The sequence below is a fragment of the Cavia porcellus genome, unplaced genomic scaffold (genome assembly GCF_034190915.1).
Source record: "Cavia porcellus strain 051 isolate PalLab524CR breed Dunkin Hartley unplaced genomic scaffold, mCavPor4.1 scaffold_25, whole genome shotgun sequence".
Lineage (NCBI taxonomy): Eukaryota > Metazoa > Chordata > Mammalia > Rodentia > Caviidae > Cavia > Cavia porcellus.
Genome location: NW_026947508.1, coordinates 30,375,568 through 30,619,033, shown reverse-complemented (window position 1 = coordinate 30,619,033; position 243,466 = coordinate 30,375,568). Strand labels below are relative to the sequence as shown.

Here is a 243,466-nt window from a genome sequence, read left to right as displayed (position 1 = left end):
GACCAGGGCCTAGAACAGTGAACCACAAACACCAATTGGAACTTGGGTCAGCCATTCCTCAGGCACAATTCAACCGTCCTCCACATCCACTTGGCCTCAACCACCAACGTAGAATTTCTGTATCCCCTGCCCAATGCTCCAACCCCTGATTTTGGTTTCACTTCCCACCCCATGTGTGGAATCCAGGCCACCTTCACCATTTAGGTCTGGAACAACTAGAAACCTGTTTAGGCCCACTGTTATATCCCAATTGACTCTCTGCCTATAAAAAATGGTGCCCATGCTCATCTCGGCCCACTAGTTGTTCTGATGATTTTGGACGGAGGTCTATTCAGTGGTCCTGCAGACTGAGGCAGTCTTGGAGGGGACCCTGCCTTTTTGCTTAGGCAAAGCTAGTCCTGTTTCTCCTGGGAGAAACAGAGGGCATAGACACTTGTATCACCAGAAACTTTTCCCCCATCAGGAGGAGCACCCAAGAGCCTTCCCACCACCACAAGACATGTGTATTGTGGGATGGAGGACTCCACGGCTCTGCAGCATGACCTGGAGGGACAGCATAGACACTGAGATAGTCCCTTCAAGCCTTCCACAGTAACATCCCATGGGAGAATCGGGGTAACGGGTCAGATCTGGGTTCAGATTCAAACCCCAAAAATCACCTGTGTCCTAGTCAAAAAATTTTTTCTTTTAAACAACTCTTCCTGTTTCCTCTGTAAATGTAGATCTTTTCCCTTCTCAGGAGAAATCGTATGAGGTTTCTCTCCCTCTTCATGGAGCCAGAGGTTGAACGCACAATCGCTTGGCTGGGGAAAAAATTGTGTCCCTAAAACGAAGGGATATCTGAGGCCCCTTGCCAGGAAGCTGCCCAAGTCCAGACCTGTGAAAAGCCTTGGTTCCAGCCAACGGCATCAAGAATGTCCACAGAGGTATTTCCAGGTCCTCAAGTCGCGGTCCCTGGCCTGGCTGAGACCTTGGGATGACTGTGCCAGGCTGATAATACTGGTGACTTTCTGATTTGTGCCTCTCAGCCTTGCGGGGAATTGTGTGTGAATATAAAGGCTGCTGTAGTTTTTAAAAGCTGGCTTCTCCCTGCTTTTGTTTTTCCCTCCAGTCCAGCCTAGTGAGTCCTACAGTTGTCACCCATGGTCCACCTGCTCCCCACACTGGGAGGCCAGTGAGCCTCCTCATGGCTCTTACAGAGAAGGTGGAAACCTGGTGGCCAGCAGGGTAATGGCACAGCCGGGGAGAGCCGCTGGGAACCCTCTCCCAGCTTCTGTTTCCTGCCCCTCTGAAAACTTCCAAGCCATCCCACACTCTCTTTAACTCCTTTCTTTTTCTCCATTCCTGGATTTGTCCCAGCCTCAGTCCCTTGAAAAGGAAGCAAGTGAAACCTGAGGCTCCCTGGACGTCCTGGCCCGAAAGCTCCTGTGGGTTATGAGGTTAGAAAAGACTATGGGAAGATGGGGCCTGTCACTGGTCTCTGCCTGCAGCTGACACCAATGGATTGATTAATTTCCTAATTGTCTGGGTAATCCTGTACAAGAGGGTGGGTTTATTATTTAAGCAAATCAACTCAAAAACAGCAAAACAATGCAGCCTCTGAAGAATTAGGAGCAGCTGGGGGGTAGAACAAAAAGAAGGAGAATAAAAACTGTGAAAGGGTCTGGAAGAAAATGTTCCACTTTCGCAAGAATTTTGCTTAATGAGACACCAGCCTGAAACGGCTACCTGTGATCCAACCTGGGTGGCAGAAGACCGCAGGGCTTCTTCCCCAAGACACGGATGAGGGATGACAGTAGAAACCTCAGCACCTTTGGCTACATGGAGAAAAGCAGAGGCAGGCAAACAGTTGTCCTGGGAGTCTCAGTCTGGATAGAATAGAGTGTAAGAAATGCACAGTGAGCAGTGGGCTTGCCGGCAGTTTCTCCAGCCCATGTGTCTGCATCCACCTGCTCTCTCCTGAGTGTTTCTATCAAAAGAGGCATATGTCCCTAAGTGTCGACTTCCAAAGAGGCTGGAGCTTTGCCTAGCAAATTTGAAAATTCCTGATCCCATCTCCCCTCCCTTTTGTATTTGAATGGCATTGTTCATTATTTCCTGAATGATTTCAAGGCCGCGGGTTTTGGTAGTTACAGAGAACCTTGCTCTCCCTGTGGAAATCTCTGCATGTTAGTGTAAGAATTTGTGAGTATGCTGCTATGTGTGCAAATCTATAGCTGATCCCGGTGAAGTGGGATGGAAAAAAATACACTACACTGCAAATCCTCTGAGCTGGAAGGAACATTTTCAGGGTGGGGTTTGGCTGTTATCAGAAGAAAGGCAGTGACCATTGTGGTCACCTGTGGTCATCAAGGCGAACCCAGAAGGTATCATTCTCTGATTTTCCCGCACCTCCTGCCAAGGAAGTTCGCACCAGTTTCTTTGTTGCATGGCATGGGTCCTAGGCACTTGTCACTTGGCCCACAGACTTGACTAAGTGTCCACAGGAGTAGCTGATCCCAACCACAGCGGTTCAACAGGAGCTGTTTAGAACACTCAGCTTCCCCAGGAGAAGCTCTCAGTTGCATAGGAAAAGATCAACACCCCCTGCCAAGTGCCCCAACCATGTCTCTTTTTCTTGGGACTTTCCCCAGCAGGAGAAAGGAGACCCATCTACCCAGGAAGTGGAGCAAGAGAAGACTGGTCTGTGGCCCACCTGCTTCCTCTAAGCTTAGCTAAGTGAATCTACCCAGACCTCCAGCTTACAGAAGGAAGCCAGAAGCAGCTAGAGGAGCCATCAGTTCTGTCCCTTCCTACCTGCTGTATTTGAAAGCCCTAAAGTTAATGTTTGACCAGCCATTCAGGGTTCTCCCTTGCTGCCTCTGAGGACTCCATGTGGGAGGACTGCCCTCTATTGGTCCCTGAGCTGGGACTTGCCAAGAGTCAGGAGAACTATCTTGAAGTTAAGGATGTCCCTAAAATCAGCTACAAGTGTCTACTGTGTGGAGTGTGCCAGCTACAGTGGACGCAGTTTTAGGACACAAGGAAAGCAGCCTTGCTTCACACACACATACACACATACTTGGCCGTGGCCCTTCCTTCTTCGTCTACCACCCATCAATTTGCACAACCACTCTGAGAAACCCACCATCTCGCACTCCTTTTTCCTATTCACACCCACCCGTCACTCCTCAGCCAGTTAAAAACCCAACCCAGGCCCTCACCAGCTTGCTCACACACATGCTGACGCCTCCATGATACACCCACACCACTGGTTTGGCCATCCAAAACCATCTTTTTGGTCTTTGGCATGGCGCTCTTAGAAGTCACCAGGTACCTGGCAAATGGAATATTTGACTGTGCACACACAGCCACTCTGTGTAGCATTTGGCCAGGTCCTCTCCTCTTAGCATTTTTAAGCGCTCACCCCACAAACTGTTTTCCAAACACATCCCTGCCCATCATTGTCCCAGCTCCTCCCAGATCTCTTCCTGCTCCTTCCAGATAATTAAAGTTAGACTGTGTGTTTGTATGTATGTGTGATCTTATTTTTTAAACACACACCCCCACACGTACATATGCGTGCATATATACAAACACACACAGCAATTAGATCTATCCATTCCACCATCGTCCTTTTCATGCAGTAAAATCTCGGCTGTGCACATGCCCCACACTGCCACACAATGAGCCTCATGTTGCCTACTCCTAGGCCCCTGACATATCACACAAACACATGTGCACACACACATGCACACATACACACTCATGCACATATGCACACAAGTACACACAGTGGCACTTACATTTGTTATACCCACTCCTAGCTCCCTGGTGTTTCCCCAAGGACATAACCTCCTTCTACTTCCCAGAAGCATCTGATGGCTCCTCCAGGGCATCTAATGACTCTCTTCAGATGACCTATGGATCAGGAGAGCATTGCTCCAATCCCTGACTCACACCCACCCCCTGCACACACATCAGTGGACACATCTTCCCGCTGAGCCTGACCAGGGTGGGTCTGGGTATTATTAGGCTGCAGAGACAGCACGGAGGCATATGGTCTCGTACACAAGAAATAATGTTCATGTTAAATCAGACCTCATGCATAATGCATGGTGCCTGATCTCACATTATTTTGGGTGTTCGTCAAAATCAGTGTTCTTTCTTGTGAGGGCTCCTGAAAAGAAGGGAAAAAGGCATTTGCTAATTATACCCACAACCTGGACCCAGGGAGCCAAGAGTGCCCTGGGAGCCTCTCTGCCTCACTTCTCCCACCAGTGGGTCCCATCCCTCCATTCTACTCTGTATTCCAGCATGGAAGGAGGGGTTGCCTCGGGTGTGTAGCAGGCGGAAGGCCCCGTGTTATTTTTATTTCTTTTCTCTCAGCTCTCTGTCCCTGGAGGGTTCTGGGGAATAGCAGTGGCTCCATTGCTCTCACACCCGATTCATTTGCCGTTTTATGAACTCCCCGTTGATTCATCGCCTCCCTAAGTCAATGATTCACTCCTGATGGCTTTTCAGAAATCCTTCTTCAAAGGCTCCAGATTATTCAGCTTTGAAAAGGAGCAACAGCCGGAGCAGACCTGGACCTTGTGCTGCTACTGCTCCAGTGGACTGGAAGTAGAATATTGTCACCATCCTTGGGGACTCCCTGGGACTGGGTCACCTGGGGAGGAGAAAAGGTGTCCTCCCCAAACACTAGCTATGGCCATGACTCAAGCAACTCATGAACACAGCCAGCCTGTGGCAGGGCCCCCTCTAGCCTCTGTGGGTCGCCTGCCATCTCCCCTTGTCCTCAAAGACCTTCTGGGAGCTCTCCATGCCTCAGGGAAGACAGGAACAGAATGGAAAACCCCAGGGCCAATGGGACCAAACAGACCTGGGTCCCAATCCTAACCACCTCTTGTTAATTCTGTGCAGTGGTTTACATTTCTGTGCCTCAGTTTCCTTGTATGGTGACAATGGCCAATCTCTTATCATAAGCGTTACTAAGTGAGATAATATATGCATAGTGTTTAGCATAACTGAATACAAAATGAAGGTGATTTTATGGGGGGTGCAGAAACAAGTGAACAGGCAGGAATACTATGACATAAATCGCTTTGACCATGAACCCCACTATGTCCTAAGCACACTTACACAGTACTTTCCCATCACTCTGTGCTTGAGTTTCACTATCTCACATTATATGTCCCTTCTGTACAGGTAAGGAAACTGGTGCCTGGAGAATTTTAGTGACCTGGCCTAGGCAGCAAGATTAAATGCATTTGATCTTACTTCTGGATCTGAGTTCTTTTTATACCTCTTATACGGCAAACAGTGGTATATTGAACACTAATACTTTAGTATCTGCCAAAAGTGGAAGAAATTTTAGGACTCACGACTGGGCCAGAGAGAGAAGCTGAAAACCAAAGATGTTGGAGTTAAGTGGCTTGGATCTGCCCCTCTCTCCACCACTCACAATGAGGTAAATCTCATGTGGCTCAAGCAAGGTTAAGATCTTTAGGACAGTCAAGAGGTCTCCTGATTGGTCCATTCCAAACCACATGTACTGAGCTTCCTCATACAGTACCTAGGGATATGGTCCCTAGTATTTGCCCAGGTGATAATCTTAGGTGCACCACCTAATACTCACCAGCCTTTTGGCAAGCTATATAAGCTCTTCCTGCCTCGGTTTCCTCCTCTCTGAATCATGATAATAATAGCACCTGCTTCACCGAATTGCTGTGAGGACTAGATGAGATTTGATATATATAAACACTTAGAAGAAAGCCTGGCAAACTGTGAGTGCACATTAAATGTTAGCTATAAAAATAATTTTATACGTACAATATATATTATTGCTGAACTGAAGCAGTTGCAAAACAATGATTCCTAGTGCTCCCCTCCTCCAACAACCTAGAGTTCTTTTTCTCCATTCTCAAAACCATCCTGGAAAGGAAAGTTCAAGATCTCTACCCCTAGTCCACAGGTAAAGAAACTGAGACTCAAGGAGGTTAAGGGCCTTGCTCAAGATAACCCCTAAGGTTAGTTTGAAGTGTAACTTCTCAACCCATTCCCTGTATCTGCCTGTTTGTGACAACTTCACGTCCTTAACAATCTACACTAAACCTTTTCTTCACACGAAGACTCTGTGTTAGACTCTGGGGAGGCAGCACACAGACGGGCAGGGAAGGATTGATAGAGGGTGGCACCATTCAGCTGGATCATGATCAAGGCAAGTCACTCAGCCCCAGAGCCCTCAGATCCCACTTATTCTCCCTTCCTGAGCTTTCATGTCTTTCCTTCCCTGCTCAGTATCTATCCTCTTTCCCATGGCCCCAAGCCCACACCTTTGACTCTAGCACAAAAGATTCCACTCAGAGTCAAAGCCCCTAGACCAGTGGTGGTGAACCTATGACCCACATGCCACAGCAGGCTGTTTATTATCATTGAAAGCTCTAAAAGTTTTTGCTATCTCTGCCCTCAGCTCTATGAGTACCTACCATGTGACTAAATCTGACTGTAGATTCCTGAAAGTCTCCACTCCTGATTCTACTGTGACCCTGCTCAGAGGCTGAACACTAAACAATACCATAGGGTCACCCACCCTCAGATACCTGGTCCAGGCCTCGCTCCATAACTCACCCCAAATTGGGTCATTTGTCATCCTGCATCTCTAAATATGAAATAGGCATTCCCTCATTCATTTATCCATCCATCCTATACCCCACTCAGTTGTCTGTTTATCAGCCCACCTACCCATCCATGCAACCATCCTTTCATCCATCCGCCCACCCCTCTACTTGTCCATTTATCTGTCTACCCTTTAACCATCTATTTAACTATCCACGTATCCATTTACCATCGGCTCATCCAATCATACAATTTAATAAGCAGGGTCTATGTTATGCACAGAGATAGATAAGACCAGTCCCCCTGCCCTCAAAACGTACCTAAGATAGTCTCATTCCCTCCCTGCCTCTTGTTTATGTAGGGTAGGTATGTAAGGGCTCACGTGAAAAAATTTTTGGAAGAAAACAATGAGGCCTATTGTCTCTATACACGTTGTATGTCAGACTTCTGGGAACCTCCACACCCTACTCATTTCTTCAAGGCCCTAAGGAAGGTGTGGTCCAACTGGCTCTTCATGGCAGTAGGTTTCCCCTAAGTTCTCATATCTTACTCCAAGGATAAGCCAACTGCTGCCTTAATCTGATGGACTTCAAAGGAAGCAGGAGAGAGAAAGAAGCTTACAAGCATAACTACTAAAGATCACCACCAAGACCCCATTTTTCTATCAGAAATGGCAGCCATATCTCAGCCCTAAGGAAATATATGGTAGGCCTATCGCTACCTGAATATGTGACTTGGAGCAAATCCCTGCCATTCCCTTGACCATTGTCTCTTCCCAATTTTTAGGTTCTTACTGCCTTCCAGCCTGGGTGGGCCTGCTCTTCTGACAATGGGGCCTCTCTGACCAGCCCACACACAAGGAAGGGTAGGAGATGACGTGGTTGGTGTGGTTGGTGTCCAGGGCCCTGAGTCCTCTAGCTATTCAGCCACCCTTCCTCTGATACAAACAGCCCTCAGTCGCCTCCCCCTCCCACCTCCCAGAATCTGGGCACAGCTAAGGCCTGCTATGCCCTGGCCACCCCATGAATCACTCCTCTATGGTCCCCGGGGGAGTGGTCTAGGGAGCATCCTACGCCCCATGAAGGGTGAGGGCCAGAATCCCAGCCCTCAAGCAGGCAGTGTCCACAAAAACAATGGGAGCCTGTGGCTAATGGCCGGAATGCAGCCATTGTCCTGCCCTGGCCCCCAACCCCGAGGCCTCAGGTCCCTAGGCCAGGCAGGCTGGCGTGGGTCGGTGCGTCAGGCACTCGTGTGCCAGGGCCAGGAACACATGATCTTCAGCTTCCCCTCCCTGGATAGACAGGAGGGTAGGCGGATGGGCCAGTCCCCACCTCCACATCAGCATCAAAAACGATCCCATACACAGGATGAAGGCATCAATATGGGACCCAAGGAAGAAAAGTACACCATCTTTGGGGTACTTGGAGCAGTCTCTTGCAGAAAAGGGACCTGGTAGCTCTGAGACCCAAGCCATACATCACAGTGGGGAGGGGACCACATTAGAATAATGCAGGATTAGAGTAGGGTTGCTATAGCGACGTATTAGGGCAATACATCTAGGGAGCCCCAGCCCCTTGGTGATGTATGGCTCTGCTCAGCTGTGAGGAGTAGGGGGAGGGGACCTGCCCCGCCCTTCCAAGGGAGAGCAGCCACCAAACACTCCCTGCACTGGGGGAGAACATCTGCCTTGGATTCCAAAAATAGACATCTAGAATCCTGACAAGACTGAATGCAATGCCCTGCCAACCTCCACCATCCCATTTTAGTCCATATGCAACCCCAACCTCAAATCCCCAGCCATAACCTCAGCTGCAGGCCCCACACCCCATCCTAACCCTATGATGTCACATTAAACCTCCAGGTCCGTTCTTTATGCTTCCTGGCCAAGGACCATTCCATGTTCCCTCATTACCTGAGGGAGTCCTTAGGACTATATTTGGAGGAAAGGGGCCAGAGAAGAAAACAGAGGGGAAGGAAGTGGGATTGTCCAGAAACACTCCTCAGCCAAATCACTTGAAGCCGCACTTGAAAAAAGTCTAGAGCGTTAAGTATGAAGACACTTTACTCACCCAGAGAGCTCCCTATGCCAACACCTGGACTTCCCAGCTCCGTCTCATCCAAAGTCTGGGAATTTAGCTTTTCTCCACACACTCTCCGGCCACTAAAAAGATATACAAATGGCCCTAGTGAAAACATTGAATGAGGTTCCTATCAAAAGAGGGCTTGTCAAAAAACTTTACATAATATTTGTAATGGCGTATGACAACATCAGGTTCAAACTGCTGTCTCCAGTCATTTGTACTGGCTTGCCCATCTCCAAGGTCCTGGACTCCAGCATCCTGGGGACTTCAGCGGAAGATCCTCTTGTGATAACTTTCTGTGTTACTCCTCCCTTAACTTCTTGATGAAGGAAAAGGACAAATGACAAGTAACTCCTTCAAGAATGATGTCTATATGAGCCAGGTGTGGTGGCTCATGACTGTAATCCCAGCACTTGGGAGGCTGAGACAGGAGGATCATTGCGGAGTTCAAGACCAGCCTCGGCTACTAAGTGAGCTCAAGGCCAGCCTGAACTGTAGAAAGACCCTGTCTCAAAACGACCAAAAAAGGGGCTGGGGATTTAGCTCAGCGGCATAAGTACCTGTCTTACAAGGCACTTGTTGTGAGTTTGATTCCTGGTACCAATAAAAAGGAAAAAGACAAAAAAAAGACCAAAAAAAAAAAAAAATGATGTGTCTAGGGCTAGAGATATATAGCTCAATGGTACAGTACTTGCCTAGTGTGCAAAATACAGGAAAATGTGGGAAAAATTTAAAAATTTTAAAAAGAATCATAGGTGTCCTCATGAATATATTTCCCTTTCTTGACCTTACCTGTGTTCCCTTGTCTGTGTGCAATTCTTGTGTGTGTCTGTGTCTATATACACATGCCTTGCTTCCCTATTGAATAATTTTTTATTAATTGAATGATTACACAATCCCAATAAAAATTTTCTTATTTTTTTTGACAGTGACACTGCAAGATGGGTTGGTGGTGCATGCCCATAATCCCAGGAGTTAAAAGGCTGAGACAGGAGGATTGGAGCAAGTTCGAGGCCAGCCTGGGCTACATAGTGAGTTCAAGACCAGCCTGAACTCATGGCAAGATCCTGTGTCAAAAAACAAAAAGTAGGGGCCTGGGGATTTAGCTCAGCGGCCTAAGCACCTGCCTTGCAAGCAGGCAGTCATGAGTTCAATCCCCAGTACCGATAAAAAAGAAAAAGACAAAAAAAAAAAAAAAAAAAGAATTTAAAAAAACAAAAAGTAGAGCTGGGCGTGGTGGCTCACGCCTGTAATCCCAGCACTTGGGAAGCTGAGGCAAGAGGATCGTTGCAAGTTCAAGACCAGCCTGGGCTACAAAGTGAGCTCAAGGCCAGCCTGAACTGCATAGTGAGACCCTGTCTCAAAAAAAAAGGAAAGAAAAGAAAAGAAAGAGACACTGCAGCTCTATCACTTTGAGTTTTCCGGGGTTTTTTTGTTTTTGTTTTTTTGATAAGTCTCACCATGCAGTCCAGGCTGGCCTTGAACCCACTATGGAGTCCAGGTGATCCAAACTCATGGCAATCTTCCTGCCTCAGCCTCCCAAGTGCTGGGATTACAGGTACGCACCACCACATCCAGCATAGCTCTGTTGCTTTGAAAGTCGTAGCTCTGGTTCCAGTGTGAGTTGGAATATGCTGACCACTGAAGTCATCCCCACTCACCAAAGAAGGACACAGGCCAAAGGACAAGGCAGGATAAGGCAGGACATTGCCCTTTACATAAGCCTATACATGTGGAAACACACACATATGCACTTTGGTCTCATCCCTGGCATTGTTCCCACAAGGGAAGAAACTAGATCTTTATTTCAGATTGGGAAGAACACGTAAAGGAGAATTCTCTCCCAGTCTTTAATCCTCTGTGTGTCTCCCTTCTCATAGTCACAGAGACATGTACCGTCATACATAAATGCACACACGATATGCATGCTCTGACACATGGCAAAGCAAAGAGAAAGGGGGAAGAAGAGTGAAAGAAAAAGGTAGGTGGAAGACAAGAGTGTGTGTTCCCAGAGGGCAGATCCTGGGGTGGGGGTGGCAGGGTGCCCAACGCACTGAGTGGGCAGGAGACTTCATGGCTTCCTCTTTTCCTTAGCCAGCAACCAAAGGTCAGCTCGGGCTGCTCAGCCACGTGCAGTCCACCCACGACCCTGCTCAGGTCATGTGAGACGGGGACCAAAGCCTCGTCAACACTCCATTGTCTTCCAGAGCCCAGGCTGCACTGTGCCCTCCAGCCCAGGGGGCTTTGTTCACCCATCCGAAGGGGACTCTCTGGGGCTCCTTCAGTCCTCACCAGGAGGAAAAGCCAAGCAATGCTCAGGTGGGTCACTTCCCTTTTCAGAATTTTACAGCCCTTTCTGAGAAATGGGAGGAATGTCCTTCTCTTGGCACTAAAAATGCCAGGGTTGGAGAGGGAGGAGAAGGAGAGGAAGGGCCTTCTTTCTCCTGTTCTCTGAGGGGCACAAATGCCACCATGCCAACCCCTCCCTGCCCATTCCCCCGATGCTCCGGGGAGAAAGAGAGTAGAGAAGAAAAAGCTGAAGCGTAGCCCTGAAGGTCATCTTGCACGTCAGCACTGGGAGGGGCCCTGGAGTCCCTCACGCCCTGGCTCCCAGCCTGGACCACAACACAGGCTCCATTGACTCCCGTGCGCCCTCTTTCCCAAGATGCTCACAAAGTCGTGGGCTTATGGCTCCTGCCCACAAGCCCCTGAGCCCCACAGGACCCACCCAGGGGCTGACTGGACACACCCCCAAGGTCAGGAGGGCTGGATTCTGCACCTACACAAGAATCCCCTAGGTCTGGGCTGAAAGCTCCCGTGGCCAATCTTTAGCACCTGTCCTACCCAGTCCGGAATGGAGTCAAACAGGGACCCAGCTAAGATAGATCTTCTGCCACCGCCACCCTAATCCTATTTATACCTTGCAAAAATAAGGATGCCCACCACTGCCACTGAGACCTGGGGCAAAGGCACCCTGGCTCACCCAGCCTCTCACTACAGAGTCAGGTGGGGAACAATGGCTGTGCCTGGGGGAGGGAGATTGGAGGAAAGCCTGGCTGAGTCGCTCCAGCCCCTCTGGGGGCTCTAGGAAGGGGAGGGCTGCCCCAGCAGGATGACAGAGAGATGATTAAACCCACAGAGAAGATTGATAAGGGAGCTGAACAGCTGCACCTCTGCAAGGTGGGCTGGGGACAAATCTCATCTTGTCCTGGCGGTGCTCAAAGCATTAGGGGGCTGGGCCAGCCTGGCTGAGCTCATGACCTACACAAGCTCCAAAGTAGGAATAGGGGGTGGGAGGCTGCTCCCCACAAAGCCTCTAATGGCAGCTTCCAGATCCCAACCCCTGTTCCTGCCACCTGAGAGATGTCCACCCCCTTGACACCTAGGCAGTGCGGCCCTTCTCACTGGTGCCCCCTCACCCACGGCATCTCCACCTCAGCTCTCACTCTCGTTATTATTAAATGTGATTTACAGCGGAAGCGCTGAGTCAGACAAACCAAGATTCCCCAGACAGAGGCAATGGGAGAGGAGAGGAGAGTCCAGGGAGCTGGTCCTGTCTGGGCAGGGTCCTCAGGAGAGAGCCAGGTGGTTGGGGTATGAGACCCCGGCTTCCAGGACAAGAGAGTTCATCTGTGCTGTTTAGCTTGTCCTTCCCAAGCCCAAAGGCCTCAGTTGGCACTTAGAAGATTCAAACAGTTTTTCTGATCTCACCCATCCTGCTAGCTTCAGTCATGTCAGCCTTGGAGTCTTCGTTGGTAAGTTTAAGAGAACAGCTGAGGAATCTTGAAGGCCAGAAATAAAGAGGTTCAACTGGGACTTCCTCAGACCAGGAGGGCTCACGGTTTAGGTTTCAAAAACAGCCCCTGGCTCCCAGACATTGAGAGTGGCAGGAACAGTGCCCTGCTGGGTTCTGGCCCCGGACTCTGCACACAGACACAGGCCCTGTGATTTGGGGCAGGTCCAAAGGCCCCAAAACGCATGGAAAGCACACACGTCTGCTTCCACCTTGTGCAGAAGAGCGTGGTAGGCAGGTCCGTCTCCGCTCCCTGGGTCTCTGACTCCTTGGCAGGGAGGAACTGGGCATTGTTGCCAAAAATAAACGTTCCCTCTCCCGCTCCCTGGCTCCCGGCTCCCGCTCATTAGGATGCGTGGCGTTTGGCTGCGGTCCCACACCTTGCAGCTCATTATAAATATGCAGTCGCTGCTGGCGCTACCCCAATCATCTCTGCAATCAGAGCTTTTAATTAGGTTAATTAAATTGTATCAAATCTCGCAGGGACGCAGTTCACTGATGCTGATGAGGCAGCCAAAACAGACCCCAGCTCCTCCACTAATGAAGGCCGATGCCTGCCTGAGCAGTGAGGGAGCAGGAGAGCATAATAAACGGCACATCCTCTGAGAGGAGCTACTGCCCAGACCCTGTGCTCTGGGCACCCGGGAGGGGGTCTGCATCTAGCAGGTCAGGCTTCAGCTACAGAAGCGCCTCCCACCCCAGGGACCATCCCCCTTCACTGAAGAACTAAGCAGCACAGTACCAAGAGCCTGGGCAGGTGGGCAGTGTTGGGCCCAGAGCACCTGCCACCCGTCCTCAGCGAACTTGAGTGTACTCCCAAGATCCACTGGTTCCATCTGGGGCCTCCTGTTTACTTCTCCCCTAGAAAGGCCCAACAAGTCCAGGACTTCCTGTCCTACACACACACACACACACACACACACACACACACACACAGTTACTACTGTCACTACCTCTCCAGTTGTCTTATTAGCCAGAGAGGCCAGGCTGAGACTTGGAAAGCCCAGCCGGCCACTGCTGGCCTAGTCTCCATCTGCCATGAAGGCCATCTGCCCCTGGCGGGGGGGCGGTTTAGAATGCAACCAGCCAGGAATAGGAGGGAGTGCCACCTCCCTGCCTCCATATGCCAGATGGACCCTGTATTTCTCCACCTAAAGAGCCCTCTTGAGGGAAGACACTTGTCCTAGTCCTCCTGGGATCAAATTATATAGGGAAGGGAGATATCTCTTTTTTCTCTGGTCCCTCCCTCTCCTGAGCCGACTGTCCCACGCCACCACCACCGTGGCAGTCCACCACTAGGCACTTAAGACTGCACAGCTGGAAGACCCTGCAAAGGTCTTCCCCTCCCTTGAAGCAGGAAGGCAGATGCTGCCGCCTCAAAAGGGGCTGTCCCTAAAGCTGCTCAGCCTGGCTCCAGCCTCCTCCTCTTAACCCCTCAGTCTCTGGTCTTGGTGTCTCTGAGCAGATAAGGAGAGAAGATGGGGAAATTTCCAGCGCTCTGAGGGCAAGTCGTTTCTGCTGTAGAAGCTGGTTTTTTGGTTTAGAAAGGTTTTTTTTTTTCCACTCAGTAATGTGAAAACATGAAACACATGAAACCCGAAACCAACCCCCTACATTCCTCACCTCAGAGAAGCCTTTGGGGTAACTGGGAGAAAGCTGTAAATGAGTCAGGCTGATTCAGGGCTGTGGAGGGGGGTGCCCAGCTGCCTCAGGGCACCATGGTTTCATTAACACTTATGATCTGAGCGTGGCCATCAGGTGACAGAGGAAAGGGCTTCCTTCCCACCTTCGTCTTGGCCCCAAACACTGCAATCCCCTGCCTAGAAAGTAGCTGGGCCTGGGTTCTTTGGGACCCGCCTCCACTAGCACCCCAGAGAGACAGAGGGCTCCAGACTATACAACCACCCAGCACCTTGCTCCCTCACATGAGAGGAAATGGCAATTGCCATCAGCGGGCCATCAACTGAAGCAGACAAAGTGGATGAGGAGGCTAAGACACCAGGGACAGGACATCCCACAGGGAGCCTGGAAGCATGAGCAGGGCAATTCCTTATACGGAGTCTGAAAAACAGGAGAGATGTTTTTCCTCTGACCAGGGCAGTTAGGGAAAAGCAAGTAGAAGCATGAACTGGGCAGCCTCTTCTAGTCTCCTAAGTCCCAGCGACAGACTTTTTGTTTGTTGCCACGCTAAAGGTGCAACCCTGGCCTTACCCATGCTAGACAAGAGCTCTACTGAGAGGATGTCTTCAGCCATGGACCTAGGAACAGAAGCTCTGCTTCATCTTATTTTGCAGCTATTTACTCTACCTTTCCTGCTCCCATAGGGCCAGTGGAAGACCTGCCAGTAGGGAGGCCCCATGACCTGGCTGGCTAGAGACAACGTACCCTCTGACCCCAGGAGGCGGCTGTACAGGTCCAAGAAACCTGCCTGCTCAGCCCTGAGACAGGATTTCAGATCCACCCCCAATTCTTCCACTCACTCAAGGCTTCAGGCCAGGACTCCCACCCAAGGTTGGACCCGCCCTTCCCCAACGCCCTTTGCAGGAGGCTCCGGGAACTGGCTGGCCATACACTTGAGGAGGAAGAGGGCCCAGCACCACACAGCTACTTGTCTCACTGTTTCAAGTCCCAACAGGTCCCGGCTTCACCAGCCTCCACAGGCAGGCAGAGTGAGCAGTGTCTGTTGGCTGCCTTCCCTGCTGGAAGACAAGCAGCTCTAATTGTTCAGTGCTCCACAGCCTACAGTACCAGGAGACTGCAAGACACAGAGCAACCCTCAAAAATGCATGGAGCGAGACCCCTACCATGTCCTGGTGAAACCACCCTATGGGAACCCTGAAGTTCTGTGAGAACCCTAGGAAAGATCTCAGTGCTCCCTACACAGTCCTTACTAGAAACAGGAAGACTTTCTTCCCCATTCATCTTGGGGCCATGTGAATCTTAAGCTCAGGGGAAAAGACTCTCCTTTATTAATGAGGGCTCTCCCCCATGGCATCAAACTCATAAATACATCCACACTAAGCACCTCCAGAGAACATGCAGCTCTGAGACAGGCAAAGTATGTTAAGTGGGTGGACACCAGCCTGCTGAAACCTAAACCTAGCAGAGGGACAGCAGCTCCACCTGCTGGGCCCTTTCCTACCCTGTTGTTGGGAATCAGTTTCTTCTACATACAGGAATCAAGGATTCTTCCTGGTAAATAAAGTAAGAGCTTGACGTTCTCCTGCTTTGTCAAAAGAATCCTAAAATGAGGTCACCAAGACTGAGATGAACTGATTGTCTTTTGGGCAGACCTGGAGAATCTACAGGGTCCACATAGCTACTGTCTTGGAGATGTTTCATACAGGAGACCTGAACCAAACAAGAGTCCTGATTCACAGAGTAGCCTCCACTCTACAGGCTGCCCAGTCCTCAGCGCAGCCAGACTGGTATAACAGCCCAAACTGTCCTCTGAATCTTGAGGTGTGGGTTCGAAAGAAACAATGCCTTTTCCTTTCCCAGTGTGCCAGGAATCTGGGGTAAGACAGCGTATTAAAGATTAAAATCCCTGGATTGATCTCAGGACCCATAAGGCTGGAACTGGTTGAGGCTGTCACAAGAGGGAAGCCAGTCTCTTCCACTGGAATCTTTAGGCCCCAGAGACAGCCCCATGTCACAGAAATTCAGGTCATCTAGCCTCATCTTCTTACCTGATCAACATGATAGGCTTTCCTTTTTCTGCTTCCCTTGGCCTGTGCACATGCCTTTAAGCATTTTCATTTGTGTCTAAGATATGTGAGTGTGCCCACACCTCTTTACGAGACAAGACCAGAGTTACACGTGCCTTGAACATCTGTGAATGTGAGTCTTATGTGGGTGTACTTTATCAGAAGGCCTCTATGTACATTCTCTAGCCTCTCCCCTCTTCCTACCAAGCAGGACCAAGAGAGAGAGCAGCAGGATCTAGCTGCTGAACCCAAGAACAGATCACTGCTTAGTCCGTTCATTCCTCAGTGTATAATGATATGTGATCTTTCATGCACTACCTTAAAATTCTTCCAGCCTCCTCTCACTCCCAAGCTCTAATATCACTCTGACAGGTCCCTTGCCTGGCTTGGTACTCAAATTGCCCAGGACTATTGACATTAGCTGAGGCCAGCACCTCCCCAGAAGGAAGTTCAGGCTGGGAGCACTTCCTTTTGGAAAGCAAAAGCTATCGTCTGTTCTTCTGGACCGTCTCATTTTTCAGGACACCCAGATGTGAGTCTGCTGGCTGCACTAAGAGGAAAAAGACTTTCTTTCGCCTTAGGTTATATATAGGAACCTCACAGTCATGGGTACTTATTAACAATCTTTCTTGTAATTCTTCAAATCCATGTAGAACTGTTCCCACTGAGGTGATGAGATTGAGCAAGCCTCCTAGAGCCTTGCTCCCTATTCTCCCACATTTACTCCAAGCATGCTCAGTCCTGTCCCAACTGGCCTTGGCGGATATCCCTATATGGGTGGGAAGGAAAGGGTGGGACCCGGGAAGAGAAGGAAGCTGGTTCACAGGGCCTGGGTTTGCATTCTCAGGGTGAAGACACCTATGGCCTTGGAATCATGAGTAGCCAAGGGCAGAAGCCAGTTCTCATACATTCTGATTTGAGCGTCATCCATGAAAAATTGGTAGCCTCTGAGAATTCTTAGTGAAGATGTAAGAAAACAATTCACCCTTGAAACCACCTGAATAACCAATAAAACAATAAATGAGGAGCTGGGCATGGTGGCACACTCCTGTAACCCCAACAACTGGGAGGCTGAGACAGGAGGATCACCACATGACTTCTTGTGACTTCAGGCCAACCTGGGCAAAAAGTGAGTACAAGGCCAGCCTGCACTGCATAGTGAGACCCTGTCTTGAAAGAACAAAAGAAAGAAGAAAGAACAAGTCAATTTATCCACTGGATAGAACACTAAACAATCATAAAAATGAGTATTTTAACTTTTATTATATTACTTTTGAAAAATTCAGTGATATAACAGAAATGATTTAATTAAAAATTGGGGTATAAGATTGTTTATTAAAATTATAGCTATAAAACACAAAAAATATAAATAAAAATGAATATACTTTATAAAATGAAGAAAGTAAACCAGAATTCTTACTGTTGTTCCCAGTACCCAGTATTTGTTGTTCTTGAACAAGTACTGAAGTTAGAAATAAATTCATCTGTTTTCTTTTTTTTTTTTTTTTTAATTTTTTTTTTTTGTCTTTTTCTTTTTTTATCGGTACCGGGGATCGAACTCACGACTGCCTGCTTGCAAGGCAGGCGCTTATGCCACTGAGCTAAATCCCCAGCCCCAATTCATCTATTTTCTACTTTATTGTAATGAGATAACTTTCATAGTTAAAAAAAAAAAATGTAAGTACTGTATAAAAAGTAAGACTCATTTCACAAACCAAAATCAATGACGGGGGGAAAAGGCTTTCATGTTGCTCACAGAAAGGCATCAGATCAATAATAAATCATGGTTGTAAACAGGAAAGCCAGGCCATTTGAACTAAAGCAATTTGAAGTTACTACCAACAATTGAACTATTTTTGATGCAAAAGATAAGGTTTATCTGTAACATTTCAGCGTTTCCGACGACTCTCAAACTTATAAATGGCTGGGGCATTCACAGTTTCTTTCTTTACCTTCACCTTCTGAGTTTTATCCTATTAAAAAAAAAAAAAAAAGGATCATCAGTAAACAGGTTTTGTAAAATAGGAAGGTTAATGAACTACCAACAAGAAAGCCGCTAATACAGCCTTTCTCAAAGTACAGAAAAGCCAGAGCCCTAATGCCCCAGGAATCCACTGTCCGTAACTTTCCCTCTGGGCATCCAGATGCTATTAGCTATGTACAGTCCTTGGGAAAATTAAAAAGAAAGGTGTTCAAATAATTGTTTTATTTAAAATTATAATTTTAATTCTGTCACGGAACCCCAGTTGAGAAAGGTTGACCCAAATGATCTGCAAGGCTAAAAAATTTGACATTTAGAGGAATGATAATAATATGAAAGAGGCATCTTATATTCCTTAGCTCTGCTATTTAACTACACAATGTTGTCTATTTTTAAACACCAATGAGTGACATGCACTGTTTTGTTAACCTGTTTAAATGTTACGGGAGCTGCTCATAAGCTATAAAGTTCATGTGCTACCTGATCCTACCCTTTGCTGTTCCAAGGCACTGACTAATAACCCCCTTATTACCTTCTTAATCAAGGAACATTTCAACACTGTCAGAGCAATAGACACTGGCTCAAACCACTGCCCCTGAGGAGCAGACATTTTCAGTGGGTTGATTTACCGCAGCTGAAATCCAGTCTCAGTTAAGACCTTTACAAGAAAAAAAAAAAAAGAAAAGAAAAAGAAAGGCCTAAGGCTCTCTCTCCTCACCATAAGATCTTTGCGTGTTTGAATTTTCTGTGCAATAACGAACAATTTCTTCTCTCGTTCAATCCGCTGTGTCAGGCAGTTATACTGCTTTTGTCTTTCTTTAGCTATCCGCTACAGAAGAAACACATCTTTTCAGTAAAACAATTAACAAAGCAAACAAAAGAGCAAGAAACTGATTCTTAAACCACTTAAGCCCAAATGCATAAATGGTTTCATCAATTCCCTTCTTACCCCAGAATCAACATAATGTAATTACTATGAAGTTGTCAGTTTTAGTAACATCACATTCTAGAGCTGAAAAGAACCTCGGAAACAATCTTATCAAAACCTGTCACTTTACAAATGCAGAATGAGGGAGGCCTGGAAAAAAGTAACTGACCTAAGGGCACAAGGTTCACTTGGAGCACAGTCAGGACTGTCCCGAGTCTCTGGGATTCCAGGAATATTTCCACTACTACTCTGCACTGCTTCAACCTTTGCGCCAGTGCCTCAGTCACCTGAGCTGATGGCAAGGACACACCAGCGAAGAGAGCAGGCAGTGTGCTGGTGCCTGAGAACTACAACTCAAAGAACAGAAGGATTTCTTCAGAGGGCCTATAGCTCTCATCCCAGATGCTTGGGACCAGAAGTGTTGTAATTTAGTGTTTTGGGAGGTTTTAGGGTATCTGCATGTAAATAATGACATATCTTAGGGATGGGACACAAGTCAAAACATGAAATTCATTTATGTTTCAATACACCTTACACACAAAGTCTAAAGATCATTTAAACTGAATTTGTAGTGTGCCTACACATTGAGTGTGACCATCAAGTAAGGTCAGGTGAGATATTTTCCACTTTTGGCATCACTCAAAATGTTTCAAATTCTGGAGCATTCTGGATTTTGGAGTTTTGGATTAGAAATGCTCAACCTGTATATACCTATTTATACAAAATTCCAGTGGGGGAAGGGGTGTTCATAGACCTCATAAAGCCTATCATGGATTGTTCACTCCCTCTCACCCCCTTTATTTTAAAGCAAAAAATAATTTTGCTTTAAACAAAACTCATGAAACATTACTAGACAAAGATTTCAAGATCCAAATCTTAACCACTGAAGAGTTAAAATGGTAAACTATTCTACATAAGAGTATGGAATACTAATCTCCTTAGGGACTACCACAAAATCCTTGAGATGTGTCAGAGACACAGCTAATTGAAAATACAACTAATTGACAATCAGGGTTATCACAAGAACACCAGTCAGCCACTCCTCAGCTGGAAGTGTTAGCTGCATAAAGGGAAATATTATTGGGCCTCAGATTTCAACAACTCACCGATTCTAGCATAGTCTCACAGCAGTGGTTTCAGACAGCTTTTGTTTTCACTTTATTGCACAGACTGTCAAATTTATGGGATTACCCAATATAGTCAAACTAATTAGGAGTATTTATATTACTAAAGCAAGTTTAGCTGCCTCTGAGCTAGAGAAAACTGCTGTGAAATTAAACATTGGAAGCAAAACTGATGCGGTGTAAATGATTCAAATCAAAACAGAACAGCTGTCTACTCGAAACACACTGACAGCATTTTTTTAAAAATGAATCAGTCAGAAGTGAGAGTTCAACTCCAGAAGGCTTTGAGGAAAAGCATCTCTTCTCCACAACCCAGTTACAGTGATGGAAAGCACCATAAGGAAAAGTCAATATGAAATTCTCGTTATAAACACACACTATAAAAGCCTATTAAATATGGGTAAAAGTTTACTATTAAAGCCCTATATACCACATTCCTAAATCTTCAGTGTCCTCTCCTTGTTTGGTGTTTTTTTAAATGCTGGCATCTGTTTCAACTATTAAAACCACAAAGAACGGGATGGGGGTTTAGCTCAGGAGTGTAAGTGCCTGCTTGGCAAACTCGAGGTGGTGAGTTCAATCCCTGACACCCCCCCCCAAAAAAAAACCCCACAAAGAGCAGGGTCAAAGCTAGGATTCAAACCCAGAGCTACTGGCCAGAGCCTAAACACCTGACCAGGACAAGATACCATACACCCTCCAGCGCACTGTCTGGTAGCCTTTCTGTTGCTCACTATTCTCCATCCCAATCATCAGATCCTCTTTACATTCTTCTAAGGAAACGCAAGGATTTTTCCACAGAGAAGCACATAAAATATAGTTTTAAAAAAAAGTCCCAACTCTATCACAATGGAAAAAATTACCTTAAGTCGAGTCTGACGGGTAACTCCTTTCACTTTTTCCTTCTGCAAGGTCTCTATCTTGGGTCTGTTAAAGACTCTGCCAACGAGTTCCGGGGCTGTCTGCAGGTGAGTGGCAATATCAAACTGTTCAACTAAAATTCAAGATAATCCTTAAGTCACTGTCTGTCTCTAACACCAAACAACACAGAGTGACATAATAGACTTTCCCGGCTGGGGATTTGGCGCAGCGACATAAGCACCTGCCTTGCAAGTGTGCAGCCCTGAGTTCAATCCCCAGTACTGATTAATTAAAAAAAAAAAAAAAAGACTTTCCCGGAAACCATCAAACATATCATACCTTCTTTTTTGGTGTCAAAAAAGAACACATGCTTTCCCTGTTGCTTTCCCTGGAAATCCAGCAGATGGAGCTCTGATTTTAGTCTTTCAATTTTCTAGAACACAAAATACCTCACTTGAAATTGCTTTCTTCTGGAGTCTCAGAAATAAATTTGCAGAAGCTTAGACCATTTCACATCATTTCTGGCCAGCAGAGAATTTCATTCTTTGAAAGGAAAGAACCACTAAAATTTATCAAGCATCAACTATGTGTCCTGGTACTGGGTGAGGCATTCCACAAAACTCACTCAATCCTTACAACAATCCTGTGAGATGGAAATGACAGAAATGCCTCAAAGCGATTAACCTACCCATAGTCATAGGACAAGTACATGACAGAGCCGGAATTTAGCCTGTCATTCTTCAGCTTGAGCTCTTCACTCCACTATGCTGACTATACATCTAAATCATTACTACAATTAACCGTACTTTAAGACTGTAAATGCCAGAAGAAATCAACTTATAACTGAAGATTGATAGGTTTGATTCCTTTCTTAACCAATAAAAACAAAACAAAGAATGAGTTTTTACCTTAGCTTCTGCAATTCTTTTCATTTCTATATATTTGACATCCTGAGTTCTCATTAGCTTTAGCTGTTCTGGAGTTACTTCTTCTTTAGTGTCCTTAATAACATGAACTCCATCCTAAAATCCAAATTTAAAAAACACATTCCCCATTAAAATAAAGTCATTAATAAATTGTTAGTATAGCTTATGATTAGAATAAACACCAAGGGGCTGGGGATTTAGCTCAGCGGCATAAGCGCCTGCCTTGCAAGCAGGCAGTTGTGAGTTCGATCCCTGGTACCGATGAAAAGGAAAAAGACAAAAAAAAAAAAAAAAAAAACACCAAATGTTGCATGGTAACAGTAATCCAAGGTTGTTGGTACTGAATTCAATGTCGCAACACCAGCTATCTATTGAAAACACCTTTAGACATTAGACAACTCCATATATAGAAAGAGAAACGTATGCTGCTCAAGAAGAGGCAAATCTGCCCTGGACTCTGACCAAGAGTACTTGAACCAACTGGAAAAGACCTAATTGAAAGCCAAGAATCTTCCTCTCCACCTTCTTCCCCATCTTTAATTTCCACATTTGAGGCTTGATACATCAAATGATCCATCAGAAACCCACCTGGAGCTTAACCCGTGTCATTTTATAGTAGAATTCATCTGGATTTTTTTCAAGAGCTTTCTTTCGAAGAGCTTTGAGGAATTCTTGTTTTTTATGATAGTCACTAAAAAAGCAGATGAAACAAGATTCATTGAAACACATACACATACACACACACTGAGCAAACTTTACAAGTATCTAAAAGTTCACATAAAATAGCCAGGGATATAGCTCAGTGGTGCAGCGCCCGCCTGGCAAGCACAAGGTCCTGAATTGAATTCCCAGTACTCACAAAAAAAAAAAACAAAAAAAAAACCTGAAGGGGCTGGGGATTTAGCTTAGCGGCATAAATGCCTTCTTAGCAAGCATGAGGTTGTGAATTCAATCCCCTGTACCAAAAAACAAAAACATAATATGAAACCCAAAAACACCAAAGCAATGACTGCAGATGATTCACAATCCACTTTCACTGAAGTGGACTCATGTCTCCATAGTGTCTACCATCTATAGTCCACTCCTAATAGTCCACTCCTATCTCAATGATACCTGAAATTAACTGTCTCTATCCCACATGTGTCTCAGTGCCACTTACATTTTTTTGTTTTTGGTCTTTTTTGAGACAGGGTCTCTATACAGTTCAGTTCACTTTGTAGCCCAGGCTGGTCTCAAACTCGCAACGATCCTCCTGCCTCAGCCTCCCCAACTGCTGGGATTACAGGCGTGAGCCACCATGCCCAGCCACTTACATCATTTTATGGAGACATCCAAAACAAATAAAAATTTTAAAAAGCATGAAACTCCTCAGATGGGTTCAGGCACAAGTTTCAGAACCAAATAACCAGCATGAGTCATAAACTATACAGTACCACGTACCACAATGACTAGAATGGTGGACTTGGGAGCCATAACATGGGTTCAAGTCTACATTCCACCACTTCTAACCAAGTGATCCTGTACAAGTTAGCTAACCATTCTACATCCCCATTTCATTTGTAAAATGAGCATGGTCACACTAACCTACCCCCAGAAGACTGTTGGGATGAGTGTAAAAACTGGAAATCTAGAATACTGTATAGTTTGATAATAGCCCTCAAGTATTACTATTAGCCTTAAAAGTCTCCGGCTTCCTAGCCGGGCATGGTGGTGCAGGCCTGTAATCCCAGTACTCAGGAGGCTGAAGCAGAAGAATCGCTGCCTGCGCTACAAAGTGAGTTCAAGGAAAAAATAAAACCAAAGTGAGTTCAAAGCCAGCCTAAACTGCATATCAAGACCTTATCTCAAAGACAAATAAATAAATAATTTTTAAAAATCTCTGGGTCTACAGAGAACCATTTAATCTATCAACAACATCCACACCAAGAGTGTAACAAAGATATCAGCTGATATGTATCACTAGCAAATAATTAGGTATTTTGCAAATGAATTGCTAAAGAAAAAGGAATGGGCATAATTGTTTTATGAAATGTTTTAAGAGTTCATTATCACCCACACTCAGTCTCATGAATCCATCTTTCAAATCTTTCATTCCACATCTTGACATGGTGATGTAAGAGACTCAATGAATAGAGTTTTAGATTACATCTTCCGCTTCACAAAAAGGGAGCAAAGAGTCAGCTTTTGATTCAAACACCAAGGCAGAGGCAAATCAAAGCCACTATAAGAAAATTATCTAGAACAACATAATAAAAAAAAAACTTACAATGTGACTAGTTAAATAAATATTCTGTCTAAACAAAGGGAAAAATTTAGGGTCACAGAAAAATATCCAACAGGTTGCTAGAGCTTTGGTCATTTTATCAGTGGCAGAAAATGATTCCCCATTGACCACCTGGACACTTTAGCCACAGTCTGGGAATGCTGTAAGTTTTCTTGGCAGCACCTCTACCAGAAAGATGGGACTCACTCTGCACGAAGTTTGTAATCTTTCTTTTTCTCCAACAGGCCCAGATGTTTTCGAAAGCCAGGCTAGAAGACAAAAGAAAAAAAAACAGCACTTAAATTTCCTCAGCAAACACATGCTCAAAATAACATGATACTTGAGGGGAACAAGAGTCCCTGGAGCAGTCAGTAAATCCGTGTCCTTGGAGCCAACCCACTACCCTGTTCCTCCCCCCACCCCCTTACTGGGTTCTGCCCAAACAGGAGAGGGACCATGCAGGCGCCAGGCAGGTCACAAGCACTGCCATAGTATGTTCCTTGGCCTATTAAGGACAGGGAGAGGCAACAGTGACTCTGCACTAAGCAAGCAGTTGCCAGTTGTACTAAAATTACTACCAACTTAATCCGAGGGTTTACAAAATACTACAAAGGGAAAACAGTAACAAGAAGCCAACTGTGTAAGGGAGCTAAATTTAGAATAAGGAGACCTGGGATCAAATCTAAACTTTCTCTTCTAATCGGTGACCTTGGACAAGTCACTTCACTTCTCTGAGCTGTTTCCTAAATGTTAATTAATAAGGATACTTTGCAAAGTTATTGTAAGGATTCAATGGGCTTCCGTAAGTGGCAGGATCTGCACCGGCCTTGCCACACAGCAGGTGCCCAAGCTACTGTACCTTTGGTACAAGGTATGAGTGAAAAGCAAACATGACAGCAGTTTCACTGATACAAACATAGACAGTCGAGGATTCGAAGATTAAATCTTGCTGTCATCTTCCTGCAAGCTGCTCTAGTTGAATACTTAACATGTGTCAGAGTCTGTACTAGATGCTTTTGTGTACAGCAGCTTCATAGACCACACTTATAGGCCCTCGCTCAGTTGACAAGCAATATGCTATCCTCATTGCACAATTCTCCTGAGAATCACAAACAGTAACTATTGTTACACTGATTTTCCAGAAGGACAATGAAGGTTAGAGAATGATACACCAAAGGATACTGAGCCCATAAGTGACAAAGCTTACACTAGAACCCATTCTGCCTGGGGCCACAGTGTGTGCTCAGAACAATTTTTACCTCAGAGGAAATACATATACTTCTAATAAACTTACATAATAATTTTGGTGGAATTTTTAACAGTCACTTTTGTCACTTTTTGAATGATATAATAAATAGCATTTAAAAGGACACCTTAAACATCTGGTAATTTTCATTTATTTTCCCCCTTTCCTGGTTTTTTTTTTTTTTTTTTTTTTTTGGTACTGGGGATCGAACTCATGACCTTGCACTTGCCAGGCAGGCACTTAAGCCACTGAGCTAAATCCCCAGCCCTTCCTGGTAATTTTTATTTTAAAAATAATAGATGAAGAGAGGCTGACAGAGTGGTGCAAGAAAAAAGAACAATGACAGGCAGAAACTATGAAATCTGTTGCATCCCCTTGAATGTACATTCGCAATACAGAAGAAAATTTGATACTGCATCTGAAGTAGTTTACATAACATTTAACCTCTTCCCCTTCCACAGAAAATACCTGCAACATCTTCCCCACAATTTCACTGAAGGATCCAAAGGATGAGGTCCATAGTATCCAAACAGGGAAATGGAGAAAACATTTTCACTTTTCCTCCAGCATGGACTGCTCCTCTCTCTTCCCTCAAAACCCTATTTCTATTTAAGCACTGCTAGGGTCATCCTTGAACACCTTCTCCCTTCTCTGATAATCCAAATCGACTACTTGTAAACTGCAACTGTCTTTGGACACACCATTCAGTCTCCTTAAGCACCAGATCCCTTATTTTTTTTTTCCTTATTTGTAAACTAAAGATAAATTCACTTCATAAGGACATTGTGGAAATATGAGGCAATCCTTGTAAAGCATGTAGGGCTATGCCTAGCCTTTGTAGTGCTCTGTCTTTAAAGGCAAATTGCTCTCTAGGTGAACAGGTTTCACTATGATGCTCTCATCATCCCTATCCTTCCTATTCATATTTGGGATCTGGCACTTTGTAAGTGCCATTTCTTCTACAGTTGCGCCATTATTTTCACCTTTTGGTAGCTGCTGTATTCACAGACACCTGATGTGACTTTTGTCTTTGCTACTTGCCACAATAGCGTATGTCTCTGGGCAAAGACAAAACATATCTGAGCTTTCATTTCCTTATCGTAGGTGTCTTATATATACATACTCTCCCAAACAAGGTGACAAACTATATTACTGCTCCTAGTATACTACTGAGCAGACAGAAATTGCCCAGTAAGTGCATAATAAATGCTATACAGTCAGGAAGACTGAACTGTGATTGAAAAAAAAAATTTTTTTTTTTTTTGTCTTTTTGACACAGGGTCTCACTATGCAGTTCAGGCTGGCCTTGAGCTCACTTTGTAGCCTACGCTGGTCTCGAGCTTGCAACAATCCTCCTGCCTCATCCTCCCGAGTACTGGGATTACAGGCGTGAGCTCCCACTCCCGGCTTAACAGGCTTTACTTCTATGCCATCAGTCACAGCTGCATGCCCCAGCTGCGAAATGAAATTGGACCAGTTATCTCCAAAGGCCTTTCCAAATCTGACACGTGGCTACTGAGAATGGTCAAATCGATAAACTGTTTCTGCATTAAGCTTATATCTACTCAGCCTCTCCACACAGACACATCCTCCTCCAAAATCTTAGCTTTTTCTGCCGAGATGTCATGTTCGTAAATGGTCAAGCAACTCTCCGGACCTGTTTCCCCATCTGTACAACGAGGATGGAAAACACCAAGGTTGCAGGATGAGGCACAAACCAAAACACAGGTGGCAGGTTTCCGTGAACCATAAAGCCCACACATAATGACGGCTCATCAGTGACCAATCTCTTCCGTCATGGACCTTTCAGGCAGCAGGCAGAACTGAGCAGTGCAAGTGCACTCCAACTTCAACAGGCGCTTTGAGCTTTGCCCTCACTGACATGTTGCAGGGTAGGTCTGATTAACCCCAAGCATTGGGGAGCAGCTAGTGCTCTCTCTGACCAGAAAAGGCCAAATCCCTGACCATAGTCACTTGACACTCAGCCTCAGCCATACCGGTAACAGTAGCAGTCTGTGCGTTTTTCTGCACACTGTGTCTACGTACAGCATCTACGGGGCCTGGAGGAGGTTGGGGCGAGAGCACATGGGGCCACTGGCAAGCCTAGAAGGCCTGTGCGGTCTTACCTGGCTTCGCTCTCGGTGTTCTCGCTGCCGGGACTTGGCCGCCTTGCGAAAAGCCGCCGCCATACCTGCCCGCTGAGTCCTACAGAATCTCAGTGCAGAACGGTGGTTGGTCAAGGCCTTGCTATAGATTTACCAACGCTACCGGAAACAGACTCTGCCGCCGCCACTTGGAAACGCCCACTTCCGTCGCGCAGCCTATCAGAAGCCTATATTCCCGGAAGTACATACCCCAGACCAGGGTTTGCACTGGTGGGCTGCTTCTGGGAGGTGTGGTTTCCTAGGTCTAGTCCCGTGACATTTTTTTTTTTTTGCCTCATTTTTTAAACTCGAAAGTCCCGTGACATTTTGAGAGCCAGTTCTTACTCTCTGGAGAGGTTCCACGCGCCTCGTCTTTGCGCCTAGCCGTGCGTGGGCACCTGGGAACACATGGCTGGCACTGCCCACCAGTTGAACTGGACTTGGTGTGTGCGCATGTGTAGTCACCTATGGCTTGCCCTCATTTCCGGTTTGGTTTGGTTTTGCTTTGCTTTGGAAATTTTTTGTGGTATTTTTGAGACAGGGTCTTGGTATGTAGTCTAGGCTAGTCTTGAACTCGCTATGTAGCCCATGCTGGCCTCGAATTTTTCAGAAATCCTTCCTCAGCTTCCTGAGTGCTGGAATTACAGACCTGTGACACCACCCCTTGGGAGCTCTGAATCCATGTACTGTACTGACAGCACAAGAGATGTCAAAGCTACATCTGGCTCTGCCACTGACTTACTGGGTGTGTGACTCTGCAGACTTCGTGGCTTTAATAAGCGTCGTTTCCCTCACCATAAAATAAGGATAATAATAGCATGCATGTCTTGTCACATAGGGCAACATGTTGGAGAGTCATATCTGTAAGCCCCATAGGCAGGTATCACCTAGTGGCAATGTGAAGTTTGTTTCCTTGTTTTTGGTATTGGAGTTTGAACCCAGGCTTTCACACTGAGCTACCTCTCCTGCCTTATTTTACTTTTTTATTTCTGAGAAAAAAATCTTGCTAAATTGCCCAGGTTGTACTGAAACTTGGGGTCCTCCTACTCAGCCTCCCAGAGTGCTGGGATTACAGGTGTCAGCCTCCAGATGCCTGGTTTAATGGCAGTGGTTTTGAAGTTTTGAGTCCTGCTTGAAAAACTAGCTATGAGGGGCTGGGGATTTAGCTCAGCGGCATAAGCACCTGCCTTGCAAGCAGGCGGTCATGAGTTCAATCCCCGGTACCGATAAAAATGAAAAAGACAAAAAAGAAAAACTAGCTATGCACATGCTAACGATTGAATCGACTCTTTATCTTTCACCATATGCTAAAAATCAAAATGACTCAAAAGATCTAAACATTGAAACAATCTTCTGAAAGGTAAAATAGGTAAAACTCTTCAAGACATAGGGCATAGGCAAGAATTTTCTGAATAAAAACCCCAATTGCAGGGCTGGGGATTTAGCTCAACAGCATAAGCGCCTGCCTTGCAAGTACGCGGTTGTGAGTTCGATCCCCGGTACCGATTAAAAAAAAAAAAAAAACAATTGCACAAGAATTAGCACCAACAGTCAACAAAATATTATGTCAGCCAGGTGTAGTGGTGCATGCCTATAATCCTAGCACTCAGGAGGCTGAGGCAGGAGAACCTTCTGAGAGGCCAGCCTTGCTACAAAGTGAGTTTAAGACCAACCTGTAACTCAACAATTTGCAGATTAAAAAAAAAAAAAAAACTGAACTGCATAGAGAGACCCTGTCTCAAAAAGACAGGAAAAAAATATGGGCAACTGAGATGAATACGCACTTCTCAGTAGTACAAATAGCCAACAAATATATGAACAAAATGTTCAATATCTCTAAGCCATTAGACAAATACAAATTAAAGCAATGTGTGAGAGTCCATCCTACTCTGCAAAGAATGGCTATCTTGTAGAAATCAAATAGTAATAAAGGCTGGTGCAGCTGCAGGGGTAGAATCTTTTTACATTGTTGGTGGCAATGTAAACCAGTACAACCATTATAGAAATTAGAATGGAAATTCCTCAAACGCTAACACTAGAAATTCTGTTCAACCAGCTACTCCCCTTCTAAATGTCTTCCCAAAATAATTAAAGACATCATATTAGAGAGACTCATCTATATCCCTGTTTATACCAAGCACAACTATAATAGCTAAATCTTGGAAGTGAACTCTATGTCCATTGACAGATGAGTCAATAAAGAAAATGTGATATTTACACAGAGTAGTACTCTGCCATAAAGGAAAATAAATTTGACTCATTACGAGGAAAATGAGTGCACGTTAAGATCATAATGGCAAGTGAAATAAGACACACAAGCTTAAATATTCTATGTTCTCTCTCTCTCTCTCTCTCTCTCTCTCTCTCTCTCTCTCTCTCTTCTTTTTGAAACAAGGTCTCACTATGCTACTTAGGCTGCCTTGAACTCACATTATAGCCCAGCCTGGTGGTAATAACAAAAATTGCAGTGAAGCTCCATTATAATGTGAACTTATTAATACTGAACACAGTATTGAGTACCTTTAAAAAGTTCTGTTCTGTTCTGTTTTGAGACAGGTCCTCACTATGTATGTAGTTAAGGCTGGTCTTGAACTCACTTTGTAGCCAGGCTGATCTCGAACTTGCAGAGATCCTCCTGCCTCAGCCTCCTGAGTGTTGGAATTATAGGCCTGTGCCACCACATCCAGCCTCCCATATAAGAGAAGTCCAAAATATAAATAACTAAACTATCAATAATTTAAAAGATAATAGGAAACTAAGAGATAGATCTTTTGCAAATGGGAAAAGGATAAGAGAGGGAGGGAGGAGGTGAGGAGAGAAAAGGGAAAATAAATAGAATTAAGATGTGTTATGAAAAAAAAAATAAAAAATAAAAATTAAAAAAAAAGATGTGTTATGAACATGTACCAACTTCTCATGAAGAGTATATTATTATGTACTGCAAACATGTATCAATAAAAATTTTAAAAATTAAAGTTCTGAGTCTCACACACACAGGGATGGCTGGCAAACAAAATGTCACAGGCAATACATTGTAATGGTTAAGGCCATAAACCAAGAAGGAGTATTCTGATCCCAACTGCCAGAAACCGTAACAAGTTTGCTTTTCTGGGCCTTCACCTCCCATCTGTAAAAAGAAGTAATAATACTATGCCCACAGAATTGTTGTGAGCATTAAATTATGTGTTTAAAGTGCTCAGCTGGAGCCAGGAAGGGTGCTTCATACCGTAATCCCAGCACCCAGGAGGCTGAGGCAGGACATTCACTGTGAGTTCAAGGCTAGCCTGGACTACACGGTGAATTCAAGACCAGCCTTAACTACATAGCAAGACTCTGTCTCAGTAAATAAATAGTGCTCGATACTGTGTTAACTATTAGTTCATATTATCTTAGAACTTCACTGTTATTTTTGTTCCTTGATTTTTTTCTTTTTTCTTTTTTTAGTACCAGGAATTGAACTCTGGATCCTGCACTTGCTAGGCAGGCATTTGTGCCACTGAGCTATATCTCTGGTCCCTGTTATTTTTGCTATTAACACTCACACCTAAGTCTAGAGAAATAGACACAGAAAATCATCCCAGAGGCATTTGGTTTCTTCACCACTACGTGAAGCCAGCTTTCAGCAGTATCTGCAAGTGTATCCTCTTCTTGTGAGGGTGGTCACCCCTCCAGCTGAGGTGCTCTGGGGAAATTCTCTCTTCAGAAAGTTGCCAGAGGTGCCAGTCCAGCCAATTGTGAACATGAAAGAGCTGGCGTTAACTGAGATCTGCCACATGAAAAGTTGTTTTCTGACTGTGTCTTAGCCTTCCCCAGCTAGTACAACTTGCATTAACAAAATTCCATCTCCTTTGTCATTTTTTTTTTTTTGTCTTTTTCACTTTTATCAACTGTCTGCTTGCAAGGCAGGCGCTTATGCCACTGAGCTAAATCCCCAGCCCCATCTTCTTTCTCATTTACTACTGGAAGACAAACTTTTTTTTTTCCTTTTTGTTGGTACCGGAGATTGAACTCACGACTGCCTGCTCGCAAGGCAGGTGCTTATGCCACTGAGCTAAATCCCCAGCCCCCTGAGCTAAATCTCCAGCCCCGACAAACTTCTTTATGATCTGACCTGGGCCCATTTTTTCAGACTCATTTCAATCTACAAATCCTGTGAAATGGCTTAGTAGCACGCACCTGTAATCCCAACACTGGGGAGGTTGAGACAAGAGAATCACAAATTCAAGGCCAGCCCGACTTATATCAGGTTTACATATTAAGTACTCTGTCTCAAAATAAATAGATAAAATACCTATGGGGGCACAGGCTTGTAATTCCAGCACTCTAAGGCAGGAAGATGGCAAGTTTGAGCTCAGCCTGTGCAACTTAGTAGTTAAGCAAGACTTAGCTGCTCAAAATAAAAAATTAAAAAGGGGACTGAGAATGTAGCTCACTACAAAGACCTTGGGTTCAACCCCTGCCACCACAAAAGAAGTGTGTGTGGGGGAACCATCCAGTAGGCAGAGTGACTAGCTGACAGCCCCATGCACTTCCTCTAAAGAATCTTGAGTGACTAGTAGAATGGATAGGGAACTGGAACGTCAGCCCTGGATTAGAATTACATGTTGCTTGTAATTTGGAGCCACATTGTCGAAATCTCTGATCCTTATGTCCTTCTCTATGACATAACAAACTGGGTGTATTGGCACACACTTTAATCTCAGCACTCTGGAGGCTGAGGCAGGAGGATCACTGTGAATTCAAAGCCAGCCTAGTTTATATAAACAAATTCAAGGTCAGCCTGAACTACACAGCAAGACCCTGTCTCAAAACAAACAAACCAAAAAAACCTCTTAAAACTAAAAAAAAAAAAAGTAACAAGAACCAAGAACCACCTGATATGTGTGTGTGTGTGTGTTTTTAAATACTAAAACAGGCAATGTCCAATCTAAGCAATGGTACCTTGCACACAAATAGCATTTAACTGTGTTCATTTTCCCTTGATCCCCAACCATTCCCATGTCATTTCACCCTCCCCACCCACAACTCATGGCCAGGTTTGAGTTGAAAAGGAAAATTTCTGAGCAATTTGAAAAAGGGTGTCTGCTAAGCCTTGAGGCCTGGGAGGATTCTAGGGATCACAGTGGTAAGAGTGAGCCATACAGCCAGAGAAGGAAGGCTATTTTCTCAGTAGGAGGAAGGAGGACCTGTGGTTACAGGCAGCAGGGAGTGATTCAGCACCCAGAGCAAACCATGAAAGCCCTGACCATAGCACCCTGGGGACTCCTTTTGAAAACTCATGCAAAATGAACCCTGAGCTTGAGACAGGAAAGGCTGTTGAGATCTGTACCCAAGGCCTTTCATCCAGTACTTGGTCTTTGCTTCCAGCCCGGGCTCAAACACACCTGTTTCCCAGGGTGGGGGGAGAGGACAGATGGGGAACAGGGAGTCCATGTGTCTGATCCCTGAACTCCCTAGGGCTTGTCTTCCTGGGCCAATGGAAATAAAATGCAGGCCAATGTGAGCCCACTGGGGAGCTGGAAATGATAAGGGGAAAGGATACAGCCCCCTTACCCCCTCCCCCAGGCTGGTCTAACTTTCTGTGACCTCCAGACTCCCAATTTGACCTTGAAAGCAGGGTGGGGACATACTAAAGACCTATTGTGTGCTCTCATCCAGTACAAAGCTGTGAGACAGTCAGCTACTCCCAGTAGATGAGTCAAAGGCTTGCAAAAGTGAAGTGATGGCAGACAGTAAGCTTAGTTTTGGATAAGGGGCTTCGACATTTGACAGACTGACTTTGAATCCTGGTTCTGCCATTTTTAGCTGTGTCGTCTCTGACAAATTACTTAATCTCTCTGAGCCTCTGTGCCTCGTGTGTAAAATGAGGCTAACCATATGTTTAATAAAGTTATTGGATAATTAAGTATGTGTTGTATTTAGGGAATGGTGCAAAGTAAGAATTTGGGAGATACTGGTTCTCATTAAGGATATTATTCCGCAAATATTCAAACCATAAGTAAAACTGCCTTTTATCCAACACCTATTGCTCATTTGTAACCCCTTCCTTTCTGAAGCTGCTCACCTCTGCACACCTTTTCACTGCGAGGCAATGGTCCCCCTCTCTTGCTGTGCATTCCAGCCAAGAAAAGTACATACTCTCCCCTGCATCCCCTGGCTGGTGGTCCTATAAAACTGCAAGACAAACCCCAGAGAAAAGGCACACACACAAGCTGGCTGTTCTCTTCCTGAACTTCAAATAGCAAGTTCCTGTCGTCCAAAAGGGGAAGGAGGGGCTGGGGATTTAGCTCAGCGGCATAGGCGCCTGCCTTGCAAGCAGGCAGTCATGAGTTTGATCCCCAGTATTGATAAAAAAGGAAAAAAAAAAAAAGACAAAAAAAAGGGAAAGGGGAGTCGGGGTACAGTGTCATTCATTCATTTACTATTTATTACATGGAGCAGGTACTTGGAATGCAATGGTGAACAAACAGGAGATAATCCCTGCCCTTACAGTTTAAACATCAATAACAATAAACAACCAATTCTGAAAGGAAACCTGCCCTGGAGGCCGATGTGGAGACCCAGGTACAGGCACAAGATGCAAAGATCAGGGTGAAGCTGAGTGGTGGCCTTGGAAGGTGTTAGTCCCTGCAGTGGGAGCTTGGGGGAGCTTGGGGTGCGGGGCTCCTCTCTGTGGTCACCGGAATCTCCACTGAGATGCTGAGATTATTTCCACACTTTATTTGTTGTCCCTTGTTTTGCAAACAGCACAGCTGAGGCTTCCCTACCCCCAGCCCCATCGTGGCTACCCAGGCCAAGGCTATTTATTCCTAGTGACAAGTCTGTGGACAGAGGGGGTTGGCCCCAAAGCTCCAGAGGGGCCAGTCTTCCCTGCCAGGCACAGAAAGCCAGAGTTAGAAACTTCTGAAATTCCCCCCACCCCCATAGCACTAGAGCCACCCACACCTTCACATCCCTCCTGAGAAGCCCAAAGGGCATAGGGTCAGGGATTAGGGCTTCCCTAGGTCTCAAAGGTCAAAACTATTCTTGGCCTCCATGGAAACAGGCAGGACTCTTCAGTGCCAGGATGCAGTTGGGAGGTGGCAAGCCAGTTAAAAAGGGTTTCAACACTCAGAATTAGGAAGTAAAGCCTTTTGAAGGTCAAGGCCCTATGTGTGTGGGGAAAGCAGGATCCTCTCTTCACCCCAAATTCCCAGAAAACGCCTTGGTCCCCACTGACAGGATCAAGACAGCAGAGCCAACCACTCCCTCTGTGCTGCTGGACTAAGAAGGCCTCCTTTACTAACTCAGGTTTAGTGGAACCCCTGGGAGCAAACGAGGGTGTGGGGGAGGCAGATGAGGGAGAACACCAGGCCCGAGGGCAGTGGATCCTCAGATGCAACCCAGCCCGCTGGGTCCCGCACGCCGCGCAGCTGGGCTTTGCGTGCGCAGGGAGGGAGAGCAAGGACACCAAGCGCGGCAGGGAGGGGGCGGGACAGGGTCTAGCTGCAGCTAAGGTAAGAGAGCCAGGTTCTGCCGGGCCGGCCGGAGACTGCGCGGGGTTGGGGCGGGGTCTGGCCCCCGCCTCGGGGCTGGGGGGCTGGGGGCGGGGTCCGGGAGCGGGGCGGGCCGGCGCGCACTTCCTTGGAGGGCTGGGGCCGCGCGCCCACTCGCCCACGCGTCCGCTGCAGCCGGCTGCCTAGCCGTGGCGCGCTCGGCCCAGCTCGGCCCGGCCCGCAGGTAGGAGCCGCGGAGGACCCCACCAGCTCCGCGCGCGCCCGCTTCGAGGTGAGCGCCCCGCAGCCCCGGCTCCCGGCGCCAGGGCCCGCCGCGCACTTCGGCCGGGGGCAGCCGCGCTGCCGCCCCGAGCCTGCAGGGTCCTGGCGTCCTCGGCCGAACCGCGGAGAGCGATCGCCCGCGGACGGGACCGGCTGCGCTCCCCGCAGATCAGTGGGGCGGGGGCGGCGAGAGTTGGTCGGGTTAGGGAGACCAAGTTTGAAATTGGAAAGCCAAAGAGAGTTGGAGGGTTGGAAAAACTGAGGCTCCCAAAAAGCCCTGAAGCAGACAGAGACACGAGCGACAGGAGACCAGAGAGACCGTTGAAAGGAGGTCAGAGGCTGGACCTACAGACTTTCTGAGCAGGGACCAGAGGCATGGGGCGGACTAGGGTTTTGTGGAGTGTGTTAAGGAAAAGCATACGTGTAACCCCAGTGACCGAATTGCTAGGGCCTCACCGAGGGCCCTGAGGCTCAAGGCTCCTTAGCCTCGTGCTAAATCCCCCGGGCCTGCCTGCAGACATTCAGAGACAGGAGATAGAGATGCTGAGAGAAGAGGCTTGGATGCCGTGAAGGGGGATGGTGGGACCAACACATTAAGAGTTCAAGGCCTGAGTACGCAGAAATAGGAGATACCCCCAGAATTAAAGACAGCGGCAAAGTGTGCCAGACACGGGGAGGTTGAGCGGTGAGCGGGGAACAGACTGAGCGTTAATGTAGACCGAATGGCCTGGGTATCTTGACATCTCCAAGACAGACCCTGAGAGGGCCAGACCTGGGAGATTGGAAAGCAAGGTAAGGGGAAAACAGACTGAAAGCCAACCAATCGTCCAAGAGGGAGAGGACCCCAGACTTTGAGACTAAGATCAAGAAAGAGCCCCATGCACACAGTGCCATAACACAGCTTTGGCTTATTTTTAAACTCAAATCTTGGACGGCTGCTTTAGCCCTGGGGGACCCAGGGTGAATGAACTGTTCCTCTCCTGTCCCCAGAGCAGCTGCTGGATCTGCTCCCCACCCCCTTTCCCCTAAACTCCTTTGACTTCCAGGCCCCTTGGGGGAGGGAGGAGAAGAACAGAGTTCGGGGTTGGGTTGATGCCCAGTAGCAAGAATAGAGTGGGGGCACTTTGATTTCTCCTCTCAAGTCTCCTGTCAACTCCTGGGCGTTGGGGGAGGGGTCTGTTCTGATCCTGACTCACAGCTGTGAGGCCTGGCCAGGGTCCTCCTGGACAGTGAGGGTTGGGGGGAGGACAGGGTAAGCAGTTGGCATGGGTAGTTGGAAAGGCTTCTGGGTGTCTTCCAGTCACAGAGCTGGCAGCTAAGAAGGAGAGCCAGGCTCTGGTTTATCTCCCATTCCTCTGCCCTTAAAAGCTGACCATCCTCTCTTCTACCATCAAGGAAGCATTTCTAGGGAGAGGGCAGCAGGAAAAGGTCCCAGGCCCAGAGGCCAGAGACCTGACTGTGATACCTGAGGAACTTCAGGCATGCCCCTGCCTGCTCCTGGCTTCCTTATCCCTTGCTGTAAAGTGGGGACCACACTCTGCCCTGCCTGCCTTTATGAGATCTGATGATGTGGTGGTGGGCATGTACTTTTTGAGGGATACAGCAACATACAGGTGTGTGTACCTGTGTATGAGCAATCCCCAACTTACGCTCACTGGAATCAGACTGTTAGAACCATTGCTGTTCCCAAGAGTCTCCTCAGCAAGATCCATGGGCCTGGGATCTCCTGACCTCTCTTTGAGACCACAATATTGTTCAGGTCGCATCCCAGGCCAGCTCCCTCCCTCAGACCTGTCTAAAACCTACAGTCTGACTTCGATATGAGTGGGGGACTCACAGTAAAAATACAAATAGGTTCCATTTACTGAGTACTTATTGTCTTCAGGTGCTTTCTGGAATCGTCCGTTTAAGCCTTGAAAAAAGCTTAGGAGATAGAATTAGCTCAATTACATGGCCACACTAGCTCAGGACATTTAGGTCACTTGCCCAAAGTCATAGAATCCAAACCTGGTTTATATTTTATAGTTTGAACCTCTATACACAGCACACAATTCTGAGTTACAGGCAGCTCACTGACGTGTGTGTGCATGTGTGTGTATGTCGAGGTCAGATGTAGGGATGTGTATGCTGGTGGGGAAGGGGCTAATGGCAACCAGACAGACTCAGCAATCTCCCCTGAACCCTGTCCCACCCCCTTGACTAAAAGTTCGAGGCTGGCTCCCCGCTCAACCTTTCTGTTCCCCACCTTTGCCAGGGAAAGTGGGGGAGGGAGAGGGATGGGCACAAACAGGTGGGCCTTGATAGTGCCCTTCACTCCGACCTCACTAGAGCCTAGCTGAATTGGGGGATGCTGGGAAAGAAACACAAGCCACACCCATTTGAGGTGCCTGTTTCAGAGTGGTGAGTGGCTTCCAGGGGGTAGGCCCGTGACTAGCCTGGGCCTGGAGAGGTGGCTCCTGCACCTAGCCAGGCCAGGAAGGAAAGGACCCAGGGTTCTCCCAGATGGACAAGTGTCTCCTCTCCACCTGCATGGCCCTGTGCTGCTCAGTGGCTGACAGCCCAGGTGGTTCTCAGATGCTGGGCCAGAACAAACCAGGACCTAAGTGGCAGGAAGGGGTACCCTCTACCCTACAGCATAGCTCCTAGCTTAGGAGTCCCCACTCTTAAATGATTCCAGCTCTGTTGGCCTCATACTTTGCCTAGGATATGAACTGAGTGTTCTTCCATTGCATGGAAGAGAAGCTTTGACCTTACAAGCCCTAGAAGTCAGGCCTTCCAAGGTTGGCATGTCTGCTGGTGCCTGAAGTCTGAACTTAAGTCAGAGCTACACTGTTGGTGAGAATCTCCCACTGGGGGCGGTGAGTGGCTGAAAAGAGGAGGGCTTTTCCTTCAGCTTGAGCCAGGGCAGGCTCTGGAGACTGCCGTGGAGTCTGCTGGAGAGGGGAAGTAGATCAGTGGGTTCTTCTGTGTGTCCCTTTAACTGTAGTTGTGAGCACATCCCTTTCCTCTGGGTCCTGCTGATTTCTCTGCACTACCTCATGTCCCAGCCCAGAGAGAGGAGGCTTCATGGTGGAGGAGGCCAGGGCTGGGGAGCTCTGACTTGGGAACTGGAGACAATTGAGCAGCAGAAAGGGCTAGGAACCCCACTTCCCCCCAAGCCCTCCCCCCACTCCCCATGCTCCCGTTCCAGAGGCAGCTGTGTAGATGACCTCATCCCGCAAACATGCTTTGTTCCTGAGAAAATGGAAAGTGTCTGAGGTTTGATGGGGGGCTGGGTGTCTGCCCTAAGAGCTCACAGGGCTCCCCATGTCTTATTCCCCACCCAAGGGGGACCTGACTGGGGAAAAAAGATCCCCTGTGGCTTTTGCTTGCTACGGTGCCTTTCACTCCCCCCCAACCTCTAAAATATCAGAAGAGATGGTGCCAGGCTGCTTCTTCAGGGTCAGGGGATGAGGCTCATATTGCAGGGGCTCTGCAGACACTACAGGGGGTGGAGGATGCCTGGCAGGAGGTGGCAAGGGACACACTGCTCTCAGTCTGTCTCCAGTCCCCCTCTGTCTCCACAGGCATCACATTTTCCCTTTTTCTCCCTGTTGCTGGCAAAACCTGACATCTGGCCATACTGTGCTGCCACAGCTGTTGCAAATGCTACAGCCAAGCCTGTCCAGGATGGTGTGACCAGAGACAACACAAGGGTGAAGAGGAATGAGGGCAGAGGGTCCAGCTGGGGGAAGCTTGACTGTATCCAGCTTGCAGGATTTCCTGCCACTTAAACTTAGGCTGAGCTTCTCCAGGTTTTGTTGCTTGGCTGATTGTCCCGGGAGAGGAGGCCAACCTCTCACACCCAGCCTCCACCAGTCATCAGTCCATTATCCCTATAGCATTCCACTGTTTCTGGATCACGAGGAGGCCAGAACAGCCCATTCTGCCCTCTAATCTCCCAATTCAGCCCGGGATCCTTTATCTACTCCTAGGGTCCCTTCCTGGAAGTCTGAAGGTGAGAGTACTGGCTGTGGGAGGTAGAATGAGTGACTGTCATTCTCCTGCTCCTACCCTGGGGCATTAAGACACAGGGGCAGGAAGTGAGAGGCTGGGGCAGGAAGTGAGTCACCGACCCAGGAAAAGCCCCTTCCCCGCAGATCTGCTAGGCCCTAGATAAGAAAACAACTTCTGCTTCCTGATTTTTTTTCCTGACACCCCCCCCTTTTCCTACCGCTAGAGTCAGACACAGAAATAAATATGCAAGAGACCTGGTTGCCCTTCCCCATCCCCACCTGCTCTGATCTGGTATTTCCTGTGCCTATTCTCTTGTTCTTTTTTGAATTCAAAGTTCTCTTGGCAAAGGCTAGGCTGGGCCTTCTCCGGGTGACCCCTACTCCACCTCATATTCCTAAACAGGGCTCATTTTCATCGCTACCATGGGTGAGCCATTTGACTGTGCAAAATGCAGTGAGTCCCTGTACGGCCGCAAGTATATCCAGACAGACAGTGGCCCCTACTGTGTGCCGTGCTATGACAACACCTTCGCTAACACCTGTGCTGAGTGCCAGCAGCTTATTGGGCATGACTCAAGGGTAAGGACCAGTCCAAACAGGGTTGGGAGTGGGCGGAGGCTGGGGGGAGGGAGCAAAGGCCTAGATGCCAGTACCACTCTGTGCTCCCTGTAGGAGCTCTTCTATGAGGATCGCCACTTCCATGAGGGCTGCTTCCGCTGCTGCCGCTGCCAGCGCTCCCTAGCTGATGAACCCTTCACCTGCCAGGACAATGAGCTGCTCTGCAATGACTGCTACTGCAGTGCCTTCTCTTCACAGTGCTCTGCCTGTGGGGAAACCGTCATGCCTGGTATGTCCCTGGGGGTTCATCCTATGGAGACTGGCATGCCTGGTATCTGTGTAGGGTCTTTGCAGGTCCCTAATACACACATGTGAGCTTGATGTGTAGATACACGGCATGTTTCTAGCAATTTAGTGTGTGCGGGATCAGTTGTGCCTGTATGCTCTTGGGAGCTTAGTGATTGTACATAGGGATTGGCCAGATCTACAAATGAAAGCTTGGCAGGTGCAGAGACTGACAAGCTTGGTACATTTCTAAGAGCTTAGCCTGTACTGGACTTTATGGTATATACTTGGGAGCTTAGCATGTATGGGCTGGCATGCTTTATACATACTTGGGAGCTTAGCATGTGTAATGACCTGCATGTTAGGTACATGTAGGAGCTGAGGGTATACTGAAACTGTTGTGCTTGGCGTACTATGGCTTTGTATGTGAAGAGCTCAAAAAGAGACATTAAAGTTTGCAAGGACCTGCATGCCTAATAGACATGAAAACTTAGCACATGTGGACAGTGTCATGCCTAGAACATGAAAGAGCTTACCATGCACTGAACCGATCATGCCTAGGGCATTAGAACTTTATGTAGGCAGATTTGCTTGTCTGGTATACGTGGGACCATGTGTATATGTTAAACTATCATTTCTGACTTATAAAGCTTAGCATGTACTGAGACAACATACCTATTATGTGGAGACTTGACGTGTGTTAAGATAGACCTATCTGAGACAGAAGGAGACAACATGTGCCAACACCCTCTTGTCTGGTTTTGGGGTCCTAACACATGCTGAGCCATCTTACCATGTCATTGTTTGGGGAGAGGTTAGCATGTAGAGTATACATGGTGGGGGTCTTGCTGCATGTGCATGGACACCATCCTGCTTAGTCTATGGGAGCAGTAGGAACAATCCTGGGGAGGGGAGCAGAGTGGCCTTTAGGTCCTCGGGACACAGCTTCTGAGTGGGTCTCCTGTTCCCCACAGGGTCCCGGAAGCTAGAATATGGAGGCCAGACATGGCATGAGCAGTGCTTCCTGTGCAGCGGTTGTGAGCAGCCGCTGGGCTCCCGCTCCTTTGTGCCCGACAAAGGTGCTCACTACTGCGTGCCCTGCTATGAGAACAAGTTTGCTCCTCGCTGTGCCCGCTGCAGCAAGGTGGGGGCCAGGTCAGCGGGATAGGGGTAAGGCCTGTCATGGGGTGGGAATCCTGCTGATGGGTTCTGCCCCCACAGACGCTGACCCAGGGTGGAGTGACTTACCGTGATCAGCCCTGGCATCGAGAATGCTTGGTCTGCACTGGATGTGAGACACCCCTGGCAGGGCAACAGTTCACCTCTCGGGATGACGATCCCTACTGTGTGGCCTGTTTTGGAGAACTCTTTGCACCTAAGTGCAGCAGCTGCAAGCGCCCCATCACCGGTGGGACAGGTGGGTAGAGTGCAGGCCAGGGCATGGATAATGGTATTGGGTGAGGGGCACGGCTGCCCCTAGATCTACAGAGCTAACTTCCAGCCTCCCTCTAGGACTTGGTGGAGGCAAGTACGTGTCCTTTGAAGATCGGCACTGGCACCACAGCTGCTTCTCCTGTGCACGCTGCTCCACCTCCCTGGTGGGCCAAGGCTTTGTGCCAGAAGGAGACCAAGTGTTGTGCCAGAGCTGCAGCCAGGCAGCACCTTGAGCTAGAGCTCCTGGCCTGGGCGTTCCCAAACCAGGACTCCAGGACTATGGCTCCTTTTCTGAACCACCTCTATAACCCAGCCCCTCCCCAGAATGGGGTTTCCCCTGGGCTCCAGGATTCAGTCTCCTTACTCCAGCATACCCTAGCTGGTATTCCCTCACCCAAGCTCCCAACCTGGACTTCTAAGAAGCATCCACAATTCAGGCAAATTCAGGCTCCCACTCCAACTGTAAAACCCAGCCCTCATCCCTACAGTGTGGATTCCCGTACCAAGCTTCCTTTTCCAATCAGGATCTAGACCACAGCCCTCCAAATGCTGAGGGACTTTGGTCCCCTTAAATCTAGGCTTCTCTGAGGGGCTGGGGATTTAGCTCAGCGGCATAAACGCCTGCCTTGCAAGCAGGCAGTCGGGAGTTCGATCCCCAGTACCGATAAAAAGGAAAAAGACAAAAAAAAAAAAAAAATCTAGGCTTCTCTGCATAGATTATTTTAGGTCTCCTGTGGGTACAGGAGAAGTCCTCTCAGTACTCGGGCTTGGCCCCACCCATACCCCCAGGGCTGGGGTTGTTCCTGCGGTAAATCAGGGGTCTCACTGGTTAAAGGGTCTTAAGGTACAGGATACTGCCCAGTCCGTGTCCATCAAGCATCTTTTATTGTATTTCAGCTCCATTTTGCTCAGACATGGGCAGAGCAGGGGGATTGGCTCAACCCCCTTCCAGATTCTGCAATAAAGCAGTATGAGGAAGCAAAGGTCTGCGTGTGTTTGTGGGGGAGGGGAGGTGCAGGGCGAGGGCTCTACCAGTCCTGAGGAGCCGGTAAGGTGGATGGGACTTGGGGTAGGAAGTCTCCAGGAAGGGGATCCCCCACCCCCACCCCTAACCCGGGGCCAGCCGCTGTCCTTCAGCCTGGCCTGCCTTCTCCGCCCCGGCAGAGGGCTTTTCCTCGAAGGGACAAGGGAGGGACCAGGGGAGGTCCCAGACGCTGGCCGGTGGCAGTGGGTTCTTTGTCTGGTACACATCGCCCCCTCTCCTAACAGCCCAGCCCAAATCCCGCAATGGGAACACGCAGGCCTGCTCCCCAGTCAAGCCCAGACCCTCAGCCCCCTTCCCCCACTTCCCAAGGAACCGCGGGGGCGGCCCGGGATTCGCTCGCGGCCACACGTTTTTTGCCAAAAAAGGCAAGGATGCAGCTGCACGCGCCGCAGGAACATCTGGATCCGATTCCCAGCATGAATGGGTCATGGCCCCGCCCCCCCATGATTCAAGAGCGGGGGCGGGAACGAGCCGGGGAGGCTGTCCAGCGAAGTGGGGAGACTGGGCGGAGCACTGCTCCCCGGCCCTGCGTCGGAAGGCCCCTGCTCCTTCCCCGCGGGCTGCTGGCTGACGCAGCGGGCCGGCTGTCATGGGCAGGTACGTGTGTCCCGGATCACCAGGCCACCTCCCGGGTGGTGACCCAGGCTCCTGTGAGCGAGGCCAGGAAGAAACCACCAGATGCTTTGTACTTTGAGAAATCGTTGTCTACCCCCTCCAGTCTTGGGATATGTATTGTTATCTCCATTTCACAGAGGTGGAGACTCCCATCGTCAGTGCCCGGAGTTACATAGGTAGTCACTGGCACATCCCGGGTTTCTAATCCGCTTTAGGCTGCCTCCTGAGCCCCATTTGACTCAACTTTCTGAGGTCGTGACTGGCATTCCCAGGAAACCTGTATGAACGCCCAACACGGGTGTTCATAATTATATGGTTGCATTTTTGTTGCTCCCACAGGTCTGAGGACGACGGGGCTCACGTGCCTGCCTTGCCCAGCCCTATTCAGCGCCCGGCACTTACTACATGTTCAACAAATACTTGGTTAGGAAGAGCAGTCTAAGCGTAGAAAACAGCTGGTGCAAAGCTTGGAAGCATATGGTACTTGGGGAAGCAACAAGTAATTGTATTTAGAGGAAGTGCCAAGAAAGTAAAATTGCAGGGCAGGCTGGCCCAGGTCCGAAAAAGCCAATCGCCAAGTTAGACAGACCTCACCCACCCCATAAAGCAGCCAATGGGAATTCTAAGCAGGAGCAGGTGAGGGTCTGGGTTTTAGAGAGATCACTGTGTCTGTGCATGAATAATGGAGGATTGAGGGGTAAAATGAGCAGGCTCGCACAGGTGGGGCAGTAATCCAGGCGAGGTGGCCTGAGGCAGGTAGCAGCAACTGAAGGAGAAAAGATTTGGTGTCTGATTTGAGGGAGTACATCTGGAGAAGCATCTAGGGGAAGGGTCTGAGGCTGACTGACACAAGGATGTTGCTCAGGTGTTCTAACTACCCAAATAAAGGAAAGATACACGCAGGTTCGGCACTATATTTCATTTATTTCCATATAAATGTTTTCTAGGTTTAACATTTCAAACCCTATTTATTATTTATTTTATTTTTAGTGCTGGGGACCAAATCCTCACACATGTTAGGCAAGGGCCTGGCACATACTAAGCAAGTGATCTACCACTGAGCTATACCCCAGATCTTCCAGTTTAAAGTTGAAAAAGTAGGGGATGGGGATTTAGCTCAGCGGCATAAACGCCTGCCTTCCAAGTGTGTGATTGTGAGTTGGATCCCTGGTACTGATAAAAAAGAAAAAGACCAAAAAAATCAGTAAATAAAGTTGAAAAAGTAACATGTGTATGTTAAAAAATAAATTAAAAAAAAAACTTCATGCAGTAATATGGTTATGTACAAAGAAAAGTTTCTATGCCAGACCCTCAGAAACAGCTACTGTTTACGTGAATTGGATATCCTTACACAAATAATCTCAGACATATATTTTTACACTGTTCCGTGTATCTAACTTTTTTCATTTTCTGTGGTCATCTTTCCATGAGTTCATAAAGCTTTTTTTAACAGCTTTATTGAGGTTTAATTTACATACCATAAGCTTCATCCATTTTAAATGTATAATTCAATTAATTTTAGAATATTTAACAAAGCTGCATATCCATATTACTAAAATCCAGTTTTAGAACATTCTTTCGCTCATGCCCATTTGTGTCACTTCCAATCTCATCTCCAGTCACAAGCAACCGCTCATCTACCCAGAGTCACCATGGTCTCTGTTTGGACATTTCACCTGGACATACACTGTGGCATATTTGTATTTGCCTGCTTTATGTAGCATGATCCTTTGATGATTCACTTTTGTAGCATTCCTTTACTGCATATATATATATATATATATGTGTGTATTTTTACTATATCTATCATTATGTTTATGCATTCGCTATTAATAAATTTGGGCTAATCTGAACAAATCGACATGGTTTCACCTACAAGTGGACAAAAAAAAATTTTTTTAAAGATACTTACAGAGCATTTGGCTTGCGTATTTTATTCGATGAATCCCTTGCTAATGGACGAGATTGTTTTCACATGTGGATTTCGTTAAAACAAAAACACTTTCGCTCCCATTTTACTGAGAAAGACAATACGGTCCAGAGAAGGGAATAAATGTTATCAAACTGAAAACTACAGACTCAAGTTTCAGTTTCCCAACTCACATGTATTCTTTAACTCTTCATGCTCCACGTGTCCCTGATCGCGTGGTTCACCTATTGTTCTTGGTCGCCTAGCTGCCACCAAAATATCTCAGGAAATCAGCGGTCACTAGTTTTCAGGTTCCCAGATTTTTGTGTACCTGTTAAGAGGTTAAGAGGTATCCCAGAACCACTGGGTATCACGTCTCTACCCCTCCGATCAGCAGGGGGCACTCTTGCCGTCTCGGTAGCACAGATCGGCTTTTCTTGCGGTGCTCATTTTTTCTGGCGTTCCCGAAGCGCTTCCGGCGCTCGCGGAACTTTGGCGCAGCCGGATGCGTAGCTAATGGACGCGGTACTCAAGGCGGTAGGAGCTGCTTCCGGTCGTGTCCGTGGCCTGAATTGTGCTGTCGCGTAGGGACTATGGAGACAATTCTAGAGCAGCAGCGGCGGTACCATGAGGAGAAGGAACGGCTCATGGACGTAATGGCCAAAGAGATGCTCACTAAGAAGTCTACGGTGAGCGGGGCGTGGGCAGGAGCTACAACATAGGCTGGACCCCTGGTCCGTGTTTAACCACTGAGAGCCTTCTTTGGTCCCAGACCCTCCCCTCCCCGCACCCCGCGCCGCTTTGCCTCTGCACGGGGTTCCGTATAGGCTCTGGCTTTGGTAAGGTCTAATCGAGGCGCAGCACCTCGGAGGATCCTCTGCTGCAGCCGCTAGGACTTCGGCGGGGAAGCACCGCCCCAGGGCGGCCTTTTCAACTGTTGGACTCTTAACAGTCTGTGTCACTGTTTGCCTTTCTTTAGCTCCGGGACCAGATCAATTCCGATCACCGCACTCGGGCCATGCAAGATGTGAGTGCCTGCCCCGCTGTCCTGCTTCAGTGTGGGTTGGGACGGGCGGAAAAACAGCGGGAGGGGTTTCATCACGAGCTGTGGCCAAAGGTCAAGTCACAGGTAGTATCCTGGGCTAAAATCCACAAAGCTGCGAACTTCAGGGTTACTTCTTTGAGTGGGCACCCACTTATTCTACACTGCTTGGTGAGATGCCCTTTATCGCATCCTGTATCCCTCGGATGTGCCAAGAAGAGTTGCAAGGCACTATCTTGTAACCTTTATTATCAGTCACCGAAGGCACTGTCCTTTCTCTCAAAAACAGAAAAGTGTTAGTATATTGGATGTTTTCCTCCCAGAACGCTATTTTGAGATATTTCTACTAAACAGTATTTGCCTAGTAATAGTTGTTTCTTATTAAAAAAAAAAACGAAACTAGTTAAAAACTGTTGATAATTAAGCTGACTGATCATTTAATGGGGGCTTGTTATACTATGCTCCATACTTTTCATAGGTTTGAAATCTATTTAAAAGAAAGATACAAAAAACTTAGATGCCGGATGTGGTGGTGCACACCTGTAAGTCCCAGCACTAGGGAGGCTGATGCAGGAGGATTGCTGACAGTTCAAGGCCAGCCTGGGCTATATAGTGAGTTCAAGGTCAACCTGTACTGCATAGCAAGACTGTGTCTCAAAAAACAAAACAGAACAAAAGTAAACACTTAGAGCTTCTGATTTGCAGGATAGATTATAAACCCCCAGTTCTTTAAGTTCCCAAATCCAAACTTCTGTGAGAACCAAGAGAATTTTTATTTTTCTTTGTTGTACATTTGCACCAAAATTTGACCCGAACTTATTTGGTAGTAAACTTGAAGTGATGACAGTCTCTTTATGTATGGTTTTTATTTGCCCCACTTATGCTCCATATTCTGTGAGGAACATTACACAATATACTGTATCTTTCTGAACTTAAAAATTACAAGGCTGGAGGTATATTTCAGCGGTAGAACCTTTGTCTAGCATATGCAATGACCTGGGTTTGATCTCCAACACTGCTAAAAAAAAAAAAAAAAAAAAAACAAAACAGGGAAGAGGAGAGGGAAAAATTCTGAAACAAATTTGGAGAGAGAAAATTCTGAAATAAATCTGGCCCTGAAGGTTTTAAAGAATAGTTTGGGGCTGTATTATCCTGAGTCAATATACTTTGACTGGAAAGAAAGTCTTTCAGGCAATATAATGTTTATTTAGCGTGTGTACTCATCGTCCAAAGTTTTTGAAGTAAAAATCTTCTTGGATCATCCTTTTATCTTTGAGAATGTTAGGTGTTCAGCTGAAGGAGGAAATGTTAGATATAAATAGTCGGCAAAGACTACGTAAGAACTTTTCTTTCTTTCTTTTTTTTTTGAGAGGTCTTACTATATAGTCAAGTTTGTCTTCAGTCCCTAAGTAACCCAAGCCGGCCTTGGACTTATAGCTGTTCTCTTTCCTCATCCTCCCAAGTTCTGTTACAGATATTTCTCACATCACATCTCTGTAGAGTTTCCTTTGACAGGAATTCAGCAAATCCCACTCTGCCTTGGTGAAGTTCACAGCTACAATCTCAAAGGTCTCTGTTTCCGTTACGTGACTTGAGGGTGTCCGAGGATCCTTTGCAGCCCACAGGAGGAAGTCACAGAAATTAGAAGTCTTGTCAGCTGCAGGGTATCAAATCCCTGAATTTTTCTCAGTGTTGCTGAGGTTAAAAGCCAGGACCTTTTATGTGCTATGCAATGTACTCTACCCCTGAGCTACATCCCAGAGAAAGCATGGAAGCTTACAAGGCCATATCTCATAAGATTTCCCTGGGCTTTCACTAGAGAAGCTTTTTTGGTTTGCAGTCGTTGTACAAATCGCTTCATTTTAATTAGTTTGTTTTGCCTTTCAGCGGTACATGGAGGTCAGTGGGAACCTGAGAGATTTGTATGATGATAAGGATGGGTAAGTGACAGTTTTAGCCAGTCCAGAAGTTAGTGCTTCTGAGAGCCATGATTAAAGGGCTGAATTTGTGTTCTGTCCGGTTTGGATTTTTTCTGAACCTGTAGGTTACGAAAGGAGGAGCTCAATGCCATTTCAGGACCAAATGAATTTGCTGAATTCTATAATAGACTAAAGCAAATAAAGGAATTCCACCGAAAGCACCCAAATGAGGTATGGTATTTTCTCCATAAATAAACAATTTTTTTTTTTTTTTTTCTTTTTTGGTCTTTTTGAGACAGGACCTCGCTATGCAGTTCAGGCTGGCCTTGAGCTCACTTTGTAGCCCAGGCTGTCTTAAACTCACAACAGTTCTACCTCACCCTCCCACATGCTGGGATTGCAGACGTGAGCCACCACACCAGGCTCAATAAATAAATTTTTTGAATGAAGGGGGAAAAATGTTTTTTAAAGGAGGATGCATTTTCTCCCCAACTACCAAATAGCATTCTACAGGAAAGATACAAAGAAAAGATGGGCCATTCAGATGTCCCTTCAAAAAAGAACCCACCAAGCTGAGCATGGTGTGGGGTACCTGTAATCCCAGCACTCAGAAGGCTGAGGAAGGAGGATTATCATGAGTTCAAGGCTGGCCTGGGCTACATAGTGAATTCGAAGCCAGCCTGGGCTACATAGCAAGACCAAAAATGTACAATAAAAGAACAGAATGATGATTTAGCTCAGTGGCATAAATGCCTACCTGGCAAGCATAAGGAGAGTTCGATCCTCGGTACAAAAAAAAGTACATATATCCAAAAATACATACGTACTTAAATAAATAATAAAAGAGAACATTCCATTCAGCTTCAGTGAAAATAGTTGATAACCTACAGTTCACAGTGTGTTGGGAGTTCCACATCAGCTTTTAAGCTGCCCTCTTTGACAGCCCCTTACTAGTGACAGAGTTTGAGCATGGTAGAGGTACTAGGGACTGGTTCTTTATGCCTAACACGGGGTTCTTTTGATGAGTAATCTCTGCTTTAGAGCTCCTCTTTGAGTTGCTCAAGAATTTGTCCAGTCTGCATCATTATCTAGGTTCTCCCTTTGCAATCGTGTCTTCTCCATTTTGTCTTCTTCAAAAATCACCATCTCATATTGCTTCCCCAGATGATTTGAATGTGCAACGAAGTTTGGGAACCACCGTGTAGAAAAAAGTTTGTCAGGGCTGGGGATTTAGCTCAGCAGCATAAGCGCCTGCCTTGCAAGCAGGCAGTCGTGAGTTCGATCCCTGGTACCGATAAAAACGAAAAAGAAAAAAAAAAGAAAAGAAAAAAGTTTGTCAAAGTAGTTACCTGCTAAGCATGGTGGCACATGACTATTCTCAGCAGACTGGGAGGCTAAGGGAGGAGGATCACAGCTTTGAGCCCAGTCTAGGTAATTTAGCAGCTTTGACCCTGTCTCAGAATTTTAAAGAGGGCTAGGGGTATAGTTTAGTGCAAAGGCACTGTGTTCAGTATCTAGTATTACAAACAATAAAAATTTTTTAAAAGTGCAGTTAACATATTTTCAAAGGAGTTTATAATAGTGGGGAACTTTTCATGTTCTGAGCATATATTACTTTAGCAGTTTTAGTCAGTATAATATAAAAGAAGAATAGTAGGCTCTTTGTGAAAAATCAAGGCCTTGTGAAACATTAAAAATCCAACTTTTGAGGCATGCAGGCTGGCACGTGCCTATAATCCCAGTACTTGGGAGGCTGAAGCAGGAGGATTGTCGCAAGTTCAAGGCCAGCTTGAACTCCATAGTGAGACGCTGTCTCAAAAAGACCAAAAAAAAAGAATCCACTTTCTTTTCTTTTTTCTTTTTCGTACTAGGGATTGAACTCATGACTTTGTGCTTGCCAGACAGGTGCTTACACCACTGAGCTAAATCCCCAGCCCAGAAGTCTAACTTTCTTATATCTCATTCCTGTGACATTGAAAGTTCTATAGTGACAAGTTACCTGAGCTTTTGTCTTTTTTCAGATTTGTGTGCCAATGTCAGTCGAATTTGAGGAGCTCCTGAAAGCTCGAGAGAATCCAAGTGAAGAGGCACAAAGTAAGTAGGTTTAATATTTGTCTCCAGCACTAGCAAAATGTAAGTTAATGACAGCACAGGTTTGCCCACAGAGTCTCAGAGAAATTTATACTGAAATTTTCATACTAGTTTTCTATTTCTGGTTTCTGGAATAAATACCATCCTAAATTGGCCTTGTCGTCAGTTCACTGGCTTGGAAAGCAGACATCTTAGGGAAGACATTTGGGTGAAGGCCTGCCTTGTGCAACTTGGGTCCATTTGCAAAGGCAAGTCCAAGAGAGTGGTTTGTAGTGTCTGAATCACTGACTGACGTGTCTGATTCCTTCAGACTTGGTGGAGTTCACAGATGAAGAGGGATATGGCCGTTACCTCGATCTCCATGACTGTTACCTCAAGTACATTAACCTGAAGGCGTCTGAGGTGAGGCCTGGAAGGGAAGAGGCTATGGTTCTAGGGGCCAAGTCAGGATGGTACCACTAGGCATAAAGCATTTAGAGTCTGCCTTTTATTTTTTTTAATAACTACTTTGTAAGCATTAAAGAGAATTGATAAGCTTTCTTGGAATGAGATGGCATTCAGAATGAAAATCAGATATCTACAGTAATGAAGTAAGCATTTTATTAATAAATTTTTATTATTTTATTAATAAAAGTATACTTTGCTTTTATAAAAATAAAAATTTTTGTAAAGCTGGCAGAATACCATACTCTTGTGTTAGGTGCACACAGTACTAGTTGTATGAGAGATAGAACATGATTTCTGCCAGCAACAGGCTCCTTAATGTCTTTTCAAAGAAAAGTTCCATGAGAGGGCCAAGGATTTAGCTCAGTGGAGTAAGTGCTGGCCTGGCAACCCAAGGTTATAAGTTCAATCCCTCGTACAAAAGAAATGTTCCATGAGGGGTTCCCTTCTGACTCCCCACACTTAGAACAGACATTGAATGAGTAGTTGTGATAAATGATAAGTGGGACCTTTAGGACCTTATTTTAGGATGCCAGACTCTAACCAAGAGCCTGTTACTTGACAAATATTTCTTTTAGTTTACTGTTCGTTAAGTTGATCTTATATTGTAGAATTAGTTATGTGTCTGATGTCCATCATGATTCAGTGGTCTTAACATTTCCAGTTACTGCAGGAATTGAGTGAAGAGAAAGAAGAAACTAAGATGAGCTAGGCCTTGTTGTCTTTGTTAGAGAACACTCAATATTGATCTCACTTATTGGAAATTAGTGCACCTTATTGGCTCCCATCATTTCTTTACAGAAGCTGGATTACATCACATACCTGTCAATCTTTGACCAGTTATTTGACATTCCTAAAGAAAGGAAGAATGCAGAGTATAAGAGGTAGGCGTTGCTAGCTTCCAGGTCTCTCCTGGATTTGATTAGAAGATAATATCAAAGTTTGAATGCTGAGTTGTGAATTTTGTTGTCTGTTAAATGTACGTGAATGATTTCCAAGTTTACTGAAGGATAAGAGCTGTAAATGATAGGGCTTTAACGTATTTGAATAGGGAGGAAATGGGAAAGGGGTATAAAAAGAATTTAGGTGTGTTAAGTACGTGTACTGACTCCCTGTGATGAAACAGTCATGTACTGCAAGCATGCACTAGTAAAAATTAATATTTTTTAAAATTTTATTTAAGAGGAAAAAGAGAAAAACACAAAACAAAACAAAGCGGTGTAAGGTTACACATAATACAGAACTACAAAAAAAAAAAAAAACAAACATTACAGTAAGAAATCACCTAACACTAGTAAAAATTAAAACAAAGCATTTAGCTGGGCGTGATGATACATGCCTGTAACTCCAGTACTCGGGAGGCTGAGGCAGGAAGATCACCACATGTTAAAGGCCAGCCTGAGCTACAGTGACACTATCTCAAAAAACCAAAGGAGAGAAAAAGCATTTGGCTGGGTGTGGTGGCACATGCCTGCAATCCAAGCATAGGGGCGGGGGGGGGGGGTGAGGCAAGAGGATCATTGCAAGTTCAAGACTAGCCTGGGCTACAGAGTGAGCTCAAGGCCACCCTGAAGTGCATGGTGAGACCCTGTCTCAAGCAGACAGAGAAAAAAGAAAAAATGTTTGTAATACTGTGGCTTTGGGCAAGGTTGACACCATAGGCACATCTTTGGTCTTAGGGCCATATTCTTTGAACACCCAGTGTAGTGATGGCAGACCTTTTAGAAACTGAGTGCCGAAACTACAACCCAAAATCCACTTACTTATTCCAAAGTGCCAACACTGCAACTAAACCTGAGTACTGAGGTTTTAGTTTAGAAAAAACAACTCATACATTAACATCTTCTGTTGAAAAACAACACATATGCTAGGTTCACCACCACTGACATAAGGCCGCACAGGCTAGACAAACACTGTGCCGCTGAGCTACATCCCCAAACTCTGTATGTCCTTGATTTTGTCTAATTGTAAATGAAGGTTCCATTCAGGGAGCTGTCTGACGAAGTTGGTGGCAAAAAAGTTAAGCTTTCTCTGGTTGTAGCTGAAGTGGGATGCCTAGACCTGATGTCAGAAAGTTATCTTTGTGTTAATTATGCCCCTAATTAGTGATTCTGCTTTTCTGACTTCCTATGATTGTTAAGGGCGGGGGACATAGCTCAACAGTACAGTTCCTCCCTGGCAAGCATGAGGCCCTGAGTTTGATTCTTGGTTTTGAAATAAAAGGAATCATTGTTGAGGCTGGGCATGGTCGTGCATGCCTATAATCCCAGTACTCAGGAGGCTGAGGCAGGAGGATACCATTAGTTTGAGGCACATTGTAAAGCAGGCCTCAACCCCTGCCCCACTCCAAGAAAAATGATTGTTGAGCTAGGGTTGTAGCTCAGTGACATAGAGCATTTATGTAGCACACACACAGCCCTGGGTTTGATCCCCAGCATCACAAAAAAAAAAGTAACATGGGTATTACTTTTAAAACTAATATTATTAGAATTATAAGTGTAGTTTATATGGCATAAAACTGTGTCAAAGACAGAAACCTTGGTAGCTTTGTCTGTATTGTGTGTTCCTCTATAGGTACCTTGAAATGCTTCTTGAGTATCTTCAGGATTACACAGACAGAGTGAAGCCCCTTCAAGATCAGAATGAACTTTTTGGGAAGATACAGAATGAATTTGAGAAAAAATGGGAGAACGGTACCTTTCCTGGATGGCCGGTGAGCTTCAGTAGGAGTGAGGTGCAGGTTATGCTGGGGAACTGAACTGATTTAATAATGAGCCTCTACTTCAGGACATTAGATGCTGCTCCCCCAGCATTAGTCTGGCTGGCAACGTTCCCTGCTAAGTAGGCTTAGTTGTCTTTGTGTGCTTTCAAATGAGATTAGTCAGGACCCATTTGCCATTGACTAGGCCTGGAATTTTCACCAACCATATCATGACTGCTGTGTTTTCTTTCTGACCAAAAACTGACCAGATTATGTGGTAGAAATCTAAGTATCCAAAAAAGAATGAAAAGAATCTATGTATCATTTCACTCCTGGGGATAAATTTTCTTGAACTTTCAGGTAGAAAATGGGTTATCTGTTTTCTCTGTTCCATTTCTGTGGGAATTTGAACCTTATACATAGATGATATAAGAAAGGGGCCCACCCAGCCAGCCCATGGCAATTTAGATGGCTTCCTTACCTTCATTGTAATAAATTTAGATTTTTTTTTTTAAATTTATTTATTTTTTTTTTTGTCTTCCTTTTTATCGGTACCAGGGATTAAACTCACGACTGCCTGCTTGCAAGGCAGACGCTTATGCCGCTGAGCTAAATTCCCAGCCCCATAAATTTAGATCTTAATAAATGGTGTATTTTTCTTGCCAGAAAGAGACAAGCAGTGCCCTGACCCATGCTGGCGCCCATCTTGATCTGTCTGCGTTTTCCTCCTGGGAGGTATGTTTCTCAGCAGCAGTACTGGTCTCATCTATCCGTTTTTCAGAGGGACCACTCACTTTTCTGTGCTTAATGCCATGGGACTATAACAGTAAGACATCATTTCCTAGGAGCAGACATCCACAGGTAAGTTGAAAGGTCAAAAGAAAAAAACATATCCAAGCCAGACATGGTGTTGCATTGCTGTAATCCTGGCATTCTGGAGGCCAAGGCAAGAGGACCACCAGCCTGAACTACATAGCATGACCCCGTCACCAAAAAACACCTGGGAGCATAGTCCAATGCAAAGGCTTTGTACGCAGTCTCTTAAATGGGGAGAGTCAGAAGGAATTTAAGGGAACACACATATCTAACAACTCAAAGAAATAGGAAATAATTCTAACAACATTAAACCATAGTAGAAGTGATGGGACTCTACCAGTATGACCAAGTCTGAATGACTATAGTCAGTCCTGTAGAGAACATGAACTAACAGCTAAGTGATGAGGTGTGGGATGTGTGGTTCTGGAAACTCTCATACTCTAGCCTGCAAGTACTTCCCCAAAGCTGTTCCTGTTAATGTTGTAACTTGTTTCTCTTTTGTACAGGAGTTGGCCTCTCTGGGTCTAGACAGATTGAAGTCTGCACTCTTAGCTTTAGGCCTGAAATGCGGTGGGTAAGAGACTAGTTTTTCCATCAGCGTGGTCCTATTTGATCTGCCTTTGCATGGTACTCTAAGGGACCTTTGTTACCTTTCTTTCTGTCACTATGTACTACAAAAAAACATAAGCCTGTGTAGTAAACTCATCCCAAAATCCTGTGCCCTTCCTGTCTCCTTAGCACCCTTGAAGAGCGAGCCCAGAGGCTGTTCAGCACCAAAGGGAAGTCTTTGGAATCTCTTGACACCTCCCTGTTTGCCAAAAATCCCAAATCCAAGGGCACTAAGAGGTGAGTAGCTGGGGTGGCACACTGTCATGTTTTTCTTTTTTCTTTCTTTTTTTTTTTTTTTTTTTTTTTTTTGGTCTTTTTTCCTTTTTATTAGTACCCGGGATCGAACTCGCGACTGCCTGCTTGCAAGGCAGGCGCTTATGCCTCTGAGCTAAATCTCCAGCCCCACATTTTTAAAATTTTGTTCCCATGCAGAATTTCATCCAGTGATTAAAGACTTATCACAAGTATCAGTTTATTATATTATTTTATTTTGGTTTTTGGAACTAGGGACGAAACTTACGACCTCGCACTTGCCCGGCAGGCACTTATGCCACTAAGCTAAATCCCCAGCCCATGAGTATCAGTTTGTAAAGGTCCAGTCTGGTCTTTATCTCTGCTAGTGGCTGTGACTGTTCAAGAATAGTAATTGTCACAACCCTAGAAGTTGCTGTTAACCTGATTTTTGCAAATAACTCAGAAAAGTTACAGAATGTAACCACTGACTTATAGTTATCAGCAGTAGAAGGGTGTCAGCCCAAGTCTGCCTGCCTACAGAGCTGCTGCTTTGGTTTTTTTGTTTCTTTTCTTTTGTTTTTGAGACAGGGTCTCACTATGCACTTCAGGCTGACCTCAAGTTCACTTTGCAGCCCAGGGCTTCAGCTAGTCTCAAACTTGCAATGATCCTCCTGCCTTAGCCTCCCGAGTGCTGGGATTATAGGCATATGCCAACTGTGCCTAGCACCAGAACTTCATTCTTGTATACTACATTGCTTTTTTGGATCACAAGGACCAAAAAAAAAAAAAAATGATCTTGGTAAGTCTTTTATACTATGAGTGTGGTACTAGAGCAGTGGTTGTGAACCTGTAGCACGCATATTACTGTGTTTTTTCTAAGACAAAAAATGTTAATGTATGAGTTGATTTTTCTAAACTAAAACCTCAGTATTCAGGTTTAATTGCATTATTGGCACTTTACAATAAGTGGGTTTTGGGTTACAGTTTCATTATACTTTTTCTGAATTTGGGCACTCCATCTCTGAAAGGTTCACCATTACTGTTATAGAGGAAGCCTCCATACATTTTAACAACCTCAGGACTTCTGTGAGTTGTAAGATGAACAGAGCATTTATTTTCACAGCATGATGTTTCTCATGTGGTTATTTTAAATGTAGTCATGTAAGAAAAACTCCCAGACTGAGGGAACAAAGTTTTGGGTTAAAGAAAGCACTCTTGAGTGATAAAGTTTGTTTTTTCTATTTAGAGACACTGAGAGGAACAAAGACATTGCTTTCCTAGAAGCCCAGATCTATGAATATGTCGAGATTCTTGGGGTAAGTAACTAGGTCTGCTGAAGGCCATAAATGTTACAAAGTATGAGGGTAAGATAGGAACTCAGGGTTTTGCTTTGCTTTGTTTTGCTTTGTTTTTTCAGGTTCAAAAGAAAAGGGGTAGGTGATTTAACTAGTTCAGCACAAAACAGAGTTCTCTGGAGGTCCTTGGCCCTTCAGTAGGTTCTTGTTAGGTGACCTTCCTAAGGCAGTCCAGTTCCTGTCATAAGGCCAGGCATAGTCTCCCCTATCAACATAGGATCCAGAATAATGTAGGCTCTTGGCCTGAGGTCAGCATATGCCAAGGGAGTAGGGCGCAGACGACACAAAGCAGGCATTCAAAGAGTAAGAGAAGGACTGAAAAGACATTATTTATAGACAGAGAAGAGTAGGAAACTTAGTACAGAGCTAGCTGTGAACCTTCTCTTGGAGGAAAGATATCTAGTCTACCCAAGAAGCATACCTCAGAGAAAGGGAGGAGTGGGAGGAACTCTGTTTCTCTCTCCAGGAAAAGAAGGTGAAGAAGCACAGCATGTGTCTAGATAGGAAGAAGTACTCAGTCCTCAGACGTGCCTGCTCTGTGCAGTCGTCAGCGGCATCGGAGCCTTTCCCCACACGGGTGCTCATAGAGCCTCCCTGAGAACTGGCTTACCTGTCTTTGGCAGTTGCCATGGACATGTTTGTTTGCCCTTGTTTGAGGACCCACCTGTATTGTTTCTGTGGGCCCATTGACCTGTTGGGTCTCTTACAGCTGCTTTCAGTGAAAAGGTAGCCAGCATTAGGCATCAGGCAGACAGATTCTCCACAGTAAACTTGGGCTGTGCTAGTGTGGGCAGCAGTCTGGGTCGCTGGTCCTCAGAAGATGGTAGGAAGGTTATTGTATCACACCCTTGATCTGCGGTGTCCCTACTTTCTCCCTTCTTGGAGAGCATTTGGCTTTCCCTATCAGCAGGGGGCAGTACTCTGGAATCCTGTGATAATCCAGCATAATGGTTTCTAGTTCTCATTATGTACTGACTATCCCTTCACCATTTATTAATACTTGTTGATTTTCAGAGTGCTTTCTTGGTATGTGTGAGGCCGTGGGTTTTCACCCAGATCTTCAACACAGACAAAAAAAAAAAAGATGCACCACTAGATGTGGCTTAGTGAATAAGATAAATTGACCAACAAATGAAAACTAAACTAGCATGGGTTGATTCAGGGGATGTTGTAAAGTGATCATCCCAGTGAGAACAGCAACAGCAGAAAAAAAAAATGAGTTTAAAAACCAGGTGGAAGAAATTAGTCTGTTCTTTTGGTTTATGATTATCTGCAGCCTCACATGAGTAATTAGGCAAGTGATCTAAAACCTTCGCTTCTTTTGGGATCAGGTAGGGTATGCTGATGAGGAGTTCTAAAAATAAAGGCAAGCCGGGGACTTAGCTCAGCAGTATAAGCACTGAGTGTAAGATCTTGAGTTCAATCCCTAGTACCAGGATAAATAAATAAATAAATAAATAGGCAAGACTTTTCCTCTTCCTGCAATAAAGAAACTTAACCTTGGAAGTGAGGTGTCAGTAAGGGTTATAGGAAATTGCACTTCTCATTCTGTACTTTTTTTTTATCGGTACCAGGGATTGAACTCACCACCAGGTGCTTGCAAGACAGGCGCTTATGCCACTGAGCTAAATCCCCAGCCCCACGTTCTGTACTTCTTGCTCTGACTTTTTCATTTATGATCTGCTTTAGGAACAGCGACAGCTCACTCATGAAAATGTACAACGCAAGCAAGCTAGGACCGGAGAAGAGCGAGAAGAGGAGGAGGAAGAGCAGATCAGTGAGAGTGAAAGCGAAGATGAAGAGAATGAGATCATTTACAACCCCAAAAACCTGCCCCTGGGCTGGGATGGCAAAGTAAGTCACACACCAGCGCTTTCTCCCCATTTCCCATTGCAGACACAGTTTACAGACCATGGTGAACTAATAACGTTTCTTATTTGGTTTCTTTTAGCCCATCCCCTACTGGCTGTATAAGCTACATGGCCTAAATATCAACTACAATTGTGAGATTTGTGGAAACTACACCTACCGAGGGCCTAAGGCCTTCCAGCGGCACTTCGCTGTAAGGAATTCAGAGCCTTTTCTCTGGGGAGTGGAAGTTGAAATATGAGATTTTTAGAGGAAAGGATAGGAGTGGGCTGTAGGAACCACTAGTGTTAGCATGAAGGACATCAGAGAATCCCATGACATTTGGTCTTTGGTACCAGTGCTAGCTGCCTAGAATACCTGGGACAATTGGACAGTGGGACAGTGCCTGAGCATCATTTTGGTGTGCTTGTTTATTTGTTGTTATTGTTGTTTGAGATAGGGTCTGTGTAATTCAGGCTGACCTTGAACTTACTACAGAGCCCAGACCAGCCTCAAACTTGCAGTCCTCCCTGCCTCATTTCCCAAGTGCTGGGATTATAGGCTTATGTCACCACACCTGGCACTCTTGTTTGTTCTTTTTTTTTTGGTCTTTGTGAAACAGGGTCTCCATGCAGTTCAGGCTGGCCTTGGGCTCACTTTTGTAACCTAGGCTGGTCTTGAACTTACAATCGTCCTGCCTCAGCCTCCCGAGTGCAGGAATTACAGGGTGAGCCACCATGCCCAGCTTCTTGTTTGTTCTTGTACTACTTTTTCTTTACAGGTTTTTTAGGGGAATGGTGGGGAGGGGCCTGTTGTTGGTTTTTGTTTCTTGGGATTTTTTTCCCTAGTTTTGGGGATTAAATCCAGCATGTACACACTTGGCTATAACCCTGGCCATTTTAAATCTTCGAGACAAGGTTTCTAAGTTATTGCGTCACCCAGGCAAGGGTAGGATTGCAATATGGCTCCCAGAGTACTGGAGTAATGGGTGTGCATCACTATACTTCTGTTAGCACGTTTTTGTTTTGGTGGTGGTTTGTTTTTGAGACAGGAACTGGCTTTGTGGTGCACGTGTATTCCAGACTGGCCTTGAATTTTCGACCTCACCCTCCCAAATGCTGGGAATACAGACATGCACCACCATGCCCAGCTCTGTTAGCATTTTAGACCATCTGATTACTTGGTCATTTACTCCATTGTGAGGACCGAGGAGCAGTAGGGCTCTCTTCTCCACTACGTTTTAAATGGGCTGTGCCTCTTTGAAAATAAGAAAAAAGAAATTAAGGTGCCAGCATTTATTAAGCTGTTCTTGACACAAGGCTTTATGTAGGTGATACTCTAGTGAATGGGTACATCCTTGTTTCATTTCTGCCTTCAGTTCTTGTACTCTTTTTTTTTTTTTTTTGTCTTTTTCCTTTTTTATCGGTACCAGAGATCGAACTCACGACCGCCTGCTTGCAAGGCAGGTGCTTATGCCGCTGAGCTAAATCCCCAGCCCCTCTGCCTTCAGTTCTTTGAAAAGATTTATGCTAGAGGTGGTAATTTATGAATTCCTCTTAGATACATGTTACTAATTGGTCCTGGGTCCTTCTGAGTCCCTAAGAAGCTCTGTGTTGTCTCAAATGGCACTAGGGTAAAAAACCTATGTTGTTTACCATCCAGGAACCAAAAATATCACTACCTCAATGTCTCTTCCTGCATTCTCACATTTTCACTTACATCTGATAAACATTGTTCTTTACTTTCAGAGATAATACCAGCTTGTCATATTCTGTGCTGGTGGTGGGTTTCTGGCACTGTGCCATTTTCTCCTACCTCATAGAAGATGACAAGGTAGAGTTGCATTGTTTTTCTGTGGTCGTGACCCAGAAATTTCTCTGTAAGACTACCAAATTTAGAATGTAGATTTTTCAAACCTGACCTAATGAAATGCTGCTTTAAAATACCAGCCTTTTTCACTTCGAGCCAGCTGGTAACAAACTACAAAGGAATGCTGCCTTTAGTTTGAGTTCTTTGCAGAGTCAGGCCAGGGTTGCTCAGTAGAATGAAGCTAGTGCTCTTTCAGCTCTTCCCACTTCACATTGTCCTGCTTCTCCCCTTCAGGAATGGCGTCACGCTCATGGCATGAGGTGTTTGGGCATTCCAAACACTGCACACTTTGCTAATGTGACACAGATTGAAGATGCTGTCTCCTGTAAGTATGCTTGTTGGCTGTTCCCTAGGCCAGACCAGTCCCTCACCACTTCTACAACTCCCTTCCCCTGCTGTACTCAGGCCCAAGGGCAGTGGATTGTGGGTAAATAAAAGCCACAGCAGTCATGATTACTGCATTTTTCAGGGAGTTCGTGATACTGTTTCTCTCTTGAGAAGCATCTTATGCTGAGTATAAAACAAGGCTTTTAACTTGGCTCTGCAAACTCCTCTGCATGCAAGATTTTGAGTGGATGACTGTATGCTTATTTTTTCTGAACTGATTTTAATGTGTTAAGAACTGCCAATAAAGAGAGAGAAAATAGAAACGGACAAAGGATGCTTATTGCTGAGGCCACACGGAAGATATCAAAAAAGTCAGCAGCAAAATACTTGAAGGATTCCTCTTTTTCTGGCAGTAGTACATTTTTATTCTGTTTGAGTCTTCCTTGCAGATTCAGTTTCTTCCTACTTTGTCTCTGCTGGGTTTCACTGTAGGCTGGTTAGACTGAACAGAGGGATTTTCCCTTAGTTACATTAGAGGCACTTGCTGTTAGCTGTACTTAACACACTCTTTAGCTGCTTAGTCAGCTGCCTCCTTTGACTCCCACCTCAGGGTTGTCAGATCCTCTGGGTAGAGCCAAATGGAAGTTACCTTCTGAAAAGTTTCTTCATCATTGGCTTAGCTCATAGATTCTAGAAACTTGATACATCCTCTCATTTTTTATATATTCAGTTTTGGAAAATTTTTAAAACTTGAGAATATTATTGGCAGTTTCATGAATCTGTTGTCCATATTATTTTCAGGATTTATTTCCTTATTCAGCCATCTGAGTTAATCAGTTTCTCCTAATGCATGTTTTTATTATTGCCATTTTTTTTTTAATCGGTACAAGGGATCAAACTCACAACTGCATGCTTGCAAAGCAGGCACTTATGCTGCCGAGCTAAATCCCCAGCCCCTATTATTGCCAACTTTTTATTACTTGTATTATTTCGTGGTCAAGGCTCTCTGTAATATTTTCAAGGTTTCTACAGAGCATTTGTTATTTTATTTCCATCTCAGTGCTTTCTCTCTTTTTTTTTTTCTCCCTACCTCTCTGCTTGCTCTTCTCATTATTTTTGCATCCTCTACAGATCTCTCGTAGGTAATGAATTTATTATCCCCTTAACCCTCTTTTTTGCAGGCAGTATTTTTCTTTTGTGTGTGTGTGTGTGTGTGTGTGTGTGTGTGTGTGTGTGTGTGTGAGTTGTTATTGTTGTTTTTTACTGGGAATTGAACTCACGGCCTCGTGCTTGCCAGGCAGACATTGTGCCACTGAGTTGTATGTCTAGCCTCTTCTTTTGTACATTTGATTTTTCCACGTTCTTGTATCTGCTCACCTTAGCATACAGTGAAAGGAATTTTTGCCTTTTTTTTTTTTTTTTTTTTGTCTTTTTCCTTTTTATCGGTACCGGGGATTGAACTCACGACTGCCTGCTTGCAAGGCAGGTGCTTATGCCGCTGAGCTAAATCCCCAGCCCAATTTTTGCCTTTTCTCTGTATGACCTTTTTGTTTTCAGACTCTGCCAGTATCCAGCTTCCAATGTCTAATACTGGGAAAAGGCCAGGGATATAATTCAGTGGCACAGTGCATGCCTGGTAAACATGAGGTCCTGAGTTCGATTCTGGGTCCAAAATAATAATAACACTGGAAAAGACACTAAGTGGGAGCAACAAAGACAGGTACTGTCTGCATCCAGTGAGCTGTGACTCCTGTAGGACTCATTAAGTAGAACATTCCTTTAGTGCTGCTGGGAAGACATGTTCTCAGGAGGGAACCACTGGTGCAACTCTTATCCTGGCTTTCCTTGTTTTAGATCATTCCGTGAAGCTTTTCTTTTCTCTCCTTGGAGATTGTGTGGGAGAGGGAGACACTACTGTCACCTAGATTGCACTTGATCTTTTTTAGATTATGAAGGATTTTACTTATAAATATATTAATTATTGCTCAGTTAACATAGATATATGCTTTTTGATTTTATTTGGTTGATTTTGGTTTTTTTTTTTAAATCAAGTTTTCACTGTGTAATCCAGGCTGGCCTTGAACTCGGCCTAAGATGGCCTCAGACTTGCCATCAGCCTCCTGACTACTGGAAATTCAGGCATGACCCTAGGTTTATAGGATTTTTTTTTTTTTTTAAGACTTGGTTAAAAAACAGTAAGAAGGTGTTCTTTTGTGGAGTTGGCACAGGAAATGCCCATTTAAATGATTAGTCAGACAGTTTACCAGTATACTAATTAGTTACAAATTTGCTTAACTAATACTAAATTCAAATATCACCCATTATCTTATAATAATAATAGGGAGATTTACATGCTTTTAATGAAATCCAGTGGTATTATCTATAAAAGCATTTCTACTAAAATTGTGATATCCTATGTCTGTAGCTTTTTATTCTGTGAACTAGCCCATCAAAAATAAATTTACCAGGTACAGAGATACACACCAGCTATTTGATAAACCATTTCAAGTTTGAGGACTGCTTGGGCCTGGTTTTTTTTTTTTTTTTTTTTTTAAAGGCAGACTCAATATGTAGAGCAACCTGGCCTTGAACTTTTTTATGTAATCCAAGCTGGCCTCGAACTCATGGGGACCTTCCTGGCTCAGCCACCCAACTGCTGGGGTTATAGGCATATACCACCATGCCTGGCATCTTGGGTGACTTAGGCATACCCTGTCTCAAAATGAAATTGAAAGGGCTGGGAATGTGGCTCAGTTCCCTAATTCTGAAAATAAAACAAAAAGATGAAACCAGGAAATTCAGTTACTTTGCTTGACTCATTCTTAAATGAACCTACAGTGGTACCCGGTGATGATTACATTCTTTTCTAATGGCTTCCAGATTTTTCTGGAGTAATGTGACCCTTATTGCTCTATTTTTTTTTTCTTTTTTTAGAAAATCATAGCAGCATTTTCTAGCATTTTAGTACCACTCTGGGTTGGATTCCAGAGAAGCTTAAGCAAAATATGCCAAAGAAAGGCTCTGCTTTGTCACAGTAGATAATGATAAATTCTCCATTTTTTCTGGTGTGCATGTCATCTGGGCTGAAGACGTCAGCTAATTTAAATCAATTAGCAAGAAAAGGAAAGGTGATTAGTTGAGTACCTATGTGCCAGACACAAATCTAAGCGTTTTCTCATATGTCATTTACTGTTTTCTCATCCATCATCCATTTTCTCATCCATCTTAGAATTTTTTGTTGTTTTGTTGTTGATTTTTGAGACAGGATATCACTATGAATTTCAGGCTGGCCTTAAACTCGGTAATATAGGCTGGCCTCAAATTCATGCCTGTCCTGCCTCAGCCTCCCTAGCTCCCTAGTGCTGGAAGTACAGGCATGTGGCACTATACCAAGCCACTATTTTAATTTTAACTTTCTATGACACTCTTAATTTTTGTGAGAGATCATTCTGCTTGATAGGAAATTTGGAAACACAGCATGAACCAAGGAGTTTTATCTTCTCACTATCACCTGTTATACTTTAATCATCTTCCCTCTCTAGGATCAAGCAGTCCTCCCTACTCCATGTAGGCGTTTGTCCCAATAGTTTACCTTGTTGACACCATTCTAGAGACTCAGGTCATTATTTCCCTGGATTCATATCTGTCCTTTCTTATGTAGATGTCTGATCATTCCCTTTGAAGTTGTGGGAATTTAGTAATTAATGCCTTTACCTTTTCATCTTCAAGGGGATAACTTGTTTTTCAGCTTTCAGAACTTTTATTTTCATGTCTGTAATGTCGAATTATTTTTGTTTTACTTTGGAGACAGGGTTTCACTGTGCAGTTCACACTGGCCTAGAACTTACTTGGTAGCCCAGGCTGGCCTTGAACTTGCAGCAGTCCTCCTCCCTCAGCCTCCTGAGTAATGGGATTACAGGCATGTCATACACTTTTAAGTATATTTGACAATATTTGGTATCTTTTTTCTCTCTCTCTTTTTTTTTTTTTGGTACCAGAGATCAAACTCACGACCTTGTGCTTACTAGGAGAGCGTTTGAGCCACTGAGCTAAATCTCCAGCCCTCCTTTTTCTCTTCTTTTATGAATTTTAAGACAGGTCACTTTTTTCTTGCATAATTTCTAGTATTTGTTCCACATTAACTTTTTCCTTATAGAGTATCTGTTCTCTGTTCTAAGAGGTCTTTGGTTATATTTCTTTTATAGGAAATCTAGACTGTGGTAAGTTTTGTAATAAAAGGAGTTTTGCAGATGACCCAGAACCAAAATTCTAGTTGAGGGCATACAAGATTCTCAAAGGCAGAGTCATCCAGGGGGAGCCCGCTGGGATGGGGAGTATTGAGACACTGTGTCTAGTGAATCACCAATCTTGATTCCTACTCATTTCTCATCCTGCAGTGTGGGCCAAGCTGAAACTGCAGAAGGCTTCAGAACGATGGCAGCCTGACACTGAGGTGGGTGCTCATGTGGACAACATTGGGAATAGCTCAATGCAGAGCTCCCTCACCATGTAGAAAGGAGGAAGGATGCTCCTTACTTTATTGCAATAGCAAGTATAATGTGTAGAGTCAGTTTAGCTGGGATATTTGTTACACTGTATATCTTAAGACAGGTTGTATTCTCCCACTGAAATTTTGAAATGGCAAGCAAGAGTACCCAGTGCCTTGTCCTGCCACAGAGATTCATAAATGAAGGCATCTGTGTCATACAGTAGGTCTCTTTTGAGAAAAGCATCTAATAAGAGAGGGTTCTTTCCTAGAGGCAGGGAGGTGTCCTTTTGGTCTTAAGATTGTCATCCAGCACCAGATTTCAGCCCTTGGATGACATGCCTGGGAAATTTGAGACTAACCTCAAGTCTCAAAAGGCAGGCAGTAGGCTGTTTTAGGCCAATAATTTTCAGTGTTGAGCAGCAAAATGCTTTTCAACCATAATGCAGAATTCCAATACAGAATATAGAATAAAACAGCTGCACTGGAAGTGGGGAAATTCAGCCCTCTGTGCCTTCCTGTCAGCCCCTACTTTGGCCCCTATATGGAAAGCTAGACTTAAAAAAAGATTTAAAATTTAAAAAATTTAAAAAAAAAAAAAAAAAAAAAAAGCTAGGCTTTTTGAGAATCATTTGAAAGCCACTATTTTAGGACAGATTTTTCCCAACCAGTGTTCCTCATCACAAACACAGAGTGATTGAATAAGCTTTTTTCCCAGGTACTTTTAAGGACAGATCATCAATTCTTGATGTTCAGAAGAGAATTTAATTCTCTTGTGGCATCTCATTTGAGAAAGGCTGTCTTAGATGAACAGGGTACCAGGGTATGCCACAGAACTGGGTATGCCGTGGAGACTGGTTCCAAATATTTCTCTTGGGGAATATAGCTAACAAAGTGTACCCCTTCCTTTTTAGGAAGAGTATGAAGACTCCAGTGGGAATGTTGTAAATAAGAAAACATATGAGGATCTGAAAAGACAAGGACTGCTGTAGTGTTCAGGGATGTAGCTCAATTTCTGGGCTTGCCCAGTCTTCCCTGAGGTCTGCTTTTTCTATTTCTCCCAACCAAATGCTCTTAAAGACTCTTTGCTATGTAGTCTCATAGTTTGGCATGCTTCTTGTAGAAACAAGGCATGCTGGCAGATTCCAGGGTTGAAATGTGTTTTATCTTTGTTTTATATTAAAAAAAGTCTGTGGGAAAATAAAACCAGCATTTGTTTTCAATGTGTCTTGTTTGAAACCTAGAATTATAAACTAATATAACCCTTTAGTTCATAATTGCTCCCCCTACCTCTTTCTCACCAATGTTAATAGCAGATGAGATTAATGAGCACTCTTAATGTCACATATATTATGTTAAGTAATTTTACTCTAACCTCTTTCCCCAACCTCTCCTTTGCCACTACTTCCTCAAGCGGGCAGTTCCTCTGGATGAGCCCTTCCCTCAGTCGAGTCCACCATCAATGCATATCCTAGGAGAGATTAGCCAAGGCTGCTCCAAAGGACCAGGACGGCTTGCCTTTTCTATTTGCATAAAGAATCAAGTTGCATGTTTGGAAATGGACTGGCAGCCTTCTGCCTTCCCCACCCTCAGCCTGGCACACAATGGACCAGGACCAGCATAATTTCATCTGCTTGCTGGTTCAGAATAAGAGGCTTTGGTGATTTTTTTTTTTTAATGTCTTTGAGATAGGGTACTTGCTATGCAGATCAGGCTGGCCTTGAGCTCACTTTGTAGCCCCGCTGGTTTCGAACTCGCAATAATCCTCCTGCTTCAGCCTGTCAAGTGCTGGGATTACAGATGTGCAACACCATGCCTGGCTGAGGTTTTGGTGATCTTATCTGCCTGTTTTTTCTAAAAGATCCTTGTCTGACTGCAGAAATGTCTAATGTTCTTATGTTCCCTGGACCCAGACAGTGATCTCGCTGTAAACCCAGTCCTCTGAAGGTCATGCCTGCCCCAGTACTGGATTCCCCAGGGGGGCCTTTTTTTCCCCTCAGTGCTCAGCTCTAGTTTGTTGTTCATATATCTGCTTTTAAAAATCCCAACTCTGGTCAGGTGCAGTGGCACACACCTGCAATCCTAGCACTTAAAGAGGCTGAGGCAAGAGGATTGGCATGAATTTGAGGCCAATGTGGGCTACAAATGAGTTCAAGGCTAGCCTGAATTACATAGCAAGACCCTGTGTGGAGAGAAAAACAAACAAAAAAACCCACCCAACTCTGCAACTGACCATCTTCCTCATGCTACTGGCCTAGTCATCTCTGGCAGGAGATTCTACCACCTCCACCTCTTCACTCTGGATAAATATTTTCCTTCCTGCTCCATCTCATCCCTTGGGCAACAGCTCACCCTGTTGTGCTTAGTTTCCTCTAGTTACTTAAAACCCAGGTTTCACACCTTGTAGGGCCACAGCTGTAAAGAGAAATAAATGGATAATTACACCTCATCGCGCCAGCCAGAAACCCATTGCTCAAACTGGCCATGGGTACAAGGAGACTGCCATTTGGGAAGAGTTAGTCTTGAGAAGGAGGAACACGGGGAGGAGGCATCCCTCCAGCCTCCCTGTTATAGCTGTATTAGGGTTCCTCAGGAACGACCTGCTACCTTCCAGCTGTCCTATTCTTCAGCGCCTCTACCCCAGAAGTGGGGTCCTGGAACTCAAGGGTTAATGCAGTGCCCCTACAGTGTGGAAGAGTGGCTGGGCCAGCTCCTGCCATCACCCTGGCAGTTAACTGCAGTCTTCCTGTGAGCTCTGTTACAGGACACCCTTGGAGGGGACTTCGGCTTACCTGTTCCAGGAAAAGGCTTCTCTTGTTCATTGGTTATATTCAGCCCTAATAGGCAGAGCTGTTAGCTGATGTATGAGCACATTAGGGGTTCTCAGAGGGCCTCTGTGAGGTGGACTTCATGGGGTGTTGCTATAGGGAGAGTAGACTTCCAGCTGACTGAGGAAAGAGGAAAGGGTTGCCTTTTTTTGGTTTAGATCAGTGTTTTGTTTTATCTTTTTGAGGCAGGGTCTCATAGTGTAATTCAGGTTGGCCTTGCATTCACTGCATAGCACAGGCTGGCCTCAAACTCATGGTGATCCTGCCTCAGCCTCCCAAATGCTGGGATTACAGGTATGCGCCACCATGCCCAGATATATCAGTCATTCTTAATCTTTTTAGGATCATGGATTCCTTTGGAAATACAAAGATAACTGTAGACTTTGTTATTAGAAAAATAGACATGTACCTACATTTTTGGAGTTTCATGAGCGTAGAAATACCCAGTTTCCCATATTTGGTTGCTAAGTCTAAAGAACTTCATGTTTTCCAGGCTGGAGTTGTGGCTCAGTGGTACAGTGGTTGGCCAGCATGTATAAGGGTGTGGGTTTGATCCCTAGCAGTGCCAGTAAAGAACCTCATCTTCATATGTGGAGTCTGAACCTCTGCCAGGACCCTGATTGTGAAGAACAGCTCATTCCACTCCCCTTTAAAGAAGAAAGTGGAGAAGCCGCAGGAAGTGTTGGGTTAGATATTGGGCTTTACCCCATCTGCTGAGTCCAGAGGCTGATTCTGGGATGAACCTTCCCCAGAAACAAGAGTTCTCACTCCCCACCTCTGAGAGAAAGTGAACGGATCTGCCAGGCCTAGACCTGTTAATCTTTCTTTCCGGTTCTCTCCCTGAGCTCAGCTGGTGCCAGAAAACTTCAGTGCACACCCTAAAAGTAACCATTGTGTTAGGGCAAAAGAGGAGCAGATAAGATTTCAAAATTTTTCTCCTGCATATTTTTTAATGCTTGGGATGATGGCTACCACTCCTCTAATCCTTTAGATCCTGCTGCCATCAGGCCCACCAGGATGCTGGCTTCCCTTTCTTCCTATCTTTTCAGAGAACCCCCTTTCCCTCCCAGTGTTCTGATCCAGTCAAATTAGGTACCATCCCATTGTGGTAGGATACTCAGATGAGGGTCCCCCAACCTACCCAAGCTGCTAAATGGCTTTACAAGAACACCCTGCCCATGCTGAGCCAATGTAGATGGAAAAAAAAAAGAACTCCTTGCTTTAATAAACACTGGAGTTGCAAACTTTCACAGGTGTACCATACAGCTGGCTTATGAATGACTCCAACTTACGTAAGGGTCTCACAGAAAGAAACTCATTTGTAAGTCAGGGACTTACTGTGTTTTCTCCTGACACCAGTCTGGACATCAACTCTGCTTTTTCCTTTTGCATATGGCCTTTGGGTGTTTGCAGTGGCGGCAACATCAGGGCATTCCCAGAGCTGGCAAATGAATAGGCAGAGACACAGCTTCCAGCCTCCTGGGGCTGCACCTGCAGGCTCCCTGACATGTGCATACACACCTCCGTCCACCTTCAGTGTGCAGGTGTCTACATCTGGGTTGGACATGGAAAGCTCTGGGACTATTCTCTAGTAGGAGTTGGGGTAGGGCTCTGGACAGAGTAAAGTAATTGGCAAAAACTCTGATTAAGATAGGCTAGGAGGGGCTGGGCATATATATAGCTCAGTGGCACAGTGCCTGCTTGGCAGGTACAAGGTCCTGAGTTCGATTCCTGATATCAGTAACAACAACAAAAAAGATGGGCTAGGAGAAAGCTACCTAGGTTTTGCCCAAGCTTTCTCATTCTGCTGTGCTCCTGAATTGTCCTTCTAGCTCATCTGCCTAAACCAAAGAAGCAGAATAGAGGCTCGTATGGGAGGCCTGGGCTTTTATTTTCACAAGGACATAGGGACCAAGGTAGAACCTTTGGGCCTTTGACTTATGAACCTTTGGAGTTTGAAGTCTCTTTGGAAAGGTGCTGACTGGATGAAAATTATTAATTTTTTTGGTACTGGGGATCGAACTCCACAGGCTTGCACTTGCCAGGCAGGTACTTAGGCCACTGAGCTAAATCCCCAGCCTGAAAATTGTTTCTTGAGTGGCAAAATCACTCTGTGGGAGGGAACCATGGGGAAGTTGAGACTAGTGGCTGGTGAGGGGTAAGGACAGAGAGAGAAGAGGCCTCTATAGCCAAAGGCTCGTCTCAGCACCCTGCATCCTGAGCGTGGCTCCATTAGTGCATCTATCACCATCAAAAGGAGGCTAGCCCAGAGGAAGTCTTTGCTGCAGGCTGTGTATCACAGCACCCTGGCAGCAGACACCAGAAGACACATCTGATGGCACAGAATGATAGCTATAAGGATGCAGGAATCCACACCTTTTTGCCCCTGGGAATGGTCTGACCCGGGTTGTGCTTAGCCTCCCAGAGTTGGAAGGAAAGATGAGAATAATGCCCTACTCTCACCTCCAGCTTTTCTGCCTTGCATGGAAAAACCTAAACCTAGGCTTAACAGACACTTGTAGGTCTAATCTCTCAGAACTGAGGGAAGCAGAGCCTAGGATTCAGAAATCCAGAATCTACCAGAAATCCAGAGCTACCTCCTGCCCTTGGCTCAGCTCTAATTTAGAGACTGAGTAATTTAGAGTCCTAAGAACCTTTGGACAAAATGAGCCCTAACTCCTGACCTGCTCTGTGGGCCAGGATTTCCCTGGCCTGGGCTCTGAGGAAGCCCATTACCCTTTTACTCTCAAACACCTTCTGAGGCTGGATGCAAATAAAGCCAAATCAGAGACACCTGCTATCTATTTCCTGTTGCTGCACCTGCTCCTGCCTCCCCTGGGGCTTCGGATGCCCCTGTTGTCATGCCAACAACCACATTCACTCTCAGAGGGGCTGTTACCAGGACAAAAATTGCTTTGTTCCTGCCTCATACTGCCCTCTGAAGGTGTATGACTTCCACAAAGCCAAAACTGAGCCCCTAAACTCCTTCCCCCCCAAAACTGAGCCCCTGAACTCCTTCCCTGTTTCTCAGCTTTGGTTTATTCATCTGTACAAAGCAGGAACTGACATCTGTTTTCAGACATTGCCTGAGTTGCACAGAGCCGTCCTTCACGTTCTCCAACTCCTGTAGCACCTCAGCAGATGTCTGAGGCCAGCGGTAGCCATAAGGCTGCTTTGCTGACAGCTTTGCCCAGACAGCCCAGCTTTTCAGGGATCCTATGACCAATCCTAACCCAGGCTTACTGCTGGGCTTTGGAATTGCCTATCTTTTGCTGTGATCTTGTACTTCTTCCACTTAAGTACTACTGGACCTTCCTTAACTTGTGACCTTTAAGCTGGTGACTCCATTCAGTGGCTCCTCTCCATTTTTCTCTGCTGGTTGTCCTGGTTCCTGTCCTGTAAGCAGCATGTTACCTGAGCAGTGCCCCCATGGGGTGAGGCTGCAGTGTTCAATCCCATCTGCAGACATGCCACAGTATCCACTGTTTTCAAGGGATGTGCTACGAGGAAGCGAAATTCCCCAACCAAAGAGCAGAGTGCGGGTCTAGGGAGCACTGTCGTGAGGCATGGGGCATGATGGGCACCACGCCGAGCAGGGAAGAGCAGTGAAGGGGGCATTGGAAGGGAATGACATTCAGGTACAGTCAGGTGCTGGGGAAAGAGATTATGAAGGGAGGAGACTGCACTTGGGATGCTGGGAGAAGTCATGCGATGGCCCAAGACTACCTGTTTTCCTGTGCTCTTCGTGCCTGTGGTTCTCTATCAAGCTACTTGAACTCAGTTCTTCCCACTATGCAGAGCCATGTAGCCTCAGATGTAAGGAAACAACTGAAACTTGTCTCAACCCTGGCCTGCTATGCAATGACTTGGAACCCAGCCCAGTGGTGCTGCTCTGCCTGGTCCTCAACAGCTCAGCCTGGGGTGAGACAGGTCAACCTGGCAGCCTACAGTCCTGAGCCCTACCTGACTTCACCTCCCAGCTCTTCTATTCCTACTGACCCACAAAATCAGAGAACTGTCCACTGAACTCCAGCTCTACCCTACTCTTTTTTTGAGACAGGATCTCACTGTGTAGTCTAGGCTGGCCTTGAACTCACATTGATCCTCCTGCCTCAGCCTCCTGAGTCCTGGGTTTGCAGGCTTGCACCACCATACCTGGCTTGCTCAGCTCTTTAATAAACCCTCAAACAGCTCAGTTTTCATTGCCTCCTTTTATGACCACCTAACCTTAAAACCTCGTTTGACTGGCCTCTACTTGTAAGATGGTCCTCCTCATGGACTCCCCAAAGCTGGCCTTTCTACTTTCCATGTCGCACTCCCAACACACTCCATTCCTAACACCTGCCTTCCCCTCGCACTGATTAGTCAGTTTGCCCTTACCCCACAAGTTCCAAGGACACATGAGTGCTTACATGTGTTTGTGCAGGGTGACAGCAGAGAAAGGTGTCTTGTTGGAGTTGCCCACATGCCCCTGGGAAATTGCAGAGGTCAAGGCTTTATAGAGGACTTGTGCCACACCCCCTTTGGAGGTATCAGCACTTCTCCAGGCAGCCCTACTCCACTCCCCTCTGATGGCCACCACCTTGTCTGCTGCTCCCAGGAGAAACATGAGTGTCTCATTCTTGCTTGCCTGCTTTGGGAGGTGAAGGCAGGAATAGATACGGTGTGGTGGCTATGGCCAGTGACACATGCATGGTGGGTGTCCAGCAATCACCCCTCAAATCTACCCCTTCTTTTTCCAGGGGGAGAGGACCTTAGTCCAAATTCCAGAGAGGGGATGGGATTTGTCTGAAAACAAAATAGAAAACCCTATGTCCAATGCCCATGAAGTAGGAAGACTCCATGATCTGTCGGAGACAGTTTCCTCATCTGTAACAAACACCTGGTCACATCCCATTTTTCCGCCTCTTGGCCTTCCTCATTCAAACTAGAGTTGGAATTCCTTGGTTTCCTGCTGTAACTTCCACCTACTTGATCTGTCACGGTCTAGATCAACCCTGTCTGTCCCTACATGACTTTTTTTTTTGTCTTTTTCCTTTGTATCGGTACCGGGGATCAAACTCACGACTGCCTGCTTGCAAGGCAGGCGCTTATGCCACTGAGCTAAACCTCCAGCCCCCCCTACATGACTTTTAAGTGGAATTTCAATAAACTTGAGCTCCCTTTGGGCTATGAATATTCCTAGGAAGAAACAATTGGGAAGAAGGTGCATCTGGAAGAGGTTTACATACACAAGTTGAATGGGTTGTTAGAGCACAGCTGAGGGAAAGAGAAGATGCTTTGACGTACAAGTTCCCCAAAGTGACAAATGTATTTGCTAAAGGCTGATGATGTAGTTTATTGATAGAGCACTTTCCTAGCATGCCCAAGGCCCTGGGTTTGATTCTCACCACTGTAGAAACAAAGATAATTCATTGAGTAATTCACTATTATAATTCATTGAATAATTCACTTAGTTCTGAGGGCCACTGTGTGCCAGAAACTGCTGGGCTGTTGAGCTTACACAGGCCTAAAGTGAATGTTCCTACAATCCCTTATCTGAGGTGAACAGTTTTGTCTTTCTGAACCAATCTCCCTGTCTCAGATGGGGACAGTGAGGCCCAAAAGAAGAAAGGTCTGTTCCCCGAAGGATACTGTCAGGGGAATCAGGGAAGGAGTCTTGAGAACAGTAAATCCTCCCTGGGGCTATTCTGAGAGCAAGGGGGTCAGGTCCCCTCTTCTGGTGATAGTCAACACAGTATCTCCTATGAACAGTGTTATTTTATGTTATATCCATTACCCTCAAAGAGCCACCATGGGTGAGGAGGCTGGGTGAGACTGAGGCAGGAAATATGGCAGTGCAAGTCCATATAAATGGTACAAAAATTGAAGTCAATTTTTCAGCTGAGTCCCAGTCTTGATGCTTGTTGGGCTGTAATCAAATCGCATAACCTCTCTGGATCTTAGTTTGTCTACCATAAATATGGAGATAAAAGTGCTTCATAGTCTTGTTCTTTTTCCTTAAATTAGAACAAGGTAGTTATTTGGGGGAGAAGAGTTTCAGTAAGCTTTCCCTCTTGGAGTGAGAAAAGTTGAAAATGGATTTAGGAGGGGGAAAAATCGTCAATTTTTCTCCTAACATAAACATGACCATCTTCCTTCTGGGCTCTGTGCAGAAATCCCTAGCCCCATGACAGAAGGTTGAGGATTAAGTTTATGGCATTCATTAGAAAACGCTTCTAATGAAGAAGCCCAGTTTATCACAGGACCTAGGGGGTTAAAAGAGGGCATGCTGGGACTTGCAGGCCGATTGCCCCTCCTGAAGCGCAGGGTCTTTTGGGAAATGTAGTCTATGGCCCAACCCGTGGCTCAGACTCCCGCGCTCAGCGGTGACAGCTCAGGAGGTACCGGTAGGTGGCAATGACAAGGGGCTGGGAGCCAGCGCAAGACAGGAGGGAGTAGGCCAGGTGGCAGCTGGGACCCTTGCCCTGCGGCTACTGGACTGGACACCCCCGACCTGTGGCTGATGCAATGGGGCCTGCTGGGTGGGGCAAGGAGCAAAGAGCAATGAGACACTTTTCCTGTCTGCAGAAGACTAGGCCTGGATTACTTCTAGGATAGGAAGATTCTACCAGTAAGTAGAATGTTCTCATCTATTCACATACACCATCAACACCTCCCACAGAGGCTCCAGAAGGATAGATAATGCTCCCTCAACAGGGAGGCAGAGCCCTGCCCCAGGAGCAAAGGGTCCAGGTTCCCCTCTCCAGTAACAAGACCAGGTACCCCACTCCCCACAAGTAGACTGGACCTCACTCAGGAGCCAATTGGGTACCTATCCAAACAGAGAGTGGTACAACTTATTAGAGATCTGACCAGGGCAAAGAGATGAGTCCCTCTCAAAATCTGAAAAGGTCCTTTTGAGGGAGAAGGATCAGGCCTTCTCTCTCCTTCTCACTTTACAAAAGCCCCTCTTTCCTATCTCACAGCACCCTAAGGCAGCTGGATCACCCAAAAGCTAATTTTTGACCAAAGGAGGCTCCCATCACCTTGGTCCAGGGAGTATCAGCTCAGCAGGGCCAGCATGGACCAGTCTGTGGCAATCCAGGAGACTCTGGCAGAGGGGGAATACTGCATCATCATATCCTTTCCTGCTCTGAGCTGCCAACCCCGCGTACCCGTCCTGGCCTTGGGAGGGAGACAGAAGGTGTCTACCATTCTCTGCCCACTCTGAGCTGTTCAGGAAGGGGGAAAGCAGTTATTACACTAAGTACTCACTTTATCCGGAGCTCTCTGCCTGGTGCTTCAAAGCCTTGTGAAGGTGGGGATAAGAATGAGAAGGCAGAGAGATGAAGTACTCACCCAAGTCCACACAGTGAAGGGGGGGAACGGGAGACAGGCAGGGAAGGCAGAGTGGGCTTGATTAGGAGAGGTCTGGCCTCAGCTTGCAGGGTTTGGTTTTCCTTGACTCCGAACAGCAGGCGGTACAAGGTGTACTGTATGAGGGAGACAGCAGGCAGAGCCGCCTGCTGGGGCTCGTGCGACACAGCCTGGAACACGGGGGCCAGGAACACGCGTGAGTGAGGGGCTCGGTCTCTGCCTGTCCCGCACATGGTTAGTCTTCTCTGTGTCCTCCAGCTAGATTTAACCCATCCTGCCAAGGCAGGGTCTCAATCATCATCATAATGGTAACTTTAGTTTTCTTTTTGTAATAGAGGGGATTAAACTCTGAAAGTGCCAAGTTACACCTCAGCCCTTTCTTATTTTATATCTTTTTTTCCCCTCCAGTATTAGAGACTGAACCCAGGGCTTTCTCAATGAGCTACATTCCTGTCCCCTTTTCTTTTTTCTTTATTTTTTGGTTTGTTTTTTGAGACAGGGTTTATGCAATTCAGACTGGCCTTGAACTCACTTTGTAGCCCAGGCTGGCCTCAAATTTGTGGAGATTCTCCTGCCTCAGCCTCCTAAGTGCTGCAATTATAGGCATATACCACATACCTTATTTTTTATTTTTGGATGGATCTCACTGAGTTGTTAAAATAGCTTGAGTTCACTGTTTGCAGTATCATTGTTGGAATGTCCACTCTACAAGCTTTAATTTTGTGACTTGAACAATTATTTCTAAGATGGCAATATGTAATTCATTAACTAGTGATTTCCTACTGCGCATTTTTTTCTTCTGTAAATCTGTATAACTTGTACCCCTTCACTGTTTTTTTTTCTTTTCTCCTTAAATAAAAAATAAAAATTAAAAAAAATAGCTTGAGTTCAAACTTTTTTTTTCAAGTTTGAAGCATGCTTTTATGTGTGTCTTTTTCCAATTTTTAATTTTTATTGGTGCATATTTGTGGTACATGATGATTACATTCATCATGGGGAATTGGTAAATATGCATGTCGCATCTTAATCTTTTTTTTTTTTTTTTTTGTCTTTTCCTTTTTATCGGTACCAGGGATCGAACTCACGACTGCCTGCTGAGCTAAATACCCAGCCCCTACTTCTTAAATCTTTTTACATCCTCTTTACCTAGCCTTGGGTTCAAACTTTTGAGGCTCCTTCAGCCTCCTAGAGTGCTGGGATTACAGGTGTACACCACCAAGCCCAGCTTAAAATTCAGCCTTGATGAGTTCATCATAAATTGCAGTGTCTGTGGGCATTCTTGAAAGAGATGCTTTGAGGATAGTGAGTAGGCAGGGCACTTCCAGCCCACCATTAGGGGCCCACGAGGACGTGTGAGCATCCAAGATAGGCCTGAAGCACAGCCAATGGCCCCAGCCCTCATTTCTGCTTCCTACCCTTAGCCTCTTCCTGTACACGCACCGGAGGATGGCCATTACCGGGGACGATGTCACTTTGGACCAGATAGTGCCCGTCTCGCGGGACTTTACACTGGAAGAAGGTGCCGCAGGGGCCTGGGTGGTATGAGCCCCTCCCCTCTGGATGCTCCCAAGTTCACCTGTGCCCTGTGAGGGCGGTGGGAGGAAGGAGGATGCTGAGCCGGGGTGCTCAGTTATAAAGATGTTCTGCCTCCTTCCCCAACAGTGTCCTCAGACGACGAAGTCTACATCCTCGGTGAGTGGTCCTCTCAGTCTTGAGTCCTAGCTGGGTACAGGGTACAGAATTCCAGGAAGAGAGCAATGGTGCCAAGGACCCTTGCAGTGGCAAGTAGACCCTACAGGGTCGCCCCGCCCACCTCCGCAATCTCATCGCCACCCCCAACCTCGTTTACTCCACTGGCAGCTCCCATGACCTCAGGCTCGCCTGTCCCACAGCAGAGTTCCCTCCTCCTGAAAGCCTCACAGCTCCCTACACATGACTAACTCTTACTCATCCTGTAGGGGTTCCGGCTACACGTAGCTCTTCCCAGGAAGTCTTTGACTGATGAATCCTTGAAATGGTTTGTTTGTTTCCAGACAGGTTCTCTCTATGTAGTTCAAGCCAGCCTTGAATTCATTATGTAGCCCAGGTTGGCCTCAAACTATTATTGATGATGCCCCTGCCTCAGCCTCCAGAGTGCTAGGCATGCATCAGCCCATCCGGCCTGAAATTGTATCTTGCTGATACATGTGCCTTTTTTTCTCGTTCTTATCAGCCTCTGTCTCATGGTGATATGTCTGGACTGACTTATCAAATGGCTGACCTTTTTATCCTCCCACCATCCCAAGTGCTGTGGATTGAACCAGGGCTTTGCTTATGCTCTGAAAGTGCTCTACACAACCCATGTTATTTTTTATTTTGAGATAGGGTCTTGTTAAATTGCTAAATAACCCAGGCTGACCTTGAGTTTGTGATACTCCTGCCTCAGCTTCCCAGTGTTGGGATTACAGGCATGCACCCCTATGCCTAGCCTAGCCTACTTTTTAACTTTTTTTTTTTTTTTTTTTTTTTGTCTTTTTCGTTTTTATCGGTACCAGGAATCGAACTCACAACTGCCTGCTTGCAAGGCAGGCGCTTATGCCGCTGAGCTAAATCCCCAGCCCCGCCTATCCTACTTTTTACTCCAAATTTCCTGGTATGTTTGTTGACTCCATCAGACTGAGAGCTGGTCTGGCTGTCTCAGAATCATGGTTCAAACTCAGAATCCAGATTGTGGAACCCATGCTTGTTTTTTTGTGGGTTTCTGTTTTCATTTTTGCTTTTTTTTTGAGGTGAGGTCTCAGTACATGGTACAGGCTAATCTTTTCTTGTTTTTTCACTTTCTGTTGGTAAAAGCTGGTCTTAAACTTGCTATGTAGCCTAAGCTGGGCTCAAACTCATAGTCTTCCTGCCATAACATCCTGAGTGGTGGGATTATAAGTTTGTGCCACTGTACCCTGCTTGTAGCCCACACTGTTAATCACTATGCTAGAGTACTTCTGTTCATTAGGTTGGCACAAACTTGCAGTTAGATGGTTTTTCTTTATTTTGGCACATGCTTTTGGGTGCTCATTAGGTACCATTGGGTACAGGGCTTATGCTATGGACAAGCTGCCTTCCAGTCCAGCTCCTTGAGGATACACATGTTCTCTTTACTATTCTTACTTCCCAGCACAGTACCTGGCACTGTCAGATAGGCTGACTAATAAACAATCCCTCTGGTTACCTTTACATGCTTTTCATTCCACTAGAAGGGGAAAAGCCTACAAGTCCAGAGAACCTGTCTCTTCCGATTCCATTAGCACTGCAGTGGTGAGGGTTATTGACTTCAGAGACTTATGCAACCCCCTCTGTAGAGTAGGATGTGTTCATTTGGAACTGAGGGTACAGAGGGGTCTCCTGTCATCCCTGCCACAACCCATAGTAAGCTTATACTGCCCAGAGGCTTTGGGAGCCTCAGTCACTGATTCTCCTTTCTGGGGATTCCACTCTTAAAATGCAGCTAAGCACTCAGTTCCTGGTAGCCAAGGACTCATTTCTTGCTCCTCTGTGTAGGCTCAGATGTGACCATCCAACTGGACACAGCAGAGCTCAGCCTCGTATTCCAGCTCCCCTTTGGCTCACACACCAGGACGTTCCTCCAGGAAGTTGCCAGGGCCTGTCCAGGTAGGTAAGACCCCAGGCTTCCTGGGAGGGTTAGCAAGCATGGACCTCTCACTGGCCAACCCACTCCAGCTGATTGTCCATCCTTTGGACTCTCACTACATGGTTTATGTGCCTTCATGAAGCTGCTGGCATGAAGCTGCAGTGCCCTAGTTCACTTGTCAGCTATGGTGTTTGCATTTCTGTTTATGGTTTCTGGACCTGGTATTAACTAGAGCCTCTTTGCTCTCCTGGCTCTGGGAAGGGATGCACAGAGTAAGGTCTGTGACCCTGATTCAGAACCTCTGACAAGTTGGCAGGATCAGCAGCTTCTAGAAGCCCATCTCCTTCTCTCATATGGCTAGAACCAAGGGAAATCTGTCATGTGGTTTCCTGTCCCTTGAACTCTGCTGTTCTCCACTACAGCTGAAAAGATAGTCTAGTTTTGGTCTTGGAGTGACATGTTGGTAGTCTCTAGGACAGAATTTGTTTAGATCAGAGATCTGCCTGGCAGGTGAAGAAGAGTTTATGTGCAGAGCAGAGGATATGTAAATTCAATTTGCCAGGTGCCAGGGTGTAGCTAGTATTGTTGGTTTCCTTTCAAGGTAACATCACTGTGAGAATGGAGGAGAGCTTATCTTCTGTGATGGTCTCACCATGCAGCCCAAACCTTAGGGCCTGCCAGCTATTTCACTTGATCTGCCAGGAAGGGTACGGGCTTTGAGGAAAAGGAAAAGATGATACAGCTGTAAGTGCCTGGCTTAGGAGTTTAAAATTTATTCTGTAAGCAGGGAGAATTTTATATTTAAATCTTAGAGTAAAAAAAAAAGATAATTTATTGTATGATTATTAGTAGCAGTTGTAGGAGGGGTAGTGATAGTAATGCATGTTGAACATTCCTAATTCCAAAATCCAAAATCCAAATGGCTCCAAAAATCCAAAACTTTCTGAATGTGGAAATTTACACACTGTAAAGGTTTATCTATAAAATTATTTAAAATATTGTGTAATCTGGGCATGGTGGCACATGCCTATAATCCCAGCACTGGGAGGCTGAGGCAGAAGGATTGCTTTGAGTTCAAGGGTACCTTGGGCTACATAGTTTAAGCTCAGCTTGATCTACATAGTAAAACCCTATCTCAAAAAAAAAAAAAAAAAAAAAAAGGACCAGGGATGTAGCTCAGTGTAAAGGCTCGCTGTAAAGTATCAAAAAAAGATATAGCTGGATAGCTTTGTTAATATATTATCTAATATAATCTATGTTTGATTTTTTTACATGTATCAAATTACTTTCAGATTGTAAGGAGTACATAAACACACATGAATTTTGCATTTAGACTTGGGTCTCATTTCTAAAATGTTTCTCTTTATCTATGTTATCATTCCAAAATCTAAAATCTGAAACCTCTGGTCCCAAGCATTTCAGATGGGGATACTCACGCTGGAAAGTAAGCAGTGCTCTGAAACTTGGGTTTGTGAGAATTAAAAGTAGCACATATGAAAGTGCTTATGATGTAGCGAACTCAGAAAGTGTTGGTTCTCTTTGTGCAAAAGAATTCTAGCTAGCATTCACTGGTTGTTCACGATGTGTTAGACATTACCCTAGGACCTGTTCACACATCTCATCTAATTCTTATTATCACCTTACACTGAGAATAGGTATTCTCAGTTTTTCCATTTTACAGATGTGGACACTGAGACTCCGAAAGGGTAAAAGCCTTACTGACTACATGGCTAGTGAACTGTAGAGCCAAGTTAGGCAAGACTGGCTATGGTGGTTTGCCAGTCTAACCCTTCATGTTTTGCTCTACTGCTTGATTAGTCTCTTAGTCTGTAACACCCTCTCTATATCTATGGTTGAGGGTAGGCTTTGTGTGGGAGGTGTTTTTTCTTTATTTCTTTCTTCTTTGAAGTAGAGTCTCACTATGTAGCCCAAATGGCCTTAAATTCACTATGTAGTCCAGCTGGTCTCAAACTCTTGGCCGTCCTCCTACCTCAGTCTCTGAAGTGCTAGGATCACAGATGTGTACCACCTTACCCAGCAGGAGGTGATATTGAAACTGAGAATAGAAGGAAGTACAAGAGATTTTATTTCCAGGCAGCAATAGGAAGAAACAGGCATGTCAGTGGTTGGGAAACACAAGCCCTTTGGTGGAACTGAACTTATAGGAGGCAAGAGCTGAACCAGGGGAGGTATTCTCATGAAGAGGTTTTCTTTCTCTTTCTTTTATTATTATATATTTATTTTGTGGTAGTAAGGATCAAACCCAGGGCCTCAGCACTAACATTCCCATCGCATTTTTAATTTTAAGAGTCTTGCTAAATAGCCCAGACTGGTCTCAAACTTGCCATCCTCTTGTCTCAGCCTCCCAGAGTACTGGAATTGTAGGTGTGCACCACCAAACCCAGCTTGATGGCTAGCAGAGTCTTGAATAACTGACAGAGTTTAGACTTTGCCCTGTGGCTTCCAGGGAGCAGTTAAGGAATCTGAAACTGGTGAGTGACCTGGCAAGTTTGGAAAGCTTCTTTGATAATAGTTATGGAAAGGGAGAGTCCCGAGCAGGGAGAGCAAGAGGAATGGATTGGGCCGGGGATTTAGGAGAGTTAGCTCAGCGGTTTAAGCACCTGCCTGGCAAGCACAAGATCGTGAGTTCGATCCCCAGTAGAAAAAAAAAAAGAGAGAGAGAATGGATTACAACAATTCAGGCACACACACACACAAAAGAGGCTTGTGGCAGGGCCCTGGCACTTGGCAATGATCGGGGCGGGGAGAGAGCTAAACTGCAGAGTTGGTGAAGCTGTCAGATCAATGAGAATAAAGGGCCATGGAGGTATGAGTTAGAAATGTTCTGGCTTTATCCCAACTAATTCAGAATAGTGTCTGGCATAGAGTAGGCCCTTCATACATATCGTGCAACAGATGAACAGAGCTTGATTCTTGCCATTAAAATGAGGGACAGAAGTCAAGAGCAACTTCTCTTTAGTAAGCTTGGGTGTCTGTCTTACAATCCTCTTACCTTTGGGATCCCTGCCATACCTAGGGTTGTCACCACAAGGGGTTTGAAAAGGCCCTTCAAAGAGGAGTGGGGACCTCAGTGCATTTGCCTTGTGCAGTAGGTAGTAGGTTCCCCGACTGCCATCACAGAAAAAGGATTTGAAGATATATCAGGGAATTTGCATGGAGAGGCATGGAAAGGTTTATCAGGCAGAGTTAGATATGAGGGAGAATAAAAAAAGGCTGCAGCCAAAGAAACTGGCGGGGCTCCCTGTATAAAGGAGTTTCAGACTGACCTGGACACAAAAACACATCAGCTTTTAAGGGTTAGCAGAGGTGGGCCAGGCCCATAGATCTCTGTCTCTGTTCTGTTGGCTTTTATAGCTCTGAAGATATCCTTATTGTTTGAGGGGCAATTCTGGTCTCCTAAGATGATTTCCCTTGTCTATGTGCATGTGTGTATGCACCTGTGAGCCTCAGTTTCTACCTTGTGATTATTGCTCTTGCTTGGGGTGGTTTGGAAGATTCTGCTTTCCATGAAATCTGATGTGATTGTACCTTTGAAGACTTCTAGCCACTGTTCCAGGGATTTAGAGGGTGTGAAAGCTGGCAACTGAAGAGTCCCTGAAAGTTCCTTTACTTACCCTTATCTTGGTGTCTTCAATTCTGAAGGAAGCTGAGATAAGTTTAGGGCCAATAAACCTTGTAGTACCCAACATTCTTGAATATTAACATGGCTGCCTGCAGAAGTGAGTAAAAGATCTGTCCCAAAGCTTTAAGGTATAGCCCAAGATACAGTTCAGCAGCACCGCACCCGCCTGGCTAGCACAAGGGGAAAAAAAAGCCTGATGAGAAAGTTTTATGGTAATATAGGACACAAACAACAGACTTGTCTCTTTTTTTTTTTGTCTTTTTCCTTTTTATCGGCATCAGGGATCAAACTCACGACTGCCTGCTTGCAAGGCAGGCGCTTGTGCCGCTGAGCTAAATCCCCAGCCCCTTCCTTGTCTCTTTTTATCTATTTTTATTTCCTTTATCCCATTGCAGGCCAGCCAGCAAGGAAACTGTATTAACTTCACTTCTCTGAGCTGTCACAACAGGGATTTCTTCATTCTCTTTTATCAAGTCTTTGCAAATCCAACTCATTTCCATCTGATTTGTCTAGTTCTAAGCTGAACAGGCAAGATAGCAAAATGATTAGCAGTCAGACAGACCTGGATTTGAGTCAGAAGCAGAGGTGGCTCTAGAATTTCTAGGAAGGATTGGTGGTAATCTTTTTAAGGGAGAACCAGAGGACTTGTCTTGAGGATTGTCTTTATCACCTTCCTATTGCTGGATAAAATATCTACATCTTAAAAGAGGAGAGGTGGGGGCTGGGGATTTAGCTCAGTGGCATAAGCACCTGCCTTGCAAGCAGGCAGTCGTGAATTCGATCGCAGGTACCAATAAAAAAAAAAAAAAAAAAAAAAAAAAGAGCAGAGGTGTATTCGGCTGACAGCTCCCAGTAGTTTAGTCTAACATTGGCCGGCTTCAAAGCAGAAACCCATTGTGGAAAGGCATGGTAGAGAAAAGCTGCTCATCCCCAGGCAGGGGAGAAGCAGAGAAAAGAAAGGAGCCAGTGAAAAAGATGCACTTTTGCCTTCCAAGTCATCTCTCTCTCTTTTTTTTTTGTCTTTTTTGTTTTTATCGGTACCAGGGATGGAACTCATGACTGCCTGCTTACAAGGCAGGCGCTTATGCTGCTGAGCTAAATCCCCAGTCCCCCCAAGTTATCTCTCAATGACCCACCTCCAACTAGGCCCCACCTCCTGTTATTTTGCCAAGGAACGCATTGATCAATGGAATACATGCATTCACTGATGAGGATATAGCACCTCCGTGATACAATCACCTTCCAAACATGTGAGACTTTTGGGAGGCATTTTATTTATTTATTTAGAGACAGTGGCTTGCTATGTAGTTCAGGCTGGCCTTTTTACATAGTCCAGTTTGGCCTCAAACTCAGGGCAATCCTCCTTCCTTACTCTCCAGAGTGCTGGGATCACATAGTGTGTCCCACAATGTCCAGTTTTGGGAGACTTTAAAAAAAATTCTTTGTGGTACAGGGGATCAAACTCACAACCTCACACTTGCCAGCCAGGTGCTTATGCTGCTGAGCTAAATCCCCAGCCCCTTGGGAGACATTTTAAATCTAGATCCAAACTATAACAAATTTCCCCCCAGTACTGGGGCTTGAACCCAGTGCTTTTGTACTAGGCTACATCTCCAGTGCTTTTTTTACTTGTTATTTTGAGAAAAGGTCTTGCTATATTGCTCAGACAGTGCTGCAACTTGAAGTCTTTTTGCCTCAGCTACCCAGAGTGCTGTGATTACAGGCTCATGCCACTATATCCAGAAAATTGTCTATTTCATAGCAGGTACACTATTTTGATTTATAGACATCTCTTTGGAGTAGCTTGCACGTTACAGATGGAGGAAATAGGTAGGTTTACTTTTCTTTGTTTCTGTCTTGCTTTCTTTCTGAGACAGGGTCTCACTGTTATCCAGGCTGGCCTTAAACTCGCTATGTAGCCTAAAATGACCTCGAACTCGTGGCAATCTTCTTGTTTCAGCCTCCCAAGTGCTGAGATTACAGGTGTGCACCATCCCACCTGGCTTGGTTACCTACCAACCCACTCTTCAATACCGTTACCTTTTTGAAGCTTACACTCTGACCTTTGATTTAATCTCTCTGAACTCTGTTGCCCCCTACAGAAAATTGGGATAACAGTTCCCTACCTCATAGTTTCTTGGGAGGATTAAGGACGTAATACACATACGTATAAAGCACAGACTTTAGCACTAGGCACCATTCGGTTGGAGGAATGGCAGAGCACATTACTGTTGTCGCATTCATTACTGCATCTGGGCCTTGGATTTACGCTGTGCTTGGGAACCGGGATTGGAGTTTCTCCAGAGAATCCAATCATAGAGAAATGGCTCTTCAATGCCTTCAAACACATGGCTCAGTCTGAACTCCTTTTTCTTGTCACAGGCTTCGACCCTGCAACGCAGGATCCTGGATTCCAGTGGCTGTCCAGATACAAATGTGTGGAGCCAGAGTCAGACTCGCGGACGCTCCGCGTTTGGAATTTGGCCCGGGATACCTGGCCTGGATACACAACAATTGGCAGAGGTAGGTATCCGTCTCGCAAGGGGCGGTGGGGATTGGAGGTTTAAGGGGGCGGGTCCCAATCTATAGAGGGGCGGGGCGACGGAACATCTTACTTTCGATTGGAGGAGGTGGCACGTGGGGGCGGGGCATCCTGGGGGCGGAGTGCGCGGGACCCGGGGATGGGCGGCGGGATGAAGAGCTTGAGGAAGCCGGCAGGGAAATGTCCGCCGCCGCCAGCTCTCGGGAGCGCGTCTTTGCAGGTCCGCCGGGCGGTGGGAAGCTGGGTTTGGGGTCTGGGCCGGGGGCCACGGCGGACCTGGTCTTCACGTGGTCAGGGCCTGCGGGTTGGCGGTGGACGAAGGCCACAGTCCCGGCCCTGCCGAGGCGGGGAGGCTGGGCTGAAGTTCTCTGGGGATGTTCTCAGCCCGGCGCGACGAGCGAGGCCGGTAGGAACCGGGTCCCCAAGGTTCCGCAGGCGGGGATTTGAGTGAAGCCCTACGTCCAGCTCTCCGTGTCACTTTGGCCTGCTGGCTGGCCCTCTCGGGGTCTCAGTTTCTCCAGCCGAGCTTGCTCTTCAGTCCTGACCTTCAGCAAGTGTGTTTGGCGAGTGTGTTTCTGGGGAGCGTATCCTCCTGTGACAGAGCTTTCTTTTAGATGAGGTGCCGTGTACGTGGGGTTCTCTGTTCGTTCACAGAGCCGGCCCAAAGACCCTGTCCACCCTGGGACTGGAGGCTGGGATGAGGTTACAGGTGAAAGGGAGTAGTGTGGTGCTGCACAAAAGGCTAATTGTTGAGCTGGAGGTTGTTCTTTGAAGAGCAAGGGACTCAGGGCTGAAATTTGGGTCAGTACCGTACTTTGCGAGGACCTGCAGACCTGCCTTTTATGGTCAGCTCCAGGAGATTTTTTTTTTTTTTTTTTAAACTCCAAGGGCTGTTTGGTGTTTTCCCCCCAAATGCCCATGAACCACCAGTTTCGTGTGAGCTTTGGCATAACCTCAGGTATCTGTTTGTACCACTTTTCTCAGTTGCTTGCTAGGGATGAAGAGTCTGTCAAGTAGCTGTGTCAACTCCGGGCACGCACGCTGCTCGCTCATACAAGGATTGGAAACTATGAGCGGTGTTGCACAAGAGTTTGTAAACCGAGAGGAAACTAGGCAAGGCCTCTTCCTCCGTGCTTCTGCTTCTTCGTTGCAGCCACAAGATGCGATTGAAGCGCCTGATGGTGCTGATAGTTCACATCTTTCTTTGGCTTATCTCAGTTTTACTTGAACTGATCTTTAGACAGCAATTGCTTCAGTTTCCATGACATTCTGGGTTGTGGTACAGGGATGGGAGAGCGTTTATAGTCACGAGCACATCTTTCTTTGCCCTTCAGAAGAACTACCAGAATTCAGATAACTGGTGGAGGACAGACCTAATGGCAGCACCAAGATGTGGCTTCAGCGTTTTCAGCCAGGCTGGTGGAGTGGCTCATTCTGTGAAAAATCAGGCCAGCTAGCTCTGAAGCTAGTTATCTACCCCTGGGTGAGAAATGTGCAGGGATCGCAGAACCTTTCATTTCCTCTAACAAAAGAAAAACTAGCCATACCAGAGAGGGGTTGTTGTGGAGGTTTTGCTTTTACTTTTAGTTTAAAAGAATCTGTCACCATTGTAATATCCACAGCAAGTAGGATTACACTAGTAACTGCTAAGTTGTTCCTGTAAAAATGGCATCAAGTCCTCATATTTGAGTCAGCATTTCAGAGATGTTCCTGCTTCCAGGAGGAATTATTTCTTCAACAGGTGCAAGAAACCCTTTGGATCTCCTGTAAGTGCTCCAATAGATCCAAGCCCCCAGGGAAACAGGTAGTGAATTTGGTTCTTACATACAAATGGCCAGAAGATTCACAGCTGCTTTGAAATGCTGTTTGTGGCACATGACAGGAGGATTAAAGGCACCCTCCCCTTAAAGGGGGTGGCAGACTGAAAGAAAATTGATAATTTGTGGGTTTTTTTTCTTTTTTGAGACAAGGTCTCAGTATGTAGTTCAGGTAGTTGTTAACTCACTATGGAAACTAGACTGGCTTCAGACTCTTGGTGATCCTCTTGCCTCAACCTCGTGAGTGCTGGGATTAAAGTTGTGTGCCGCCGTGTCTGGCTAATGATACTCTATTCATAGAGGTAAATCTTCCTCTATTCTAGGAGGAAGATGGCCCTTGGAAGGTGAGCTAAGGGCAAGAGCACCTTATGCTCTAGATGTGTTGGGAGTGATCTGAATCTGCTAGCATGTCACCCACTTTTGCGTTGGTAGAGAAAAGAAAGATCTTACTTTAGCAGTTCTCTCCAAAATATCCTTTCTTTTCTTTGATTTGTCCTTGCTGACTTTAGGAATGTAGGATTGTAATAGAAAAATGAAATGAAGCTAGTTTACAGTTGGAGTCCATGCCTTCAAATTCAGATTGGTATCTGGGAGCTAAGTTGTGGTATTGAAGTGAGATGTATACTTCCGGTTGAATGGCCACCTGTTTATCTGATTCTCTTAGTCTCGTAAGAGCAGCTGCTAAGACCTGCCCTGGCCTTAAACTGGTAGCTGTCTTAGGCAAAAGCTTTTCTGCTTGCTTCTTAATTTGCTTGGTTGCGTGTGAGTGGCTTTTTCTTTCTTTATAAGGAATAGGGTCTGGCCTGGGAGAAATATCTCATTATTGCTAGATCTTTTTATCTAGAAAACGTTACTGAGGGTCCTACGCAGGGTTCACTAATCTCAGTCACTATTTAAGAAATTCACTGGGCAAATTTGTGGCACATTCCTGTAATCCCAGCACTCAGGAGGCTGAGGCAGGAGAATTGTCACAACTTTGAGGCCAGCCTAGGCTACATAGTGATTTAAGCCAGCCTGAACTACATAGCAAAATCCTGTCTCAGACCAAATAAAAAAGGGTTCACCTACATGTAAAGACCTGGTGCTGCATTACAGAGGATTATGAAGGGTAAAATGGCCTCAACTACTCAGAAGTCCCTTGGGAGCTATTCTGGGTTTATTTATTTATTTATTTTTTGAGACAGGGTCCCACTATGCAGTTCAGGCTGGCCTAGAGCTCATTTTATAGCCTAGGCTGGTCTTGAACTTGCAAGGATCTTCCTGCCTCGGCCTCCCAAGTGCTAGGATTACAGATGTGTGCCACCATACCTGGCTTCACTGTAACAGTGTTAATAGCAAGCAAATTTTGGTCTTCTGCAATTTTTTTTTCTTCTAAAGTTAATTCAAAGTGAGCCATCTTTGTAGTAACTCAAATTTAGAATGGAATTAGTTATGAGTTTTTTTTCCACTGGACCCAGGAAGCAAACCCTTAAAATCTGCCTGGCCTGTGAAAGGAAATGAATGCTATTTATGTCTCAGAGTAACAGAAAGGGTAACCTAGATTACCAGAGTAGGGGCCAGAGAAGATGTTAGAAAAATAGCCCCGGGTTGTTCTTTTTTCTTCTTTCTTTCTTTGTGTGTATTAATAAATAAAACCCGTATGGCCAACAGATCCTGGATAAAATGACTTTGCTTTTGTTTATTTTAGAGGTAGAATTATCACCTATCATTTCTACCTTTATGAGTAGTTCTTCAGGCTCCTGTGAAAATTAACCAATTTTGATCACTTTGTTTCTTTAAACAAAAGAGAACTCTGCTCATTTTTCTTCCTCCTTTTGTTGTTCCCCTATCCATTTTCCTTCTTGGTCCCATTTAACCCCATGTCTCTAGTACAGGAGAAACCTCAAAGGATTATTTTTGTGTGTGTGTAAACTGTTTGTTTTGGAATTCCACAGTGCTTGTCTATAGCAAAAGAGGTGACCCATAAGCATTCACTTGGAAATGGAGCTTTGCATAGGAAAATCCTTGGGGACAGATTCAGGAAGAGGAAGGCATCAATATTTATTAGAGGAAAGACTGTGTTGGGACATAGAAACTAATTGACTTACATATGATATTTTTGTTGCTTAAAATACATTGTAACAAAAACCCAAAAACAAACAAAAAAAAGAAATACTGTAACAAGTTTTTAGGCTTTAATAATGACCTGTCTATGAATTGAAGCTAGATGGATGAGAAAACTTTCATAGAAAAAAAATTTTTTTTCGGGGCTGGGGATTTAGCTCAGCGGCGTAAGCACCTGCGTTGCAAATGGGTGGTCGTGAGTTCGAGCCCCGGTACCGATAAAAGAAAAAAAAAATTTTGTTCTCTTTTGAGACAAGGTCTCATTGTATAGTACAGGTTGGGCTTAAATTTATTATATAGTCCAGGCTGGCCTCAAACTCATGGTGATCCTCCTGCCTCAGCCTCCCAAGTGCTAAGATTACAGGTGTGCGCTCCGTTGCCCAGCTTTGCTTTCGTTGGAATATTATGAGGATTTGAATAAAGTGTATGTCTTAAGTCACCTGCATATTTTTCTTTTCACTAATGCGCTTTGGCTTATTAGACTAGTCTCTTGAGTTAGCACACAGCACTTAGCACACACTTAGCACGCAGCATGCTAAGTGCCACCCACAGAGCATAGAAGCTAGGTTGTTCTTCAGGATCTCTCTTACGGTGGTTTCTTGAAACTGTCTTTATTTCTTTCCTCTCTTTTTTTTTTTTTTTTCTCAATATAATCTCTAAAACCGTAACTCTTCTCTTTGCTCTTATGTCTTTTTTTTTTTTTTGGTCTTTCTGAGACAGGGCCTCTGTGCAGTTCGGGCTGGCCTTCAGCCTAATTTGTAGCCCAGGCTGGCTCACAGCAATCCTTCTGCCTCAACCTCCCAAGTGCTGGGATTATAGGTATGTGCCGCCACACCTGGCTGCTCTTATGTCTAATAAGCAACTTTTGTTCATTTCTTTTCCTGTGTGCTAATCTTATCTGCCCACTTTTCACAATCTTCAATTTTTTTTTTTTTTTTTATCTTTTTCCTTTTTATCCGTACCAGGGATCAAACTCACGACTGCCTGCTTGCAAGACAGGCGCTTATGCCGCTGAGCTAAATCTCCAGCCCCTTTCTTTTTAAATTTTGAGACAGGGTCTTGCTAAAACATTGAGTTGCCTAGGATGGGCTTGAACCTGTGATCCTTCCTGAAATTACAGTCATGTGTTATACCTGCACATCCCATTCTTTTGTCTGTGAATTTGAGTATTACACCACTCCTTGTTGCTCACAGTATAAAGTTTAAATTTCTCGGTGACATTTAAGTCCTTCACAGCCTGGCCACAGCTTGCCTCTCTAATCTTATTTACCTCAATCACCTTCATTTCCCTTTTTTTTTTCAAATTGGACTGCTTATATTTCTGGAGAAGAGCCTGTACTTTTTCACCTTTTTGTTGACTTCAAATTTAGCTGCATTTTTATAAATTTGAACTTGCTGCTAATGTGATTTCCATCCCCCTGTCCTTCCCAAATGCTAGTGTAATGTCTTGAACATCCCTAGGTGCTCTTTTTTTTCTGGTACTGGGGGTTGAACTCACAACCCTGTGCTTGCAAGGCAAGCGCTTGTGCCGCTGGGTGCTCTTTTTTTCTTTTTTTTTTTTTTTTTGTTGGTACCAGAAGTCAAACTCAGGACCTTGGTTTGCCAGGCAGACGCTGTGTTGCTCCTTAGGTGCTCTTTAAAAAGGTGTCTATCTTGAGCCAGGCATGCTCACACCTGTACAGGTGGCAAACGTCTGTAATCCCAGCACTCGGGAGGCTGATGCAAGAAGATCCCTGTGAGTTCCAGGCAGGCCTGGGCTACAAAAATGAGTTCAAGGCCAGTCTGAACTGCATAGCAAAACCCTCTCCAAAAAAAAAAAAAAAAAAAGCGTCTATCTTTGGTTGAAATATAGAGACTCCTACAGTCTGTAGCTCCACAACTCCTGCCTCCTTCCTCTTTGTATGTGCTCAGCATCCTCTTCTCCCCTTCCTGGGTTGTTGTAGCCCACTTTCAGCCCTGTTACCACATCACAGACAGGTCACAGAAGGCCTATCGAGGGAGAGCCTAGAGGAAAACATTGTCTCTCCAGCAACCCGTTACTGCTGACCTGTTTCTTGCAATGTCTTGAGCCATAATCCTCTTCTTTGAAAACTAAACTAAACTAGTCATTTAGTCCTTGGTAGTGTAAGTTGCATTTGTGTAAGGTGCATATTGGATTTTGAGAGCAGGCTTCGTAGAGATGTCTGCTCATTTCAAATGTTTCTGTTTTGTTCTGTTTATCTTTTTGAGACAAGATTTTACTATCCAGTTTAGGCTGAACTTCAACTGTAGCCCAGGCTGACCTTGAACTTGCAAGTGATCCTTCTATCTCAGCCTCCTGAATGCTGGGACTATAATCATCAAATGTTAAAATCTGTACTTTCTTGAAAAGCCATACGATGCCAGGCATGGTGGCGCATGATTGAAATGGCAGCACTTGGGAGGCTGGGGCAGGAATATCTCCTTGAGTTCAAGGCCAGTTTGCGGTACATTTTGAGACTCCATCTCAAAGCAAAACAGAACAGAACAAAGAATGTTTAAAGTGGGTGTGGTGGTGTCTGCCTGTAATCCCACCCTTGTGGGGAGAGGGCATGAGGCCAGAGGATTGGCACAAGCTCAAGGCCAGCCTGAACTGAACAGGGAGATCATGTCTCAAGAAAACAACAACAACAAACCTATGTTGCAAAAAAGGAAAAAATACTGAGCAGAGTTATTTGCCTTTAAAGAAAATAACAATGAAGCCGGCTGTGCTGGTGCACACCTGTGAGGCAGGAAGGCTGTGAGTGGGAGTCATCTTGGGCTGTTCAGCCAGCCTGACTCACAAGCATGAGCAAGGGCCAGGGAGGTAGCTTAGTGGGAAGGTGAGGGGTTCAATCCACAGTGTGGCACAAAGCAACGGCAAAAGCAGGGTGTGGTGGTGCGCTTGTGATTCTAGCACTTGGAGGTTAAGGCAGGAGGATTACAAATTCCAGCTCAGCCAGAGCAACTGGATGACTTACTGAGACTCTCCTTTCCAAAAAAAAGGTGAGAAGGCTATGGATAGATTCGATCCTCAGTACCACACAAGAGAGAGAAACTAAAAAAGAATGAAAAGGAGAAAAAAGAAGAAACGATTTGGAGGGGTGGCCAGACTGAAGTGTAAAAATGGATTCTTCCCATTCTTTTTTAATGCCAGGTCCCTGTGTTATGAACTTCACTGAAGGGCTTTGTCTGGTATACTATGTGCTGTGCAAATACTTGGGAAGCTATAAGAGTAAAATAAATATTAAAAAAACAGTAAAATGCGGGCAGGGGGTTTGGCTCAGTGACATAAGCGCCTGCCTGGCAAGCATGAGGTTGTGAGTTTGATCCCTGGTTAAAAAAAAAATGTAAAATCCAAACTCCAAATGACAGTCAAAGTCTTATAGTTTCTGAATTTCTCACTGTTATCACTAGTATTATCATCGCAGTTGTAATTTATTAAGCACTTACTTTGGGTCTGTGCCATGAAAATTCTGCAAGAGAATCCTCAGTTTTCATTTGGGAAGGTTGAGGCTCAGAGAGGGTAGATAACAGTCTTGTGACCACCCACCTGGTCAGTCACAGAATTGGGACTAGAATTCAGGTCGTTGAATCTCATACTTGAGCTCTAATCCCTACATTCATATTCTGTATCTCCAACTTTGCAAACAAAACTCACTTCTACTTAATTTATCTTATTTGTTAACTTTTGTCTGAGATTACCCTAGTGCCATGTCTTTGTGTTTTTGAAGTTATTCCTTCTGCCAGGAATGCTTTCTGAATCCTTTGTTTTTCTGAGAAATAACTTGGTTGAAAGTATAGGTTATCCATTTGGAATCCCTGCGTTTGAATGCCAGCTGTCTGCTGTGTGCTCAAGAGTAAGTTGCTTTAACTTCTTTATCTCCTGATCTGTGAGGTGTCTGTAATAGTACTCATCTCATAGAATAGTAGTAAGAAATGTAAAATGATGAAAACAGTATTCCATATATAGATTAAAGTATTTAGGGGCTAGGGATTTAGCTCAATGGCGTAAGCACATGCCTTGCAAGCAGGCGGTCGTGAGTTCGATCCCCGGTACTGATTAAAAAAAAAAGTATTTACTATTAATATGATTTATGATCGTGTGTCTATTACTGTCATTATTAACGCAGTCTGTCTTAGATTCTAAGTAGTTGAACCTAGCTCTGTTTAGTTGTTCCCAGCCTATGAGTAGTTGAATCTGGCTCTGTGTTCTATGAAGTGAATGCATCTCTTGCTGATTTGGGTTGTCCTGCCTTAGATGGAATCCAAGGGGTGGCTCCCTGGTAATACTCCCCTAGCGTGGTGTCATTGGTGGTTACTGGGCCAACGCTCTTGATCCTGCTAGTGTGAGTTGTCTGGTCTTTTCAGAGCATGTAGTTTACATTATTTTGCTTGTATGGTTTTGCAATAACTTCTAGTGTGCTGGCTGGTGACTGAGAAAATTGGAGGGGACACCTCTTCCTAGACTTGCCTTGTAGATGCTCAGGACCCAGTGACAGTCATATACCCACACATCCTATGGAGAATATGATGGTACTTTTGTGCTTTGTAATCTAAACACTTGACCCTCATATTCATGTAATATATTTATCCCTCAGAATTTCTAATTTTATTCAGTGTTGTGCTTGTGCTTGCAAAAGGGGAAGTTGTAGGGCCTTGGAGTTTAGCAGATCTGACTTTTAATGTCAGCTGGGCCATTTACTGACTGTGTCCTTGGGCATGTCTGCTCTAGGCTTCAGTATCCTTATTTGTCAAATGAAGCCGATATCAAGAACAATGCATGAAGCATTTGCTACAGTACCTAGCTATGAGAGGTACTCCATACATGGTAGGCATTATTATCAAAGTAGTGGAGTTTAGGAGTGACAGAGAAGAGGGAGAAAAACAATTCCTGAGTGTCTGCTGTGTACCAGGTATTGTGCTGGGCTCTTGATCCATATAGATTGCATTTGTTTATCCTGTTGACTTCTTTGTAAGGGTGTTAACTCCAGTTTACAAATGAGGAAACAAATTAAGATCATTTGTGTGAGGTTTCATATGAGATAATTATAGAGCCAGTGAAATAGCCAGCTATGTTTTATACCAAAACCCAAGGCCTGTTCCAGGATACTCTTGAATTTAAGAGATACCTTTAAAGTGCCAAACAAGATGTGTGAACAACAAATCCTTCAGATTTCAGAAAACTCTCCTGGCTATGGGTGTGGTTGAGTAGGGCTTCACAAAAGAGGGGGTTGGAACTGAGGTTGGAGTTTGAAGGGAAGATGTACAGAGATGTATACAGACAGTAGGAGGGACTTTATATGAAGGTAAGAGTTAGGATGGCATGTAGGGGGAACCTGTCTTTGTAGCTTGGGCTGTCTGGGTGGTAAATAATGAGAGAGAGCAAAGTGATGTGCAAAGGGCTGACTATGCCAGCTGAACCAGTTTGGACCTTAATCTGTAGGCAGTGATGTAACACTGAAAGGCTTAGAGCAGAGAGAGATGAAATCAGAGTTTAGTGTGTGCAAGTCCAGAGTCTGTACTGGGTGGAGAGAAGTGGGAGACCAGATGAGGCGGCAAATGAGGAAGTTCCAGCCTGGAGTATGAAGCCACAAGAATGAGGCTTTCTACAGGGGCCCAGAAGAGGGGTGAGTGGATGACAGGATTGCAGACCTGACAAACTGCACCCAAACCCTGGCAGTTATATGTGTCCATAGAAGTGTATGCGTATATTTATTCCTGTAGTAAGTATGCACACAGGTGTACATGCTGGGTCTTTCTGATGCTTATGTCAGACGTACTCAAGACTTCTGTCCTTAATGCTTCATTGGCAGTTTCAAACTTCTGAAAGTACAGAATGCTGAAAAGTATTTTGCCAGGCATGGGAGTGTGTATCTGAATCCCTGTACTTAGGAAGGCTGAGGCAGAAGGAATACAAGTTCAAGTCCCACCTGGACAACTTGGTGAGGCTGTCTCAATGTAAAAAAATAAAACAATGAGTGGGGACTGTTGCTGAGTGGTAAGCGCCCCTGGATTTGATACCTCAGTATTGCAAAAAGGTGTAGGGTGTGTGTGTAGGGATAAGTTTGGCTCGAGCTCAGTAAAAGGCTCTTACTGTTATGAGACATTTAATGGTTTATTTATCCCTCTGAGTATTGCTATTCATAAGTTGTTCTGTGTCTCAGGCTCTGCTGGGGTTATTATAGTATATGATACAGATAATGTATTTTTCCTTTTTTTTTTTTTGGTACTAGGGATTGAACTCACGACCTTGGGCTTGCCATGCAAGCACTTGTGCCACTGAACTAAATCCCCAGGCCGATAGTGTATCTTTCTAACATCCTCTAAATTCTGAATTCCAAAATACATTTGACTCAAAGGCTTTTCAGATAAAGGGTTGCGGGTTTGTATATTAGGCTGCAGTGCCTAGGCCTGGACTGAAGAAACCTCTGGAGTCAGCAATGTCTATTTAGTAAAGCTCATGAGAAGCGGCTTTAAGATGTGCAGAGGAAAGTACAGAAGTCCCAAGGCAAATAGGATATGTCTGCACTTCCTCACATTCAGATCAAGCTGCAGATGTTACTGTGATCGGCCTGCGTGGTAGGTTCTCACTGGGAAGTGGCTTCACTTATAGGTATGTAAGTGGTCATCTGGAATGTTCCTAGACATCATCACCAAGAAATAACCTGAATGCGAGAAGAAACATGAGGCTATTTGTTCACTATGCATTTGACTGCCTAGTATGTGCATGTAACTGTGGCTAAAAGTCACAGAGAAAAAACATCAGTCCTTGCTCCCAAGTCACTTGTGGTCTGGCTAAGGAGGTAAGATGAAAGCAGTGAACCTAGTTATGATCCCCTTATGATGATGAATACCTGAGTAGAAGTAAGCACTGTGTATGTGAGAATACAAGAAAAAGGTCAGAGATGGCCTTTTGAAGGTGGTACCTGATAGGAGTCTTTGGAAGGATGAGTTTGTAGTTCATGTGGTGGTGGAACTGGGGAAAGGTTAATAATGTATGCCCAGAGCCAGGGTAAGGTGAGAGGCAACATGGGAAAAGATAGTTTGGCGTGAATGTGTTGGAGGATGAGAGAGGGTGGGTTGGAGTGCGAGTGTGAAGCAGGGCTGGAGGAGTAGTCTAGGACTATCGGTGCCTTTTAATGTCATACTCCTTTATGTCATTCCACAAGGAATGTAAAGTACCCAGGGAGGTTACACCCAGAACCAACCTGCTTAGATTCATGCTTTCCTCTAGGTGTTGGCAAAGTGAATAGAAAGAGGTGAAAATGGGCACAATGGGGCTGTCCATTACCTGGGCTTTGCAGGAACACTCAGAGCCTAAATGGGAGCATGGGGGTTAGGGTAGAGAATAGGATCAGATACAAAAATAGTTAAGAGAGAGGACTCACCCACTTGGAAATTGAGTGTGAGAAGAAAGGAAAACTCCAGGAATCACTTGCTGGGTTGGGTGACATGACTGGAGATGTGAAGCTGAATGTGGGAGTGCAGATGCAGTAGAAGAGAGAGCACAGGAAGCTGTGGCCAGAGAGAAGATCGAGTTGCCATGTAATGGTAAATTCGTACGGTAAAGAGTTGTCGGCAGCTACCTTTTGAGCTAGATTCTGGAGAGAAGAGGTTCTGAGAAGACGGCCTTGTGCTGAAAATCCCCTAGATCACACATTAAAGTTTCCATCCGTAGACTCTGAATGAAGATGTTCCAGTCTTTGCTGGACCAGGTCCAGGGAGCAAGTTCATGTGAGTGCCATCGTCAAGATGTCGGCTTGCAAGGCAGTTTCCAACTAGTATGCTCCCTACCCAGGAATGGGAGCTGAATCCACAGGGACAAACCCGTTGTCCCCAGGAGGTGTCCCTTTAGACAGGCAGTTAGGAAGTAGTCAAAGAAAAAGAATTCCAAGAGAGTGTTTAGAAAGCACTGACATGCAGGTACGGCACTTACTCCTAATCTTTACTTTGAAAAGTGGGAGTGCCTTTGCACGTTATACCCGCAGGAAGGCCGGGTGTGGTACACACATCTGTAATCCCAGCACTCAGGAGGCTGAGGCAGAAGGATCACTGTGAGTTTGAGGCCAGCCTGAACTCTGTATCGAAACCCTGTTTCAAAAAGAAGAAAAACAAAAACTCCAAAAAGCCCCATGAGCTATTTATATTAAAGTACCTCCTCTAAAGATGATGAAATGAAGACCCAGCAAGGAGGAAGTGATTTAATCAAGTCACACGGGAAGATCACGGTTCAAGAGGACTTCAGTTTAAGTTTCCTGATATAGTCATACACATTGAGTGCCTGTGTGTGCCAGGCACTACGTTGCTTCTCAGGGGAGTGGCTAAAGACCAGTCCTGCTCTCTTGGGGCTTACATGTTAGTGCAAATGGCATCCAAGTAGATATATAGATAAAGAAAATTGTATTTGAGTCCATATAACATTTATTATAAGTCTAACATGAGTGTATACAAGGTTTAGTATTAAACTAGGTGTGGTGGCTCATGCCTGTAACCCTAGCACTTGGGAGGCTGACACAAGAGGATCATTTCGAGTTCAAGACCAGTCTGGGCTACAAAGAGCTCAAGGCCAGCTTGAATGCTTAGCAAGACCCTGACTCAAAAAGACCCCCCCAAAAAAAAAAGAGAGAGAAAACAAAAAAGATTTAGTATCAAATGTTACTAGTACTTAGAGGGAAAAAAAAAATTTTTTTTTTTTGTCTTTTTCCTTTTTATCGGTACCAGGGAATGAACTCACGACTGCCTGCTTGCAAGGCAGACGCTTATGCCGCTGAGCTAAACCTCCAGCCCGGAGGGAAAAAAAATTTATACACTGGGGCTGTGGTTCCCACTGTCCTGCTGTGAGATGGGAACACCATGATAAATTTAAATTTTTCTGGGTAAACACAGAGATTTGTTGAAAGCCAGATAAACTTCTAGCTCAGGGTAGGTCATAGTTTCAACAACAGGTGATGTTGCTTTCCTTTTTTTTTTTTTTTTTATCAGTACTAGGGATCGAACTCACAACCACACACTTGCAAGGCAGGCGCTTGTGGTGCTGAGCTAAAATCCCCAGCCCTAAAACTTCTCTGAAATCTTGAATACTTGGTGTTCAAGAATATTTTACTTTTTTTTGGCAGTACCAGGGTTTGAACTCATGACCTTGCGCTTGCCAGGCAGGCGCTTATGCCGCTTAGCTAAATTCCCAGCCTGTTGCTTTCCTTTTGATGAGGTCCTCTCTTTGCAAACCTGGGTTTTTGGTGACTTGTGAGTATTTCTTATCCAAAATGCTTGGGACCAGAAGTGTTTCCGACTGGATTTTTTTTAGATTCTTCCAATACTTACATATACATAAGGATGTATCTTAAGGTTGGAACTCAAGCCTAAGGCCAGAATTCATTTAGCTTTCAAAGCCAGCTCTTGTGGCGTATGCCTGTAATGCTAGCACTTGGGAGGCTGAAGCAAGAGGATTGTGAGGTCAAGACCAGCTTGGAAAATTTATCAACACCAGTTTATCAAATAGCAAAAAATAAGAAAATCCATTTTTGTTTCATATACATCTACATATACATTGCCTGAAAGTAACTGCGTGGAGTATTTTTAAATTTGTGCATGAAAAAAAGTTTTATGATGTGGAATTACCTACTTGTGTCATCGTGTCAGTGTGCAAAAAGTTGGGAGCATTTTGGAGTAGAAATACTGTTACCCATACTTTGCATAAATCATGTGGAACATGATTTGTGTGTGGTGTCTAGCCTGATTCCAAGGTTTGAGAGGTTCTGTAGTGCAATAGGTACACATTAAGAGAATAGTTGTGATTAATTTGAAATGGAAACCAGGCCTGCTTCTGCACACCTATAATCTCAGCACTCCAGTGGGGAGGTTGAGTCAGGGGGATCACCATAAGTTCAAGGCCAGCCTGGGATACACAGTAGTAGTTAAAGCTACCCTGCACTATGTAGCGAGATCCCGTCTTTAAAAAAAAAGAAAAGAAAAAAAATGATTTTCTAATTACGTGGGGCTTTTTTCTCAAACTGCTGTTATTAGGATTTGTCTTATTTATTTGTACCCAACTACTTAAAACTCAAGAGTTAGATATTACTTTTTGTTCAGAGCTGTCTTGAAAAGAATATTGCAATGGGAGGGCCTACGAATTGAGAAAGTTCTGGAGCGTCTGCAGTAATGCAGTGATCAGGTGGGGCCGCCGATGAAGTGTCACAGTGAGCTTTGGACTTTTGCACAGAGGCCTGGGTTCAGTGAAGGAGTGATGAGTGCAAGGATCCCGAGGAAGCGTATTCCAGACAGGGCGCAGCAGCGCAAGGGCCCGAGTTAGCAGTGAGCTGCGTGCCCTGCACGGTCAAAGAGAGCGAGGCTAGAGGGGTCTTAGGGCCCAGTTAGGAGAAACCTTCTAACCCTTCAGGGGTGGGGTTTTATCTGAGTGTGATGGGAAGCTACCCGAAGTTACTTCATCTGATTTCCAGTACAGCTTGTTTGAGAATTTATTCTGATTGTTAAATGGAAAACTAACTGTAGGGGTACACATACAGCAGTACAACAGAGAGGAAGTCTTGGTGAGAACCGTTGGGTGTATTTTTGAAGGTTAAAGTTGCCTGAGTTGCTGATGGGTTAGATTTGGGTGTGAGTGGAGAGAAAGAGGAATCAGAACAGGGTGTGATGGGACATGCCTGTAATCCCAGCACTTGGGAGGCTGGGGCAGTAGGATTGCCACAAATTCAAACCAGCCTGGGTATACAGTGAGTTCAGGGTCAGCCTGAACTACATAGCAAGACCCTGTCTCAAAAAAAATGAGCATCCCTCTCCCCTAATAAAAAGAGGAACCTGAAGTCCTAGGTTTTTACTCTGAGCAGCTAGTTGAATGTTGAATGATGATGCTGTTTACTGAGATGAACAAAATGAAGCAGGGAAGTGGATATAAGAGTATAGAAGCTGGGCATGGTGGCGCATGCCTGTAATCCCAGCACTTGGGAGACTGAGGCAGGAGAATCTCCACGAGTTCAAGGCCAGCCTGAGCTGCATAGTGAGTTCAAGCTGCCTGAACTACACAGTCAGATCCTGTCTCAAAAAAAGGAATCTGGAGTGATCATTGAAGATAAAATGTGCCAGTAAGCATATCACACACACACACACATACACACACACACACACACACACACAGGACAACAGGTAGATCAGAATATATCGTCGGCTTTCATGAGTTTATAGCTTCTGTTGCTAAACAAAATACAGAAACATGTAGAGCTTTTATGTTGACTTTGTTTTGTCCCCGTTCACTGAATAGAAATAAGGATTCTCAATCTGTTTCTTACAGTCTGTTAATTTATTAGGTAGTTGCCTTTCATTTGCTTCCAGGCAGGCATATTAAATTTAAAGAGCACATCGGTATGCTACAACTTGATACCGTCTTTTTTTCTAGCTGTTTTTGCATTTTTCTTTTCTTGTGTTTCAGTTTCTGCATATGGATTTAAATTGAAAAACAAAATGTATGAAATCATAACATTTCATATGAAAACGCTACCCAGTCTTAGCCAGCTTCAGATCATTTCTTTGCTGATGCTACAGTAGAATGTCATTGAAAAAGGATCTGGAGTGAGGCTGGGTGGTGCGCCCTACTACTTGGGAGACTGAGGCACAGGAATAACAAGCTTGAACCCAGCCTGGGCAACATGGTGAGATGCAGCCCAGTGGTGGGCTGCTTGCCTTGTGTACTCAGGTGCTGAATTGGAGCTCCAGCACTAGGGGTGAGGGGCGCATGTAGCACAGTGCTCCCTGGGCTACTTGGCAATTTAGCAAGACTCTGTTATAAAGATCTTTTTTTAAAAAAAGCTATGGAGTAGATCAATGCTCTGGCCCTGGGTTCTGTCCTGAGTACTGAGGAGAAAAAAAAAAGGAAAGAAAGATACATGCTGTTTTACTTTTTTTTTTGTCTTTTTCTTTTTTATCAGTACCGGGGATCGAACTCACGACCACACACTTGCAAGGCAGGCGCTTATACCGCTGAGCTAAATCCCCAGCCCCTGTGAGAGCAGTTACGGTGTTGCCTTGGCTGGCCTTGAGTTTATGAGCCCCCTGCCTCAGCATCCCAACCAAGTAGCTGGGGTTACAGGTGTGCACCACCATGCCTGGCTATCAAGAGTATAGTTATTAACATGATTTATCACTTTTGATGCAAACCTTGACCAGTTGGCTGAGGAAGTGTTTGTCAGATTTCTCTAAAGTTTTTTGCTCTCTCTCTCTCTTTCTCTAGATAAATTATTTGGTATTCTTCATTTAAGATGTACTTCTTTCCCATTTATTTTTTATTTGGCTATTTACTTATATCAGCACAAACTGGTAGATGTTTATTTTATACACTGAGTTATAACCCAAAGTATACTTTATTTACTTTGTTGCTCACATAGGTCCAGCTTTGGTATTGTATGTTCTTTCATTTGGCTCTTGTGTTCCTTTGGTGTAGTCCCGTCATTGTGACTGTTGCGTTTCTTTGACCACTTTCTTTGGTACTGCAGGATGGTTCAGGCTGGGGCCGGGAATACAGCTCAGCAGCACCGTGGCTGCCTGGCAAGCAAAAGGTTGTGAGTTTGATTCCCAGTACAAAAAAAAAGTTCTGTTTTGTGTGTGTGTGTGTATGTGTGTATTTCCTGTTCTGGTCTAAAATAACCATAGTTTCCAAGAGTCATGGTTCCCTTTATTGGTGAACTATATTAAAGGCTAAGATCTAAGCTGGGTGTGATAGAGCATACTTCTGGGAGCCTGAGGCACCAGGACTGCAAGTGACTTAGTAAGACTGTCTCAAAATTAAAAATGAAGTTTTAGAGAGGCCAATGATATAGCTCAGCATGAAGGCTCTGGGTCAATGCCCAGCCCAGGGGCAGGAAAGCATAATAAAGCCAGGTACTACTTCCCATGTGTATAGTCTAAGCCACTTGGGAGGCTTAGCTGGGAGAATCCCTTGAGCTCAGGAGATAGAGACCAGCCTAGACAACATCTTGAGACTCCATCTCTTAGTAAATAAATAAATAAATAATAAATAAAATATGAGTGCATTAAAATTTATTCTCTGCACTGAGAAGTCCTCTGTGGTTTGAAACAGTGTCGTGTGTTTACTATTACAGTTCCTCCCAGAATAGCTTCACTGTACTAAGCAGGCAGTCTCCTGTCCTTGTGTTTACCCCATCCCTACCTGCAGAATTCTGGACAAACAGTGTTCTATTTACCATCTCTACAGTTTCTTTTTTTTCTTTTTTTGGTCTTTTTCCTTTTTATCGGTACCGGGGATCGAACTCACGACTGCCTGCTTACAAGGCAGGCGCTTATGCCACTGAGCTAAATCTCCAGCCCCTACAGTTTCGCCTTACCCAGTTTGTCCTATAATTGGAGTCATATAGATTTCTTTCACTTAGAAATACGCATTCTTGCGTTTTTGTGGCCTGATAACTCATTTTTTGGTTGCTAAGAAATATTGTTAATATTTATGTTTTACCAGTTTATCCGTCCACCTATTGAAAGATATCTTAGTTACTTCTGATTTTTGATAATTGTAAATAAAGTTGATACAAACATTTTTTTCTCTTTGAGACAGGGTCTTGCTATGCAGCCCAGGCTGGCCTCACTCTCATTGATGCTTCTGCTTCAGCCTCCTGAGTGCTGGGATTACAGATGTGTGCCACCACACTGCGCAGCTATAAACATTTGTGCGCAGGGCTTTTCCCCCTTTTCCTTTCCTTTTTTCTTTTTTTCCAGGATAGGGGATTAAATCCAGGGTCTTACATATATTAGGCAAGCTATTCTGCCACTAAACTGTGTCCCCAGCCTTTTCTTTATTTTTTTGGTTTTTTGAGACAGAGTCTCACTATGTAATTCATTGTGTCCTTGAAATCGAGCCAGTCCTCTTGCCTCAGCCTCCAAGTGCTGGGATCACAGCTGTGTGTCACCCTGCCTGACTAGTTTTTAAAATTTCAGCCATTCAGTAGATGTTCCAGAATCCCATTCATTAGTTTAAACACCTTAGTTCTATAAGCTTTATAGCTTATAATAAAATAAGAGAATGGAATATAGTTGGGGATTTAATTAAAAAAAAATTTTTTTTTTAAGCCTTATACTGGTGGTGATCCTCCTGCCTCAGCCTTCTGAGTGCTGGGATTGCTGGTGTACAATGAGCAGAAAATACCTAGCTACAGAGTAGTAAAACTTTCAAAAATTTGTTGTACTCAGACATAGTGATACATACCTGTAATCTCAGAATGTAGGAGACTGAGGGAGGAGGATATTAAATTTGAGACCAACCTGAGCTATGTAGGAAGATCCTGTCTTAAAAGAACTAAAAAAAAAAAAAAAAAAAAAAAAAACCAAAGAACCCAGAAAAAAAATATTCTAAATTAAAAACAAAACAAAACAAAAAAAACTATTCTAGTTTTCCCTTTCTTGTGTTTGTTGTATGCTGAAGACAGTGGGAAGATTACCTTAGATATTCCAAAAAAATGCTACAGGCTTGAACCTGGATATTAACTGGGATGTGGCTCACAGGTGATTAGGTCCCTTTCATCTTTTCTCTTGAGTTGTCCCATGACTGCAGCATTTATAATGTGCTATGTAGTGTGCGCATGGGTAAGTGAGGCATAGTCTTCTCCTCGATAAGCTTAGTCTACCAGGGGGGAGAAAATAGAATACGTAGCAATTGAGGCCAGGCCAGGTGAAGCATGGGGAGCTATCAGAACACTTGAGCTGGGCAAGCTGGCGCACACCTGTATATGACTTTGGCTTTATTCAGTTCAAGAGCTAAGAATGATTTTCATTCTTTTTCTGTCCCTTGCTTCCGGGCCACACTTCTTTCTTTCCTTACTTTTGAGACAGAGTCTTGCTATGCTGCCAGGCTGGCCCTAAACTTCCAGTAACTGGGACTATATAGATGTGTGCCACAGTGCCTGGCAGGCTACATTTAAAAATGTTTGAAAAGACTAAGATGTATGATGGGTAAAAATTATATGATATTCAGATCGCAGGATCCATAAATAAAACTTCATTTGCATTATCATGTCTGAGTTGAGTAGCTGAGACCAAGATCATATATGGCTTGCAAAGCCTGGGACAGTGATGGAAGCCTTTGAGAGCTTTCAGTGATACAAATAGCACACTGTGGGCCACCGTGGGGCTAGGACATTCATGCTGGCCATTTAGGAAGTTTGGTGACCCAGGGATGAGTAGGAACTCACTGCTAAACTGTTTCAGGCACGGTGGGGAAGTGGAGGGCTAGTTTTTGAGGGAGTCTTTGACCAGCTGTAGTTACTACTCTAGCAGTGAAGTGACAGTGGCCAGAGGCTGCTGAGGCTCTTGAGCTTATTTAGTGGAGAGTCCTTAAAAGGTTTAAAGTGATATGATCAGAGAAAATTTTTCGAAAAATGTCTCAGCTGTGGTATGGAGATTGGGTTGGAATGCATGGAGGGTGAGAAAAGAAGCTGGAAGACCAGTTAAGGCTGTTGTAGACATTTGAGGAAGCTAATCTAGGTTGGTAACCTAGATTAGCTCAGTGATATTGGGAATAGGAATACACTGATTCGAAAGCCATTTCCAAAGCAAAACTGAAAGGCCTTTGCATCTTAGTCCATTGAGCCTGCCCTGACAGAATACCAAGGGTGGCTGGTAAGCAACAGACTTGCTTCTCATGCTTCTGAAGACTGAGAAGTGCATGACCAAGCTGCTGGCAGATTCAGCTTCTGCTGAGGGCATACTGCTGTTTACCTAGAGCAGTCCTTTCTATGTGTCCTCACACAGCAACAGGGGACTCTTTCTCCTCTTTATAAGGGCAATAATCCCATTGTGGCAGGCACCTCTCTCATCACCTAAATGCTCCCCAAAGGTTCAGTGTCCTACTGCCAGCATCTTGAGGTTTAGGATTTCAGCGTGTGAAGGGGAAGGGCATAAACATTCAGTCCATAGGGTTTGGTGATTGGCAGCATTGAAGTGTAACTATTCTCCTGATTCAAATGTTTGTTTTATTTTTCAGCAGTTACTTTTTTTTTCTGGTTTATGGATACGTGTTTGAGAAATCCATGTTTAGTAATAGTCTTTAGAGCAGAATTCTTTGGCAGTGTTTGATGCCTCCTGGGCGCCTTCCCATAATTTGTTTATTGATGTCACATCTCTCCGTGGCTTCTCCATGTTGTCCCCTGTTGACAACAAATTTGGCTTTTAAGGAGCAAGGAAGCTCTTGGCAGATTAGTTTTCCTTTTTAGGTTTATCTTGGATTAACAAATTTCTCAAAATATTTTTTTGTTGATCATCCTTGGGTTCTTTGGTTCTCAAGGCAATTTGTTGACAATGACAAGCACTCTTTATTCCCAGAGCACTTAGACCCTTTCCAATTTTAGATCTCTGACCTTTGCCTTTCTCCTCTGTGGAGCTGAAGACTCACTTGCAACAGACGGTAATAAGATCACTGTCGTTATAATATGTTGTGTGGCTGTTAAAGTGCTTACTTGTCAACTCATCTGGTACTCAGCAGTAAACCTGTAAGGAAGGCAGGACAGATCATGCACTGAGATTAAGAGAGGTCAGGTGGTTTGTGCAAAGTTAAAATGTTAATAAATGATAGGTTAATGAAAAGCTGGTGATAAAACTTAGACATTCAGATTTGATAGTTCTATTCATTCTATAATATACTCTATTCTTAAGAAAATTAGCTTAAACTAGCTAGACTGGTTATATTTTCTACAGTAAAGACATCCATTGGATGTCTGTGTATCCCCTGTGGACTTCACCCAGGCATCAGCACGGGTCTTTCCATTGCTTGCTAGCAGTATGTGGACTACCAGTAATTCCTAGGCTACCATTAGAGAAGCTGTGGTCTGTGCATTAAAGCTTACGTCTTATGTTTGAATGCTTTCTCTCATTCTTCAGGTGGTTCTAACTTTGAGAATTCAAGGTCAAATGGGAAAAGTCTTCTTGGGGACCAAAGCTCTGGAGGGCAGGACAAAGCTGAAAACTCACTCACAAGGTAACGTATCTCTCCCTTCACTTACATCTCTTAGGATTGAAGATCTCAGAGAACTGACACGATTATTGTACATGATGTAAGAAGCTCAAAGAGCTGGCTTAAGAGATGTTTGTAATATCTGACATTTACAGTGACTCTCAATAACAACAAAATGTAATTTTCCATCGCCCTTTTACTTTGGATTACCTGTGAAAGAGAAATAAAGAAACAGAAGTATTGACTCAAAGCATCTGAGTACTTATTGTGGTGCTTATTGTGGGAGCCAGGCATTTTTATTTTATTTTATTTTTTCCAGATCCATTTTATTTCAAGGAGAAGAAACAAAATACCTAAAACAAAATTTCAAAACACATCAATCAAGGAGCAGCAATCATACATAATTATGCATTTTCATTCCCAAATCATTCACCAAGAGCACAAATTATCTGCCTTTAATTGTCCAAATAATAACAGCACAAATCTTTTTCTTTGTTTTTGGTACCAAGGATCAAATTCATGACCTTGCGCTTGCAAGGCAGGCACTTATGCCACCGAGCTAAACCCCCGGCAATAGTACAAATCTTACTCTTCAGCCAACTCAGAGAAATGAGTATCTTAACTATTTTTTATGTACATATACATACAAATATACACATGTTATTTCTTTCAGCTTCTCACACTAATGAGACTATAGAATGATTACAAATGTGTGTCTTATTTTACTCAAGAGTATGGTCTCAAGTTGCATCCATTTACCTATAAAAATCTCCAGTTGGGCCGGGGATTTAGCTCAGTGGCATAAGCACCTTCCTGGCAAACGCAAGGTCATGAGTTCGATCCCCGCTAACAAAAAAACAAAAACAAAAACTCCAGTTCATCCTTCTTTATAGCTGAATAGTACTCCATTGTATAAAAATACATGTCTTTTTTATCCATTCCTCAGTCAATGGTCATTTAGGTTGTTTCCAACATGTACTTATTACAAATTGTGCTGCTATAATCATGGATGTACGTGTGTTGCTGTGATGTGTTGTTTGCAATTCTTTTGGGAAGATACCCAGAAGGGTAAGAGCTTGGTTGAATAGTACCTCTAATGCTAGTTTTTTGAGAAATCTCCACATTGATTTCCACAGTGGTTGCATCACTCTGCATTCCAGCCAACAGTGGAAAAAAGTTCCTTTTTCTCCACAGCCATAGCCCCTCCACCATTTGTTATTGCTTGATTTCTTGATAATAGCCACTCTTTCTGGGGTGAGGTGGAATCTCAGTGTTGTTTTAATTTGCATCTCTTTTTTTTTTTTAATTTGCATCTTCTAAGTGACCAGTGATGTTGAACATTGTTTTCACATATTTACTTACCTTTTTTATTTCTTCATCTGAGAAGTGTGTATTTATGTCAGACACCCATTTTTCAACTGGTCTTTAAATTTGGAAGGACTGATTTTTTTGAGTTCTTTATATGCTCTCGATAGTAAACCTTTGTTTGAGGAACAGCTAGCAAACATTTTCTCCCACATTATGGGTTGTCTCTTCACTCTGTTGGTGGTTTCTCTAGTTCTGCAAAAGCTTTTCAGTAGGGTGAGATCTCATTTGTTGATTCTTCATGATAGTTCCTGTATGGTTGAGGTTTTGTTCATAAAGTCTTTGCCTACACTTAACATCTTCAAGGGTTTTACCTACTCTTATCTTCTAGCAAATTTAATGTTTCTGTTTTAATATTATGATCTTTACAGGCCAGGGATTTAGCTCAGTGGCACAAGTGCCTGTCTGGCCAGTGCAAGGTAGTGAGCTCAATCCCTGGTACCCGTCCCCCCCCCCAAAAAAAAAAAAAAAAGATTTTTGATCCATTCTTATTTTAGCTTAGTATGTGGTGAAAGATATGGGTCAGGTGTAGAATCAGTTTTTCCAGTGCCATTTATTAAAGAGACTATCTTTCTTCCAGTGAATGTGTTTATACCTTTGTCAAAGATAAGGTGATTTAGTGTATCTGGAGTTGCTTTGGCATCTTCTAATCTGTTCCACTGATTTTTTTTGGTACCGGGGATTGAACACGAGACCTCATACTTGCTAGGCAGGCACTTATGCCACTAAGCTAAATCCCTGGCAGCGGTTCCACAGATCTTTGGTTTTTTTTTTTTTTTTTTCCCAGTACCACACTGTTTTTATCACAATAGCTTTATAGTATAATTTCAAACCAGGAATTATGATGCCCTCTCAGACGTCATCATTTTAAGTGGACTATCTTGTTTTGTTGTTGCTGCTTTTTTTGAAACAGGATCTTACTATGTAATTCAGGCTGGCCTTGAACTCACTAAACTCAAATTGGCCTTGAACTGGTGGCAGTCCTCCTGCTTTAGACACCTGAGTTCTGTACAGACCTGTGCCACCACATCAGCTAGACTATTTTATTTTATTTTTTTCTATTTTATTTTATTTTTTTTTGCCTCCCCACTCCCCCAGACTATTTTATTTTAACTGAGGGTTAAGTATTTATGTTTTAGAACTAAAGAAATTCAGGGGTTAAGAAGTCATATGTTATGGGCCAGGGACATAGCTCAGCAGCATAAGTGCCTGCCTGGCAAGTACAAGGTTTTGAGTTCGATTCCCAAAACAAAAAATAAACAACAACAACAAAACAAAGACAAAAAAATAGCCAGATGTGGTAGAACACGCCTGTAATCCCAGCACTGAGAGGCTCAGGCAGGAGGATTGTTGTGAGTTCAAAACCAGCCTAAGGCTGGGGATTTAGCTCAGTGGCATAAGCACCTGCCTTGCAAGCACACAGGTCATGAGTTCTATCCCCATATCAAAAAAAAACAGACCAGCCTGAGTTACAAAATGAGCTCAAGGCAGCCTGAGCTACATAGGGAGACCCTGCCTCAAAAAGAAAAAAAAGAAAGAAATTATATGTCACCCAAGATCTCAGAATTAGCAAGTGGCAACTTTAATATTTAAACTTGGCCTTCTAACTTCCCCTCAAAAAACTAGAAACTTAGAAATGTCCAATTTTTTCCCTTCCATTCTTTAAAGTGTTTCCTAACTTTGAAAATATTTAATTTATTCTTCATTTTTCCTGATGTTCTATGCTATTATACTTAGTTCATACTCTACTGCTCCCTACAGATCATAGCTAGAATCATTTTGTCAAGATAAAACTACTGGACCAAGGATTTAGCTCCGCAAAAGCGCCTGCCTGGCAAATGTGAGGTCCTGAGTTCTATTCCCAGTACAAAAAAAAGAGATAAAATTATACTTTATTTAAAAAATTTTTTTTTGGTATTGGGGATCGAACTCACGACTGCGCACTTGCCAGGGAGGCGCTTATGCCCCTGAGCTAAATCCCCAGCCCAAATTGTACTTTCTTACTTGTATCATTATTTTAATTATACAGCAGTGAACAATTCTTAAATTTTAAAATGCAGCCAGAATACTGGGTGTGGTGGCACACATCTATAATCCCAGCACTCAAGAGGCTGAGGCAGAAGGATTGCCATGAGTTCAAGGCCAGCCTGAGTTACAAAATACATTCAAAGCCTGGCTGAACTACATAGCAAGACCCTGCATTAAGATAAATAAATAAATAAATAAATAAATAAATAAATAAAACCCAGAGCTGTCATTTTCAATTTACTCTTGAGCTGTTTTGCTATACAGAGATATATTCTTACATAGCTTTAATTAGTATGTTCATAATAATAGTAATATTAAACTTTCACGTGGTACTTATCTAGGGTCAAAGCAAATTTAAGTGACTAAGTGAACTTCAACAAATGTTTCTTAGGCTGTTATGTAGGGTTCTATTAGGTGTATATGTCAGATGTTAAGCTGGAGCCTGAGTAACTTGTAGTATGACTCTACTAACAACAAAATGTAATTGCCACTGCCTTTTACTTTGGATTATTCCTGCATAAGAGAAATAAAGAAGCAGAAGTATCAAGTCAAAACATCTGAGATATTTTATAGGTCTTGTTATATGAGTCATGAGGGTCTAGAAAGAGCTATGTCAGATCCAAGTTCTTTTTCTTTTTTTTTTTTTGTCTTTTTTGAGACAGGGTCTTGCTATGCAGTTCAAGTTGGCCTTGAGCTCACTTTGTAGCTCAGGCTGGTCTTGAACGCTCAAGGATCCTCCTGCCTCAAGCCTCCCAAGTGCTGGGATTACAGGCGTGAGCCACCATGCCCGGCTCCAGATCCAAGTTCTAAACCATACTCTGCAGTCATCCCGCAAGGCAAATCTTGCATGATGCTAGCTTTCATTTTTTTTTTTAACCTGAAAATGAATTATATTAGACCATCTTCAAGATCCCTGTCTGCTCTAAGATTCTTTGAATCTGTTATCAGAAAAATCTCCAGACCAATATATTGTACAATCAACAACATGTAAGTCCAGCTAATTTCCTATAGAAATGATATTTTAGCAAATAAAGTTTACTTTGGTTTGCTTTAATCTTTTTTGATTCAGATACTTGTGTGAAAAAACTCCTAACTTCATATTCATTTATTTTTCCAGGGAGAACTCATCAAAATATGAATAAATTTGTTCTTATTTTTCCAGACAGAATAAATCCAAGTCTGAAATCACTGACCTGGTTCGTTCTTCCACTATCACGGTATCAGACAAGGCTCATATTTTATCGATGCAGAAATTCGGACTGCGAGATACAATTGTAAAATCACATCTAGTACAGAAAGAAGATGATTATACCTATATCCAGAACTTCAGGTAGTTAACTGGCTTGTAGACTGTTTTCAAAACAAAATGATCATTCAGCTTTTTGGAATTTAAGCATTTCCTACCATACCCTAGAGTTTGAAGCAAATCATTCTGTAGGACCGCTCTCCTTATTTAAGAAGTGAGTAATTCCATTCAATATTTATTACCAAGGATTTATTCTTTGCTATTTATGAGTAGGGAATATGGTAGGTATAGTATAAGAAACACAAGTTGAGGGGCTGGGGATTTAGTTCAACGGCATAAGCACCTGCCTGGCAAGTGTGAGCTTGTGAGTTCAATCCCCGATACTGATTAAAAAAACAAAAAAAAAAAAAACAAGAAACACAAGCCCTGTGGATAGTTACAGAAATATTTAGAGGTAAATGGTCCAGAAGAAAGATCTCTTGAGTTTTGTGTATGAAAGATTTCAAAGGTCCTTCTGGACCTTTGAAGAAATTACTAATTCACTCATTCATTTATGTATTTATTTTTAGTTTTTGAGAAAAGGTCTTGCTATGTAGTTCAGTCTGGCCTTTAACTCACTATGTAGCCCAGGCTGGCCTTGAACTCATGGTAATTCTCCTGCTTCAGCCTTCCAGTTGCTGGGATTACATGTGTGAGTGACCTTGCCCAGCCAAAAATATCTTTTAAAATGAAGTTAGGTTAATGTGTGGTCATCTTTTTAGACAAGATCACTTAAAATGAATACAGGTTGCAGGATTCTGTCAGTTTTTTTTTAAGCATTGGCTTGGAACTATAAGAAAAAAAAAAACCCCATTGTTCCTAGGAATATAAACAGTGAATTATGATGATGAAATAACATTTTGAACACCAATGTTGTTTTCCTGCCAAAGGTAATTTACTAAGGTACTTTTTATTTATTTATTTTTTGGTACTTTTTACTTTTTTATGTTGGTAGTATACACAGGGCAAGGGATTGTTTTGTGGTTGATGGCTGTCCAATGGCTGTTTAGGGGATATAAGAATATTTAAAATAAACTTCAAAGTTGTTACCACAAAAGCAGCAAAAGTCACAGCAGACTGCGAGTCACTCCTTCGTGCCACAATCACTGGTCTGGGTTAAATGTATGTCGGCTCTTATCAGAAAAATCTACTCTGCAGAGACTGAAACCAGGCAAAATCAGTGTAAAATACTTTGCTCTAGCATCTCCACAGTGCTCAGTCATCAATGTGTTTTGTTTCTGTGACAGATTTTTTGTGGGAACATACAATGTGAATGGACAGTCCCCCAAAGAATGCCTCCGGCCCTGGCTGAGCCATAGTATCCAGGCCCCAGATGTGTATTGTGTAGGGTGAGTGCTTCTGTTTTAGTTGTCTTTCCATCCTTCATAATGGACAGTTGTATTGAAGCAGTGAAGACATGGATGTATAACTGAGTCTTCACGATAGGTGAAGGAATTGAACTTCCCTGGTGTTTTTACTCCTGGTAAACAAAGGTCTGGCAAAGTGTTATGCTCAGCATTTTTATTATAACATTCTGTTAAAAATCATTTTACTCTGAACTGAATTTCATTACTTTGGAATTCAAGTGCAACTCTTGGTCAAAAAGCAAAAATATATGTGGGGTGTGGTGGTGATGCATGCCTATAATCCCAGCACTTGGGAGGCTGAGGCAGGAGGATTGCTATAAGCTTGAGGCCAGCCTGGGCTACACGGTGAATTCAAGACCAGCCTGAACTTACAGTGATACCCTGTCTCAAAAAAACAAAAAACAAACAAACAAAACTCCCCAGCAAAAACCAAAACTGTCTTTTCCCAGGAAAGAAGGTTAGCTAAAGAATGCCCCATTAGTTAATTTTTTTCCCCCTGTCCTGTTCTCTCATGTCTGTTCTGGGCACTGTTTTGGGGAGGAGCAGTAAAGTACTGCTGTGTCGTGCATTGTAAAGAACTAGAGTTTGGAATTTACGTAGACGTGGATTTGAATCCCAGTTTGCCGGCTGGTGCTGTGTGAGTCAGTGAGTGCAGATGTAAAGTGAAGGCAGTTCCAGCTACTTTATAAGCTGGGCATGAAGAGGAAGTGGGCTAGGGTTTGTAAAAAAATCCTGAAGCTCCATTGCATTTAGTTCTTTGGCTCTTCAGTGTTTATATTTTTTTCCCTTGTTGAGCATCCTCCAGTTTAGCTAGAAAACAAGGATTATGTTCCTAAACCAATTTGAAAGTGTGTGATTTAAATGTTGCCATATTAATTGGTTGCTTCTCCAAATAGGTTCCAGGAGCTTGATCTAAGTAAGGAAGCCTTTTTCTTTCATGACACTCCAAAGGAGGAAGAATGGTTTAAAGCTGTGTCTGACAGTCTTCATCCAGATGCCAAATATGCAAAGGTAAGAGAGGAGTCAAGGACCTCCTAATTTTATGTTATCATATAGGGACATTCTCAGATATTTTTAGGGTTTCACTATGCAGTACAGGCTGGCCTTGAACTTGCTTGTATACCCCAGGCTGGCCTTTAACTCATGTTAATCCTCTTGCCTCAACCTCCCAAGTTCTGGGATTACACGTATGTGCCACCATGATTGGCTCAAATAATTTATTATCCTCTCCATGACCTTTGTCATAAGCCAGTCCTAATTATCTTGCTGTTTCCAATATAAAGGTCCTCCAGAACGAGCTCTGAGTGGGAAAGATTCAGGGTCTTGGTATCTGTAAGCTTTTCGTTTATCATACAGCATGTTCAGAGAGTTAAATGGGTGATTACCTTGCCTCTTGGCATTAATTAATCCTCTAAGTCAGCTTAGACTCACTTTTCCTTTGGGGGTACTTATTCTTGTTTGCAGTTTCTCTCTAATGGCGTGACTTGAATATTTGGCTGTGTTTTCTAGGTGAAGCTCATTCGAATGGTTGGGATTATGCTGCTGTTGTATGTCAAACAGGAACATGCAGCGTACATCTCAGAAGTGGAAACTGAGACCGTAGGGACAGGAATCATGGGGAGGATGGTGAGTTCTTGGTTATAATGTGGGGCCTCACATGTCCCAATTAGAGGGCTGGATCAAGCAGACTTTTTTTTTTTCTTTTTGAGCAGATTCTTAAGAAATCATATGTTAGTAAATGTTAGTAAATTGCTGCCTGGTTTGCTCAGCTAGCACCTATCCTCATTTTTACTCAATCCTAGAGGGATCAACTCTGATTGATCCTGCTATTTAATTTATGAAGCATGGTGCAGAGACTATATTGGGCCACCAAGCCAAGCAAGAAGGCTGAAGATTTGCAGTTTCTTCTACTTCTTGAGGCTGAGTCTTCCTCTTATGTTTTCTTGCAAGAGCTGAGGTTTGTGTGGAGAGGAAAACATCTGACTGGCCTGTGATGAAGAGAGAAGACTTCTCGATTGAGGGTACCAGGCTCTGGGCTCTGCATTCCAGTGATGAGCTAGTCATTTTACCCTTGCTGATTTGCTTTCTTATCTATAGACTGTTAGATAATGACCTTGCAGGGTTATGATGAAGACTGTTTCCAACAAAACATATTAATCCCCAGGGGGCTGGGGATTTAGCTCAGCGGCATAAGCGCCTGCCTTGCAAGCAGGCAGTCGTGAGTTTGATCCCCGGTACCGATTAAAAAAAAAAAAAGTTTGCAGGATTCAATGACTGACACAATTAAGTTGTGGATTAGATTTTTTGGATCCTTTTAATAGGGTAACAAAGGAGGTGTGGCAATCAGGTTCCAATTGCACAACACCAGCATCTGCATTGTGAATTCTCACTTGGCAGCCCACATAGAAGAGTATGAGAGGAGGAACCAAGACTATAAGGACATTTGTTCTCGAATGCAGTTTTCTCAGATTGACCGAAGCCTTCCCGCTCTCACCATCAGCAAGCACGAGTGAGTCTGGGCTTCTTCCCCGTATGGCTCTCTGGGTGTGGTGTGGAGAGTTGTGGGCGCTATATCTTGTTGGGGAGGTAACTGCTAGGATGGGGTACCTGCCAGCTGTCAATTACTTGCAGATTATATCTCTTGGAGATTTTCAGTTTCCTAATATACCAGCCTCCAAACCTGTAGAATCATTCTCAGACATCATTTATCCCTGGAAAAATGTAAGATTTATTTTCATATGGATATGCCTTGACCTGGCATTGTGAGGAAAACAACCAAAGGGCAAGCATCTCAAACATAATTTTAGAAATATGTTTTAGGATTTTATTTCTGTTTTTCCAGAGCATGTGTAATGGAGAACTGGACTGTATTTGTTTGCTTCCACTTGGTCTTTTTTTTTCTCCTGATTCAACTTTACAAAGCTACAATTGCAACTACTTAGAGCATCTTGTGCATCTTTATTCATTTATTTCTAAAACTTGTTCTTTGAATTCAGAGGTTTAGAATTTCAGACCCTATAGTAACAGTAGAAGCTTATGCTACTTCTGTTACAAGGAGGAAGAAACTGTTGGGCCCTGTGGTGCTTGCCAGGGAATAAGCAAGGCACGTTTCTCATCCTGCGTGCTGCAGTGGAGCTGTCTTAGCTTGTTGATGTCCTAGACGCTGACAGGGTGGCTCTTCTCTTCCACGACTTGTGGCAGGACGCACATCTTGTAGCTGAGCTGCGCCGTGCTGGTGTACCTGCATCACACTTAGTTTATGGGATTGTAGATTGCTGGTCGGTCATCTGCTTTTAGCCTATAGATGCATTTATCTGGGGAACGTGTGTACGGCTGTGCAGATGCTCTAATGGCATGGTTGTTGGCTTCAGATTCAGCAGGATTAGACTTCAAGAGACGTGTGATGTCATTGGGGTCTTCGGTTTGCTTTTTCCTGACGCAGCTGGTGTAATAAGCCACCTGTCAAAGCTCTTCCAAGGAGTGCAGAACCAGCCAACCAGTGATACAATAGTGATTAAATCCAAGTTCCACTACAAAAGAAGGAATTTTGTTTGAGAGGAATTGTGTTTAGAAACAAAGGCTGACAGTGAGTTTTATGGACTGGGATGTACATGGAGGCAGAGGTGGCATCTTGGCATCATCTGTCTTGCAGTCCCTGGGTAATTGGCATGACTTTCAATTCTTCTTCTTCCTCTTTTTTTTTTAAACTTCATCCCAGCAGTGTCGTAAATTCTTATCTTGCTTTTAGATCTGATTAGGCCATCTTTCCAGTTGTATAAGAATGAAATCGTGAAGGAGAATTCAAGGCTACTTACAGTGAACTTTAATTGGACCAAAAAAACTTGAATTAGCAGCATGTTAGACCTGGTATTAAATAGGATGGCAAGAGAAAAAAATTCCAGAACAGCTAAGTGACTTTCCCACCCAGCTTCTAAGTGGCAGAGACTCAGAGGCCTCTGTCAGAAGCATCTGGATCGAATGGGTTAATGTCCCTCCTAAACCCTGTTACCTTTGTGCTCTGTCCTGACAGTGTGATCTTGTGGCTTGGGGACCTCAACTACAGGATAGAAGTCCTGGATGTGGAAAAAGTGAAAAAACTCATCGAAGAGAAAGCCTTTCAAACCCTGTATGCATATGATCAGGTACAGATGGCCACCGGTGTCCTCTTCAGGCAGAGGAGGAAGCCTGACTTGACAACCCTCAGCTGCACCTGCCTCAGATTGGGAGGTTTCCCTGAGGAACTGGTGCTGTCCAGGTCCTTCTCCATTTTGTCCATGTTTTTCTCTTCCGTAGCAGCCACTCATTTGCTCTTTCCTTGAGGCACCTGTCTCCTTTCAGAACAAGCTTGCTCTTTCCAATTCATTCAAGAGATCTGACATTGAGATTAATGAGGCCCAGCTTTTATAAAGAAAGTAGTTGGCATATTTACGATGATTTACTGATTTGGAGTAAGGCTCCTGCTACCTACATCCCTCTCCTCACGAAGTCTCCAGTGTGCGGGAGAACTCTCATGTACCTTCTTCACTGCCCACAGGAGGCCCTTCTGGAACCCGCTGCTCTCCACTGTCATTGTGTGACATGGCATTTGGTTCTCAGAGCATTAGCCATTTCACAGGACAGGGGAAGTCTTTTCTCTCTCTTTTCTTCTGGCTGCCTCTCAATGGATTTCATACCTGTTTAGGTGGTCAAAGTTGTTCCAAACGTTAGTTGTGTTCCTTTTTTAATCTAATCCCTCCCCACACCAGTCTTTAATAACTTAGTGTCATTATTATTTTAATCTTTCTTCTCCCTTTTTCTTTCTCAGTGCGGGTTAATGAAAGACAAGAATCTTTACAGTGTCTTTCTATATGGAATAAATTATTGATCCATTTTTTCCCCTTTCCTTGGTAAATTACTATTTAGTACCCCAGTCAGTATTCAGTATTAATTCACTGTCTTCCATATCTGTCATTTAATTCCCTCTGTGTTCTGGCCTGAGGCTTTCTTTCTTTCTTTCTTTGTTTCTTTCTTTCTTTTGTGGTACCGGGGATCGAACTCATGACCTCACGCTTGCCAGGCAGGTGCTTATGCCACTGAGCTAAATCCCCGGCCCCTGACCTGAGGCTTTCTAATTTCCCTTATAGTTTGTTACCCGTCTTTATTTGTCTTCTTTTCTGATCTTTCTTGAAGTAATAGCATCTATTTTATGTTATTTGCTTTCTAGTTGGTTTTGTCATCTGTGTATACCCATTCAAGAAGCATCAGCTTACATTCATATCTAAAGTTATTATTTCCTGTTGCCTTTTATTTTATAATGTTTTTAGGAAGTTGACAAGTGATATCCCTTGAATAGTTGACCTGGCTCCTATTTAGAGTTGACAGTTCTCATCTGTACAGTGCCGATCTTGGTGGTCAGGAAGAGGCAGGAGAATGGTAGGTTTTACGTCTTGCTGAGAGTTATCCATTAGCAGCTCCTAGAATTAGTATAATAGGAAGCCATGCACATTGGTGCACACTGTAATCCCAGCATTCAGGAGGCTGAGGGAGGAGGATCCTGACTTTGAGACCATCCTGGGCTACATAGCAAGTTCAAGGCCAGCCTAAGCTATATAGTGAGACTCTACCTTGAAAGCAAAATAGAAATAAGCTGAATAAACACACTGGGAAGGATTCTAGTTACTTTCTAAAAAATATTTTAGGCACTGTTTGACACTGACAGTTAATCTAATGACCCTATGAAGTAGGTTCTACTATAAACTCCAGATTTATAGAGCTTCCTCTAGGCCACACAATTCAATCTGACTGCAAAGTTTTGTCTCTATATTTGGAACGAGTCAAGGCACAGGTGACTTGCTTGATACTAGGAAGGGAAAACTATGTCAGGGGGTATGTAGCCCTTTTAGGGACATGTCAGTAAAACTGTACTTGGGTCTCTTGCATGCACATTTACTCTTATGAAAGAACCTTAAACACTGTTCCAGATGAAGAAATTGTCAGCTTGCACTTCTTCCTATGAATTGGTTAATTTACAATCTCACAAAATAACTTTTATTTTTTTAATGGGGCCTGTCCCCTTGGTTAGGGCTTGAATTCCAGATTGGTTCCCTTTTCTGTTCAAGATTTAACCTTTTTATTCTGAAGTATTTTTTTCCTGTCCTTTTGTATAGTTAAAAATTCAAGTGGCTGCCAAGACTGTCTTTGATGGCTACACAGAGGGAGAGATCACATTCCAGCCTACATATAAGTATGACACTGGCTCCGATGATTGGGATACCAGGTAGGTCCACCTTGGGATTAAGCACATGGAAATTCTGGGAATTTTGGGAAGTACTTGCTCTAATGGACCTGCAGAAGAATATTACTTTCTTGTGACTCTTTCCCCATCTTTCCCACATATATTTATATTTGACTTAGACTTTGCTTCATAATAAGTCTTGATCCTGATTTGCTTTTCAGTTATGCTTAGATGAGACGATTTTATCTAACTTGGCTTGTACTTGATCATTAGGTACTAGTTAGTATTTTTATTAGTGTTTACTGTGCACCACACACTATTTGATAGTCATTTTTATCACCTTATTTATTTGTGTAAATTAATCCTCCTAACAACCTGTTGCGATGGGTATGATTTTTTTTTTATCCTTACTTTATGAAGTTGGGTACTGAGGCATAGAAAAATCAAACTGTCCTAAACAAGCAGAGGCAGACAGTAGGAAGTTAAAGCCTGTTCTCTTAACCACCTTCTTTTAGGTACTTTCTCTTATATTGTATTTTTACTCTTTTCCTATCTTCATAGGAGGGGAAAGAGCAGAGAATCAGTCTAAACTGTGTTGGGCTTTTGTAGTTCCTTTGCATGATTCCCACAGGACATACGTTATTCCTTGGTGAGCCTGCTTTGGCTCTGTCATCGCAGATAACTGGGCTACATAGATTCGAAGGCTGTGCTTCACTGATACTTTCCAGAGCTGGGGCACTAGCAAGGAAGTGAGCACGGCTGTTTCTGTGAGTGTTCCCAGCATGGGCTTTTCATTTCAGTGAGAAGTGTCGTGCTCCTGCCTGGTGTGACCGGATCCTGTGGAAAGGGAAGAACATCACTCAGCTGAGTTACCAGAGCCACATGGCCTTGAAGACCAGTGACCACAAGCCTGTCAGCTCAGAGTTTGACATTGGGGTAGGTGGGCAGCTGATACCTATTGTACTCATGAGGAACAGATTTTCACACACTAATTTTGACCATCTCCTCTGCCCTTGCATGTGAGAAAGCTCCTTTTAAAAATTGTTCAGAGCTGGGCATGGTGTCACACGCCTATAGACCCAGCATTTGGGAGGCTGAGGTGTGAGGATCGTGAATTCAAGACCAGCCTGAACCACATAATGCAACCCTTTGTCAAAAAACCAAAAAAAAGTTTATTTAAATGAATTGATTTTAAAATTTATTGCCCCATGCTGGGCGTGGTGGCTCATGCCTGTAATTCCAGCACTCAGGAGGCTGAGGTGGGAGGATCATTGCGAGTTCAAGACCAGCCTGGGCTACAAAGTGAGCTCAAGGCCAGCCTGAACTGCGTAGGGAGACCTTGTCTCAAAAAAGACAAAAAAAGAAAAAAAGAAAAAAAATTTACGGCCCGCAACAATTAGATGGTAGCAACAGTAACCATCATTTTGTTATTGTTGTAGTTTAGGTTGCTGGGTTTTTTTTTTTTTCCACTATCATTTATTATTTTTAATTTATCCCCATCATTTATTGAGTACTGTATTAGATGGAGCTCTCCAGGGAAACAGAACCTATAGATCTACTGAAAGAAATTAATTTAGGCAGTGACTCTTGTGATTGTGGGGTTGGCAGTTCTAAAATCTGCAAACTATACTAGCAGAGTAGAAATGCCAGGAGTCCAAAGGCAGTCTGGAGGAAGAATAAATGTAATGAGTAATTATTTTGGTATAGATGTATATATTTATATAAATGGAAGTTCCCTTTTGCTGTATCTTTCCAGACCTTCCTTTACACACTTAGAAGTTGGTCAGCATTCTATATGTAGCATTTAGGATATCCTCCCCACTTTTCTTTTTGGTCACATTATACATATTATTCTAAGAACATCTTACAAATAGATCACATGATACATATTACTCTTTTTTTTAAATTTTTATTTATTTATCTATTTATTTTTATCGGTACTGGGGATTGAACTCACGACCTTGCAAGGCTTGCAAGGCAGGTTCTTATGCCGCTGAGCTAAATCCCCAGCTCCCCCCCCTTTTTTTTTAATTTTTAATTTATACATATTACTCTAAGAGCATCTCTTTTTTTCCTCCCACAAAAATATCTTAGGAATTATTTTTTATTTTACTTTATTTTAATTAATTAATTAGGTATCAGGGATCAAACTTAAAACCTCACACTGCCAGCTATCCCCAGCCCTTTAGGAGTCATTTTCATGTCAATAAAGGTATATCTTCTTAGCATGGAGCCTGGTGGCCCATGTCTGTAATCCCAGCACTCAGGAGGCTGAGGTAGGCGGATTACTGTGAGTTGAGGCCAGCATGGTCTACCAAGTGAGCTCAAGGCCAGCCTGAACTATGTAGTGAAACCCTGCCTCAAATAAATAAACTAAATAAATAAATAAAATAAAATAAAAGTAGATCTTTCTCCTCATTTTTTATTGTTATTGTTACTTTTATTGCCTAATTGGGGATTGAATGTTATTATTATTGCATTATTGGGGCCTTTGCGTACATTTTCAGTCTTTGTTTATTTTTAATTTTGAGACCAGTTTTTAAGTTGTCAAATTACCCAGGCTGGGCTCGAATTTGCGATCTTCTGGTTTAGCCTACTAGAGTGCTGGTATTATAGGTATGTACCACCATGCCTCATCCTGCTTGTTTTTTTTTTTTTTTTTTTTTTTTTAAGTTATATATATTTTTTTCTAACCAAAAAAAAACAAGTTCAAAATTAGGTTATGAACTGGGCAGCCTGAACCTATTCAGAGAGACCCTGTCTAAAAAATATAAACAGTAGATTTAGCTCAGTGGTTCAGTGCCTGCCTGGCAAGAATGAGGCCCTGAGTTTGCTTCCTGGTCCCAAAACAAAACCAAAAAACACCAACCTAAACCAAACAAACAAAAAAAATGGACATGCCTTCAGGCCTACTTTCCCCTGAATGGGTCCAGTTTACCAGCCAATGTATCACCTCATCAAAACTCACCACCTCAGGGGTGTGGTGGCACATACCTATACTCCTGGCACTTGAGAGGCTGAGGCAGAAGGATTGCTGTGAGTTTGAGACCACCCTGGGCTACATCACTATGTTCGAGGCCAGCTGAACTGCATGGCGAGACCCTGTTTTGAAAAACCAAAACCAAACAAACAAACAAAAAAAAAACACTTCACCACCTCCAACAACCCCATCAATTTGCTTCAATACCCTTGTTCCAAAGGAATGAAGCAGCCCTTCTTAAAGAAATGCCTCTAGGTCATCTTTACAACATTTCTCTGACCAGGACTCTAACCTGTGTCACTGAATACAGCCCAAGTAGAGCCTCATAGGCAAAGATCTGCCTATTACTATTACTATTATGTTTTTTTTTTTTTGTACCGGGGATTGAACTGAGACCTAATGCTTGCCAGGCAGGTGCTTATGTCGCTGAGCTAAATCCCTGGCCCTTGCCTATTATTTTTAAAGGCTGCAAACTATTCTGTATTATGGATAAACCATAATTTAGTGATGATCATGTGTTTTCAAAGTTTTATATGCAGTGCTATAGTGACCATCCTTCACATATATTTTTATATGTGGAATTGTATAATGCAATCCTTAGAGGTGATATTAATGATTCAAAGAAAATTATATTCTAACTGAATGCTGTGGTGCATGTCTGCAGTCCCAGGAACCCAGATGGACTGCTTGAGCCCAAGAGTTCAAAGGCAGCATGGGCAACATAGCAAAACTCCATTAAAAAAAAAAGTTTTAAAATTTATTTTATCCTGCTGAATTATCCTACCAACAGTTCTTACCATTTGACACTTTTACTATGTGTAAGCTTATTTTACCATACCCTTGCTAATATTGGATTTTACCCCTTAAATTTTTGACAAGCAAATAAAAAGAGTTTTACCATTGTTTGTTACATTTCCTTAATTACTAGTGAGTTTGGCCTCTGTTCATTCATGTATAGTCTATTTGTATTTTGTCAGTGACTTCTGGGTTGCTTGTAGTACCAGTTCTTGAGGGTATGGGTAGAGGCATATCGGAATCTATGAAGATATAGGTAATTTGAAAAAAGTCTAATGAATGTTACAGTTAAAGTTTTTTTTGAGAATAAAAAAGGTTTGTAATTCACAATACAGAAAGTACAGCCCGGATTGTGTGAAAAAGCTTGGAAATGCTGCATTAAATCAAAGCCCTAGAAACATTTCTTACTGCTGGCCTGTGGATGGCAGCAAGCAAGACAGCTTCGCACCTAGCATCTTTCTGCTGTGAGGCTGTAGCTGACAGGCTCTCACTCCTGCGTCTTCTCTCTGTGGGTTAGGAAGCAGGCGACTTTACCACGGCTGAGGATCAACCAGGTTTCTTGTTAGTTGGGTTCTCCGTTAGTTAATTAAATGTATTTAGCCTTCACTTGCTGCATTGTTGTTAACTGTTACTTCCAACACCATCAATGTCCTCAATACTGAGAAAGAGGAAATAGGCAGAAACCTCAGACTGTCTGTGCTATTTTTCTTTTAGGTAAAAGTCATCAATGATGAGCTCTACAGGAAGACTCTGGAGGAAATTGTTCACTCCCTTGATAAGATGGAAAATGCCAACATTCCTTCTGTGTCTCTCTCTAAGCGAGAGGTAGGGAGACATGTTAAGAATATTAGCACTGGGCTCTTCTCTTCCTAGAACTTAAGTGTCCCTCATTTATCTCATTCTAAGCTGTAGCTCAGAATTTCCAGGGGCAGCTGTCATGTTTTTGGACTCCTGTTTTCTTGACAGACTGCTTCTAGATAAAGTGAGGCTGATGGTAGCAGAAGGCAGAGGTTCTTGGCTTAGATTATATTCGTGACCCATCTTCTAAACCAGAAGATAATCTGAAAGGTGCTTTGTTTGATTTTAGATTAACAGGTGTGTATTTTTTGCAATGAGTTTGTCTTCCTACTGATGTTTTACTTGGAGATTAAATTGAATTTGGATCCACATGAGTTGATGAAAGGGAAAAATAGAGAAAAGTGATGGGCCAATTAGAGCTAAGGTTTTTCATGGCAGAGCCACAGCGTAGGTCAAAGTTGGCAAAAGCACACAGTCAATCAAATGGACATTTATGGTAAAGGCACTTTTAATCCCTAGATGTCCAGCTACTTGCAAGGGTGAACTTGTTCTTCATGTCGAGGAATAGAATTTGTGAAAAGCATTTTAGAAATGTTTTTTGGTATTAAAAATGTAAGGTTTAATTCCTTCAGGAAATATACGTAAAAAAACAACTTGAGTTTTTGGAGTTTGGGGAGTTTGGGTTTAAACACAGAGAACTGGCTGTGGCCTCCTGGTAAATACCTAAGGAGAAACATTTCAAAGAGATGGTCCTTCGTTTTCTTCCCAGGGCAAGTTGGGGTGGCTGGGCATGGTGTCCAGGAGAGGACACTGGTTCTGACTGGTCCTGGGCCTGTTCCCAGTTCTGTTTTCAGAATGTGAAGTACATGCAATTGCAAGTAGAGTCCTTTACAATTCACAATGGACAAGTACCCTGCCAGTTTGAATTCATCAACAAACCAGATGAAGAGTCGTACTGTAAGCAGTGGCTGACTGCCAACCCCAGTCGAGGGTTTCTCCTGCCAGGTGAGGCCTCTGTTCCTGGGTTCCTTGTTTCTTGTTGGGGGACCCTGTCTTTGCTGTTTTCTTAAAATAAGCCTTTTGCTTCTGAGTGTTTCGTTTTCCGCTTGAAACTACTTTTTAAAACCCTCTGACTGAACCCATCCATAAATAAAATATAAAATAGTGAGGAACATATGTTTAGTTTCAAAAGTATTTTCAGTCATTTATATGTTTCATAATTTCACAGAAAGAGAAAACTTAAGATTAATGTAAAGCAGATGCTGCTGTTAAAGGAGCTGTTTCCATTGTTTGTCTTACTGTAGTCAATTCCCAGTTACATGCTTTTGTGGAGAAAAATAATGGAGTGGTAATTCAGAAACTGTATCTGGCCATAGAATGTACTGTCTGTGTCTCCCCTGACTTCTCCTTTGCACCCTGTGAGCTACGGTGTGGCAGAAGGATCATCGTGTTTTGTGGACGGTTTACAGGCTGATAATTGTGTTCTGTTTCCACTGGATCGGGGATCTTCGTCTTACCTGCTGCAGGGAAGGCTCTTTGATCTGTGCCTTCTTGTTGTATTAATGCTTTTAGCTTGAGCCATGTTACTTAGTGCATGCTTTTTTTTTTTATATTTGTCTATTCAGATGTTTTTGTTTTCATAGTCCCAGTTGGACCAGGAGCCCCTTGTTCTTGTGTTTCCTGAGCTCATGGATACTCATGGATTGATACCATTTATTTCCTTTTCCTAACACGTTATGCCTTACTGTCTTCCCTCCTATCTCCTTTGCCCCTTTCCTCCCTAACCAACATTACTCTTTTTAACACTTTCTCTGCAGATTCTGACATTGAGATTGAATTGGAACTCTTTGTAAATAAGACTACAGCTACAAAGCTCAACTCAGGTGAAGACAAAATTGAGGACATTCTGGTTTTGCACTTGGACAGGGGAAAAGACTACTTTTTGTCTGTGTCTGGAAACTACCTGCCCAGCTGTTTTGGGTCTCCCATTCACACTTTGTGCTACATGAGGCAGCCAATCTTGGATCTACCACTTGAAACTGTCAGTGAGCTGGTGAGTGACATGGCAACGTGTGGAACTGAGTTGCAGCACAGCCAGTCAAACAAACTGCTCCTATGCCTACCTCCCTTGGGATTTAAGAGTTCTTTGGCTGGCCTGGGGATAGAGCTCAGCACCACAGCACCTGCCTGGCAAGCGTGGTTTTGCATTCAGTCCCTGGTACCAAAGAAATAAAAAAGATTTCTTCAGCCTCCTATAGCTTGCTTAGCATATCAGCCATGTATTGCTATGCCACAAGTCCACCCGCAAACTGAAACAACATTGAGCTGTTTCTCATGACTCTGTTGGTTTCTTCTGTTGGTCTTCCCTGGCTCACTTATGCCGCTGTAATCAGGTGGTAGCTGTGATAGCTGGAGGGTCCTTTCTCACATGTCTTGAGTTTTGGGCTGATATCTGGGCTCTCAAAATTCAAGGGGGTGCTGGGCATGGTGGCACACAACCGTAATCCCAGCACTTGGGAGGCAAGGGCAGGAAGAGCCCCTTGAGTTTGAGTCAGGCCTGGGTTAAATAGTGAGTTCAGGGCCAGTCTGAACTATATAGACCCAGTCTCAAAAGGAAAAAAAAAAAAAAGAAGAAAAAAGCTCACTCAGGTGTGTACATGTGATGGCAAGAGCACAAGAGCTGAAGTGGCCCCTTGTGGCATTCCTCTGAAGGTTGCACCACACCACTTGTGTCATATTTCATGGTTCCTAGCATGCTGTGAAGCCACCTTAAATTCTATGGGTGGGGAAAGACTCCATCTTTGGTAGGAAAAGTTGCAGAATATGGTTATGTTTTTCAGTCTTTCACACCTACTACATGTCTTAGACCCTTTGCTTGGATAACAGAATACTATAGACTCAAAACATTTATTTGTCACAGTTCTAGAAACTGGGAAGTCCAACACAAAGACATTTATACATTTGGTGTCTGGTGACACCTTTTGATTTTTAGAGAAGCGGCTTCTCCCTGAGTCTTCACATGGTAGAAAAGCTGAGGGAGTTCTCTGAGGTCTTTTGTAAGAGTGTGGCAACTGGCTGCAGCTCTAGATGTTCCTGGGGGGAAGCACCGTGAGAGGATGAGAAAATAAAAGAGACAAAGCTGAGGTCGGGTGAAGCCCTCTTTCCTGATGGGAGAGCAGGGACTGCTCAACTACTGTAGCACCTTTATTTATACACTCAAGGATGATGTCAGTTTCCACCCCGCTGCCTATCAGTTTGTTTTCCTGGCTGACCTTGGTCCCTTGCCTTCTTGGCTTGTTTAGGTGACTTGCTTGGGTTCTCTGTGTTTCCAGGGCTGGTCTTGCTTTAGCCCCACATGTGATCCAGCTTCAAGGGCTCTCTACATAAGAGTATTAATCCCATTCATGACTGCATAGACTTTATGGGTAAGCACTTCCCAAAAAGACTCACATCCAGATACCCTCACACTGGTGATCAGGATCCAACATCCTGATCACCAGTTTGATAGTGGTAGGGAACATAGACAGTCAGTCCATAACAATACATTAGAAAAACAAATCCTTGAACTCTAATGATGAGAGTTCTCTGGCCCATGACATTATTCATTTTTTAAAGTCACTACTTGTTAGGTTGTCATCCTAAACTAAATTCACTGAAAGCTAAAAGGCCCCAATGCAGACAATTGTAATACAGAGGAACTACTCTGGAGCAGATTTATGGTAGTACCTGTGTGTTCCCCCAATATATTTTCTAATTTAGAAACTTTTGAATTATCATCCCCATTATATTGATGAAAATAGAGGCCCAAATCAAGGAAAATGATTTGTTACGTGTTATATGGTGGATTAACATAGTTTAGGATATAGATCCTGAACTCAAATTTTTGGGCTTGCAAGTCTGTACTCTTTCCTCAGACCACATCACCTCTCTGGTTCTGACAGTAATAGGCTATAAGCATGATTGTTTTTCTAAGAAAATTGTGCATATTCCACCTGACTCACTGAAACTGCTTGCCATAACTCTCCTGATTCTCAAAAGTCACCTTGTTTTGTTCTGTTTTGTTTTGTGTTGAGAAAGGGCTTCACTGGGCAGCTCATGCTAGCCTTGAACTCACTATGTATGTAGTCTAGCAGGCTGGCCTTCAACTCACAGTGATCCTCCTGTCTCAGCCTTCCAAGTTCTGGGATTACAGCTGTGCACCACCACTCCTGACCATAAAGTCATCTTTTGTCCCAGAGTTGTATCATCTGATTTCATTTTTGTTCATGTTTGGTTAAGGGCATTGAAATTTTTCTCTTTTTCTATGGGTTTACTGTCCCCACGTTCCATCAGTGTGTCACCTTGTCTTTGTTTTTCTTTATTTTTAGACTCTGATGCCAGTACAGACTGAAGATGATGGAAGCCGGTTGGAGAGCCCTATGGAAATCCCCAAAGAGCTCTGGATGATGGTGGATTACCTGTACAGAAATGCTATCCAGCAGGTAAGTTGTGGTTAGGCAGTCAGGCTAACTGAAACCAAGCTACCTGGAGAAAGATCATCAGCCCTGAGAACCCTTTGCATAGAAAGCTTTTGCCCAGAAGAACCTGTGGACAGCTGTTTCCCTGCCCCCTAGGGGGTTGGAAGTGGGTGGAGAGATTGATTTTGTACCATGTTTGATAGTGCAGTGAGAACCTGCTTGGCATGCGGCAGTGACTACCCACAAGGGAAGACACCACTCCCAGCAGCATGTTCCTTTCCTGGATTTTCCCCCCTTCCACCATAGAAACCAGTCTGAAGGCCTCCAGGGATATCCTCCTGCTCTCCTTTGCTTCTGGGAATGGGAGGGGCTGACTTGTTGAGAAGCCTAGTAGAGGGGGAAGACTTCATGGAGCACCCAGGCTTCATTTCTAGAGTGACTTAGGCAAGCTTTGTGGGGTCAGTTGGTTGGTTTAACTGACCTGTTATATGTAGGTTTCACAGAGACCTATATGAGTTATAATTCCCCAGCAACTTTTTTTTTTGGTCATGTTTGGGATCAAACCCAAATGCTCCACCGCATTGCTACAGCTGTAGCTCAGCAGTGTTCACTCTTTTTTTTTTTTTTTTGTCTTTTTCATTTTTATCGGTACCAGGGATCGAACTCACGACAGCCTGCTAGCAAGGCAGGTACTTATGCCGCTGAGCTAAATCCCCAGCCCCCAGCAGTGTTCACTCTTATGTTCTGGTTCATTTTTCCCCCTCACATTTAGTGGGTGTTGTAATGCACTGTTCTAAGTGTTTCACTACTTTGCCTCATTCAGTTTTCATAGTAGCTTTCAGATGAGGAAACATGCCCAGAAACGTAGATAAAATAACCTGGTCAAGGATCCCAAGTGAATGGTGGACCTTTGGCTTCTTATGTAGAAGTCACATTGTTTTGTTTTGTTTCATTTTTGTTTGTTTGTTTTGTTTGAGACAAAGTCTCACTATGCAGGCTTTGAGTTCATTTGTAGCCCAGGTTGGTCTCAAACTTGTAAGGATACCCCTGCCTCAAGTTTATTTCATTTTATACATGTATTTTTTTCCCTAGTTAATCCCAAGATACATAAATATTCTTAAGCATTGCAAGATACATAAATATTCTTAAGTTTTCTCATGTTGTGTTGCTTTTTTTTTTTTTTTTTTTTGTCTTTTTCGTTTTTATAGGTACCAGGGATCAAACTCATGACTGTCTGCTTGCAAGGCAGGCGCTTATGCCACTGAGCTAAATCTCCAGCCCCGTTGCTTTTGTTTTGTTTTTACTTGTTTCTTTGGTTATTTTTTGAGACAGGGTCTCACTCTGTAGTTCAGGCTGTCCTTGAACTCACTCGATAGCCCAGGTTGGCCTTGAACTTGAGGCAGTCTTCCCGAGTGCAGGCATGTGGCATCATGCCTGGCTTTCTATGCTGAATCTTGTCTTATGTGGTGTGCCCTACCTGTCATTTTATTATAGATGCTTAAAATTTACTGTAAAAACATTTTTGGGAAGGCCCACAAGATCAGTTAGCCACAGCAGCCTAAACCACATTGTTTATCAGGGTGATTCGGGGGTCTCCCTACACAGCGCCTTTTTGTACTCTGATGATATATATATATTTTTTGTCTTTTTCCTTTTTATCGGTACCAGGGATCGAACTCACAACTGCCTGCTTGCAAGGCAGGCGCTTATGCTGCTGAGCTAAATCCCCAGCCCTACTCTGATGATATTGATAGATCAGGAAATCATTGCTGACTTTCTGAAAAAACTAATTGATTTGTGACTTCCCTTTTGCAGGAAGATTTGTTTCAACAGCCAGGCCTGAGGTTGGAATTTGAACATATCAGGGACTGTTTGGATACTGGAATGATTGATAACCTCTGTATCCTTCAGGCATTCAGTAGTGTGTGTGTGTGTGTGTGTGTGTGTGTGTGTGTGTGTGAGAGAGAGAGAGAGAGAGAGGTGAGAAAAGGGAAATAATATTTTAAACTTCAAGTCTGATGCTGTGTTTCCAGGGATCATGTTTTTCCTAACTAAAGTTTATATAAAGAAGATTTTACCACTTTAATCAACTAATATAGCAGGAACTCAGCAAGGCCTGGCTTATCTGACAGACACTTTGATATGTCAGGCTGGCATCCTAACTCTAAATAGAGAGCCTGACTGAGCAGGAGTACTTCTAGCATGTTTTTGTCCCCGGCTCTTCTCCTAACCAGGGGTGGGAAACCAACATCACCTTTCCTTAATGATGGGCCAAAAGCTGCTAGCAATCATTCTGTAGCTGAAGCCTTGCTGCTTTTCCTGGAGAGCCTGCCAGAGCCTGTGATCTGTTACAATGCCTACCACAGCTGCCTGGAGTGTTCTGGTAATTACACAGCGAGCAAACAGGTGAGAGGAGGCACAGAACATCACTGTGTAATGTGGCTCTCCCTGGGCCCAGGAGGCCTGATGGAACAAATGGACACAGCTCCTTAGTGCCGTGTCTTAGAAACCTAATACTCTATGCTTTCTTCTCAAACCAGTTCTTCCTCTTGGGTTCATTTTTCTTTTAATAGCATCAGCCTTAATTCTAATGACTCAACCCTGAAACCTGAGTCATTTCTGACTCTTTCTTTTCTTCCTTTCCAACATAGTCAGGCCTGTTGATCTATCACCATCCTCTCTCCTCTATTCTCATTCTACTTACCTTGGTTTAGTGCCGTACATTTGGGCTCTATCTCTGCGGGTTTATTTTGTATATTGCCAGCCAGTGATGCATCGGAAAGTTCTCATCATGTTGGTCAAAACCCATACATAGCTCTCCATGGTCAATTAGTAATTTTCTTAAATATTCAGAATTTTCTTCAATTTAGCCTAATAGCCTTTAGCCTTCCACAATACTTATACTTGACAGAATAGTATAGAAAACTTGACAATAATAGAGGTTGAAGAGCCTCACCCCAAATCCACTGAATCGGAATATCTTCTGCAATGTATTTTGTGTAAGTTTCCCAGGTGGTAGCTGAGATATCCATTGACATTTGGCCTTAAAACCTATTAAAAGGGTTATACTCTTACCTTTATAGGGCTCCCTTGCTTTATAGGTCCAGTTTTGTCTTATACTCAAGACTAAACTGTCTTCTATTTTCTTAAGTTATGTCAGAACATAGAGCAAGAAGTCTGACCTCTTAAATTCGTTTGCCGTTTGACCAATGCCTCTCTTACGCCAAGTACAGTTTTCTGTTTCCTATCTTACTCATGTTCATAGATTATGTACTCAGGTCCTGAAATGTAGGCAAACTGACAGAGGAATCCCAATTCTTTCTCTTTCAGGTCATTTTTACTCTCCCTACATTCCACAAAAATGTCTTCAACTACTTAATGGCATTTTTGCAAGAGTTGCTGAAAAATTCAGCAAAAAATCATTTGGATGAGAATATTCTAGGTAAGTAGCCAGCAAAGTAAGTGTCTAGAAAGCATCTCTGTAAAATGGTTCATTATGAGACAAGAGATTGAGGAGGGTCCTGCCTGGGCTTATTACAGTAGGATTTAAATTTTAAGCTCTGAGCAAAGTTTACACTCAAGTAATTTTTTGCTTTGTGTGTTTCAAAGCAGAAAATACTGTTCTTTGGTATCTGCTTCTCTGCTCCTAAAAACATAAGAATAAGTAATACTGTCTGTATTGCTGAATCATTTGTTTTCTTTTCTTTTCATATAGCAAGCATATTTAGCAGTTTATTGCTTCGAAACCCAGCTGGTCACCAAAATCTTGAAATGGCAGATAAGAAGAAGGCTCAAGAGTTTATTCATCAGTTTCTCTGCAACACACTCTGAACCTCTCCATCTCGTCCTTTTTTTACTGGAAGCAGCCAATTGCCAGCCCCTCTGGTCTCAGCTCAAGTGATGCCTTAAGATGATACGAACCCACCTGGAAGCAAGCATGGCAGCTACCTGATTCCTGAGCCAAGACCTCCCCCATCCTGCCATCGGTTAGAATGCTCAGTGCTGACTTGTGAAGACGTGGGGGAAATCTACCACAATAAAACTGACATTTGGTGTTCAACTTTAGTTAATACAGTTTCTATTAATTCTTTATTATTTTACAAAATTTAGGCCAGGTGTGGTGTTGTCCATAATCCCAGAGCTTGGGAGGTTGAGGCAGGAGGATCATGAATTAAATGCCAACCTGGGCTACCTAGCAAGTTCAAGGCCATTTGGAATACATAGACTCAGAAAAAGAAAGAAAATGACTATTTATGCTCATTCAGCCTTGCTCCAGGGCATAGTTAATGCCATCCATGTAGCCTGGGCTGAGCTCTTTACAATCAGATATTTGAATAAACGTTGAAGTCCTAAAAGAAAAATGAGTCAGACTTCAAGAGTTCAGGTGGACAGTCCTGGATAAATAAGCGTCAGCCACTGTTTAGGCTTCCATTGGCCAGTCTGAGGATGTGTATTCATGCATATGGAAACGCTACCCCTTTCCTCTTCAGATACAGCTCAGTAATTCTGAGGCTGGTCACTCAGCTAGGGAGAGCAGTACAGTGGCTTAAAGTTGAAAACAGTGAAGAAATGCCTGTTCCGCTAAAGCAAGTGAGAATGTCTAGGCCAGCAAATCCTCCAAACTGTGTATTATGCATCTCCTCCATGTATGTAATATATTTTAATGATAAATGTATTTTTAACAGTGGTTGTTGTGTTTTTTTTCTTAAGAGATGGCATTCTTTGACAGTTGGGCCTCTGTGGTTTAAGCATTGAGACAGCTGATCAGAAATCAAAGAGACAAATGCCCAGCAATCTGGTGGATAATATTCATCCCATTTTCCAAGTGAGAGATGGTGGGCCATGGCCTGAACTGTAGTCTCCAGGGATTGTCTCAATATTAGAAGTAATTCACGGGAAAAACAGCTGCTGAGAGGACCTAACAGATCTTACAGGAACTTAGAAAAGATGCACAAAATTGCTTGTTGGGCTTTAGGATGCCACTGCTTCTCAGCAGTGTAGTTAGTGATTCAAGAGATGGACCAACAGGGTGAATGTGAAGTTGAAAGGGAGTGACCAGTAGGTGGCGTTGCCTGACTTGGGCGGGAGAATCCTCCGCAGGGGAGAAAAGTTGGAGCGGCCAGGGTAGGCAGGTGTAAAAGGAGACACAAAACTGGGCGTTTTAGGAAACGTGTTGAGAAGGGAACAGATAGTAACGTCACGTGTGGTTGGGCCTGGAATGCTCGAGTTCCTGGACCTTCCTGTCTTGTTAACTTTGCTGGGTGACAAGGGGGCGTTGGGGTCGTTGAGGAAGAAGGCCGGGAACAGCTTCGCCCCTGGCGTACCCAAGCCGGGAATGTGATGGCTAACTGGCGTCCTTTCCGTTACAGTCGTGGTGCAAACTAGGCTGACGCTATTTCGTATTTGTAGTCGGGAGTCGCCCTCTTCCTTGCGCACGTCGGCGAAAACCAAGGCGCTTCCCGGTACAGCCAGAGATCACAGCGCCAGCTACGTCTCCGGCCGCCCTGCCCCGCCCTGCGGCTCACCCCGCCCCTGCAGTTCGCTAATTGGACGCTCGGGCTCAGCCCCCAGAGCGCGGAAGCCAACCAGGAGCGCCAGAGAGAGGTGGAGTGGCTGTCTCCTCCTTCCTCCGGAAAGCGGAAGCGGAAGTGACGTTAGGAAAGGTGGGGGCAATCATGGTGCCGCTGGGGTGGGGAGAAGCTGCTGCCGCCGCCGTTGCCGGGAGCCGCGGAGGTAAAAGGCGAAACTAGACTCGGCTTGGGCTGGGACTTCCCGAGGGGCGCGGGACTTAGACTCCCTCCTGAAGCAATTTCCAGTAGAGACCCCAGTCAGCTTTCTGTAGGGACCCCACCCCTCCTCCGTTTCCATGGGGATGGGTATCCAGCCCCCCTTTCCTGTCTCCATGGAGACCCGGACCCTGCCCCTCTTCGCCCAACTGGTAGCCCCCCGGCCTGTTTTAGGATTTTCCCACGTAGTCCTGGACTGGGGACCATTCTAGACAGGTTCTTCTCCCTAGACTCCTCAAGGGTGCTCCGTTCGCACTCCTCGTTGGCCATCCTCAAACCTGGTCGTGTTTGTTTCGGACAGTTGGTCTCCGCGTTGCCGCCGAATGTGCCGGGGCAGCCCATTGGGCCTTCAGTCCTCTTATCTCTCCTCTCAGAGGCAGCGAAATATGCATCTGTGGGGTTGCGTAAGCCAGAGCAAGGGGTCGGGCCGGTTCCTCCCGGATCAAATCCCTTGACTGGTAACTACCTCTCTAACACCTTGCTCCGTAAAGGCTCACTTTGAAACCCTAAGCTGAAGAGAAAGATAAAGTACAAAGCCAGACTGAAAACTAAAAGTGCTGTGCTAATTATTTTTAAATTATGTTCTACCTGTCAAACCCACATTTGTAGAACCTGTGTGTTCGCAGATGACGGAGGAATCACTATTTCAGACCACGAATACCTCAAATTTGGTATTTTCTCCAAGGGAGTGTGTCTTCCCAAGAGACTATTTCTTCACAAAACAGTGTAACTGTGCGTCTTTTCATTGATTTAGCTGACATTTTCTGAACTCCAAGCAAGTGTCAGTGTAGGAGCGTTTTCTAAAGCCAGAGAGCTCAGTATACAAGCATACTTTGTAATCCATACCATGTAGTTTTATTTTATTTATTTATTTTTGAGACGGTCTCATTATGTAGTTCAGCATGGTCTTGAATTCACTATGTATCACAGGCTAGCCTTGAACTCTCAGTGATCTTTCTGCCTCAGCTTCCCAAGGCTTGGGTTTACAGGCATATACCACTCTGCCTGGCTACCATATCGTTTTAGTAAATAATTAAATTAAAATTATCTTCATTAGATGTGCATTATGGGACTAGCCCAGAAACCGAAACATTTGTTCTAGGAGGGAGGGGAGGAATCCACATCTGTTCCTCTATTTGTCAGACATTGTGCCTTCCATACCCTACTTTACTCCTTATCACCACTTTGAAAGAAAAATGAGGCATAGAAAAGTTACATAAGGGGCCGGGGATTTAGCTCAGTGGTAGAAGCCCCTGTCTGGCAAGCTCGAGGTCGTGAGTTCGATCCCTGATACCAAAAAAAAAAAAAAAGAAAGAAAGAAAGAAAAAAGAAAAGTTACATAGATAATGAAGGGCAAAGCCAGGATTAGTAGGTGACTGACTTTTATCCAGAGCCATGTTTCTTCTGTCATAGGCTACATGACATATTGTGTACAGCACCATAGTATGATGTGAGTGGAATAACCATACTTTCAGATTTAAAGCAACTCAGCCTTGAAGCAACCACTGTTCTGTTTGTTCTTTTGTTCTCTTTAGGTACTGATGAACACATTTAGAAAGCCATAAACTGCTACTTATTCCTTAGATTTTTTTTGGGAAAAAAGCATTGTTTTTCCTTAAGATTGATTTGATTGTATCAAAGTTAAAGTTAAAAAATTATTGATGATTTTTTTCATTTGTTTTGGCTTTTTTTTTTTTAAATGAGAGAAAATGAGTGTTAAGGTTTCTGGGGAGGTCAGTGGGTCTTGTGGTGTGGCTCTGACTCTGGGTTTCTCTATTTCAGAAAGGTCATTACCTTTCCATTTCTCACAATTGGGCTGAGCACGATTGCATCATGGGGGAACACAGTCCAGACGACAACATCATCTTCTTTGAGGCAGAGGAAGATGACAAGATGCTCAGGTTTGTGGATACAAACGGACTGGTGCCTTCCTCATCTGGAACTGTTTATGATAGGACCACTGTCCTTATTGAGCAGGATCCTGGCACTTTGGAGGATGAAGATGATGATGGACAATGTGGAGAACACTTGCCTTTTCTAGTAGGGGGTGAAGAGGGCTTCCATCTAATAGATCAGGAAGCAATGTCCCAGGGTTATGTGCAACACATTATCTCACCTGATCAGATTCATTTGACTATAAACCCTGGTTCCACACCCATGCCAAGAAATATTGAAGGTGCAACTCTTACTCTGCAGTCGGAATGTCCAGAAACAAAACGTAAAGAAGTAAGTAAAGCAGTGGCTGGGGCCCTGTTTTGGTTTGGGGCGACTCCTTACGTGAATCTCGTTGACAATTTTAACTGGGTAGTAACGGAGACACTGGGTGTAGTGCCTATGGTGGTTTTGCTTGTCAACTATAGCACATATACTTCATGTTTAGTTGTGTTTGCTTTCTTGAACTTTTTGATTGTATGTCCATGTTGAAATTTAGGAATATAAATGATCTTAAATTTTCCTCAAATCATAAATAAAGTGGAAATTTCACAGAAGTAAATCCATGTTTCTGATGCTGAAATAACTAAATTTGACTTACCTAATAACAAAATATTTGAATTTAGCTTATCTCTGGGTTGTGTATAAATGATTTGTTTTGGAGATGGATATCTACTGGAATATATTTTATTAATTTAATGAATGTTTAATGAATAATAAAGGCTAGCCTCTTATAAGAAATTCAAGCAAGAGACATGTCTCGAATGTAGGTTAGCTGAAATAAGTTGTCTTGTTCATGTTTGGATAATGTGAGTAAGGTAATATATGTCAGTTTGTTTTGAAAACTGTAAAATATTTTACAAATTGTACTGGTGATAATTAATGGACTACAAGTTACTGTTTAAAGGTAGTGGTAAACTTAGGCTGGAATCTAATTAACTTTGTAAGTTAATTAGACTAAATAGGTCACTGGTAGTTAAAGTGCTGGGGCTAAATGTAAGATGTTACAAAACAGAAATAGAGGTTAGGAAAATATTTTTCTTTTTTGCTGTAATTAAGGTATTAAAATTTCATATGGCTTATGTATATAGCTTGTTCATGGCATTTGAATTTTCTTTTTCTAACCTTAGACTCGGAGCTAGAAGGAACTTTAGAGACACCATCTTGTCTCAGCTCCCATCTCATGCAGGAATCTTTCTACAGATCTCTGACATTAGTTTGCTGGCCTGTGCTTGAACAATTCCACGGTGACAAGAACATAGTCTTTCATAGCTTAGCTCAATACATCTCTTGGCTCACTCTGATTGTTAGAAAGCTTTTGCTTATACAGAGGCAAAATCAGCATCCAGCAGTGCTGCCCAGTGGGTCTAGATCTGTCTTCCTGAGTAACCTTCCTCCCATAGGACGGCCCTTCAGATGTGTAAAAGATCATGGGCTACCAATATGGACTACCATCTCTGGTACAGACTGACCACCTCCATTTGGTTAAGTATCCCTCTTACAGCATTTTCTTCCAGGCCCTCAGTGGCTTTGTCACCTTTAATTGAATGAATTTCAGTTTTTAAAGTCCTTTTAAAATTCAGAATTGAGCACACCTTTGAAAGTGTGAATCAGTCAGCACTATCTCTTAGTCTGCCTATCTCTTAGTCTGGACATGGTACCACAATTACTACATAGTCTGTGTTATCAACAACATTTTACTGTTAGCTTCTGTTGGAAACCACTGAAATAGTGGTTTTCAATTGAGGATAATTTTGCCCCCCAGAAGGTATTTGCTAATGTCTGGAGACAGTTTTGATTTTTACCCTGGGAAGTTGCTATTGGAATCTAGCGGGTAGAGGCTAAAGATGGTATTATAAACATTTTACAGTGTACAAGATGGCTCTTGTGACAGAGAATTATCTATACCAAAATTTTAGCAGTGCTGTGATTGAGGAATCCTGCCTCTCTTATTCTTTTGAGTGTAGCTGTCAAGTCTTGTGCAATTGAATGTGGAGACCTGTATGTAAAGCTTAAGAATCTCTCCCTACTAGGCAGAAGTAGGAGGAGTGTGCACCTACCTCAAAAAACACGACACAACACAACATAATACAACACTGGTTTCAGCCTGGTACTTAAGCTTATAGGGGTTTGTTTCAACTCAACAACCATTTATAAAGCAAAGTGTTGTTACACTGTATGAGGTTGCAAATGACTATGGCAATTTACAGTATTGAAGTTGAAATATATTTGTGAGTAATCATAACATTAGACATAAGTGGCAAAATGCGGAAGAGAGGTATATCACTTGGATCAGGGAAGTCTTTATGAAAAATGTAGGATTTGAGCTTTTTTTTTTTACTCGGTACCAGGGATCGAACTCACGACTGCCTGCTTGCAAGGCAGGCGCTTATGCCACTGAGCTAAATCCCCAGCCCCTTTTTTTGTTTGTTTTTAAAGTACGTATTTATATTACTTGAAGAATGTATATAATTTAGGGGAAAAGCTAGTGTCCTTCCAAGAGACAGGAACTGCATGAGCAAATACATGAAGGTGGGAAACACATGCAGTTTTCAGGGAGCAGCCAGTTATTCTGTTAGAACACTGTCAGTACACTTTTTATGTAAAGCAGTGAATAGTAAACACTCTACATTTTGCAGGCCATATGGCCCTGTTGCAACTACTTAGCTTTTCTATTATATTACAAAAGCAATGATAGATAGTATGTAAGTGTATGAGCATGGTTATGTTTTGATAAAACTTTATTTACAAAACTAGGCAGTGTGCTGGATTTGGCCTAATGGCTATAGTGACCCTTGGACTAGAGCATAGGGAGTAGTAGGAGATAAGGATTGAGAGATAGCAGACATCTAAACTTGAATGGCAGTGTGATAGCATGCTAAGGGTTTGGACAATTCTACAAATAGTGAGAAACCAGGGAACAGTATAATTAGAGTGGCATTTTTAAAAAGTGCTCTAGCAGAAGTTGCTTGGAGGTAAGAGAAGGTGAAGACCAGTGCCCAATTAGAAGACACTTTTTTTTTCCTTTGGTCTTTTTTGAGACAGGGTCTTGCTATGCAGTTCAGGCTGGTCTTGAGCTGACTTTGTGTAGCCTAGGCTAGTCTTGAACTCCCAACGATCCTCCTGCCTCAGCCTCCCGAGTGCTGGGCTTACAGGTGTGAGCCACCACGCCCGGCTCAGAAGACACTTTCAAGGTAGACATGGTGGCATGTGTACGCCCAGGACTTGGGAGGTTGACAAAGGAGGATTGCTGTGAGTTCAAGGTCAGGCTGAGCTACACAGTAGACTGTCAAAAAACAAAAAACAAACCAAAAAAAGACATTAAATGTAAGATTGGGGTTTCATTTAATTCTGATGAAGGAATGAGAAGCTTTCATAGAGGTATGAGAAAACTTTGTATGTTGTTAGAATTTGAGTAATGAGCCATGACTTGGTTGTGATTCAAAGGTTTTGAATCATGTTGATTGAAAAGTTTAGTCCATTTCTCCAGGTTTGTTGAATTTGTGGTTTTGTCTCTTACACAGCGACTGATAGAGCTGGCAAAGAATTAAGTAGTTAAGAGTCAACTGTGGTCCCATATTCAGATCACCCTCAGACTTTTTGCATGCTGAGGAGAAAGTGGCTAACTGTGCCCTACGCTCCACCTCCCACTCCTTAAATGGTGATTCCATTAGCAGGAATCAAGACAGGAAGAGGGAAATACTTGGTGGGGAAATTGATGATTTTGGTAAGAATACATTAAATGTTAGTCATTGGAGAAAAGTGACAAGAACAAGTTGAATGCCTATTGGAAACATGAATCTGAAATCAAGGAAATGATAGGGTATTAGAATTGTGGATCAATGAAAGGACAGTCATTTGGACTATAGACAGTTTACTTGAGGAAAAATAAGAATTGGTCTGAGAATTTAAGTGTCGAAAAGAGAAAGAGGAACCGGAGGTGATTACAGAACTCAAAGAAATGGGTGGAACGCAGAGTTATGAAGCCAAGGGAAGAGTGAAGTGAATATTTGTGTGTGACCCTGCAGGGGAGTTGAGCCAGCCAGTGCACATCCTAAGAAGGTTCTCAGGAGACACTGGAGGCTGAAGTCTGAATGATGAAGAAATGGGTCATGAGGAAGCAGGAAGTGTCAAGTGTGGCTAGCTGGCTATTTATTTATTTTTTATATTTTTGCAGTAAGAGATTGACCCCGGGGCCTTCACAATGAACTATACTCAGTCCATTTTTATTTTTACTTTTGAGACGGGGTCTCACTAAATTGTTAAATTGTCCATGATGAGCTTAAACTTGGAAATTTGAGAAGGAGTGATCAGGGATTGGTTTTTTGTTTTTTAGGCAGGATTTCACTGTGCAGTCTAGGCTGGTCTTGAACTCATTATTTAGCACAGCGTGGCCTCAAACTCCTGCGATCCTCCTGCCTGAGCCCCTCCCCCCAGTGCTGGGATTACAAACATACATCACCACTCCTGACAAAAATGGAATTTTTTTTTTTTTTTTTTTGAGGCAGGGTCTTACTATGTAGTTGGGACTGGCCTTGAACTCATAGCAATCCTCCTGTCTTAGACTTCCAAGTGGTGGGATTACAGGGATGCCTACCGAATTGAGTAGTCTCTGAAATCTTGCCTAATGACTAGATATTCAGGAGCCTTTCCCTCCTGGAGCACTGTCTTACCTTAGTGTTTTATTTGACAGTGATTTTATTTATTTATTTTTTCTGTTTCTTGCTTTCTTTCTTTTTTTATTTTTAATTTTTTTAGTGATTTTATTTTGACATTTAATCCATTTGCCTGGCTTGAAGAAACTGGTGTCGATGCCCATGAGTTCTTAACCACCTTACTGCCCTCACTCCTTTTCTTTGGTTTGCTTTTTTTTTCTTTTCTTTTCTTTTCTGGTTGTACTGACGTTGAACCCAGTATTGCACGGAGCTACATCCTCAGCCACTTTTTAATTTTTGAGGCAGGTTCTTACTCAGGCTAGCCTGGAAATTGTGACCCTTCTGCTTTGGTGTCTCCAGTGGGATCACAGACATGTGCTTGTCCTCTCATTAGTTTTTTTCTTACATCACTATGTAAAGGGTTACCCTTTAAAAATCTTATAATTTGATAACTAGTCTTCTTAGCTTCCTAAGCAGCTTACTTTCTGAGTCAAATTTTAGCCTGATTTTCCTGTTTACTCTTTATTGTTCTATTGTTTCCCTTGGTATAGAGTTGGCTTAACTCTTTTTTTTTTTTTTTTTTTTCCTCATGCTTGTCTAGTGCAAAAATAAACCAACTAGAACCTTGCCACAGGTTCTGTCTTTTCCTAGCAAGGGCCACTTGTCATTCTATTTTCACATTTCAGATCCTTAGACTTAATGTTTTACTGCTGCAGTAAAACATTTGGTAGCTTTGAGAAATTCCAGTCAAAAGCATTCTTAAGGTTCGGCTCTTCAGCTTTCTGAACAGCTGTTCCTTCGTTATTTCATGCAGCCCATGTTTTCCCAACTCTCTTGCATCTGTACCCTTCCCGAGAACCTGCCAGGACTGCAGTTACCTTGCTTTGACTCACACTGGTGAATATATCTTGTCCTCCATGGCTCACACTTTTCTGCTACTAATCACCTAAGAAGAAAAAAGAAGACTGGAGTTGTAGCTCAGTGACATAAGTGCCTGCATGACAAACGTAAGGTCCCAAGTTCAGTTCCTGGTACGAAAAAAAAAAAAAAAAACAAACAAATCTTGAAATCATACACCAAACCTGATGCACTGATGGAAGGAATATCATTTCACACTCTGTCTCTTTTTTTTTTTTTAATCGGTATCAGGGATCGAACTCACAACTGTGCACTTGCAAGGCAGGCGCTTATGCCGCTGAGCTAAATCCCCAGCCCCTTGGTCTTTTTGATATAGATTTTCCTATGCAGTTCAGGCTGGCCTTGAGTAGCCCAGGCTGGTCTCAAACTTAGAAAGATCCTCCTACCTCAGCCTCCCAACTGCTGAGATTATAGGCATATACCACCATGCTCAGCTTCATTCTTACCTCCTCCTTCCCTCCTCTTTCTCTTCTTTCTTTCTTTCATTCTTTCTTTCTTGAGACAGGGTCTCACTGTGTAGTTCAAGTTGATTTGAACTCACTGTGTAGGTCAGGGCGGCCTCAAACTCAGTGATCCTGTAGCCCTAGCCTCCTGAGTACAAGAGTATCATTTTCTAACAAGAAGCAGTTACAGTGATGCTTTGTGAATTGAGCTGCCACTGCATTGTTTCGAGGCACATCTTGAATGAGTTAGTGGTCAGTTATATTCCAAAAGGTTTCTTTTGGTCGCCCCCCCCCCATAGTTTTTTCTTCCAGTGCTAAAGACTGACCCAGAGCCTCATTCATACCAAGCAAGTGCTTTACCAATGAGCTATATCACCAGTTTAAATTTGTTTTTAGACAGTTTTGCTTTGTAGTTCACGCTGACCTTGAACTCATGGTAATCTTCCTGCCTCAGCCTCCCGGGTACTAGGATTACTGGTTGTGTACCACCATCCCCAGCAGTTTTTTTTAAAAACTGACAAATTTTTAGTATGAGACTAAAGGGGCAAATTTGATTCCAGTGTTTTGAAGCTTTTCCTCAAAGATGTCCTTTATGCAGGAAGACCTCATTCCAATCTCATTCTGCAATATAAATCCCTTTGGCAGGGCACTGAGACAAACCAGGGTGTTGCTGACTCTTGAGGGGAGCCACCCACTTCCACTGTTTGCATGAGGTGATTACTGTTCTTGACAGGTCTTCTGAACTCCCATGGAATCGCCATTCAGAATGGACAGAGACTGACTGTTTGAAAGTCTAGAGTTTAGGGTCTATTCACTTTTTCCCCATGCTTTTTGTTTTCTCTGTGTGTTTTTTAGAGAGGGTCTTGTTATGCATTTCAGGCTGGCCTTGAACTCATACTTATGGCAATCCTATCACAGCATCCTGCGCTGGAATTACAGGGAACATCACCACATCCAGCTCCCCAACTTTTGATTTATCTCATTGTTAAATATCAGGAAGTACAAAGAAATAGTCCCAAGCCAGGCAAGGTGGTGTATGCTTATAATCCAAGCACTCGGGAGGCTGAAGCCGGAGGATCATTGGGAGTTTGAGACCAGCCTGGGCTATGAAGTGAGCGCAAGGCCAGCCTGAACTGCACAGGGAAACCCTGTCTGAAAATGACAACAAACAAGCAAAATACAAAACAAAAACAAAAACAACCCCAAAATCAAAAAATAGTCCCTGTTCTGAAGGTTTGGGGTCTAATAGGGCAACTGATAGTACCTGTATGTATGAGGTTCTGTAGGAATCTAGAATAGGATGCATTTTCTCCTTGCTGCTGTATGAAATGGTTTAATCTGTGTGTTCCCTACATGCCTGTGATATCTGGTGTTTGCATCTTCTGACATCACCATTTCTGTTACAGAGGCCCACAGGCTTAGGAAAGGGATAAGGTTGGTTTTATATATATAATGTTTTCAAACTTGGTGCAGTGCTATAAGGATAGTTCTCAAATTCATATTTGCATAGGCTGTGCATAGTAGGTATTGCTAACATTTTACTATTGTGAGACATCGGAAAGAAGCTTGAACTTTAGTGTATTTTTCTCTCATTTGAATCAAATTTACTCTTTTCTTTCTTTTTTTTTGTACTGGGAATCAAACTCACAACCTTGCACTTGTCAGGCAGTTGATATGCTGTTGAGCTATATCCTTGGCCCATAAATCAAACTTATTCTTAAAACTGTTTCTTCCGTAAAGGTAGTTTTAACCTGGGTTTCATCTTTTTTTCTGGTCTGTACTTGCTGTGTGGCCATGGGCAAGTTGCTCTTCGTAGTTGTTTAGTAAATGTTTGCTTTCTTTTTTCTTTTCTTTTCTTTTTTGAGACAGAGTTACTGGCTGGCCGTTAGCCCATGCTGATCTTGAACTTGTGGTGATCTTCCCTTAGTCTTCCGACTGCTGGGATTACAGGCACAGGCCACCATGCTTAGCTGTTCATTTGCTTTCTTTTCCTCACAGGTCCCGTGGTTGTCTCAGAGGTGTAGAGGTAAATCCAGTTGAAGGAGAGATCAAAATGTTCTTTGTTAGGAACTCTTAGTAAACATTTTTTCCTTGAGACAAGGTTAGAAATTGTGGTTGGATTTCAGGGTAGCCCGTAGAAGACTCAGTAGTTCCTAACTAGCTGAACTGTTATAGTAACACCACTGTGGAATTCAAACCATCATTTATAGCTGTGTTTCAAAATGAGGACATTCGTGGTCCTTCTAAGGGTTCTGTGAACACCAGTCTTTGCCACAAGTAATCTTTTATCCTTGTTCTCATCTCTCTTGGACTTCAAGGACCAGGCGGGTAGCAAAGACAGGATAATCAGATGCTCATACCTGTTGACTGTGAACAAGGCTGAGAAATGAAGCAGGGCAGCAGGGTGTCACTAGTTCTGTAGGAGTAGGGCACTGAGGTATGGCTGGGAACAGCGCCGGGAAATGAAGCCATGGATCTACTGTAGTGGCAGAAGCTGGAAAAAATGGGGTCATTTCAGAGCTCTTATGTTTCTGATTCAATCAAGCATTTTGGTTGTCCATTGCAGAGTAGCAGAGAAATCATTTCCAAGATGGGGAGCAGTTTTGATATCAGGGAGAGGGAAAGGAAGCGGCTAGTGATGGGGAGCCAAGATAGTTCCTGTAGTCATAGTCAGATTCAGCCTTTGGGAGAGTGTTCATCTGCTAGACAGTCAAGATCATACTCCATGCTGAGTCGGGACTGCAGATACATGTAGAACCTAGTTCTTCCAGGCTGTCTCACTTTTTTTTCTAACAGAAGCCTGACCTTTTTTTCTTTTCCTAATTTTATTTAGTTTGTTTTTGGTTTTTTGAGACAGGTTCTCACTGTGTAGTTCAAACTAGTCTTCAACTCACTGTGGACCCCAGGCTGGCCTCAAATTTGTGGCAGTCCTCCTGCATCAGCCTCCTTAGTGATCAGGTTAGAGCTGTGTGCCATTGTGCCTGGCTGTTTTATTTTGAGACTGGGCCTTGTTATGTAGTTTAGGCTGGCCTTGAACTTTCAATCCTCCTGTTTCAGCCTCCTGAGGGTGAGATTATAGGTGCATGTTACTGTACCTGGCCTTTTCCTAAGTTTTGAAAACTTTTGTCTTTTGGAGTTTCAGTGTTTACTTTCTCACTTTGCTTATCTTGTAGTACCTTTCCTCTTCTGATTCTGTTGATTTAACGTCAGTCATCAATGTTAAATATTTCTGTGGTTTAACACTGCTCAGAATACTTTGTAAATCACATATCAGATTTGTGAATACTCATGCTTCCTGCCCATAGTAGCATTAGAGTCCAGCTTTAGTGAGCCTCACCTGTGCTCCCACTGTGCTCCTGAGCATAGTGATCAGCAGCTGCCTGAGGCCCTGCAGAAAGTTAGTCCTGTTTAGAGCCTTAGGCTCTGCTGGAGACATAAGTTTTCTTTATGTGGAGTGCAGTCTTCGGTGATGTACTCATACAATAGCTACACTTTTGGAGGAGGAAGAGTCCTACTGACTGAGCTACAACCTTGGGCAGTTTTTTGTTTTGTTTGTTTTTGAGACACATTCTCACTAAGTTGCCCAGAGAGCTCCAGGTTTTGATTCTCTTACCTCAGTCTCCCACAGTACTGGATTATAGGTGAGTGCTACCATGTCCAATTTATAGATACTTTTAATTCAGTTTGATAACCAAACTAATTATGTGTCACCCCTTCCGGAAGTCTTTAAATTAATCAGCTAGGTTCACTTCCCGGAGAAGCCTTTCCTTGTTATCCTAGGTCTCAGTTACATTCTTCTGTATATTTCTGTTGTGTGCTGAACATCCATTACCAGGGCAGCTTCTCAGCCCATATTGTTCTTACCTGTTTGATTCTTTTCATTTTGAACTCCTTGAAAGAATGGGCATTTTTGTTTCTTGTTTTATTTCTGTATTCCTAGCACCAAGCATAGTATAATGTCTGGAACATAAGTTTTTGAATACATCAATGCTAAGCTTTACTGCATTTATTTATTTCTTTTTTTTAAACCCTTATTGTATCTAAAGGTACCAAATGTTGTAAAACCACCTCTGTGTAATCATGAAAACCTGTGTTCATATTTTTTGCAACTTCCTGTTCTGATCAGTTTGAGGAGGGTTAGGTTTCCCTTTTGGGGAAGTTTAGCATTATTTTAAAGTAATTCTGAAAGACAGGGTGTGGCTTGTACTTATTCCTTCAGAAGAGGTAGTTTATTCATTTGTTCAGAGTACCTGTCCATTCTCCTCATAACCACAGGCTTCCCGGTCTGCGTCTTCTCCTACGCGTCGCCCAGGCTGTGTGTGGTCCTCACTGCCTCTCCAGCTGGCTCCTGCTCTGTGCTCCAATGAAGCTCGCTACGCCAGGCAGTTACTTAAAATGGAAGATACTTCTTTAGCATCTCTTTACTCTTCTTTCTTTCTTTCTTTCTTTTTTTTTTTTTTTTTCTTTTTGCGGTAACTAGGGATCAAACTCATGACCTCATGCTTGTCCAGGCAGGTGCTTATGCCACTGAGCTAAATTCCCTTCTTGATACTTTCTTAGCCTTAAATTTCACAAGTTATGTTCATTTGTACATTCATTCAAAAACTATGAATGGAAGCTGGGTGTAGTGGTGGAGACAGTTGGATCACCAATTCAAAATCAGTTTGGACAATTTAGTGAGACTGTCTCAAAATAAAGCAGACGTAACTCTGAGCATGGTGGTACCCACCTGTAACCCCACCACTCTGGGAGAATGAGGCAAGAGGATCACAAACTCCAGCTCAATCTGGGCAGTTCAGGCAGGGGTGGGTGGTGCAGGGCTGTATTCCCAGCACTTGGGAAGCTGAAGCAGAACTGCTGCGAATCTGAGATGAAGTCCAGCCTGGACTACGATGTGAGTAGTGAGACCCTGTCTTAAAAAACAAAAAAGTCTGGGCAACTTAGTGACTTAGTGAGACCCTGTCTCAAAAAAGATGGGGAGTTGGGATGTAGCTCAAGGTGAGGGGCTTGAGTTCACCCCAGTACTGCAGTCAGTCAGTCCGTTGGTCGGTCAGTCAGTCAGTCAGTGGAGCAGAATGCTGCTTCTCCACAAAGTTCCTCTCTAGGGCTGTGTCATCAGTGAACAAGTGAAACATGATCGCTGTTGTCAGAGGCTTATAATCCAGGTGAAAAGTAGCCATTCATTGAAGTCAACTCGTATTTAGCACCTGCTGTTTTCCAGATACTCCTGTAACAACAACTAAAGATAATGTTGTAAATTATACAATTTTATATATATATATATATTTTACTTATATTGTTTGTATAATTACTCAAGGAGCTCTATACTGAGCCCTTTTTGTTTTTCATTTTGAGTCAGAGTCTTGTTAAATTGCCAATGCTGATCTCAAACTTGTGATCCTTCTACATGAGCCTCTGCAGTAGCTGCAATTACAGGGGTGCATCACCATGTGGAGCTCTCATCTTAATTGTACTTTAAAGAAGTGTGGTCATCCCTCTTTATCCACTGGGAACTGGTTCAGAATATCCTCCCTTCCCGTAGGGATACAAAATCTGTAGATGCTCAAGTCCTACTGTTTGCATATAACCTATGGACATCCTCCCATTTACTGTAAATCATCTTTAGATGAAATCCCTGATACAGTAGGGTGCTATATAAACAGTTGCTATCCTCTATTGTCTCAGGAATAATGATGAGGATAAAATGTGTACCTGTTGAGTACAAATGCACTTTTTTCCTGACATTTTCAATCTATGGTCAGCTGAATTTGCAGATACACAAGACTGATTGAATAGGAAGTTGTGAAACCCTAAAATAAATTAGGATGTGAATGAGAGACATTCAGGACAGAATTCCTTTGAGGAAGGAACATTGAATTGGCCCCATCCCATGTATGGCAACTCAGATGGGAGCAGGACAGGGAGACAGGAGAAGTTAATTATTTATTATAATTACATTTCATGAAGTTGTCAACTGTCGTAGCATCAGAAGAATGAAAGTCTGCTCTCATCCTTTACTGCTGTCATAAGCTTTATGATTGAGACATAGACTCCTTTATTGCAGAATCCACAGTTCCAGTTCTCCTTTACTGGTCAATGATCATTTTGAAATTTCTATTGGCAGCACGAAAGAAGTTTGCAATCTTATATATTTATTTCTGTGAACCTGGATTAAACCCAGGGACTTCATATTGTGCTATGTCCTCACCCCTTTTTAAATTTAATTTTGGGACAGGGTCTCATAAAGTTCCCCAGCCTGGCCTCCTCCTGCCGTAGCCCTTCAGAGTGCTGGGATTACAGGTGTGCACCATCAAGCCTAGCTAGAAGTTTGTATTCTTGATGGGAAGTCAGAAGATACACATGGGAGGGTAATTAACAATGCACACCAAGTGTCAAATGGATGGTATACATATTTCTGACCTTTAGAAAAGGGCACAGGAGTGATTATAGAAGACCTTGTGGGTAGTGAGGCTGGAACTGTGGTAGTAAGGAAGGGAGAGAGAGAGACTCAGAAAAGCAAGGTAAGGCACTGAGCATTTCCCGTAGCAGGTAAAGCAAAGAGCAAAGGCCAGGAAGTAGGAATGCCAAATTGTTTTGTTTTGTTTCATTTTTGTTTGTTTGTTTGTGTTGGTACCAGGGTCACAACCTGGCAGTTATCAGGCAAGTGCTTGAACCTCTGAGCTAAGTCCCCAGCCCAGGAATTCCAGATTGTAGTAGGGATAGGTGTACTATTTCCTGTGGGCTTAGGGCCCCTAATAATGTGACAGAAAGTGGCAGAGGTCTTGGGAAACTTCTTGAGTATCAGACTAAGGAATTGAGACTATCCTCGGAGCAGAGATGGCATGTGAGGAACACTGTTTTAGAATTATTCTAGTACTCACCTCAAAGCTACACACAGAGACCCAAGACCGGGGGAAGCTAGACAGAGACTGGAGACCAGGGGTTGAGCAGGTAGGTGTCTGTGCAGCAGGTCTGTAATGCAGTGGGAGGGGCAAGCAGTGAGAGGCGAGTGGCGGGGCCTGAAGGACCTAAGACCACACAAGGTTGTACTGGGGCTGAACCAAAGAGATAAGGAGGGGTGGGGGTAGGGGTGGGGGTGTCTCTCTGACCGTTGTTTCCTTCCTGATGAGTCTTACTGTGTAGCCTAAGCTGGTTTTGAATTTGTAATTGTTTTGCCTCAGCCTCCCTGGTGTTGGGATTACAGGATGTTCCTGGCGCCTCCACTTGCTTCTTCCCAGACTTTTTCCCCTCTTAATTTGCTCAAGAACTAACCTGTGGTGGCGCACCCCTGTAATCCCAGCATTCAGTAGGCTGAGGCAGGAGGATCACTGCAAGTTTGAGGCCAGCCTGAGCTACATAGTGAGACCCTGGAGAGAGAAAGGGAGGGAAGAAGGGAGGGAGAGAAAAGGAAAGAGACAGACAGACAGACAGCCACTTACAAAGCTGCACACATCTCGAGGCTCTTATCTCCACTTCCCCTTTCATTCTTGTGCTTTAATCCAGACTTCTGCCCCCAGCATGCCTTTGGAACCAGTCTTGCTGAGTCATTAGTGCATTCCCAGCTGTCGACTGAGTTGTTTTCCAGGCCTTATCTTCCTTGTTTTCTCCGACATTTGACATTTTGGCTTCTGTAGCATTCTTCTGTGCCTCCTTTCCCAGCCCTTTCTCCCACTCCTGTCAAGGGCTTCTCTTTTACCAGTCAGTGTGCTACTGTTGGTGATTTTCAAGGTCTATTCTTTGTCCTCTTATAAGAGCTATTATTTTGTTGGATTTTTACTATGTGCCAGTTGCCGATATTAAAATGCCTCACACAGATTATTCTTAAAACTGGCAATAACCCCCCAGAAGTAGACCGTTCTTTGGTATATGGAGAAATCAAGGTTTAGTGAGTTTAATTTTCCCCAAGGTTACACAGTTAGTGGCAGAGCCAGGACTTGCATCTGGGACTGGCTATATAGGTAAAGCCAGCCATTGCCAGTGGACCCAAGGGTCCAGCCATAGACTTTAGCTTGCAGCCTGTGTCTGTGTGTACTTTACCCGAATGTTTCTGCTTGCCCAACTCCTCCCCTCGCCCGCCCAGCCCCACATTGGTAACTGTGATCCAGCCTTGAGCTTGGGTTTGATCTCAGCTATGCTTCTCTTCCTCGTCCCCCACTCCACACTCCGCTGTCCCTTGTCCAGTCCTCTCCACTGCTCTTAATTTTTCTGGTCTTCATCTCTCAGGTTGGGCACAGTCACTTCCTCAGTCGGCTCCTCCCACCTCTCTCCTGAACTTTCTCTTCTACTTTCTCTTTCTACTGCTTTCTCTTGTACTCTCCCTCCCTCTCATCCTTCCATCCATCTCTTTCTGTTCTGGTTGTGCCATTTTCTGGGCTAAAATCCATCGGTGTTTCTTGATAGTGTAACTCCTGTGGCTGAGCCTCATTTTCCTTAGTCTTCTCTCCGGCCTCTGCAAGTCTCTGCTTCTGCCAGTGCTTGTGGTTCCCTAGACCAGCACACTCACTGAGCTCTGCATGTTCAGGTTCTTCCCTCTTCCAGGAATTCTCTTTCTTCCTGCTTTGTCTGAGGAGTGTCTTTAAGGCTCATCCAAGAATTAAGGAAGTAAGTAAGTAAATAAATAAATAAAAGTATCATTTCAGAGTGGTGCCTTGGCTTCTACGCCTTCACTTATTCCCAGCCTTTCATCGAGGAACTAGAGATTGCTTTTTACATTCCCAAAGCGCCTTGTTTGAAGCTCAGCACATTGTGTAATAGTTTATCCATGTCTGGCTCACCCTAACGACAGAAATTTCTTTCTCACATTTTAATATCACAGGGTATTGAGCATGTTGCCTGGGAGCAGCAGCAGCAGTGTTCCGTAGTGCCGTGATTGGGGACTGTGGTTGGGCCTGGACTGAGGTTAGGATTAATGATTTTGTGCAAGAATAGACCTTGAAAATCACCAACAGTAGCATACTGACTGGTAAAAGAGAAGCCCTTTAAAGCTAAAGACTATAATGGAAGAGTATGTAATACCTTGATATATAGTATCAAATAATTTATAAAGTACTTTTACAAATGTTCTCTTTCTCTCGCTGTCTCTGTCTCTGTCTCTTTCTCTTTCTCTCTCTCTCTGTCTTGGAGACAGGCTCTCACTATGTAACGCAGGCTGGCCTTGAACTTGGTTATGTAGCCCAGGCTGGCCTTGAACTCACGGTGATCTTCCAGGCTCAGCCTCCTGAGTGCTGGGATTACAGGTGTGCACCACACCTAACATTTTATCTCATTTTGTTATACTCCAAACCACTGTGAGCCAGACACAGTGACATAGGCTTATAGTTCTAACTATTTGAGAGGCTGAAGCAGGAAGGTAATAAGTTTGAGTCTTCCCTGGGCAGTTTAGTGAGAACCTGTCCCAAAATAAAAATGAAGGGTTGGGGCTGGATATGGTAGTATAGTCCTGTAATCCCAACATTCAGATGCAGATGCTGGAGGATTGCCATCTTCAAGGCCAGCCTGAAGTACACAGTTGAACCTGTTTCAAAAAAAAAAAAAAAAAAAAAAAGTCTGGGCATGGAGGCATGTGCTATAATCCCAGTACACGGGGAGGCTGAGGCAAGAAGATTACAAACTCAAGCTTAGTCTCAGGGGACTTGTGGTTTAGACCCTGCCTTAGTGTTAAGGCCCTGGGTTGAATCCCCAAGACTGCAAAACAGATAAATACATACATATATACTTTTTAAAAAATATAGTAAAACAATGAAAAGGGTTAAGGATATGTAGCTCAGTAAAACCTAAAGTTTCAGAAACTAAAATAACTTGCTTAAGGTCTTACACATTAATATAACTCAACAGAAGAATTATAGTGAACATAAGTGCCAGAATCCAGTCTTCTGTTGCCAAATCTGATGCTACTTCCACTGCACCCATATAGGTACAGGGAAGGTTTATGGGATGAGAGGCATAAAGATTAAGGGAAAGGAGCATCCCAGAAAAGGAAGTAACGTGCTCTGTGCTTTGATTTGTTGTGAAAGACAAGTTTTCAGAAGGAAGGCACATCGCTAATGGGGTACATTTTCATGTAGTCCAGGACGGTAGGAAGAGATGAAAGACTTTGGTCACCAGGCAGTTCAAAAGAATTTTATACAATGAAGCCAGTTTGCCCAGTGGCCAGGGAATACATGGGCATTGTGGGAAATGGTGGCCACATGTGGATTAACCTTTTAAGAGGTATGGTGCTGAAAGGAAGCAAAGAGGTTGGTACTTTAAAAAAAACCACACCTCCAGATAGTCTAAGAAATTCATGAAAGTTTTGTTATTGTAGTGTAGACTTAAAAATATACAGTGGAAACTCTGTAGGGAAATACTGTTTGATGGTTAACTATTTTAGACTTAATGTAACATTGGTCATTTCTCTTGTCTTTGTTTGTTTGTTTGTTTTTTAGGTTTTTTTGAGACAACGTCTTGTTATGCAGATCAGGCTGGCCTTGAGCTCACTTTGTAACCCAGGCTTCAAACTTGTAGCCGTCCTCCTGCTTTAGCCCCCTGAGTGCTAGGATCACAGATGTGCACCACCAGGCCTGGTGATATTGGTCATTTCTAATCAAGATAGAATATTAGAGGGCAAATGTTGAATCAGGCCTTAAATGGCAGAGCTGGGACTTTAATCCAAGCCTGACTTAAGATGTTATTTGAATACAGGTAGATATACTGGTATATGCTTACTGTTGGAGAGTAGATGTATTTCAGAGCCTGAAAACATCTTATATTTACTTAAAATAATCATCTACATATAACCTTATTTTTTCTCCTTAATCATTAGCATTATCTAGGTATGATTTAATCAACAAAAAGTTTTCTTGCTTTTTTTTTTGTCTTTTTCATTTTTATCGGTCCGGGAAGTTTTCTTGCTTTGCAGCTAGGATTGTTTTCTGTGTTAATAATGACCCTCACCCCTACCACCCTTTTTGAGACAGAGTTTCACTTTGACAGACTGGTCTCGAACTTGCTGTGTAGCTCAGGCTGACCTTAAAACTTGTGATCCCCCTACCCCAGCCCAAATGCTAGGATTATAGGCATGTGCCCCCATACCCCATATGAAAATGCCTAGCTAGGTGTGGTGGCACACACGTGTAATTCCAGAGCTTGGGAGGCTGAGGCAGGAGGACTGCAGTGAGTTCAGGGTGAGCATGGGCTACAAAGTGAGCTTAAGGCCAGTTGGAACTGCATAGTGAGACTCTGTCTCAAAAAGAAAAAAAAAAAAAAAAAGAAAGAAAAAAGAAAATGTCTATAATTCTAGCACTTGGAGAGACTGAGTCAAGAGGAATACAGTTTGGGTCAAGCATGTGCAGTCCACCAGGTGAGGTGGTGCACACCTGTAATCACACCATTCCAGAGACTGAGGCAGGAAGATCAGTATGTGTTCAAGGCCAGCCTGGGCTACATAGTGAGTTCGAGACCAGCCTAAAGTACATAGTAAGACCCTTTCTCAAAAATGGGAGAGGGGGGATTATTTATTGAGATCCAGAATAAAAAATGAAAAGGAGCATGCCTGTAATCTCAGCACTCTGGGAGGCTGAGGCAGAAAGATTGCAAGTTTGAGCCCATCTTGGGTGACTCAATGAGACCGTGTCTGGAAAATAAAAAACGGGTTAGGGATGTAGCTCACTGTGAAGGCCCTGAGTTTGGTCCCCGCGACTGCACATGTATATAGCTAGGGGTGTAGCTCAGTGGTAGAGCACCCTGAGTTGGAGCCCTAGCATGAGAAAACCAAACGACCAACTCATTTGTGATGTCTGCATCTCCTGAGAACTGAAGTCTTTTGTCCTATTGATGAGGTATTCTCTGTCCACCAGGTAAAACGGTACCAGTGCACCTTTGAGGGCTGTCCCCGAACCTATAGCACAGCAGGCAACCTGCGCACCCACCAGAAGACTCACCGAGGAGAGTACACCTTCGTCTGTAATCAGGAGGGCTGCGGCAAGGCCTTCCTCACCTCCTACAGCCTCAGGATCCATGTGCGAGTGCACACGAAAGAGAAGCCATTTGAGTGTGATGTGCAGGGCTGTGAAAAGGCGTTCAACACGCTGTACAGGTCAGCCTCGTCTTGGCTACCAGTCTCTGTGCCACCAGCCACTGATTCTGATGTTGCTGTGACCACAGAGCTCTTTCTCCTTGAGCAGGAGAGGTGTTCACTTTCAGGGCTTTAAAGTCACGAGCAAGGCTGGTTACTTATAGATGGATATATCTGGGGTTGGCTGGAATGATAGTGTATCTGTGTTCGGTTTTGAATCTCACGGAGTGACATACAGGTAGCTGAAGTAATACAATGTCTCCCCTTAGGACAGGATCTTTATACTAGGATCCTGTATTTTCTTTCCTACCTTCTCTGATACAATATTTTTCTACCCTTAGAAATGAGGAGCTGAAACCAGGGGTGGTGACCTGTTCCTGTAATCTCAGTACTTGGGAGGCTGAGGCAGGAAGGTTGCTGTGAGTTTGAGGCTAACCTGTACTCCATCATGAGTTCAAGGCTAGTCTGAACTACATAGAGACCCTGCTCCCACAAAAAAAAAAAAATTTTAAATTTTTTTTTTTTTTACGTCAGATGGGTAATGTGCCGATGTCGTGACAAGGCTCAAAGGAGGCACATGTCATGCATGGAGCATGAACACCCAGCCATCATGCTTGTGAACCTGAGGATCAAATTTAAAAATTTTTAAAAAGGAAAGAAAAAAAGGCACTGCCCACTTGATGGTTTTTTTCTTTTTCACATTTGTATTAGAGGATTTAGGTTAGTCTCTAAATATTTGGTGTAAAATAACAGAAATGACAACACTTGGAAGTATGATGACAGCTGATGAGTGAGTGGACGCAGAGAGGCTCTGTGACTGGTTGAGGGTCCCCATCCAGGAGGCTGTGCACCAGGACTCACATCTCTTTCAGTCTGTCTCTGGAGTCCTGCCCGGCACTCTGTGTCATTTACCTCTTTGAATTACCTTTTGGGTGCAACACGTGTACTCACATGGAGAGTATGGCATTCCTGCACACTTGATCCTGGAGCACGTGCAGCTGGCGCAGGCAGGCTCTGTAGTTCATTATCCCACTGGGCATTTCTCTGGGATATTTTGCAGACTGAAAGCACACCAGAGGCTTCACACAGGGAAGACATTTAACTGTGAATCTGAAGGCTGCAGCAAATACTTCACCACACTCAGTGATCTGAGGAAGCACATTCGAACCCACACAGGAGAAAAGCCATTTCGGTAGGTCCTGCTGTTTTCTATTTGTCCTCTATCAGTTTTCAGTTGGGTGTCTTGATGTTCTCTAGGAATGTATTACCTGAGCTGTAACCAGCTGCTTCCGGTGAGAGAAATGCAGTAGGTTCCAGGGCTATCCTCTCTGTGTGTGATGGCCTCTCAGCCTCTCCCCCACCCCTTTTTTGGTCTTTAGTGGGAATTGAACCCAGTGCCTTCACACTAAACTACATCCCCAGTTCTTTTTTTTAAATTTTACTTTCAGACAGAGTCTTGCTAAGTTGCTTAGGCCAACTTTGAGCTTGAGATCCTCCTTCCTGCCTTAGCCTCCTGGTAGCTGGGCATATGGGCATGCTCCACCATACCTGGAATTTTCTTTTATTCAAGAAGTATTTGTTAGGGGCCAGGGATATAGCACAGTGGCACAAGTGCTTGCCTGGCAAGTATAAGGTTATAAGTTACCTGGTACAAAAAAAAAAAAAGAAAAAAAGAAGTATTTGTTGAAACTTCAAAATGTGGTAGTTGTCTCCTCAAGAACCTTGACCTGAGTTGGGGATATAGCTCAGAGGCAAAAGCACCTGCCTGGCAAGCACAAGATCCTGACTTCGATTCCCAGTACCAAAACAAAACAAAACAAAACAAAACAAAAAGAACCTTGACCTGGTGGAAAAGAATTAAAGAAAATAGTAAGTAGGGGCTGGGGATTTAGCTCAGTGGCATAAGCACCTGCCGTGCAAGCAGGCGGTTGTGAGTTCGATCCCCGGTACCGGAAAAAATTAAAAAACAGAATAAGAAAGTAGTAGGCAGTAGACAGTAGACTGAGGCTGTGAGATGCTCAAAGTTCCTTGAGGACTGGAAGGGTCACTCACCAGAACTGAAGAGAGGCAGGGAGGGAGAGATAAAGGAAGTAAGAGGTGGGAACTGGTGGGTGATTGGCACAGGTATTGTCGTTACTGTCCAGGTGTTGCTTTACAGTGTCTCACGTGTACCCAAACAGGGTGATACATACATATACCTACATATTTAGTGTGTACACTTGAAGGCGAGACTTGTATGATCTGCTTTCCTCTCTGATCATAGAATGTTCAAGGCATTCAAGTAGGTGTTCAGAAACAGCTTTGGGATGGTTATTGACATTTTCTATGAAACAATCTGTTTGTAAGGATATCTCTAGATATAATACAAATATATTTTGAATTTTGGCAGGAGTTATTGCTGTTGTGTTCATGGCATTAAATATGGTGCCTATCCATTGTCAAATGACTGATTAGCATACTTAGAAGCAGTTTAAAAGTCTTAAAAGCAGTTAGGTTTTAGATACCAATTAAGTGAAATTAAGTTTTTGAATCATAGATACATTCCTGATTCATGGCCCTTTAAGGACAAGCGTAGTGTCTTGGTTACTTTTCTCTAATTGTTAAGACAAAATATCTGCTGCCAAAGTTAGGGAAGGAAAAGTTTACTTAGCTTATAGTTTTTGGAGATTTCTGTCCATACTTAGCTAGCTCCAAGGCAGGGTGGTGTGGCTAAGGGGCAGCCATTCATGGCAGCCACAAGGGACAAGAGCAAAAAGGGCAAAAAGAGGAGAAGCACGCCTCCTTCCCTCCCTTGTGTTATATGCAAACCGCCCCTGGATGGATGCAGTACTTACATCACCAACCCCACTAGACAATGAACCAATCACAAACGCTAGATTCAGCCATCTCTATGACTGCCTGAGGCTTTGGAGGGGCCATCTGATACAAAGCATAAGGCATAGTTACAGACTAGTTGGTTTCTGTGTGGTGCTCTGAAGCTTCAGTTATTTTACCTCATGGCAGCAAAGGCCCTCTGATTTCTATCGAGGCACATGTGTTTATTTTTGTGATGATTAAAACTGTTATTTTTTCTTGACTATTAGATGGGACCTTAGACTTATGATGATATGTAATTAAAATTCTATTTAAAGAAACTGTACTGTAGTTTATACTAAAATGGGTATGCTCACAAGTGTAAGTATTGAATGCCTGCTTTATGCAAGAGCTGAGCAGTTGTGAAGGGCCGCATGGTTCCTGCCTTCCCTCTAAGAGTTTACAGTCCAGGAGAACAGATAACAGAGGTCCACACAAAGACAAATTAAGATGGGAAATGAGAGCTGCCATATGAGAATTACATAGCTGTGTGCCTGGTTTCTAGGAGAGAAAGATTACTTCTAGTTTTGGTTATGGAGAAGTAAGAGAGGAAAAGGAGACCTGGACACTGAAGGTTACAGCGTTCCTGCTGATCTGTTCTGACAGTTCAAAGATTATAGTTCAAGCCCTGTGCACATGTGAGAGCCTCTTTACCTGCTCTTGGTATCTGTAGCGTTTCCCTGGCTGTAGATGCTCTGAGTGGACTCTCACTGTCAATGGAGCCCTGTTAAACAGTCAGAAGGCTTTTGTTAGCAGGGCTATGCACATACCCTTCTTGTCAGCCAAGGGATTCACTCCAAGCCCTCTGCTCCTTCAGCTCGTGGACATGCCACCATGTCTTGCTTCTTCAAGAACCGCCCGTCATTCCCATCTCTGAAACCAGTGTTGCCAGTCTGGCCTTGAGTTCTAAACGTTTGATGTAGTTGGCGTTTACAGGCAATATAGAAGGTGAAGGTTTCTTAGCCAATGACTCCCATTTCTCTTTGCTTAAACACCTTCTTTAGCTGTGATCACGATGGCTGTGGAAAAGCATTTGCAGCAAGCCACCACCTTAAAACTCACGTCCGCACACATACTGGTGAGTTCGGGCTGGTTTTTTGCTCTTCCTTTTAACCTTTATCAACCCTCTACCTGTGTTCCCCTGAGAACTGCAGAACTAGGTGGAAAGGCTGAGCCTAATCAACTTAGCCTTCACCTGTAATGTTTGAGTTTCTTTTAGAGATGAAAGGATCTAAGGGTTGGATTCAGGAATCTAATTAAGAAATGAAAACAATAGAGAAATACTCTTAAAAAAACAAGCTCGTCAGAAACTGAATTTTCTCCTTGAACTTTCTAAGAATAAAACAAAATCTTGCTAGGAACGGGCATTCTCATTGCTTTGCTCTGCACGAAGTTTCAGAGATAATTAATGTGTAATTTATTCAGCTTTTAACAACTGCTACGTTAGTCTTTGTTAAAATGTTTACCCTTAAGGAAAGATAGATTTCTTAATCCATTGAAATGAATTTATGGTGAAATTAACACTACTTTGTCATTTTTGCAGGTGAAAGACCCTTCTTCTGCCCCAGCAATGGCTGTGAGAAAACATTTAGCACTCAGTACAGTCTCAAAAGTCACATGAAAGGTCACGATAACAAGGGACACTCATACAACGCACTTCCACAACACAATGGATCAGAGGTGTGCAGTGTTCTTATCTGTTGTTTTGATCAGGGCACCACAGGACAGCAGTTGTTTGTGTCTCATAAGAAAGGTTTAAATGTCTTTACTATATTTCAACTAGAGGAGAAAATGAGGGTCAAGACCCCTGTTTTTGCATGAGAATAGCAGAAGCCAGAACTTTCACCTTTCTCCTGTGCCAAAGCCTGTACTTTAGCTCTCATTGCCATCAGGTGTGACAGAAGATGGTGCTCTAAATCCAGATGTCTCAGAAATGGCTTTCAGGGGCTGGGCTGGGCATGGTGGCACACACCTGTAATCCTAGCATTTGGGAAATTGAGGCAGGAGGATTGCAGCAAGTTTGAGGCCAGCCTGGGCTTTGTCTAGTGAGGTCAAAGCCAGTCTGAATTAAATAGTAAGACGATTTCTCCAAAAAAGCCTTCTAAAGGTCAGCTAGAAATTCTTAAGAGAGTGTCAGTGTCATTTATTCCAGTCATGCCTATAATTGGCAAATCTGTACTTGAGTTTGGGATATAGATTAATGTTTCACGTATCCATTAACTTGCTGTAGGAGATGCAAGTAAGGCCTGAAGGGACCTTGTTTTGGTAGCAGCACTGGTGTTTGAATGCAGGATCTTCACACTGAGCTATATCTTCAATCTTGTGGTTTTTATTTTGTTTTATTCTTTTTAAACACAGAGTTTTGCTAAATCACTAAATTGCTCCAGGTTGGGCTCAAACTTCTGATCTTTCTACCTCAGCTCCAAAAGTGCTGGGATTACAGATGTGTGCCACATACTTAGGTTGGTCCTTGTTCTTTTGAATTGTCTGTAAACCAGACGGTCTGAGAGCCACTGACTAAAGATACTGAGCCACAGAACAAGCTTCGGTGGAGCTGTAAGCAGTTTGGTTCTTTCCCTACCCCATCTGTATTTCTTGATCCCCTACCAGAGAGATCATCGCTCCATTCCAGAGAGATCTTGGAATCAATTTACTATTGTTACTTCTAATGCAGTATTGAGCCCCGGAAAGTGAGAACGACTGTTTTATTATCTTACTGCTTTATAGGTAAAGAAACTGAAGCTGATACAGTGAAGTGTGTTAGCTCTGATTTCAGAATAGATCCAGAATCTGATTACCTCTTCTAATTTCTGTGTTCAGCCACTGTTGTTTTTTGCTTGGATTATTGCCATCACTGACCAAGTGAGCTTCTTAGCTCCTCTCCCTCCTCTATCCTTTCTCCCCTAGCTCTGCTCCTTGTCATATCTGGGTGGAACTCTTTTCATTCCCCAATAGGGAGAAATTCCTCTAGGGTCAGGCCCCACATGCCGTTGGTGTTGAATCCATGGTGGTTTCTCTAGTTTGGACCTCCCCTATAAATGTGGACTTACATATCACTTATCCCTTTTGGAATACTGAAATTCTTTTTTTTTTTTTCATAGTATGTATGTATATATGTATTTATTTTTTGAGAACGGGTCTTGTCATGTACACCAGGCTGGCCTCAAACTAGTGGTGAGCCTCCTGCCTCTGTCTCTGCTTCCTCAGTGCTAGGATTACAGGCATGTGACACCATGCCCAACTTGAAGTTCTTGAAGTATGTAACATGATTCTGATTTTGGGAACAGTAACATACTCTTAATTCTTTGTTTGTTTGGTACTGGGAATTGAACTCAGGACTTGCTGCTTGCCAAGCAGATGCTGTGCCACTGAGCTATAGCTGTAGCCCTCTTAATTCTCTTTAAGAGAATGGTGTGTCGTTAAAAGGATCCCAATCCCCGAGTTTTATTAGCAATAATAGGTCAGTATTATTATTATCTCCATATTACTTATTAAGAAATTTGAGGCAAGGAGAAATTAAATAACTTGCGTAAGTGTCCAGAGCTTGTAATTAGTCTAATTTAGGTAGGCAGTGTGATTCCAAAGCCAGTTCTTACACCTGTGTTGTAAGGGATAGAATTGCATTCGTTATAAAGAGGCCAAAGCTCAGCTGTCTCAATGCAAAGCCAAACTCTATCACTAATCACATGACCTTTGGCAAGTAAGTTCCTTGTGCTCAGTTTCTTCATTTGTAAAAGCCAGGAGCCTGTCATAGTGGTGCATACCTGTAATCCCAGCACTTGGGAAATTGAGGCAGGAGGATCACCATGAGTTCTAGGCCAGCCTGGACTACAGAGTGAGTGCAAGGCCAGCCTAAACTATAGAGTTGAAACTGTCTCAAAAAAGAAAAAGATAAATTTAAAAGTTTGTGAGTCTGTCTGCTAAGCTATGTTTATGAAGTCGTAATCAATTTTCTCATTTTTTGTAGCAATCTGTGAATAATTTACCTACCAACAACCTTTGAGGACTGACGTACACCAGTGCTCACTCCACGGTCCTCCCCTTGTCTTATGCCCTCAGTGAGGAGATATGTTGAGTCTTGGGCTTCACATGTCCTTTGCTTGCCTTCATTCCCCAGGCAGGGTCTTCCGTTTGGCTCCAGACTTACACAGTCCACCACCTCCTCAATGTCCCCACCCAGAGAGTATCTCACCTTCTCTGACTTGACTTTATGTGTCCAAACATGTTCCTCCTGCAATTTTCTCAGCTTGGAAAGTGGAAGCCTGGTTTTTCTAGTAGCAGAGCCAAAAGTCTTACATCTAACCCTTTTTTCCCCTCATAGCACATGTACTAGCCAAACCTGACAGCTCGCCCTCAAGAATGTATCTAAAATTCGATCACTTTTCTGATTACTTCCCTCATTCTGCTTACTGTCTGTGGGCTGGATTATCGCAGTAGCCTGCTACACAGACTTGGCACCTTTCTTTCTCCTCTCCCTGACACCCTGGCCTGCTATAGACCATCCTACGTACATCACCCAGAGCGGTCTTTCTAAACCATAGTGCGGACACCTTGTCTGCTTACAACCCTCCAGAGGTTCTTGAATCATTTAAAGTAAACATCCAAATCTTTCTAGGGCTCCACGAGGTCCTAGGCTTTCTGGCCTGGCCATGTTTCCACTCCCTCACTTCTCTTTCATGAGAGAGCTGTATTGCTTTCTCATGGTCACTTGAACAAAGAAAGGTCTGCTTCTACCTCTGACCTTGTGTGCTGAGCCCTCTGTTTGCAACACTTTCCTCAGGTGCATACGTGGCCCTTACCCTCTTTTCTCCAGTTTCTGTTCAGATGCCCCTTACCTGTGAGATTTTCCCTAAATATCTAATAAAAGAAAACCCCTTGGGGTTGGGGATTTAGCTCAGCAGCATAAGCGCCTAACTTGCAAGTGTGCAGTTGTGAGTTCAATCCCCGGTACCAATTAAAAAAAAGAAAAACCCTTGCTGGGGGCAAGGGTGTGTGTGCTGTAGTTCAGCACTCAAGGAGGCTGAGGCAGGAGGGTTGCAAGTTTGAGCCCAGCCTGGGCAAGTTAACAAATGAAAATAAGAAAGGACTAGAGATATAACTCATTGTGAAGGTCTTAGGTTCAATCCCCAGTTACACGAAACAAAATACAAAAGCTACTATCCCAACATGCCCTATTTCTGTCACTCTTCATAACACTTAGCATTATTCTGCACACTGGATACCTGTTTTATCTTCACTACTATAGAAGCACACAGGGACAGAGAGTCTTTATGTTTGTGTTGTATCCCTGGATCCAGAACAGTTCCTGATACATAATAGATGCTCAGTGAATACACAGATGCTTCCTTATCTGCAGGGGATGTGTTCCAAGCTCCCTGGTGGATGCCAAAAGCTGTGGTAACAGCCAACCTGCGTTGCCATGTTTTTTTCCTATACTTACATACTTTTGTTAAAGTTTAACTTGTAAATTAGTCACAGTAAGAGACTGACAACAGTATAAAATAATAAAATTACCAAAATCATTACCCTTGTGCTTTGGGGCCATTATTGAGTAAGATAAGGTTTGCTCTAACACAAGGCCTGTAGCACTGTGGCAGTTGATCTGATGGCCCAGATAGCTACTGAGTGACTAATGTGGGTAGAATGTATAGCTTGGCCAGGAAGGTCAGTGTGGTGCAAGATTTCATTGCACTTCTCAGATTGATATGCAGTTTAAAGTTTAGGAATTGCTGGGCGTGGCGGCACATACCTGTAATCCCAGCACTCAGAGGCTGAGGCAGGAGGATCATTGAGTTCGAGGCCAACCTGCACTGCATAGTGAGATCTTGTCTCAAAAAACCAAAAGCTAATCAAACAAACAAACTCTTTGGAGTTATATCCTTCTGGAATTTAATATTTTCAGACCACAGTTGCCCCTGAGTAGCTGCAAATGTAGAAAACAGCACAGTGAATGTGGGGGCTATTGTATTTGTTGATTGTGTGTAGTAGTGGGAGATAGGCAGGGTCACTACCCCAGGTGTGTGAATTGTGATTGACATTCTAGGAGTCCAAAGTTCAGCATTATCCTCCTGCATAGCAGAATTTGAATAGTTAATCCTCAGTACCACTCTGAATCAGGAACCCTGAGGTGCCCATATTGAGGACACAGCGGACCTCAACAGAAGGACCATTGGTGTATTGATCAGAAGCAGTAGGTTTGTGAAGCACATAATTAGCTATGTGCTTGGCAGGGAGCACATCACTGTCACTGTCTTAGCATGGATTTTCTCACATTTCAGATGAGGTATAGAGTAATATTCCCAAGGTTTAGATGAATAACAGATGAGGCATGTGAAATCGCTTTATAAATGATGAAGCCAATTACACAAATATTATTACTTTCCTATTTTAGCATTTATTACACTGGAACCCAATAATTTAGAAGTTATTAACTATTAATTTTCAGAAATATGAGGCTCTAGGAATATGGTGGCACATACCTGTAATCTCAGCATTTGGGAGGACAAGGTAGTAGGATCATCATCAGTTTGAGGCCATTCTAGGCTGCATGGTGAGGTTAAAACTCACCTGAACTACATAGAAGACCCTGTTTGAAAACTAAAAAAAAAAAAAAACAAAAAATAAAAAACAAAAGCGAACACTGTCCTTAGCCCTTGCTTTGGATGGGTTATCTCTCTCCATGTAACATGTGCAAACATTTGGAACCTCAACTACACTGTAATCAAGTATAGTATTATGTAATGTACTATCCTGAATGCTGATTTCTAATTGTTTTTCTTTCACAGGATACAAATCACTCACTTTATCTGAGTGACTTGCATCTCCTGTCTACAGATTCTGAATTGGGAGAAAATTCCAATACAGTAAGTGTACCTGGGATATGGGTGTTAGAAAAATAGATGCGAGAACTGAGCACTCCTTTTGGTGGAACAATTGAGCAAGGCCAGTGTGAAGTCGTCTAGATTTAATTGTTTCATTGCTGACTATGTAGGGTTTTCCCACCTTCTCTTGATGAGAATACTACTATTCAGAAAAGTTGTTCTGACCTTTGTGTAATACATTTTGATCCAAGTCACTCACTTGACAGTCTCTTGGCCCCAGAAAGTTTCTTTTTTTATTCATTAACAAATATATATTGAGCACTGTTCAGGCCCTGTGCCAGGGCTGTGCTTACAGGGATGACAAAGAACGTGGGGTTTTCCTTGCAGAACTTTAAATCCAGGGGTATCCGATGTTGCCAGAATTCCAGTTTTGGGACCTTCTCTTACTCTCCCTGTCTGACCTGGTTGTCTTCTTTAAACCCACTTGACTAGGTTTTGGAGAGAATTTGTCTAGGTCTCTACTGAAAGCTAAGCCCACTCCATGTTGAACTCATTGTAGAAAACTGTTGTTTTCTATCCATTTGCATGTCTCCATGATGATAGAGATCACAGCATTGAATCTGAACTTGTGCAGCTTCTTTCGTACGATTTGAATGTTTTGCTGGGTTGCTAAAACTAATTGTGAGTTTGATATTTGCTGGCAAGGAAGTATAGCTGGATTTTTCCATCACTGTACACATAATGAGTAAATGCAACTGAAAGCATTTGAATAGAGACTGACTTAGGTATGCTGTGAAACAGCTACTGTTTCTTAAAGTTGCATTACTTGAGTCAGTTAGCACTTCTGAAAATGTAGGGCATTATGGGCCACAGCTGTAATCCCCGTACTTGGGAATACTGAAGCAGGAGGACTGCACATTTGAGCCTAGCCTGGGCAACTTGGAAAGATAGAAAATCCCTATCTCGAAATTTTTTTTAAAAATGGTAAGAGAGCAAAAGCACTGGGTTCAATCCACAGTACCAAAAGGAAGGGTTAGAGAAAAAGACAGAATCAGAACTAGGAGATCTTAGTTGGAGGCAGTGGCACGTGTCTGTGATCTTGCTACTCAGGAGGATCAGTGGAGCCCAGGAATTCCAGGTCAGGCTTGGCAACACAGTGAAACTCCATCTAAAAAAAATTTTTTTTTAAATTTTAAAGTCAAATAAATAAAAATGCTGGTTCTTCTGGAAACGGAAAGCACCTGAAGCCCTGGCAGCTTCTCCTTTTAGTAATGGCAGAGTTGCGCTTATGAGACCAACTCTCCCTCCAAAGACAGCTTCAAACATTGCATGGAATATAAAAAAGAATTATGTGAATGCACCAGTGAAGTAACAGCAAAGAGAAGTAGCCTTGGAAGATGAGGTCTCTTAGAAGATCATAAAAGGCCTGGGTGACCTTGCAAGCTTTGGGCAAGCTCCATTTGGCACCGGGGAGATGACCAGACTCAGAGAAAACTCAAATTTTGTTGATTTGAAAAACTAAAGGCAGAATTCAGGGTGACCATGGTACCTGGAAACCCAAGGGGAATGGCCTAGGAAAGAAAGAGCTGTGAACGGGAAGCCTCACGTTCTGTATGTAAACTGTTCACATCTCTGGCTTACCAGCGAATTATGGATGTACAGGACAGACTAGGCAGCTCAGCTAAGACCAACAAACTAAACAGAGATCACAGCCGCTGTCTACTGCAACAGAGCCAGAATTAACGGAATGTTCAAGTCAGATAAGTAAACACTCTTCTGGCCCAGAGATTTAGCTCTGTGGCAAAGCGCCTGTCTGCCAAGCACAGAGCCCTGAGTTCAATCTCTGGTACCAAAACAAAACCAAAACAGAACAGTCTTCCAAGAAGTATAACTGAATCCACGGTCTGTCTAAAACATGACTCCTCTTCAACAGAAAAGGTAATCCATGGAGATCTACCTCAAAATGACCCATCTGGATGTTCAAATTCACAAAGATTTTTAGTGGTTACTATGCGCACAAGGACATAAAGAAACTGGGTGTGGCTGTTGAAGCCTGTAACCCTAAAACTCTGGAGACTCAGTTCAAGGCCAGCCTAGGCTACGTAGTGCGTTCAAGGTGCTTGCTTCCACAGCACATATACATTGTGAGTTCAAGGCCAGCCTAACTTACATAGTGAGACCCTTCTCAAAAAATATACTGTACGGGGCTGGGGATTTAGCTCAGTGACATAAGCGCCTGCCTTCCAAGCAGGCAGTTGTGAGTTCGATCCCTGGTACTGATAAAAACCAAAAAGACCAAAAAAAGAAAAAAAAAAAAAAAAAAAATATATATATATATATATATATATACTGTACAAAAGAAAAAGGGAAGGAAGATGGAAGGAAGGAGGGAAAAAAAGGAAGGAAGGAGAGGGAAAATAAATACACACACACATACTGTATACCATCTCAGTCAAAATGGCATTTATGTATGGACACGCAGGACCTAGAGGGACACATCCAACTAAACTGCTTATGACTGTGAATGACTTTGTTCTTTGCTTTTTGTGTTTTTTTTCCTTGTATGCACATAGTAATTTTTTTAAAATGAAGATTGTCTTTAGAACTCAAAAACCAAAAAGTAAAAGAACATAAAAGAATATGTTTGAACAAAGAAATGATTGAACAACTAGGAAATCTGAGAGAAATAAAAGCTATAAAAATGAACCAAGTGGAAATTTTAAAACTGAAAAATATGTAAGAAATTAAATGGATAGATGGAACAGCAGGTCAAAAATGACAGCAGCCAAACTGTTAAGCTGAAGTTATCAATTTGAAGAACAAAGAGAAAAACACTAACTACTTTATGTGATTTTTATTTGTATTCACTTTCCTTTTCTTTCTTTTTTTTTTTTTTCACTTTCCTTTTTCTTTCTTTCTTTCTTTTTTTTTTAGTCTTTTGAGACGGGGTCTCACTATGCAGTTCAGGGTGGTCTTGAGTTCATTTTGTAGCCCAGGCTGGTTTCGAATTTGCAATAATCCTCCTGCCTCAGGCTCCTGAGTGCTGGGTTATAGGCATGCACAACCATACCCAGCTGTATTCACATTTGAAAACCAGTTTTTTTTTTTTTTGAGACAATGTCTTGCTGTGTAGTCTAGCTGACCTTGAACTCCACAGCTATCCTGCTTCAGCCTCCCCAATGTTGGGATTACACATATATGCCACCGTACTCAGCACCACAGAACTAATTTCTAAAAGAAGTTTACTTACTGGGTGGCCTAGAAGCCCTTTGACTTACGTCACCTAAGATTCTGAGTAGAGTGTTCCTTTATGACTGAACTGTATGAAATGTCTTAGGAATCTACTTTGGCCAGGACTATGATAAATGACGGAGGAGCCTTTATTTTTTTTCCTTTTTCTTGAAATAAGGACTCACTATATAGTTCAGGCTGGCCTTGAATTTATGTCAGTCTTCCTGTTTCAGTCTCCCAAATACTGGAATTGCAAGTGCACCACCATGCCTGGCTGATTAGTAAACTTTTTGGAGCCCTAGATTCACCGGAGATAACTGGTTTACAAATATATTGAGAGGGCCAGGGATTTAGCTCAGTGGCTCAAGCGTTTGCACAAAGTCATGACTTCACTCCCCAGAAAAAAAAAAAAAATGTATGTGTGTGTGTGTGTGTGTGTGTATGTATGTATGTGTATATATATATATATATATATATATATAGAGAGAGAGAGAGAGAGAGAGAGAGAGAGAGAGAGAGAGAGAGACAGAGAAACACTAACATGTAAAAAGCTGGGCATGTTGACACACACCTATAATCCCAGCACTCAGGAGGCCGGAGGATCTTTGTACATTTGAGGTTACCATGAACTACATCACACAGCCATATCTCAAACAAAACAAAACAAAAAGAACAAGAAAAAGAGACCACTTCTGTCATAGTTTGCATCAAAAGAGAATGGCCCTATCCTTTTGCTTTTTTTTTTTTCTGTCTTTTTTGAGACAGGGTCTCAGTATATATTTCAGGCTGGCCTGGAGCTTACTTGGTAGCCCAGCCTAGCCTCAGACTTGTATCACTCCTCCTCCTGCCTCAGCCTCCCGAGTGCTGGCATTACAAGTGTGTGCCACCACATCCAGCCACTTTTGCTTTGTTTTTTAAAAATTGAGACTCGCTAAAACTGAACAGTAAATTTATATGAGATCATCCCTTTCTGAGTTTTTGAACTACCACATGTGTATGCCCATCTTTGAAATGAACTCTAGTTTGCTCAGACCTTTTTTTAAAGGAGGTAGGTATACCGAGGGAAGGGCCCACTGGGTCTTCTGGTTGCTCCAGGATCCATCCTGGCCTGACAGCTCCCTATGTTCTTCCTGTTCTTTGCGCTTTGCTTCAGGCCCCAAGGCACAACCTGTTCTGCTTTAGTTCTCTGAAGAGAGGTTCCCTCTCATTCTGCCCTGAGTTTGCCCTGAAGCCTGGTGGTGGCTTCAGTGCGTGCCTGCTTTCTTGCTTACTCTTTTCTTTTCTTCTTTCTTTCTTTTTCTTTCTTTCTTTCTTTTCTTTTCTCTTTTCTTTTCTTTTTTCTTTTCTTTTCTTTTCTTTTCTTTTCTTTTCTTTTCTTTTCTTTCTGCTTCATGACACATATCTGTAATCCCGCCTACTCAGGAGACTGTGGTAGAAGGATGGCAGGTTCTAGCCCAGCCCAAGTAACCTAAGGAAACCCTGTCTCAAAAAGGACTGAGGGGGAAGACTCTGGGCTCAGTGTCTAGTATGGGAAACAAAAAACTTTTTAAAATTAAAGTGAGTATGCAAATGGAAAGAACAGTGTAAACATGCAACTTAAAGAATCCTCACAATCCATCACACCTCTGTAACCAGTACCAAGATCATCAAGAGTGTTTCTACCAATCCTATGGCCCCTTTTTGTCTCCCTAGGGCTGTCCTTGTAACAACTAAATCCCAGTTTTCCTGTTCTTGTGCTTTTGTCATTGAGATCATATACTTTTTCATCTGTAGTAGTATTTTGTTGCAAAATTATGTTTAAGAAATCTATCCATATTGTTGATGTAGTTACAGATCATTCCTTCTGATTTTTGCAAAGTGAGCCAAAGATACAAGTTTGCATTTAGGCAAAGTCTGGCCTGAAAATAAGTTTTTGTTTAGTCTAAGTGCTGCTCTTAGATTATTTTCATTGTTTTTATTTACAAATTGGTAGATTTCACATAAAAATCCAGATCTCAGCCCGTCCCTTGAGCTCTGGTGACCCATGGCCTGCTTAGTTCCAGGCAGCGTTCAGCCAGAGGTATGGAGAAGCCTGGCACCGTGTGCTCCGGCTGCCCCTGCCCTGCCCATGCTTCCTCATGCTGTCGCTTGCCTGCACTTGGTGCCTTCGTTTGTCTTGCCCCGTAGACTGCTGCAGTGGAAGTGGACTCTGGATAAAGGGACTGCAGTTTTCCCTTCCCTTCCCTAAAATGGAAGAGTGGTCATTTTATTTAGTGCCTATCAGTAGTTAGGTCCTGAGGCATCATGTGGGGTCCCTGCCTTTTTTTTAAATGCCTCTTGACTTTTTATTAAGTCCAAGACTATTCTTGTTCCTTGTCATTGTAAGTTTCTTTGATTTGTTTGACTTCTTACCATGTGTACATATTAGAATATCACAGACCAGGCATGGTGGTGCATGCCTATAGTCCCACCTTCTTGAGAGGCTGAGAGAGGAAAGAGGCTGAGACAGGAGGATGGCAAGTGTAAGCCCAGCCTAGGTAACTTGGCAAGGTTCTGTCTTAAAGTAAAAATATAAAAAGGGCTGGGGGTGTTCAATCCCTGAAAAAAAATCACAGATAGTATATAATGACCTTGAAAAACATTCATAATCTGTTCTTATTACATGAGAAAATCAAACTGCAGGTTAATTATCTTAGTCCTTTTTTTCCCCCCTAATACCACAGCCTAAGATTTGGCTCATTGATTCTATAGGTTCAAGGTCTAGGGGCTACCTGTGTTGATGCCTTCGCTGGCAGTCCAGAGGTAGTGCATGCACCATGTGACAAAAGACAGGAAGTTTGAGCGAGTATATTCTGGTCTGTTTCCTTCTACATGTGTGTGTTTTGGGGGGTCATGTGGTCCTGGGGACTGACCCTAGGGGCACTCTTCCACCTAGCTACACTCTCAGACTCCACACATCCTTATAACCTTTTTTGTTTTGAGATAAGATCTTGCTAAACTGCCTGGGCCAGCCTGGAATACTTACTGCCCCTGCCTCTGTCTGCAGAGAGCTGGGATTGCAGGTATTGCGCTGCCAGGGTGAACTTCTTTGTTTCTTATCGTCTATGGCCATACCACCCTGAGTGCCTGAGGTCGTCTTTCCCTCTTGTTACCAAGCACTAGTGTTCAGTGTACTCCAATGACCTTGTCTAATTATGATCACCTCTAAACACCATGGTCAGGTTAAGTTTTTGCCCTTTTAACACTTCACAGTTGGGACTAAATTCCATCATGAGTTGCAAAAGGGACTAACTGTACCCATAATGAGTATTATACAATTATACTTTTATGTGGGATTTGGTTTTGTAAAACAGGGGTTGGCAAGCTTTTCTGGTAAAGGACCAGATACTAAATATTTTAGGCTTGGTGGGTCACATGGTCTCTGTTACAAATTCTTAACATCTCAGGTCATTTTGAAACAGGAGAAGGTAGAAACAGGAAGCATATCACAAGATCATTCTAGTTCCACTACACTAACTATATTTTCTAATGGTGAGGAATTATCTCAGGATGGCAGGTCTCACATCTCTGTCTCTCTGTCCATCAGACACAGGGCCAGGACCTCAGCACAATTTCACCAGCAATCATCTTTGAATCAATGTTCCAGGATTCAGATGACACAGCAATTCAGGAAGATCCTCAGCAGACAGGTTTGTTATACTTTCTTCTTGTTCATGTCACAGCTGGAAAGGAAATTCACACTTGAAAAGTTCATGATAGGCAAAGAGAAATACTTCAGTTAGCTTAAATGAAGCAGGCTTTCTACGAAGGTTCTGAAAAATGAGCCTTTAGTTCAAGTCCATCTTTTCCCCGACTTCCCTCAGCTCCTAAACCAGAGGGTCTTCTTTCTCAATCTCTCTGTGGCCTCAGAAGATGGGAGGAGCTGTAAGCTTTTCCTTCTGCTGTGATTCCTTGTTCATGAATGGATAGGACCCACAGCCAAGCTTCAGATGCAAAGATCAGACTGTGTTTGAATGGAACTCTGTGTTCAGTAGTTCTGTCAAAAAGAAAACCGAAAGGGAGGTTTCCGAAGAGCCTGAGGGCATGCTGTTTCGCGGTGAGACCTTTGCTGGGTTGTCACACCTGGGAAGTGCATTACCCAGCAGGCCGGCACTGTGCTACTGAAAGGAGCTTACAGCCACCCTGCGTGCAGAGGAGTTGGCTCTGACGCACTATAGTGTTCTTATGTACCTGTAGTGCATGTTGTTGTGGGATGTATATGAGGCTTGGGATATGTATATATATTTCTATTTTTTTTCCTTACCAGCTGCCTTGATTGAAAGTTTTAACGATGACGCAGAGTCGGTCAGTGATGTCCCACCACCCACAAGAAATTCAGCATCTTTATCTCTCCCGCTTGTACTGCAGCCTGGCATCTCCAAGCCACCCCAGCCTCTGCAACCAGCCTCAGCTCCGTCTGCTCCTCCGCCTGCTCCCTCCCTAGGACCTGGTTCTCAGCAAGCTACATTTGGCAACCCCCCTGCTCTCTTAAAACCTCCGGAAGTGCCTGTTCTCCGTAGCACGCAGTTTGCTGCTAGTCATCAAGAGTTTCTTCCGCACCCCCAGACACCACAGCCCATTGCACCAGGACTTTCTGTTGTTGCTGGGGCTTCTGCATCGGCAGCAGCGGTGGCATCGGCCGTGGCAGCACCAGCCCCACCACAAAGTACTACTGATCCCCTGCCAGCTATGGTCCAGACGCTGCCGCTGGGTGCCAACTCTGTCCTAACTAACAATCCCACCATAACCATCACCCCAACTCCCAACACGGCTATCCTGGGGTCCGGCTTAGTCATGGGAGAACAGAACTTACAGTGGATATTAAATGGTGCCACCAGTTCACCACAAAACCAAGAACAAACTGTAAGTATTACATACAAAGTGGGATGACGTATACTTACCATGGGGGCCATGATCAGAGGATTTCATTTCAAATAGAAAATGACTAGCATACCTACGAAACCTGTGATTCTCTCTCAGGGTCATTTTTTCCATGAGTGGTGTGAATGCAAGGAATGCTAAGGTCAGTACCTGTGAGAAGGAGGCAGAGAAACCACCTTTATGTTCACTTAGCAGTAAATGCTTGAAGGAGTATTTTCTCTGCCATCTCACACTTCATCTACTGTGGGAACACAGTTGCCAACTCCAGAGGCCGTAGCGTATTTAGGAAAGCAGGTTGCTCTCCAGAGTCAGACAAATGCAAGGGACTGGTGTGACCCAGCCTGACGGGGCCTGGTGGCGGAGGCCACACCAGAGGAGGAGTCTGTGCCTCCCCCAGCTTGCTCTCGGGGCTTTGTTTTTCCCTTCCCCTCCCTCCCTTCCCGTCCCCTCCCCTCCCTTCCTCTCTCCTCCTTCCCATCCCTTCCTTCTGTACCTCGGATTGAACCCAGAGAGTGCTGAACTATATCCCAAGCCCTTTTTATATTTTTATTCTGCAACAGGACCTCCCTAAGTTGACCATGCTGGCATCAAGTTTATGATCCTCTTGCCTCTCACCTAAGTGGCTGGGATTAGTTATACTCTACCATGCCCAGTACATTATTTTAAAACTATATAATTTTTAGATTTAATCGAACAGATAAACCCTTCACCTTCACACATAATTCCGCTTCTTTTTTTTTTTTTTTTATCATTGTTTTATGGGTTTTTTTTTTTTTTTTTTTTTTTTTTGAGTTAGGATCTCACTATGTAGTCCAGGCTGCCCTGGAACTTACTGTGTAGCTCAAGCAAATGTCTAACTCAAGTTCTCCCGAGTGCTATGTGTGCACCACCATGCCCAGCTCAGATTCCATCACCATCATTATTTTAGTTTTGATGCTGAAGATTCAACCCAGCACCAAAACTATGTGTCATGTGTCACATGTCCCTGTCACTGGGGCCATACAGAGAAGCAAGATGTTCTACCCTGACGTGCACCCCTGCCCTTCCCTTTATTAATATTTCAGTGTGGTACTTTTGTTATAACCAACATCAGTATGCTTATTATCTTTTTTTTTTTTTTTTGGTCTTTTTCATTTTTATCAGTACCAGGGATCGAACTCACGACTGCCTGCTTGCAAGGCAGGCGCTTATGCCGCTGAGCTAAATACCCAGCTTATTATCTAAAGTTCACAGTTTAGGATTCATTCTTTGTGTTGTACATACATGCTGGTGGTTTTGACAAATACATATTTTAAATCCACCTTTAAAGTATACAAATAGATTTGCCATGTGCTGCTCTGATTCCTCTTCCCTTTGTCCCTTTCTCTTTTTCTCTATGTCTGTGTCTTTCTAATATCATACACTGGATTAATTGAACTCTTCTTAACACATACAACAGTTATAGCAGATACGTATGCTTTTACTGATGGAGGGTTGAGATCCAGAGAGGTTAAATGACCAGCCCAGGGTCACACAGCTCATAGAAGGCAGAGCCTTAGCAGACTGACTCATAGCCTGGGCTGTTGGCTATTGCCTCATGCTGCCAGAGGAGGGATTTGGACTCTAGTGGCCTTGTGTGGCCATGCAGATCAGAACTGCCTTGAATTGTGGGTAGGAATTAGGTGGAGGAAAGGGTTTATGGGTAGAATTTGTGGGTAGATATAAGCAATCTGGAAAGGCAGTTTAGTGTGTACATATAATAAAACACTGAAATGCCAGAAGTGGAGTCCTGGCTCTCAAAGAGGGGCCTGTCTCACTCCAGATGTCCAGAATCATTGGAATGGCCTCTCTAGTCTTGTGACCTTGTCTGCCTGCATGGAGTAGTTATCGTTCTGTCTGGATGCACTCTGGGGAGCTGCATGAAACACGTCATCCTTTTTTCCACATACTCTTAATTCCTTTTCATGTTATTAAATGAGTCTCATGTCTCCTTCATTGTTTTATAGTGTCATCTCCTGTAATTTAGCCACAAGCTTTTACTTCCTCCCATGCTCATTTATAGCACTTTAACAAAAGAGGGTGGGAATAAAAGATAAAGTACATTTAAGATAAGATATGAAAAGCTGGACATGGTAGGCATGCCTGTAATCCTGTAATCCCAGCACTTGAGGCTGAGGCAAAAAGAGGATTGTCTTGAGTTTGAGATTAGCCTGGACTGCACAGTGAGACCCTGTCTCAAAAAAAAAAAGACTTCAAGCCAGGCTTGGTGGCATTTGCCTGTGATCATAGCACTCCAGGAGACTGAGGCCAGAGGGTCACATCAAAGGACTAGAGATATAGCTCAGTGTGAAGACCCCTGGTTCAATCCCCAGTACCACAAAAATATATAGATAAAGAAAGAAAGACTTGAAAGCAGAAGCCATTTCACCAGCTTAATAGAAGGATAAAGGTGACACGTGGGCATACTTTTGTAGTCCTTCATAGTCACAGTACAAGTCACTGTTTCCTTATGAACCCAGTGTCTCCATGCATCACCTCGTTTAATCCTCAGAGTCCTCCAGAGGCGCTTCATTGTCATCCCCATTGACAGGACACAGACTTTTTAGGAGGTCAGATCCCTTGTCTGACAACAACTAATAAGTAACAGAGCTTAGACTCGAATGGGTGGCTGTGTCCACCTGGAGCCATCGTATGCAGCTCACAGTACTGCCAGGACTTTCCTGGACTAAGAGGAAGCCTTGCTGTCCTTAGTGGGCAGCCGAACCCCTTGGAGGAAGGAAAGAATCTCCCACCTTGACTGAAGACATGGCAGGGGGGCTGGGGAGGTATCCTTCAGGGAAGGGCAGCCCTGGGCTCCGGCTGAGGAGCCAGCAGCTTGAGCAAAGTGACCTGGGAGAGCCTCTGGATCCACAGAACTCATGGCTCGGGCAGCTGGGTGCTGGCTAGGCAGTGGGGCGCGGAGCTGGCTACACTGTCAGTGTGGAATGTCAAACAGGGCAGTGACCTCGTGTCGGAGCACAAACAAAACATCGCTCAGTGCAGCACTCCCTGAACACTGAGGGCTCTCTGTCCGCTTGGGGACCATTTCAAGTCGGGAGGCCTCAGGTCCTTGGATAGCTGCCATATTCAAGTGGCCATAAGTGTGATTTCTTCTTTTTCCCAGCAGCAAGCATCGAAAGTTGAGAAGGTGTTTTTTACCACTGCAGTACCAGTAGCCAGTAGCACAGGTATGTAATTCCATGTTGGCTTTGAGGCTGAGTAAATTCTTTAAAGTTTTTAACCCTTAAAAAATGTTTCTTCAGCCTATTGAAATTCACATCATATTGTTCATTAGGGTTTGTTCATGCTCTCACAACTACTGGAAGTTAACAAGACCATGGGCAACTTTCTTTCCCTAGTAATAGTTCTTTCCTTTCAAATACAGTGTTTCTGTGTAGCCAGAAAAGGTCTGAATTACAGTTCATGCTAAAGAGGGCATTGTTAATTTACTGGACTCTTCTAATTACAGTGAGGAAGAAATAGCATCTGGGCCAGATCATACAGACCTGGAAAGTCCTTTTATTTCAGATTCTTTCCTTTATAGATTAAGAAACTATAAAGTGGTACATGCCTGTAATCTTAGAACTCTGGGACGATGAGGCAGGAGGATTACAACTTTGAGCCCTACTTGGGCAATTTAGTGACTTACGAAGATCCTCTCTCAAAAAAATAATAAACCAATACCCAAAAAGATAAAACGACTCCCTAAGGCCATAAGTGAACATGCAGGAGAGCCCGAGCAGTAGCTCTTGATTTTCCCATTCCCAGCCTGCTTGCCTGCATAGAGCCTGGCTGCGTTCAGAGCACCCATGTGCACAACACACGTGGCAGGGGCAGGGAGAAAGGAGTCAGTTAAAACACCTACCATCTCCACATGTATCAGCAACTGGGACCACACGGAGGAACAAGATGTTCTCGGGATCAGAGTCTTGGCGGCCAGGTGCAGCATAGACAGGGCCATAGAGGGAAGGCAGCAGTGCTTGCATGTGGGCCTGGCAGCTGCTGGCTTCCCCTGGGCTAGCCCTCTGTGCAGCCCTCAGGGAAACGGCCTGGGGCAGCAGGAGTGCCAGCTGGGTGTTGGAAAGGGAGTATAAGTTCTCCAGAAGAACAGTGGTTTGGGGGGCCTCAGGCCAGAGAAAGTGCCCAGAGCCTCAGAGGTATGAAGAAGGTGTCAGGGAAAAGGCAAAGAGTCTGCTGTGGTTGGCATGGAAGCACAGCAAAGAAAGACCAGGTGGATCTATACTGTGTGCTTGGCTTGCAAAGGGGGAGTCTGTTTTGGAGAGATGGGAAGTGGTACAGGCCTTTTCCCTGAGGAGGAACTTGGTCCAGTTTAAAGAGGAACAAAGCCCAGCAGGTAGCATCCATTCTTCCCACCATTCCTGTCTCCCCAGCACCCAGTCCTCACCTGTCCATATGCCCCTACCCCTTACGCCTCTGCCTGTGGCTGCCTGAAGAGCAGTATCTCTTGCCTCTCTCGCAGGGAGCTCTGTCCAGCAGATTGGCCTCAGTGTTCCTGTGATCATCATCAAACAAGAGGAGGCATGTCAGTGTCAGTGTGCATGCCGGGACTCTGCCAAGTAGTGGGCAGCTGGTGGAGAAAGGGCTGTTCTTCCCCACCCCCTCCAGAGCCAAGCCCCCGCCTGCTGGTGGGCCCAGCCTGCAGCTATCACCCTAGACTTTGTCCTAACCCCTAGTTCTTTGTCATCATCCTCTACTGGACCCTCTTCCTGTGGGCAAAGCAGACAGGCCGAGGCTCCTTCAGACCCTCAGATGGAAACGTTAAGTGCCATGGATGTGTCTGAGCTCCTGCCCTGCAGAGCCTGGACACCCCATCCTGATTCCCACTGAAGCACTGCTGCAGGGCTAGGAGAAGATGGGCACAAGGCAGCTTCTGCAAGTGAAGGGCCTTTGCATGCTCATCTACAGGAAGAGGGCAAGCAGGAAGCAGGAGGTGCGATGCCTGCCATCATGGGGTCAGAAATTGGAAGGATGAAGAAATCTGCTGTTTGAAAGCCTCACCTTTCAGACGTATTTTCTTTATTCATATCCCAGGAACATCCATTTTAAGGAACTGATCTTTGGAAAAAAACAAAAAACAACAAAAAAAAGCTAAGTTATAAATGAACTGTTTGGCTGCACTGTATGTCACTTTTGCTTATTGTCATATGAATTTGGAAATTAAGGTTACTCGTATGCATAAAAATTCTAAACGAAAGGGTGTGGTTGCCATCAATCTAGTACTGCCCATCATTTGCACTGGAGTCTTTGTGGACTGGGTAGGAGAGGTCAGGGTTGTGTTCCTCCCTGTGTGTCTTTTTAATCTGAGGCTGACTCTTAACCGAAGGCCAGGCTCTCACTCCCTCAAAGTGGGCAGTGTGACGGCAGGTGAGACAGCTGTGAGTTGGACAGGGTTTAGGTGAGATGGCTTTGCTGTTTGTACTTGGTGTTGGTAGGGCTCAGGGTGGATCTGCAGGCTGTCCTGCAAGCCCATCCGCACAGACTCTTGGCACTCGAAGCCTGGTCCGCCAGCCGTCGGATGTTCTGGCTCTGTGGGAACCTAGGCAGGTTGTTGACTGCTGTGTGTTGGTGGTATGTGTACAGAGCAGCTCGGCACAGTGATGGTGGACCTGTAAAGGTTTCAGTAACAACAAACAGCTGGCTACAGCACATGTGGCACATGTGGCACAGGTTCACCACCGCTGCTTTTGCAGCATAGTAACAGCCTTTGCCTCTCCACCTCTCAACTGCTTGCTGGAGCTTGCAGGTCACAGTGAGTTTTCCTTGAGGAGCATCCTATTTTGTCCTAGAGTGAATGTGTTGCCAGTTGGCAGCCGGTGGTTGCCTTCCTTTGAATGCTGTTTTCTTCAGAGCAGAAGGGTTACATCTTGCTTCTTAGTAGAAGGTGCAGATTGAAGGGAGCTCGAAGGAGGTGGTGGGTAATTGGTAGGCCAGATGTTCTGGTTCTAGGTTCTAGCCAGGCTTTTGGTTGCCCTTTTCTATCTCCACCTCTCTGGATTTTGCATACAGCCTAGTACAGTGCAAACAAGAATGTGACTTGCTCAGCTTAGTTATGTGATTTCTAAACAAAACAACAAAAAAACAAAAAAACGATGATCTTCTACTCAGGGTAAAACAAAATAAAAAATTCCCCTTCCACCAAAAAGCCTGAAATGTTGCAATAAGTTGTCTCATTTGGAATGTTTCATTAAGTTGTGTTATAGGAAAATTTGTGTGTGCGTGTGTGAGTGTGTTTGTATGTGTGTGTAGAATTATATCCATCTGTCTGCCTTGGCTCCCAGTCATTGCCTCTTAAAACATAAAATACAGTGCACACTAGAATGGAAAGTTTCCCTCACCTGGCTGTTTAATGTAGTCATGAATGCCTACCAAGCTCAGAAAGTAGGCATGGCCCAGAGTGTGGGATAGAATGCTTTCCCTGCCTCCGGGTTCCATAAAGGAGGCAGTGGGAGCCAGCCAGTGAGAGATCTGTACTGATCACTCCTGCTCTGAGCTTACCTTGGAGGCAGATCACTTACCTTGGAGCCAGAGACCCTGCCTTTAGCAAGAATGTAGAGACGAACTTGGACAAGAGGGTAGTTGTGGTAATGCTGTTACTGCCAGGCAGAGAAATGGGCTTAACTGCAAGCAGCTGATTTCTCATTCTAGAAGTTTATTCAGGAGAATTAATTTCTATTTAAACTTCTGTACTCTTTATCCCTAAAGGCTGGTAGTTTTTGGCAACCACTGACCTCAGCAGAAGTGGATAAGGCTGGAAGAATCTTCTCCCACCAAATGCAAGTGGAGGTTGTCCTGGCTTTCTGTAGACCTTTCGGCAGTAGGAAGCTTTGAACCTGGATGTGAAAGCAGTGGGTGGGACCCCAAAGTTAGCTTGTGGCAGATGGTAGTTAGGACCTTCCCATATGCCCACATGAGGAAGAAGTAGGGTCCCAGAGGACAGGGGAAGTATCTGTGGCTTACCTGTTGCTTCTTGGCCAGCCAGGGCTGTCCTTATGTTGAGTCCTGCCCAGGTCACTCTCCACAGATTGAGGGTGGTAAAGGTACATTTAGCAGTATTGAGACTGCTAGATTTTTCTAATTGAAGAAGTTGAAATATCTGCCTTTTGTGGGTGGTTTGGATTACAAAAGACTATCAGATCTGATCACTTTTGGTAAATCAGGAATGTTTCAAATGCTTATGCAGTGTAGGTTTACGCCACAGGGTAGGTAGATCTTCCTTCCCTCCCTTCCTGTGCTCCTTCCCTTCCCATCCTCTCCCACAACCTTGGTCTCCAGTGTCAAGGACCTCAGATAAGAGAGGTTTTGTGGCTGCACTGGAGGTAGAAAGGACCTTCATGAAGAGGGTGGTTTTCCAAACCTGGAAATGAAGCCGGGGTAATTCTAGTAGGTAGAATCAACCTAATTGTCCCTAAAGTATTATAACCATTTTCACCCCATAGGCCTACACTTTAGTTCCCACTAGCATCTCCAATTAGACTGCCCCGTCAGCACCGAGGAGAGGAGTTCATGGACTTAGACGGAGGCAGTAAGGAAACTAGCAAATGTACCAGACTGCCTGCAGGTACTTGGCCCTTTCCAGGTAGCTGGGTGAGGAAGTAAGGGAAACGGCTTAGTTTTTCCTGACTGGGTCTGGCTAGTCTCATAGGGGCCTCACCAGTTTGGTAACAGGAGTAGTGTCATTTATTGAATTCCACCCCCCTTTAAGAGGAGAGGCCTTGAGAGGTGATGCCCTCTCTGGGTAGAAAGGCAGAGAATTGCTCATCACCACCTGTAGGAGAGTCAGTAGACCAGAGAGTTATTTTCAGGTTCAATACCGTGGATCAATGGGGATAATGGAGGGTAGGTGGGTTTTCCTGAGAGACTTTGTGTAATGTTGAATGTGTCCAGAAGGACAAGTTTGCAGAACCTCATATTGGTAGATTAAAGAAATAATAAAATAAAAAGCACTTTAGGTTATTTTATCTTTAACCCAATTGCTGCAATTTCTGTTGTGTATATATATACATATATACATATACTTTCCACAAAGTTTTATTTTTTGCTCAGAATAAAAAGTTAAATTGAGGTGTGAAAAGAAAGCACTTACCTTGGTGCAATATGTGTAGCTTGATGGTCGTTGTCCCATGTGGCCCTGACCTGGCCGTGTTTTTCAGCTTGCTCAGCTTGTGCTACAAGGCTGTCTGTAGGGAAACACTATTATGCATCCTCAGCAACTGCTCAATCTATGCAAGCCTGCCCTGTGTGCCCCAGGGCGCCCCCTCAGGCTCTCGGAAGAACTGCTGTGGGCGTTGTTTTCTCCAGCTGACTGTTGAGGCCCCTTTTCACCACTTCTTGGTCCCTTGCCATCTTTCCCCTCTTAGGCATTACAAAATTTTGCCTGAAAGGAAGGAACAGGTTGTTCCTAGATAGAAACCTGGCACCTTCTAGACTTTTATATTTGCATTCATGTCCATTGTCCTTAAAGACTTCTCCAGTGTCATTGGAACCATTGATTTGTGGAACCGCAACAATATTACTCAAGAGTTTACAATTTTCTGGTATCACCGATCAGAAGTATGTTTGGGGAGGGGTTGGGGCAACATGATCCATTTCTGTACTGCTCTTCATACCACCTGGGTTGGTTCTAAGAAAAAAGGCTTCTAGCCTCCATTAAATCCAGTAAACAAAGCTACTAATAATCTTGTTTTTCAACTTCCTTTTCCTTCACCTTTTCCCATTGAATCTTCAATTTGCAGGCTGTAGACTACAGAAGTTTTAAATACACTTCACCAAAGCAGAAAGATTTCCATAGATGCAGTGTGCAAGTGGTTCTGCTGTACTTATGGGAAACTGTCTATTCCTTGACATCTGGGACACAGGGTTGGCAATAAAACCCAGTAATGTGTATTTCTGGCTGGTCAGTCTATTTAGCCTGTTTCTTGCATATTATTGTGGGGAGAGGGAAAGGGTCCTTGTTTCTTCTCATGCCCTTTGGGGATGCTAATGATCAGTCTGGGCATTTCTCAAGTTATTCTTGATCAAGAGGGCTTCTCAGTCTGCATTGAAAAATGCAAATTAAACTGGACCTTTATGTCAAGCTGTACATATTACAAGCTTTTTTTACTGGAAATGAGGTTTAAAACCATACACACTACCCTTTTGGTGGTGTACCCACTGGGCCAAAATTGGGTGATAATGTCACTTTCAGCTCAATGCAGTTTATACGTTTTCTTATGGGAAAATTTTTCATAAAAGCTTTTTTCACCAAAACCCAGGGGTGTTTTTTGCAATATCCTTGTTGTCCTGTAGTGGTGCCAAGTCAGAGGCTTCTCTTGCCCTTTTCCTCTCATGTTCTCAGGCCTCTCAAAGGCTTGTTTGACTCAACAGTCTCCATCTTTTGTTGTGTTTTGGAGAAAGTGGGGGTGGGGTCAGAGTTCAACATGGCATTTTCCTTTTCCTGCCAACTCCCCCAGGTCTCTTTCTGAAAGGTGGCTGGAAACAGGTTTTTTGTGCATTCTCCAGCAGAAATCTTCTAGCCAGAAAAGGCAAGAGCCACCGGGAGCCTTTTTTGACACACTAATCATTGGCTGGTAGTGTTGGTGACAGTTTTTAAAATCCCAAATAGTTTTATTTGGATTATGTAAAAGCCTATCAAATTGATTTAAGTGTGAAACATGGGAACAACAGACTTCCACTGAGCGATATGAAAACGTTACAGGTTCAGTACTTCCAAAGGAAGAAACCTCCAAATCCAAAAAAAGAATAAATATGAATTTGTATTTTTGAAGAATGTGAAATAATGGTGTTTGCTTAATTGCTCATTTTGTATAAACTTAATATTGTACTTTAAAGTATCTGCTAAGAAGTGAAAATTTAACTTTTTTGAATTGAAGCAATATTAAATACTAATGAAATCCTAATTAAATGCTTATTTAAATTTGGTAGTATCTGTGCTTTTCTTCACAACCCTACCCAGGATTGACAATTTTCCCCCCAACCCCACCCAGCCATCAGTCTCAGAGAGAGGACAGAAAGGAAAGGTCGGTCACCAAGAGAGTCTGCAGTTTTCCTTTTAATTAAGGCTCTGCCGAAGGTGTTTTTGGGGGGCTAAGAGCCCCCAAAGCATGAAATGGACATGTAATACTACCTGGAACCCCCAAAGTGGGCCAGACCACGCTGGTGAGCACTGCTGGTCCACCCAAATCCAAGTAGTGAGACTGGGTATTCGTTGGCTACATTTCAGAGGACAGCACTGCCTTCAGCCAGGATGAAGTGGGAGTGAACCCGGCTGCTAGCAAGAGCTGCCACCCCAGGCTTAAGGCCAAGTACCAGCCACTGCCTGTGAAGACTGGCCCCTTTACTTAAGGAAGTTGTTCAGAGTCCAGCCACCATCCCTGGGGAGGGAGAGATATCAGGGGATTGGGCTTGGAGATGGTCACGGCTCCGGAGCTCCATCACCAGCATCCTTTGGAAAGCCACCTCTGGCGGAGACAGCTGGCTGGGGCGGCGCTCCCGGTTTGGCTGAGGCGTTCTAGTTGGAAGGGAAAGGAAAAAAGTGAGCCTTGAAGGAAAGGCCTTGGATTAGGCCCTGCAAGGATATGGCCACTTGGCATTTGGATAGTACTTAACTTTTTCAAAACCTCTCACCCACATCAAAGAAGTTTAAGGGTGAAGCGGTAGGCACAGTCTTCCTTCAGGGGAAGCGAGGGCTCGGCCAGTCTGGCCAGTGAGCAGAACCTACCCCCACCCCCAGGCCCAGCCCGTGGTGGGCACTGACCCCGCCACCAGCTGGCTCCGGGCGACGGCGGCCCAGCTGCCGTAGCATCTCCTCACATGAGGCGATGGTGTCCAGGAGCTGCCGCTGTCGCTGCTCCACCGCGTCCAGCAGCTGCTGGGCGCGCTCATCCCGGTGCGGTTGCGGGGGTGGCCTCCCGCCGAGCCCCAGCCCCGCCTTCCCGCGGTCCACGCCGGCAGCCTCCCTGCCCGGGAGAGAGCGAGACACACAGGTCAGGGCCAGCGCTTGTGGGCTCCAAGCCCCTTCCCTCCCACCCCGACGGGTCCCCTCTCACCCCCGTGACCAGTCTGAGCCCGGGCCCCATTCCATCTCCGCCTGCGCGGCCCGACCACCGCCCCCCTTTCGGCCGCCCCCCCTCCCCAGCGCTGCGCTAGGGCTCCGCAAAGCTGTGCCCCGCCCCGTCCCCACCGGTCTCCTTCAATCCTCCTGGGGGTCGTGGTCCCTTTAAGCTGCCCGGCGCGGAGGTGGGGCCGAGCCTCCAGGACCGGAAGCTGGCTGGGTGCGTCACTTCCTCCCGGAAGCCGGCCTGAGTGGATGCCTCCGGCGCGACCAGGCACCGCACTGAGGGCCGCAGTGGCAGTTAGCATGGGGTTGAGCGATGGGCCGGTGGGCTCCGACCGTAGCGGCCGCCTCCTCCGTCCGCCGAGCCCCACTCCGGCGGCGCCGGGGGCTCGGCTGTTGCGGCTCCCGGGGAGCGGGGCGGTGCAGGCCGCAAGCCCTGAGCGCGCCGGTTGGACCGAGGCGCTGCGGGCTGCGGTGGCCGAGCTGCGCGCCGGCGCCGTGGTGGCCGTCCCCACCGACACGTTGTACGGTCTGGCCTGTTCGGCTAGCTGCTCGGCGGCACTGGGCGCTGTGTATCGCCTCAAGGGCCGCAGCGGCACCAAGCCACTGGCCGTTTGCCTGGGCCGCGTGGCCGACGTCTACAGGTGAGGCTGCCCCGACCCGGCCCCGCTGGGGGCGGCACCGCGGGAGGGGTTTCCGGTGACAGGCTTGGGAGACTGAGGCGACGAGAGCGGGAGGGGCTTGTCCTGGCTCGATGAGGAATCCGGAACTGGAAATTGGTACGGAGCACTTAACGTTAGAAGGCTCTGAGCTAGACGCTGGGACGCAGTGATGAGGGAGGCAGCAGGCAGGGCCCTTTTCTCTTGGCGCTCTTGTGCGTACCAGAGGCGGCCCCGGGGAAAAAGGAAGCTTGGTAGCTTAATTTGGTAACGAGTGCTTTGCCGAACATAAAATAATGAATTTGATATAATAACTTATGACGGTGTCGCAGCTGTGCAGCTGTTACAGTCCCTGAGACAGGCTTGGAGTCTCCAAGACTGGGGTACTCCTCTGGAGTCCTGCTTTCTGCTCAGTCTTAGGGAATCACAGAGACAAGTAGATCGCATTGTAGGCCCTAAGGACTCCTTTTGTAAATCTGTCCACAGTCTGAGAAAGGACTACCAGTGGCTCTTCACTTGAAGTAGATTTGACCTTGTTTTTTTCGTAGGTACTGTAAAGTGAAAGTACCTGAGGAGCTTCTAAAAGAGCTGTTGCCAGGACCAGTGACCCTGGTGATGGAACGCTCAGAGGAGCTCAACAAAGATCTGAACCCCTTTACTCCTGTGAGTCAAGTTTTCTCCTTTTCCAGCTATCTGGCTTTCTCTGGGATTCAGAACAAACCAGTTCCCTATCTCTTCCAGCCTATACCTTATAATCTCCTTTCCCCTTGGCCTCAGCTTGTAGGCGTCCGGATTCCTGATCATGCCTTCATGCAGGAGTTGGCCCAGATGTTTGAGGGACCTCTTGCTCTCACCAGCGCCAACATCAGCTCCCAAGCCAGTTCCCTGAAAGTTGAAGTGAGTCTTTCAGCCCTTCCCTGAGAAACATCAGCAAGCTAAACAGCATTTCCTGTGAGCCAGTGGGGTAATGGTGGTCTGGAATTGCCTGCAGGAGAATATTTTGGCTACCCAGGTGGCGTGCGGGTGGGCGGGCATCCAAATAAAATCTTGAAAAGATCTTAAAGTTTGGGAGGACAGGGGAGAACTGATGTTGTCTTTCTAGTGTCTTAGAACAGGCTGTGATAATTAAAATTATTATATTCCTTATTTTGTAGGGGTGGCAGTTGTCAAGACTACAAAGTTAGGCTGTAAGTTTTTAATAGTTAAGTTACTGCTTTCTGGTCACACAGCCATTAAGTGACTGACCCAGAGTTTTACTCATTTTTTTTTTCTCTTTTTGTTTTCTTTTTGCAGTACTAGGATTGAACCCAGAACCTTGCAAATGATAGGCCAGCACTCTACCCGAGTTTCACCCTGAGCTCTTCCTTAATTTTTATCAAGTTTTCACTTATTGTCTGGGTTGGCCTTGAACTCAAGATTATCTGTCTCAGCCTCCTGAGTAGCTAGGATTATAGCCATGAGATTTTTACCCAGTTTTTGAATCATATCCTCAGGTTAAAGAAGGTATCATCCTAGAGGTACTTTGGCTACCTTGTTTGGATGACTGAGGACATGGGAAATTTCACTTAACTTTTCTTACTAAATTTAAGTTTAGTGGAATGTATTGGGTGGTGAGATCAGAAACTGCAAGCTCAGCATTTTTCTCATTCTCAAACTGCAGGCTTTGGTCTGGATAGCTGTGCAGGGGTGAAGTGGGTAGGAGCGGGGTCTTACCCTGTCTGCAATCCCTTGATCCACTTAGCACAGTAGTACACACCCGGTTTATCTTTTTTTTTTTTGTACTGGGGAATGAACTCAATACTGCACGCTTGCAAGGCAGGCACTGATGCTGCTAAGCTAAATCCCTGGCCACACCTGGTTTTTTTGATTCACTACCTCATTCCCAGCCCTACCTGCACTGTAGTGTCTTTACCCATAGGACAGGGGGAGCCAAACCACAGTCCTGGTAGGAGCATTCTCCCCATAGGCCTACGATTGAGTACTATGTGCTTGCAGAGTCCATCTTGTTTCCTTTTCCTACCCTAATGCAGATCTCCAGTGAGATCCTGGATCAGAGCAACAGAGGTGGAAGGACATTTTGTCTAACCTTGTTTCTTAGGTTTGGACGGAGTAACTTGCATGCATCACTCATTTTGGATAGAGCCCACATCACCAGACCCCCACCTAGAGCTCTAGGTAGTGTTCTTACTCCTCCCTGACCTGAATGATGTATAGAATTAAAGGCCTTGGCCTTTAACTTAAAGGCAAGGCCTTTAAGTTCTGGACAGCTGTTATACAGGATTCTAACCAGGAGTGTCACAGACCTCAGGGGATGCTTGGCCTGGGTGCTATCACAGTGTCATTGGCACAGCTGACCTACATTAAGTGAGGTTCTGCTTCAAGGAACAGACTTCTTCTAAACTGAGGCCTCTTGTTGTAGGAGCCAGTTGCAGTGTGACTTCACTGGGCACACCAGGGAACGTGGCCATGCTTTTCCTCTACCTCTGCAGGAGTTCCAAGACCTCTGGTCTCATTTGTCACTGGTCATTGATGGAGGACCCATTGGGGATGGCCAAAACTTTGAGTGTCGCCTTGGATCTACTGTGGTTGACTTGTCTGTGCCTGGAAAGTTTGGCATCATCCGTCCAGGATGGTAAGTCTCTTTCCTGTGGCATTAGGGAAATTGAGGGAAGCCAGAGAGGTGTAAAGTAGCTGTGACAAATGAAAGCTGTCACTTATGTGTCACCCTAGCAGGGTGCAGGCAGACATGAAGAAATGATAGATGTGATAGGACTAAATTTGCTGACTTTTGGATTCACCAAGTGAATGGTTGATGAACAAAGAATAAGACCAGTGAGGTTCAAGGCCCCTGATCACCAGACATTGGGTAGGCTCAGGACTTTGAAGAGTTGGATGTATCAGTCCTATTTTGTCCTCTTCAGCGCCCTGGAAAGCACTACAGCCATCCTCCAGAAGTATAAGCTGCTCCCCTCACGTGGGTCCTGCTCATGAGCTTTAGAGGGATGACCCAACAACACCGCTGGATACTATGTGTCTGTCTGCTGATGGTTGGTGAGGCCTTATTTGGAGGCCACCGGAGCCACATCACTAGCCTGAGCCGTTACCTACATGTCTTTCTGAACACTAGCCAGAAGCTACTGGCTTAGCTTTGCCCTTCGGGAAGGCTGTATTTATTCTACAGTTTCGTGTATCTGGTGGAAGCCCAATAAAGAGGTGAAGAACATTCCTAACATGAGTATTTTGACATTTCTTCCCTTGCTCTCTCCTTTAAACTAAAAAATAATTAACAGATTTAAAATCTAGTGAGAATCTCTTCTACTTTAAGATCTAAAGTGGCAAGAAATGCTGACACAGTTGAAAAGTCAAGTGACCAAAGACAAGGGCTTTTGAAGCCAGAACCAGGTTGGGATAAATATCGTAGAGCCAGAGGCCACTTTGTTCTGACCTGGAGGGGCCGGTGGTGAGTTGTGACCAGTTGGCAGGAAGAATGGTCTAATGGGAAAATCTAGTGGGGTGGAGGGAAGACCCAAATTAAATAGTAATGGAAAATAAATCCACTCTTAGCCAGTGACTTTTTCGTACCTATTCATAAAGTATAATTAAGATTATATATATAGGGGCTGGGGATTTAGCTCAGCAGCATAAGCGCCTGCCTTGCAAGCAGGCAGTCATGAGTTCGATCCCTGATACCAATAAAAAGGAAAAAGACCAAAAAAAAAAAAAAAAAAGATTATATATATAGTACCTTTAACTCCAGTGTTCCCTCAGCAGCCTTTCATACCAACTGTTAAAGTTATCATTGGGTATGTGAACTTCTTACTATTAAAAAATGCTACTAGTAAACATTTTTGTAAATCATTTATTAAATTGTTTCCTTAGGGTAAGATTATTAGATCGAAGTAATATTCATTTATGGCTCTTGATGTAGATTAGCCTTCAAAAGAACTGAATCATGTTTGTTTGCTGTCAGCGGTGCATGAGGATAGCTGCCCCTTTTTCCTGGCCCTGCCTTAGTTTTCCAGTTGTCCACATTGAAATGAAACTACTACGTGTCAGCATCCAACCCTATCAACTGACCTTCTGACCTTCCTGCCTTGGTTTCCTCAACTAAGCCACAAGCTAGGTGGCCAGGGCTATTCATCTGTGTGGTGGTGTTTAATGTCAATAACCCAGATGAGCTGGGTGTCCTTGAGATGACCTGGGTTCCACTTCCTCTTTCCTCTGTATCCCAGAATTCAGTCTTGAACCCATAATCCTCTCAGTCCAGTGGTTTCCAATGTACATTATTTCAAGTATAACCTAAGAATCTTGCCAACGTATTCCAGGGCAGGGTCCCTGAAATTAGCATATTAGTTTGTAAATAAGCACTGGCTGGTTAATTATTCCCTCTGGAACTCAAATTTAAACTAGTAATTTTTCAACCAAACCCACTCTTCATTGTGCTAAAACTACAGCCAGCCCTGGCCAAATGTCAGAATCTGACTGAGGTCAGAATTCATGAGGTCTTAAGCAAAAGGAATGTGTACTTAAGAAAACCAGTTGGTATTTAATACAGATCACAGCAGCGCTCCACGAGGCTCCAGTGAGAGAGCTCCGTTCAGGCAGCTGAAGGGAGATGTCCTAGATCTCTCCCAAGAGCAACATGTTCATTGGGATTAGTAGGCTCTAGGGCAGAGGTATTTTCTCAACACAACTGTGGTCAGGCACTAGCTACAAGGCCATGCCAAATAAAACGATCCTGTGGCATTGGGAGGACAGGAGCCATTCCTAGGTCAAGTTTTCCCCAGCACCCAAGCACATGCTGAGGTGCTCTGTGTTGAGTGAAATGTGACTGACTGCTCAGAGCTACTTCTGGACAGCTGGGTAATCTGCGGGAGGAACTTAAACCTGTAAGTTCCCTTTCAGAAAGTCTCAGCTGTGGTTCCCTATCTTCAAGAAGACACAATGAGGGAGGAGGCCTGAGAAGGGGACACGGACTGGCAGAGGGAGGAGGGTGCATGCTAGCGCAGAGTGCTGAAACCCAAGGGCAGAACTGCCGACTCCACCACACAGCAACAACCCCCGCCGCAGGGTTCCAAGTTGGAAGAGAGTATCTAAAAGTGGTCTGAGGGCATGGAGCTGCCCTAAGCTACGCGCAGCCACCCGCCAAGTTCTACCTTCTCCTGCAACGTTGCCTTGCTTTGCATCCCTGCAGTGGGCCACACCACGCTCATCAGAGTACCAGGCTCTGTTCTCCATGGGCCCTTGCTTGGTGGCCACCCAGAAGCACCTAGCTGCTGACTTGACCAGTGAGTGAGTGCCTGTGCCCTCAGCTGAGCCTGCGTGGTGACATCTGGCAAGGTTGGCATGTCTGCCTCAGGGCGCTCACATCAGCCACTGCTCCTTCTCCTTGATGAAGTGCTCGGCCCAGCGGCGGGTCAGCTCTAGGTACAGGCTAGGCTGATGAGGCAGGTAGTCCAAATACAGGCGAGTGGGTGTCTTTTTGGGAACGGCCTTCTCGATCTGTGTGCCTTCGTGCCACTCATTGAAAGAGGTGATGGAGACGATCTCTGGCCTCACCGTCAGGGCTGCCTGCAGCGCTGTTTCATAGTACTTGCCATTGACCCTGTTCCGAGTATTGTGGTTATTCCAGGGCCGGATGCTGGTGTCAATGTAGCCAGGGCCCACGCTGGGAATAAACATGAGATTGTTTGCATCGCAAAAGTTCTTCACAGCTTTCCAGTTCTGATGGGAGGAGCCAAAGGAGAAACCATTGGAGGCAAAGTAGGTGTACATGCCATCAAATCCTGCCGCGAGGATGTCATGGGTATGGCCCTCCTCCACCAGCAGCGCTATGAAGACACCATCATAGGGTGTGTTTCGGATTGAGTGGGGCCCATTTGGCGTCAGGAGATGTGCCCAGGCCTCGGGGGATGTCAGGTATGAGTCGTAGATATAAAAGAGTGGGAGGCTTTTGCCCATGCTGTTCTTATAGCGGTAAAATGCACCATGGGAGCCGTACCTGAAGAGCAGGAGGAAGGAGTTAGATAAAAGAAACCCACACAGCTATGGGAACACACAGAGGTCATTCTCAATGCCCACCACACAGTTTAGGGCCAGCCAGTCTCCACAGGGGAATTTATGCAAGCAAGAACCCCCCTCCCATCCCCCAGCCCTCCCATTCCTAAGGCTCACTACCTCAACCTAAGCCATCACCTCCTTTCACCTGGATTTCAGCAGTTGCCACTTACCTGGTCTTCAGCTTCCATTCTTCCTCCAAATGATCTTTTTATTTATTTATTTGTTACTGGGGATTGAACCCAGGACCTTTGCACTAAGCTGCATCCTTAGCCCTTTTAAAAATTTTTTTTGTCTTTTTCTTTTTTTATTGGTATCTAGGATCGAACTCATGACCACACACTTGCAAGGCAGGCACTTATGCCGCTGAGCTAAATCCCCAGCCCCACCCTTTTTTAAATTTTGAGACAAGGTCTCACTAAGTTATCCACACTGGCCTCTTGGTTCAGCCTCCTGAGTAGCTGGAACTATAGGTGTGTGCCACTCTGCCTGGCTATTTATTCATTCCGAAATAGTCTTACTATGTAACACAAGCTAACCTTCAAATAATGATCCTCCTGTGTCAGTCTCCCAGGTATCACCACACCAGCTCCTTTCTATTTTAAAAATATAAATTAAGTTGTACATTTTGGGTCTTATTAATATTTCAGAGCTTTTTTTTTTTTACACTAGGGAAACTATGATATTTACAAATGTGAGTTTGATTTATTTTACTTATGCAATATATTAATTAGTATTTCCTACTTTTTAAAAAATTCTGTATCATTTCCTTTTTTCTGTTTTGCTTCTTTAAAATAATAAAAAGAATTAAGGTGATCCCAGCCTGAGCAACTTAAACTGTCTCAAAATACAAAATAAAGGGCTGGGGCACCGCTCAGGGTAAAGACCCGGGGTTTAATCCCTAGCACCAAAAAAAGAAATGATTGCTCCGATTGCTCCTCACCAGGACTTGCAAGCCCCACCCAACCCTGCTTGATCTAGCTTGCCTGTCTCTATTGTGGCTATTCCACACATCACTTCCCACCTGGCCTATTCCAGTGCCACATGTTCCATCCTGTGCTGTTGTATCTGTCACTCCTCTGTCTAGAATTTTCTCCCTGCCCCCTGATCTTTGCAGAGCTTTTTTTTTTTTCATTCTGATGTTGGATATTGAGCCCAGGGCCTCATGCATGCTAAGCAAGCTACATGCAATTTCATCTTTTATTTTTTTTCTTTTTCTTGAGACAGGGTCTCTCTATGCAGTTGAGGCTGGTCTCACTTTGTAGCCCAGACTGGTCTTGAACTCTCAACGATCCTCCTGTCTCAGCCTCCTGAGTGCTGGGATTACAGGCGTGAGCCACCATGCCCGGCTCATCTTTTTTGCTTAACCACATTTATCTTTTATAGTTCTGAAAGCTGCTAAATCCAAGATCACTGTGCCTAACAGATCTGGTTCTTAAAGAAGGCTGCCTCTCTGACTGGTGGATGCCCATCATCTTGCTTTATGCTCCCAGGGATGAAAGCCACAGCTAGCCCCAAATTCAGGTTGCAATACTGTCTACTGAAAAAGGTGTCCCTGGCCACTCATGTTAAAGTAATTTCTTGAGGGCTGAGGGTATAGATCAACCCTTATCCCTAGCATATTATATTTGATCCACCTCCAACATTGCAAAAAAGTAAGTTCTTTAGGCACACTTGAGTACAAACCCTGTGTTATTCGTTATTCTTTTGTAGTATGAATTACTATTTAGTTTTTCATGTTTAATTATTTCTGGCTCCACTGTACCCCTAATACACACTAGAATGTAAGCATAAAATCAGAGGCTAAGAAACATATCTAGATACATATAAGCACTCAATAGATACTTTTTTTTTTTTGGTACCAGGAATCAGATTCATGACCTTGCATTTACCAGGCAGGTGGTGTGCCACTGAGCTATATCCCTGGTCTTAGATATTTTTCAAGTGAATGACTATGTGCAAGCACTATACAAAGCAATTTTGCATATGTTAATTTATGTAACTCACAAGATTCAATGCTTAGAGGGCACAGAACCAGAACTGAAACCCAGGTTGCCTATCTTGCTTTAAAAACAGCTGCTGGGAACATACACATTCTGCTCTTGTGTCTCTTAATCTGGCTCTCCAAACCTTCTATCCCTGCATACCCAAATCCCCATCAAAACCCCAGTCCCCAGAGCAACCTTACATGTCAATGATGTACTTGATGTTCTCATGTACAGTGATGTCGTCCCGGCCTTTGTAGGGTTGGATGTGGAAGGCCACCTGCCACAAACACAGAAGTTACTGATCAGATGAGTACCATTCCAGGAGGTACAACATATAAGACTCATGCCCCAACCATGGCCTGGAGGACAGGCTAAGCTTGGAAGGTCTGACTGTGGACCCCAAGGCTGGCATTGCTGTTATGTGCCAAAAAAGAAGGCCATGAAGTTTGCCCACTTCCAACAACAGGACACTAAGACTCATTCTGGTGAGCTGCTTGCTGCAGGACGGCTACCAGGCTTCAAGTTATGTGCCAGCTCCCAGTAGTTGGAACCAGGCATCTGACACATTGGAAAGAAGTTTGTTTCAAGTTGTGTCCATGAGAAAATGTGCTATGACTCATTAAATATGGCAGCGATTGACTCAGGGACAGCAACCTGGGCTGCTTGCTATAATTTTCTTCCTTTGTCACCAAAATGGGGATGGATTTAAAATTGGCACATTGGGAGGAAATAATTGCATGCTTAGCTTAAGTGTTTCTGCTTAAAGGGAAGCCTGTCTGCTCAGCACCTAGGTTTTGCTCTATTCCTTGAGGCCTGGTAATGTCTTCCATTTGAGACCAAAGTCCAGAATTCAGTCTCCAGGTTTATTTGGCTCTTGCCTCCCTTTATCCAGGGTCAGAATCTCCAACCTAATTTCCTACTACTTAATAAAAGTAATATTTATTTGGGCTCCCATTTTCTGTAGTTTTCTCAAGAAAGAGGGACATGGGACTCTGTATTATTAGCACCACATTTGTTATGTTTGCCATTCCTGGGCTGTGCCAAGAACTTCCCCAGAGGCACGAAGTGTAGAGGAGAGGGACTCTCCAGAATGGGAAAGTACATCACCCCTGCTTGGAGACTCACCTGGATGCTGTACTGATGGGCAGTGTCCAGGATAGCAGGTACCAGGTCATCTGAGGGTTCCCCATTATCATCGGCCATGCCAGGTGGATACCAGGAGAGGACCAGGACTCCTGAAACACAACACAGAGGCCTCTTCAGAGGCACACAGCACCCTTCAACAGACTTTCCTCTCACATGCCGTCTCCAGCTGTAAAATGACTCCTGGAAACCTTCTGCCAGGTTCATTTCCGGCAGCTCAGACGCCAAGCTTCGGAGCTGTCCGCGCCCGCGGTGCTGAAGCGCCGCGCTCAGGAAAGTAGCAACGGGCCTGGGAGGCAAGGAACCCGGCTTCAAATATATCGGCAAGTAGCAAAACAAAGGGGAGAGGGTGGCAAAGCCACACCCACCTAGAAGCCACAGTCCTACCTCCGAAGAGAAGCACCCTGAGGAGAAATCATCTCGGTGCTTGTGTGGGAAATAGGTAGCATTCACATTGACTGCCCTCCTAAGACCCTAAATCTGAATGAAGAGTGGCCCCTATCGGATTTATCTCTATATATTCATCACCCCTTTCTGTCATTCCATACTTCCCCCCTTATGAACCATCTCCAGGCACATTAAGATGTACTGTAAAGTCTAGCAGAATATGAATCAAGTGTGCTTCCCCAGCACTGCCTGCATAGGTAGCTCCCAGAAACCTGGTTTCTAGCTGGGCACTGGATGAATCTCCCACCGAGGGACCATCATGCAACATGGACAACTTTCCTCTCTGCAGCAAACAAAAGCAGGAAGGGCCGCTGCCCTCCCCCAGCGCCGGGTATGAAAGCAGAGCTGTCCCAGGCTACTCCTCTAAACCACAGACTTCTGAATGGCCAGGATACTTAGGCCTCACTTTCCTAGAACCTGGACACACATCAGATTTGAGGTCTCTGCCTCCCTCTCCTCGCTGTCCTTCCCTAGGGTTTGCTAGTGCAAGCCCTCAGCAGCTAGCCCTGTAGAACAGCCTTGGAACTGCTGGGGGCCAGAAGGGCCCCGGGAGGGGCCGTCGTAATCCTAGAAGGAAGGGCTAATGGGGCGCAGTGGGCCCATGATAGGAGTGGCAGGAAAGGGCTCAGAAGTCAGGCTGGCAAATGAATAGGTCCAAAAGGGTCGTGATGGCGACAGCAGAAGTTGGGGTGTGGAAAGGAGGGCTGAGAAGGAGGGCGAGGCTGGGGACAGGGCCTCCGGGGGTGCGGGGCGCTCACCAATGGCGGCTTCCTTGAGCTGGGTCATGTGTTCCCGCAGCACGTCGGGGTCCCGGGAGCTGTAGGGTCCCAGCTCCGGGTAGAAACTGGAGCCCAAGTCGTCCGGGGGGCTGTGGCGGCCGCGGGGATAGCTGGCCGAGATCTTGGGGTCCCAGTGTGGCACCATGACGTGGTCCCAGTGGATATAGTGGCCCTCGCGCCGCGGGCTTCCGTACCACGAGTAGTAGAAGGCGTGCAGGTCGGAGTAGACGCGCAGGCTCTGCCCGGGCGCGGGCTCGGCCTCCGCGGGGACCGGGCCCGGCGAGCCGCGGGGCTCCGCGGTGCGGGGCGGCGGCGGCGGCGGCGGCGGGGGCGCGGCGGGCGCTGCCGGGGCCCGAGCTGCGGGCGCGGGGGCCCCCTCCGCGCGTCGCTCAAAGGGCGCCAGCTCCAGCGCCGGGCCCAGCGCGGGGAGTCCGTCCGGGGCCTTCAGCGTGCGCAGGCCCATGAGGGTACCGAAGGCGAAGAGCAGCACCAGGAACAGCGCGACACACGCGCGGCGCCGCCGCCGGGCCATGGCGTCTGCTGCCCCCGTCCCGACCCCGCTACCTCCCGGCCCGCCGCGCCATGGTCGCCTGCGCGCCCGCCCGGCTCCCACGCACCGCGCCGCCCGCGCGCGTCCCAGGGAGACGGCGACGCCGAGAGGAGTGGCGAGGGCGTGGGCGGCTCCCGCCTCTCCGCGCCGTACGGGCGGGCCCCGTACACAGAGCCTGCGGCCGTGCAGACCGAGGGGGCGGGGATGGAGGCGGGCGCTGGGGGGGCGGGGACGCGGCCTCGGGAAGCCGCAGAAGATCTGGGGAGACGCGGAGATTCGAGGGGGGACTTCGAGAGGGGTCGGGGTGGGGCGGTATCGGGGGCGAAGCGGACCCAGGGCTGGGGGAAAACGCGCTGATCTGTCCCCAGTCACTCCGTTGTGCCCCCAGCGCCAGCCCCCTCCAACCCCTGTCCCCCCTCCCCATCACCCCGCCTCCTGTGCGCTAGGAGACAGCTCCGGAGGACTCTGGAGCGCCCTGAGCACCCCGGATCTGGCCTTGGAGGAAAAAGAAGGCGGGGCCTTGCGCCAGGTGCTCTGAGCAGCCTGGGCCAAGGGACCCCCACAGCAAACGTCTGGCATCTCATTGCTTTTATCTGGTTTAGACATACTCATCCCAAATTGCTGACCATGGGCATGGAATTACTATAAACAGATTAGATTAAATGCTTTAGTGGATTAAATGTTGGGAATGTGCCAGGCTGGAGGCTGAGGCAGGACTTGTGAGTTCAAGGCCAGTCCTGTGGCGTACACAAAGGAATGAGATAACTTTTCTGGGAATGAGTAAAAATGCGAACAAAAAAAAAAAAAGATAAGGATGCAATTTTCAGGAATATCAGCACTTACGGGTGGGGCAGCAGCAGAGAGCAAGCCCATGGGCTGTCAAAGGACAAATTATGGCACTTAGATATTTTTTTTTTTTTTTGTACTGGGGGATTAAATTGTAGGGTGAGCTACCACTCAGGTACATCCCAAACTGGATTTTGTTATTAATTTTGAAGCTGTGATCCTCCTGCCTCAGCCTCCGGGGTCACTGGAATCACACTCATGCAGGAGGAGTGCAGTGAGTTTGATGCTAGGCTGGGCTACATAGTGAGTTCAAGTCCAGCCTGAACTGTATAATGAGGTTTTATCTCAAACAAAACAAAACAAAAACAAATATAGAATCCTAGGTCTAATCCAGACCTACTCTATCAGAATCTGAATTTTTATAAAATTCTCAAGGAAATAATATGTTTGTTAAAGTCTGAGAAGTACAACTTTTCCCCCCTAGTTCTGGAGACTGAACCCAAGGCCTTTGAGCTGAGCTGTGTGCCCAGCACTTTCAATGAGAAGAGGTCTTACTAAGTTGCTGAGTTGCCAGGTCTGGGCCAACTTGTGATCTGCCTCCTTCAGCTTCCCAAGGTACTGGACTTACATGAATGTGCCACCACAGGCACCTTGGTTTTTTTTTTTCTTTTCATTTTTTAAAATACTGGTCATCTTCAGGGACATAAAGTGATAGCCCATTGGAGCGTTCATCTGCATTTTATTGATGATTGGGTTAGTGATATTAAGCACCCTTTCCTTTACTTACCCTTTGACTTTTTCTTTCTTTTGAGTCTGTGGCTCACTGAATTGCCAAGCCATGTGTGCTCTTAAAAGGAGAACACATTGTGGGTGTGGTGGTGCTCATCTATATTCCCAGCACTATGGGAGGCTGAGGAATTTTATTTTATTTATTTATTGAGGAAGGGTCTCATTATGCAGTTCAGGCTGCCCTTGAACTCATTGTGAGTAGCCCAGGCTGGCCAGGAACTCACGGTGACCCTCCTACTCCAGTCTCCGAAGTGCTAGAATTACAAGCATGTGCCACAATACTTTGCAGCCTTGGATTCAGTAGCCAGTACCAATTCCAAAAAACAAGATAAAGCAACACACACTAACAACAAAACAACTCAAACCCAAAACCAAAACAATGCCAGATCAAAGTGTGCGGAGGACAGGACTTGGTGTTGCTGAAGGTGGGGGAGGGAGCCAAAAGCTACAGGTGGTCTCAGGAAGCTGAGACACCCCAACTGGCAGCCAGTAAGCAAATGGGACTTTGCCTTACAGATAAGTGGATTCTACCAGTGAACAGGGGTGTGGCTTCATTCCTGGAGCCCCCAGCAAGACACCCAACTGCTGACATCTTGGTCTTGGCCTTGTGAGATGCTCAGCAGAGAACATACAAATCCATCCTGTTCCTGGACTTCTGATTTACAGAAATAATAAGATAAAATTTGTGCTGGTTTTAAGCTGCGACATATGTAGTGACTTGTTATGACAGCAAAGAAAATGAATGCTTTTTTTTCTTTTTGAGTCTCTCTATGCAGTTCAGGCTAGCCTTGATCTCACTTTGTAGCCTAGGCTGGTCTCGAACTCACAACTAATCCTCCTGCCTTAGCCTGCTAAGTGCTGGGATTACAGGTGTGCACCACCATGCCCGGCTTAATGAATGCATTTTGGTGGACAGTTCTGTGCCAGTTCAGACTAAACTTATTCTGGTTGACATCACACCACAGATACAAGACGAGTCTATCTCAGTATCCTTGCCTCAGCAATCACTCTGAATAAGACTATTTTTACTTACCCCACTGTCACAATTAGACAGATCAATGAAATAAAAAATCAACAAAGAAATATCAGAACTGAGCCAAACCTGTGAACAAATGGATTAAGTAGATATCTACAGTCACACACACACACACACACACACACACACACACACACACACACACAGGTCATCTATTATGAATATAGATTTAGCATGGTTCTGGAAATCATAAGATAGGATAGAATTGTCCCTGAAATTTTAAGGGGAAAAGTAACTTCAAACCTAGAATTAATTCCATACCCAGTTTCACAAGTGTGGTTCAGTGAATACCAGTGTTTCTCTCCTGTGATTCTTCTCTCAGGAAACCTAGGTAACCTGCTTGTTGCCACCCCACTGTGGGCGAAGGGGGACGGGATCACTCCTAAGACAGCCTCCCCTGTCACCTGTCCCAGTTCCCGTTCAGTTGCAGCTGCTGTTCTGGTTGGCCTTGTCCCGCGCTGGGGTGGGAGTGTATGCGGGCAGTTGGCCTGTTTACTTGTTTATTACTTGTTCACCTGTTTGTTACTGTCCCCACTGTGGACAAAGGAAGACCCGACATCTACATCTACGTCTCATACCTGTTCTGGAGCTAGTTTTTGTTTTAGTCGGAGTAGTCAGCTGCAGCTGCTGTTCCAGGCGGATTTGCCCATGGGCTCGGCAGTAGGAATACATTAACTTCTAGGGGCCTGTGTGAATGTGTGTATATATCTGTACAAAATAAGTCATGTACGCCCAAGGTTTCCTGGACTCGGCTGGGAACTGAAAAAAAGTGGTTTGATCAGTTTAAAAACAAAAGTAATTGGAAAAATGATTTTCACTATAATGAATAAAGACATAAAAAAAGTGATAAAGCTTTAATATACCAGAATATACTAGTGAGGTGATGCAGGTAGCCAGAGAGAGAGAAATATACACCTGAAAAGTCAGCTGGCCCAATGGCTAAGCCAAAACGGGGATTGCCTTTTCTTTTCAGAGAGGGTAAGGAAACAAGACAGAGCCCAAGCCATACATGGTGGTACAAGCCTGCAGTCTCAGCACTTGGAAAGCTGAGGCAGGTGCATTGTTGTGGATTTGAGGCCGGCCTGGGCTACAAAGGGAGTTGAAGACCAGCCTGAACTGCACGGCGAGATCTTGTCTCAAAAAAAAAAAAAAAAAAAAAAGACAGAAGAAAAAAGAAACAGAACTCCAGCCTGAGGTAAATAACCAAAGTCCTGTCAAGCCTAAAGAAGTTTTATAGGAAAAGTCAAATTACCTATTAACTTGTTTTGAAGTCCTGTAGTACTCCCACGATCTTGTTTTGACTGATTAGACTCTGTTCCATTCTATATGATAGTATCAAGTTTGAAGAAATAGGCAACTACTTTGAAGACAATAAGATTCACTAAGATACCCATTCTGGTTTGACTATTGTCTTCTTTGGAAGTCCTGTAATGTTTACAATGCCTAAGTTTTATTGGTCTTGTTCTCTACTGTTTTGTCCAACTTTATAATATCTAATAAGATAGACAATTCTTTTTAAGGAAACAAAGGACAACGTTGATAACCATTGTTGATAAACTTGTACTCGGTTCTACACCATGTGCTACGTCTATCCTTGGTATTGACTGACAGCTTTGTTTTGCCATATTTGACTGTATTCTTCCCCCCCCCCCAAAGAAAGTAATAAGCACTAAGGAGTAATAAAATCCAAGATGTGTAAATTTTGTTGTAAAAAAGAGAGGGAAAAAAAAAAAAAAAAAAGAAAAAGAGCTCTAACGGATATAACAGCAAGTGTGTTTGGGGGTGTTAAATAGCTGACTTTATCAATGTTTTTGGAACATTGAACACAGCTGTTTGCAGTCTCCCTGTTTGAATGTCCACCTTGTGTTCTTTGATACTGTGATTTGAGGAACTATTTTCAAGAAGATAGTGTGTAATCTACTAGCAGGTGATTTCTTACTGTTATGTTTTTTTGTTTTGTTTTGTTTTGTTTTGTTTTGTTTTGTTTTGTTTTGTAGTTCTGTATTGCGTGTACCCTTACGCCGCTTTGGTTTGTTTTGTGTTTTTCTCTTTTTCCTCTTAAATAAAAAAAAAAAGTCAAATTACAAACTTTAACTAACTGGTAGTTATACTTTTGGTTTTCAGTTTGAGTTCATGTGCATAAAGCATTTCTAATACATTACAAAGTTTTGAATTTACAGGGTTAATTGCTCTTTTCCTTACTCTGCTGTTTTATAATAAAACACTTGGGGCTGGAAATTTAGCTCAGAGGCATAAGCGCCTGCCTTGCAAGCAGGCAGTCGTGAGTTCGATCCCCGGTACCGATAGAAACGAAAAAGACAAAAAAAAAAAAAAAAAAAAGAAAAAAGAAAGTTATAATAAAACACTGAGTCAAGGTTACTAGAGGTCTGTTGACAGTTGCTCAAGTTTACCACGTGAGGGGATAAAAGGGACACTTCAAAATTTAAGCTGCTATAGTCAAATTTGTTATAAAAGGTTACAGAAGTGGGTGAGGAAAGATATTAAGAAGGCTATCAATGTAAGAGATATACTTTTGGTATGAGAGGATTCTGTATGATGAGTTCTTGTTTGGCTAAAGACATAAACAAGACTAGAAAGCTTATGTTGAGGAAAGCTTGTGGAAGTAGTTTATTAAAACAAAATTATATATCATGTACTATGTCCACCCTTTGTTTTGACCAACTCTGCTTTGTTTTGTCACATTTGGTTTTATTCTCTTCCAAAAAAAGTAATAAGAATGTGGGAGTAATAAAAGCCAAAAATGTTTAAATGTTATTGAAAAAAAGAGAGGAAAAGAAAGTGCTCGAATGAACACAACTGCAAGTGTGTTTAGTGTGTATAAGATAGATGACCATATTACTAAGTTTTTGTTGGATCATTGAACACAACTGTTTGCAGTTTCACTGTTTGAATGTTCACTTTGTATACTTAATTTTGCAACTTGATCGACTATTTTTAAGATGACAATATGTAATTTATTAACTAGTGATTTCTTACTGTTTTTTTGAAATTCTGTATTACTTGTACCCTTTACTGTTTTGTTTTGTTTTGCTCTTTAAATTAAAAAAAAGAAAATATAAATATGGTCACTTGTTAATTTGATGGAGCTCAGATTATTTCTTCTAAAAACCTCCATGAGGAAAATGGTCAAATTGACATGAGATTATCAATCAAATAATAATCTTTTAAAAACTTATGTGATGTGATACTCTACTAACACTAAGATGAACATTTAAAGATACTATAAAAAATAATGTCACAGGGCCAGGGATTTAGCTCAGCAGCGTAAGCACCTGCCTGGCAAGCTCGAGGTCGTGAGTTCGATACCTGATACCAAAAAAAAAGTCATGATTGGCATACTGAAATATTATATGTGGCCTTTGATCTCAGGTTTCCTTTATAAAATTGTATAACTACTATCTGCTAACATTCTGCGAGGACAGCCATGGTTGATAGAAAATAATGGTCCTTTGCTTGATATTTAGATAAAATTATAATATTTAGATAATGATTTAAATATGATATTTAAATATGATATTTAGATAATTAGATATTTAGAAATTTAGATAATTTAGATATTTAGATAATTTAGATAATTTAGATATTTAGATAATTTAGATAACTTAGATATTTAGAAATTTAAATATGATATTTAGATAAAATTATAATAACTAAACTCACTACAATACTAATAACACTGATCTTCTCTTCTTGGTGTTCAAAAACTAAAGTTTAGAGGCTAAAAGTTCAAAAGGTGATTAGACTAAAAACAAACAAAACATGCCCTAACTAGTATACTTCAGTTTGTTAGTTGGCCAGGTGATAGTTTCTGGTCCAGCTGCTATTGCTCTTGTCTCTTAAAAACAGCTGGCTGCTGTGATGCACAGCTGGTCACAATGATGATGGATTGTCAACCTGCTAAAATATACCTCTCCTGCCTATAAAGCCTGCTCAAGCTCTTTGAGCTGTCAGTGGCACTGTGATTGCCCTCACCCTCTTGGACTGTTCTGGCTTTTATGTGTTTGCTCAGACTGCTGGTCCTTGGGAGAGGCCAGTCGCCTACCTGTCCAAACGAAAAAATGACCTGCTTGTGGTACTTGCTACAACCATCCTCTTAATCAAGGAGGCTAACAAATTGACTTTGGGACACTGAGATGAATGTGGCAGCTGTGGAAACAACACCCCAAAACAAGAAAAAACCCCAAGGAGTGACTGATCAGCAACCCTGGCCTCATCATGGGCCCTTGTAGCCACTTTCATGGCAGTTTGGAAGGCCCTAAAGGACTGAAAAGCAGTCAGTTTGGAGCCTGAGAATGTCTGACAAGCTTTAAAAACCGTTAAAACAAAATGTAAATGAGACAGTGCCTGTGTGGCTCCTGCTACTGTGGACAACAGGGCTGATACTCTGCGGTTAAGCCCACCAGAGAGCTCTCAAATAGTCAGCGTAGCCAGCACCCCAGCTATTAGCTGGGTCCTGAAGACTGTGCAGAAGACAGTTCCAGAAGCAGATAATCAGATAGTGATGAAATTGGTTGATGACAGCAGCTTACCTGTTTCGGGAGAATCCAGGTGACCTGCCAGAGCAAGTCACTTCTGGACCTGATGACTGTGCTATGTGAAATAGGCTATGGCAGATGAGTTTGCACTGAAGTACCATAGCCCGGATGGGAACTGCTGGTGACACTTGAAGGAAACGATCCTGGTGAGCAGGCTGACTGAGAAGTTTGGGTCAGAGGCAGCCCTTCTGGTCCCTTTGTAGATCACGCGATTCATGATACCATTGGTTCGTTGGTCTGATGGGAGATGTGGAAGTAAAATGCCAAGGAAAGAGAAAATCTATAAAAGCTGCACTGGTGTAGGAAAAAAAAAAGAAGGGAGGGTCCTGGAGAATGGAGCCATCCCCCAAGGACAGGCTGTAGGGCCGCTGAAGGTTGGTTTGTACCAGCTCTGGAAGGACCTACTGGCTGTTGGCCTAGCTGCAGATAAGTTAGGTGGGCAGGCTTTGAATGTGGAGATAGTTATACTCTGAACAACAATACTGGCCAATGAGGGGCCAAGGCAGCCTGGTGAAGCTACAAGAAGTGACACTGGCCTCCTTTTACCCTGATTAGGAGGCAAGCTGAGCTACCCAGGTCTTGGGGTCCCAGAAGACTGAAGGCCACATGTAAAACTATTCGTTAGTCCCCCCAAATTTACTGGACTATTTATTGTGCAATGTGTACTCATGTCAATGGATACCAGAGCTGAGTCAATGCTAATGTATGATAATTCAGACTGTTTTACTGTTTTTACCTGCTACATACATAAAAAGATACAGAGATCACCACATCACCATCCAGAAGACCCAAATGACCTTGAGTATTGGGTGGTTGCCCCCATACCTGTGTGATGTTTATGTTTCTCTGGTTGCTGAATACATATTGTGTGAGAGTGAACATACTGACTGGTGCTTGCCTCCATACTACACAGGGAAAAGTCCAGTTGCAGATTTGGATGATAAAAACCACAGTCTGAAGCCATCCACAACTCACCACTGACTCTGTCACAGGTCATGTGGGTTATGTGTGCGAAGCAGTACCAGCTGCCTGAAGGCCATAAGGAGATGCAACAGACTGTCTTTAGTTAAAAAGCATGAGTGACACTCCCTTCACAGAGCCCTTCAGTGTGGTCCATGCAGCAGCCAGACAGGTCATGGCAAATGACTGTGAAGTCTCACCCTAGCACTGGCAGTCAGGACCAATTTGCCTTTACCCAGGAGGGCAGCAATGGACATTCCACATGTTTTCACAAGGCTATTTGTGTAGCCCAACTTTGTGTCATGGCCTAGTGACCCAGAATCTGGCCACCTGGGCCAAGCCATACTCTTTGTCACTGTTTTGTACTGATGATATTATGTTAACCTGATTGTCTCACAGATGCACAATCTGAAGGAAGATTTCCTGGCATGAGATGGGTCACAGACAAAGACAAGGTCCAGGGAACTGGCATGTGATATGGTTGAGTAAGACCAGAACCACGACAATACGTCAATTATAGGCATATAATTGGCCATGCCTGTTAGGTTTTTGTTGGGTGTTTCACAGCTAGCTATCCTGCTGTGCCCTTTAGACAAGATTGCCAAAAGGGACAAAACACAGGTCTGGACAGATGCCACAGAGGTTGCTTGATGGACTCAACAAGTCCTGTGAGTCATTGATTCTAACCTGCCATTTATCCTAACCATCTATATGGATGACAATAGATTTGACTGAGGCCTACAACAAAAACAGGGAAAACAGAAACACCCCGATGGGTTTTGGTCACACTTATAAAAGGCAGCCAAAATCTGATATTCTATGATTTAAAAAAATAGTAATGGTGTACACTGCTCTGCACACCTGTGAAAAATCATGAGACAGATATGTAGACAGCACGTCCCAGATATGAAATGATACAGGCCCACTGTCACATGCTGGGGGACGTACCTCCAACAGTGGGCCTCTTTCTCAGCTAGCCTATTGGCAGCTGCATGGGCAACAGATTTGAGACCCATGATGTACATGATTCAAGAACCTGTCCGGGAGAAAGGACTGTAGGACTTGGCTCCTACAGGAGCCTGTATAGCCTTTCCCTATACAGCAGGGAAAGAGAAATCTCCAGCTAATGTTGGACTGAGGGATCTGGCTGTGACCCAACCTGCAAAGGACAGCAGTTGCTGTCCAGCCCAGCCCAGAAGTACTCTGGTTTGGAACCAAAACAGGCAGGTTAAGCCAATGGATAGAGTTGTAGACAATGTGATTGCTTGTGATACATAAAAACACCCCCTACATGTGTACACAGACAGCTGGGCTATCTTTGGTGGGGGGTTGCCATTCTGGGCACCAGCTTGAGCATCTCAGAAATGACGGTGATTTGGCCCTGGATTCACTGATCCAAGATCAAGTAGGCTCATCCGGTTGAGTGTTGGAAGGCCTATCCAGGGGACAAACCCCTTGAAGACTACCGTGAAGAGACAAGTTACTCAAAGCCTTGCTCCTGCCACTCTGGAAGCTGGCAGGTCAATGCGTGGCTGGAGATTGAATGGACATCGTACATTGGAGTACCTGTCCTGATTGACTGATATTCTACTACCCTGGTTGGGTTTTGATTCCCTTTTCTCACTAATTTTAGTGCTTGTTACAGGACTCTGGGCTATATTCCCAGAGGACTGGAAGGTTCTCTACAAAATCACTCTCATTCTCTTCTATATTGGTGTAACTACTTATCAGATACCTTGATCTGTTTCATCAAGTTAGAGATCCAACATATTATTATTCTACATGGTTTCTGGTTCATATCTCCTGTTAACCTCAGTGTTCATTAGCATTCCCTGGTCCACAACTCCAGCAGACTGGGAGCCTCGTAGAAAGGCTGCCTTTGTCCTCTGTTATATAAGCATAATTCTTGTTACTTACCTTTAGTTGTCGACAACCAATGTAAAAATGATTCTCCAGTGGATTATCTGTTTTAATCTCCGAGACACTGAAATTTCCATGTTCAAATTAAAGATGTAAGTCTTTAACAATAATCAGCAGACCAAATTGGACTCCTCACAGCATAGAGTAGATCTTTATTTTGATACATGCTCAATACAGGCTAACTCCTCAGATTTAAGAAACCGCTGTTATTCCTTAGGCTAAGGAAGATTAGATTGGAAACAAAAATACCATTCTAATAATAAGTGTGTTTGCCTGGAATGGTGACAGGTTAAAAAAGCATTGCCTGCTGATAGAATTTTGGTGCGGCTGGAAAGATAAGTATGAAATTTAAAAGACCTTTATTTTAAGAATGTGGGGAGAGACCCCCCCGACCCTCTGGGGTCTGGCATTGTCTCCGGGGGCTGGCATTCTCTTTGTGGAACACGTGGTGTGGGGGGCATACATGTAGCTTAGGTTTGGGGTGGTGCCTAAGGGGCATTAGTGATGCACAGGTAGGCCATTGGTATTCATTTCGCACCACAGGTGAATTCCTAGGGGCGAGGAAGATAGAGCCCCTTGGTTTCACCTCCCATCCTCCTCCCAGCTACAGTGTCCGGCCTAGGGCAAGGTTCTTCACCTGCCTCCTTTGTCATCTATGTCCTGTGTCGTGGATTGGGGCGGACCCTAAGATAGTCTGTTATCCAAGCTTCCCTCTAATCCAGCCTGCCAGAAGGGAACTTGTGACCCTTTATGGTATCTGATTCTTGCTCTCTCTGAGCGAGAGTGGACATCAGGCTGTCAGATAAGAGTCCAGATAAGAAATGGGAACTGAATCCATGGTTTGTTTAAAATTCACAAAGGTCTGCATTCCCTCTGCACCCCTGTCCCACATTAAGATTCCTTCCCCAAGGCCGGCATTTCCATTGGCCCCTGCACCTGTTACAGCATATACAGGCGCCTGACTCCTAATCTCCTGCATGTAGTTAATGGTCCCCATCAGTCCTTCAAGCTGTAAGCCCAGATTTAAGCAAAGACTATCGCTCTGTGTTCCTCTTTCAATCTCTTCCCATCCCCTAAAGCTCTTCCCAAGCTTTAGGTTTCATTCGCAATAATTCTAAACTTAACACAACTAGCGCCCCACTTAGCCTGCTCCAGCCCTGTCCAGCAGTGAGAGGGGAAACCCTTCCTCTTTTTAGGTTCCAGTAGAGGCAGAGTGCTTCTGCTAACTGTATTGATGTGCTGACTGTCACTTCAGGTTCTCTGACAGCCTTCCTTGGAACTTTCTCTGTTTGTGCTGCTGGGTTACACCAAGTGTTTGATAGAACCAAAATGAATCTTTATGCACTTGGTTTTTTGATACCTGACCTCTTGTTTATCCAGGACAATGAGGCCCTGTACGTGTCCCTCCCGGCAGTTTTTCTTCTAGGCCTACGTGATCCATATTCTGACATGCTTGCTGTCTGAATGCTTTGAAACTATACACCACCAACACTTTTTTTTTTGCAAGTTAGTTCTCTTTACCAGCTCCTTAGCATTGGGGAAACTGAGGGAAAAAATTCTACTATATAATCAAAGTGGGAGAATATTGGGGCATAATTATACAATTAGTAAAGGCACGATTATAGAATAGCAAACGTATTATTTCATAGTCAAAGCTAGAGATCAGGGAGAGGCCTGTGACCATGCTCCTGCTGTCTGTCACATAGCTAGCCTGCTAACTTCAGTCAGCCTTGACTGTGTCCAGCTGCTTTTCTTCTGACAATGCTCTGGGCCAATTTGACTATTCTCCACTTATGTTTCCTTTAATTAAGGAAATATATTGCTTCTGACTGGCTTTCAGGACTTTGTTTGGAGCTAAGTAACCCAGCCAGAGATACTTTGTAACTTTTTCTTTTTATCGATATCAGGGATCAAACTCTCGACTGCCTGCTTGCAAGGCCAGCGCTTATGCTGCTGAGCTAAATCCCCAGCCCCTGATACTTTGTAACTTAACTCTGCTTGCTCCATTTGAACACCCACCCACCCCTCATCTCCAGGATGTTCCTATGTTATGATAAACAATTCCTTTTAGAGTTAGCTTACCTGAATATACATAACTTAATTCAATCCACATAACCGACCATCTAATGCCATCTACTTCCTGTTTTCAAACTGTATTTAAACTGAACCCAAAACTACTTCAGTGCTGATGATTTGCAACTGAGACTCCCATCAGTCCACCAGGGTAATAAACAAATCACTTTCCAACTCCTCGGTGCAAAGTCTTCCATTCCGTTTCACACTGGTTTTTCTGTGACACAGCGCTGAGGAGACAGGCACAGATGAGATACTTGGAGGAAGTCGCAGAAAGACAGTGCAGGAGCACCTCCAAGGATCCATCTGCTTTTTTAGAAATGATACAGAAGATATCTGAGGAAGGGTCTCGGCTACTCTGATAGGTCACCCCCAGGTAGTCCTTCCCCAAGTCCCTTCTTCATAGCCCCTCTGTGGTTGTATCACCATTTTATATTAAATCACTAGAGAACACATTACATTCTATCCTTCAGCCCTGAGTCAAGTAATAATCTATAATTACAATTCATACATTGTACAATTTTTGTTTCTCCTAGGTTTACAAAATCTCTATTCCCCATTGGCTCTTTGTGTGTGTGTGTGTGTGTGTGTGTGTGTTTTACTAGTGATTAAACCCAGGCCTTGTCACTAGGCTACATCCCCAACCCTTAGTGACTTAGCAAGACTAAGTCACTAAGTTTCTCAACCTGGGCTCAAACTTGTGATCCTCCTGTCTCAGCCTCCTGGAGTATTTGTATAACTGGCGTGTACCACCTCATTTAGTCCCTCTATCTTGAGTCATTGTTGGTCCTAAACTCTCCAACACAACTGTCAAATTCCCCCAAATGCCGCTTTCTTTGCAAGCATCATATTAGGATGTCTGTTGGAGAATAAAAAAAACAGAGTGGTTGAGGGAAACAACTACGGAACGAAGCAAAAGGTGGTAGGGAGAAGATCCAGGGTGAGAGGGTTTGAGAATTTTTTAGTCATTTGGGCAGGGAGACATCAGTGAGAGTAACCAAAGAGGGGAGAAGATGGAAAGGATGGAGACATTTGGGGGAAAATGGTTCCAGGCAGAGGGAATAAATCCAATATCCTGGACTTATTCCCTTTAGCATGTTCTTCACACAATTATTAGAATTATTATTCCCTCTAGAATGTTCTTCATGCAGTTATTAGAATTCTCGTACGTAGATTTTACTGTCCCTGACACTCCCCGCCTCCCCATGTAAGGGTGCCCCAACCTCGCAGGCTCCCATCTTCAAACTTTAGTTATGACTGATGTGTGTTTTGTACCAGTCCCTAAAGAGTGGCCCAGACACACTGATACTACTTACAAAGTATTTTAGTTCTTTCTTTCCTGATAGTCCCACTGATGGCCTATCCGTCCTATGATATTAGAGGTTGTAGGTCATCCAGACTATAAGGGCATCCGGAGACCATCTAGGATAATCTTATTTTACTCTTACTGAGGCCTCAACTAAGTGACTTTTCTGAGACTCTTAAATCTGCCTCCAGTGCGGCAAGCAAAGCTTGATGACGCTGGGCATTCTCCTCTCCTGACTCCAGGCCATTTTGCCTGCTGCTCATTGACAAATGCTTCTCTCACTCCCACTGCTGCTCACCCACCCCACAGCATCCTCCGTGGCTGGCATCTCCCCGGCTGCTGACCCAACTTGGTTTGCAGTATCAGAAGTGAACCTGACCCTCAGGTTATATCAGCCTCCTTGCATTGCACTTTGCACATGCTGTGTTCCCTCGTGCCTTTGTGAATTTATATTCTGCAAAATAATCTCTCTCTCTCTCTCTCTCTCTCATTCTCTCTCTGTCTCTCTCTCTCTCTCTCTGTCTCTGTCTCTCTCTCTCTCTCTCTCTCTCTCTCTCTCTCTCCAGTTCAGGTTTCTGTCTTGGCAGAGATCAGAGTATCTCTTATTAACATTGCCTGTCTTATCCTTCAAGCCCCTTCCCAGCCATGTTTTCTCTGATGGCTGGAGCAGGTGTGTCTGCCCATGTTCACATCTCCGTCTTCAGAATGATCTGATGTCATGGGCAGGTCGTTCCCGACTTAGAAGAAAAGAAACAAAGGTGGAGAGAAGTAGGAAGAGGCTTGGCTAGGACTGGACCCACGTCTGCCTGAGCTCTTGAGCATTGTACAAGTCCATATCCTGACCAGCACATAGCAGATGTTTGGAAGTGTTAGCTGATCTGTTTTGTACATGTTCCTAACTTGTCACATCTGAGGTTTACAGAGCAGAGTGGGAGCAGGAAGACCCACTAAGTAAGGGCTCATCATATGCCAGATGCAGAATCCTGTTTGGTATTGTGAAGAAACACAGGAGACACAACCCAAAGAATCAAAAGTGGTTGGCTCTGGGGAGTGAAACTCAGAATGGGGAGAGGAGGCAGGAGATTTATATTTGTATTACAAGCCATGTAGTACTGTTTGATTTTAAGTATTGTGTACAATATAGCATGGGTATTTTGATAAAAATGAGAGCAGATTTAAACAAATTGAACAATGAATCTTAAAAATTCTTTTAGAATCTTCGATGTGGAGAGATGAAGGTAATATATGGCAGTAGCTGATTTATAGGTTTCGTAATAAGAATTAAACAACAGGGGCTGGGGTTTAGCTCAGCGGCATAAGCGCCTGCCTTGAAAGCAGGCAGTCGTGAGTTTGATCCCTGGTACCGATAAAAAGGAAAAAGACAAAAAAAAAAAAAAAAAAAAGAATTAAACAAAATAAGACATTTAAATTGGATGTGTTAGCACATGCGAGTAATCCTAGTACTCTGGGAGGATGAGGCAGGAGGATCATGAGCTGAGCCTGTTGCAACTTAGTGACTCAGAGAGAGCCTGTCTCAGAATAAGAAGGGCTAGGGTTTTAGCTCAGCACAAGTGCCTTGGGTTCAATCTCCAGGACAGAAGGGGTGCGGGGGGGGGAGGGCATTTAACATGTGCTTGACCTAGAGCCATCAGCAAGAATTATTATAGCATGAGGCAGACATGGGGTCAAGGTGCATGATGGGATCATTAGACACAAAATATTTCATTACAAGGACAGGCTATGTTAATAAGAGGCCACTCTGGTCTCCGCCAAGATGGACGCACACCGTATCTCCCTCCCCTGGACCCTTCGACTCCCTTTTCCCTCCCCCTGCTCCAGAGTTTTCTTTCAATTTAATCCATTCAGAAGAATAATTAGACCCATCAGCTTCCCAGATCACCCTCAGCACAGCTTTTCTACCACTCCCTCCTCTAGCCTAACTCTTAACTCTGAGAAAAGGGAGCAATCTTTTACAGTTGAGAGTGAAGAACAATTGCCTACTGCCCTGAAATGTGGTAGTTTTCTAGGCAAGGCAGTTTGGAAGTATTGAGTCAGATTACTGAAGTCTCATTCATGCATGCACGGAATACTTATTTATGGCAGTGCGGGGGCTCTCACCCAGGGCTTTGCCATGCTAGGCAAGTGGTGTAGTACTGTGCCAGCCAGAATCCATACTTACTGCATGCTATGTGCCAGGCCTGGGTCTAGGTGCCGAAGCTGCAGTGCTCAATTAACTCACCTCAATTAACCTCACCTGTGCTACGCACAGGTCATTCTCAGCCTCACTGAAGGCTGCCTTGTTTCTCTCCCTGAGGCTCTCTGGAATCCATCCTCCACTCCCACTCCATGATGTGGGACATCTTGTTGTGCACACTCTGAAACCTACCTTAAGTGAACCTTGAGCCAAGGAGACCTCCGATAATCAGATTACCACCTCCACCCCCCAGCTAAACCAGATGTCCCGGCCCAAAGAAACTCAAGAAAAATAATAATAATGAGGTGAAAAGTTATTGTCCATCTAGAAAAATCAAGAGGATCCCCTGAAAAACCATTGGACCTAACAGGAATTGAGAGGACTGGATGCTTCCATTTCTAACCTTGGAATTTTGTTGTTTTTATGAAAAGACCTTACTATGTTGCCCAGGTTGATCTAAAATTCCTGGGCCCAAATGATCCTCCTGGCTCAGCCTCCCAAGCAGCTGGAAATAAAGGAGTGGACCACTATGGTCAGCTTAGAATTGATAGGAAATTTAATAAAGTAGGCCTTCTCCACATCCAAATAGAAAATATAAGGTGAAAATATTGCATTTGGATGATAATAAAATCTATAAAATACTTAAAACTTGGAAAGAAATGAGTAAGGCTTTCGCCAAAGACAAATCTGAGTAAACAAACATAACAGGTTACTAAAAATATTCAATACTGGAAATGTGTCTGACCTCCTAAAATGTTAGTTCCCGATAAATTAGTTCTTGTCAAAATCCATGATTTGAGGATGGACAAGGTGGTGCACACCTGTAATCCTAGCACTCAAGAGGCTGAGACAAAAGGATCTTTGCTAGTTCAAGGCCAGCCTGAACTGCATAGTTGTGGGGGATGAGGTGTCACTTTGTAGGCCCAACCCCCCCTAACCTGCAATTTACAATAGCCGCCCTGGTATGCGAGAAGGAGGTAGAACGGGAATGCCCGTTCTCAGTGAGCCCTCACCCTCTGGAATCCATACTGTGAGCTGGCTTTGTTTTGCAGAAGTCTTGAGGAAGTGGCTGGCCACCCTTTGTGACACTAACAGCAGACAAATTAACAACATTCTTGAGCTAATGAATTTCTTCCTGGGCTAGAGAAGTTGTGAGAACTGGTTGTGATTATTTACTTCACTTAGATAGTTTTAGAATAAACATTGTAGTCTGTCACGTTGTAGCTTGCCACAAAGAATGCCTTTTCACTACTTAATTATCTGGGCTCTGTGAATTGATCGGGTTTACTATATATGAATCCTAAAATAAAGATTGTGCGTACAGTGCAGTGCAGTGCAGTGTAACGCGGTGCAGACAGCAAAGGTGTCTCTCCTGTCTTTCTTTTCCAAGCGCTGTACCCCCCGTGTCCCGACAAGGCGTGCGTGTTTACCTTGCCCGGAGTTCAGAGTGCTCTAGACACTCACGACAAGTGGCGCCCGAATTCAGGGACTCCGAAGGTCGCTTAGGAAGGTAAGTATAATTTTATTACGGGGAAATGGGACAATCTGCTTCCTCTCCTTTCTTAAAAATTCTTAAACATTTATTATCTATATATGGCATATCGCTCAGGTCAGCTGACTTGGATATGTGTATTGATACAATTAAAGAATATAATCCTTGGTTTCCAGATGAAGGAACTTTGGATGTAGAAGTATGGAGGAAGGCAAGGGTTAGTATAGAAAGGGCTATGCAACAGGAGGAGAAGATTCCTTTACGTTTTTGGGCTATTTGGTCGGTTGTGTACTCTTTATTAAAAGCTATGGAAGATGAACATATTGTAGAAAATCTTCAACTAGAAATTAAGCCAGTTATTCAGGAATTGCCCCTCACAGAGGAGGAGCAGAATGTAGTTCAAAATGACGCTATCGCTTTAAGTAGTGAAAAGGCGTCCAAACTAAAAGTAAAATCCACTACAGCCGACTCAGCTTTAGCTGCCGCAGCAATATCAAATTATGACAATCGCCCAATTTTACAGGCTATACAACATTTAACACAAGAGGTGAAACAACTCTCCGTTAAGCAAAACCCGCCTATAGTTCCCTCTGCACCTCCTCCATCTAACCCTAATTGGAGTAAAGCCAAGCTAGCTTTGGCTGATCTACCAAAATTAGGGGATTCTGATGAGGAAAAGCCTGCCTTTGCTTTCCCTGTAATCAGGCCTCAGCCAATAGATGGAGAGGCAGTTCCCCCTAGATGGGAAGCATTTAATATGGATGATTTAGCAAAATTAAAAAAGGCTGTAACCCTTTATGGCCCTCAGGCTCATTACACTAGAGAATTAATAACATCGGTAGCAGATCACTATGGTAATCTTGCTCCTTATGATTGGAAAGCCTTGGCCAAAATTCTTTTAAAGGAGCCAGAATATTTACAGTGGCACATGTGGTTTATGAAAGGTTGTGCGAAAAAGGCAAGACAAAAATGCTAATATAGTGATAGAAATGTTTTAAAAGATATTTTAAAAACTTTACCTCAATATTTTTCTCCGTTTGGACTTGTAATAGCACAGGATAAAATTCAAAAGGAAGAAGTTAGTCATTATTTGGGATATATTCTTACTAGACAAAAGGTGATTCCACAAAAAATGTCTATTAGGAGAGATAAGTTATCCACTTTAAATGATTTTCAAAAATTATTAGGGGATATTAATTGGCTTCGTCCCACACTAGGTATTCCTACCCATGCATTACAGCATTTGTTTGCTACTCTACAGGGCTCTTCAGATCCATCCAGCCCTCGTTCTTTAACAACAAAAGCCGAGCAAGAATTACAGTTTGTAGAACAACGAATTAAGGATGCATTTTTAATTAGGATTGATCCTAAATTGCCTCTAACTTTATATATTATTAATACTTTTCAATATCCCTCTGCAGTTTTAGGTCAAAATGCTATGCCAGTAGAATGGGTATTCACTAAAACTAAGCAATCTAAAAATGTTATGCCTTATATTGACATGATTGCAGCTTTAATTATGAATGGTAGAGCTCGTTCTATAACTTTGATAGGAGAAGATATAAACAATATAGTTATCCCTTTAACTAAGGAACAATGGGAATATTTGTTGTCAATTACTGAAACCTTACAAATTGCTTTAGCAGATTTCATGGGAACTTTTTCATATCATTTTCCTAAAAGTAAATTATGGGATTTTTTTAGACGTCAACAATTTGTGGTTAATACCTTATTAGCTGTACAGCCAATTCCACAAGCTTTGACTATATTTACAGATGGATCTAAAAATAAAGCTGTATATTGGACTCAAAAATCTTACTGGGTACGTCAGACAAATTTTAACTCTGTACAACAAAATGAACTTTTTGCTATATTACAAGTGTTTTTAGATTTTCATAACCAACCTATTAATATTATAGCCGATTCGGCCTATTCTGTTGGAGTAGTGACAAATATCTATTCAGCTGTGTTATATTCTAATAAGCCTGCTTTATTGTCTTTATTTCAAAATTTACAAATACATGTTCAAAAAAGAAATCATTCTTATTTTATTACTCATTTACGTTCTCATTCTCAGTTACCCGGACCATTAGTATCAGGTAACAATACAGTGGATTCCTTAGTTATGTTCACCACACCCGTTGAAGAACATCAATTTAATCATGCAAATGCAGGACATTTGCATCTTAAATATAAGATACCTTTTACAAAAGCTAAACAAATTGTAAAAGCCTGCCCTATTTGTAGACCATTACATTTAAGAATTATTCCCGCAGGTGTCAACCCTCGAGGAACTCAACCTAATGAATTATGGCAAATGGATATTACACATGTACCTTCTTTTGGTCGGCTTTCTTATGTACATGTAGTTATTGATACCTATTCTTCATTTCTATGGGCTACTGCTCAACAGGGAGAATCCACTAAAAATGTTATTGTACATTTATTGGAGACTTTTGCAGTTATGGGAATTCCTTCTAAAATCAAAACAGATAATGGACCTGCTTATACTAGCAGAACATTTAAACAATTTTGTGATCTCCATAATATTATTCATATTACAGGGATTGAATATAACCCCCAGGGTCAAGCTATTGTTGAAAGAGCACATGGCACTCTTAAGTTGCAAATTAAAAAATTAAAAAGGAGGAGTCAGGAGGATATTCAGATACCAATACTGTTTAAATTGCAAAACAGTCCAAAAACATTACTGCATCAAGCATTGTTTATTTTAAATTTTCTCAATTTACCACAAGGTGAAATATTAACAAGAGCTGAAAAACATTTTGAACAGCAACAACAGCCTTTTGTGATTAATGAACCTATTTGGACTAAAACAGCTCCAGAGGCTGAATGGGAGAGGGGCACATTGCTCTATAGGGGGAAAGGTTTTGGTTATATCTCCACAGAAAATGGAATTCAGCAGTGGGTCCCTGGACGATGGATCAGGACCCGCGTCTCCAGATCCTGTTCACCAGCCCCGGAGACAACTCCCCAAGGAACCGGAACCGTGCCTTCAGAAGCGAGCGCGAAACCAGCTAGAAGCTGAGGATGCTGAGTTTGTTCCTATCGCAGCCATGGCCAGATTACAGCTAAGAAAATCCCGCCGCTCACAGCGACCAAATTTAAATCCCCTCCCTACATGGGGACAATTAAAGAAATTGACCATAGAAGGGCAACGGCTTGTCCTTCAAGCAGGAAAGCCTTTAAACCCCAAAAACTTGTTTTTAGCTTTATGTGCCTTGCTCACTGTTGCGTCGGGGACTGAGGTACCTCCACATTCGTACTGGGCATATATTCCAAACCCCCCTTTATTAGAACCTGTAAAATGGGGAACTAGTGATATTTTACTTTATACCACACCTAGAGAAATTTTGTCAGCACCGTGGGCTGATTTAACCCCCCACAATCAAGATGATGGGACACTATTCAATTTTACTTATTATGGTAATCAAAGGCCTATTTGCATTGGGGAACCGCCTTGCATCCCTCTGGGATGGCAGTATTGGATTCAACATGGAATAAAAGCAGGCAACAAAAGGACAAGGCTTCAAGCCTTGGCTGCTCAAACCTTTAATGTTACCTGGAGAAATTTAACAGCACCTGATACAAATACATTTCCTGTATGCCCTGAATTCACTTATAAAAATATTTCTTATAATCCCATAATTTGGCAACTATGTATGGGAAAATTTGCTAAAAATATTGATGGGTATATTATTTGGGGACCATTTGGAAAATTCGTTAATGGATGTGCTGAATGGAATGAGACAAGATGTAATCTCTCTGTTGTGTATAGTCTTCCAGATCCAAAGAAAATAACTGACGGAGCTCCTATATTTCAACAAAAGACGGCTCTCTTGTGGTGGGGAGATGGTGGAATCGCTAACCCTGCTGTTGCAGCCGAAGAATACCCTCATCACCTTCAAAATCATATTTGGAAGATCCCAGCCGCTATGCAACCTGTAACCTTGTACAATGTTTCATATTCAGGGACTAGTCGATCTGTATCTACTACTTATAATTTTACTAGGTTTAAAATGTATAATATTACTGTTTGTGCACCTCTGCCTTATGTCTTTTTAGTGGGAACTTTTAATTTTACACATTTTTCTTGTACTTGTTTAAATTGTCAATTGTTTACATGCTTAAATAACACACTAAATTTCACTAAGCCTTATACAGTTATGCTGTTACAACAAAAAACTCATATTTGGTTGCCTGTAAATTTAACTCGACCTTGGTCTCAAGACCCGGTAATTTCTGTTACTACTGAATTTTTTAAACATCTGTTAAAACGTACAAAAAGATTTATTGGAATAGTGGTTGCTGTACTGTTAAGTCTGATAACTGTAGCCTCTCTAGCAGCAGTCTCAGGAGTAGCTTTACAAACCTCTTTGCAAGAAAAACATGTTGTCGAATTATGGCATGAGAATTCTCATGAACTTTGGTTAACTCAGTGGCAGATAAACGCCAGACTACAACAACAAATAGACCTCCTTAAACAAACAGTTGAATGGATGGGTAGAAAAATATTGGCTCTTCAGCATCAAGTGTTTTTAAAATGTGATTGGAATTCAACTACTTTCTGTATAACCCAACGACCTTATAATCAGACAGAACATGAATGGGAAATGATTAGAATGTATTTAAATGGAAACACCTCTGCCCAGGAGGAAATAGAATCTTTGCATAATCAAATTGACAAGGATTTTGCAAAGCAAAATGATGATGAATCTCTAGCACAATTCGCGCAATTGCTTGCTCAATCTTTGAAAGGATTAGATTCCAAAGGAATCTGGCAGAGCATTACCCACACTTTTAGTGGCATGGGACTTAGTTTAATTATAGTTCTCATTGCCATAGTTCTTGTGTATTTTTACTGCATAAGACGAAATGCTATTAATAACCTGATCTTATGGAAATTGTTGTTAAAAAATAAAAAGGAAGGAAGTGTGGGGGATGAGGTGTCACTTTGTAGGCCCAACCCCCTCTAACCTGCAATTTACAATAGCCGCCCTGGTATGCGAGAAGGAGGTAGAACGGGAATGCCCGTTCTCAGTGAGCCCTCACCCTCTGGAATCCATACTGTGAGCTGGCTTTGTTTTGCAGAAGTCTTGAGGAAGTGGCTGGCCACCCTTTGTGACACTAACAGCAGACAAATTAACAACATTCTTGAGCTAATGAATTTCTTCCTGGGCTAGAGAAGTTGTGAGAACTGGTTGTGATTATTTACTTCACTTAGATAGTTTTAGAATAAACATTGTAGTCTGTCACGTTGTAGCTTGCCACAAAGAATGCCTTTTCACTACTTAATTATCTGGGCTCTGTGAATTGATCGGGTTTACTATATATGAATCCTAAAATAAAGATTGTGCGTACAGTGCAGTGCAGTGCAGTGTAACGCGGTGCAGACAGCAAAGGTGTCTCTCCTGTCTTTCTTTTCCAAGCGCTGTACCCCCCGTGTCCCGACAAGGCGTGCGTGTTTACCTTGCCCGGAGTTCAGAGTGCTCTAGACACTCACGACACATAGTGAAACACTATCTTAAAAAGACACACCACAGGGGCTGGGGATTTAGCTCAGCGGCATAAGCACCTGCCTTGCAAGCAGGCGGTCCTGAGTTCAATCCCTGGTACTGATTACAAGTTAAAAGTTAAAAAAAAAAAAGACACACCACACACACACACACACACCACACATACACACAAATCCATGATTTGTTTTATATAGTACTTGGTCTGAAGATTATCTGAAGAGGGGCTGAGGATTTAGCTCAGTGGTCTCCCTGGCAAGCGCAAAGTTGTGAGTTCAAACCCTGGTATCAAAAACAAAAAACAGATTATCTGACGAGTTCATACCTAGGCCAAGAAATTTTTTTCATTGAAAAATAATGAAATAATCTGGAAACAAGTAGAAAAAGTGTGGTGGTAGTCGGGGGAGGCAAAATTCAGTTTCCTCTACATGTTCACAATACCTTTTTTTTCTTTTTTGGTACTGGTAATTGAACTCAGGACTTCAGGTTTGCCAAGCAGGTGCTGCACCACTGAGCTAAATTTCCGGCCTCAACAATTTTTTTCTTTTACATTGACCAGGCTGGCCCCAGACTCCAGACCCTCCTGCCTCAGACTGCGAAGTGCTGGGCTTACAGGTAGATGCAGGTACACAGGTAACAACACATTTTGACAGCAGGCCCTGTGTATGTGGGTTTGTCCCCACCCATCAAGCAAGCAGTGACCCAGTCACAGATACCAGTTGGGTGTCCTCTAACCCAGTTCTCTTCTGAAATCATCCACCTGGAGTTTCCTGTCTTAGTTACTTTTCTCATTGCTAAGACAAAGTACCTAACACCCAAAGTTAAAGGGAGAAAGGTTTGTTTAGGTCAGTTTGTGGAGATTTCAGCGCATAGTTGACTGGCTCCAAGGCAGGGTGGCAGAGAAGAAACAGTTCATTGTGGGCACAAGCAAGGGACAAGACAAGTCTCTTTCTGTTCCTTATACTGTGCCCAAGCTACCAGGACTTGGGCAGTGCCAAATCAACCAGTGGGCTGATTTAGTAATCATCCACCCTTAAACGTAGCACCCTCAATCCTAGCAATTATGAATCAATCACACACTCTGCATTAGCCACCTCTGAAAAGCCCCACCTATGACCTACAGGAGGCTTTGCGGGGACACCTAGATACAAATCATAAAACATGAGATCCCACAAATTGAAAGCTCAGTTCCAAAAGACTCTCCAACCACTTCAGATGCCAGTCACAAGTCCCAGGTCACTAATCTATAGTTCTGACCCACTTAAAAAAAATCAATAATATCACAACTCCTTCTAGGTTTAACCAATTTGCCAGAGCAAATCACAGAACTCAGGGACACATTTATTCATATTTACTAGCTTATTATAAAAGGTATCACGAAATACACACATTAAGAGATATATAGGGTAAGGGCTGGGACAAAGGACCCAGAGCTTCCATTTCTTCTTTGGGGATGCCAACCGAGGAATCTTCGCGAGTTCTGCCATCTGGAAGTTCTGTGAACTCTGTCCTTCTTTATTCACAAAGGTTTCATTACTGATTACATCAGCGGTCATGAATGACTGACTTAATCTACCTTCCTTTGCTGAAGACTGGGCAATGGGGAAATTTCCAGCAATGACTGCTACCTAAGTCTTTCAGATCAGCCCCTAACGTACTCAAATCCTTACCTTGCCCTGACCCCATCCTGCCCTAACCCTAACCCTTGGGGCTGCCAGACCCAGTCAACTCTCTAGCATCCAGAAAGAGATCACTCTGGAGATCCCAAAAGTCTTAGGAGTTCTATGCTAGGAAAGAGGATAAAGATCAAATACGTATTTCACAATATCTTACAAGAAAATTTGTCTTCTCAAATTCAAAACCAACTAAAAGCTGTAACTATTAAGATAGTGTGTACTGAGACAGGCACAGACAATGGAAGAGCCTAGAAATTAGCTCTCGCATATAGATACACACAAATATATGCCAGAATACTTGATATACATATATATCAATTCATCTTATGATAAGCATATAAGTATAAAAAAGGGCGAGGCAGGCCTGAGAGGCTACATAGCTAACCTCAGCAGGTTGCTCTGGGGAACAGGATGGGAATATGCGAAGTGATCGTGATCTTGGGGAAAACTTCACCTTCCCTTATACACTTTCGTGCAGTCACAAGTATTACCTCCATAATTTTTTTGTTATTAAAAAATAAACAACACATTGTAAAAGTAGAAGTTGGTAAATTCTTTGGGGAGCAATTTGGAAGTTATCTATTGAAATTTACAGCACTCATCACCCTGACCCAGCACTCCTATGGCTTTTCCCTCAAGCAATACTTCAACACGCAGGAAAAGGTGCATACAGGGTGCTCCTTAGTAGCCCTGACTACGGGAGCAAAACAATCTGACCAGTGTGAGTGCCCACCAACTGGGAGCCAACAAACAAATGACAGTGCGTCTCCCCAGTGCTGCAGTGGCAGTGCTGACGGCAAACCACAAACAGAGAGATACTGGAGGAAGTTCAAGGACAGCAATTTTATACCCTTGTGATCCGCTTGTGAGCAGGGTTTAAAGGCATCACAAGGAAAAATCAAGCACCCAGAGACTAGCAGTGGTAAGAAGCTGTTTCTAATCTTTGGACTGAAAGGGCAAGAGGAGAGAAGGGTGTCATCCCTGCAGGCCAACAAAAGCTGACTGGGGAGAGAGAGACAAGGCTGCCCAGCGGCAGCAGTGGTAGGCGGAGCATGGCTGCTACTAGGACTGTGGCAAGGTGCACAGCAGGGTAAAGAGTACCATGATCTCTCCCACCTCTTGTCCTCTTATAAACTGTTAGTGCATTTTATCAACTAATTCAAGTGGAAGCAAAGGATAAGGGAGTTGGATGTTGCTGTTTGCAGGAGGTCAGTGCCCAGTGCATAGAGGAAAGAAGTTTGATGATGACTCTGAGGTCAGGGAGTACAGAAAATGATGCATTAGTCAGAAAGCATGAACTATGTACCAACAAGGAGAAAATGCCTAGCACAGACTGCTAAGCAAAAAAGTTAGTTCTGGGCTAGTATGTCTGGCAACAACAAGGACAACAGCATCATTCAAAACATAAGCACAAAGCACATATATACAAGAATAGGTACCAAACTACTGAAAACAATTACTGCTGAAAAGTGGGCTTTGAAAGGATGCTTTTCACAATCTATTTACTAATATATTTAATTTTTATATTTATAAAAAAGCTAGGGCTATGGATTTAGCTCAGCAGCCTAAGCTGCCTGGCAAGCACAAGGTTGAGTTTGATCCCCAGTACCTAAAATAACATAACTTAATGTAACATAAAAAAATAATATAAAGTAACTTAAAAGTAAAAAACATAACGTAACAAAATAACAACATAAAATGAAATAGCAAATGTACAATGTTTTCAAAATAAAATAGAAATCAGAGAATTGCATTTCCAACAAGACAAAGGATCAGGTATTTTCAGGATCAAACTTTTGAAAATAACTAAAAATTTAGGTAGAATCAGACTGCCTACAAAAATGCAATGGTTCTTGGAAAGTTTTTACTTTCCCTGTAGAACAGGGCTGAAATGGCTGGTGTCACCTTCTGTCTTGAATGCAGATGTGACATCTAAACTGTCACAGTCTGTTAGTAACCATAGCCCAAGGCTCTAGTGGACACACAACAGTCAATAAATTTACTCATTCATTCAACAAATGTGATCGTGACATGGCTGAGCCAATCCACTATTTTGTCTTTTCCACTTAGAAATGGGAACTTTAAATGAAGCAAGTAGAAGAAACAGATTTTCAAAAGTGGACAATATATAAAGGTACAAATAAGAACGCAGAAGTTCAAGCCTCTAAGACAAGAACAAGAATATTCAAAGATTTTTTTTTTTAAATCTCATTTCTGTCAGGCATGGTGGCACACACCTGTAATCTTAGCACTCAGGAGGCTGAGGCAGGAGGGTTGCCACAAATGTGAAGCCAGTTTGGACCACTTAATGAGTTCAAAGCCTAAATACATAGTGAGAACTTGTCTCAAAAACAAAACAAAAAAGAGGAATATCATTTCAAATTCAGTACTAGGCCAAACTTTTGACAAACTTTCTAGTGATGGGATTATGACAGAGAAAAAGATAATTATGCACTGCTAGTGGTAGAAGAGATTTAGTAACAACAGAATTGCACAGGCTTTTTATACTTTAACCAGTCTCACTTCTAAGAAAATATTCCAAAGTCCACTGACAAAAATACAAAATCTTATCAAAATGACTATTTATTACATACAGCACTTTTTGCAATGTAACAGAGTAAGTCTAAGTCTTCCAACTGTCCTTCAAGAGGATCATGAACTATGGTACACCCACAAAATGAAGTATTATACAACCACAAAAAGCACAGAGCCCTTGCCTTCTCCTTTCTATATAACTCAATTTCAAAAGCATTAGGCTTGAGGGACAAAACAAGGTAGGCACACATGCCTAGGGCAAAGGGGCAGGGAGGGCATCTGACCATGTGAGGGGTCAGGATATGGACTAACAGGAAATTTAGGGCTGACCACAGAAATAATTAAAATGGCAGGAGGATTTCCCAGTGATGGGGAAGGGAGTTACAAATATGGAAAGGGAAAAACTAGAATTCATTCTTGGTATTTACCAGAATTGGAGGTATCAGTGTAAACTGATGGTTTGGTTGGTTGCTTGCTTGCTTGGTTTTGAGACAGGGTCTCACTCTGTAGTGAGATCAAGGATGGCCTTCATCTCACTATACAGCCCAGGCTGGCCTCAAACTTGTGATCCTTCTACCTCAGTCTCCTGAATGCTGTGTGTGTTCCACCACACTTGCCTTGATGGTTTTCAATATATAAAGACATAAAAATAAAAACAGACGCAGGTAGCATATGTGCACATATATGGATACATTCAATCTGTCCACTAAAAGGACACAAAATCAGTCGTTATATCCAATAGCAATGAGCATATACAGCATCAAGGTGTTGGGCTTTAAATCTCATTCACTGTTACAGAAAGCAGGGATCCCCAAAAGAATGGCTGGCTTCACACTTGATGCAGAACAGGCATGCGATAAGCCTGGATCATCTTCTGTCTAAAAGTAAAAAAGTGCTCAGAGCAAGAATATGTCAAAAGAAGAAAAAAGCCAGCTTTGAGGGTCATATTCTGGCCAGATCTAGAACAGTTGAACATCAAGATAAATACTCATGATAATAATGAATTGCAATCCATTAAATAAGAACTTCATAAATATTAATAGAAAGTTCTCTTTGGAGTGAAATGCCAACTAATGAATGTAGAAGGAACAGTATAATGACATGTAAAGTTACCATTTAGCCACAATTAGAGTAATAATGCAGCTAAAAACACCAAAATTAATGGGTAAAAGTTTTATGAGAACTAGTATATTATATGGTTTTTAAGTAACTCCTCAGAAAATATTTATTAGTTGCAAAGGGGAAAAGAGTAACTTCACAATAAGGAAATCTGCAGATATCATCCCAGACTAGCCAAAGGATATGTGGGAATTATTTGCAATGTCTCTGCAACCTTTTTTGTAAGCTTTAAATTATTTCAAAATGAAGAATTAAAAAGGAAAAATAGTTTCAAAGTAAATGTTCAAAATAACCTGTTTAAATACTTAAACAAATGAAAGTTTACATGGTTACTTAAAATGTTGCTTATGAAAAAATTTTAATGATATAGGGAAAAGGTTTTTTGTTTTGTTTGTTTGGTAGGCACCAGGGATCAAACTCACAAACTCACAACCTCACAGTTGCCAGGCAAGTGCTTGCACCGCTGAGCTAAATTCCCAGCCCTAAGGGAAATCTTACGATAGTGTTGAATGAAAAAGCTGATGTGCATCGGTTGAGGATATGGTTCAGTGGTAGAAGGCTCTCCTAGCATGAATAAGGCTCTGGATCTGACCCATAGCACCAAAGAAAAGAACTGATCTACATATAATATGCTCAACTATGAAAAATAACAGTGGATCTTTTACTTACAAATCAATTCATCACGAGGGCTGGCTGTAACTCAAACTGGTTGTAAGTCAAGACTGTTTTTCCCATAATAATGGAAATACCCATAATTTTGTTGTGTTCTACAAAGCAACCCTTAACCTTTTCATAATAAACAAAAGGGTGTATGTGTGTAATTTAACAGAAACATCAATAATTTTCCTATTATAGTCACTAAAAAATTATAAAATATGCCTAGTTTACCAGAAACAACAATTTCATACTACACTCACCATTCAAGTTGACATCTTTGGGTTGCAGAAAGACAGGATAAAATGGCAAGTGCTTAGTGTTTGAACAGAGAATCCCCATCCATAAGAACATCAGGAATCTGGCTCTCTGGTGTCCTTCCTCTCTGTAGCCCACTAGGATCTGCTTCTGGCTCACTAAGTCTCAATCTTTTCAGAACTAGAAACTTGTTTAGTTTGTCTGTTTCTACCTTTTCTTCAACACTGCTCTGTAGTATGACAGGACACTGTCAGTAAGCAAGTGAACTCAATGACTGCTTTTTCTCTGGGTGAGTCTTCTCTGCAAATGTTTGTAGCTCTGTCCATTTTTTCAGGATTTCCTTTATTTCAGAAGAAGAGATTGGCTACACTGACTGTTCATGCTCCCCCTCCTCTTCAGAAAGCTCCTCAGCTGCCATTCTCTGCTGCTCGGCCAGAAGTTGCTGAAGTTTTTCTGTGGATTATTCCTCAGTATTCCTCAGCCAGTTCCCCACCATCACTGTTACCTGCAAGCCTATAGACTCTGCTACAGTGACCATGTCATCAACCACAGGGCCAATTTAAAGCTGAGGTGCCTCTACACAGCCTTCAAAGTGCTTCTCTTGTATAATTTTAGACCACACTTTCGCCCAGGCAGATCTCAGGGTCCTTAGAGACAGACTGGCCTAGGATTTCTCAGTTAACCCTGTACAGGAAAGAATATTGTAATGTTCCTTCCAGAACTCTTTAAGTGTTAACTCTGTATCAGAGACCATCTGGAACACCTCAGGTGTATAGCATCTAAAAGACTGCAGTAGAAGAGTTTTATTAGGTTGGAGGAACTTGACCTCAAGCCATAGGAATTTTTAGCCAATTCTTCCAAATCTTGTGAGTGAGCAGGAGCACTGCCCATGATGAGAAGAGCCTTGAGTGGTAAGCCTTTGTCCTTCTACAAATCTTGGCTCTATAAGACTGCTGAGGTGGTAGGCCGGGGATTTAGCTCAGTGGCACAAAAGTTTGCCTGGGAAGTGTTAGGTTGTGAGTTCAATCCCCAGTACCCGCCCCCCAAAGAAAGATTATTGAGATGGTGAATTTCAACATGCTGTGCATATCAGCAAGATGGGTCACATGAACACCATTCATACTTCTCCACAATTCCCTTCTTCTTTATTGTGATTGCTTCCTTTACCTTCCCTTCCCTACCTTCTTTTCCAGCTTTTTGGGGGCTATTTTGATAGCAATAATCATAGCGATTAAATAAAGCACTGACCAAAATCACATCTACAAACATGCATGCAGGCTCAGACTGATGTTTACATGCACTGACATCCTTTTCTAGCCTCATGAGTCTTTGTTTGCAAATGCACAAGTGACTGACATTCAGGTTGTAATTCAAGACTCTGGTCCTAGGTTAAACCTAAAATTCCAGTTGCAACCCAAGGTATTTGTGTATGAGGCCAGTGGTAACTTAAGGATCCACTGTAGTAAAGACCAGAAAACATAAAAATGCTGACAGATGAAAGAAGAGCAATTCAGCTGCTCCTCTTCATTCTCACCCACTACATATGTATTATTCAGCTTTTCCACTGCTGAGACAAAATATCTGACATATGCACTTTAAAGAAGAAAAGACTTAATTTGGCTAATAGTTTCCGAGACTTCAGCTCATGGTTGAGCAGCTCCAAGGCAGAATGTCACCATTTTTGGATCAGGTCTTTAAATTTGAGAATTCTGATTTTTATGAGTTCTTTATATATGCTAGATATTACTCCTTTGTCTGAGGTATACAGCTGGCAAAAAAAATTTTCCACACTATAGGTTGTCTCTTCACTTTGCTGCTGATTTCTCTTGCTGTGCAAAAGCTTTTTAATAAGATGAGGTCACAGTTGTTGATTCTTTGTAATAGTTCCTATATGAACAGAGTTTGGTCATAAACTCTTTGCTTAAAAATATGTAGAACAAGAGTTCTACATATTCTATCTTCTAGCACTGTTTCGGATTTAATATTCAAAGCTTGCTCCATTTCGATTTTAGTTTAGTATATGGTGAGAGATAGGGGTTTAGCTTTAATCTTCAGCACCTGGAAAGCCACATTTTCCAGAACCATATATTAAGGCTACCTCTCTTCCAGTGTCATGGTTGATGTCTGTATCCCCCAGGCCTCATGAGTTTACACTGTGCACTTGTGATGGTTCATTGTCTAGTGCTTGGATTGATGGTGTCAGTGCTACAGCCACATAGGGGTGGAGCCAGGATGTAATGTAATGGCAGGAAGAAGGTGTGTCTTACTCTTTGCTGGTTCCTGCTTGCTGTTTGCAGCTGCCATGAACTGCCGTCCAGCCATGCCAGCCTGCCTTGGAGCCAACTGAGTGTGAACTGAAACCTCCAAAAACTATAAGAAATAAACCTTTCCTTTCCCAACTTGGGCTTCAGGTATTTTGTCTCAGCAACGAGTAAAAAGTAACAAGACATCCAGTAAAGGTGTTTGGCTCCTTTGTCAAAGACAAGGTAGCTGAGTGTGTTTGGAGTTGTTTCTGTGTCTTTTAATCCATCAATCTGCAGGTCTGCTTTTTTGCCAGTACCATGCTATTATCACAGTAGCTCTGTAGTATAATTTCAAGTCAGAGGCTATGATGTACCTACCCTGCCTTGACTTTATTGCCCAATATTGTTTTTGCTATTCTAAGTCTCCCCAAGGTCCAAATGAATTTTAGGATTGCTTTTTCTAATTCTGTGAAATATGCTGTTGGAATGTTGATCAGGATTGCATTAAATACGTGTAACAATTTGGGGAGTAAGACCACTTTTACTATACTGGCTCTTCCTACCCAAGCACAAGGGTTAGTGTTCCTTTCCTTTTTTTTTTTTTTTTCTTTTTTGTACCTGGCATTGAACTCACAACCCCATGCTTCTCAGGCAGGCACTTAACTGCTGAGCCAAATCCCCGGCCCTTATTTCCCATTTTTTGATACCTTTTCGAACTCCTTTTTCAGAGTACTACAGTTTTCAGTATAGAAGTCTCTTACTTTCTTCATCAGATTGATTCTTCCGTGCCCTGAAGCCCTCCATTCCTCCGCTTCTCTCCATCATCCTATTTCAAAACTCTATAATTCATTTGGACTCATGAAACAGCTTCCTAATAAGTCTGGTACCTCCGTTCCTGCCCCTCTCTGTGAGCACAAAGCAATCAATATATGGTTTACTCCAAACTTAAACTTCACAAACTTCCCACTACCCTTACAATACAGTCCTAATCCCACTTCAGACTTATCTTTCTTATACCTCACCTCTTATGAACTACCAATACTGCACCTCTAGTGTTTTCAACTTACCATTCTCTCCCAAGCTCAGATCATGGTCCCCATGACCTCACTGTTTCCACTAACAAACTCCTATTCCCTTTTAAATCTCAGCTTAAAGGTTCATCCATTCCACAGGGAAGCATTACCTGTCTACACATTTCAGGTTAGGTAAGAATTTCTATTGGTAATGCCTGCTGTGCCTAATATAGCCCTATCCATTTTGATAGCACAAAAATTTTTGAAGCATTTACAAAAATTTAGCATTTACTTTCTGACTCTTCCAGGCAAGAAAAGTGTGGCTTACCAGTTTACTCCTGGTAGGTGCTCAAAAGCTACCTGTTTACTAACTGATGATTCATTTATAGCATGCTTAAAGAGAGCTAAAAAGCTACATGAAGCTAATTACCTTAATTTCCCATAAAAAGAAAACTCTGCTAGTGGCTGGTGAAATCCCAGCTTCCTGAGGACTGCTGCAAGTTTGCGGCCAGCCTGGGCTATACAATGAGTTCACGGCTAGCCTGGAGCACAGAGACCCTGTCTCAAAAAACAAAAAATGGGGCTGGGGACACAGCTCAGCAGAATGGTGCCTGACTGGCAAGCATGAGGTCCTGAGTTCAACTCACAAGTCAAAAAAAAGTGCAAGAACCTAAACCAATATAAACAAACCGCACTAACAAGTCTTGCTATTCCTAAAATATCCTACAACATGATTATTTTCTGAACTATATCTGGCAACAACAATTTCTAGATTAGTCTAAAATATCAGTTTTGCTTCTCTTCAAATGTCAGCCATAATGGATATGAACTCAACTATGACAAAATCATGTAGAGCAAAAAATCACAAAGGACTTCTAAGGTATACCTTTTGTGAATATTTCTGAGGCAAGGAAATTAGAAGTTAGGGTCCAGGGTGGGCAATGCACACCTGTAATCCCAGCACTCAGAGTCCAAGGCAAGAGGCTCACCACGAACTCAAGACCAGCCTGGGCTACAAAGTGAGTTCAAGGCCAGCCTGAACTGCATAGTGAGAGCCCGTCTCAAAAAGACCAAAAAAAAAAAAAAAAAAAGGAAAGAAAGAAAATTAGAAGTTCCAAAACAGTTACTGGAATGTTTTTTCTTTTATTTATTTATTTATTTTGGGGGGGGGGTACTGGGGATCAAACTTAGGACCTTGCCAGGGGCATTTGTGCTGCTAAGCTATTTATCTCCAACCCAAAATGCTCATGTTTAAAAAAAATTTTCTTTGTTTTTGCTGAACATACCACTGCTATTCAGACTATGCATGACCAAGCAAACTTAAGCAGTTAATTCACATGAAATTCTTTTACTCAGAAGAACTATAAGCTTTAATTACAAGTAACTGTGAGGAATAAAACAATATTGCCAATATTCATATAGCACTTACTATGGATCAGCCTGAGCTTTAAGATTTTTGTATGATTTAACTTGCTAAATCTTATCAAGCCTATAAAGCGATTTCCCTTTTTTACAGTTAGAAAAAAAAAAAAAAAAACTTAAGGAACAGAGAAGTTAAAGTGACAGAGCCATGACTCAAATTCAGCTGATCTGACTTCAATCACATACACTATGTTGCAGCTCTAAAATAATGACAGACTGTGGGGGTTAGAGAGTATGGGGCCTCAATGGCAGAGTTTGTGGTTAGCAGCATGCGTGAGGCCCCAGGTTCAACCCCAGCATGGGGGAGAGGGCAGGTTTTCCAGAGAGAGGAGCAGTTATATCTAAGTAATAAGGAATCAGTACACACATCATCTATATAAAAACACAGTAACAAAAGTAGAAGAAAGAAAGAGAGCACAGGAAATGAAGACTACACAACAGAATTTGTCACTGAATTGGGTATCATGATGTATCTCAGCAGCCGAGCACTTGTCTAGGGGCAATGACAGCCCTACCCGGCCAATGGTTCTATACAAGAACCAGGGGCAGAGACTAAAGGAAGATCTCCAGATAAAAAGAGTAAAACAACACAATTATTTAAACGAAATTAGCCTTCAATAAAGTCAATAATGAAAATTAACACCATCAAAAAAGTAAAAGTCTGAATGGTACAGAACAAAGTGGACATTGCTATAAATATAGTAAGAACCTTAATTTTAAATGATGTAAGTAAATGAAACAATTAAAGAAGCAAGTAAGCTACATGAAGCTAATCATCTTAAGTTTAAAAGGCTGTCCAGAACAAAGTAAAAACTATAAAGGCAATAAAAGTTACAAGAGATCCAGCATCAGTTGCAAGAGACCATCCAGCAAATGGAATAGAAAAAGGTACAAAAATGGACAGAAAGAGCTGGGATGCTAGAAAATTGGCCCAAGGATGCCCTCCCACTTTCCCCAACCCACAGTAGCAAAGGTGGCAAAAATAACCTTAAATTCTCCAAAGGGAATGGAAAACCTAAGCAAACAAATGATGTCCCAATTAACCACTGTAGGCTTACAGATTTATTGCCTCTTGGCTTTAAAAAAATTGTTCCTTTTTGCCTAACCTGCATAAATGAACCTGGGCCCCATTTTCCTTTGCTAGCTGGCCAGATGTGAGGCCTTGTCTGTATAGGGCCATAAAGAGATAAGGCAGGAGGGAAAAGGTTTGTTCGGTGTAGGGTCCAGCAGCACCTGTATCTTTTCCAGCACTCACACTTTTTCCAGCATGCAGCACTTGGCAGCTTCCATGAGCACCTCTGTGGAGCAGTTTTGCAGGAGGAGTGGGTTTGGTGAGATGCCCTGTAAGCAGCTTTTCCTAAGCAGCCTGGAGGGCAAATTTCTGGCAAAGATTTCTAGCAAGTTTTGACACGCAGCGAACCCACTACAACAGATCTAGCTCTTGGCTAGGGCAGTGCCAGAGAAGAGAGGCACTCAACTGGTATCTTAGCCTTAGGTGGTGGCTGCTCTTTATATGTGCTACTTCTCAATTCTTTGGAGCTCTCTTTACTTCTTCTTAATATCTTTATTTGAGATATCCCTTACATATCAAACAATTCACCATTTAATATATACAACCTGATGGCTTATAGAATATTCACAATCTTACAGAATTGCACAAATATCACCACATTTTAGAACATTTTCATTGCCCCAGAAAAGATACTCTGCAACTTTTCTGTGTCACCACTCTGCTGGATCTCCTGTTTTTCCAACCCTAATCTAGTTTTAGATTTTACAGATGAGCCTACTCACAATACAAGGTCATTTGTGACTGCCTTCATTCAAAATGTGTCTGAAGTTCATGCATGCTGCAGCATGTATCAGTGCCTCATCACTTCTTACTCCCACATAAAACTCCACTGCAGGGCTGTATACTGGGACTGCAGTCACGTAGCAGGACCAGTCTCACTATGTAGTTTGAGCTAACCTTGAACTCACTATGCAGCCCATGCTGGTCTGGAATTCATGGGTCTGCCTCACTTTCCCAAATGCTAGAAGTGTGCACTGCTACACCTGATTGACCCATTTTTAAATAGTAGACTAGGGGTAGCAAAAGTCAACCTCTCCGAGATCCAGAATCCAGACTCTGAAAAATAACAACTTAGTAAAGAATGAAAAAAAATGTAGCTCACTAGGAATTGGAAAGGAACAGACAATAAAGAACAGAAGCTACAGAGAAGTTGGAAAGACAGCCCACAACACAAAGTAAAGGACTAAACAATCTGATCTCTTTCCCCAGTTCACAGGTTATAGGGAGAGGACTCTGGCTCCCCAGAAGTAAGCATGGATCTGAGTTCTGACTGCCTTCCTCATCCATCAGTGACAGCAAGGATGTCAACAAGGACACTGCCACAGCCTGGGGAACTGAGGGGCCTTGGGAATGGGGTACATCCAACAGACCCACAGTCTGGATTGCTAGGCAGAGAAAACTGTGACTTGTTAAACTCCAAACTGTGGATCTTGGAAGGAATTCACTCACTTGAAAATACAGAACAGGGGCTGGGGATTTAGCTCAGCGGCATAAGCATCTGCCTTGCAAGCAGGCAGTCGTGAGTTTGATCCCCGGTACCGATAAAAAAGGAAAAAGACAAAAAAAAAAAAAGAAAAGAAAATACAGAACATTCTGTTTATGGACTCAATTTCTTTCTTGTTTCTTCATTTTCTTTTTAATTTTTTTCTTTCATTTCTCCATATTATTTCTTTTTTCTCCTTTTTTTCTTTATCTTCTATTTCTCATTTGTTTTTTGACTTATCTATATCTAATTCTAAAATATCTTTCTACTTCTTATAGTATCTTTTGTCTCATTTTCCTCTCCTTAATTCCTAGGAACCCATTTAACCTAATAGGCTAAAAACCAAAGAATGAAAAACAATATCCCATGCAACAGGAGCCTATTTATTCAGACAAAGTAGACTTTAGCTGAAACTGATCAAAAGTGGCAAAGGTCATTATATGTTGGTCAGGGGAACAATATGTGCCAAACAATGGCACATTCAACTTTATAAGACAAATACCACTGGACATAAAAGACCAGACAATGTTAGACACAATTATAATGAAAGACTTCAATATGTCACTAACATTAAACTAACTAGAAAAAAAAATCAACAAAAAATTAGAATTGAACAAATCCTTCAAAGAAATGAATTTTATATTTATTTTTCTACCCAGCAACAGAACACACATTCTTTTCAGCAGTACATGCAACTTTCTCCAAAACTCACCATATATTAGCCAGTAAGTCAGCCTTAACTAAATGTGAAAGAATTGTCACTATCATAGTCCTGCCAGCTTAAACCACCACTGCTATACGCATGACTGTTTCACTGAGCAGAAAAGAATGAAACTGAGACCCAAATACCCCAAAAATTAATGAATCAAAGAGTTGATTCTTCAAAAGAATAAACAAAATAAACAAACCCTTAGCCCACCTAACCAAAAAAGGACAGAAAAGACCTAAATCAATGGGATCTAAGAAGTGAAAAAGGTACAATTACAATGGACACTGCCAAAATAAAAAGCTGGGTATGGTGGCACATAACTGCAATCCCAGCACTTAGGAGGTAGAGACAGGAGGATTGCTGCGAATTTGAGGCCAGCCTGGGCTACAAAATGAATTCAAGGCCAGCCTGGGTATAGTGATACCCTGTCTCAAAAAAAAAAAAAAAAAAAAAAAAAAGATTATTAACTACTGCAAAACCTGTACGCCAATAAATTAGAGAATTCAGAAGAAATGGACAGGTTCCTAGATATATATTAATTACCAAAACTGCGTCAAAAAGATTTTAAAATGCTGAATAATCCTGTAATAGCAAATGAAATTGAAAATAAATAAAATCTACCAAGAAAAGCCCCTGGATGGGTTCACTCCTGAAATCTACAAAAATTTCAGGAAACTTTTAAGCTTAATATTCCTCAAGCTTTTTTTTGGAGGGAGACAGTTGGTACTGGGGATTGAACTAACTACCTTGCACTTGCCAGGCAGGCACTTATGCCGCTGAGCTACATCCCCAGCCATCCTCAAGCTTTTTTAATGAAATTAAAAGGGAAAGAGGACTCTCAAAGTTATTTCTGAGAGCTAGCTAGTATTACTCTGATTCCAAAACAAGACAAGGATCCAACCAAAATTGAGAACTATAGACCAATTCCTTTAATGAAGATAGAAGCAAAAATCCTCAACAAGATACCGACAAACAAAATGCTAATGAATCATCATTTCTGTTCTTTGTTTTTTGGGGGTTTTTTTGGTACTGGGGATTGAATTTATGATCTCATACTTGCCAGGCAGGCACTGTGCCACTGAGCTAATATCACCAAGAAGATCAAACACCATGACTAAGTAGGCTTCATCCCAGGGATGCAAAGATGGCTCAACACACACAAATCAATAAATACAATACATTACAGGAGAGGGGGAGTCATATGATCATCTCAATAAAAGGCAGAAAAAAACTTTGACATAATCCAACATCCTTTCACAAAATTTCATTTGAATAAGCTATTTCTCTTCTCTATGTCTTTCCAAAAGAGTTAAAGACATCATGGCCTTCCTGGCTCTATGCTGATCAGCAAAGGCCTCAATCACAAGAGAAGCCAAGCATTCCATTCCCATGAAGCAGGCTCTGCCATGCTGATGGGTAAGAGCTTCCACCAGAAGTATTACATCATATTACAGGATACATGCGTATCCACAATTACAGCAGAACAGCATAATCTTGGAAGCAGAAAATATGTCCATCAACACATGAAAGGATAAAGAAAACATATTTCTGGACATGGTGGCACATGCTTGTAATCCCAGCACTTGGGAGACTGAGGCAGAAGGACTGCTGCGAGTTCAAGGACAGCCTGGGCTATGGGAAGGAAGGAATGTAGTACTACTCTGCCATAAGGATAAATTTGAGTCATCTGTAAGAAACTGGACATATTCTGGTCATAATACTAAGTGACATAAATCAGACACACAAGTTTAAACATCACATGGTTTCTCTTATATGAAAGACCCAACGTATAAATAAAGAGCAAAATAAAAGATAAAGAGAAATGGTGAGCTAGACCTTTTATATGAGATAGGAATCAAGAGATGGACAGAAAGGAATGGGCCAGGAAGGGAATGAGATTTTTTTTTTTTAATTAAGGTATGTCGTGTACATGTACTAACTCTCTCAAAGAATGTGGTCATCATGTACTATAAGTCTGTACTAATCAAAAACATTTTAAATATCTCATTGTACAGATTCCTTATCTATTCACTAGCTCATAGGCATTTGGTTGTTTCCACCTTTGTGCTGCCTACTGCTGCAATGAATGTGTACAAGTTTTCATATATATGTAACATTTTCACTTCTCTTGGGTACATACCTCCAGTTAATATTCGGCATATACCATATTTATAGCAGCACAGTTTGTAATAGCCAGATGTAGGAAGCAACCTAAATGCCCATCAGCTGAAGAATGGATAAAAAAGATGTGGTATTTTTATGCAATGGAGTACTACTCAGCCAAAAAGGAGAAACTGGAGACTTTTATAGGTAAATGGATACCCCTTGGGAACATACTCAGTGAAATAAATAAGACGCACATGTGTAAACACTGTATTAGTGTGGGAAGCTAAATCACATGTGTATGTATGTGTGTGTGTGGGTATATATATATATATACATATATATATATATATATGAAATAGCTAAGATATTTATCCTACTGATTTCTCTGAGTTCACTGAAGAGAAAGATTTGTGTTGGTATTGTGCAGATAACTGAATGCTCTGAGTAAATGATTTGTGTACGACAGTGTGCAATATATGTACCACTGCTGTTTCCTCACTGATATGTTTTGAAATTTTGTTTTAGCTTTTTCTTTTTCTTCTTGAAATAAAATGAATTCAGGAAAAAATATATCAGATATTTATTCAAGGGAATGACATCCTCATAGATCATGTGGTAATTCTGGGTTTAACTGAGGAAATGCCAGACTGATTTCCATGGCAGCAACATTCATTTTACATTCTCACCAACAGCATATAAAAGTTCTGATTTTGGCACACTTGCTTCAACATTTGTTATCAATCCTGTAGATTATAGCCTTCCTAATGGGCAGGAAGTGGCATGTTACTGTGGTTTTGATTTCCTTTTTTGTGATTGCTGATAATGCTAGCCATGTTTCCACATGCTATTTCTTATATACTTTTTACTAGTTACTTTGAAGTTACTTCAATTATTTGCTGTAATTAATTGTATCAAACTTTGCTCAAATTGCCAAGTAGTTTCTTTCTCCTGATTGGACTCTGGCTCTCAATATGAGAGGTCAGTGGTTTATTAAGCAGAAACTCAATGTCTAACAGGATTTTTTTCTTTTAGTACCAGGGATTGAACTCGTAACCTTGCACTTGTTAGGCAGGCACTTATGCCACTGAGCTAAACCCTCCGCCCTTCTAACAGGATTCTGAAAGTAGGAAATAGCCAGGCGTGCTAGTGCAGGCCTATAATCCTAACGCTTGGGAGGCTGAAGAGGAGAACTGCTGGGCTACACAGCAAGTTCAAAGCCAGCCTAAACTACACCGAGAAACTCTGTCTCAAATAAAACCAAACAAACAAAACGACAAAAAAAAGTAAAAATGGGAAATAAAAAAGGAAGCTAAAAAATGTTTATAACTGGTTAGATACTCCTTTTACAAAGAGCTAAGGAAAAGCCTGGAAGGGTATGGGAAATAAAAAACCCCTGGAACAGGGGCTGGGGATTTAACTCAGCGGCATAAGCGACTGCCTTGCAAGCAGGAAGTCGTGAGTTCGATCCCCGGTACCGATAAAAAGGAAAAAGACAAAAAAAAAAAAAAAAAAAAAAAACCCGGGAACAAGACTTTCAGTTTTGCACATGTGAGTTCATATGTGTTTTTACAAAGGAAACTTTTTTGAATAGGAACTGTTAAGGTCTCTGGTTTTATAGGGGATTTTTACCTTTTTCTTTTCTTCAACGGCATTCAAAGGACAAGTCCTAGACATAATTTTATTTGGAAAAGGTGACCTCTATGTGGAAGATTAATAATACTCAATGCACTCTGGCAGGCTGAAGCAGGAGGATCAAAAGTTGCCTGGGCAACTTAGCAAGAGTGGGTCAAAAAAAATAAATAAAAAAGGCTAGGAATATACTCAGTGCAAAGGCCCTGGGTTCAACTCCCAGTAGCACAAAAACTGAATATAGCTGATTTTTTTTTTTTGGGGGGTACCGGGGATTGAACACAACCTCACACTTGCTAGGCATGTGCTTATGCTGCTGAGCTAAACCCATAACTGATCTTAAGAAAACTCAATAGCAGTATTTGAAAAGACAATTTCCTCTGCCCAGGCCAGCTAAGGTAGAATAGAGACTGCTCTGAAAGGCAACTGAGAAATGGCACTCTGCCCAGAAAAGATGGAAAGCAAAATTGTAGCTTGAAAATAGTAACCTGCAATATATAAATGAATGTGTACTGCTGTGTGCAATAAAACTGGTATGCCAGTTTGCAGGTCCTCTGTTCTGTATTGTATAGGGACACAAACATGTAGCAAAAGTATAAAAATATATATGAGAAGAAAAGAACTTCAAGTCAAAACTAGTGATTCTCTCCAGTAAAAAAAAGAGGAGACTGTGAGGGAAAAAACACACCGGGCTTTATGAAAAATGTAATGTCCTATTTGTTAAGAAGTTTTTTTAAAAAACTGAAATAATATGGCGTACTAAGACTTAATGATGGGTATCATATTATTGTGCATGTATGTGTAAAATAATATATCATTAGAAAGTTGAGATAAGGTACTCTTTTATTGCTACTCTTTGAGACTCTAAGCTTTAGGTCAATGTAGCAGTTCCATACTGTTTACTTGCCCATATCTTTAAAAAAGGCAAGGGAAGGAGCATAATAATAATAAAGCTATGCTGCACTCCTGAAAAGTAACTGTTTGACTCTGCTAGAAGCTGTCTTCTCAATGCAGACAAAAGCCATTATTACACAGCTGAGAAAAGCAGTGGGCACACACAATACCTGCTCCCAGCAGCAGTGATAAATGAAGCTCAGACATGATGATGGTAGTGATTAGTCACTGCCCATAAGCTTCCAAAAAAAGGCAAAGCCTGAACTAAACTGCCTCTGGGAAGCTGAAACCGTGGAAGGATAGGAGCTAAAGAGTTGAAAACTCATCCTACTGGCAGTGAGAACCACACGAGGGAAGAAGTAGAGAAATGGGGTGGATCTCATTTCACAATGATGCCTATTTGCTCCAGTGGTAACGCAGAGGACAGACAGGAGAGGGCTGTGCCAAGAGCCAGGTGACACCCTGTTAGCAGCCTGGGCCATCTACCTTCAAACAGGGAGAAACTGACACAGGTGTTCGAAGTGATTCACCAGGTTACTGAAAGAAACACCAGAATACCCATGTGCAACTTAATGTTTAATTGTACTGGCACTGCCTCCCCAGCTGAGCAAGGCACATGAGGTCCCACGCTACGAGGGCTGGTGGCACCACCCTCTTCCGTGCCTTTCCTAATGTCTGCAGCTTCTGTGGTACAAAAAGACATCAATGTGGCTAAGCTTGTGAAAACGATCTTTTTTTTTTTGTCTTTTTTTTTTCTTTTTGTCAGTACCAGGGATCAAACTCACGACCACACACTTGCAAGGCAGGCACTTATCCTGCTGAGCTAAATCCCCAGCCCCTGTGAAAACGATCTTTTAAAGCAGAATCATCACTCTACTTCATCATGAGATACTAAGAAATCATGAAATTTGCACCTCAAAATTCTCCAGCTATCATAGAGCAAGATCTTAGGCAATTTCCAGAAGTTAAGATAAGGTGAGTATTTTTCTTTTTTTTTTTTTTTTTTTTTTTTTTTTGTCTTTTTTCTTTTTATCGGTACCAGGGATCAAACTCACGACTGCCTGCTTGCAAAGCAGGCGCTTATGCTGCTGAGCTAAATCCCCAGGCCCTGGGTGAGTATTTTTCTTTAACAGAAGTACTGGTGTTTCCAGTTTGCTATCTTTCCTGGAATGGCAAATGTCTGTCAGAAGCATGGAATCTACCTGATATTCCCCAAACACAAACATCCACCCTTCCCAGACACAGGAGATGGTGCAACCAAGGCTGAAAACCAGCTACTTTTCAAAGAATGCACTATGTTGAGTGCATCTTGAAAAAGTTTTTAAATGTTGACATCGACGTTTTCTCTAAAAAAATAGAAGTACGATGTAAAAGTTATCATAAACAAAGCTTTTGTAAATGGTGAGGAGAGGAGGGGTTGAAGGGAGGGGAGGAGAATGGGAAAGAAAAGGAACAGGTTATATCATGTACAGGTACAAATTCTCTATGATGAATGTGATTATCATGTATATCTAAAATGTAGCAAAAATTTAAATTGAATTGCAAAATAAAATGAAATAAAAGCTGTCATACAGTAGCAACAGTTCTCAAAGTAGTCTGAGGTCCTTAAGAGTCACCAAAACCCCTTAAGGGGATCCATGAGTTTAACACTTTTCATAATAATTCTAACATTATTTGCCTTGTTCACTCTCATTCGCTCGTAAGGGTCCAATAGGGTTTTTTGGAGGTTACATAACATGGGAAGACATGGAATAACACAGTTGTTATGGCTAATAGAATATGTACTGTGTATTCTTTTGATTTAAAATTTTCTCAGCATTTAATCATTTTAATGCATTAAATACATTACCAACAGACAAACCCATAAAGATGAAAGTCCTGAAGGTATTTGGTAATTTTTAAGCTTTAAAGCACCCTTGAAGCCAAAAAGTGGATACTACAACACATTTAAAAAAACAGAATTTTCCAAACTGCATAACCTCTTTTTTTTTTTTTTTTGGTACCAGGGATTGAACTCATGATCTCACACTTGCCAGGCAGGTGCTTGTGGCACTAAGCTAAACCCCCACCCCCTCTTTTGGTCTTTTTGAGACAGGATTTCTCTAGGCAGTTCAGGCTAACCATGAACTACTACATAGCCTAGGCTGGCCTCAAACTTGCAGCAATCCTCCTGCCTCAGCCTCTCACGTGCATACGCCACCATGCCTGGCTTGTTTGACATATTTAAAACAAAAGGTTTCAATGGTTTCTTAACCCATGTTAAAAAACATAATTCTGCCACTCTTCAATTATCTTGGAAGAGAGACTGACATCAATGAAAAGGAAATTTAGTGAAATAGAGACATTAAGACAAGACAGTAGACGACATTTAATCAGAAAAACATGAGTTCAGAGAGGAGGAACTCCTGTCAAGTCAGGATGATTAGGGAGGAACCCAACAGAAAACAAAACTAAATTAAACCCTCATTACCATATTTTTTAAAAAAATATCATCAGATGAAAAAACAGTAAAATACCAGAAGGGAAGAAGCCAACAAGGACAGGCCATGGAGAAGCTGTTACGTTTTTAGCAGCCCAAGCTGTGAGCATACTGCAGTAACATCAATGACAAGAAAGCAGATGTACACACATGTAAGTGTCATTTCTGAGGGGTGGAAACAGCTGGATGGCCACATATGAAATGCTAACACTTAAACACTATTTTCATGTGTTTTTTGCAGTACTAAAGATTGAACCTAAGCATGGTGGCACATACCTGTAATCTCAGCACTCGGGAGGCTGAGGTAGGAGGATTGCCATGAGTTTGAGGCCAGCCTCAGCTACACAGTGACACCTTGTCTCAAAAAAATGAAAATGAAAAACGAAAAGACTGAACCCAGGTGAACTCTATCACCAAGGTAGAACCCCAGCCTATTTTATATTTAGAGACAAGGTTCTCCTAAGTTCCCCAGGTTGGCCTTGGACTTGAGACCCTCCAGGTCCCAGCCTTAAACACTGTTTCACTGGTTACAATATTCCTATCAACTTTCCTTTCCTGCTATCAGAAAAGGTCCCTTATGCCTTAACCTCACAGATCAGCATCATCAATCATCTTTTTTTTTTTTTTGTCTTTTGCGTTTTTATCGGTACCAGGGGTCGAACTCACGACCACCTGCTTGCAAGGCAGGTGCTTATGCCGCTGAGCTAAATCCCCAGCCCCTTCATCAATCATCTTAAATGCATAAATAAAACCACAAAGTTGGCAGTGGTTATCTTTAGGTGGTAAGCATTAAGGCTAATGATTGCCCACCATAGGCTAGAAGCAAGAGGCAATATACTAAACATTAGGAGTATTAAAACTATTATTTTAGTCAGAGGTGGTGGCACACGTCCATAATCCCAGCTACTAAAAACCATGAGGCAGGAGGATAGCAAGTTTCAGGCCATTTAGAGTAATTTACCTAGATCCTGGCTAAAACAACAAAAATAGAGAGGGCTGTGGGTACAATTCAATGTCAGAGTGCTTCCCTAGCATATATAAGGCCATGGATTCCATTCCCAGCATTGCTAAATATAAAAACTATCACTTTTATTGTAAGAGGTCCTTTATATATCTAAAAACACAGGGCCAGGTTTGTCTGTCTGTTTTTCAGTACTGGGGATCAGACTCAGGACCTCTGCATTGAGCTGCACCCTCAAGAGTATTTTATTTTGAGACACAGTCTCACTAAGTCACTTAGCTGCCCAGATTAGGCTTGAATTTGCAACCTTCCTGCCTCAGCCTTCCAGAGTGCTAAGATTACAGGCCTGTACCACCATACCTGGCAGGACCAAGCTTTTTACGTTTATTCCCTCCAATCTGCAGAGCAACCTTGCAAGATAGGGATTTTTATCCCTATTTTCCAAATTTGAAAGCCAAGAACATCAAGAAAGCAATTCTACAGTCTGCTCAAGGTCATACGATAGAAACTGGTGAAGTGACTAAAATCCTTTTCTGCTATTGAAAGCAGGACACATAAACCTCTCATCTTACTGCACCATCCCAACTATCACATCCTTCCCTCCAGTCTCACCTCATTCAATCTCTCCTCTAAATGTAAATATGACTTTAGTGTAGCAGGCATGGGCTATGATTGCAAACCTAGAAATTCCCATGCCAGGAAAACAAGACACATACTTACTCAGCCACCTCCTCACACAGTTCTCCTCAAAGGCAAAGCTGACGACAGTCATTTCCTACCTTCAGCTCTGTCAGGGGCTCGAATTACCTTGAGGATAAAGCACAACTCACAAAGCCCTTCTCAAACTCTTCTACAGCACCAATGCTACACACTGCCCAAACACACTCCGCACTCCTGCCCTGCAAGCCTCCTCACTCAGGAAGCAGCAAGATTTGCTCTTCTGTCTCTAGGTCCTGGCACTCACTGGTTCCTGCATGACAAGCCTTGAAAGCCACATCCAACCAGCTAGTAATTATTGGTTCTTCAACACTTAAACTAGGTGTGAGCTCCTCTAGAAAACCGTTACTTATATTCCTGACATGACAAGACAGTCACAAACCTTGTTATAAGGTAGTCAGGCCTCTGCAGATTCAATCAATAACAGATTCAAAGTGTTTTTTTTTTAAAAAAGTGCACCTGTACTGAGCATGCACTTTTTTTCTTGTCTTTATTCTCTAAATATAACAACTGTTTACATAGCATTTACATGGTGTTAGGCAGTACAAGTAATCCAAAGCTAACAAAGATGAAGGAACTCTTTTGAGTGTTATATGCAAACACTCTGCTGTCTGAACATGAATGTCCTTGAGTTTTGGTATTCCTGAAGTGTCCTAGAACCAAGCCTATAAGCATGTTGTGGCCTGACAGTATTATAACTACTGGTTTACTTCCCTCAGGTCCTCCCAAACTATAGGCTTTCTGAGGCCAGAGCCGTATCATTTACACTTCCAGTGCCATAACACATAGTCTAGCACAGAGCTTGTGTCCAATAAATATCTGGAATAACTAGACTACTTAGTATAGTGGGATAGGCACTTAAGTATACAATAAGATATGAAAATTTTAAAAGGCATGGCAGGAATGTGGTCCAAGGAAGAGGGAGGAAAGAAAAAGAAACAGGAAAATCTGAGAGAATTCATATATTTCTGGGGCTTCCTTATCTGTTCTTTTGAAATGTCTTCAAATCCTGCTATTGTTGCTGCTGCTGCTACTCTGATTTTGAATGTTTACTTTGAGCTAGGTATTTTACTGTGCAAAGCACTTTACCGGAACTAATTCATTTAGTTTTACAACAGCGCTATGTATGCCATAATCCCAGCATTCTGACAAGGAAACTCGGTCTGGAAGAACCTGGGGCTGGAGATGTAACTCAGTGGTACAAAACTTGCCTAACATTCAAGGCCCTGGGATCAACCCCCAACACCACACACATATACACAGTTTCTTTCTTTCTTTCTTTCTTTCTTTCTTTCTTTCTTTCTTTCTTTTCTTTCTTTCTTTCTTTCTCTCTTCCTTCCTTCCTCTTTCTTTCTCTCTCTTTCTTTCTTTCTTTCTTTGTCTTTTTGAAACAGGGTCTCACTGTGCAGTTCAGGCTGGCCTTGAGCTCACTTTGTAGCCCAGGCTGGTCTCAAACTCGCGACAATCCTCCTGTCTCAGCCTCCCGAGTGCTGGGATTGCAGGCATGTCTGGCTCTCATATACACACTTTCAATGTCAGTTAGTAGTACAGACAAGCTCTGAAGCCAGATCTTCTGTTTCCTGAACCAGGGCTCCATCCAACCTTCTCTGCTTATTCTTTGTCAAAAGTGCAACCTCCCCAAATAACAACTTTGCTAGTCTCAATTCAACTGTAAGTTCTTTATTTTATCCAATCATATGAAAATGCATTTCAAATAACTACAGATTTCTTAAATCCAGTATCTTGAATGTAATTCAACTTTTTAAATTTTTGGATGTCACAAGGTCATGCTTTGTTGATTACGAAGGCCAGAAAAAGTAATGCCTTCAGGAATAACTATGTTATATATGGAACATATTATCCTCGTATAATTGGCCTTGGCATTTATAAATTCTTGTTATAGACTTTTAACTCTGAATCTACCTTTCCACTATGCCTAGAGCTATTAATTCTTGCTATTATCAATGTTTGTATCTGATAGTAGTACTTCTTATTCCTGCTCTCTAATCTTTTTTTTTTTTTTTTAAAGGAGGGCCATCTCTAATCTTTGACAGTCTATGACACCCATAGAAGATGTAGTCTTTATTGCTGTTCATCAAATCGTTTTGGTCCTTTGTTGCTAGGCATATGCTAAGAGTACAATTCCTCAACCTGCTTTAAAGTTAGGTCTAGGGGCTGGGGATTTAGCTCAGCGGCATAAGCGCCTGCCTTGCAAGCAGCCAGTCATGAGTTCGATCCCTGGTACCGGTAAAAAAGGAAAAAGCCAAAAAAAAAAATAAAATAAAATAAAATAAAGTTAGGTCTGGCCATGTGACATGCTTTGATCAATGAAATATAAATGAAAGAGACAGAATCTGCCACACTGAGACAGAATCTTTTAAAAAGCCAGCATTCACTTGACCACCAATTGTCTTGGTTCCTGAGTGACCCCTATGGAAGCAGAGTCCCCTAGTAGCATGAAGAAGAAATCAATTTCAGTTCTGTTAAATCACTGAAATCTTTAAAACTTTTGCTAGTATTGTTTAACCCAAGCTATCCAGACCAATACACTGTCTCTCAGTAAGGGATTCTCTCATAAATAACATTATTTACATACTTTATGGCAGCATTTTCTTTCCGCATAGCATTTTTTTGTATCCATCTAGTTCAAAGCTTTTCTCAATATATTTGCTAAGTATCTACTAAGTAAAAAAACTTTGCTAGAGACAAAGATCATGATTCACATCTGGAGAAAGCTTCAGTCCTATGTCGTGACTGAAAGTTAAGACAAAAAGACTACAGAGTTATAGTCATTTTAAGGAGAGCACTAATTACGTGGGAAGAAAAGCACAGAAACAATTCACAGAAGTTTCCTACAAACAGCCCTAAACATATGTAAGAATAATTCAAGAGGGTCACTTAAGGTAGAAAAAGCCAAGATAAGTACAAACAGTAAAGCACACAGAGCAAGCAATTCAAATAATCAGGAAATAACAGTAAAATCTGAAGGTGTGGCCAATAAAAACATTTGCCCATACTTTCATGCCAGCTGTTCTATGGCTAGTTCAACATACCCAGAACCACTAAAAGTCTTGGCAGAAGTGACGCACCTGGAAGAGATGGCAGCACACCTGGCAAGTGGGAGGAAAGAAAACAATCCTGCAAGAGAGGAGTGTTCTGGGTTAACTCCCGGAAGTTTTATCAATGGCCCAAAGCAGTGTGATGACATCAGGAATGGAGAGAAAAGTGGATGCAGGATCAACACGTCCTGGCAAGCAACTGCACACAGGAATTAAAAAGCAAAGTAAAAAGGAACCCAAGGTGCCAGTCTGTGATGGCTGAGAACTATTATCCCAAATGTCTGAGGCTAATCAGAAAATGACAGTGGCAAAGTATTGTTGAGTCTCTTTCCTGATGCTTAGTTCTGTCTTCACTTGAAGAGTATCAGTTAACGTTAACTATGTTCTCTCCTGGGGCAAAGGTACCTCGGCTTGATTCTATCCACTCACTCACTTTCTGTACGACCTCATCTCCCACTTTCTTCAGAAAGAATCCCTGGAACCAGCCAGGTACATTTCAAGTTCCCCCTGCTACCTTTACCATCCACACTTTCTATCAGCTCATTTATCTTCTTCCAGACAGGCCAGACACACTCTTGGGCCCCAACTCAAGCTTTAGCTCCCCTGTGAAGCCTTCCTCAAATGGATAAGTTTCCCTTTTTCTTGATTTCTATAGTTCTTACTGTACTAGAATTCTAGAGACCATATCATTACCATTATCACATTTTCATATGTGTCCTTTATGCTCTCTACTCTATTACAGGCCCAGCAGAATAAATTTCATATCTTAAATGTCTTTCAGTTCCCTTCCACAACACTTTGCACAAAATATGCACTCAACAGACACTTGAGGGAGCTAGGCATGGTGCCACACATCTGCTATCCCAGCACTCAGGAGGTTGAGGCAGGAGGACTGCTATGAGTTCAAGGCCAGTCTGGGTCACATAGTGAGTTCAATGCCAGCCTGAACTACATAGTGAGACCCTCTCTCAAAACAAATAAAAATAGACACTTGGTTAAGCAAGGCAATCTAGACTCACGTGAGTCTTGTTCCATAACCACTGTTCTGTTAAGCCACAGTTAGACATTAAGTCTTAAGAAATTCACCACTTTACTTCAAACTATACTTGAGTTATTAGTGTTGTGGGTTGACATAACTAACGCCATCTTGTGCCCTGTATTTGACAGAGAAGAATGGAAAAATTATTCAGGGTACAAGTCCCATGAGAAAAGCAGAATGAGCTGCACTCACAAGAGAAAAATTAACCTGCTCAACAAAGAAGCAGGACACAGGTGTCAATTAAAAATTAATGTAATATTCTAGCTAAATTGTTTCCAACAGGATTTTTTT

The 243,466-nt window shown here is 43.6% G+C and overlaps 9 protein-coding genes and 1 non-coding gene across 19 annotated transcripts; 6 read left to right on the top strand and 4 right to left on the bottom strand.

The window, feature by feature from the left end:
* Window positions 1-17,422: 17,422 nt before the first annotated feature.
* Utp11 (UTP11 small subunit processome component) lies at window positions 17,423-27,811 on the bottom strand. Its single transcript, XM_003462258.5, has 8 exons — window positions 27,634-27,811; window positions 24,469-24,530; window positions 22,587-22,689; window positions 21,981-22,094; window positions 21,412-21,505; window positions 21,075-21,205; window positions 18,878-18,988; window positions 17,423-18,151 (listed from the first exon to the last, which is right to left on the bottom strand). Exons 1-8 carry the CDS (start codon window positions 27,694-27,696, stop codon window positions 18,068-18,070), a joined length of 762 nt encoding a protein of 253 aa, XP_003462306.1. The 5' UTR covers window positions 27,697-27,811; the 3' UTR covers window positions 17,423-18,067.
* Window positions 27,812-34,753: 6,942 nt separating this feature from the next.
* Window positions 34,754-42,663, top strand: Fhl3 (four and a half LIM domains 3). Of its 6 annotated transcripts, none has more exons than XM_063236113.1 (7): window positions 34,754-34,941; window positions 38,112-38,243; window positions 39,807-39,982; window positions 40,076-40,250; window positions 41,221-41,390; window positions 41,468-41,663; window positions 41,759-42,663. In XM_063236113.1, the coding sequence occupies exons 3-7, from the start codon at window positions 39,827-39,829 to the stop codon at window positions 41,911-41,913; spliced, it is 852 nt and encodes a 283-aa protein (XP_063092183.1). In that variant the 5' UTR covers window positions 34,754-34,941; window positions 38,112-38,243; window positions 39,807-39,826; the 3' UTR covers window positions 41,914-42,663. The 6 variants fall into 6 exon arrangements, with proteins under 6 accessions (XP_063092183.1, XP_012997809.1, XP_012997804.1 ...); XM_013142341.3 differs by lacking the exon at window positions 34,754-34,941 and adding an exon at window positions 35,281-35,418; XM_013142345.3 differs by lacking the exon at window positions 34,754-34,941 and adding an exon at window positions 35,354-35,370.
* Window positions 42,664-45,728: 3,065 nt separating this feature from the next.
* On the top strand, window positions 45,729-66,196 carry Sf3a3 (splicing factor 3a subunit 3). The gene is made up of 17 exons (XM_003462256.5): window positions 45,729-45,938; window positions 46,229-46,276; window positions 48,179-48,231; window positions 48,336-48,441; window positions 50,232-50,304; window positions 50,612-50,703; window positions 51,547-51,629; window positions 53,320-53,458; window positions 54,113-54,181; window positions 54,769-54,836; window positions 55,001-55,108; window positions 56,352-56,421; window positions 58,150-58,314; window positions 58,412-58,522; window positions 60,412-60,502; window positions 64,902-64,957; window positions 65,905-66,196. Exons 1-17 carry the CDS (start codon window positions 45,843-45,845, stop codon window positions 65,980-65,982), a joined length of 1,506 nt encoding a protein of 501 aa, XP_003462304.1. The 5' UTR covers window positions 45,729-45,842; the 3' UTR covers window positions 65,983-66,196.
* Window positions 66,197-74,132: 7,936 nt separating this feature from the next.
* On the top strand, window positions 74,133-131,843 carry Inpp5b (inositol polyphosphate-5-phosphatase B). 3 transcript variants are annotated; one of them, XM_013142326.3, is made up of 24 exons: window positions 74,133-74,207; window positions 74,787-74,938; window positions 75,279-75,373; window positions 76,599-76,696; window positions 76,840-76,869; window positions 78,709-78,819; window positions 84,825-84,965; window positions 105,795-105,891; window positions 110,423-110,590; window positions 111,793-111,894; window positions 112,809-112,923; window positions 113,422-113,538; window positions 114,234-114,421; window positions 115,943-116,054; window positions 118,059-118,168; window positions 118,927-119,062; window positions 122,616-122,726; window positions 123,542-123,704; window positions 124,517-124,752; window positions 127,067-127,180; window positions 128,972-129,056; window positions 129,435-129,562; window positions 130,487-130,598; window positions 130,872-131,843. In XM_013142326.3, exons 2-24 carry the CDS (start codon window positions 74,882-74,884, stop codon window positions 130,985-130,987), a joined length of 2,742 nt encoding a protein of 913 aa, XP_012997780.1. In that variant the 5' UTR covers window positions 74,133-74,207; window positions 74,787-74,881; the 3' UTR covers window positions 130,988-131,843. The 3 variants fall into 3 exon arrangements, with proteins under 3 accessions (XP_012997780.1, XP_023416705.1, XP_063092182.1); XM_023560937.2 differs by lacking the exons at window positions 74,133-74,207; window positions 74,787-74,938; window positions 75,279-75,373; ... (2 more) ...; window positions 78,709-78,819; window positions 84,825-84,965 and adding an exon at window positions 85,006-85,204; XM_063236112.1 differs by lacking the exons at window positions 74,133-74,207; window positions 74,787-74,938; window positions 75,279-75,373; ... (2 more) ...; window positions 78,709-78,819; window positions 84,825-84,965 and adding an exon at window positions 94,436-94,531.
* A 949-nt stretch (window positions 131,844-132,792) lies between these two features.
* Mtf1 (metal regulatory transcription factor 1) lies at window positions 132,793-180,698 on the top strand. 2 transcript variants are annotated; one of them, XM_013142320.3, is made up of 11 exons: window positions 132,793-132,889; window positions 134,725-135,168; window positions 152,725-152,963; window positions 154,003-154,134; window positions 156,800-156,873; window positions 157,339-157,475; window positions 162,581-162,658; window positions 169,413-169,515; window positions 170,133-170,728; window positions 173,892-173,952; window positions 175,245-180,698. In XM_013142320.3, the coding sequence occupies exons 2-11, from the start codon at window positions 134,776-134,778 to the stop codon at window positions 175,343-175,345; spliced, it is 1,914 nt and encodes a 637-aa protein (XP_012997774.1). In that variant the 5' UTR covers window positions 132,793-132,889; window positions 134,725-134,775; the 3' UTR covers window positions 175,346-180,698. The 2 variants fall into 2 exon arrangements, with proteins under 2 accessions (XP_012997774.1, XP_005008669.2); XM_005008612.4 differs by having other exon boundaries at window positions 173,889-173,952.
* LOC111754148 (small nucleolar RNA U13) lies at window positions 153,471-153,572 on the bottom strand. Its single transcript, XR_002788858.1, has one exon. It is a non-coding gene; the product is annotated as a small nucleolar RNA U13 (small nucleolar RNA).
* Window positions 180,699-180,820: 122 nt separating the features above from the next.
* CUNH1orf122 (chromosome unknown C1orf122 homolog) lies at window positions 180,821-181,961 on the bottom strand. Its single transcript, XM_003462255.5, has 3 exons — window positions 181,831-181,961; window positions 181,539-181,740; window positions 180,821-181,292 (listed from the first exon to the last, which is right to left on the bottom strand). Exons 1-3 carry the CDS (start codon window positions 181,863-181,865, stop codon window positions 181,197-181,199), a joined length of 333 nt encoding a protein of 110 aa, XP_003462303.1. The 5' UTR covers window positions 181,866-181,961; the 3' UTR covers window positions 180,821-181,196.
* Yrdc (yrdC N6-threonylcarbamoyltransferase domain containing) lies at window positions 181,953-185,727 on the top strand. Its single transcript, XM_003462254.5, has 5 exons — window positions 181,953-182,482; window positions 183,046-183,160; window positions 183,275-183,394; window positions 184,987-185,129; window positions 185,419-185,727. Exons 1-5 carry the CDS (start codon window positions 182,091-182,093, stop codon window positions 185,486-185,488), a joined length of 840 nt encoding a protein of 279 aa, XP_003462302.1. The 5' UTR covers window positions 181,953-182,090; the 3' UTR covers window positions 185,489-185,727.
* Window positions 185,728-186,340: 613 nt separating this feature from the next.
* Maneal (mannosidase endo-alpha like) lies at window positions 186,341-193,819 on the bottom strand. 2 transcript variants are annotated; one of them, XM_063236111.1, is made up of 4 exons: window positions 192,891-193,819; window positions 191,668-191,777; window positions 190,743-190,819; window positions 186,341-188,498 (listed from the first exon to the last, which is right to left on the bottom strand). In XM_063236111.1, exons 1-4 carry the CDS (start codon window positions 193,441-193,443, stop codon window positions 187,862-187,864), a joined length of 1,377 nt encoding a protein of 458 aa, XP_063092181.1. In that variant the 5' UTR covers window positions 193,444-193,819; the 3' UTR covers window positions 186,341-187,861. The 2 variants fall into 2 exon arrangements, with proteins under 2 accessions (XP_063092181.1, XP_005000163.1); XM_005000106.4 differs by lacking the exons at window positions 190,743-190,819; window positions 192,891-193,819 and having other exon boundaries at window positions 191,668-191,738.
* A 16,215-nt stretch (window positions 193,820-210,034) lies between these two features.
* On the top strand, window positions 210,035-215,995 carry LOC134473017 (endogenous retrovirus group K member 13-1 Env polyprotein-like). The gene is made up of 2 exons (XM_063236110.1): window positions 210,035-210,591; window positions 213,483-215,995. The coding sequence occupies exon 2, from the start codon at window positions 213,486-213,488 to the stop codon at window positions 215,568-215,570; it is 2,085 nt and encodes a 694-aa protein (XP_063092180.1). The 5' UTR covers window positions 210,035-210,591; window positions 213,483-213,485; the 3' UTR covers window positions 215,571-215,995.
* The last annotated feature ends 27,471 nt before the right edge of the window (window positions 215,996-243,466 follow it).

Bases quoted from the DNA above. Each gene is read 5' to 3' on its own strand.
- CUNH1orf122 (XM_003462255.5), bottom strand. From the start codon at position 181,865: ATGGAATGGGGCCCGGGCTCAGACTGGTCACGGGG. The intron at 181,741-181,830 runs GTGAGAGGGGAC...TCTCCCGGGCAG, and splicing joins GGCTCAGACTGGTCACGGGG to GGAGGCTGCCGGCGTGGACC. The intron at 181,293-181,538 runs GTCAGTGCCCAC...CCTTCCAACTAG, and splicing joins CGGAGCCAGCTGGTGGCGGG to AACGCCTCAGCCAAACCGGG.
- Maneal (XM_063236111.1), bottom strand. From the start codon at position 193,443: ATGGCCCGGCGGCGGCGCCGCGCGTGTGTCGCGCTGTTCCTGGTGCTG. The intron at 190,820-191,667 runs GTGAGTCTCCAA...TGTTTGTGGCAG, and splicing joins CCCATCAGTACAGCATCCAG to GTGGCCTTCCACATCCAACC. The intron at 188,499-190,742 runs GTAAGGTTGCTC...CCTGCTCTTCAG, and splicing joins ATCAAGTACATCATTGACAT to GTACGGCTCCCATGGTGCAT.
- Yrdc (XM_003462254.5), top strand. From the start codon at position 182,091: ATGCCTCCGGCGCGACCAGGCACCGCACTGAGGGCCGCAGTGGCAGTT. The intron at 182,483-183,045 runs GTGAGGCTGCCC...TTTTTTTCGTAG, and splicing joins CGCGTGGCCGACGTCTACAG to GTACTGTAAAGTGAAAGTAC. The intron at 183,395-184,986 runs GTGAGTCTTTCA...CTACCTCTGCAG, and splicing joins CCAGTTCCCTGAAAGTTGAA to GAGTTCCAAGACCTCTGGTC.
- Inpp5b (XM_013142326.3), top strand. From the start codon at position 74,882: ATGGACCAGTCTGTGGCAATCCAGGAGACTCTGGCAGAGGGGGAATAC. The intron at 76,870-78,708 runs GTGAGTGGTCCT...TCCTCTGTGTAG, and splicing joins CGACGAAGTCTACATCCTCG to GCTCAGATGTGACCATCCAA. The intron at 130,599-130,871 runs GTAAGTAGCCAG...CTTTTCATATAG, and splicing joins TTTGGATGAGAATATTCTAG to CAAGCATATTTAGCAGTTTA.
- Mtf1 (XM_005008612.4), top strand. From the start codon at position 134,776: ATGGGGGAACACAGTCCAGACGACAACATCATCTTCTTTGAGGCAGAG. The intron at 157,476-162,580 runs GTGTGCAGTGTT...TTTCTTTCACAG, and splicing joins CACAACACAATGGATCAGAG to GATACAAATCACTCACTTTA. The intron at 170,729-173,888 runs GTAAGTATTACA...TCTTTTTCCCAG, and splicing joins CACAAAACCAAGAACAAACT to CAGCAAGCATCGAAAGTTGA.
- Utp11 (XM_003462258.5), bottom strand. From the start codon at position 27,696: ATGGCGGCGGCTTTTCGCAAGGCGGCCAAGTCCCGGCAGCGAGAACAC. The intron at 22,095-22,586 runs GTGGGTTTCTGA...TTTGGATTTTAG, and splicing joins TGACACGGGTTAAGCTCCAG to GATGGAGTTCATGTTATTAA. The intron at 21,206-21,411 runs GTATGATATGTT...CTTGAATTTTAG, and splicing joins TTTTGACACCAAAAAAGAAG to TTGAACAGTTTGATATTGCC.
- Fhl3 (XM_063236113.1), top strand. From the start codon at position 39,827: ATGGGTGAGCCATTTGACTGTGCAAAATGCAGTGAGTCCCTGTACGGC. The intron at 39,983-40,075 runs GTAAGGACCAGT...TGCTCCCTGTAG, and splicing joins TTATTGGGCATGACTCAAGG to GAGCTCTTCTATGAGGATCG. The intron at 40,251-41,220 runs GTATGTCCCTGG...TGTTCCCCACAG, and splicing joins TGGGGAAACCGTCATGCCTG to GGTCCCGGAAGCTAGAATAT.
- Sf3a3 (XM_003462256.5), top strand. From the start codon at position 45,843: ATGGAGACAATTCTAGAGCAGCAGCGGCGGTACCATGAGGAGAAGGAA. The intron at 54,837-55,000 runs GTAAGAGACTAG...CTGTCTCCTTAG, and splicing joins TTAGGCCTGAAATGCGGTGG to CACCCTTGAAGAGCGAGCCC. The intron at 55,109-56,351 runs GTGAGTAGCTGG...TTTTCTATTTAG, and splicing joins AAATCCAAGGGCACTAAGAG to AGACACTGAGAGGAACAAAG.
- LOC134473017 (XM_063236110.1), top strand. From the start codon at position 213,486: ATGGAATTCAGCAGTGGGTCCCTGGACGATGGATCAGGACCCGCGTCT.